The following is a 243,793-nucleotide window of genomic DNA, read 5'->3' as shown; positions in this document are numbered from 1 at the left end:
CTTGGAAAATTTGAGGATCGAAGTCAACCCATAGAAAAGCGCTGTTGTCCCTATCACAAGGAAATCGACGGACCACTTGAGAATAAAACTAAAAGGCCAGGCGATACAGCACACTCACAAGTACCTGCAGCCCAAATAGCCCCATTGGAAATCGTTCATAAGTCACGCAAAATTTGAATATTTTCGGATTGTCACTCTTTTTGTACGGAAACATTGAATATTTTGTATGGGTCGTCACGTTACTGAATATCTCTTTCACCTAAGAATGTGAACGATCATCTAGGTGCACGAATAAGTTTCAATAATTCACATTAAATAATCAAACATTTCGACTTAATCTCATCTTTATTACTTTATTTCTATCATTTTTGCGTTTCCAGTTACAACAGTTACAAATAAGATTACTTGACAGCATTAGCATCAACGTAGTTTAGAAAAGCTTTTCTTTTTCAGTAAATGATAAATTAGGTCCAATTCCGTGAACAATCAAAAATCTTCTCTTCACTTGCTGCATATTATTAAAACTTCTGTTTTTAGTAGGAATGTTTCAGTATATTTAACCTTATATTTACATATCTCATTCTCTTCATCGCTTTTGTCAATCCAAGTTTCTGTGTCTGGTTTATGATTTTCGGCTTCACTTAAAAAGGCATCCACGTTATCACTCGGCTAATTTTCTAGTAATCTTGTCTAGCGTTGCTGCAGTTAGATTATTTATAGCGCTATCATAGTAGTACAACGAAGGCGCACATCCGTTCCAAAGTGTGTTTGTGTTAGGGGAAAAAAGTATCACAACCCTCTCGTTCTCACGAATGTTAGAAGATGGTTTTGATTGTGTAAATTGTAATGGCAGATTTTAATGCCTTAAACCTGTTCCAGTTAGAACAAGAGAGAACACCGTATTCTTTCAGCTAACATAAAAAAGGAACAAAACACACAGATTCACAAGATGCACTCAATGGTTGATGTTAGTTTTTAATGTTACTCGTAAAAGACTGTTTTCGTTAAGATTAATATCATATTTTGCTCGGAAACCAATTATTTACTGTTCAACATTCAACAGTGATCAATGTCGGTCAGAAATAATTGAAATTCGAACAAAATTATGAACGATGTTTGAATTTGACGGAAACAATCCATTTCAATTATCGTATTAAGTACGGTTCAATGTTAAACTCTCACGATACATTTTTTTGGTTACACCGGGTTGTAAAATATTACCTTTAGCTACATAAATTACACGTTTTGTTAAGTTAATAAATCGTTTTTGTTCTGCTAGGATATGATTTGGGTTTCAGAGTTGCCAGTTGTTTTCTGATACATATATGGGGATTCAAAGGATATGTTACGTAAATTGCTTGGGTGTTATCTGGGTAGATACGGCTCGGTAAAAACGATTTTCACTATAGTTCTTCATACAAAAATACTGTTGTCTCAAGGTCCCACATTGGATTTTTGGTAGACCGCTTAAAAAGAATCAATTATCAGTAGAAACGTCGATCAGTTCGCTATCACATGGTCTGCGTAGGCCTTGGAGCTACCGCGGGTGCCTCGGCGGCGGAGAGCTGTCAAAACATTCGATGTCCAAAATGGCGGAAGCGGCCCAAGACAGTTACAATAGATTAGAGGAATTTCGAATATAAATGCAATGTGGGCCACTTCCCCAGCCTGGTCCGCTTGATCGTCGACCGGGTAGCTCGCTTAGTTTGAGGACTGATCACATTTTCGCTTCGTTCGTTTAGTTGGTGCTTCTCCTCATCGATGATAGAACAGATCTAGTAGGCGACTCTTACGATTGCTAGCCGACGAACCGGCAGACGACGACCCGGAAGAACCGGTCTGCTGCGATGACGGACGCTGAGGCGTTTGCGGTTTTGTACTAGTTTCATTGTTAAGCTTATTCTTCATCTGCTCCTCGATCAGCTCGTGCATGTCGATCTGCCACTGTTCAAGCTGCTGCAGCAGTTCCACCTTCTGCTGGATGGCCTCCAGCAGTTGGCTGTTCGCCTGCATCAGCTCCACCCGATTCTTGGCCAGTTCGACCTCAGCCTTGGTCCGCCGCTCGATTGCCGCGTCCCGATCCTTGCGGGCCTGGATCACAGTTTCGTCCTGCGCTAAGCTCGAGTCCGAGGCGTCGTTTCGAGCCTGGTTACGCTCCTCGATTGCACTCTGCAGCTCGATATCCTGCACCGATAGCTGCAAACACAATAAAACTGATAGTTCTTCTTATTTTGTTGGACAAAATGTGCAAACTCACCTTGCTCTCCAGCTGCATGATTAGATCGGTCTTCTTCTTTAGATCTTCCTCCTGGTCTATCACCATTGATCGCGTCTGTTCGAACATAGTCTTGAACTGCATGGCGTCCATGTTCATGATTATATGAACCAGCTCGTCGGCAGCTGAAGATAGCATTCCACGGTGGAACTTCTCTGGTCCTCGGGCGTTGATTCCCATTGGGCCACTCGAATGCGGCGAAGGACCAGCCGATAGCCCTAAGCCGGCGTCCACCGATTGTGGCGCAGAAGATGATGTGTTGTCCAACGAAGAGAAGGACATGTCCGAGTGAAGACCTGCAAGCAAGAGATAAAAGTGGGGGCAGAGTTACAGTTCGATTAATAATCGAAATATTACATCCCCGCCATAACTCACCCGAATCGTCATCGTGGTGCGTATTCCGCAGCGTCTGACACAGCGTCTTCAGCTGCTTGTACACCGACTGGGCCTCTTTGTACAGCAGTATCGTTGCTTCGTCGTTGTTACTACCGCTGCCGTCGACCATCATCGAATCATCCTCGCCGTTCATCTCCTGCAGCAGCGACGAATGGTGCGGATCGCTTGGATGCGATCGTTGACTGTCGAACGACTCGAGCCGTTCGCTCAGGGTCCCATTCTCTCGCTCCAGCCGGTCCAGAGTCTGCACCGTCATTTGGTACTTGGTGTCCTGCTCTTTGGTGCTCCGCTCCAAGATATGTATCCTCTCGGAGGCTTCGTTCAGCGCCATCGAAAGGTTCTCCTTCTCGGAAGCCGTCATGTGCAAACGGTTCTCCAGGTCGTTTTTCTTCTCGAGGATCATCCGCAGTTCGTTCTTCAGACTCTCGAGACTGTTGACGTGGTCCTGTATGCTCAGCGTCCGCCGGTTGCATTGCTCTTTGATTTCCTGCAGCTGAGACGATAGTTGCAGTTCGGTGGCGTTGGCTTTCTTCAGCTCGTTCGATAGGCGGGTATTTTGGGCGGTCAGCTCCTCGATCAGCAGGTTCTTCTCCCGTTCCATCTGGCGCATGAGCTGTTCCTGCAGGTCCAGCTTCTGCTTGAACTGCTTGATGTCGGTCTGTAGCTCCAGGATGATGGCATCGTTCTCGCTCGAGGTGATCTCCAGTTGCCGCTTGAGGATGTACTTTTCCTGTTCTAATTTCTGAAAGCGATAGATAGAGTGGAGATTTTATTGAATATGTATCAAAAGAAAATTAATTTGAGTGCAATTGTTGGTTCAATCGCTACCTGTAAATCGTCAATTCCATTCAGTTGTATGTTTTGTAGGTTGTTTTTCCTAAACTCAGCGGAAAATCAATAAAAAATAGATGATGTTTTTTATACTTTAACTTGGACTTTTTCTCATTCGTATTCAGTAAGGTCTAGTTTACTCAGTTGATGTGAGTGCTTTGTATTGTTTTTGAACAAATTCCATATGGTAGTATAGATAGTTGATAAAAGAAACCATTCATTAATTGGAGCTTCACTGCACAGCTGCGCAAGTCAGCTGGTTCAACCTTTTTACATCTTTGACGCAGTGTTTTGAGACATGTGACGCAAAACTGCAGAATCTACGTCTGTCAAGGTACATACCATGAGAGATAATAAGATATTAACATACTACTGGCTGAACGTAAAAGTAATAGTGGCCAGAAAGATTTGAAAAAAGTTTTTACCTTAATTGATTTGCCTTAATTGACTTGTAGATTGATGTGCGCCACAAACTACGCATTCTATGAAGAGTTCGCAGATCATTTTCCACTTGATCATTCTATGGATAGCATATGCCTCAATTGTGTCCAGGGTAGTTACGCCATATAGATAGTTATCCTAGAAGTTTACACAGTTTATCGATTCATGATTTATCCATGATCCGTCTTCCAAATATTGATTATATGGATATATATGCATATATGAAATACCTTACATTTGAAATCAACAAGATCGTGTAACGAATTCCTGACAATTTTGGAATTTATAGGCGTTCCATATCAAGGTTTTTGCTTTTTCTTTTACACATTAATGAGCAATCAGATTAACTTTTCCTACAGATTTTGTCTCAAAGTTGGGTGAACAGCTGGATGAGCTAAGTGAATATTCTTTCATCCTTCCAATCTCTTAAGTCTTTCCTTGATCCTTTATCGAACCAATTGTAATGATCCAATCGTCAGTGCATCTCAATCTTAATCTGGAAGTTCATTTCATATTTGACCTTATACAACAGCTTTTGTTTGTTTACCAACCAATTAATAGCTCTTGATTCTTGTCTTTTTGCACGATCCTAGTCGATTACTAGACTTATGGGCATCATTATGTTCAATATTGCGCTTGAAGGTGTCATGCGGAGAGCCGGACTTAACAGTCGAGGCACGATTTTCACGAGATCCGGACAATTTGTTTGCTTTGCGGACGACATGGATATTATTGGGAGAAAATTTGAAACGGTGGCAGATTTGTTCACCCGCCTGAAACGCGAAGCAACAAGAGTCGGGCTAATGGTGAATGCGTCGAAAACAAAGTACATGCTGGTTGGCGGAACTGAGCGCGACAGGGCCCGCCTAGGAAGCAGTGTTACGATAGACGGGGATACTTTCGAGGTGGTGGACGAGTTCGTCTATCTCGGATCCTTGTTGACGGCTGACAACAATGTTAGTCGGGAAATACGAAGGCGCATCATCAGCGGAAGTCGTGCCTACTATGGGCTCCAGAAGAAACTGCGGTCAAGAAAGATTCACCCCCGCACCAAATGCACGATGTACAAAACGCTCATAAGACCGGTAGTCCTCTATGGGCATGAGGCGTGGACTATGCTCGAGGAGGACTTGCAAGCTCTTGGGGTTTTCGAACGCCGAGTGCTAAGGACGATCTTCGGCGGCGTGCAGGAGAACGGCGTGAACCACGAGCTCGCTCAACTCTACGGCGAACCCAGTATCGTGAAGGTAGCTAAAGCTGGAAGGATACGCTGGGCAGGGCATGTTGCAAGAATGCCGGACAACAACCCTGTAAAGATGGTGTTCGCCACGAATCCGGTCGGAACAAGAAGGCGTGGGGCGCAGCGAGCTAGGTGGAATGACCAGGTACACCAGGACCTGGAGAGCGTGGGTCACAGTCGAGGATGGAGAGAAGCGGCCATGAACCGAGGGAATTGGCGAAATATTGTTGGCGAGGCTTTATCAAGATAATTGATGTAAAGCCAAATAACACATGTTCGGCAACTTCAAGCTAGATAGTGAGAAGATTATCCCCATAATCTCAACATGTGGCGAAAAGCTATTCAACTAGACTATTATGTGCCTTCAACACGGCCAAGCTCCTCCATTGTTTTTCGTCCTTGTGAAAAAGTCCGAGTCGGTTGATCTCCTGGTGACTTTGTGGATAGAGAGCAAGTAGGTGTGTAGTTGAAGTCCGATATGGCATACATGTTGTTCTGACCGATTATGATTTGATCTTTGCATTGACAAGCGTTTTCCAACATTGACCAGGTGGTAAAGAATCATCATATTTGGTCTATCTGTGCGTAGAACGCAGCACATGTAACCGTTGATCAATGTGGATGGATGGAAGTTCTTTAATATTATAGTATTAGACAATATAATAGTGGAGTTCATCTCTCAAAATTACCAGCAAATACTTTATGAAATAGAATATTATTATTTAAATTCTATATTGTATTTGAATTTTAAACCATTCACTTTAGAGGTTTTTTTGGGATTCTTGTGTCATTTTTAGTGTAGAATCATAAAAATAATCGCCTTTTGGACAAAGTTGGAATGACCATGTTCTACACATAGACCAACATCAACAATTACAAACTGGGTGTTCAAATTCCCCAGACATCTAAAATGCACGTATTACGAAATGACTTTTTGCGTTATACGATGCTTATATATGTAATGTATAGGATGTCGCGAAAAGGCTTTATACGTACACAAATGGAGGCGATATACGTGCGTATTTTATATGATAAAAAATTGCATGCAATGCGAGTGTTAAATTTTACTGCGAACTTATCTGTAATCTTATGCGATTGAATTAATTACAACAAATGTTGATTTGATAGCTGCTACGGATTGATTCGACATTATTTGTACAAGTACACGAGATGAAAAGAAATGTAGAAATGGACTCTGAAGGTAGCGTTTTATGCAAGGAAACTCGCCAATCGGACGATTTGATCCATTGTGTAGTGTAATTTGTATGAATCCAGCTTTTTACGCTAGCTATATTTGACATATTTTGCCCACAGATTTTATAGTTCGGTCTTAGTAGGCAGTGGTATTAGATTGTTTATTCAACTGTCAAAAATTTTCACCCTATTTGTTTTCAGCTGTTTTCTTAAGGTGATTATAAAACGAAGCCAAACTTTGAATTTTCAAGTGCACAAGACTAGAGAATCTGACAACCGTTCGCGTTGAAAATCAATCAAACTGCTTGCTTGCTGGTGATGATCAATGGGATAAATTTTTAACGCAGAGCGCTGTTTGGCTCTCAAGACTTGTGCTGTTAAAAATTCGAGTTGTGGCTTCGTTCTATAATCACCTTAACCAAACTTGAAAGAATATAATATTTTTCAGTGATCAATATATTAATGCATTCTTTTTATACCTTTTTAGGCACTGAAGAACAGCACACTTATACGAAGTAATTTTTGGTATGCCAGATCAATACGGAATAACCCAAATCTTGAAAGATTAAGTTCAATCTTCACTTTGTTCGTGATAGTTGGCTGAACTATTATTTTAATAATACGTATGGAGGAAAATTCCAAATACATTTTTGGAATAATCATCCGTGGATATTATGTAGTAATGGGGTTGGCTCAAATGTAAATTCCATTGATGTTGTCTACAAGAGGAAGCGCAGTTTGACACGTTCATTTCTTTCACTGACGTATACGTAATTAATTAACAGCGTCACCTAACAAGATATCATCTTTGTATGTAAAATATACAATAAGACCATGTGGAGGAAAAATCATATATTTTATTGATCTTCTGTCAGAACAGCAGTGAGCTTACTAACAGAACCAAAGTAGTGGTTTAATAGGACAACCCGTCCACAATGGTCGATCCTAGGACTGTTGATTTAGATAAAATGTTCTCTAAACTCTCAACATCTCAATTGCTTTCGAATTCATGTTTGACAATCCTTGCAAAACAATTTGGGCACCCATTTCGTTGCTCAGTTTAGAAGACTGGTGGTAACTCCTTTTCCTTAACCTGATCAAAAGTTTTTAACTTACGCTGAATGAATGAATAAAATTAAAAATTACATTTACACCAATTTTCCTTCAGCGTTAATCGGAGCCATTGACTCTGCGACTGGATTCTATGTACAACTCTAAAATAGTAAGAGCTTTAGTATAAAATAGAAAGTTATAAAATTTACCGCTTCAATTTCCCCCCAACAAGAATGCGATTTCCTGATGTTGTTTTATTAACACGAAAGATTTTCAATCTTGAATAACTTACTACGATTCAACCATAAAAATTATAGTGTACGCAAGAATTTCAGAAAGGGGTGATTCAAAGTTTATAGCAAGCTAGCGTAAAAAGATAGTTACCACGTAAACTGTTTTGTGACTTCTGGTTGTCTAGGCTGCTTAGCAAAAACTTTAAACGTTGCAATACTTTATATATTTATTTTATTGCTCCAAAATATGTAACGTAAGACTCATGTCTTTTTTATGTTACACAAAGTAAATTATTGTTGAAGAAAACGTTGTATGTAAGAGTTATTGAGAATATCTAATTAATTCCTACTAAAACATTTACAATTAAAATTATCTTAAGTGCTTTTTACATCCTCTCTTAAAAGCTCAGTATGATTTCTCATTTGAAAAGCTTATAGGCAATTGAGGCCTTCTTTAGCCAAGTGGTTGGAGTCCGCGGCTACAAAGCAAAGCCATGCTGAAGATGTCGGGGTTCGATTCCCGGTCGGTCCAGGTTCTTTTCGTAAAGGAAATTTCCTTGACTTCCCTGGGCATAGAGTATAATCGTACCTGCCACACGATATACGAATGCGAAAATGGCAACTTTAGCAAAGAAAGCTATCATTAATAACTATGGAAGTGCTCATAAGAACACTAAGCTGAGATGCAGGCTCTGTCCCGTGAGGACGTTAATGCCAAGACGAAGAATAGGCAATGAATTCCAATGTACTAAACCTCGCACAAAACATGAATTCCCGTACTTAGTTGTGTGATATCGTGGCAAAATATATTTTTTCATACCGAGTGCTTCTCGCAAGTTGTAGTGTACTGTGTAAATAATCTGATTGTTTTGTACTAGGAAGCTTATGTAAAAATATACAAAACCGAAGTTTACTGCAATTTTCTAAGCGACATCTTGAGAGTTAGTGGTGTAAATGAAAAACGCTGGAATATCTATTTGAACTCTGTAAATACATCGAATATACGTATTCAACGCTTCTCCTAATTTATTGAAGGCAAGCAATGAGACAGAATCTATTAAAAAATCACATGCTAGAAAATAAGGAAAAATAGGCTTTTGGACAACTTTGATTTTGTCGTGCTTGACAGGAATTATGCACATTTCGATAACGTTCTTATAACTATCCCATTCTAAATTATATTCAATTCGGATGAATAAACTAGTAGCATGTTCAACGAACTCAATAACTTCATTATTGAGTTCCAAAAATGGTTTCAACGAGTTCAGGAAGGCACAATTTGACATGAAGAGAGCATTAGCTTTCCGAGCGATCAATGTTAGCTTGTTTTTGCAAGACCAATCATCAATCCGTTGCAAATCTTTATCCGCAAATAATGAATCTGGCAATTTTTCACAACACAAGCAGCACAAGAAACCATAAATATTCATTTGAATTTGCAAAAATTTCGCAACCTTACCTCACATTTGATCTCTGATCAAGCGACATGCTTCTTATTTCCAGTGAAAACTAGATGCATGGCTTTTAACATAAAGAGAACCTATATTAGGCTGGGGGATGCAAACTAAAAATCAACAAGCAGCCAAGCTGCTGTCGAACTAAAATTTTCACAAAAGTGATCCTAGTATGCCTAGGAATGTTCGATCATGATTTCGTCACGCTAAACAAAAGTTATACAATTTATGTAACACAAAGACTGCCAACTGGTTAAGAAAAGTTGTGCTTGGTCCAAATTATGCAGAAGTCTTTTACAACTTTTCTCAAATATGTTTCTAATTAACATACGACCTGCAACTTTCTTATTAAGTCTGTTTATTGGGTTTATGTCTGCATTGAATAGATGATGCTTTGTGTGAAGCACTCTGAAAAGAGTGCACTTTGAATTTGATTTCCTGCAAAACAAGCAAATCAACAACGGTTGGCACTCGTGGAAAAGATAGTGTTCAACCTGTGATCTCGCCCTAAAAGCCATTGGTAACCGAGTGTGTAGCTCCTTGTTTCTACGAAAATGAATGGACCAGGATGGAGGCTATCATCACTGGGAGATAGAGGAGTTTCTTCTCTCCTTCGTAGTATTGTTGAATATCGTGTAAATCCGTTCGTTTGCTCGGTAACAACAAGCTACACACTCGGTTGCTAATGGCTTTTAGGGCGAGATCACAAGTTATGCGAGAAATATTCGAATCCGCACCCCCCAGATATTAGGTATGTAACAGTGCTAATCTGAACGTTGTTGTGGTAACCGGCCGAATACATTTTTTTTTAATTATTTTTACACTTTTTCAAACGCGTCTGTACGACACAAAAATCGTCTGAAGAATGATTTTCAGTCGGCTCGTCGCTAAGCAACGGTACTTCTCTCTTACACATACATTCCAATAGAAGTACCGCTATCGTCCTACGCTCAATACGTAAGCATACCATTCAGCATATTTCCAATAAGAATCTCTCTCACTTTTTCTCCGAAAAATACTCAAATGTCGAATTCGTTTTTGAACCTAGGTTGGAACTGGCGCAACCCGTTCTGAATCACAGTTTCAACCCCAACCCGATTCAGGTTCGATCGAACAACACTTTGTTTGACGTTGGTTTGTTTATGTGTTGATCACCGACCCAGTTCCTAAAAACGAAAACGACAAAAGGTACAAAAGATGTCACAAGGCTTCGTCATATTTTTGTCACGCCGATCAGTGCTGCCAGATATGCAAACAAAACAAAGTGTAATAATTCAGATTTATTTCAAATATAAATTCACAAGTATTTATTATTATTTTTATTTTATTTACTTCACTACATCTCCTTTCACCTGTACTCTAAGAAAATACGCTATATACATAATTTCTGTCAAACCTTGTCGGTTTTCTTATGTCAGTTCGTTCTCTCAATACTCGTGTGTTAATCGAAGAATCGGCCTGAGGAATACCCTGAGAATGCAGAGGACCTGTGAGCTCTGACTCGACTTCCATAGGAATATCTTCCAAACTCGGCTCCAAATCATGATTTGGCAAGTTTAGCTCTGTTTCTTCCTCTTCTGATTCTGTAGGAGCAAGTTTTACGTCTTGAAAGTTACGTGCGTATTGTACTCCATTCTTACTAACAATTACAACTTTCGCTCCATCTATTGCTACGACTTTGAATCGCTCATGTGAAAATGACGGATCACATTTCCCTTTCTTGTACTGAGCCAATAGTACAGAATCTCCTACAGAAATATTGGATTCTCTAGCTCGATTGACGGAATCAAAATATTTCTTACTCATTAGCTTTGCTTCAGCGTCACGTTCTCGGATATCAGTTGTGTCTATCTTTTTCGAAATTTCTGGACCCCACAGACTCGGAAATGTACCACGATATTTCCAACCAACTAGGAGCTCGAAAGGCGTAACTCCAAGACGAGCATGAGATACAAGATTGTTGTGGTTATGGGCGTATTTTTGCATTGCAGCTTTCCAATTAATTCCATCGATACGAGATGCAGCCATAGCCTTTATAATACCTTGGTTCTGACGTTCCACTAAACCGTTTGATTGCGGACTGAGTGGAATTGATTTCCGCACTTTTACGCCCTTTTCTTCCCAGAATTTCACAAATGTTGAACTTTGGAATGGTGGGCCATTGTCACTCTGTAAAAAGCAAAACAATTAAACTAAAACCTCAACAAAATGCCATTATGAAACTCTTACTTGCAAAATAATAGGGCATCCCCAAATTTTGAAAATATTGCAAAGGGCCGAATTTGTGTTTTCGGCGCTAATGTTTCTCATTTCCGTAACGGTTATGTACCGTGAATAAGTGTCCGTAACGATCAAAAATTCTCCTGAGCCAAAATTAGGTAGTGATAAAAAATCAATCTGAAGAATCTCCCACGGACCATTCGGAAGAATCCTACTCGAAAGTGGCAAGGGAGGGTTTTTCTTTGACAACATAATGCACGTCTCACATCCCTTAACAAACCGTTCGACTTCAAGTGACATTCGAGGCCACCAGAAAAAGTCACGCATTATTCGTTTCATTGCAACTTCTCCTGCATGTCCACTGTGAGCCGCACGCATTGCTTTTAATCGAAGTGATAACGGTAGTACAATTTTATCACCCTTGAAAACCATGGATCCAAGATAGTGCAGACTCTTCTTTTGTGCTTCATACTTTCGTAATGCGCCGGGCCAAACATTACTCTCCAAAGCATCGCGGACAAGCTCCAGTTCAGCGTCTGTTTCAGAGCAACTTTCTACATCGCTCCAGGTAATTTCCATATTGCCGGCATCCAGTGTGTACAAAAAGTGGTTTTCATCGTCGTCTTCGTCAAAAGGTGTAGCGTCCTGTGTTGTTTTCACCAATCTAGACAGCGCATCAGCTACGTTTTCATACCCAGGAACTCGCTCGATATTGAAATCATAAGACTGCAGTCTCAGTGCCCAGGATTCCGCTCGAGTTGTCGCTCTCCTACCCAAACGATGTGAACCATTGAAAATGTATTCATTGGCTTCAGAATCGGTGCGTATGGTAAAGGTCTTGCTAAGTAGATATGAAGAGAAACGCTCGACGCCCCACACGACCGCCAGTGCTTCTTTTTGGGTGTGGGGGTAGCGCTGTTCTGTAGTCGTTAACGCTTTCGATGCACAAGCAATGATTCTTGGAGTATCGTCTGTGTTAAATTGAACTAGAACTGCTCCAAGTCCCACAGGTGAGGCATCTACAAATAATTCAATTCTGTCTTTTGGGTTATAGTACCCTAGACGCTTGATAGTTTGAAGTGCTTCATTTTTCAACCTTCGGAACTCGTCGTCTTCTGCCTTGGTCCAAAAGAAACTGCTAGCATTTGCTAGGGCACGTAAGTGTTGCGTTTTGTCTGCTCTGTTTTGAATGAACCTATCAACATATGTTATTAGGCCAATGAAGCTTTTTACTTCCGCACACGTCGTTGGTTTCCTAAAGTTTCTTATTGCGATAATTTTTTCCTCTTGAACTTCCCAACCATTCGAGGTGAACAAGAAACCGATAAACTTTACCGATTGACTACCAAAAACGCATTTGGACTTGTTAAGCTTGACATTATTGTTCTCGAGGCAAGCTAGTACAGCGGCCAAATTAGCATCATGTTCCTCCTTTGTTGCACCGAAAACAAGTACATCGTCCAGGTAGTTAATTTGTCCCTTGCAACCAGCCAAAACTTTCCTCTGCATAATTTCTTGGAACAAATCTGGCGCATTACATAAACCAAACGGTAATCTAACGCATCGAAACATTCCAAATTCGGTGAAGAAATTCGTCAGGTGACGAGAATCTTTGTCGAGCTCAATATGAAAGAATGCGTTGGTTAAGTCAATGGTTGAGAACCATTTAGCACCGTCAAGTTCAGCTACAATCGATTCAAGAGTTGGCATTGAAAATGGGGACCGATAAATGTAACGGTTTGGACCTCTCAGGTCGATTACCAGACGAATATCTTCTTTTCCTTTTGGAACTACTACAAGAGACGAACAGAATGCCGTGTCCATGTCATCGGTTACCCTCTCGATTATTTCAGCAGAAATCAGTTGTTGTAAGCGTTCCTCTACTAATGGTTTAACAGCTTGTGGGATGTTCAAATAAACATTTCGACATGGGGGTTTTAAAGTATCATAGAAAATTTTCACGGGAGGGACATTGAACTTAGGGAACGGCTCGCTTGATACAACTGATGCTACTTCGTTGCCATTGTGTATCAATTTTTCAGTATGCACTGTAGAAACTGGCACATTTAGTCCTAGAAGCAACACACTATACCTAGTAGCGGTTGATCTACTCAATAAAGCCTTCGTTTCATTGACAACGTAAAATTTTTCCGTATACACCGGTCTATCGTCTGTTATGAACAGATTAGCTTCGAACGTTGCAGATACAGGTATCTGCTTAGACGTCGCATACGCCTTCAATGATCGATCTGATCCCGATTTTACGTTGAAGACGTCATGGTTGTAACGACCATCGTTCATGAGACGTTTGAAAGAGTCTTCAGTGAACGTGTTTACCTGTGCCCCAGAGTCAATTAAAAACTCGCATGCCATGCCTGCTACCGTTGCTGTTACTATTCCATCCCTTCTGCTCGTACCGATATGATAAACCGTTAACGCCATCAAATCTGATTCGTCTCGTTCTTGAACGATAATCTAACAAAAAATTAATAAAACATTTATCAATTGGAATCAATTGAGGATATAGTTGTAAACCCTTATGCCACGTCATATTTACTGATCGGACAAAATATAATATGTTTACTTCATTTACATGTTTATTAACATGCTTGGACGCCATTTTTTTCCAAAGCTTGTCCTATCGCAAGCGTACATTTTCACATTTGGTTTATTGCAATTAAAGACTTCAAAACTAAATTGCTAGATTTTTCATTTTGCCAAAAATTTAACTTATTCACTTTTTTTTTCAATTACTTACTCTGGAACTTCGTCAGCTGCGCCATTGTGGTAACCGGCCGAATACATTTTTTTTTAAATTATTTTTACACTTTTTCAAACGCGTCTGTACGACACAAAAATCGTCTGAAGAATGATTTTCAGTCGGCTCGTCGCTAAGCAACGGTACTTCTCTCTTACACATACATTCCAATAGAAGTACCGCTATCGTCCTACGCTCAATACGTAAGCATACCATTCAGCATATTTCCAATAAGAATCTCTCTCACTTTTTCTCCGAAAAATACTCAAAGGTACAAAAGATGTCACAAGGCTTCGTCATATTTTTGTCACGCCGATCAGTGCTGCCAGATATGCAAACAAAACAAAGTGTAATAATTCAGATTTATTTCAAATATAAATTCACAAGTATTTATTATTATTTTTATTTTATTTACTTCACTACAGTTGTAACGTAGTTAACTTATCTATGAATACGCGAAAAATATTGTTTATGTAGAGTAGGTGTACCAATAATGGATGCAATACACGCTCGTTCAAATCTACTCAAAAGAGAGTAACGTTGACTCACTTTTGAAGTTTCAAGTTAGTTGTCAAAAGTGAGTAACCTTATTTTATCAACGTGAGTAACTTTTTAGTCAACCATGAAAGAAAACGACCTTACTCACTTTTGAGTAAACACAAACATATTTGACTCACTTTGTAAATGTCAAAGACTTGTGAAAATTTCGCGCGCTCGAACTGACAAATCCTCCGTTGTGGTTAAAATTTTTCCGTCGACGTGATGTCGGACTGTTTTCAAAAACAGTCGAGACAAAAGCCGAGCCGGCAGAGCAATGACAGTTAGTTTGCTTGAAACTTCGCTTCGGAAGTCCAACCGGCGGATTCCAGATTAGTGCTGCGAAGTCAATAATCCTGATATCAAGTGAAGCGAGGTTGGAGTGAAAATGACCAAGTCCTGGTTTTGATCGAACAACCGCAAGAAAAAAATATAAACAGTAAGTTTTTATTGGACTAATTATCAATTCTTTACAGTCTAACCGGGACGGCTACTGGCACGGTCAAACTACATCCTCCATGGTTTCATCAATCCCCCAGAGATTTATAACATCCGGAGATCCATTCCAGAGCAGCAAAATTTTCCAAACAAATATCAATTTTTTTACTTGTTATCATTTATTATTCATATAGTAATGTGAGAGATAATGAATAAATGTTATGTTTTTTGTATATTTCTCCTGATTTTATGAATAACATAATAAATTTATTTCCGAAAATATTATTTCCTGAAGTGAGTGACATCTACTCACTTTCGCAAATTTCAGATTAAACGAAGTGAGTATGTGTTACTCCCATATTGACATTTGACAATGTTACTCTAAAGTGAGTAACGATGGTGTTAATCACTTTTGAGTAGTTCCACTTTGCTCCGAAGTGAGTCGAAATCTACTCACTTTTGAGTAGATCTGAACGAGCGTGTATATCAACAGTATGGACAAAATTCCGAATCAAACTGCGTTTCCAAAACGTATGCATGACTTGTTGTTGTTAATTACTAGTTTAAAGCCTTGCGAAACAGTTGAATTAAACACTTTTAGGACTAAATTGATTCAGGGCTACTAAAAATTGGTTTTAAAAGCAGTGTTTTTGTATCGATTATGGCCATAGTGTTTCAATTTGCACGAAATGGACTCAAATGCCATCCAGAGCGAATGATAATGCAACGCAAACTCCGAGATGAGCCAGCCTCGGGCTGCAAATCTCGTTAATAAAGATAATAATAATAATAATAATAATAATAATAATGCAACGCTAATAAGTAATAAGTTTTCCAATGCACTAAACTGGAGAAATAGTTGGCAATTGTTCCTGATCTTATTATTTTAAGCTTTCTGCTAGTGCACTAAGCAAAAATAAAAAGTGCACTGCTGTTGGATGCTTTCTTCTTGAAGTTTAAGTGCAATCTTAGAAGTTTATTCCAAACTGTTTCACCTTAATCTTGGGGAAAAAAGAGAACTTAAAATCGAGTATCGCTGAAACAATCCTCTCTACCGTGAAATTAGGGCCCAATCACAAATTTCATAATGCTGAAGGGGGTGCGTGGGCGTCCTTGGCGTGTTACAGCTCATACAAAATTTGTTGAACACTCATATAAATAGCGTTACGAGGGGGTGGGTGGGTGTCCAAAATGGAAATTTTTGAATGAACTCTTAGCAGCTGTCGCTTGCGAATGTTTTCGAACGTAAGATTGCCTTACCAAACCGACTCATCGTGGAAGTCACCCGTAAAACAGCTTTACTTTTTTTTATTTCACTGATCAAAAAAATTAAACAAACCACCTCCATAGTTTTGCCATAATAAGGCAATCCATGAGACAGCTGCGATCAGCTGGTTTTTTGTTTACCACGAGGTTTTGACGTTTTGCGATCGGAGTGACCGTTCGATTACAAAGGAAAATGTTAAGCTCTGATAACACTCGCGTGTGTTGTTTATCCAACTGTTTCGGTTCTATGCACACTTTTAGCTGTCAGTCCTATCGCGCAAAGTCCTCATGGATAGCCTTATTGGGCTCTCGTCCACTCTTTGTACCAGATACCTTTGTACCAGTACCGCCATAGTGGAAAAAACACGATTTCCAACTTAAAACGGTAAATTTAATTGCTCAACATCTAAATTTGTTCATTTGTTCTCACTAGGGAACATACATTTATCGGTTGAAGCAGTTTTACCGGATGAAAACATAAATTTCGTAACGGATGTCATTTAGCAAACTGCTAAGTAGGTGATATATGTGTGAGGCAAAATTTTCAAATGTTCATTTTCAAAGATTATTGCACGAATGTTCTTATCAAGCTTTAGAAAGAATCAAAAACAAATATATTTATCATTGTGAATATTAGCTGTTATATTCTAGTGAAACAATTAGAAAAAAATCTTTTTGTTCCCACTATTGTCATAATTGGTACTTCTACCCTATTGTAACTGGCTAACTGATGAGACGTCTGGTTAGTTGACACTCATCGCAGTACAATTCAATATGTCTAAATATTTACTCAGTCTGTCTTGCTCTTCTAGTATCGAGAAAGCACCGGTTTTAACAATTATTGTGGAGAACAATTGACAAATAACACTTTTCAACTCTCCTACCAACGACATCCAATATATCGTTCTGCACGCAAACCTCATCATCGTTTTGACATTTACTGACCACATCACCTCGTCTCGTTCACAAAGCAAGCCATGCCACGCCATCTCCACACCACATTGATCATACCTGTTCGTTTGGTGTCACGGCGCACCGACATCATCATCATCGTTCGGTAATAATCGATTTCAGCCATTTCAGCGTGGGTGTTCGGCCTACGTAACCGTTAAAAGGGGTATCTTCGATAATTCGAATACCACAACTTACTAAATGAAATTAACACAATTTCTGTTAATCGTCTAAGCATAACAAATAAAAAAGTAGGTTGTGTTAGTATGACACTGCATGTCATAGCTGTTTTCATTGGAAATTAGAACATTTGAAGCATTCAGAACTGATGTATAGGTAATTGATAATAATGTTACATATTCATTAACAAATTGAGCTTCACAAATCTCAAATTGGTAATAGTTGAGAAGAACTACGCTCATTTCCCACAAGTTACATTAATACTTAATTTTTATTTGAAATCGTGTGACACATTGATTAACTTAACCTATTGAACCGATACCCCAAAGCTGAAAATCGACTATTGCCTACATGCAAAATTTAAGATCCATTCGATAAAGAGTTAGAGAACCATAGTAAAAATTGATTTTCATGGCTACCTCGAAGGTCCTTTGGATCGCATTTGCACTGGTTTTGTGTTCTGTAACTCGATACCTTCCTAAGTCGATGGTTTCTTCAATATCGAGCTATGGAAAGTTGACTGAATATAAATTTCAAATCTTGCCGTAATAATAAAAAAATGTTTAAAAAAAACCTATCGAAGTTACCCCGTTTCACAGTAGCTCCAAATGGAATCAACAGTTTTCTGCTTTTTGGTGAAATTGGCTGATCCAATAGCAAATGGAGCTACTCAAGCGATTTTCAACTCTTTGTTGTTAGCTCTACCAGGTGCGACTGTGATGACGACTGATGTCATACGATTTGACCATCACCACCGCCGTCGAAGCCGCGAGCGCTGAGTAATCCATTGCAATCCCATTAGCATATAGCCGGCTTTCACGGGCGCACGGTTAACTTTTTTTTTTATTTTTGTACTAGCTTGCGTCTGACCATGGTCATCATCTTGGAGCTAAAATTAGCAATGTCTTAAATTTTAAAAGCGAACCTTCGACAAGTTCATTTCGCCTCTCAATTGAACGGCAAATTAACACAAACAAATAATTTCAATCAATTCGATCGCTTTGCCCTTCGTCAATCAACTAAATCAATTTTGGGGTAGGTTTTTCTTTTCAAGGTACAAAATTGCTTTTTCAACCGCTCTTCCCTCCTATTCGAATGACGACCGAAGGAAAAAAACGACCGTCATCGAAATTCAATCAAAGCCAGCAGAGTGCCAATGAAAATAAATACTTTTGGTAGTCGTTCACACGTACGAGCTCTATGGCCCATTCCAAGTGATATCCAGCTGCTAAAAAGAAGTGATTTGGTCAATTTGCATGTGAAACTTGTGCAATGCGCATTCTTGATTGGTTGCATCCTAGACGGCGATGATTTCGATGAACTCATTGGAACCGGAGACAGGTGTGATTGGTTTTGGGAACAATTGGACTGACACAAATTGGGAATACATCAAAACAAATGGCTTATGTCATTTTTTGCATCATGAGATGCGATTTCAACGATCTCAGTCGATTGAATGTGAATGTGAATGTCGTCAGTGCAGGTTACATTGGCGCAAGGGCAAAAAATCGGATCGAAGAGCCCGTGATGAGACGCCCGCATAAAATGAGTTTTCGAGCCAGCCTACTTGAGTTGAAAATCCAAACTTTTTCGTTTATCGTAATGATCGACTGGATGGAGCATGTGGTGGAGTTGCTATTATCATGCATAGGCGTATAAAACATCAACTTTTTTCGTCCATCGAAACCAAGGTTTTTGAAACTTTGGGTGTTTCTGATGAAACACAGCTTGGTAAATATACTTTCATAGCTGTCTGTTTTTCTCAAGGGTGGAGGGCGGCTGTCAACTGGGAGTAAAATTGAAAAGCCGCCAACCTAAGTCCAGAACCAGTTTTAAGGCTTAACGCGGAAAAGTGAAAAATATAATTCGCAAAATTACAGTTAATCAATGGGCTTGAAAGATAATGTTTGCAAGCAGTTATTTGCTACGTGCTACTGCAGTACGCTGTTGGCAATTTAATCAGCAAATCCGACTTAATTCCCAAAATAGATGTTTTCTGGAAAATTGATTACGCCTTCATCATTGTTTGGTCGGAATTTTGTATGGTTGTTTACTTTTTAGAACCAGCGACACTTTGGGGTAGCAGTAAAGAGCCGCCAGTTCCACCCTTGGTTTTTCTTTTCAATGCACTAGGCAGCAAATTATTTTGCTTCAAACTGACTTGCGGAAAGTGATTGGATCAATTTTTGTTGTCATTGGTGGGCCAATATTATACAATATTTTCACATCTGACATGACTGAGTTAGGGAGGGCATTCAGATCAAATGCGATAAATATAAAAAATGTTTGTATCCACTTACTAATAGAATATCTAAACCTTGATCTAAAATTTGTCTTAAGAACAAGCTTTTGATCTTCAAACAAATTTTTAGGCCAGCCATGTTGTATGCTGTAACAATATGGACAAGATGATGTAATACCAGCAATTTTGAAAATGATTCTGAAGCTCCCTCCCTGGTATAATGCTGATGATTTACATTAAAGAATATCCAATGTTGAACCATTGGACCAAATGTCGAATAAAATCGTTAATCATTACAGACACAAATCGCTGCAACCTTCTATTGCCACGATAAATACGCTGTATATTTAGGTTATGTTAGGTTAAGTTAATTGAAATCGTTTTGTTTCTCTCATAAGCTGATGAAATCATCATATTTAAAAATTCTTAACTGCTACGGCAAATAAAATGTAATATGTTGGTAACGAAATGTTTATAAAAGCTTTATTTAGTTTTACCTTGGATGATAGTATGACAGAACACCTAAATATAAGAAATGAATGCAATATTTGAAATGATACTAATAACATAATTTAAAATAAGTTCAAATCTTATACAGCAGTCTAGAGCTGTATTATGACAATTCATACGATCGCTCAACATAAAAAGCAGCAGCAAAAATTTAAGTCTTTAACGCAATCGTAACTACAATTTCACCATGCAAACAAAAGTACCTGTAGATTATGTCATTTTAAAAGCCCAATCACAAGTCATGCTGCAGCGCCACCGTTGTCGTCGTTTACGTCTTGCAGAGCGTTTCAGATCGTTAACCATACATACGGTACGGTATGTTCCTCCCTCGTCATATGGACCTAATGATCGCTATCAGTCTTGCAGTGAACCTTCATCATCGCAAGATATGTGTGCACTTTGGATGATTGCTCGATCAAACGATAAGCACTGCTGCCACTAACAACGGTAGTCTGGAGGATTTTCTCGCCTAATCCAAGCGCGTGTTCATCGCAGCCTTCCAATTACAAAGCCATTACCACCCCCTCCGGTTACGGAACGCAACCCATTATCGGTAGGAGGAGGTTTCACACCTTGCATAATTTTCTGCACCTCATAGTTTAAATTGTTTAAATGGTTTCAGCATTGGCCAACCGTTCAGCGTGTCGTTTGTTAGTTCTGTTCTAGGCGAGTAACCGTGATCAAGATTACCTGCTCGTTGCGCCAAGTATGTGTAACTAGCATAGGCAACGTCGTTAAAACGTACGGACGAAGTCCGACTGACAATTTACACCCCGAAGAGGGTTCAATTTGGTCTTCGGCAATCATAAGAGTGATCTACATCTGAAAGTCGGCCTTGATCTTCAATGGCAACGGAAGATGATCAATCTCTGGGCAAAGCTCGCGCATGCTAGTCGCGTTCTCCTACTTCCTTCGCCATGAGGGCTCTAATTTCCCCGTCTTTGTTTTCCATCTAGCCATAAAAGTGAAAAACCGCCGATGATGGCGTCCCATCGAGCGATACCGCCACATCAGAGATTAATCTGTTACGATTGTTCTCCGCGCACTGGTTGCTATGGCGACGTGCCTCAGATTTTAGTGGTGATGGCAACGCACAGTGGTCGCATATTATACACATGTTAGCAAATAGTACAAATCTCACTTAAATTATACAAAAATTCTCATTCATTGGCATAACTTCTTTTAAGGTACAATTGTCTATAAATTAGTCGACTCATCAACAGGTTACAATCATAATAATTTTTGAATTCACTGAAAGACAAGTAGCATTAGAGCTATGTATGCTGTTTCGGCTCAAGAAAAGTAAAGTTGTGGGCTTCGTAGCCGTGCGGTTAGTGTCACCAGGCATTTAGCCGCATTGTGCTAGGGAGTGTGGGTTCGATTCCCGCCTCAGGCCGGTAAACTTTTCGTGAGGAATGTTTTCCGACTGTGCCACTGGGCGTTGCATGCTAGTCCGTTGTCTAGTGTGGTGCTTCCTTCAAAGGGCATGAATGCCCACTGGAAGCATTAACGTGTCAGTGTCTTTTTGAAAAGAAATTCCTTGACTGAATGGATCAAGAAATTTCCTACAAAGAGCCTTATTTGAAATGACCTTTCTTCTCAACTGCGATCAAATAAATGTGCTTTTCGCATCGAGATGGGCGATTACTTTACTTGTCAAAAGCAAAACAGCCTTAAGGTGAAACATCTCGGAATCAAAAGATGGTCGGCACAATGGCCGACTTCTCCCCCTACTCACGTATTCAAAGACACAAAACTGGAGAAATAGTTGGCAAACGATCCTGAACTTCTTATTTTAAGCTTTCCGCTAGTGCACATAGCCAAAATAAAAAGTGCAGTGTTGTGGGAAGCTTTATTCGCGAGATTAGTGCTTTTGAAGTTTTAGTGCAATCTTAGAAGTTGATTCCAAACTGTTTCACCTTAAAGCAATATATTTTTTGTAAGATAACTAGAAGCAGATAGAAATAATGTCTTCGTTTTTGACGATATTAATAATTCAAAAAGCAGAAGAGATAAGCGAATTCATCATCCAATCAAGATAGTGTATTGGAAGAAGAGGAAGCTTATATGGAGAGCAATGCATAGCGCTAAACCGTTGATTTTTGCGATATAATTTGTTCGGTGAGGTGTCTTGTTATAATAAAGCGGATTGATGCAACAATTTTTGTGATCAATCCACCTAGCAGTGCGTTAAAACTATTTTTAGCATTGTAGACGGTGTAGACAAACTATTTTTTCATAACATTTAAATAGACACATGATGTTTTCGGCAAAGTTGTAGTGGCAATTTGAAACAACTTTGTCGAAGACATGACTTTTCTTTCTCTTATACTTGTTGAGATGTGTACGACCTCTAAAAATCATATTTTTTTCCAAGATATATAACATATTTTGTGGTTTCTACAGAGTTGTTTATCATAAAAATCAGAGGGGGTTGTGTACAAGACACGACCGCTTGACGTTCTTCTTCTTTCTGGCGTTACGTCCCAACTGAGACAAAGCCTGCTTCTCAGCTTAGTGTTCTTATGAGCACTTCCACAGTTATTAACTGAGAGCTTTCTATGCCAATTGACCTTTTTTGCTTGTGTATATCGTGTAGCAGGTACGAAGATACTCTATGCCCCGGGAAGTCGAGAAAATTTCCAACCCGAAAAGATCCTCGACCGGTGGGATTCGAACCCACGACCCTCAGCTTAGTCTTGCTGAATAGCTGCGCGTTTACCGCTACGGCTATCTGGGCCCCTCCGCTTGACGTTAACTACGCCATATTATTTGTTGTATGTTGATAGTTTCTGATTTCATCATAATGTAGATTTTCTTGACTTCCTAGGCATGATATGCCATCGTAGCCACAAGTATCCGAGATACGAGATAAGAAATTTGAGAAAATTGAGAATAATCGCTCAGAAGAGAATCGCTCTTAACGAGCCTTGCGTTATACGTACATACCAATGAGAATATATACTGATATATATTCTCATTGCGTACATACCACCAAAACCAAAGTTCCTTAATACACAGGTACCGGATTCCCGCAAATGTTTATGTATCACTGAGAAAAAAGCAAAAAATAATAATGAAGTTTGCTTCAAACTGTATAGGAGTATCACTTCTTCAATTAATTTTCAAGGAATTTGGATTTCAAACAAGTAGTTTAACACAGTTAAAGTATAGTTACATTATTCTCTTCGTTATCCACACCTTAAAACTGGATAAAAATAAGTTTGAAATGAATTTCACGTGAGGTGGTTTTGCTTCAAACCAGTTCGAAACGCAAGATTATCATTTTTTGTAAATGTAAATATAAAGAATAGTTTAAGTGAGCAAATTTTGCTGAAATATCAGACTACAGATTAAAAATAAAAATATTTCATTACTAATGCGAGTGTGTTGGTGAGGCATTTTTCTGGAATCCAGTACCTGTGTATCAAATTACTTTGGTTCCAAACAGAACTGAAAAGCGTATTCAAACGCAAAACTAGAATGACTCGTCCGCCTGACCGTGTGCATGGTCCGACGGCAACGCAATGCTGATTTCATTCGGGACTCTGAAAATGAAAGTATTTTACTCCCAGTCGTTGAGCACAATGAAACTGCAATTTATTTTCGAAAAAACCGTAAGTTTAGGACTGAATCAAATTAATCATATTAAAAACAGACAAAACTGTTTTTTTGGATTTCTTATTGACAAACATTAGGTAGGCTAACGATTTCAACAACAAAATTTGAAGCATCTAAGTAGGTGAAAGGTTTGTCAATAAAAAATCTCCTGAGGTACGGACTTATCAATAAAAATTCATTCAATAATATCAATAATAGTTCTTCACAGCAATGATAAATCAGGCTATGCACGGTACCTACGTTAAAGCATCCACAAAAGGAGTATGTAGATTCTATCAACTGATACCCAGTTAATATAGTAGGATTCCACAGAATTGTTGGAAGGACTCTCACACACCTCGGAACATATACCCACAAAAAATTGGATTCACTTATAATACAATCGGTGACAAAAGTTAGTAGCCAAATGCTGTTTTCCATACAAAATTCCAAAGTTTAGGCATTTGTATCTCAGCTTCTGGCAGGCCGAAATGGCTGAAATTTGGATGACGAACTACAAATAACCTGAAATTTTGTGTATACTGTGCTCACTAAATTTCAGTCGTTTTCCGAAAAGTTTCAGAGGGTTGGTCAAAGAGAAAAGTATGTAACCTAGAAATTGGCCAAATAAAACAGCTGTGTGTTTTTTTATTTTCTTCGTTTTGTTGCATTAAAATGAGAAAACTGCATTTTCAGTTTTGGCATTCGCACTCTTTTTACTTGGGCCTTAATTAAAGCAAATTTGCACCCCAAATGACAAAAAACTCATTTTGAGAAAATCGACTTTCATTTTTTTCAGCAATTTTTCATTATATATAAATTGTATGGTAGCCAAAAAAGCAAGCCTATCTTCTGCGAATTATTTTATTTTATTATTTAGAAGTACATCTTAAAAATTTCAGCTTATGAAATTACCTTCTCACAAATATATTTTTGAAAGTTTTCCACTAATTGGAACATAGTTTTTCCGGCTTTTCATTACGAATTTTCTCAACGGTGGAAAATTTTGTGGAAAACTGTTTCCAGTTAATATTTTTTTTATTCCTGAGAAAATTTGCTTTCATTTTCATAAAAAACTTTGTTTCTACGATGCTTCGTTCTTGAGTTATGATTTTTCAAAGTAAGTAGTGTCAGCGGAAAACAAAAAAATTCCAACTGAGTTTTCCGGGAAAATAGGCGACCCTGAATTTTTCTCATTTTTTTATTCATATATTGATGAGACCTGCCTGTGGAAAAAGTTTCATGAAAATCTGAGACCTTTCGGCCCAAACCCGTACGGAAATAAAAAAAAATCCCCATATGTCCATTTCCACTGATGTTCCGGATTTTCAGAAGGATCAATAATTGAGCATTCGATATAATTTGGAGATAACGATGGCATACTAATTTGAAGTTCATTTCTGCAAGTCGTTTGAAAAAATAAACTACCGGTCTCTAGCCCAATTTTCAAAAAATGTTCACTTTTACGGGTTTTCTGACCTTCTAGGGAATCACAAAGTGGCCGTTCAAGACCAGATGACGGCGATGACATTGATACGAGTTTGAAACCACGCATGGAACAAAACGCAGCTCTTTGGACCAATTGTCATATTTCTATTTTTCCATACAAAGGTATCGACCGTGATAATTACATTGAATTTGTTTATCGGCATATCGGTCTATTTTGCTCGAAGTAAGAGGGAGCTTGGAGAAGAAAGCAATGAATACTAGATGGATAGGTACCGTAAGGGAACGGCGGAGGACCAAGCAATGGCCATTCGAAATCATACCGAGGCAACGATGATATATTTATTTGAAGCTCATCACTACAAGCCTTTTGTAAAACAAAATCCCAGCTCTCTAGGTCAACTTTCAGGATATGTCCAATTTTATGAACGTTCCGGATCTTCCGGAAAACCATAAAGTAACCTTGACCACAATCGGTTGCCACAAGAATACATAATTTACATTTGAGGTGTTTAAACTCCGTTTACTATGATTAAACCATAAACGAATTATTTCGTGTTGGATTGAACTGTTTAGAAAAAGAGTCGATCGAATTTGATAGAATTTTTACGAGACCTGACCCAGGAGGACACCAGAATAACTTCAGTTCTCGGGAATAAATTGGTACACTTGTGCCAGCATATGAAACAAGAAGCCTTTGGATTGCATGTAGTGAAAATCGTATCTAAATCAATTGGATTAAACGTTCACAATAACAATTTAGAAAAAAAATCATGATCCGGTCGGATATAGGTCAAAGTTTCAAGTTGTTCCGCGAGATTATATTTGAAAATTTGTCCCAGTATGAGCCAAAAATGGTTTCAAAGCATTTATTCAAAAGCTAACACATATCCAACCATCCTTACTATCTAAAATAATTGAATATTATTTTATTTTGATTATGTTCCATACAATGAAAGTTCGACCGAAAATTACATTTTTCACGTCTGAAGACGAAAAATAGCCGTAACTTTTCCAAATCTAAATCGATTGCTATGATTTTTGGTGCGAAAGTTGAATAGCACCCGATTTTTTAACAATAATTTTGAGTTGTGCTAGAAATCCTCAAAAGAAATTCTGCCCTACTCGATATTTGTCCCCCTTTACTCTATGCTTTATTATTCATTCCATATCAGAAATGTTAAGATTTGCAGCCAAGTGAATTATAAATCACTCATATTAAGTCAGGGAATTTTGTTCAGTGTGGGTGCTAGATAACTGGGCCGCCCAAGTAGCAAAGTTAATTTTATGCTATTCTTGAAGTATCCTCTTACACCAATTCTATAAAACTAGAAATAAAACCAGTAATTCCACAAACCTACACTAACCCAATGATAAACCTCTCATAAGACTAAAGTGGCCCATACTAGAGACGGCGTTGGAGAGCAACCGTCAAGTATCTCTTAAAACTAGTAATCACTTATGACAATCCTCAAAACTTCAATAAACCTTCCACAAGTAGTTCTCAAGACAACTCACAATATGTTTATCATGTTGGTTTGGCTAACGAATTTATAAATACTTCTTCATAAAACTATCAATCAATAATAAAACAAAATGCAAATTAAAACCCGAAAATGTTGAACAATCCAGCATACATAGATTCTCCGATCATGGCTCCCTTGCCAAAGCATCGATAATTACAATCATGGCGGTAGTTTTTATAGAACCATGATAAATTTTGCTGAACTTGGGCAGGCATAACAAATATCACTTATATTATCCGTTGTTAGGCTTAAGGCGATCTTGAGGAAGACAAACTGATCTTCTTGAAGAACGTGATAAGATTCGTTCGTTTTTCTCAAGAGAAGCGCATTTTGACGTTTGTTTATTAACATTTTTCGTTTTTGGAGAAAAGCGTTCATGCTAGATTTTGGTACGGCATGAAATTTATAGCTACCAAACGACTAAAGGTAAGTATTTCCAGCTGTGGATAACTTTTTAATAAGGCCCAGATGTTGAGCAGGGAAAACAATCGGACATTTAACCCATATCCAGAAGTTCACCTTGCAAAGAGATCTCCAGTGGTCCAGTTCCGCTCCTATATCATGGCCAAGGGGAGAAAGACCACTGGAACTGGTTGTTTGCGTTATTAGTAAGTTGTGCACCGTGAATTCAACAACGACTTCCGTGAAGAACAGATCGAAAATCCATGCAAGGCGCTCCCGTAGACGATATGATTATAATACTACAATCAATAATTTATTAGTGCGTTGATTGATGGGGGAGAAATTTATGATGTTCTCGGCCAAGAATTCTTACTCTCGCTCGAGCGCGTTCTTACAGATAAGTACAAGAGTTTCATAAAACTGTTGCCTAGGTCGGTTCAAGATCATTTCTACTGGATGAAAATCACTATAAAACCTAGAAGATTATGCAAATCTACGATAAAACTATCATAAACATAAATATAGCCAGTTAGAATCTAAATTGTTACTTGGACGTAGTATCTAATGAAAGTGGTCCATATTTGAGTGTGATAATCAATAATCATCGTTTGTCAACATTTTCTAAAAGTAGGAGTTTTATGTCAATAATTGATTATGTTCCTTAGATGTGGATATGTTAACAGATATTTTTTTTTTGACAATGAATGTGTCTAAAAATAAGACTTGGGCAAGTTGAACCCATTCAATTTATGGAGGGAGATTTCGTTCAGTGTAACTGGAGCCACTGTGCGACGGCGCGAGGCGTTCCATTCTGATGCGGCATCATGTCGAAATCGCTTTTCATCCGCGCGCGACGCGGTCGATCCCGCCACCAGAGGAGGCCTTTGTTTCATAACGATTTTCCCCAGCCTGCTCTGATCGGTGGTGCGGTATGCTACGAATTTGCCGCACCACCACCGTCATCAGAGCGTGAACCTCCGCCACCGTAGCGAGGAAAATTATATGTGATTTTAGCCTAATGGCTTGACAGATCTAGTTTTGGTTGGACTGCAGATAAATAGACGTAACTGTTTTTAATTTCAAACATAGTTACGCAGACATTAACGCCCAATACTAAAAATGTAGTGCATAAACGTCAAACTCGAACAAAAGCGATATAAACGCCACGTGTGAGTTTTATTATAGTATCAGGATTGAGCTTTATTTTGCTGTACGATTTAAATATTTCAAGTGTCACATCATTTTGTCTGTGGTTGTCCACCGTGGTTCACTATGATGGCGAGTATGATGTGACCTGTTTCCGGACTTCAACCGTGTCATTTTTTTGTTTGCATGTAATTCGCACCGACCGTGGCAGATTTTTAGCGGCGCTTTTGGAAGATGCATTCACCAATAGTTTACCATATAATTTAACAAAACGCGAAAAGCTCGCCGAGAACAACGCTCAGCGCGGCAAGGTGAAAAAGTGATTGTGTAGTTCTTGATGGTGAATAATGTTCGCCTAATTGTTCTATCAGAACGGCGCTGACTGAGAATCGTGAGAATGATCTTCCGTCAGCGTTTAGAACCGACTCGGAGACCTTCCAGTCAGCAGAATGAATTATGTCGATCGGCCGGAGAGTCTTTATTGTGTTTGGTAATGGCTGCCGCCGGGGGCAAAAATGATTGCGCGATCGGCGAACGTTTAAGTCGTCGTGGAATATGCAATCGATGATTAATGGAATTGTTAATGATCGATGTAATTGTTCTAGCTTGCAGGCAAGTTTTGGAACCAATTTGGAAGCCTTTCCCTGAAACGATACCTATTGCTGCATTGAGCTGTACTAACGATGACTTGCTAAATTTGTAGGAATATTATATTTCCAAGTGTTCAACTGTACCGATGTACACAATGAATGTTTAACGGTTATTGATCATAAACACATTTTTACCGTTATTATTGTCAGTACATTTCATGAACAATTTTGTATCTAATTATTGCCATCAATTACCGTTCATGTCAAGAAAATCATTTTCCTATGTATTCCAAGCATTATTGATCTTGGGGAGCATCAAACTCGTACACATTTAATTGTGGATTAAAATCGTTTTTTGTTCTTTTATTTCTTATCCTAATTGGGTAAAATATAATTAAGCTTTTATTAACATTTTGTTAACAACATAATACATTTAATTTGTCGTAGCAATTCCTCAATGTGATTTTTGAAAGTTAAATTTTTATCTAGAACTAGTGGTCCCGGCCTGGGAGGGAGGCACAGATACAACACACGAAATATGACACAACACTTTTCCAAATCGCAAGATAATTCCCGCTCACCAACGACAATCAAGGCAGGCTTGCGAAGAATCGCTAGTTTTCTTTTGTTGTGTACCTTCGATCTTTCTGGACAAACTTGGAAAAAGGGCCATTGTTTTATGTGCATCCAATTTTAATTTTGATTGAAAAAGCATGAAAAGATGTGTGTTTCAATACTTTATATTCGATCAAATTAAAAGGTGCTATCGTGGCATTGCTTTTGGGTGTTCAGGAATTGATTTTCAACCGATTGTTGTCAACTTTGTTGAAATGCAAAAATATGTGTTCGGGATCGCTCGAGAGAAAAACTACTTTTTCGTAGCAGTCGTTTTATGCTCAGCTCAAACTGCAAAAATATATTTATTACTAAACTGCTTATCTTATTTTGCTATGAAACTTACAGGAAATAGTTCACTCTCCCTCATGCAGCTTTCACGAATTCACTTATGCTGTTTCCTGCGCTATGCAACTGTTTCTCTGGGTACTGTAGTGATAAACTTCTCGAGATATTATAATTTGTTCAGTTCTACATCAATACTTCATTTTCCTCTGACGGTTTGTTTTTATTTTGATGTACTTTGTTTTGACATCCTACTGCGGTTGACCGGTCGCGCCTAGTGATTGCCCTGTGATAATCTCACAGGGCAACAGGGCACAGGGGTTCCCTGTTGTTAACGAAAAGCTAGAGCTAGATGCCGTCAACAATATGTTTTGATGAATTACGCGCTTTTCTCATGTTTATCCATTCTTTAAGATCTGGGCTCACAGTGACAGTTCATGACAGCAGAATCTCGGCTCACTATGACGTACATAAATTTTGTATCGGTTTCTCCCTCCCAGGTCCCGGCAAACTTCGTCTTGCCATCAAGTAGGCTGTTGTATAGGCTATGGATCGTCCCATACAAAATGACAGTTTCGTCCTCTCTCGTTTTTCCGGCTTTCCCGGTGAATATCCTGGGATTTTTATACGCACAAACACGTCAGAACTCTTGACAAACAAAACGGAGAAATAATCATTCAAATCCGTTAACCCATTCATAAGCCATTTCGTGACACACAAACACCATTCCATTTTTATTTATATATAAGATGAGTCCTAGATACAGTACTGGACAGAATAAAGTACGCATTTGAAACACAATCTTTTAAATTATTGAAAATCTCTCAATTTGCAAAATAATGCAAAATTTAATTTTGAAAATATTTTGAAAACAATCAGTTTTCCGAAAAATGATGTTCTGCAAATTTGTGTGTCTTATCAAATTGTACATTTTTGCAGAAGGACATATTGCTCTAAATATTTTTATTTAAAAATTATTTTTACTTTAAAATTTTGTCATTTTTATCAAAATTTGAGATTTGCGATAACTTAAAAGTTCTTTAATGAAAAACTATGAATTTCTAGCCTAGCAAATTTGAGGTTACTTTCAAGCTGCGGTGAAAATTTCAGGTCAATCGGACAACTAGAAACCGAGATATAAGACTCTAAACTTGATCATTTTGTATGGAAAAACGGCCAATGCGTACTTTATTCTGTCCAGTACTGTACTTAACTTCATCTGACCAATTTTCTGGAACCCCTCTCAATATGAGAGATTTTGGTTTATGTGGGTATATTATAGGTTAAGTTTCGGAAGCATCAGGAGAAATCATCCATTTTTGCAAGAAAGAAGAAAAAATATTTAAACTTTTTGTAATCTAGTACATACACCACGGATATTTCGTCCTTTGGGGGAGAGGCCTACATATGTGATCCCCAAATAAACATTTTTCACATCTCTGAGGAAATTCAGGTAAGTCAGATGTGATAATATTGGTCACAAAATGCTGTTTCAAGGAACACCAGCTCTAACAGGAAGTCTTTCAGATTTGGAGTTCTGATAATGAATCTGAAGTGTACGATTTGACAGACAACTTTGAATTGTTCCAACAATGTATGTTGGAAAATTAAAGTTTTTTAATTTTACGATCAAGCCTTCATGCCAAACACTGTCGAATGCTTTCTCTATGTGTAGAAAAGCAAGACCAGTAGAATAGCCTTCAGATTTGTTGGAACGAATCAAAATTGCTACTCATAAAAATTGATGAGTGGTCAAATGTCCATGTCGGAATCCGAACTGTTCATTGGCAAAAATAGAATTTTCGTTGATGTTCTTATATTTTCACTGATGGAGGAAAGCAAACTGATTGGACGATAGCTGGCAGCTTCGGTAGGATTTTTGTTAAATTGATACACAATGGAATTTTCCCACTTATTTGGAAAATATGCCAACTGATAACTTTTGTTAAATATATCAACCAAGAATGATAAGCCACTCTCTGGAAGTTTCTTGAAAAGGATGTGAACAATTCCATCATCACCATTTTTATTTTTTTAAATAGTTCTATTTTTTTCCAAATCACACCCAGTAACTTGATTTTCAATTGAAATTGCGCGCGATGTCAAACTGCATAGAAAGTTTTTGAGCTATTTCGTAATTTGTTATTGATAATTTGTTTTCCTCTTTCAATGCTAAAATTCGCTACTAAGTTTTTTTTTGCGCCTATTGGAATCTAGTTTTACTTCGTAGTCGCGAAAGCCGTGATAAAATCTAGGAACTACTGTAAATATTTTTCTTCTTCTGATTTTCTTTTCAGCATTGTGTTCATAATCATCAGGAGAATGTAGTCTCTATTCCAACAAACGCCAACTCTGGCTATGATCAAGAATTTAATTTATCATAAAAACCCAATCCCACAAAAAAGTCTCACGTACGCTCGATAAAACTATCCAATAGCCACGATAGCCATTGTTTGCAGCGTTCATTTGAGTACCAAATTAGGTTTTTACTGGACAGTGAAAAAGTACTTCAATATAGATTAGAGGCACGAATGTTCACTGAACATAGAACAATTCATCATTCAGCTGGATCCGATTGGCCACAAAACACTGATTTGGCTAGCGTTAATTTTAAACAACAGGAACCTCATCAAATTCAACCACGAACCCGTTCACCAATGCCCACAAGCAGAATCGAGTGGTCGAAATTACTGCATTTGGTGGAAAATTTATTTAGCTGCTCCCATGCATCCCATTCGATTGTTGGCGAGTGGAGCAATAAACTCCATCTTTATGGCAATCCTGCGTGGCATGAATCACCAAATAAGTATACCCCGATCGAGATTGGGTGAGATCACTATTGTTCGACTCGAACTCAAAAATTCTACCCCCAATTCAATCTAGTGACCGAAGACATTTTTGAGTGGGATCGAGCGGGTTTCCTTCTTCAGTTTTTGTTTCGTCCCGCAAAAGATCCAGTAGGCGTGGATCGGCTCGAGTTATCTAGTTAGTAGAAATCAATAACAGTATTTCATATTTATTCATCCGCGTGTCGTTCCATAATGCAGGAATGGCGACTGAATAATTGATTCTTGGTCGTCCCGGACGCTCAGTGCCAACAAGTGCCTGTGGGCCAGGAATCAAAATTACGCGATAAAAATTCAAGCACTTTTTTAATGGACAAAAATCAATCTAAGAGTAATGCAAACTTAATATACACGAAAAAGTCGTGTTTAGAGTAATTAAGATGCATTTTGCATTGAATTGAGAATATGTGTAAGTATTTTTAACCGAATTTCGCTTATATGTTATATTACAAAATACATTGTCACTTTTGTCAAACGTCGGTATACAATCAAATAATCTCAATAATGAGCATTTCACTCTATACTTCTTTTCATAATTATATGACCATCCATATTTTTTCGTATACAGAAAAAAATAAATGATTTAGAAAAAATATCTGGATAAAAAGTTCATTACAAGAACAATACAACATATTGTAACGGTTCCATTCAAATGGTAGGTTTTTACAATTTATTTGCTTGGTAGGTATCGTAATAATACAAATATTGATATTTTCTCATATAAAGCATGAAAAAAAAAACAACAAGAATATTGTTTTTTATTGGTGACAACATTTTGAGGATACTTGTTAAAAAATTTCTTTGTGTATTGCTTCGAATGTCAATGTGTGTATTGTTTGTAATACACAAGCAATTCAACAAATTTCATTTTGTTTGGTAATGAAAAGAAAAGAATTTATATTTCGTATGGATTGTCCCCCAACATACCGGATATTTGCGTTAACAATTGCAAAAGAGTTTTAATTCTGTGGAGAAAAATTTTCCTAAAATTGTAGCATTCGCCCTTCGAAAAAATACGGCTAAAACACTTAATTTTACATCTCTACTTTTTTAATTGTTTAATTTTTTTTTCGCTCAATATTTTTAGCTTTCTGAACTTGTTTTGTTTACATTTACTGAATGGTACGTTTTTATCCGGGTATGGTTAAGGGCTACTAGTGTAAATTAAAGGGTCGTCATTCAAAAAAAAAAAAAACAATTTAAAGGATTAAAAAATAAAATTAGAAAAAAAATTGTCACTTATAAACTTGATGTAACATGTTGCAAAACATGCTAGGGAGTCAGATTCTATTCTTGGCACTTTCGATTCACTCCAGTTGGGGATTTTTAAAAAGTTACTTAAGTCCTATTTGGCCACAATATGCATCATATTAGAGGGCTTTTCATGAGAAAGCTTCAGAATTTTTTCAAGTTTAATGCAAAAAATATTGTTTTAATAAAAAAAAATGTGGTTCTCAATCAACAACAAGAGGTTTTAGAGAATGAAGGTCCCTTCGAATGACTTATTATTCTTAATGGACAATTCTATTTAAATTTTTGCATTTAAGTTTTCAAAAATGACTACTTCTAGAGAAGTGATCATGATGATCATTATGATTCAGAATAATTTAAGGACTCATATTTTATCATCAAAACGTCTTTATTTTGACAAAAAAAATCAAAATAGTTGGTTTTAGATAAACTTTATTATTAAAAATGTCTTCATCATGAAACTTTGCACGATTTTTTCTAAAACTAGAACCGTAATATTTCAAATAATTTGCATGCAAAATCTCATTAGCTATTTTCAGAAGTAATTATATTGAGTCATAATTAATAATTTATCTATAGAAAACACTTATCCTACCGTACTGTAAATCGAAGATTATCGGGCACGGCTTCTAATAATCTTATTCTAGATAGAAATCGTCCTATGCCGAAGTGATACATGCAAGTGCCTAAGATGTTGCAGGAGACAGATAGTGGTATTTGTGAGCGGGATCGAGTAGAATAGGGCTTTATAGTGTCGTGCACATTTACGTAGCTAGGATTTTTTTGGAGGAGGCCTAGCAATTTCTTGTTTTACAGAAGTAATGTCGGTCGCAAATCACGATTTTTTGCCTATATTTGTATTAATTTTATTTGTATGTGGATTTTGTCGCATATCGCTGTACTTCAATGGTATTTCTAAATTTCAAATTTCACTACGGCATATATTCATTATTTGTTTAATCCAGTAAAAAAACCCTTGAAGAATTTTTCCAAACAATCAACAAGAAATATCTCTTGTATTTCTTCCACAAACTTTTCAGGTATTCAACCTTGTGCTTTCAAAAGATTTCTCTGAGAATTGCTACGAAAGTTTCTACATGAATTATTTCAGTACTTTTTCAATGTTGTATCCAAGAACTTCTCTACAAATTTTCACTAAGTTCCTCCAGGGATTCCAACTCCGGGATTAGTAGTTATTATTTAAAAACTTTTTCATCCAGTTGCATAGGCTTTCTGATTTTACCAGAATAATTTTTTTGCAGAATCTTTATCAAATTTCTTGAAAAATCTCTTAAAGATACCGCCAGAACCGGAGAATGCTTTAGTAATTCGTTTACACATTTCTCCACGAAGGCCCTCTGCGTAATTATTACATATAAATTCCAACTGTTAGTTTGAAATATCATCCAGTTGATTCTTAATAACTTGTTTAGGATTTTTTCGACTTTTTTTTTCGAAATCCAAGAAATAGTACAAGAAATTTAACGAGTCTCACCAATTTGTCTTCAAGATCACCAAGCAATGATTCTTTCTAAAAATTCTTCACAGAAATCACCAACAGTTTTTCCAACATCGTCAGTTTTTCCTGAAGTTTCTCTTTCGATTCCTTTATTAAATCTTTCAAATATTCTCTCGGAACTTCCTGCAAAATAACATTAAATGATTTTTCAAGGTGTTACTCTAAAGATCCCTCCTAATATTCCACAAGATTTTCATAAGCAGTCAAACGGGATTTTGGAAAATGTTCTTAGTTTCTCAGAGAAGTTCTCTGCGATTTCAAATTTCTTCAAAGATACCTGTGTAACTTTTTTTTTTTGAATTCTAACAATGCTATAAAGTTTCTAGTGGAATACGTTCAACTGCTGTCTCAAAAACATGTCGAGGAAAATACTCAATAATTTACCAAGCAATTTGTTCTACTTCTTTTGAGAATTATATTATTTTTTGTCCTGGGATGTTGTCCGAAAATTCTTTCAAAATTTTCACCATAGGTTCATCCAAATATTTTCCAGTTTTTTTTATACAGCGCAAGCGATTCTTCTGGGGATTTTTTGAATAAAATTATTAAGGGATTTTGTAATTCATTTAGCTTTTCTTTCAGGTTCTAGAAAATTTCCTCCAGAAATACCTCAATAATTTTTTTTATGGATTTCTTAAGCCCTCTGGTTGAAGCCTTCCTCAGGGAGGTCATATGTGTACCGCTATTAACTTTCCCGTGGAAGGCTCCAACTACGAGCCGAAACGTTGTAAGGTTAATATCTGTCCCGCTTTCACTTCGTTTGACCGGAAAAGCCATACAAGAGGGCTTTATAAACAAACCAACCGGTCGCATCAAACAGCTTTAGGGATTTCTTTACAAATTACTTCTAGAGTAACACATAGAAAAAATGTTTTGGAAAAACTTCTTAAGAAATGTGTTAGATAATATATGAAAAAAATCCTATTGAAAAATTTCAACGTAGGAAAAGAACGTAGGTTGTCTTAAAAGTTTGTTGTAAAATTTACTACAAACATTCTTGTTCTTTTTTGTCGTCTTTCGTGACGGACAATGATTGGCATTAAAAACCATGTAAATTTTACTGAAGGTTTTTGTATCTAACATCATAGAAAATATTGGCGTTAGCGTAGTTACGGTATACTTCGTAGATTGGACACTAGCAACATTAATGTTTCGTTTGATTATCTCATCCAGACTGCTTACATGAACAAGGCTGGGGAAGAAACCTTGAACCAATCTTGAATAAAATTACCAAGCGCATGAATATTGCTATTCCTGGCCACGCCCATCTTTACCGTAACTTAGGATAGGGGAAGGAAATGTTGATGTAGCACTTACTTTATGAGAGGCCACCGACTCAGCGACGCCCTCATAAGTGCTACGGAGGAGGAGGAGGTTGGGAGAGGTATTCAGTCAGGATTCGCCTGTTAAGCTGGCGATGGACCTGGGGCGTTTGCTGTTTAAGTGTTTCAATTTAATCTTTTGATAGCCGGCAATCAAAATCTATTTAGCTTTGAAGATTATTAGGTTTCTGCTCAGTATCAAATATAAAGCAGAACCGATCCCTCTAGGGTCATCGGGTAATAATGAAAAAAAAAACAAAAAAAAAAAAAGTTCTGAATATGTAAGCAGACAATAACCCTTCAAGAACTACGCACTGTCAATTGCCTAACAATAAACCGACCGGAACGCGCAAATGTAACAAAAATTTCAATTATTGAAAACTTGCGAAAAAAAAGTGAGAAAACCGACAACCAGTTCCGCGACAAATAACATGATGAAATGCGTTATCGAACAAACTTGACCGGAAAACGAGAAATAAAAATCCAATTCTAGAAGTTTCTAAGCATTCCGGAACGCGAAAATCTAATTCTATAATTCTACGCTTAATAATAATGGAACAAACTCACCGGGTTGATTAATTGAAATCATGTCTGTCCCCTCCTGACTGGTACATATGTTTCGTCCAAGATCCCACGGTAGCCAAATACAGCTGAATCAACACCGGAAACACAAGTCATATCACTCACTTCACTTGCACCTAAATTCATTATATATTTCTTCTTCAAACTAGTTAAATTTAAACAATGATCAAATATATAAATAAGCAAAATCATAAAGTTTTGGATGGCAGAGAAAAATTTTCGCGTCCGATTTATATCAAAGCACACTTCGATTTCCTATCTAACATCATAGAAAATATTTTGCATGAACTGCGAAGTTTGATGATACTATGATGAACATATTGATATATTTTTTCCTACTTGCAGAAATACCACACAAACTTTTTTGAAGAGATTATTTATAATACCACAATAAGGTAAGAACTGTAGAAAATTACAGCGAATAAAAATGGCGGTATGTTTTTAAGAACATTACAAAAGATGTGTTACGGTAAAATTTGCAATGTAAGATTTTACTGTATTTAGATATTGGAGAAAATTTTTGCATCGCTTTGAAAGATTGCTGAGGAATTCCTGATGAAACTTTAGAAATCAGGAACCAATGTATAGCAACTCTGCAAATTCTTCATGCTTCTAGAATTTATCATTTTTTTAAGTATTTCTTGCTGGAATATGAAAATATTTTTGTATGGAGTTCCTCAAGAAAGTTGTTAAAGGTACGAAATATAAGTGATTGTTTATCATTTTTCCTCTAGCGGAAAATGATTATAGAATAATCAAAACCTCTGATGATTAAAAACAAAATTTTAAAAAAGTTCCCCAAGAATCGTTTTTAAAAATTATTCTTGAAATCTAGCAGATTCTCCAGAACTCTCACATAAAGCCCCTAGGTATTCCGTCCTGTGCCAAGGGCTGAACATCTCCCTAATAAAGATAAATAATAATAATAATATTCCGTCCTGAAATTGCACAACAATACAACCCCATAATATGGATTTTGCCAATAATTGATAAACTATTTCTAAAGAAATGTTTCAAGATCCTTGCAAAATTCTTTTGAAATATACACTACCCGTCATAAATACGGACTCACTAAAATAAGTATTGCAACACTCAGCTGAATAATGAATCACCCCCAAAAAGTTTAGCATCACCTCAAAACAGGTTAATTCACATTGCTATATCTCGAGATCCTTACGACTTGCAAAGAAGCGATCTTCAGCAAAGTTGTTCAGGGGATCAAGGACATCCGGAAAGCAAACAGTTTGGTTCGCGCTTTTGCCGCTAGGTAGCGCTAGTGAGCATGTAAAGCTGAGCATTTTAAACTAGTTCTAGCTTGTGATCCACAAGAGATAGAAAGTTTGAGTCTTCGGCAAGTAAAGAACAGAAATTAAGTAAAGGACATTCAAATATCAAATTTTTTGGTTCCTTATTTTGTCACTAGGTTGCACTAGTACGCATATTTAATTAAATATATGAAACAAATTCAATTTTTTGAGTCAGATGAGATAGAAAGTTTGAGTCTTCGGTAAAGTTGTTCGGAAAGTCAAGGGCATCCAGGAAACAGATTACTCTGGAGGGATGACTGTACTTAAACATTATGAATTTTATGAGATAGAATTTCCAGAATGCTGTTCATAAATCCTTTGGCATTTGGAAGTTGAAGTGATTAGGGACGGAATCATATTAAATTAATGTGATGCAGGTCTGATCAAATGTATATTCAAGTGTATCATATCTGATTCATATTATAGTGATTCTGGTATGACTTACTCCATGTGCGAGTGAGTCAGTCAGGACTCATATTCATAATATTCAAATTATCCAAGTCAGAATCTCTTCATGGTTCAAGTTTGATTGACTTCATATCCAAGTGATTGATGTCTGATTCTCTTTATGTTCATGTCTTTAGGGTTCGATTCACTCTATATTCAAGAAATTCAGGTTTGACTTGAATATGGAGTAAAAAAATCATGTCAAATTCACTCCATGTTCAAGTGACTCAGGATTGATTCGTTTTATATTCAATAGATTCAAGTTTAGTTCTCTTCATACCCGCAAGTGTTTCACGTCAGATTCACTTTAATATTAAGTAATTCAGAATTGATCAATTTCATATTCAAGTGATTCAGTTTGCTCCATATCCTAATGATTCTTATCTGGTTCACTCATATTCGACTGTTTTAGGTTTGATTCATTGATGTTCAAATGATTTCAACTGATTCACTTCATTTTCAAATGGTTCAAGTTTGATTCACTTTATGTATAAGTGATTCAGGTCTGATTGATTTCATATTCAAGAGATTTAGGATTTATTGAACCCCTGAGCAACTTTGCCGAAGACCCGAACTTTCTATTTTTTATGGATCACAAGCTAGAACTAGTTTAAAATGCTCAATTTTACATGCTCACTAGCGCCACCTAGAGGCAAAATCGCGAACTAAACTGTTCCCTTTCCAGATGTCCTTGATCCCCTGAACAACTTTGCTGAAGATCGCTTCTTTGCAAGTCGTAAGGATCTCGAGATATAGCAATGTGAAATTACCTGTTTTGAGGTGCTGCTAAACTTTTCAGGGTGATTCAATATTCAGCTGAGTGTTGCAATACTTATTTTAGTGAGTCCGTATTTATGACGGGTAGTGTATTAATAAATCCCTTCTTCAGTTCCAGTTAATTTGCTAGATGTTTCAACACAGTTTCCTTTATCGCTATGCTAATTTCGGGAGCTAAAGTATTCTAAGAATTATTCAACAATTTTTCTTTGAAGATTGGAAGGCAAGATACTTTTCAAAAGCACTCTTCGTAAATAATTCTTGTATAATCCGAAGATTTAAAGCAGAGTTTCCAGAAAAAAAACATAGAATAATTTTTGACGCAATATGTGATGCATTTCTGATATTCTGAAGGACTTTGGATGAACTGCACGGAAAAATTGTAATGAGAAAACTATTTGAAGGAATTTCTAGTGAAATTTTTAGCGTAAGATCTTAGTATCAGTGTTTCTTTGGACAAGATGTGAGGGAAATCTTTTAAAGGTTAAGTATTTTTTTTTCAGTTGACTATGGGTACATATTCCAGAATCCATTTATCGGTAAATAATAGATATTAAAGGAATGTCTGATGTCTTCCCCGAGGAATTCACGTTGAAAGTATCAACAAGTCTTACAATATTTTTTGACTTATTTCAAAGAAATTTGTAGTAAAAATTTTGAGGCCACCCTTTGATATTCCTTGAGGAACTTGATTATACTAAAATTTTTCAATTAATTGAATCGAAGAATGGCTTCAAACATTTTGCTACGAATTTGTAGGAAATTAGTCTAATAGATTTGTAATTTCTCGAGCATTTAAACATAAACAAATTCCTTGGAGAAATATAATTTAGAGTTTGAGCAATATGCGATATTACTTTAATCAATGAAAGCAAAATGAAAGTAAAAGTTTATTGCTGAAATATAAAAAAAACTATCGTTGATTTGGTTGGTCTTTCTCACATCAGGTTAAATTTTTGCCATCCGTCGGAAGAAAACTGAATTAGGTTGAAATTCCTTGAATAGTTTTGTTATGAATTAAGCCATACTTTTTTTACCTCTAATTTTATCGGGCATTATACAATCTGTAGTTAATGTATGGATATATTTTTTTAAATCTTATCACGAAAAACATCATCACCGGACACCTCAAGCAGGGTAGCCTCCATGTGGAATATCATAATGAAATCAATATGCTGTTTTATGATAAAACAATTTCTTGTAGTAATCAATCGAGCGACGATCTTCCGTTTGCTGTGTGATCTTCCGAAGGCAGAACCACCACGCCGATGTTGTGTACAATAAGCGAGGTTTTTCCACTATCCTTGAACAAAATAAAAAACGTAGCTACTGAAAAGTTTTTTGTCGATTATAAGAATTTTGTCAATTGATTCGGAAGATTTTGCTTCACGTTGAAATCGTGTAAATTGTTTTTATTGATGTTTAAAGGAAATTTTATTGATTATTAATTAAATATTGTGGTAATTTAAGGTGATTATAGAACAAAGCCACACCTCAAATTTCAAGAGCACAAGACTTGATAACCAAACAGTGCATCGCGTTGAAAAATTATCCCATTGGTCACCACCTGCAAGCAACCGATTTGATTGATTTTCAACGCGAACTGTTGTCAGATTCTCCAGTCTTGTGCACTTGAAAATTCTAAGTGTGGCTTCGTTTTATAATCACCTTGATTTGAGGTCGCAATGCCCATTTTCAAAAATGTCAAGCATGTCTAGTTTTTGAGATATTGATTGTCAGAAATGCATTATTTATCGATTTCAGTCAACTTGCATACAAGTTTACCAACTTGTATGCTGATTTATAAATCTATCAAACTTTGTGTCATACAAAAGTTAGTCTTCGGTGTAAGTAAATAGCGGTGTTTTGGTGGTTGAGAAAAAACTTTTTCCGCACTAAAAAGCAGGCAATAAAAAAATTTACACAACAAAGTTTTTGGACTTTCGTCACGAAATTTCTATTTCTAGCCCATAGTGAAGTGCCGGGACATCATTAACGCCATGGCGACTGACTGGTCCAATCAACTAACTGGACTCCGGTGGACAAACGTCCATGCCATTAGCCGCGTCGATGATGAGTGGAGAACCGTTGCATGCCTGCCTTAGCAAATCCCTCTGGCGTGACTGGATGTCTGTCTGTCGGTGAACATGCGATTAAGCTGAAAGCACAAGCTCCTACGACCTTCAACGCAGTTCCGGGGAGCGTTTTGATAACCAGGCGAATTGCGGCGCAAAAGAACCGAACTTTACATTTCGTTTACATACCCTTGCCAAGGTTGCACCTGGGGCCGGAGGAAAAAGCGAAAAATTGACCGAAAAACACGGCTTTTCGCAGTGTCTGTCCGTGAACCTGACAGGCCGGGAGTGCGTTTCGGATTGGTTACCACGGGAAGGCATAGAGGCAGGGCTGGTAGCAGGTCTCTTTTTAGTGGTCACTTTTTCAATGCAAGTCTCTGATAGTCTCTATTTACTACAAAATGATCTCTTAACTCATATTATTCTGAGTAGAAGATTCAAGAAAAAAACATTGTTACACGTAATTCTTTCATGAATTTCTCCAGTTGTTATTCTAGAAAACCTTTCCAGAATGGCTACATGGGTTATGAGAAGAATATCCATAGAGGATTACATTGGAAAATATCTGAACAGTCCTCTAAAGTTCCTATTTGAATCGCTACCAGCCCTGCGGAGGAGAAAACTCACGGCCTGCTGCGGCATTGTTCCACAAGACAGACAGTGAATGAATCATGGTATGCCATGCATAAGCATTACGCTGCTGGTTGCTTATTAGAGTGATATAAAATAACAGCTGGTCTGGTGAGCTATTAGATAAGAGAAGCAAGTGTTATAGTGGCACTCGAGTGAGGAGGCAGGGTAGGAGCTTGCACTACTGAGCTAATGAATATGAAACTTTTTTTTCGACGATGAACTCATGTCGGATTCTTGCACGTGGGTGAGTCTCAGACCAGCTGTCTGCGGGTTATTTGTGTTTATTCTGGGTTCAATGTCAAGGAAAAATCGATAGAATGGCCGTGGTAAAGACAGCACGGTTGCTACAGTAAACTATTTATGAGTTTGAAGTTTATTGCTGTGGAAAATGTTTATGCCTGAGTAATCATTCAACGCATTGGAATGATAATGTTTGTTGAGACGTTTCATGTTACGTTTTACTTGAGTCGTTTTACAAATGATCGATTTTTTTTTTCAAATTTCTATAACAGAGCAAAAACGAAGTGCACGAGGTTACACAGATAAAAGTTCTTCTAACGAGAGTAAGATTCTTGAGCTGGGCTACACCATTTTGCATGATGTACAAAGACTGGTCGATGCTGTTCTTCTATGCCGAAGATTGATCTGAGCTATCGTAACCGTAGACACTATCAAAACTAGGCAATATTAAACTTTTTTTCAACGTCAAAACGAACAAGAACAGCAGCGTTGTGACCAGATTGGTATCCATACAAAGACGTTAAAGGCGAACAAGCACAGAATACACGGTTTAAAAGGCTTAACACAAAAGCATATACTAATAGTTTAAGTTGTTCAACACCACGTACTTTATTTATCCTGTGTTTAACGTCAGGTTTGTGACCGTGGAAAGGCAGCCAATTATCTCAGAGATACTTGTGATCACTTGGAGCATTGTTCCTGGAAGCGCAATACGGGCTCATTAAAAAAATATAAAACGCAGATTTTTCCGGTGGTTCCTTACAGGCACGAAATGGAGAATTTGAGGGCACTTAAAGTTCACTTCTGAATTGGAAGCAATTGGTACCTGGTCCAGTGGAGAAGGATTGCCGTAATCGTTGTTCGGAGTTGTTAGCAATAAGCATTATAAAAGCTGTACCAATGTTCAGCATTACAAAACCTCTTTCTTGGTTTGAAATTCTACGTTGTTATTATTTTTATGATAGTTCTTTTTGAAAAGTTAAATTGCCACTTGTAATGGTAATAATCCAAAGGCTCGTTACCACACGTGATTCCACATTTATGCTATGGTTCGTAAGAAAGGGCATGCACACGAGTCTTCCATCAGCGTTATTTGCACCGATAAACGATGGCAAATATAAATAGGTACCAGTCGCTGTAAAATCCCTCCGTTTTCATGGCACTAATCAGCTCCCTCGACAGATGGTGTGCTGCAACGTGGTTTTGTTTGCAGGTCGAACACTGTCAGGCTTAGGTTTAGACCAGTGATCTCCAATGTTTTATTATTGATCGTCTGCCTTAGAATTCTAAGATAAAATATTTAGGTTTTGGCCGTTGATGTTTGAGGATTTGAACTGAAAAAGCCACACAGAAGAACAAAATAACTCAAAATAATAGAATAACAAAATAAAACAAAATATATATAGACAAAATTCATATGTAATTCAAACTCACATAGTCTCAACATTTGTATTGCACATAGATGAAAATTTGATTTTTGAATCATGATTTACAAGTAATGAAATTCATAAATTAATTCGGTCATGGTATCATGACGAAAAATAATGATTTCTGGAGTCATAGACACGATTTTTCAGAGTTACAAATAAACGATTAACTTTGCATCAACTCATTCGTAACAATTACCCATCACATGACAAAGTAATTGTGTGCTAGAGTATGCGGCTCTCCATCAGCAGGTTCTTGGTTCACATCCTGTTCTGGCATTTTTGTTTTAATTTTGTCAGGTTGCCTGACAGAACTATCAAAGGAATAGCGGTTTCATTACACCTGAAAATGGAATTATTTTTGAAGAAAGCGATTTAAAAAAATATATTGGTATCAAGGGGGCGAATGTTCAAACAAGCTTGGGAAACACTGCTTTAGACCAATAAGTTTTCCTCCTCGTTCGGGTTTTCAGCGAAAAGACCAACATATCATTCATGCACGTGGTGAAAACCATGAAAACAGTAATTTTTGCAAGACCATTTTGCTGATTGACAGCCAGTATCCTCTTGGTTTGGAGATGGATCGTTTGATACGGGTGCATTAGCTAGCGGCAAATAGTAAACAATAGAATTGGCGAACAGATTTGTACAATGCAACAGTCGGCAGCATATCTAATGCTAATAATCTACCGTTTCAAACAAAACTGCACTGCGGCCTGCCAGATTTCATAACTTCTTTCAAATGGCCGTTATTAGCGAAATTCTGCTAAGACAGGCCCCAAGGGAAGCCTTTAAGAACGTGAGCTACCGCCGATAGGTTATTTTCTCACTCTCTCGCCTCCTTCTCGGAAAACTGGGCGGAAAACGAATGTTGCTGCGTATGGCCTACTGCCATTGCTACTAAATAGCAACACTTAGACGTCGAAATGTCAGGCTTGACCGATCATCGGGGGAGGCCTTGCTGCCGAAGTTGCGTTACCAGACGCGATCGAGTAGGCTTCTCGAGAAAAAAAAGTCGAGTTTGCGCGTTAAATGCCGTGGAAGAAGGTGTAAATGAGACTGGCAGCAATACTACGGCTTAGTTTTACTCTGGTAATTAAGGGTATGCGATATGGATTGTTTCCATGTCGATACGAAACGAAACGATACGCGGAATATCTTGCGCTGATAATGACGAAACGAAACGAAATTTAAAAATGTTTCGTGTAACTCGATACGAAATCAAATATCTGACGGAATTTTTCGAAACGAAACGAAATTTTTAAGTTTGTTTCGCGGAATACACGTTTATGTTTTCTTTCTTGTCAAAAGCTGGAAATTTGACAAAAGGCTTAAAACACGTCTTTTTAAATCCTCTACCATATGGAAACCTTAGTGTCGCTCAGCGGAATCTTTACATGTTTTGGTAAGACTCTTTTTTGTTTGAAATCTTCTTAATAACTTTCTAAGGATTCATTTCAACATATCTGACATTCACACAAGGGAATAAGTGGGTTTAATTTGAATGTTACAACTAAGAAGTGGATTAAAAAGCAGTTACAAACATTTAAAATAATCTCAAAAATATTGAGTGGACCCCAAAATTATTTTAATTTTTAGAAATGCCTTACAATTTGTTTAATCATGTGGATCTGATGTTATGCCAATCTATACCATAAAACATGAAATAATGATTTTCATTTTTTTTTTTGCTGTACTGTATGCTTCGTGGCTTGAATGAATGTGATTGGGGACACAAGTCGATAAGTGATCATGAAAATACTAAACTGAGAAGCAGACTCTGTCCCACTTGGAACATAACACCAAAAGAAGAAGAAAAATAAGTAGAACAGAGGAATCACTGGAATATTTGCTTTAGTATTTACTGGAGTATTGAATTAAATTTGCTTTTTAAAGAATCCTTCAGCACATACCTAAGAAATCAATCAAAATAAATTTAAAAGAACTGCAAGAGTAATAAATTCCAAGAGACATTGCGGCAGCAACTTAACCAGGATTGCCTTTTGGGGTTAATTTAGAAGTTCCTAATACATTTTCTGGAAAAGCCTTGCATAAACTGTGAATTAATTCTTGGAGGGATCACTCTGGAGGATCAAATCTGGATGAATGCAAACTTTTAAAGTAAACGTTGTAGAAAATACTGAAGGTATTTCTTTTATTTTGTAGAGCAAATATAAGAGAAATGATCCTATTCTGTGAAGGAATTTCTGGACGATTTCTGGAAGAATTAAGAATTGTTGATATCATTTAATTTTCCGATTCTTTGTTTAAAACTGACTACAAAATCACATTTTCACTAAATTTTGAGCCTCGAGAGTATTTGAAAAAATATTTGAAAATTTCGAAAAAAAAAAGTTTTGAACTGGACTACATAGCATAGAGGAACCGCAAATAAGATTGACAAGTTCACTCATGTTCGTTCAGACGGATTTTTCAATGAACTAAATATAATGTTCGGCTTATTTTTTTTCTCGAGATTTAGATGTGCAAAAATCGAAAAAAATGTTGCGCTTTTCCATTGTGAAATACCCTAGGTACCGTAATCCGGGGGCAAATTGATCACTATTTTACAACTTTTTGTAGTGTTATCCTTCGGAATGCAAATGTTGTCAAAAAAATTTCGAGAAAATCAGTACTCCATTGATCTTTATCAGTTTATGTTATCAAATTTTCATGAAATAATATTTAACATATCGTAAAAATAGTTTCAATATCAAAAAATTAAAATGACACATTGGGCAAAATTGATCACCCTATAAGAAAGCAGGCTGAAGAATAAAAAATTTCCCTATCTATTAAATTTGGGTCTCCTGAATCTGAAAACGATGTCAAAATTCTTACATCTCGAGTATTTGATCAATTTATTGCAAAATTAAAATTTGAAAATTTGCCTAATACGCCTAAATGTAGGCAATTTCCATTGAAATAAGCACATTATACAGAATAAACGGTTAAATGACCAAATAATTTACAAACTTAGATTTTTTTTCACGAGCTGTGCAGATTTCGGTTTCCCGATTTTAACCGAGACTCAGATAACAAATTGTCCGGTTGCTTAGCAACGAAGCACGATTTACTGATACTTGGCTCTAATTTGCTGAGATCCCAGGAAATTTGTTTGTCGACTACTCGGCTGTGCGGATCTCGGTTAAAATTAGCCGAGACTCGGCATTGTAAATTAAGTGTGATTTCAAAAATGAGTTCAATAGTTCATACTTAAGCTTACACAACATTTTAAACACTCGAAGTTGACATGTAGGCAAAGCACCAGTGGATTGTTTAGCACTGATATTTTCAATTGCATTGCTTAGGGATGGTACACAAATTATGTCACGCTAAATTTCAATTTTTTTGACCCCCTCCCCCCCCCCCCTTTGTCACACTTTTTGTATGAGTCCTCCGAAAATTTTGTAAGGCTTGTCACGCTTGGCTCGACCCCCCCCCTTGGAGCGTGACGTAATTTGTGCATGACCCCTTACACCGCCAAAAACTGTGTTTCTTTAGATTTGTGCTCTTGAAGATTTGAGGTGTGGCTTTGGATCACACAAATCAACGCGATTTTTTTACGGAGACAGCGACAAACACTCGCTGCGAATTCGTAGAGTGACATGTATGACACAACAACGTAATCGCGGCGATTTTTCGTCGCCGTCGCGGAAAAAAACGCGTTGCTGTTCTTATGCAGAGTTAAATGTGACGTCACAGCGGGAAAGCAAGAGAGAGAACTAATGCGCGCATCAATAATCTGCACTACCTGAGCAAATCCAGAACATCAGGGACTCACGCTCCGCACCTGTTTTTGACATTTCTGTACAAACAATTTTTGCGATATATTAACGGATTTGCTCAAAACGACACGCGATGTTCCCCGGAGGAAACGAACAACCGTGGTTTTGCCCTCTGCTTTCTTATGGAAGATAACATTGCGGTAGTTCATCAAACGCAGTTGTTCCTTTCCTGGGCTATTCGCCGCGAGGACTTTAGGGCAAATAGGCGTTATTGGAAACTTTACAACAGCAGTGTAGTTTATCATATCCTGCGGACCAGTCAATACTACAGTCACTCCACAGTTATGGATAGCACTCAGATATGGATCAAAGTTGGATTAAACGGAGATTATATAAAGAGTTGCAATTACGCAGAACCCATTTTACCTACGCGGACCATAAATCTATACAGCATCGCAATCAACAATAACATGCTTAAACACATTTGTTCCATTTGTAGGAAATAAAATGTCATACATATGCCTAGAAGCGTTGATTCATATCAGTGGGGCATTGAAACTCATAGGTACCACAGTTATTAATCTAAGATAAGACGATGCCTAAAGAAACGTCAAAACGTATGCTTTCACTAGCACACCATTCGTTCGCATCGCAGATAATTTGCTGTTATAGTGTTCTGATCCATGATTTGAGTCGATTTGATCCATAATACGGACCCATTTTTGACTGTCGCTAGAAGTAGAAGCGAGCGCTTTGCCTTTTTTGTTTTGTTTCGCGAAATTCCGTTTTATTCCGTTTGTTTTCAATTTTCCGTGGAAACATTTTAACAATTTGGCGAAACGAAACGAAATAGCAAAATACAAATTTCGCCTGTGCGAGTTCCGTGGAATTCCGCGGAATTTCGTTTCGAAGCGTATTTGACGGAATCATTCGATATTTCGCATACCCTTACTGGTAATTGACTTTGAGAGCCATTTGGAAAATTGTTGACTAATCTTAGCTGAATGCAAGTGTTTCATGGGCTATTAGGAGTATTTATGAAAAAAAAATCTTGAGAACATATGCACTAGACTGAAGCAAATTTTGAAGTTTTGGCTTCCCTATGCTTAAACGATCTTTACTATGGCCAATAGCATCTTTCCAAAGTTCCAAAGTTGACTGTAGTAGGTAATACATGATTTTATGACTTTGTGTTCATGAATCCGTGTGGATATCTTTCAGGCTATCTCCAGGGATTCCCACAGGGGCTTTTTCAACGAAATATTTTATAGAAACAACGTTGAGCTTGTGAATAGCTGGTATCGCTCGCCATTTGATCGCCCAATTTCCAAACTGGTTCTTGGTGAAAATTGAAATGTGTATACTTCTACGCTGATTCTTTCAATAACTACCATAAGAATTTCTCCTGCGATTCTCCGCAATTCTGCCTTAAAATTTTCCAGAGATTTATCAAGGAACTGTAACACTGATTGCTTCGGTAATTGCTTCAGATTTTACAGTAGGCATTCCTCCGGGCAAAACTCCTACGATTCCTCCTGGATCAACAAAAAATATAATAAAAAAAATTGCTGCATATATACGGAATTCCAATCAGGGTTTCCTCCTTTATCTCTTGCAAAATGATTACCTGCGTTAATGAAACTAATGCCTCCTCCAGTCATTTTTAGGAAACTATAGCAATTTATCTAAGAGTGTTTTCCGAAGATTAGCATAGTAGTCTTTCCAAATATGTTCATAAGTTCAGCTTAAATTTCAAGAATTACTTCAAGTTTTACAAAGGAATTTGTCTAGAGATTTCTGTAGACGTACCTTCAAGAGTTTTGTAAGTGATTTTGAAGGATTTGTGTTATCCACCAAACATTTATCCAGTGATTACTGCAGAATTAACAGATTTTCTTTCATCAGAAATTGCTACACGGAAAAAATCTGATTCTCTAATTATGATTTACTAGTCATGGAATTCATGAATTGGTTAGATCATGATATCAGGATCACAAATCATAGTTCCTGGATCTATATTCGGCAATCTGACTCATGATATCATGAGTCCATGTCATGATGTATTTTAATAAGATCAAAATTTACTGGAATCATAATATCATAGTCATATTCTTGATTATGAATTCTGATTTTAACCCGTGTAGGAGATCATCTATAAATATCCGAAAAAGTCGCAGGAGGATTAGCTTGCGAAATATATGAAGCAATTTTCGGACACCATGATAGGAGGTCCTGATATTATAACCTAACCAATTCATTACTAGTAAATCATGGTTTGAGAACCAGATTTTTTTTCAGTATAAATTACAGAAAAAAAATATTGTACTGATCTGTTTGAGGAATTTGTTGAGAGGTTTTTGAAAGAAACTCGAAACTTTTGGAGTAATACCTTAATAATTACCGAAAAACTAAATATTACATATACTTTGCAATTAGATTAAATGAACAAATTGATATTAAGTTTGCGAAAAAGTTACATGTCTTCTCGGTGAGAATCGAACTCACGACTCCCTGTTCTCTAGATAGGGCGCGTTACCTCTACGCCACAAGAGGACTCAAGTCAGATGCTTAAACGATTTCTCTTCATCAAGCCTCTCTTTCGCTTAAACAGTGTCGATATTTAACCGTATTTAAAATGTGACACCGTATTTAACATGTGACACAAATTCACGTTATTTGGCTCGCTTCTTTTATGTACATCTAAAAGACGTAAAATCGCATGTTTTTTCGGAGTGTGTAGTGAGAAGGTTTACCACGGTGCTCCCCTGACCGTTATTATCAGAAAAAAATGTCCATCAAATCTGTGCTCACCAGTCGTTTTCTATAGATAAGCTGCTTATATGGGCAAAATTTAAAAAAAATCGTAGAGCCCGTTTTGAAGTTACGCCCTTTTGATTGTATAAGTCTACAAATTCAATGGAAATCTGAGATATTTTAACGGATTTTTATTGGTCGTGATTATCAGAAGAAATATACCATCAAAATTTGGTTCAAATTTGGTGTTTTTAGTTATTTGTAACTTCTAGGTGAAGTTTTGAATGAGAAGATCAACAAAATATGGAGTTACGCCCTTTTGGAGGTTAAAGACAGAAGTTTTAAATATATTAAATAGGCATTATAATAACGTCAGGCACGTTCAAATGTTTTCAACGACACTTTGCTCTTACATGCCGCAAAAGTCCCTCACAATTAACTGATTTTTCATTGGCTCAAGTGCTATAAGGCATAACGGAGCCGATTTCATCATATAACCAAATTAGTTTTCATACAACAATATTCTGGATAGTTGGGTGAAGCAGTGAATTCACGAATGAGATAATTTAACATGCAATTCATGTTATATATCGAAGCGTAAGTTGACATCAGTTAATACTTGCGGACTTCAGTTTTCGATTATGGGTAGCAATTTAACTCCAATAAACTTCAAATTTGGTGTGTATGTACTTTGATAATACATCAACAACTGTCCAAAAAATTAAAGAAAAATATTTTTTGAAAAATTTCCCAATCTCACTCCATAGACGGGGTGACACTATAATTTAAATCACTTGTTTTTAAGGATATATTGAGCTTCTTGAGAATTTTTAGCATTTCGATCACTTTCTCTTCACTTCGTGTGTTACGCGCCATGGTCTGGTACTAGTTGGGCACTTTGCTAATCTTTTCTCATAACCGCAGACCAGAATCTATTAATGAATAGTTGCGCAAAGAGAACTGGTAGCAACAAGTTCCCCAATCACAAATCATTCATATATTCTGGCCACCTATTTTACTGTGTGCGCTTTCCAGTGACTTCACTCAATTGCACTTTCAATTCGAATTTTTGTTTACAAAGTCGCAAAGAACAAAATTGAAATTTATCTCTGGTTTTGTTATTGTAAAGTAGTCACAATGAAGAGTTTAGTAGAGAATTTCAACAACACATACGACAAACAGAATGAAATTAGAAATTAGATCTTTTTCGGTTTCCTTTGGGAATAAGCCTTGGTTGAATAACTATTATATAGTAATCAAACTGAATAATTTTGTATAGTTTATTAAATTTCAGTTGCATTTCAACTTTGAAACGGATTTTTAAATATACACTGATAAAGGGAGATGACTTACAATACCACTACAATACATATAACAAGAAGGGTGGTCATTCACAAATTAAAAGGCCTTAAGGAGCAATTATTTCGTTACATCATCGTATTACACCACAACTTAAACCGTAGCATTACAAAAATATATTTTTTTATTTCGTCTTGATAGACTTCGCAATAATTTCGAAACTATTCACAGCTGAAAAATATTGATGAAATACGATGCAAACAAAACGAAATGATATCTAAGATGTTTCAGAAGCATGATAAACCCATTTAAAAAAAGACAATTTACACCGTCTTCAGCCAAAGGCTGCACAGACTGAACAATCACGAACATTAGACAACGGACAACACGGAACATCCAGTAGCCCAGTGATGAATTTTTCGTTTGACGAAAAGTTTCCACCGACTGGAACGGGAATCGAACCCACGCTTCGTGGCACTCACAATACGCCCAAACGACTGACGCCGCTAACCGCATGGCCACGAAGCCCACATTAAAAATACGATTATACTAAAAAATTGAATAGCTGTGTAAACAGTATTTAAAACCAGCATTTATCGTCAAGTTTGCATAATTTCTCCTGTTGTTTTTCATTGAATTGTCTTTGAAGTCTTATCTTCATTAAAATATAGTCTTTTCAGTTTCCCCAAAAGTGCACTGAAAACGTGATTATTTTACACCTTCGGAAATAATTTATTTTAGGTGCGACAATCCGCTATTGATAGATTTCAGGCAGTTTGCCAAGTGGTTGACATCATAATCCCGGTAATTTTGAGATCCATCAACTCCCTTGTACTTCCGTGAGATGGTATACTAACGAAAATTTTAATTCAAAACAAAACTGATTGATTATTGTGCGATGTTGCTCCACACGAAAAACTGTTGCAGGTTTGTGAAGCTGTCTAAATTCTATGCATTGTTATTCGATTCACGGAATCCACATGTAGATTGTTTGATGTTTCAGCAGAAGGGGGTTGATTGATTCATACAATTCATTCACTTTTGCATTTATCCAGGAATCTTATGTGTTTTTTGAGATCGAAAAGACCGGCAACATGTAAAATTATAGATTTGTGAAATATCTAAATGTTGTAATGTATGGAACAAATGATCACAAAAGCACAGACGTAATAGCTAGAACAATTATTTAATTGAAACATAGTCACTTGAGCATATACGCCCTTGCTAAAAATGCTAGCTGGCGGTAGTGAGCAAACGTCAAACTCGAACAAAAGCGATATGAGTTCCACGAGTAGCCCATCGGCCAACTAATATATGTTAAAATTGAGCACTATTCGGCTGTGCGATGAAAATAATAGAAGTGTTACGTATGTTTGTCTGTGACTAAAATATTGACAGCGCTCTTTCTGGGGCAGTACAAAGTTAGCCAGAATAGCCGGACGCAGCTTGTTGGGTAATAACAATATTTTATGACTATTGATAACAATACAAAATTGGCTTCGCAATGCCTTGATCGCTCGAGCCGAAGGAAAATCGATAAGTTGTGAAAGACTTTGACGGCATGTAATTGCAATGTGATACTGAAAACATTTGAACATGCTTACTGGTATAAGAATGCCTTATTAATCTATTTAAAATTGGTGATTTCAATAGTTACAGTTATAAAAGGACGTAACTCAAAATTTCGACAATATTCTCATTCAAAACTCCGCCCAGAGGTTACAAATAACTAAAAGCACCCTATTTCGAACTAAATTTCGATGGTTTAGTACTTTTGATAATCACGATCAATAAAAATCCGTTCAAATATCTTAGATTTCCTTTGTATTTGTAGACTTATACAATCAAAAGGGCGTAACAACAAAACGGGCCCTGAGATTTTTTTTTTTAATTTTGCCCAGGCATGCAGCCAGGGCCGGATTTACAAGTGATTTGTCCCGAGTTTTTATCTGTAATACTTTGAGGATACATACAGGATTCTCTCTAGCAATTTTTCTAGAGATTCCTGCACTGATTTTCCCAAAAATTCTTCCTTCGAAATATCTAGAATTTTTAGTGAAATTTCTGATGGAATCTTTAAGGTTATTTCTATGATTATCGTTGACAAAATCCAGATTATATTCTTGAGATATCCGAAACAAAATTCTTGGATGGATCCCTTATTTAATTTCTTTTAAGGAATTCTACGGGAAATAATCACTTATTGATCTGCTGGATAAAACTTCGGAATAATCTGTGAATCTTTGGGAAAATACCTAAATTCTTACGTAATTTCTAGAGAAAATCATGGAAAAATACAAACAGAAAAACAAGCAATAATATTATCGTAATGTCACAAGGAATTACAAACAAAAAAAATGAAGAGAAAAGAATGCGCTTAAACAGTGCCAGCCCTGCAGTGTGATATTAATATTCAAATAACTAAGTTCTATTACTTGATCAGCAGATCTATAAATTGCATTCGAACCTAGTCTTATAGTTCGTTGAGAAAGCTGTCGTTACCGTTGGAAAAGTCACGTTAGAAAATCAACCAAATTGCACTATAGGTACTTGTTTATCCAAATCTTTTTTTGTTTCTCATGAAGTCTACAAAATCCCATTTTGAATGCTCTAATATTTTGTTTTAATAATTTCATTTGACTTTATTTAAATAATTTTCCATTAATCCCATTAATCTGGATTCCTTAAAATAAAATTAAACCTTTCAAATCATATGATGCGATTCAAAAAATGTATGTACTATTGCATTGTTTCTAATTATTCGTAAAAGTTTAACTACAAATATGTTTGTCAAGATTTGTGGGGGCCCCTAAAATGTGGGAGCCCAGGGGCTATGACCCCCTCCCCATAAATGCGGCCCTGCATGCAGCATAGTTATAGAAAACGAGTGGTGAGCACAGCTTTGATGGAGATTTTTTCTCTCTGATAATAACGGTCAGGGGAGCACCGTGTTTATGGTTTGCTCTCTCTTACCACTACATTAAACATTAAAAACGTGATTTATCTGTCAAAACATTTAAGTATAATTGAAATATTCCCTGTATGCGAATATAGAGCTAATAGAGTGCTTATTTATTGCATGTATGCATAAAGCTTAGAAGTAAGGTAAAAAGGTGTAATACGTCCCCTCCCCTTAAAGAAAAACTGCTCTATCGCAGTTGCAAATGCATCACTTCTAAACTTTTTGATGTCAAGGTGTTCTTAATTTAGTTGATCATGCTCTGCAAGCAAAACTTTCTCTTTCCAGGTTGCTTCGAAAAGGTGTACAATAGACCTATTCATATTTTCAAAAATGTCTGGAAACTCCCCAGTCAACCAATACTTAGATTTTTCAATGCAAAATGAACTTCTGGCCAAAATTTCATTCAATTTAGAGTATGTTTAGTTGTGCTTCAAATCAATTATGTGTTTTTAAGCTATTTTAAAGCTTTAAAAAATCATAACTACCGAACAAAACATCAAAATTTATCGAAAATACCTCTACATAGTAGTTTATCCAATTCTACGAACTTTTGCCGAACACGATTTTATGATTGGAGCAAGTTTTAACATAGTTTGGTTGAGGTTTGTATCTCGAGGTTCTTGAAAATCACTATTTTTAGGGAGTTTTCTCTCTGAAAAACATACCTGCATGACAATTTCGTATTTTTAATTTCCAGACATGATGACAATGCATATCTTAAAGTCAATCCCGTTCAAAGTTACCATTTATCTTACGAAAATAAATTGTAAAAAATAAGTAATTATAAAGCGCATTTGTAAATCCACTGTGGGTGAGCCAAGAGCACCACCGTGAGCTTCAAGGAATACAAAAAATAAACACGTTAGCACTGCCTTTTCTCAGTCGATGATGATGATTGTTTTCAAATCCTTCTAAATGATCAGTGAAATGCGATCAAAACAATCATCACTCGGAAAGAAAAAGCAATGCTAACTTGTTCAATTCATTCGTTTTCGGTACATGTGTCATGCATGATTTGATTATCATCAGGTTGCGACGCGGTGCTCGATCTTTGGGCATTTATTGTAATTTATTGCCTTAAGCAACATGTAGTCTTTTGATGGTCAATGAATCCAGAAATGTATTTTGTTTTATTCCCGTTGACTAGGGCCTGAAAAAATAATGCCAATGGGTGTTTTATATACCATGTATATTGAGAAAACTGTAATTTCTGGGTACTGCGGAGTACAAATTTGGATCAAACAATTTTAAAACTCAATTTAATCTCATTAGCGTGTTCGAGAAACTTCAACAGAATAGAATTAGCTTTCAAATAGTGGTAATAGCAAGTGGATTTGATTTTCCACATGCTAGTTATGATTTTTCAAACCTTGAAATAAGCCCAAAAACACATTTTCAACTTGAAGCATACTGAAATCTTTATCAAATGAGCTGAAAATTTGACCAGACATTGTTGTTGGCATGAGAATTCCGAATACTGCTTGACCGGTAGATTTCCAGGCATTTTTTAAAATATAAACAGGTCTAGTGTACAAGATGTTTTTTTGTAAACGGCCACAATGTTAACGTTTCAAAACAACCCGGGCAATATACTCCTCCCCTAGAAAAAAGGTCCACAGCGTTGTAGAAATGTTTCCAAGGAGTATTCCACCACCAGCTAAGCTTAAAAGGATCCATTAGTATTCGTCTTCCGGTAAATGTTTTTGTGACAAGTACAATAGTAAAGAATGGGTTTCATTCACTCTGAGGCTTGCTTATCAGAAGCAAAATTCTAAACCAAAAACCTTATTTTTGATATTTTTTTGAATTTTTATTGCTTGTTCATACTTCTCTACGAATATATATGCGCAACCAATTTTTTTCGCGGATATGTGATATGTGATCATATTTAAGTGTAAGAAAAGCCTCAATAACGTGAAAATGAAGAAGGGCGTGTTACACCGAATTACCCTAATAGGATAATAGGGTTTCTATGCTATGGAAAAGATGTTATTAGGTGTGTCTGCATATGTGGTGCTTTTATAATACCTGTATACATCTATGATGCTATAGGGCTTATTTTTAGTGGATCCTTGGAAGAATCTTAGAGAAATACCTAAAGTTGATATTGTAAGCATCAAGTTTCTATTCCTCTGATAAGTTCGAAGATGTACTATTTATCTATCTATCTTCTTTCATATATAAATAAAGATGTATTATTTTTTATCTATCTTCTTTCATCTTCTATATAAATAAAAATAGAATGTTGTTTGTATGTCACGAAATAGATTGAGAACGGGCCAACCGATTTACGTGATTCTCTCGCAGTTGCGTTCCTCAATCGTTGCAATGTACTTAATGATAAAAATTGAAAACTGGGAACAAAAATCTGATATGTGTAGGTGTAGGGATATTTCATGTTCTACTGCAAAGCCTACTTAGCATGCCGGGACAACTAGTATGTAAATGAAAATGGGATGGTGTTTGTATGTCACGTAACAGTTTGGCAAACGGATTTAAACAATTTCTTCACTGTAGCACTGTTCAAGGGCTACGACGTATTTGAAAAGAATATTTTTTGTGGAAATTCACCGGGAACGTTGAATAAAAGGTAATAAAAATTTTGTATGGAGATGTTTGCATAGCCTACCGAAAATCCTACTGAGCAGTGCATCGATGCCGGGTCAATTAGTCATAGATAATTCTTCAAACAATCCAAGAGAAACTCTATGATGAATGAATAGATAGAAGTGAAGTTTCTGGAATGCTCAGCGAAGTTCAAGAAACCACTACGAGAAGATTCTTGGACCGAGCTTGATTTGGAAAATTTTTACTGTTTTTCTTTTTTTGTGAAATGCGACGGAAATTAACGTCTACTACGAACCGAAGGCACCTTATATCGTAAGTTTTGTGTTACAACCAAGGGCAAATCGGCACGTATCAACTTGTCAACGCCTACTCGATTATGTATTGGGCCCCATGCCAACTTGTTTCGATTATGTTCACTCACGTGTCCATATTCAAGAGACAACTAAATAACACACCAACGATGTATCTCAATTAATACAGAAATGTAGTCAGATAGCCCAGCCGGCAGTTATTACATCGCAGTGCGATAGCTTTTTTCTTTTCTCAACTACATTTAGCTTAGTTTTTCTACTGGCACAATGCGTTAATTGCATACGCCACAACGCACATAATGCACTTAAGAAACAATTAATACAAATCGATCGCACGTTTCATCTTCTTCCTTGGCCGAAGCTCGACCATGGACGATTGTTACACTGAACGAAAACTCCGGTCGTACATTGAATGATTTGTAATTCACATGATTATAAAACTTCACATTCCTCATTTTGAATGATTATGAAAGAATATGCTGTATCCACTGTCTGTTGAACAAAAATCATCCAATTCAGAGATGAATTTTAGATCATAATAGAATGGTATTAGGCAGCTAATCGAACAATGATAACACATATGAATGGAATGCAATTTATGGCGGATTTTAATTTCTCCCATGTCCCAAACCGAAAATCATTCAATTACTGTCTGAAGTATCAGACGAAAAGGGGTTGGTCAAATGTCAAATCAATCTTCTAAATCTTAACGTAAACATGGTGACGGCAGCGTGGTTTTCCAAGCGTTTCTGGGTGAATTTTACAGGTAATTGCACTTGGATTCTTACATTAGTCTTTTTGTATCATTTATTTCACATTTCTTAATGCTATCTACTAACCACAGGTCGCTAATATGCAAGTATTATGATTCCATGGAGCTCAGCGAAATGGTGTTCGTCAGGTTGGCATTTGTTCCTGAAGACTGGTGAATAACATTTAATAACCTCATTAAGGAAATAAATAATAATGTACATTCACCAACAGTGTTCTATAGTTGTTAAGTTTTGATTTGAATTCTTTTAATTATTAACTATAATGGAATGGGGATTGTTTGCATGTGTGTATGATAATCATTCAATTTTAGGCATCTATATGAAGGATAAAAATCATTCCAAGACTGGATGATTTTCATTCGGAGTGATTTGTAAACAGATGATTTTAGCGCAAATGAAAATCATCTTCATTGTGTCTGAAAATAGGTATGGGGCTCGGATGAGTCAAAAATCATTCAATGTGCGACCGGAGTTTTCGTTCAGTGTAGTCGCCTTCTTTTTCTCCTCCACACTTAAACCGCGATCATAACTGCGACGACGCACTATGGGCTATCAGATGGTCAAAATCGGAAAAAGTAACTTATTCTGATAACTTATTCTTAAGTTGATGGAAACTGAAATTAGAACTATACCATTTAATTCCACTTAATTTTGTATCTTCTGACAGATACGCGTATTTCGACATCAACTGTAAGGCCGTCTCCAGTGTCATGTACTAGACTCGACTTCGAAATAAACGTCAAAAGAAACAAACTTTAGTGGAATCAAATGGTATTGGACTAAATTTGGTTTCCATTTACACTGTTTCGTGTAAGGACTACATTGTAAAATATACATTTGATTTTGTAGCCCCTCGGCTGCTCAGTGGGATAATTGTGGGTGGGAAATTATGTCGAGCACGGGGTCGTTTATTCTTATTAGCAACCAAATGTCAATTCCAAACTTCCAATGATCAAAGTGGATCCGAGTGCAAGGTAAAGATCTTACAGCGGACTAGTTAGATCGAGGCCTGGATACCCCTTTCTGGGCACGGAAAACGATCAGAAATCAAAAGGGTGTATAATGTAAGGCTTGCGTTCTTAAAAAAGGCCAACTACCAAAATTTCATCTTATAGTACTATCATTTTATTCGCCCACGCAGGGGCATATCATTTAGTGAGGGTTTTTCGACATTTTGGTGTACTTGCGGTTTTTCGGGTATGACAGGCGATGCGGAGGATGCTGGTTGGCCGGTTCTCTAACCGGTCGATGGGCGGTGACCTGGAGAGCCACTGACACGACGCTGGAATCGAGCTTTGGCACGGATGGGCTGGATCATGTAGACGGATACCCAACAGAATGCAGGGTTTGGTGGGTTTGCGACGGAGTGGCCGGTTGATGCTGACGGATACCCAGCAGATTGCAGGGTTTGGTGGGTTTTCGACGGAATGGTAGATTGATGCTGATGGATACCCGGCGGGGTACTGGGTTTGGTGGGCCTTCGACGGCCGTCCAGATGATTTGGGCTTCGTGGGTACTGGTAGATGGATCAAGGCGACCGTAATTAGGCCACGCGGTTGTAATCGCCAGCTTCCAAAATGGCGTTGGAATATGGCCGTGGTATAGCGACTATTGTCCTCGCTGAAGTTCAAAATGGCGTTCGGCTTCGCGGACGGCGCCCAAATATCGCTTGCACAAATGGCCCTGGGATGTCCTGCGGAGAATCAAAATCTCCGGAAGATGCTTCCGGATGTCCCAAAAGAAACGAAAAGGCCCGGTAACGGACCTACACCGGAATCATTAGTACACCAACAAAAATGTCATTTTTCTCTCACTATTCCCATCCAATTTCGCACAAGTACACCTCATTTACAAAAGATTTGTTACCTTTTCTTTGATTTTTACAGGTTTTCTTCGTTTCACTGGTAGTGGCAGATTTCGATCACTTCCTATTGTTTAGCTAGTTAACAAAATTAGAATTTAACACATTTTTCACAATTTTACTCTAAATAACACTAACCGTACTATTAGCATTTAGGAATTTAGAATTAAGCACTTTTAATCTGTCTGTAACGTCCTTTTCGACTATATGGACTTTAAACTATAAAGAAAACGCAAGAACATTAGACACACTATGGAACTGTTAAACACATTTTACTTAACCCTACTTTTTACTTTTATACGGCGCGCACTTCACTATCTAACTAGTCTTCGACAGAATGAGAGATTCTCATCGTCGTTCGGACCCTTTTATCTTTGATAGGTATTTTTTTTTTGAAAACCCGAAGTTTGACATTTGGTATTTTGATCCCTTCGACCTAAAGGTTGGGTACCCTTTCACACAGCGAAGCGGTTAGGTCAACTCTTTTAACTCGTAGGGTTTTGATCTTCGCTTAAACCGCTGTCAATGAGTGTGAGTGCGAGTTCCTGGAACGAGTACTAATAAACTAATCAAATGGCTCTGCACATTTTGACTGACAACTAAGGATGCAGCCGCCAGCAAGGCTGTCAGCACATTGTTTACAGGGTCGGATTTAGGTTTTAGGTGCTCACTGGCAGGTTGGTTAAATGAGAAGGAAGCTTGTGGAGGAGCCAACAATCCACAAATATGGAACCAGCGGTTACAATTTCAACTGAATTTTTAAAACATTTATTTATTTTTTCTATCTTTATTAACGAAATTTTTAACCCTGGGCTAGTTCATCTCGGGACCAACGGCTTTACTTCCCTTCCGAAGGAAGTCGTCACTATAACTTCTTACGTCATAAGTGACTATCTCGGGGATGGGATTCGATTCCAGGTCCTCGGCGTGAGAGGCGTGTTTTCTAACCACTACATGGGTCCGTCCCCATTTTTACACATTTTTGTCTCAAGTAGATGTAAACTGAGGGTTAAACTTCGATTTAACTGCACATATTTGAACTTTTTTTAATTCGAAAGCTTGTCTCGATAACTTGTTTTGTCACAAATTTCATATTTGAAACATAAGACGCCAAAAATATTTTAGGCCGAAAAATGATGTGAAAACCGCCCATAGTGGGACGGCGTTATCTTAACTGGGGTTCGATTTTTTGCCATCGTTTTCTCCAACCCACGATGCATGCTTGTTACGCCATACAAACGACGACGACAACAACACACAGTAGCGTTCGCGGGCGTTCCGTAATGGATTTAATAGTGGTACAAATTGCCTCCACCCATATGATAAGCATAACTAATAGTAATGCCGCGGTGTGGTTGGATGATAATTTTCCCATGCCTTAGTAGGCTGGGAGTTATAAGTAGGAAGATGGTCCGTGGTTAAGCACAGGTGCGGATGCCAACGGTTCGTAACCATGCGTCGGGTGCGAACAGCTTATTTTTACGGGATAACCCAATTGACGCAGTCTAGCCGTTCTGACTACTGACTGCTGGGAATAGCTACATCCCATATAGGTGTGAAGAACTTCACAAACGAGCCGAGAAATGTGGGTTTGCCCAGAAACGAGATAAGCCGGGTAATCGCCGGGTCGGCAAAAACGACCGTGGAAGAAACAAAAACTGTTTTTGGCCGAGGTTGCTTTGTTCAAGTTAAGGCCATAATAATGGGAATGGAGAGATAGGTATTGATGGAAAACTCAGAAGAATCTGGGTAGGTACAATCTAAGCGGTTGTTAACTAGCGGTTAATGGAAACGAATTTAGGTTATCGGGTTAAGTTAGGAGGCCATTAGAATTTATTTAAAAACGATGTCGATAACACGCCCAGGATCTTTCGCTTCCGCGTCCTTCTTGGCATTACGTCCTCACTGGGACAAAGCCTGCTTCTCAGCTTATTGTTCAATGAGCATTTTCACAGTTATTACCTGAGAGCTTTCTTTGCCAAAGTTCTCATTTTCGCATTCGGCAAGTACGATGATACTATGTATTTGTCCAGGGAAGTCAAGGATATTTCCAGGATCTTTCGATTGTGTGTGACGAAATCAACTGTTATATCACAATAAATCTATCCACGATTTTTTTTTCGAAGTTTCGTTCAAGAATATCTTCGGGTTTGCCTCCAAAAATATAATCACGAACCATTCGATGCATTCCTTAAGAGATTCGTCAGAAACTCGTTTGAGTTCAGTCTTCGAGTACGATGCATTTTTACTCAATGTAACAGGCATAACCAAAAGATTTCTTAATCACACGTCTCTTTCGCTTAGAACTTTTCCAAAAAAAAAAAAATCCGCATTGTTTTGGTGATCATTCATCGTAACTTTAATATGTTCTGAAAGGTGAATCAGTTTTCTACCATAATGCGAAGAGAACAACGATGAAGATTAATAGATCATTGCAAGTAAGCTCTTATAATGAATCAATGTCGATATGTCAAACAGGAATGTATTCCAGATATTCTTCTGGCAATTCTGTCAACGTTTTTTTTTCCAGATCCGCTCTAGAGATTTCTTAGGAATTTCTTTTGCTTTAGAAGTTTCCAAAAAATCATGCCCAAAATTCTCTGATTTTTTTTTCAAAAAAATTTTCTTGAGTCATTCTTGAATGCATTGATACGAAGATTTTTTTAGAACACATTAAAATTTCTTTCAGTTGTTCATCTATGGACTCCATCCAAACTTAAGAATTCTTGATTCTGCTACTCTTCCAGAAAGTGTTCTGGACACGTCAAGCAATTCATTCAAAGATTCTCAAGACCTCCAGGGATTCCAAGAACTTCTACAATGTTTTTCTTAGAGTTTTTTTAGAATTACTCCAGGAAACTCTAAAGAAGATTGCTAATGGATTCGAGTCAAAAATCTTTTTTGGATCTCTCCAGAAATACCTCTGGGGTTGTATGAAAAGGATCCTCAAAACATTTTTCGTCAATGAATTCCAGAAACATTTCCCAAGCAGCACAGTTTGTTGCAACTCAAGAATAAAAGTATCTCTTTAAACTAATCAGTGATGTAAATTGGTGAAAATATGACTTACAATTGCACTGAATAGCAACGCAAAAAGCGCAAGAGGCGGAGTCTGTTTGCAACAGATTTAAGTTACCGTCGTGCGGGGTGACATTAGGCCATAAGGGTGACTTTGGGCCAAGATTTTTACAGCAAGCTAAAATCAAAATAATGAAAACAATGTAGCAAGCTTCAAGAATACGTTAAAAATAGGCACTGGATGATCATGGATTAGTTTTCTGAATACCGCTCTAGTCATGAGATGCTTTGAAAAGGGCGGTCAAAGTCACACCCTAGGCCCAATGTCACCCCGCACGGCGGTATATCGAAATTGCTTATTTGTTGCAAAATACTTAAAGGAAAAAAAAATGAAAACAAAAATATGAAGGAGAATCGAACTTCCGACCTCAAGATCACCAATCTTCTCCTCTACTCACTACTCCACCAGCTCTTCGAACAATGCTTCGCCAATGCACAATAAAAGCGACCATATGGCCCATTAATCGAAGCTTGTTGCTTATAACTTTACTGCGCCCTTCGGAATACAAGTTCATTAGGTACTGGCGAAATTAGGCCACGCCTGAAATAATCTAAACTTTTCGCAAAACCTTCCGCGCAACATATGAGAAACACCTTTTAAACAAACAAACTATTGCTAGACCATGTTTTTGTTGTTAGATAATACGTAAGGTGGAACTCAACCATATTGCAACTGGATTGAAACAAACAAACTTTTAACTGTCATACACGAAGTTTAGTGCAACTTCCTCGCAACTGGGAAGATTCTTGAGTTGTGGGTAAGGGAACGAAAATTGAATGCAAGTTGCGGATGCTTTAATGAAAGTAATTTGAAACATAACATTAAAACCGGCATTTTGGTAGAAGTTTCAAGAGTTTGTTTGAAATGTTGCTGAAAATATCTTGATACCGTTTTGATTCATATTACGGACAGCTTCAAATTCCGGACACTCTCGTTTGTATGGGAAACATTTCACACGAAAGTTCTCATTTTCGAGGCTCGTTTTATTAGGTTTTTTTTCATAAATATCATTGTAAATTTATAATACCCAACTACCTTAGACGTCTCCTAAGTGGTTGAACGATTTCAATTGATGATTTGACTGTTCCTTTAATGATTATCATGAGCTGTCCGTAATTCGAATCAAAGCGTCCGGAATATGAGGCAAAAGTGAGGGAGCGTCCGGAATAAGAATCATGAAAAGGCCACACGTTTTGATTTATTTAAAATTATTCAAGTTGCGGACGCGTATCCTTTACCCACCATCCGAAAGTTAACGGCTTCCGACGCTCGATAACGCTAAAAAATCACACAGAATGATTTATTTTGTATGGTCCAAGCTGGGTTATACTTCACTGAGGCCTTAAGTGTCCGTAATATGAATCAAAACGGTAGATTTGACTTTATTGCTATTTGCAAGGGACATTTGCAGCAAATCTTGTCGTTTCAAAATTGTTAAACGTCAAACAAGGAGTGAAATACAGGTTCATTAGAACGGCAATGAAACTTAATGAGCCTTTATATTGATATGCAACTGAACTAGAACCAGGTAAGTTACAGATGCTTTTATTGATACGCGATTGAAATCATTTTTGAAAAGCATTTCTTTGGAAGATTTTCGCGTGCTACTTGGGTTGTTTCACCAGGATTTTTTTTGGACTTTATACAGAACAGCTTCCAAAAATGTGGTCACAGATCTCATAAGAGCTTTATCTGGGCATTGCTATCTGTTTCACTACATGACAAAAGTTCGAAGGACAAAAGGTCGAAAGATGAACGATCTTAAGGACAAAAGAATGAAGAATGTAAGCAGAAGGGATAAACGGTCGAAAATATTTTTCATAGAAGAAAAAACAAAACAAATTATTTTCGACTTTCTGTCTTTTCGACCTCTTGTCCTTTCAACTTTTTTTCTTTCAAATAAACACGATTTGTTACTTACGACCTTTTCAAATCGAGATCCAGAACTGTATCCGCAGCCAAGACCTATTAAGAATAATGTCTGATCATTTCACAGACATTTAAAAATAGCAAAACCCGTGACCCAACCCAATTCCACCCACAAACGACCACCACGAGCAGCAGCACCTTGACGGCAAACGCTATTTTTGCAAACAGCACGTTTGTCATAAATTTTTATCCAACGCCACACCTTTCTCTACCACGTGAAACTTTTGCCAAACAAACAGCTGGTAGCTATCTGTCGGACGCCAACACAACAGCCGCGACCACCACAATAGCTCACTAATTCGATTACACATTCCTGAAATTATGAAAATCCCTCACTGCCCGTAAACGCTCAACCGCCTCATATGAAAAAAAAAAAGTAGGCATGGAGAAAATTTGAAACTATTCATCAGGAAAAAATAAACTTGAACTTAATTCACGAATAGAGCCCTAAAGTCCTTTCTTGATATTTGTATAAAATGCTTGAGCTTGCGTCACGGTTTAAGTCTAAAAATTTGCATTGATTTAAGTCTAAAAATCTTATTCTTTTGTTTTCTAAGTTATGCCACACCCCTAGATTTGAACTCTGATTTTTGGTGAGTTATGTTTTCCGTGTACTTTCCGAAACGTCAGATAGGAACAATCCCAATGTTTTAATGCCTATTTTTAATCAAGGTTTTATTATGAATTAGCTGTTTTTTAAACGGGAAAAATTGTCAAAGTAGTTGCAAGAACAAGCTTTTTCGTGTTTTTCAATATTAGCAAGATTTTATTATAATAAATTTGTGAGCTTTTATTTAAAAATTTAGTACCTTATTGTATATGGGGGTTGAAAGTTTATATAGACACTAATATGCCTTTATCACAGACAAACATACGTAACACTTAGAACAAATCTCGATCAAAATCATAGTCACGAGGACATGTACGCCCAATGCTAAAATCAGCGTGTTTGGCCGACGTTCCAACAGATGGCGGTAGTGTGTAAACGTCAAACACGAACAAAAACGAAGCAAGCGCTGCGGGTGGTGGATTGGCCACCTAACATATTTTTGAATCAACCGTTAAAAAGGTGGTCGATGGACAATGATGAGAGTGTGACGTCTGTTTGTCTGTGCCTTTATTCTTCAATACGGTACTGCACTTCGTCGTCTCTTTGGCATTACGTCCTCACTGGGATAGAGCCTGATTCTCAGCTTAGTGTTCTTATGATCACTTCCAAAGTTATTAACTGAGAGCTTTCTTCGCCAAAGTAGCAATTTTCGCATTCGTATATCGCATTCAAAAAGAATTCTAAAGGTATCAGATTTGACATCATATCATAACGATATTATCCTCACTGAACAACCTCAAGTCGTCCAAGCTAAAAGTTAGGTCAGTTCTAATTTTCAAACATGGTTTTCTAAAATCTTAGATTTCGTTGATATTTTCACTTCAATTGACCTACGTATCAACTTGAACACTGAGATGTATGCTCTAAATCGTCCGTGCGTTATAAAAATTCATCAAAATTTGTTTTTTCTCGGTAAAAGGCACGGTGTTCATTTTACCACCACTTCCCCTAAGACGAATTCCATGTCAAATCGGTCAGTCACAGAACTCGACCTTCTTTGATTTGCAGACAATCGAATCCAAATTGAAGATTATCAAGCACGATATTATTTTTTTTGACTCATTCTGGATGAAATTCATCATAAATCAAAACAAGAGTCTTGCGGGAGTCTATATAGGACGCTTATGCTTTTATAGTCAGCTTACACCTCACTGCAGCCGCACATGCTTGAAACTGGCCCCGACTGAAGCTAATCGCGGAACTGGGTAGGTATGTCACTATGGCACCCAGCGAGCGAATTCCAGCAAAGCCTACTTTATATGCAGTTGTCTTCAAAAGGCTGGCGGCATCGACAAATTACGTAACGCTCTAGGGGGAGGGAGGAGTAGGCTTAAACGTTACGACTCATACAAAAATTTGAAATTTTTCATACAAAAAGCGTTACGGAGGGAGGGGGGAGGGGGTCAAAAATTTCCAATTTTAGCGTTACGTAATAAATGGACGCTACCTAACCGCGCACAGAAAGAAAGCTTGTCCAATCAACCGACAGGGGCGTTCGCTTTGTTGATCGTCTCACACTTGCCAAAGTAGGCGACTTCCGTTTGTTTTCTTCTGCCGCTTCGTTGGCTCGGATTCGATGCTGAAATGTGATCCGGTCCAGCAATGACAACGAGACGGTTCAGCATCTGTTTCAATGACTTGTGCCAGCATTGTCATATTCAGAGAAGTAGGTACATCAATACCGAACAATCCACAGTCTGCTCGGTCTGCGGTTACGATACGGCGGATATTGCTGAGTACAACACTTCTCACTTCATTAAGCTTTGATTTATGGGGCAATGGGGACCGTTGTTGAGAAGCTCTTCGAATAGATTGGTTGGGGCTGGAATTCGATACTAAACAATAGATATGTGTAGTGAATGGTGGAGTATTTGATCGAGTACTTGATATGCGGAAGCCAATCGAATGGAACAAGTGTTTGAATGCAAGTTGGTATCAAATCTGAAATTGATTCCAGTGGATCATTCAGTCATTTGAAGCGAATCTTGACTCAACAATTGAAATAGAGGATTCAACGTTTAAGTATCCTATGATTCTTCCAGAAAATGTTCAATTATCAGATTTTTTCAGGAAATATTTTATGAATGCATCCTTATTTCCTTTTTCAATTTGTTCCTAAATCTTATACACTAGCTTATCCAACACATTATCAAGATAGTCACCGTAGACGGCACTTGGAAAATTGACGTATTCATAGAGAATATTCTGTCCTTAACCTACAGTTAACTCTCCCTTACTCAATATTCCGTATCTCGATATCAAGTTAGAGAACCGCAGTAAAAGTTGGTTTTCATGGCTAACTCGATGATCCCTTGGATCGCAGTAATAGAAGTATGGGTAGTAGAACGCTAGTGGCGCTGTTATCACAAAAAGGAATTATTTTATTGATACATACAATTGATGTTTTTTTACTATTTGTTTAGTGACATGTTGTAGAAAATGTTCATTTTGGTAAAAAAAAAAATGATTTGACACTTGTAGACCCGGTATTCAAGCTGTCAGAGCGTGGCAAACTAGATGTTCGTCACACAAACAGTCGCGACATTAGCATTCTAAGGCTAATGCTTCTACTATGCAGTTGTACTGGTTTTGTGTTCTGTAACTCGATACCTCCCCAACTCGATGGTCCCTTCAATATCGAGCTAGGGAGAGTTGACTGTATTTTGGAAAGTAGATAAAGTAGATCTGAGGATAATTTACTAAGAACCATTATTGAGAAAAAATCACTGGTCTTCTGAAAGTTATCGAAGAAGGATTTTTGAAGAATTATAAGAGAAAATTCCATTATGTGAATTTGGAATAATGACAGAGGAACTCCTGGGTATATCAATGGACGAATTAGTTCAGTGTTTGCCTTTTCATGCCGAAGCTGCAGAATTGCGCTGGACATATTTTTGTTTTCAAATGACTCCATCACAGTCAGATTCATATATACTTTCTGTTCGTCTTTAATGTTTCATTGCCAATAACATTTCATATAGAGTACTTGGATAGTAGTACTTAACTAGAGATATATAATCAAAAACATGAAAATCCTGAATACAAAACTGTAATATCTTCTGAGGTAATCTCTCCATGCTTTTCTTGATATCTGAAATAACTACATAGTGGGGTGAAAACCTATTAGTGCTCTTCCATGATAGAGGGTTTTCTCGGCCAAATTGTCTGAAATTTTACAATAAGAAGCTATTTCATACGACGCGACGGAAAAAGTTCAGCTTTTGGAAAACTTCCTTGCCGAAGTGAATGAAAAGAATAGGATCGGGTTCCCTAATGTATTAATGGTTCAAGTAATTCTTTACCATATAACAAATGTGGTCCCGGTTTTGCCTGCCCGTTTATGCAATCATTTTTTACTGCTATAGCTTTTGAGTTAAACTTGGTGCAAATATTTTATATTTATCTCAGAAATGATGAAGAAACCTAGATTATAAAGGAAGACGAAATATATTATTTTTTATCATTTCGTCTCAACTGCAACAGAGATTGTTTTCAATTGAATGTTGTATGAGCTCTCTCATAGTTGTTAGCCTGTCTTTGCCAATCAACTATTCGTGTATTTATATACCATGTGGCACGCATGAACAATGGACATACTACATCTTCTTCTTCTTATTGGCATTACGTCTCCACTGGGATAGAGTAGGGTAGTGTTTTAAAATCACTTCTACAGTTATTAACTGAAAGCTTGTAACTTTCACATCATCACTAATTGTAGATCGCGTGAGCATCAGTATAGCTCCCACTGTCTACCGTTCAAAATGAAAGTATAGGTCATCTTACCATGTATCAACCACTACACGACACAACAACACAACAGAACATTATACCCCTTCATCTTGATCCAGTGTCGCATACCAAAATAGACCGCAATACGATCACGCTAAGAGATGAGAGTTATCATCTATATAGCTACCTAAAGCCGAGAGCGCAATATATGGGGAGCGAGGCCTGATCTCCATCATCATGAGAAGACCAGATTACACCAAGATTATATCCATAATATGGTATCGGAAACCCTAGCCAAAACTATTCTCTCATAATCTCTCTCATTGCAAATTACCGCCACCCATGTACCCATGTATGTAGATGGAGATGGATACTACCTAAGGGTACATCTCTACACTGAATTTCAAATAGAGTCAGTCGTTGGTTAATCGCTAAGCAGGCAAGTCTAGCTAGCAAATTAATATCGAAAGCCTGACCGACAAGAAGAGTTTAAGTAGAGTGCATGTGTATGGTGAAGAAACGGTAAAGTGGTTGGTGAAATGAGCTTCTTGATTTGTGAAAATGAATTTCTTCCTTCCGACAGCAAAGTCCACCTAGTTCACGTGGAGATGCACTAGCATCATGATGGACTAGTTGACCAAACATTATTGGAGATCGGTAAGAGATTTGAACGAAGTTTAGAACTAATCCCAAGTTTCACCCAGGAGTAATGGGATAATTACTAAAGTGTGCCCCCAATATGCCTCTCCATTTAGGCTTTCCTCTTTTACCCTAAAATCAATGGCCCTGGTAGCCATCACGTCGTGGTTTAAGTGCGCCGCTGTACCGCTATGGCTGATGGTGAGGTCTGCTGCGGAGTGATCGGCATGAAGCCGATGTCCCCCTTCTGTCCGGACAGATCCTCGCTTTCCTGTCGCCGTGGGATACACTTGGACACTGACGCCACACAACACTAGGTTTAAGAGATCATCTAGTTAGTAAGTCGTCAAATAGAACGTAAGTACAAATAAAACCCATTTACTCATTTCATGCATGTAAAATTTATACTTTTCTCTTGTAACGGAATGACTCGATTAGTCTACTTCATGGTGGTTCCACGTTCGAACCTTTTTAGAGGAAATTGGTAGGTGAGTCGAAGGTCGCTACTTCCTCTTCGTATCATTTTGTCTCCGTCTCATGCAACCTTTCTTTGGGAAGGTAGCAAATGGCGCCCAACGTAAATGTTACTGTACAGTGGATAACCATTTTGACGAAGTTTTTCTATCATGGAGTCATTCGCTTATAATAAAGCAATTTCTGATTTTTCATGTGCAATGGTGGATGGCTTTTGTATATATGCTTTTGTAAATATGTATATAGTAATTTAGTATTAATCTTTCTGGATTTTTTATGGAATTTATAATTTATATATTTTAATTTTACTTGGACATTAGAGCTGGAACTCTTGCATTTTTCTCTGAATTTCCGCAAGAAGTTGTAAATATGTCAAAAAAATATATCTGTTTAAGCAACCTGAGTTGCAACAATATTTGAATTAAGCTGCATATTATCAATAATTTGAACTTTCTCCTTGAATTCCACATGTTTCTCATAAAATCAAATTAATATTACTGAATTTTACTGAATTTCCCAACATTTACATAATTAACACGCTTATTGATTTTAGGATAATTGAATTGAGTAGCCGATCTCCAAATAATCATTTTATCGATCTCAAAGTAATTATTTCGTTAATTGAATAGAAGAAAAGTGAAATAGAAGTGAAAAGGACACTAATGGCGTATAGCATTGAAAGTGAAGATATCGTGGATAATTTAACTGATTTTGACGGTGAAGCTAGTCCGGTAATGAACATTAATAAAATGAGTCAGCGGCAAGTTCGTAGACTCACAATCTCTCCCACATTTCGGGATAGATTAAACGAAGTTTATGAGAATAAAGCGAAGCAAACTGCGGATTCGGTTATGGAAAATCAACGGGACAAACGCGAGCGCGAGAAAAATCCGGATAATGAGAGGCAAACCATTCCTCCCCCGCCGCCGCCGGCAATGCAACGTGAAAAAGTAATGCACGGTGAAGATTTGGATACTATTCGCGAACCAATGATAGCAGGTGAAAAGTACACGGGTACTAAGAAGAAGATTTCGTCGGTAGTTCAGGAACAAAATGGTGCTCCTGATTTAGATTTGAACTTCAATCCTGAAGTGATTTTAGTTGAAGGCCAGAAGGATTCGGTTGAATTTCTTCCACCAGGTTTCAACATTACTTCTCAGTTTTCAAATCCGGCTTTGTCGAACAATCCCCTATTTTTCAACCTTCCGAATAGCAGCTCAAACAGCAGAAAATCGCTTCCGGTTTCACAATGGCCGATTAAGTACGCAGGAAATGACAATGGAATTGGTTTGAATCTTTTCCTTCGAAGAGTTGAATTTTTTGCGCACTCTGAGAAGATGTCGAAAGAAGAATTGTTTGAATCAGCCCACTTTCTCTTAGTAGGACCTGCTCAAGACTGGTTTGTTGCAAAATGGCCGATTTTACGCAACAAAAACTGGGATTATTTCATCCAAGCCTTGAGACACCAGTTTTTGCCAAGTAACATTGACCACTACATAAAAGTGCGTTCATTCTCAATGTTTCAGGCGAAAACAGAATTATTTTCGAACTTTTTGGTTCGCATGGAACAGTTCTTTTTGTGCAGAACCACTCCAATGTCCGAAGAAGACAAATTCGACATAATGTGGCACACAATGAGGCCCATCTACCGAGACCGATTGGCCTTAGTGGACGTGAAAGATTTACACACTCTTGAACAACTATGCACTCGAATTGATAACAACAACGAATCAATCATGAATAAATTCGTTCTCTCATTCGAAAATCAAAAAATTAATGAAATCAATTTCAGTAGCAATCCCAGAGCAAATTTTAATTCCATTGTTAGACCCCAATCAAGCAATAGTAATCAATCCAATCAACAACGAATTCAACAACATAATCAAAGTAATAGTAGAAATAACCAAAGCAGCTCAAATCAAAATTTTATTCCACAAAGCAATAGACCAAGGAACAATTCTAATAACAACAATAATCAAAATATTCAGCAAGAATACCAACCAGATTGTGGATGGAGAGAGTTATCGTTAAATGATATTCTGAGGCACTATAAAGTTCCTGATCGTAGAATTTGCTTTAATTGTCGGAAATTTGGTCATCATTTCACGAAATGTTTCTCAAGGCGCAATGTATTTTGCTGCATATGTGGACTTCCGGAATTTCATTACGAGGAATGTCCATTCTGTGAGGCAAAAAACCAGAGAAGGGGAGATTGAAGGAGGTGATTTCCCCAACCTCAGAAATTCCTCCAGGTTTTCACCGTGATCCAAAAACCGTAAATGTTTTTCAGCAAATTGTTTCCGAATTTCAGAATACAGATTGTACCGATGAGAAACAAGAAAAAGATGATTCAATAAATTATTTTGGTTATTTTCGTCAAGTTGAAACCGTTTTTGTGAATTTAAATAACGATGCTAGATATTTTTTGAAATTTAGTGTTTTAGGATTTCAGTTGCATGGATTATTGGATAGTGGGAGTAGTGTGTCATTAGTTGGAGAACACTTTGGAAATTTAACTAGCTTTCTGCAAATTCAAGATCTGAACAAAGACCTCAAAATTTCAACTGCCAGTGGTGAACCGATGCAAATTAAAGGATTTGTAGACGTCCCATTTACTGTGAATCACTCAACGAGAATATTACCTTGCTTAGTAGTACCTGAGCTTGGAACTCGTTGTATTCTAGGAATGGATTTTTTCAAACTATTCAATATCAAGCTGACTTTTGAAGACATTGAAATCATTGGTAATCTGGTAACCTGTAATATTGAGTTAAGCAATGAAATTCAGCCAACTTCTCACGTTCTCAACGCGGAAGAGACTGAATTACTAGAATCCGTTAAAAGTTCTTTCAAAACATCAGAGCCTGGCACTCTAGAAGCTTGCAATGTCATGGAGCATAGCATTGAGCTCACAGATAACAATGCCATTCACTTGAATCCCCATCCATGGTCTCCAACAATTCAAAAGAAAGTGAATGAAGAAATAAATAGATTATTAGACTTAGACATCATTGAGCCCTCAAACTCAAATTGGGCCTTGCAAGTAGTACCAGTTACCAAAGAAAATGGTGATATGAGACTTTGCTTAGATGCTCGTAAATTAAATGCCAAAACCGTTAGAGACGCATATCCTCTAGCGAGCTCAATGAGAATTTTAAACAATCTAGGCAAAAATCGATATTTTTCAGTTTTGGATTTGAAGGAATCGTTTCTACAGGTCAAGCTTGCGGAAGACTCTAAGAAATACACCAGTTTTAAAATCATTGGCAGGGGACTTTTTCAATACAAAAGATTACCTTTTGGGTTAATCAACAGCAGTGCCACTATGTCTCGTATCCTTGACAGAGTTTTGAAAGAAGGGCTCTATGAGCCATTCATATTTTCGTATCTTGACGATATTATAATTGCAACTAGAACATTCAAGGACCACATAAAATATCTCAAAATTGTCGCTGATTGCTTACGAGAAGCGAACCTTTCCGTAAATTTGGCCAAGTGTAAATTTTGCCTGAAAAGAATAAAATATTTAGGATTTATTCTTTCAGAGAACGGCTACCAGCCGAACCCTGAAAGAGTTACTGCGATCTCCAAGTTTGCTCGACCGCAAACTCCAAAGGAGATTCGCAGATTCTTAGGGATGGCGGGATACTACCGCAACTTCATCCCGAATTTTAGCGGTATATCAGCCCCTATCTCTGACTTATTGAAAGGTAAGCCAAAGAAGATTAGGTGGAATGATAAGGCCGAACAGGCATTTATCAAACTGAAAGAATGTTTGATTTCGGAGCCGGTCTTAGCCAACCCAGACTGGACAAAAGAATTTACCATTCAAACCGACGCTAGTGATGTAGCAATAGCTGGCATACTGACGCAGGTGTTGGATGGTAAAGAACACATTATTGCCTACTTTTCACGAAAGCTGAGCTCTTGTGAAAAGAAGTATGGGCCCACCGACAAAGAAGGCTTAGCTGCTCTCGAAGCAATCGAACATTTCAGATGTTATGTAGAGGGTGCTCACTTCACGCTGATAACTGATTGCTCTGCAGTCACGTTCATCTGCAATTCTAAGTGGCGTCCTAGTTCAAGGTTGTCACGATGGTCCGTCAAATTACAAGAATTCGACATGACCATCAAGCACAGAAAAGGACGGGACAACGTAGTTTGCGATGCCCTAAGTCGTGCTGTTTGTGCCATCTTTGATGACTCGACTTCAAAATGGTACAACGACTTGAAAAATAAAGTGAGCAACGCACCAGAAAAATACCAGAATTTTAAAATAGAAAATGGCGACTTGTACAAGTTTGTCACTTCCAGATCATCTCTTGATATGGGCAGACTGGAATGGAAAGTGGTTGTGCCGCCTGACAAGATGACACAACTAGTGGAAGAAGAACATGCCAAACTAATGCATCTTGGAGTAGATAAAACCCTTGAGCGAATAAAATTAAAATATTATTGGCCTAAGATGAAATCTGATGTCAAAAGGATTTTATCTAAGTGTGGCATTTGTAAGCAGTCGAAGCATTCCACGATTGCTAGTGTTCCTCCAATGGGAGAGCAAAAGAATGCTACGCGTCCATTTCAAATGATTGCTATGGACTATATTAGTGGTTTTGTTCGGAGTAAATCAGGAAACAGTGATTTGTTGGTTTGTCTGGATGTGTTCACTAAATATGTTCGTCTGTTCCCTGTTAAAAAGATTAGTGTTGAAAGTTTGACTCAGTTAATTAAATGTGAATGGTTTTTGAAATTTGGTGTTCCACAAGTATTGATTTCAGACAATGCTGTAACGTTTTTGGCTAATAAGTTTCAAGATTTGTTGTCTAAGTTCAATGTGCATCATTTTAAAAATAGCAGGAGACATTGTCAAAACAATCCTGTTGAGCGGGTTAACAGAGTTATTCTAGCCTGCATCCGGACCTATTGTCAAAATGATCATCGTATCTGGGATTCTCAGATCCCGGAAATAGAGTTTGCGATCAACAACACCAAGCATTCATCTACGGGATTCACACCATTTTTCCTAGTGCATGGCTATGAATCGATTGTTGATGGAAGGGACCATCTTCAGGATAGGTGCACTTCTGATCCTTCATCAGATCAATTCATCGAACGCAGGACTAAAGCTATGGGCACCGTGTATGGAGAAGTAATCAAAAACAATAAAAAACAGTTTGAAAAGTACAAAAAGAATTATGACAGCAGGCACAAAGGTTTACCACCTACTTTTAACATCGGCCAAAAAGTTTACAAGAAGAATTTCAAAATTTCAAGTGTTGTTGATCATTATTCAGCCAAACTTGGCCCTGTATATGTCCCATGTAAAATAATTGCCAGGAGAGGAGCATCATCATATGAGCTAGAAGATGAAGAAGGCAGAAATTTAGGTGTGTTTGCGGCGCAAGATTTGATTCCTGAATAGATTGTGTGAGATATACTTCGAGAAATATGTATTACGAATATAAGTAAATTTGGTCGTGTATTTGAGAAATTGTGTTATAGATCGTATGAATGAAAATCGCGTGTAATTGAATGATTAAGAAACTGATATGTGGATAGTATGTTCGAGGAAATGGTGATCACCGAGAGTTAGCGTAATTTAAGAATAAATAATTTGTATTTGTGCGAAAGTTTGAATCAATGAAGCGTTTGTGAAAGTATAACGAGTGTTAAGCGTAGTATAAAAGTGAAGAATTTGTGTGAAAGTTTGAATCAATGAAGTATTTGCGAAAGTATACCGAGAATTAAGATAAGTTGAGAATATAGAGTTTGTGTAGGTATGAATATTTTAGTCACCCGAGTGTTCGCGTAATATTAGCAGAGTGTTCGGGTTTATGTAGAATTAGATCGAGTATGCAAGTTAAATTGTTATGTCCGAGAATCTTTTATGTGTGAAGTATGAAAATATGGGAAATTTGAAGTGAAATGAATGTTTGTTTATTTGTAATGTGGAATTTGTGTTGATGTTCCTCAAATGAACGCCAGTGCAACCTTCAGTTGACTGAGCAGATTGGAATAGTGATCATAGTTTGTCCTAAATTGGCGCATCAGTTAACTTCGAATGATCATGGATCTGTTCCTGACTGTTGTTGACCTTCGTATTAAAAATAATAGCAAAAATTGAACCAGTAAAAACGAATGCTTCTATCTGGCAAATAAACATCCATATACGCATGAGAGGTCAAAGGTTTGCTCAGACAAGAATGATCTTTATGTGGGAAAACAGATTACACTTGACGACACCCTACACTACTTTACAAGGTCGACAATTGTCGATCGCATGAGTGGATTGCTCATGGTAAGAAAGAAGCCACTGCTATACAGAGATCTGATCTCTATATTGCAGTCTGGTGTGGGGGTATTGTAACTTTCACATCATCACTAATTGTAGATCGCGTGAGCATCAGTATAGCTCCCACTGTCTACCGTTCAAAATGAAAGTATAGGTCATCTTACCATGTATCAACCACTACACGACACAACAACACAACAGAACATTATACCCCTTCATCTTGATCCAGTGTCGCATACCAAAATAGACCGCAATACGATCACGCTAAGAGATGAGAGTTATCATCTATATAGCTACCTAAAGCCGAGAGCGCAATATATGGGGAGCGAGGCCTGATCTCCATCATCATGAGAAGACCAGATTACACCAAGATTATATCCATAATATGGTATCGGAAACCCTAGCCAAAACTATTCTCTCATAATCTCTCTCATTGCAAATTACCGCCACCCATGTACCCATGTATGTAGATGGAGATGGATACTACCTAAGGGTACATCTCTACACTGAATTTCAAATAGAGTCAGTCGTTGGTTAATCGCTAAGCAGGCAAGTCTAGCTAGCAAATTAATATCGAAAGCCTGACCGACAAGAAGAGTTTAAGTAGAGTGCATGTGTATGGTGAAGAAACGGTAAAGTGGTTGGTGAAATGAGCTTCTTGATTTGTGAAAATGAATTTCTTCCTTCCGACAGCAAAGTCCACCTAGTTCACGTGGAGATGCACTAGCATCATGATGGACTAGTTGACCAAACATTATTGGAGATCGGTAAGAGATTTGAACGAAGTTTAGAACTAATCCCAAGTTTCACCCAGGAGTAATGGGATAATTACTAAAGTGTGCCCCCAATATGCCTCTCCATTTAGGCTTTCCTCTTTTACCCTAAAATCAATGGCCCTGGTAGCCATCACGTCGTGGTTTAAGTGCGCCGCTGTACCGCTATGGCTGATGGTGAGGTCTGCTGCGGAGTGATCGGCATGAAGCCGATGTCCCCCTTCTGTCCGGACAGATCCTCGCTTTCCTGTCGCCGTGGGATACACTTGGACACTGACGCCACACAACACTAGGTTTAAGAGATCATCTAGTTAGTAAGTCGTCAAATAGAACGTAAGTACAAATAAAACCCATTTACTCATTTCATGCATGTAAAATTTATACTTTTCTCTTGTAACGGAATGACTCGATTAGTCTACTTCATGGTGGTTCCACGTTCGAACCTTTTTAGAGGAAATTGGTAGGTGAGTCGAAGGTCGCTACTTCCTCTTCGTATCATTTTGTCTCCGTCTCATGCAACCTTTCTTTGGGAAGGTGACAAGCTTTCTTTGCCAAAGTTGCCATTTTCGCATACGTATATCATGTGGCAAGTACGACGATACTCTATGCCCAGGGAAGTCAAGGAAATTTCCATTACGAAAAAATCCTGGACCGACCGGAAATGGAACCCAGACACTATCAGCATGGCTTTGCTTTGTAAAATAACTGACAAAAATTTTGGAAGATTTCATGAAGAAATTATTGGAAGAGTTTCTGGGAAAACTACCGAATAAATCTCTGAAAAATTCGAAGAAGAAGCTTGAAAAACTTTGGCATTAATATCTGGATAAAATCTTTGGAGGCTTCAGGCTTGGAAGAATCTCTGAAGAAATTTCAGGCAAATTTCATCAAATCGTCTGAAGATTCTAGGACAAATTTATAACGGAATCTTTGTAAACATTCAAAAAGTTTAAAACACTCATTGAGCAATCCCTGCAAAAAATACTTGAAATAATCTCTTATGCATACGTCAGGTATCCGGAATGCCTAAGTCCGGCTCTAAAGGCACGTTCCCCACTGTAAAAAAATTCGAGTGTATTTCCTCACATACTTGAAGAAACGAATAAAGTTTCTTGGACAATGGGATATTCCGTTGGTGGAATTTGCAGACAAACTGGACAAATACTTGGAGACATTCACATTCTCTGATAAGTCCTAAGAAAACATGAAAAAATATTATCAAGGAATCCCTGGATTGTTTTATTATGGAAATACTTGAGGATTTTTTTTAAGGAAAGTCGTATAATAAGTTTTAATGGGAAATTATTGCAAGAATATGTACGACACAAACACTACAGGAGTTCTGAGGAAATGGTTAAAAATTTAATAAGGAACTGTTCAAATAAAAATATCTTAAGAGCAATCCAAAAATCAAGTATGGACTATAGGTGAAGCAGCTGAATGCCTAAAATCTCGTTATTAAAGAAAAACAAAAAATTTTGCTTTTGAAATTCTTAGAAGAATCTGTAAAGGAATTCATGGATAAGCTCTTGGGGAGTTTCCTCAAGAAATCCTTTAATATTTTTTGAAAATTTCCTGGAAAGTGTTATTGGATATTTAAAAGAATACCTGGAACTGACTTACTGAAAAAACTCCTGTACGAATATATGAATAGTTTCTCCGAATCCATGGATAATTTGCTGAAAAGGACCCTATTGAGGATCTTAGAAAAAAATATATATACAGACAAGTTAATGCTCCCAGTGGACGGAAGCACCACATTAGATAACGGATTCCAAACATTACATTCATTATTTCTTATATCTAGGTGTTCTGTGTTATTAGACAACACTATCATCCTAATTTGGTAACACAAATCTAAGATTTTATTAACATTTTGTTAACAACATATTACATTTCATTTGCCGTAGCAGTTCAGATTTTTTACAGGTGAGTTGATTTCACCTGCTTATAAGAGAAAAAAAACGTTTTTAATATACTTAACCTAACTTAACCTAAACGTATAACGCATTAATCGTGGCAATAGAAGATTGTAACGATTTTTGCCTGAAATTATTAATTATTTTATTTGACATTTGTTCCAATGTTTCAACATTGGATATTCTATGTAACTCATTGGTGCTATACCAGGGAGGAAGCCTCAAAATCATTTTCAAAATTTTATTTTGAATTCTCTGCAGAGCTTTCTTCCTGGTATTACAACAGCTAGTCCATATTGGTACAGCATACAACATGGCTGGCCTGAAAGTTTGTTTGAATATCAAAAGCTTGTTCTTAAGACAAAGTTTTGATTTTCTATTAATAAGGGGATAGAGACATTTTGCATATTTGTTACATTTGGCTTGAATGCTCTCAATGTGATTTTTGAAAATTAAATTCTTATCTAGCATGAGCCCTAGATATTTAACTTCATCCGACCAATTTTTTGGAACCCCTCTTATCGTGACAACATGTCTGCTTGAAGGTTTCAAATAAAGAGCTTTTGGTTTATGTGGGAATATTATTAGTTGAGTTTTGGAAGCATTAGGACAGTGGTTCTCAACCTTTTTGCAGCTGCGACCCCCTTTGAAGATCTACAAACATCCCGCGGACCCCTTAAATGGATGGTCTTGAAATGAAATTTTATGAAAGCCTTCCAAAGTTTCTTTATGAACTAGCAGCCTTGACAGGCTCACCTAAAAGTAATTAATAAAAAACAGCTTTAAAACGAAGCAATTCGCATGAATTCGTAAGTGGTACATTTTAAACCGATGTATGAAAGTTGCCCCTTTCCATCCGTTACTTTGGGACTAACCCCTGACTCTCACACTCAAGATTGACAATCAAAAGGCAACGTCCTTACAAAAACTGAGGAATATGCAAATGTGTTTAAGTGATCACCTACTTAAGAGAGATTCAGAGAACTCTACAGATTTTTAGACATGTGTACAAACAGATAATGCAATACTTCTGCTAAAATCATCTGGAGTCCACTAATTTTATGAAGAATCTTGCCAAGAGTTTACTTAACATCTTTTTAAGAGTCCGATAATAAACTACTGAGAAGGATAATTTAAAAATTAACAGAAAATCAGATAGTGGAGATTCTTCCGATAAAAGTTTTTTCTAGTTTGTTAAAAATGTTCATAAAAATATTCACGCAGTACGATGACGTTCTGTTCGAAATGCAAAAGATTTCCACTAGATTTTAATGATGTCTTTGGGTATTTCCAAGCTTTCCATCGTAACCTTCGAAATCTTCGCAAGGGAATTTCCCAAAGGAAGGTTAGGTGTCCTCCATGCATGCTGCTTGGAATAATTTCATAAACTTGCAATAAGCTTTTAAGAAGCCTAACTGAAAACCGTTGCCAGGAGTTCGTTAAAATTACGCCAGAAATTCTTCAAAAGTTTTGTCAGACCAAGAATCTTTGCAGAAATTAGAAAATGCAGATCACTACGGCAGATATTAGTCAAAAATTTCACTAAAATTATAATAATAAATTCGTGAAAATTGGTTTGATTATTTAGAAAAAGAGAATAATTTCAAATTTCTTCAATTCCTTCAATAGTTTGCTAAGGAATTTTCCGGGTGTCTCACCAGGATGCTGAAAAAACCTGTAAATTACTAAAGCAATATTATGCTACGAATTTCCTATGGAAACCTTCAGGAACGAGATGAGGTTCGTTGTCACACTTGATAAAAGTATATCATGCATTAAATTGGAATTGTAACCTCTTATTGGCAGAAAAACACTGCAAGTATTGACTTGTCGTTGTGTACATAAAAATTGAACAAGTTTATTTTTCAATATTTGAAGTATAAAAATCTGAACCCCACTACCAATGCTCTATGCAAATCAAACGAAGTAGAGATTCCCTGTATTTATTTTTCAATAATGAAAAATGACACATTTACAATGGCTTCGCGGACCCCCTGAGAAATCGTCACGGCCCCCTAGGGGTCCGCGGACCACCGGTTGAGAAACCCTGCATTAGGAGAAATCTTCCATTTCTGCAAGAAAGAAGAAAAAATATTCAAACTTTTTTGCAATCGACTACAGATGACACGCAGACTTCGTCCTTTGGCGGAGAGGCCTGTGTCATCCGCAAACATGGATTTTTGACATCCCTGAGGTAACTCAGGTAAGTCAGATGTGAAAATATTGTATAATATTGATCCCAAAATGCTGCCTTGGGAAACACCAGCTCTTACAGGAAGTCTTTCAGACCTGGAGTTCTGATAATTAACCTGAAGTGTACGATTTGACAGATAACTTTGAATTATTCTAACAATGTATGTTGGAAAATTGAAGTTTTTTAATTTTACGATCAAACCTTCATGCCAAACACTGTCGAATGCTTTTTCTATGTCTAGAAGAGGAAGACCAATAGAGTAGCCTTCAGATTTGTTGGAACGGATCAAATTTGTTACACGTAAAAGTTGATGAGTGGTCGAATGTCCATGGCGGAATCCGAACTGTTCATTGGCAAAAATTGAATTTTCGTTGATGTGGGCCATCATTCTGTTCAAAAAGTTTACTGACGGAGGATAGCAAACTGATTGGACGATAGCTAGAAGCTTCTGCAAGATTTTTGTCTGGTTTTAAAATTGGAACAACCTTAGCATTTTTCCATTTGTCAGGAAAATATGCTAATTGAAAACATTTGTTAAATATATCAACTAAAAATGATAAGCTACTTTCTGGAAGTTTCTTGATGAGGATGTAGAAAATTCCATCATCGCCAGGAGCTTTCATATTTTTGAATTTTTTAATAATAGTTCTCACTTCTTTCAAATCAGTCTCCCAGGCATTTTCGAAAACGTTCTCTAGATTGAGAATATTTTCGAACTCCTGAGTAACTTGATTTTCAATTGGACTAGTAAGTCCTAAATTAAAATTGTGCGCACTTTCAAACTGCATAGCAAGTTTTTGAGCTTTTTCGTAATTAGTTAGTAATAATTTGTTTTCCTCTTTCAATGCCGGTATTGGCTTCTGAGTTTTTTTTTTTCAAGATTTTAGATAATTTTCATAAGGGCTTAGAGCCAGGGTTCAATTGAGAAATTTTATTTTCAAAATTTTTGTTTCTTAATTGAGAAAAACGTTTTTTTGATTTCTTTCTGCAAATCCTGCCATATAATTTTCATAGCAGGATCGCGAGTGCGTTGAAATTGCCGGTTGTAGGACATTATCCAGAAAGTCAAACCCCAGAACGACATTACCCAGAATGACGTTCCCCAGAAACCCATTCCCCAGAATGGGACATTTCCCAGAAATCCATTCCCCAGAATGGGACATTCCCCAGAAAACCATTCCATAGAATAGGACATTCCCCAGAATGGGTTTTATACGTTTGTAAAGAGTGGAAAAAATTGGTAGTTTATTTTTTTTTGTCGTTAAGAAATGTACCTACTGAATTGATTCGAATTCCCAGAAGCTTCGAATTCCGGACATAGACGTCAATTCACCCAAAATATTATTTTGTCAAATTCATTATTATGGATCTCAAGCGAATAAAATCGGAATTGAGTTATAAAATCTTTTGAACGGCGAGTGTTTGGTTCCTTTTTCTCAGGCAAACCATCTAAGCTTCCGTCCATAAATCACTTGGTCTTCTATGGAAGGGGGGTGGGCATACAAATTTCAAAAAGTTTGTACAGTCAAAAACTCACGAAGGGGGAAAGAGGTGGTTTTGTGGCTAAGTGGTTCATCGGCAGACCCAACCATAATCTTAGGAGGAAAATGCTGTTTAAAAATTTTCTTAATTGTGTCTTAATTAATTTCATAATTGTGCTACTGTCGTTTCCCTGAATATCATTTCCCTGAATGCCACCTCTCCGAATGACCCATTTCCCCGAATAGTGATGCAGTTCAAACAGGTGCAACAATAGTCTTTAAGGACTGGGTGCTGAACTAGAATGAATGATTAGCAATTAAAAGAAGAAAATAATATAGATTTGAACGTCATCCTCGACTAAATATATCTTGCCAAAAATGCCAATGATGGTGAAATTCGAAAGAACCGCCAATCAAGTGAAGAAGGGTGCATATTAGATGACCGGTTCGTTACCACCTCGAAACACAAAAGTTATGATAATTATAAGAGCTAAAAACTTTTCGGAAACAAGGCTATTCGGGGAAACGGGTTGTTCGGGGCACTGTCATTCTGGGAACTGGCGTTCAGGGAAACGACATTTGGGAAACCGACGTTCGAGGAAAAGTAGCTCAACCGTTTAACATAAGCTGTTCCTACATATGCCATACTGTGTTTTATGACCAAACTTGCTCCAAGCTATTGTTTTTTTGTTTTCATAGTTATTCTTCCTTATTTTTAAATTGGCTATTCTTTCTAATTGTACTTTCAAAGGGAGATTGGTGTAGTGTAATATGTCACAAAGTAAATTAATGGAATTTGTTTTTAGGCTTTCATGCCATATTCTCCCTTCTTTTCAACATATGCTGTTCTTCCTAGGTTTATTGTCTAAATAATTAGGGATGGTACACATATTATGTCACGCTAAATTTTAACTTTTTCGACGAGAAAATCGTCAAAAAATATAAAAATCGTCCAAATGGTTCGAATTACATTTCCGGCCATAGGTGGTTAATTTTAAAGAATTTTTGATTTAAAGATTTTCCATTCAATAAATGAAAGACTGCAACAAACCGAAAGTCCTACAGTTAAAAATAAAAAAAAACGATACGAAAATGTTTTAAAAATGGTTTTCCTCGAATTTTCCAGTTAGATGCATTCACTATTTATTATTTACCATTTTCCTGGATTTGAACACCTCAAAGATCTCTTGTTATTTTTTTTCTGGGGAATGTCCCATTCTGGGGAATGGTTTTCTGGGGAATGTCGTTCTGGGGAACGTCATTCTGGGAAATGTCATACAATCGAAATTGCCTTCTCCTCGCGTTTTTAAGACGGATCAAGAGTTTAAGATCATCGTCTATAATCACGGATTCAAATACATTTCTTGAACTGATGCGGATAAATGCTTGGTAATACCGCACGTTCAAGCCCACGATAGCCAAAACACGGAGTTTAACAGAATTTTGGGAAGATTTTTAGTGGAATTTTTAGTGGCACCTCAAGGGTAGGAATCACTAGGAAAATCTCTAGAACTAAAAGGATTTTGTGAAGAAATTATTGAAGAATATATCTGACAATATCTTAGATTATTTAAAAAAGAATATCCAATGGGGGCCCAGATAGCCGTAGCGGTAAACGCGCAGCTATTCAGCATGATCATGCTGAGGGTCGTGGGTTCGAATCCCGCCGGTCGAGGATCTTTTCGTAAAGGAAATTTTCTCGATTCCCAGGGCATAGAGTATCTTCCCTGCCACACGATATACACATGCAAAAATGGTCATTTGGCAAAGAAAGCTCTCAGTTAATAACTGGTGAAGTAATCATATGAACACTAAGCTGAGAAGCCGGCTCTGTCCCAGTTGGAACGTAACGCCAGGAAGAAGAAGAAGAAGATCCAATGGAATTCCTGGAAAGTTTCATGTTTGTAGCAATTCCTAAAGGAATCATCATTGAAGCGTTTTCTGGACATACTCCTGAAGTAGTCTGTAGTAAGTAGTCCTGAAGCAACTCCAGTAAAATTTTACATAGACTTTTCAGTAGAAGCGAAATATGTAGTAATATTCGAAGGTATTCCTGGCTAAATTATGGTTAAATCTGTAGCAATAACTCATGATAAAATTTATAGTAATTCCTGAAGAATCTTTTGAAAGGAAATTTTAAAGACTTTTTTGAACAAAAACGAGAGAGATTACTGGGGTAATACCTACAGGATTTTTTACATGGATTGCTGAAGAAGCACAGAATTATCAGAAGCTCTGTCAGAATCAATACAAGAAAATGGAAAAACACAAAATAGTCTCCTCGAATTCTAGGCGGGAAAATTATAAAACCCTAACGTGGCGTCATAGCATAAAGGTTAAGTTCAAATGGCATTTGACCAAATTGCTCGATTTGGCTTTACGCGGTAGCTTTGTGATCTGTCCGCTTATCGACACTTTATCCAACAATCCTTACATCTAACGACCGTTTCAACCTAACTACTATTTTGGTCAAACGACCATTGCCTAATGAAGTTTTCGACATAGGCTAAGAGGTGAACGGTGTTTTTGCCAAGGGAGATACTGGCGGCTCTTTATTGCTACCCCAACATGTCGCTGGTTCTAAAATGTAAACAACCATGCAAAATAACGACCAAACAATGGTGAAGGCGTAATAAATTTTCTTGAAAACATCTATTTTGGGAATTTAGCAGAATTTTCTGGTTAAATTTCCAACAGCGCACTGCAGTAGCACGTATCAAATAACTGCTTGCAAATAGTTTCTTTCAAGCGTGCTTATTACCTGTAATTTTGTGAATAACGATAATAACATTTTTCCGCGTTAAGCCTCAAAACTGGTTCTGGACTTAGGTTGGCGGCTTTTCAATTTTACTCCCATTTGACAGCCGTCCTCCACCCTTGGTTTTTACTTAACGATTTTTGACAAAACTAACAGCTTTATGTTAGTGACTCTTGTGACTCATTTGGCCAAACGTTCGATATAACGGCATTCTATGTCATGACATCTGGCCTTATTGCAGGTATCTATAATGACCTTTCGGTCACTCATGTAGCCTGACGAATCTTCTTCTTCATGAAATTTTCGACCTAACGATTCTTTCGTCCTAACAAACATTACGGCCTATCTGTTTTCCGCCTAACGACATTCGGCATAATCACCTGTTCTCTTCACTTTTGGCCCTTTTGTACCATAAAGTTTCGTTTTGAAACATTCCCCTCACAAACAGTGTCCAATTAAAGCCGATACAATCCAAAACAATCACATTGACCCACATTTCCGCCTTTTGCGCAAAGCACATCTCGCCCCAAAAACCGAAGGAAGGGACGGAGCCGGTCCGTAACTGGAGCGATGACATTTCACGACACTGGCGCGTCGTCGACACAGGGAGTGAGCAAACATGCCAAAAACCCATCGAAACACATACCTAATTGACGAAAGGTGCAAAAACAAGAAAAAAAAAATCGTGACCGAAACCGGAACGGAAACCGGATCATCATGCATATTTTTCATCAGTTTTCTTCTCTCGTCGGGCGTTCGTTTATGTCCTCATCCAAGCAGCCCTAGTTGGCGAAGGGCCAAAAAACGGCTGCACACTTTCTGCATTCCGCGCCCGATCGTAAAGCGCATGAAATGCGATTGTATGAAAACAATCCGAACCAAAGTGTTGCCGAACAATGCGAACGGAATGGAGCGCATTGGAAACTCATCCGCAAAATGGTTCGGAAAGTCTCGTTTGTTTTCGTGGGAAGGGAAAAAAACGAGTCTCAGTGAGTACCTATGGATTAATTGATTTTGCGTGGTGGGAAAACAAATCAAATTAGGTTATTCAAAGTTATGTTGCGGCGTTGCGGTGACGACGGCTCTTAGGGCGAAGTAGCCTACTTAGATTGTAGCAAACTTGGTCCCGCTCTCAAGGTGGCCGACAACCACAAGTCCAAGTCGACATCAGAATCAACTGGAGAAATCTGACCGGACCAAGTCTCACACTATGGAAAGGGCGGATTGGGTTGGTGCTTTATTGCCATAAATGTGAGCGCAAGAAAAAAAGGTCGCCGGTAAACTGGTTTTCTGTGGTTTAGTTTAGTCGGAGAGCAGAATTGTCGGCTTGAAAAAATCGAAAGGAAGTCGCTCAATTTGTTCGCAATTACCCACATGTGTAGGTATTGAAAGTAAAACACACTCGTTAGCAGAGATGCCATGTGATTTCTTTGGATGTGTAATTGCATGAAAAAATGTCTTAAATTTCAATATTTTTAATCTAAAATAAGTCCTAATACTGGGTCAAATCTGAAAATCACTCTCTTATTTGTCAATTCTGTTGTAGATTGTATCCATTTTGGATTTTTTTGTAAAAATGCTAATACTTTAAAATAGAAGGCCACTCCACTCGGCTGGTTAGCAGTAAACCACGATTCTTAATTAAAAACAAGTATGATAAATGTATTTACTTCTATAGGAGTCAATATTCTTTGGCTCCTGTGTGCCAGAATATCCGGTGAGTTAGAGGACAATCCATACAAAAAACAAATTCTATGCTTTCCACCACCGATTGAAATGCAGTTCGTTGAATCATTTTTGTATTGTACAACAATACACAAATTGCTATTATAGACAATACATTAACAATATATCGTATTGTATTTTGAAAATGTATGAATGAAAAAAAATCTATATTTGTATTGTTACAATACTTAACAACCCATACATTATATTGGAAAAATCTCATATGCCATACAATGAACTGTTTAAAACAATATATTGTACTTTAATTGTATAGTCATTTTACAATATATTGTATTGTATTTCCAATATGGCACTGTTACAATACGTTGTATTGTTTTTGTATTGTATTTTTTATCCGGGAAGGAATCGCTTAAGAAATTTCTTGCGCATTCCTTACAGAAATTTTCTACACTGGCTCCCGTTTGAACTAACATTTCTTTTAAACAGCATACTGCGATCAGAAAAGGCGCTTTCTTGATCGATTGCTTGTAAGAATTTCCCATGCATCAAGATAAGCCAAGAAATTACTTTTCAGCAGCAAATCTAGCTTCAAAAGTGAAAAATTCCAGTGCAAGCAAACAGCTCGTTGACTACCGTCAAAATTTGTGAAATATTGCATAGTTTCAGTGCTGCGTTGCAGCATTTGCCTTCTAAACCTGTCACTACCGATGGATACGAAGTGCTATACATGAAAAACTGTTCAATTCTAAATTCGTGTTCTTCTGCCAACATATGTATTTTGCAGTGATTGAAATGAATGGTCAAAGCGAGTTAATCAAGCTCTGTTTTATGCAGGGCTGTTTAATGTCATGAATATCACGTGACAAATAAATATTGCTAATATCATCCTTCCCGTGGTAAAAGTAATAGGAAATTGTTTTTTCCCGGGAACTTTTTTCAATTGGTGATATTTTCTTAAACTATGTTGTACATTTTTTTTAATTTTGACATTATAAAGCATTGCTTCACTGTGGTAAAGAAACGTAGGAAAGCTTGTGCATGAGTCGATACAGCTTATCAGCGTGACTATTTGTACCCGTAATTACGTTGTTTCAGGAATCCTTTAGATGAATTTTGAAAAATACAATTCTTTCACAAGCATTTAGTTTTGTCCTGGCGAAATCATACCAGCCACACGACAAAAACATACAAAAGTAGCCAATTGATGTATAAAGCTTCCAGTGAATGTTGAAGTACACGCAGCACACTAGCAAAAAGGCTCTGTCTTCTTAGAGATATGAAATCGTTAATAAAAACAAGTTCAGTTTTGTTTAATGCAAGGCAGTGGATTGGTTCTGGAGGAAACATGTTCAATGTTTTATAAAAGACATGACGGTTACAATATAGATCGAATGAAAAGCCTATTTTTGCAAGAAGGGTATGGTATAAATCAAAGCAGCTTGAACACTAGACTGATGCAATTTTTGAAGTTTTTGCTCCCCTATGTTTAAACGATGTCAATTATAATGAAAATGATCCTCCCAAAATTTGAAGTGATTCGGAAGAAATTTGGTTGTGCACACGCTATTTGAAGTTTATATGGAAATTACTATGGAAAAGGAAAATCTTTTGTAATCAATCCTCTAACTGCTCGTCATAATAATATATGGGAAAGTGAACACACTCATCTCATGTGTACACTTCCCAGCTACAACTTTGCCGAAGACCACATTTCGATGGGACGTAAGGATAATTTGTTATTTTTGATAACAAAGTGTAAATCATGCTGAGATGATCATTCAATTAGGGCAAAATCACCGGTTTTGGCCAGCCTAAGAGAAAATGTCAATAAAAATTAAATGGGAAGCCGTATTTACACTACAAATATGTCAAATGCAAACTTTCAATCCATGTTATGTGTGTAAAATATCAAAACTGAGCTAAAACCAATTTTTCGCTTTGAAAATTCCATTGGTCAATATAGGCCAATGGAACCAGTTTCGGCCAGAGATTTAACTTCGGTTCCTAAATTGTCCAATCGCATTGATTTCTCATGAGAGTGGCGAAATTAGGAGTGCCATGGCCTAATTAAGTGTATGGGAGTTAAAATTTTAAGGAAAATCAATTGATTTTCTTATGTTTTGAATCAATTTGAACGAGTAAATGAAGGTAGCTGTATCATATGAATGTGATCTAATGAACACAAAAGGTTTCATGCTGATTGGATATGTAAAACGGTGTATAATCCACTATGGCTACAACTGGCGTATGGCCAAAACCGGTGCTTCTACCCTACTTTCAGAGCAACACTGCTTTTTTTGCTGTAGAACATAGTAGCCTGGATTACTTTGATCTATTCTTTCCGCCAGGAGCACCACTGTTGCCTGACGAACAATTGGTGAAGCATGCTGTATGCAAACCAACTTTATGATGATGAATAACAATTTATCCTGATGTCCAATCAAAAAATTAGACGAATTTGTTCACTTTCCCATAAAATATCATGACGAAGAGATAGAGGGCTGAACACAAAAGATTGGCATTTTTGATAGTAATATCCATATAAACTTTAAATGGCGTGTGCACAGTCAAATTTCTTCCGAATCACTTCAAACTTTGGGAGGATGCTATTTACTATAATTAAAATCGTTTAAGCATAGGGGAGCAAACATTTCAAAATTTGCATCACTCTATTGAACACCAATAAAGGCCAACATCGGAAGAGCAATCTAGCCAATATCCATCATGATTTCCAAAGGAATTGAAATTTCCTGACAAAAGTATACGCAGCTAGTTTTTCCACCGACAAGTCAAAAGAGCAGCCTATTTTAGAAAGTAAATTTCTGATGAAATGCTTGCAACTATGACAACATCATCATTATAACAACATGAATCAAAAGAAAGTACTGTATTCAAATGAAAGAGAAATGATCAAATAAAATAATAAGCAAATAATAATCATAAACAGTATAATTAGAAAGAACAACTAACATGTGGAAGAAGGAAAATAGAGTCCTACAGCCCTGTCCCAATTTAAGTTTAGGCCAAAAACACATGTTTACTCAATTTTTTAATGTTTTTCTTTAGTTAAAGTCCAAAAAGCATTTTTGTTTGTTTTTTTTCTTTTAGATTTTGTTACACCCCTTGGCTTAAACTCAAATTTTGGGTGTATTTTGTTTTCCGTGCCCCTTCCGAAATGTCAGATAGGAACAACCCCAGTGTTAAAACTAAAACCCCTGTGGTGTTTTTGTCGACTAAGCGAACGTCAAACATGATCAAAAGTGTCAAGGTTCATTTATGGACCCAATTTTTAAATTAAAGTGTAGATATGATATAGCCGTTATTTGAGCGGGAAAAAATAGCCAAAGTAGTTGCTGTAACATGCTCTTTCGTATCATTAAATAAAAACAAGATTTCATTAAACATTTTTGGACCCGATTCTCGAGAAGCGTCATTAGTTCCATAGTACCATTGACATTTTGGCAAAACAAATTAGAGTAATTCAGAAAATGAACGGTTTGGGATAGTGGCCTTCGGGGTAATGACCCATTCGGGGCAATGTAGTTCGAAGTGGCGTTTTGGGCGGTTGCGTTCAGGGTAAAGCCTGATTTGCTGCTGAAGAGGAATCGCTAAAGAAATTTCTCGCCGATTGCTTGTGAAAATTTTCTACAACGACTCCCGTTTGAACTTACATTTCTTTTCAACTGCGTACTGCGATCAGAAAGAGACGTTTTCTTGATCGATTCCTTGCAGGAGTTTCCCATGCATCAAGATAGGCCAAGAAATTTCTTTTCAGCAGCAAATCAGGCTTAATGGGGTAGAACCACTCAAGTAAATTTGAAACAAACAGCAGTAAATTTGAACCTCATACCTTGTTCATTCAATGGTAGTGAACTGATAGATCATGACTTTGAAATCTTATAAACGTTCGTGTAATAAGACCAGACTATATTTAGAATTCGCTAAAACGAATGGTATATCCACAATAACTAAAAACGTACCTCCTCACCACTTTGCACACTAGGGTAACCAATATATTTTGGACCCCCTTGGCCATTTTCCTGCAAACTTCTCAGTTCAAATCGAAAGATCAACTCAATTTGCATGCCATTTGGAAAGATAGGACTATTCCGCACTTGCATTAACCGTTTTTACAAAGAAAATGTGTTTATTTTATCTGAAATTAATTTAATTTAATCGGTGCATCCATGCAACCGTTACAACACGTTACACACAGAAATTGGAGTCGTCAGAAACTTTTCAAATGTAAACAAAAACTTTTTTCAAATTTCTGGACAAAAATCGTAGAATTTCTTCGGGTTTCCATTGTCGATCGATTGATTAGACTATGGGCAAGCATATTATACATCCAGTGTCATGGACTTTGTCGCCAAACGATAAAAAAATGCCGGGGGTCCAAAATATATACTTTGAAGGTCCAAAATGTATTGGTGTGTCCAAAATAATGAAAAACAGTGCATCACAATTCAATCATTTTCGACGTTTTTTGGATCCTACATGACCATTTGGGCATTTTTATCTCGTAGAGGAAGTTTTTCTCTATACTTTGACATGTTCTTTGACTTGGTTACGCTGTGCAATTAATTAATTGGGATACAAAACTAAAATCACTTCCTTAGGGGGTTCAAAATACGACCGTTACCATACTGCTAACGTGCTCATCACAAACAAATCTCAGCATTCTAGTTTTCAAGCATGATGTTGGCTTCATTATTATAGATATAGCTAAACACGTTTAAAATTCTAGGAATAAAAACATTCAACAATTGTCAACAGCTTGTATTGTGTCTCCGTTACATTATTGCAATTTTTGGCATGGCATACTTGTTAAGTCATTCCGCTTGGCCGATTAATTCTAATATTAATATTTCCTTATATCGCTAATATCACTAAGAATCATCAAAGGTGTCTTGCCCTAGCCTCCGCAGCCCTTCAACAGAAATTCCTTAATGTTTTTTCCTAGGCTTTCTCTAAGAATTATTACAGTAATACATTGTAGATTTTTCCAGGGATTATTATCTATTTTATCGTAAAATCTTCGTGACATTACGAACATTATTACTGCTTATTTTACTATATACCGTGCACTCCCGCTAATTAGAACGCTACCTCATGCAAACAATCACGATTCATTTTCAATTTGAACTAGTAGTCACCCAAAAACCGTGTTTGGCTGTTTTGCTTTGATTCTGTGTTTTGTTTCACGGTGTACCATTTCACTTCACTTCGTTCCATGAGCGGAGTGACGTTTGGACTAGTTTTAGGGCCCTATTTTATAAGTCGAGTCGATCATAATGACTCGACTGGAGTCACTGTCGACCAAAAAATTCGTTCGACACGGCTCTGTCACTCGAGTTTATCGACAGTTGTCACTCTATGTGACTGGATTTTCTATGGAAATCGACGGGTGACATCTGAAATAAACTTGGTTACTTTGATCGACACTCATTACAGACGAGTCACACGAATCTGCTCGATTTACAAAATATACCCCTTAATTTGAACGATGTGCCAATTCGCGAAGTGCAAGTTAAGAAGTGTGAAAACAACGGGGGTACCCGGTATACATTTTCATGTTTTTTTCCAGGAATCAATTCAAATCAAATATTTCCTTTCAGGCAGATAGAGTCCATTTGGAATTTCCTCTAGGAATTCCTTAATTTTTTCAAAGAAATCCCACCAAGAGTTTCGTTTAAGATACCTTAAGAAATTGAACCTGGAAATGTTCTAAGAATTACCCTACAAATAACCTCAGTAGCTGTTTGAAAAGCAGTGATTTCTACTAGAGATGGGCAAAATGGCTCATTTTAGTTTACGGATCCGATCTGAATCAATCATTTTAGCGAATGGGGTCTTATGAACGACTTAGCGGCTCGCATACTTATTCAGAAACTCACGATATACTCGGCCGATTTCCCCTAGTTGAAACAAAAGGAGAAGACGAAATGTGCTTTTTCTCGCTATCTGATCTGCCTGCATGCAAGTGGGCGGGGCAAATTAGTTGTTTGACTGTGCATGCTGAGAGTGCGGAGCTGCAGCAGGCTCTGTTTGTATGTGTACCATGGCGCGCAAAGAAAGGCACGTGTTAATGGTTATAAAAGAGCCAATAAACGAACGAATGCAACGAATGAGAATAGAGGAAAAGAATCGGTTCGTTCTTTTTCCGGATCACTTCTTGTCTGAAACGTGCTGATCAAATGAACCGACTGTCTCCAAAAAAGTACCACGGATCACTCGTTATATTAAGTGAACCGGATCATTTGAACGGCTCCCATTATTTTTGCCCATCTTTAATTTCTACAGAGAGTACTTTAGAGATAGGGTTTCCTCCAAAATTATTGTTCAGGATTTCCCAATTATTTGCTACTACTGCAAGTGTCTTTTAAAGAACACACGCACTCTTCAAAAAGTATTGGATGATATCATAGAAAAATTGCTAAGACTTTTTTTAATAATATTCAAACAAATCCCAGGACAACATTATACAGGATTTTCGAATGAACAAATTTATGTACGTATGATTAGAAGGAACACTGAATAATTGCTGCAGTATTTACTAGCAAAAGATGTTAAAATATGAGGTCATTGTCTTTTTTTCCAAAATTTTTTGAAGAAACCGTGGAGATAATACTTGAGAAATTACTCAAAAAGTGTTTGGTAGAACTGCAGAAGTAATCATTAGAAAAAATACTGGAGAAATTTCCGAAAGAAACTAATGAGCATAGTTAAATATATTGAATCATGGAGGAGAAACTTTTTGAGCAATTCCTGAAAAAACAGTGGTTCAACTTTTTGAAGAACTGTATGAAAATGGAAAAGAATAACTGGAAAATTTGTCGTAGGAACTCTTGAAGGAATACTTGTAGGGTCTTTTGAGAAAAAAAACTCTTAGCGAGTTTTTTTTTAGAATACTATGTTGCTTTTTTGGAAGAACATTGGATTTTTTTTTTCGAATCTTTGGAAGATCTTCTACTTGGTAAATCTAGTGAAAAATCGATAGTTCTTGTGGAAATTATTAGAAACATTGAAGTATTTCCTAGGGCAATTTTTTGAAAAATTCCATCCCTCGAGAAACCGCCGGAGGAATTTCTGTACAAATTCATGGGAGAATTGGTTAAAAAATCTCTATAAGAATCTCTGGAGAGGTTCCTGGAAGAGGTCTCTGGAGAAACCACTAGAAGAGTTTCAAAAGCTTTACCTGGAGGAATCCAAGAAGAAACTACTAAAGAACCTGTGGAATAGACGCGTAAGAATCTCAAAAGATTTCTCTTCCGCCTCTAGAATTAAGCACTAAAATTCATTGGAAGCAGAAAAATGTACTAGACTTGACTCGATTCGACGGTCTTACTGTTGACGTCTAAATATGCGTATCTGCACATAACATAAGTGAAACTCGAGCTCAAAAAGTGATACCTACTTTACTTCACTTTACTTTGACATCGAAATGTGCCCGACAGACCGTTATTATGAAAGAAAATTGTCCATTAAATCAGGGTTCGATTCCTGAGGTTATTCTGCACCTCTGGACTAATTTAAAAAAAAATCCCGAGGAGAAATATCGAGAAATCTTGATTTGAAGCTCTTTTTACTTAAAAATTCAATATAATTCATATTAAAATTACGTCAAAGCGCTGAAAACACCTACAAAACTGCACAAAAAGTTGATCAAACAGTTCTCAACTCGTATACAATTGTTACCGTTGTTATAATTAGAATTTTTACAACTAACTTAACTTACCGGAGTGGCTTAAGTATGTATTTCCCATAATTTACTGGTTTTAGTTTAACTGATTGTTGTTCTCTATGTTGAACTGATTGAAAAGTCAAACAAATAAATAAACTATTCACAATGTTGATATTTCGAGAAAAAGGATCTTAGTATAAATGTACCATAATAATAGTTCGAAGATAAACCGTGTGGTTACGGTTATAGTAGATTAGAACATGGACCAAACGCTTGCTTCAAATCTGGAATGATTTGGTTACTCTGGTACGCTCACGTCAATATCATAATGAACATACGCGGATGTCTTCCATAGGCCCGTTGACCTTCATCTGATTGATGCAACTTGTTATTCCGGCATTCGCACTAAATGACTAGCCCACTGAAGTTTGTCGTATTTTATTTGCTTAATAGTCTTCGCTACTGTTCTTAAATGAATGTGGTTAGAGAGCCAAGCATCAGCGTTTTGTACAGGGTAATTGTAAATTGACAATGATGTTTCATTTGAGTGAATGGTTGCAGGTATAGAGAATGGAAATCGTAGTGATGTTGATAGTTAAGTATAGTCGACTTTCCACATCTCGATGTCCTACATCTCGATGTCTCTCCCTTTGTCGACATGCATTTTCACTCTCCATATATAGATATTCTCCTTATCTCGATATCTCCATATCTCAATGTGTTTCTGTTGATTTTTGGTTCTCAATTTTCTCTCCGTATGTTGATATGACCAATATCGAAGGTTACTAGACCAAAGTTATGGGATTCAAAACAAATTAGGAGGCAAAGTTTATTTGTGTATTACTTTCTTGGCAACGGAGTGTTTTTAAATGTAGTATTCATCAAAAATTTGTTCTTTGTCTCTATATCTCCCTATCTCGATGGTCCCTTCGATATCGAGATGTAGGGAGGCGACTGTAGTACTTTATGGGGGATTTATTTTTGAAATTGTTAAAGAATTTGTTAATCTTCGAACACTTGTGACATATGACAATCATGTTCTCCGTCTAGTTAAAATGCTGAGGGCAATACTCGATGGAAAACTTGACGTAACATCAAGAATAGTACCAGATGTACAGAAAAGCAAATTTTATTAGGTAAAATAAATACTATAGACTTTAGTGGGCTGGTCACGTAGTGTGAAAACCAAAAACTAAGCTTTAAATAAATAATATTCAGCCTTGAATGTTTTACGTTCATCGAACATAATATCAATATTATATTGAAATTTATTTTTTTGATTTTATTCTATTAAACTAAGCTTACTGGTTTAAGCTGTGTAAAACATATTTAAGCCACTCTGGTAATTAAGGTCAGTTGTAAATATTTGTAATCATAACAATGGTAACAATTATATATCAGTTGAGAATAGTTTGGTCAACTTTTTGGACGTTTTTGTAGTTTTTTTTCAGTGCTATTGCAAAATTTTAATATGGATTATATTGAATTTTTAAGTAAAAAAACTTCAAATCATGATTTTTCGAGATTCCTCCTGGGGATTTTTTTTTTAAATTGGCCCAGAGGTGCAGAATGACCTCAGGATTCGATCCCTGTGCTCAGATTTGATGGACAATTTTTATGCATAATAACGGTCTGGCGGGGCACCGTGCGTTATACCACCAATACAACAATCGACATAGTATTGAAATGAACCAAAGATAACAACCAAAGTGGGAACGAAGGGAATGAAAATAACTATATTTGGTACAACTCTAAAATTAGATTTACGCCACACATATCCAAGATATTTAAGTCAATGTGTAAGGTATTTATGTTGTTTCTACCATATGGTATTTTTTGGTGAATAAATGGAAGGATTTTGGAAGGTAAATGCTTTTTCACAATATGAACAGGAAGTGTTTTGATAGGGAATAATATTTTCGAAAAGATCACATGCTGTGGCTATGAAACATGAATATTGGAGAGTATGAAAGTAAACATTTACATTCTATGAAAAAATAAATGTGATTAATCTTCAGACATTGCTTCCCAACGTTGCCGAACATCCCCCGATCTTGATGACTGCAGTCTTCGCTGCAACTGGTCTACTGCTCGCCTATGGTTTTTGTTTACCATTGACAATGACAGTTCAATGTCTTCTTTCCTAGATATACCACTTGCCAGCAGCCGAAAGTGGGTACAACTTTTCAATTCGCTTTCGCACGGAAAAAATCCGTTGCCGGATTCATGAACAAAAAGTCATGATTTCATAAAATTTTATGTTTCATGATATCATGACTAAAAGTCATGAAATCGTGACTATTATGTAAGAATTCGTATGCTCAGGGCGTTACACAAATCTAACTGTCACTTTCTTCACATAAGTCAACGTGTCTCGTGGCGATCGGTGATCTTTTTTAGTGAAATTATAAAAAAAGTTTTGTCTTGAAAAAGTTTTATTTCTTCGGAACCTTGTCATTATATCGATGACATTCTTGGTGAATTTCTCGTGAGTTCCAACATTGTTTCACGACACAATCAATGTACTTACTTAATCCTCACTTTGCAGAACCGGGCAATGTTTCACTTTGAGCGAAGATTTTGCTTGACAAGCTCGTCGGCGATTTTAACTGTTTGGAAGTGATGTATACCCCACGTCCTATAACAGAGCAGGTCACAAAAGGCCTTCGGCAGCCGGATGATCCAGTTCAACTTTCCACATCCGCAGAGTTGTTAAAGAGTGTTCCATGACGCATGCAATCCACCAGCCCAGGGACCATTTACCAATTCAATTGATGCTCGAAACAACATTTTGCGTACAAACCTAACCACCGAATGTTCGCGTTCCTGCTAAAGATGTCACATTCGTTAGGTTGACATTTGTGGAAGGTTTTCACGGTTTATTACGAAACTATCGGCATAAAAGCAGTAAAAATTTTAATCATTATTTTATTTGTTTACCAATGGCAAATATAAACTGGGATCTAAATTGACGTATAATGTTTCATTTTCATGAACTGAGTTCATGATTCAGGGATCCTGCTTCATGATTTCATGACCGAAACTGCCACTTTTCGTATCAAAAACAGGAATCATAAATGACAGATGACTGAATCTATGAATAATGCTTATGTTTTCATGAATTTTATTCATGGTTCCAGCATACATGCTTCATGATTTGAGAATTTTAATTGCCATTTTTCTTCGCTAAAAATTGAAAACGTAACGTACAGCCGGCGTTACGGTAAAATGCTTCATAATTTCATGACTTTTGGTCATGGTGTATTTTCATAACATGAAAACACACTTTCCTCCCGAAATCATGACTCTTTCTCATGTTTTAGAGTGCCGCATTTTTACCCGTGCGCTTTTGAGTTCCACATATGTTATGTGGTATCTGCCAAAGGATACACAATCTAGTGAAATTAAATTCGGTTTTAGTTACTTATAGGTACTACAGCAAACAGCTCGAGGATTTATCATCATCCCTAAATAGTTGCTATTGTATATTTTGGGAGAATTGCAGTAAAAAAGACTGAAATCAAGATCTGCTGTTGATTCTAGTTGAAACTAATGGAGGCTTCGTTGCTAGATGCCTATTGTTTTGGTAAGCTCCAAGAAGTTTCTTATAGCATCAATAATCCGCTCTAACGAAGTTACGGTGCTGCCATCTGGAAAAAGTTTACTCTATGCGTGAAGCGTCGAAAATTTAACCCGGCAAGGTATAGGAAGTGAAATTTCATATGCTTATATAAAATTAATTACAATAGCTATTTAAATTCTTTTCAGTACATGTTGATAGAATATTGTTGGGCTACATTATAGACACATTATTTTGATTTTTATATTTTTTCCTCAATATTCTGCGGAATCCATAGCTTATCATATATCTAACCCCGTACACTTAACAGAATTTAATTAAATTTAGTTTTGATTTTTTTAGAAGCATTTGAAAATTGACTTCCTATACTTTGCCATGTAAATAAATTGGAGCTTCACGCATAGGGTCAACTGTGGTAATTGCCTCCGTCATCGCGAATTACATTTTTGCATCAACTAGAGATACTGTTTTGTCCCATATTCCGAACACTTGGTTTTTGTATGGCGATATGGTTGAAATGTTTTGCTGAATTATTTCATCAAGCTTCCAGTAAATGGCAGTCATTTAGAATTCAATTTGATTGCCTTTTAATCTATTTTGTACATTGGGAGTTGTAACGATTTTCTGGTTTGAGATCAGTGAAATAAGCTCAGATAAATTTATTTGCAAAATTATTCATTTGATTACCATTTATTCGTGTTGATCGTAATTTGAATTAAGGGGCCGTCCATTAGTTACGTGAGGTTTTATGAGGGGGAAGGGGAGTTTGAGATTTCTTACGCGACATACAATTTAATATATTTTCATACAAAAAATCTTATCATGCGTCCCCCCATGGGTGCACAGAAAAATATATTTAAATTTCAATGTAGTGTAAACTGAAGACTACTGAAAAAAATAAATCAAACTCGTGAGTTGTTACAGCATCATGTAAACTTAAATGAATATACATTCAATTTTCAACTAAAAATGCTTGAATATTACATGATCGTGAAAATTTAAAGTTAATTCGATTTAAAAATAATGGATGTGTCGTTGAAATTAAGATTTATTTTGATGCTCCAAATATGTGCATGAAAATAAACTTAAATTTACAACATATTTTTAGCTGTGTGGTTGAAAAATCTCCAAAATTGCCTTACGTAATAAATGGACCGTCCTTAAGGTGTTCGGAATATGAGACAGAATTAACACATTGTTCGACATTTGAATTGAAATTTTATTACAAACTTTTACGTAAAAACAATACTAAAATAAGTTAAATCAACCAATCCAGGAGTTCACTAATTTGACGTCTGAGCAGTGCCGAATTCACTCGTTACCATGGCCTCATAAATAATACGGCACCGCTCAAACGTCCAACAGTGAACTCATTATCGGGCCACCCTACAACTAACAGTTATTTTTTGCGAAGAAATTAATATTTTTACAAGCGAATGGTTTTTAATCAGCACGTAAATTTCATGGAACTGATTTTGAATTGAAAAGGTTTCTTGAGTAAACTTTTGATTGGGCGGAATCTCTCTGGAGCTTTCCTTGTGGAAATCACCATTATTTACTTTACGGTAGTTCCTCAAAAAAGTATTCGTGGCTTCCGCAGGTAATTCAACCAAAGCAATCTCGCTCTAAATTACTAAAAAGATTTTTTTTCAGATTTTTTTTTTTCAAATTTCATCTTTTTTCAGATCAGATCTTCAAAAGAATTCCTTCAAATAGTTTTCTTGAAGTCTATCTAAACATGTTTTACAGTAATCTATTTACCGTTTTGATTCATATTATGGACACTTTAGGCCTCAGTGAAGTATAACCCAACATAGAGCATACAAAATAAATAATTCTGTATGATTCTTTAGCGTTATCATGCGTCGGAAGCCCTTAACTTTCGAATGGAGGGTAACGAATACGCTTCCGCAACTTGAATAATTTTATATAATTCAAAATGTGTGGCCTTTTCATGATTCTTATTCCGGACGCTTCCTCACTTTTGCCTCATATTGCGGACACTTTGATTCAAATTCCGGACAGCTCATGATAATCATTAAAGGAACAGTCAAATCATCAATTGAAATCGTCAAACCACTCAAAAGACATCTAAGGTAGTTGGGCATTATAAATATTAAAAGATATTTTAGGAAAAAGCTTACTAAAACAAGCCTTGAAATTGAGAACTTTTGAACGGCAAAAATTAAAAAATTTCGTGCGAAATGTTTCCCATACAAAGTAGAGTGTCCGGAATTTGAAGCTGTCCCTAATATGAATCAAAACGGTAGAACCTTTATGGAATTTTTGAAAAAAAAAAACTGAATGAAACCTAATGAGTATTATTGATCTAATTTGTGTAGGAACTCTCAGCTGAATTCCTGAATTATTTGATGAATCTCTACAGTTATCTTCAAGAGCATCATTAGAAGCATTACTGCTCGAGAAATCTTATCAAGAACTCCCGGAAGAACTCTAAAGCAATCTCTAAAACACATCCTAGATGACGAAAAATTCAAATAATTTTGAATTGCTTTCCAAATATATTCCGTTCTACTCAAATGTCTTAAAATCTGGCATCCCTGCTCGTAAGTGAAAGGGTTTACCTGCTAGGTTAGTTTGTTCGTGGAGCGGAAGGAATGCGATCTTGAATCGTCCGGAATCCGCCCAGCTTTTGTTCGTTGAACTATGGGGCTCGCTCTGGAAAACGAGAGCAAAACTTCATTTAGGCCAACGCCAGCAGCCGCGATGACCCGTGCTTCTTATAATGGGATTTGCTAATCGGATACCTTCGCGCGGCTGGCTGACGTGTGCTCGGCGAGGCTAATGAGGGATCAGGGCAAATGAGAAACCCAATCGGGGCCGCGTGCCTCATCGATCAGGTGTTTTCGCGCCGCCGTGTGGCTTACATTCGGTACATGAAGCATATTGTTGCAGTTCAACCTCCAGTTCCAGATTGTGTTACCGTGGCGATAATCCGGTACACCTGCGAAGGTGACTGGCAACTGGAGTAACAAATGCAATTATTCCACATGCTCCCTCCTCGTGGAGTCGTATAAGTCTTTGTTCAGCGTCTGAGTACATTCACTTTTGTGGATTTAGATTTTAGAACGTTGCAAGGGGCCTCGGGTTCAAGCAGGAAATCGAAACGATACATTTCATAAGCTCACCGAAAATGTCATCCAAACGATGATTAATGGGCCTTGAGGCGACATTTGCACTTACAATACCTAAATGGCCCTCATACGATTCGGGGGAGTTCGCAGTCTACCGTGTCGTTGCAATCGCTTTGGTCATCCGACCGATCGCGCTTGAGCAATGAGTCATCAGCGCAGCGAGCTCCGGTTTGCGCAGGATGATATCATGGCTGACTTGGACGGGTTTTCGTTTAGTTTAGTCACGCCCGCCTCTCACGCCGACACGATATTGGGAACGAGACGGAGCGCAAACTGACATCAGCTGTTCGAGAATTGCGATGAAAGCGATGTTGTGAGTCTTTGGACAAGAATCATCAATCTTCGACGATTGCCGAGGTATGACACCATCCAATTCGGTAGTCAGCTTGTTAATTACAAAAAAAGTTGAAAATGATAACTTATTGAACGTGGTTAACTCCGAGCAATCGCCTGCTAGATTATTTCAATAAGCTTGTTCTGCGCTACTTTGGCGTGTGCGGTAATTAGCCCCTTTACTGACACGCTACACCACCACACATTGATGGCGATGTCGAAGCCGAACACACCAGTAGCCCAAACGGGATTACCCTGCTAGATTATAGCGCGTTCCGACGTGAATTATTTAGCTAATGACTCAATGCCACTCGGTCATACGTCATTTCGTGCAATTCTTTCTACCGCTGCTGCTGGTGCTGGTGGGACCAAAACGGCACAACACCCACACGGAATCCAAATTCCCCGTCCGAGTTTGAAACACAGAGAAGCTCCAATTGAATCCCAAAGGGAGGTCACGTACCGAACCATGGAAATATCGATTGAGCCGCTCACAAAGCAAAAATAAAAATATCAGCAGACTTACGACTAACGCAATTCGGGGACTCGAGGGGCGAATGGAGGTGTTCGTACCTGCAACGGATTTAGTATACGCGAAGCTCAGCGCGGGATATGACTTGCACTACAGTCGTAGTTGGCGGGGACGGGCGGTAACCGAAGTAGCCATGAACCGGCCAAGGAGGCATTGCCGTCGTCGCTTGCTTCACCGCTGGATTTGTAGTTTTAATTCTTCGACCCGTTCGATGTGGATGATTTGACTATATGAGTGCACAGTCATGGAAGATCGTTGACTTGTGGGTTCGTGGGTGGTTGAAAGGTTCGATATGACGAACTTTCGGTGGCAATGAATAAGGGTTTCAGATGCGGGACGCACAAGACGTAATGGTTTTCTTTCTGAAACATTCATTTAGAAAGCTCAAACGCTTCTAAGTATAACAGATCTAAATGCAATCAATTTGTTTCACAAAACCATATTTACATTTTTATAATACTACGTTAGCTCAAGGTAACCGACATGCCTTATATAGCAAGAGTATGTATTTTTTGTCTTCATACTAAAGAGGCGTTTTGCTACTGTTCAACGTAGTGATAATTTCCCTGAAGTTTTTATCTTCACCGTTATTGATCTTAGCATCTATCTGATAAGGAATTAATTTAACTAAACACACGTCATTCGGAGTTTGGATAAAAAATATTCTAGCTCCTAGAAAAAACTGTCCAGCTGCAGCTTTGTTCAAGAACAAGTTTTGATTAGAAATAATATGGAAACGCTGTTGCCTCGAAAACGAATCAATTTATTATGTGTGTTGCTTATGCTTTACGAACAAACGGTATTTTTCCCACAATATATGTTTGGTGAATGCTTTCGACTGTGATGACTAATTTCTTTCTAAAGTTTTATCTATCACACGGAAAAAAAATCCGTTGCCGGATTCATGAACATAAAGTCATGATTTCATAAAATTGTATGTTTCATGATATCATGACTAAAAGTCATGAAATCGTGACTATTATGCAAGAATTTGTATGCTCAGGGCGTTACACAAATCTAACTGTCACTTTTTTCACCTTAGTCAACGTGTCTCATGGCGATCGGTGATCTTTGTTTAGTAAAATTATAAAAAAAAGTTTTGTTTTGAAAAAGTTTAAAGTCTTCGGAACCTTGTCATCATATCGATGACATTCTTGGTGAAATTCTCGTGAGTTTCACGAGACAATCAATGTACTTACTTAATCCTGACTTTGCAGAACCGAAGATTTTGCTTGACAAGCTCGTCGGCGATTTAAACTGTTCGGAAGTGATGCATTCTCCACGTCCTACAACAGAGCAGGTCACAAAAGGCCTTCGGCAGCCGGATGTTTCAGTTCCACTTTCCACATCCGCAGAGTTGTTAAGGAGTGTTCCATGACTCATGCAATCACCAGCCTAGGGACCATTTACCAATTCAATTGATGCTCGAAACAACATTTTGCGTACAAACCTAACCACCGAATGTTCGCGTTCCTGCTACAGATGTGGCACTCGTTAGGTTGACATTTGTGGAATGTTTTCACAGTTTATTACGAAACTATCAGCACAAAAGCAGTAACAATTTTAATCTATATTTTATTTGTTTACCAATAGCAAATATAAACTGGGATCTTAATTGACGTTTAATGTTTCGTTTTCATGAACTGAGTTCATGATTCAGGAATCCTGCTTCATGATTTCATGACTCAACTTGCCACTTTTCAGCACCAAAATTGGAATCATAAATGACAGGCATCTGAATACATGAAAAGTTCTTATGTTTTCATGACCTGTGTTCATGATATCAGATCCTGCTTCATGATTTCATGACCGAAATTGCCACTTTTCGTATCAAAAATAGGAATCATAAATGACAGATGACTAAATTCATGAATAGTACTTATGTTTCCATGAATTTTATTCATGGTTCCAGCATACATGCTTCATGATTTGAGAATTTTATTTACCATTTTTCTTCGCTAAAAATTGAAAACGTAACGTACAGCCGGCGTTACGGTAAAATGCTTCATGATTTCATGACTTTTGGTCATGGTGTATTTTCATAACATGAAAACACACTTTCCTCCCGAAATCATGACTCTTTCTCCTGTTTTAGAGTGCCGCATTTTTACCCGTGCAGTCTTAAGGCAGCTAAAACGACTTTTGCTTCTACATCTCCGACGTTTCGGCGTATATTTCGCCTTATTCAAGGGTTTAGAGGCTGCGTTTTGTTGTGTGTATTGGTGTCTTGTCCGACTTGTGATCGTCTAAAATTTCTAATGGCGTCCCACTATGATCTGTGCGTATCATTCTTCGTGGCTCTCACTGTATTACGAAATGTTTCGTTCCTAGTAAAGGCAAAAGCAACTGTGCGCGGGCGATTATCGCGTAGAGCTTTTATCGAAAAGCGTAGGTGCAGGCGAAAGCTAGTTTAAAAATCCCTGTGAAACATTTCGTAATACAGTGAGAGCCACGAAGAATGATACGCACAGATCATAGTGGGACGCCATTAGAAATTTTAGACGGTCACAAGTCGGACAAGACACCAATACACACAACAAAACGCAGCCTCTAAACCCTTGAATAAGGCGAAATATACGCCGAAACGTCGGAGATGTAGAAGCAAAAGTCGTTTTAGCTGCCTTAAGACTGATAGAGCCGATAAAACTTTAGAAGAAAAAAAAAAAAGCCACAATATATGCGTTAAGTAACCAAGGATTCCAAATACGTTCAGTCCAAAAATACGTTCAGAGATTCCTTTAAAACATATTTTTGCAGTTCCGTTGTAAATCAATCAACTTTTCATTGAGAAGTTGATCAACATAAAGGCCTACTTTTCCTACCAAAAAATCAGTGCTGAAAAGTGCTACTTTTCAGCACTCTTTTCGGTGCTGAAAAGTAGCACTTTTCAGTACTGTTTTGGTAGGCGTCAACCGAATAACCTAGTCTCTTCATTCCATTTGTGCCTATTCTGCGCGGCGTGCGAGTCGGTACGAGTCGTTCTCACCTCGGGTGACGTGAGGCAACTAATTTTAATCCAATGGGAGCAAGTCGACAATTGCCACCTCATTCGACTCGTCTCGCCTTAAACGCTGCGCAGAAAAAGCACAATTGCATCTGATTCTATATCCGTTTTGCGATGTGGTTCCGACACAGACTGGCTGGGATCGAATCGTCCAGCATTTGTCGTCAGCTGCTGCTTGTGCTGTCTTACATTTTCTTTCCTCCAATAGGGAATAATGATCCGCATAATACCAATGGGAGCGAGAAAAATTGTGACATTCATGGGTAGTACTGTATCACAGATTGAAAAATACTGAATTGATAGTACGCATGGATGTATGCTCATGTGGGTTCTCTCGAAAGATTCGTTTGTGCTTTTAGAGTTCATCCAACTGAAACGGCATTTTTCGAAATAGCAAAAAATGTTGTATGCAACTCGTTGCAAAACTCGATTTTTTCAGCACTCGTTGTATTTATCCAACTCGGCGAGCCTCGTTGGATAAATGTACAACTCGTGCTGAAAAAACCATCATTTTGCAACTAGTTGCATAAATAACTATTTCCCAACTGTGAGTCGCGACCCCCTGGGGGGTTATGAGTCAAAAGCAGGGGCTTCGCGAAAAAAAATTAAATTTCGTATTTTTCGCCTATGTATTTAAATATTTCTTGGCTGACGGGGTTGGTGGTCCAATGGCTACCGCTTCTGCTTCATAGGCAGAAAGTCATGGGTTCAATCCCAGGCCCATCCTATTCCTCGTACTTTGTAGTAGCATATTTCACTTGCTTCTGTCTTCCACTCTTAATATATCACAGTTGATCTATCACAGTTCATAGCATTTACTAAAACCAAAGACGGATAAAAAAACCGTTTCCTCACGCTTCCATTCTTTTATCATTATAGCACGCCTTTCCTTACACCAAACAGCAAGACTCTCTGCCATAAATTTACCATCCCCACACCTTCCCGCATAAACTGGCGTAGATGCAGGTGTATATCCGGTCTACTGTGGGAGCCAGTTTAATGCATCATCAATTCCTTCCCCTTCCCTTGATTCGTCTGCATTCTGACGTGTCGGGTGCCATTATTGCCTAAAGATAGAAGATCACCAGCACTTATACACTGAGGGAGTCTGTTAGCCCCAAGCAGTTGGTTGGATCCTTGCGATACTGTAGTAGTAACCACGGGCGGCCAATCAAGGTCAAGCTCAAGCTCAACGTAGGGTAAATGATGGCTTCGGCACCCTGAGGGTATTTTCGGCAGCACTAACTTATCGTCCTTTTTTAAACTTATCTACGGAACAAGAGTTAACTTCAATGTACTCAACAGATTCCTTGAACTATAATCTTCCATGTAAATCACATCTTTCACAAAACTATTATATAACATGGGTTTAATCATTAAATTAAATAAATGCTTACTAAATTATCGTCATTCATGAGCTGCCGAATAAAACAACACAAGAACAGCTTACAAAAACTCACCAATTTAAAAGGTCCAATTCTCCGCTCCAATGCCAATTTTTCCACATAAGCTTCGCACCGATCACTTAAGCACTATTGAACTTTAGATTTGTATATAAAGCACTCAAAAATACTTATTTTTTATGCTTAATATCTCAAATTAAAATTAATGCACTTTGCTTTCCTCGGCAATCATTTTTTATTACGGGACCAGGTTGCCAGAAAACCATATTCAATTGCGGTGTATTCATTATTCACGATTAAAATTCACAGGAAAAAACGAACATGACTAATTAATTTATTAGAATTAGGCAACAAAGCATGCATTGGTAACAATTGAGTCTTTTAAAACTTTCTTATTTGAAGATTGTAGTGCATGATCTTCAATATACTGAAAAACAAATAAAATATACGTCTTTTAATAGTTGAACTATTTTGGCAACACTCCTGTTGTTCTACAGGCAATCAGAGGATGATGTATTTGTGTCAAGTCATAAGTGAATTGATTTGCAAAGGGCCTATTCTGATTTTCTCATACACTGAGAATAATTAGAACGCAAATAAATTTTACTGGCAAAGATTGGATTTGATCCGAATGAGCCGATCGAACAATATTCATAAGCCAAAAAATTCGTGAAACATCGCAATCGGAAATTTTTTTAATGTTTCCTTTTATTCTCTTGGTAATAACTTGATGATAGAGCGTTCAAGAGCAGCAACCTTTACAGACCACAATCATATCGAGCCATTCAGAGTGTCAGCTAAAAAATCAATGCACGGTGAAATTGTTTACCTTTCAAATTTAAAGAAATTTGAAAACAAATGTGCAAGTACCGTCGTTGGGGGTGAGATTTGGCCATCTATTTTTGAACAAATTTCGCAATTTGACTTGATGTGTTTGGCTAAATATGAGAATGCATTGCAAATTCTGAACAAATAATTGAAATTCGATTATTTTCCTTTAAATTGGAAACGTAAAATTGGCCCAAATTTACCCCTTCGAAGGGGTAACAAACAAATTACACTCAGGACAATTGAACTATTGATAAACATAGGAAACCCATATGGAAAAAATAAATAAATGGGAGCCAAACAAAGTTACGTTACATCGAGATATAAATTACGTTATTTTGAGTTACGCTATAAAGAGGTTACGTTATATCGAGGTATGACTGTAATTACAATCCCTAGCTGTTGCTAGGACATGGCCAGAATAGTCTCGACTGTAGAAAGATGTATCGATCTTGTCTAGCAGCCCAAGTCAAGCTTGAACATTCTGGGACTGTTTGGATAGCATTCGAGAAGAAGGCACCCCTCATTGAATGGTACAGGTCGGACTCGATTATCCGGAGACTGGATTATCCAGGATTCGATTGTCCGGAATTTTAGATTCGATTATCCGGAATTAGTATTTTGATATTCTTATTTTCAGTTTTTATGCATAAATTTGAGATAATTTATTATTGCAATGTACAATATGAATTGTTTGACAGTTTTGGATGTAGGTAGGAATATGGGGTTTGAAAAAAAAAGGGTTTTTTCTGTATGCTGGTCAAAAAAAATATTTTTATCTCAGGAGCCCTTATGTTCCTAGAAATAATTTCTAGATCCGGAGCCACTACCATAATGTCGAAAATTCAACCCTGAGGCATTTGAAAAACATAAGGCTTGCTTCAAAATAAGTCTTTAGTTTACTTTCTAAACATTCCAAGAAATAAAAATTTTCAATATTTTTGTTTTGATAAAAACGGAATAAATTATAAAAGGAATCGGAACATACCTGTAGTGCATGAGTTTTAAATGATTTTACCAAACCGGAGGCCGCCATATTGGATTTCAAAATGGCGTCGGACATTTTCGTCATTCCCTCATCGTGCCCGTTCCTAAAATACCCATATTGCATGGGTTTACAACAATTCTTACACTCTTGAAGCCGCCACCATGGATTGCTAAATATGGAATTTAGTTAATTTTCTTTACGCATCGTCCAACAATTTTTATTTTATAATATTATCAATTGATAAAGATAGAATTATATTGTTATATGAGAGATGTTGTACTGATAGTATCATCATGAGATTTTTTTGGGATAGGGATACTATCACTCTATCCTCTATCTCTGATAGAAACCATTCTCTCAGTGATACTATCAGGATAGACAAGAAGTGATAGTATCATCTGGCTAAACTGATAAGTATCAGTTGTCTATCAGATAAATGATAGTATCATCGACTATCTGATAATTTTGATGCTTGAACCTGGAATCGAACCAAGAACCTTGCGATCGATAGGCTCGTGCGCACTCCCCTCGTCTATCGACGCCTTGATGTGGGGTGATGCTAAAACGATACATAATGCTTTCGTATTGCAATAATCGTTCCATCTTTTTTAAGGCAAAATGTTTGAATTTCTATAGCCCAGATCACCGCGTGTAGAATTGATGCGCAATAAGAACAAATCAAGAGAATCGTGTTCGACCATTCCCTCCTCCGCAACGGTCTTTGTATGAAAAAAAAAAAGTTTTGTGTTTGATCCACAACGTTTGAGCCTACTCCCCCTCCTCCTAGAGCATTACGTAATTTGTGGACGGCGCCTTCTTCTGCACAAATTTAGTGGCGTTGTGTATTCAATATGACGCTCAGCCATTCTATTTATAACTGCAATGCTGTTCTCAGTGTAGTCTGTATTTTTCTGCATTGGCCCTTTCAACAAGTAGAACATAATGAGTGACGTTTAAATTCAGGCATTGTCAACAAATACGAAAAGTTACCAATACATAACCTAGTTTTTGTACAGTTTTGGATTGCCGAAGAGAACAATTTAGCTGCCGACAATAGTAATTGCATTGCCGATAAAAGAACAAGTGTCTTGTGACTTTGGCGAGGAAAAATAGATGATTTAGAGAACAAAATAGTGTTTTATGCATAAAAATTAATAAATAAAGAGTGCTCAAGTGTAGTTCAGGTGTCTCCTGCTAATTGTTGTGCTTCATTGTTCTGTATAATTGCCTTCTTCAAAGTTCAGCTGCTTAGGCTGCCGACAATACGTAAGTTCCCCTATTTGAATATTTCTTAGCAACTTTTCAACTGTTATACAAAAATTACTAAGTCAATTATTTTGTGAAATTGTACAAATAACTAGGCAGTACTAATCAATTTAAAAGATTCGGTTGGGATTTGTTTACTATAAGTTCCTGCAACAACTTCAATTGTTTGAATTTTTAAGGTTTGGGTTAAATACAGAACCATTTTCTGAAAACTATCAGAAAATGATTGGATTTCGTCGACACATCGAAATATGCAGAAATTTTAAGCAAAAAAAATGAAAACTCCTAAAAGCCAATTTTGTTTTAACAATAAGTTTCAAACATTTTAGATGGTTGATATATTTTCCAAACATATTTAAACTACTCTAAATAACATTCAGACGCGAGTTGTAAACATTTTGAATTGATAAAATAGTAAAAAACTATACCACGAACCTTTTACTAAATTTCAAAATTACAATCAAACAAGCAGGACTGGCATCAACTCGCACAATGCGCTCAAAGAGCAGAATTTAACCAATGCATAAAGACGAGACAGACGCGCGCAAAGTGTAACAACACGAACACAATGAGGGCGCGCAGTAGGGAAGAGAGTGATAGCGATTACGCAAAGAGTGATGCTGACGGAGTGTGTTGGCAAAAGATGCTCAAAGTGTACACAATTTGGCTCTTTTAACGTTATACCATGGGTATTTTCAGAATAAGAACAACGAGAAGATGAAGGAAATCAATGTCCGACGTCGTTTTCGAATCCAAGATGGCGACTGCCGGTTTGTGAAAATCACTTCATCCACCCGACGGCTCCGTTTCAAAAACTCTCCCATATTTTCCAATAGAAGCTCGCCCCATTTAGTACACTACTCAATGAGCCACACAAAAAGTGTGTGTTCACCATTTTTCTTTAACACATTTTGTCGAAGGCTGCATTGCAGTAAGAGTAGAAACACAAAGAGGCGTCAAAGAGGTAAGAACCGGTGAGAAAGTGTAGCTGCCGCACTGCACTCACATTCATTATAAACACAAAGTGTAAGCTCTTTGTTTTTTCCCTGTTTGCACTGAGGAGATGCCAGCCCTTCAAACAAGTAGGATTTGGACTGATTTGAAGGAATAATTGTCAAAAAATCTTAATTTTATGGATATAACAAAAAAAATCGTGGTGTTCCCAACAAAGTCAAACACTTTCGTTAGCTAAAATTTTCTGCTAGTAATCCGTGAAGTGAACACAAAAATCCAAAAATAGGGTAGTAAAGTAAAGAACTTTCATGATACACTTTGACATATGGATTCCCCTCAACCGGATGGTCTCAAACATTGCAATACTAAGTACAACGCACATTGTGGCTAAATATGAGTCCATTATCTTAATAACACTTTGTTCAAGTGAATCTTAATGGGATTTTTTTTTATTACCGTATGGGTTTGGGCCGAAGGGTCTCAGATTTTCATGAAACTTTTTCCACAGGCAGGGCTCATGGATATATGAATAAAAAAAAAATGAGAAAAATTCAGGGTCGCCTTTTTTTCCGGAAAACTTAGGTGGAAATTTTTTGTTTTCCCTTGACACTACTTACTTTGAAAAATCATAACTCAAGAACGAAACATCGTAGAAACTAAGTTTTTATATGAAAATTTAAGCAAATTTTCTCAAAAATCCAAAAAAAAAGAACTGGAAAAAGTTTTTCACAAAATTTTCCACCGTTGGGAAAATTCGTAAAGAAAAGCCGGAAAACTATGCCCGAACTCGTGGAAAATTTTGAAAAAAATATTTTCGAGAAGGTAATTTTATAAGCTTTAATCACTGAAATTTTTGGAATGCACCTTTTTTTCGTTTTTGAGTTATGGCCAATTTTGTAAAAAATGTCCAGATGTGCCATATAAGACTTTTCTTTGAAAAATCATAACTCAAGAACGAAACATTGTAGAAATAATGTGCCAGATGGATTTCGCGGAAAATTATTCGGGCGTGATACAAGATTCCACTCAAAGCCATTACTTTGTACGACCTCAAGTAACAATACATCCATTTGTAATTTATTACAAAGACTTCGATCAAAGTCTTTAATTTTGTTGTAATTGCTGACATAAAAAAGCATAACCACGACATCAGTTTATGCTTTTCAAACAAAACTAATTTCAAGATTAAAAAAAAAAATTCCTGAGCTTGAAAAAATCATTTATCTTTCTGATGGTTGCGGAGAGCAGTACAAAAATAAATCAAATTTCAAAAATGTATGCAAGCATGAAAATGATTTTAAAATTAGAGCAGAATGGCACTTTTTCCCAACCTCACATGGAAAAGGTCCATGTGATGGTATCGGTGGCAATATTAAGCGAATGGCTCGAATGGCCAATCAATTTTTTGACTGGGCTGTGTCGCAAAAGGTGAAAGACCAATTTAAAAAAGATTGGGAATTCATCTATGCAACTGAAAATGACTATTCAGAGGCTGAAAAATTAATTCAGGAGAGATTTTCTAACCTTGTTCCAATTCCTGGAACAAAAAAATATCATTCATTTATTCCAAAAGACGAACGAAGCATTTTTGCGAGTGAATTCTCAGATGCACATGAAAACCATGCTTTGTTCTTAATACTACAAAGAAACGAAAATCTTCTGGTGGTAGCAACCAAAGGCAATCCTCCCGGTTGAAAAAATAGGTAGTTTTAAGATAAAATGTAAGTTATGTACTGAATAATTGAATAAAAAAATTAACGAAAAATATAAAAAGAATCTTATTTGTTCCATAGAAAAGAAAGAATCCCTTGGAATGGCAAAGAAACAGTTTTTTCAGCTTTGCTTAACGGTGTAATGTTTCATGAAAAATATAATCCAATCCGACTTATACTTCATTAAAACCAATCCCATATCGTTTCTTTCAGATCTTTTAGAAAATTTGCAATTGCTTTGATAAAAAAAACCTTGTTTTTCTGATGCTTCGATTGAAATATGGGTTTTCAAAGAAAAGGCTAATATGGTCATTTTTCACAAAATTGACCATAACTCAGGAACAAAAAAAAAAGTACATCCTAAAAGTTACTAGAATTGAAGTTTATAAAGTTTCCTTCTCAAAAATATTTTAATAAAATTTTTCCGCGAGTTCGGGCATAGATTTTCCAGCTTTTCTTTATGAATTTCCCTAACGGTAGAAAATTTTGTGGAAAACTTTTTCCAGTTCATTTTTTTTTTGGATTTCTGAGAAAATTTGCTTAAATTTTCATATAAAAACTTTGTTTCTACAATGTTTCGTTCTTGAGTTATGATTTTTCATAGAAAAATCTTATATGGACATTTTTCACAAAATTGGCCATAACTCAAAAACGAAAAAAAGTGCATTCCAAAAATTTCAGTGATTAAAGCTTATAAAATTACCTTCTCGAAAATATTTTTTTGAAAATTTTCCACGAGTTCGGGAATAGTTTTTCCGGCTTTTCTTTACGAATTTTCCCAACAGTGGAAAATTTTGTGGAAAACTTTTTCCAGTTCATTTTTTTTTTTAGATTTTTGAGAAAATTTGCTTAAATTTTCATATAAAAACTTTGTTTCTACGATGCTTCGTTCTTGAGTTATGATTTTTCAAAGTAAGGGGCTATCCATTAATTACGTAAGGGTTTATGGGGGTAGGGGGGGTTTGAGATTTTTTACGCGCCATACAATTTATTTTGGATTTTCATACAAAAAATCTTATCATGGGGGGAGGGAGGGTTGAAAAAACCCGAAAAATGTCTTACGTAATAAATGGACCGCCCCTAAGTAGTGTCAAGGGAAAACAAAAAATTTCCACCTGAGTTTTCCGGAAAAATAGGCGACCCTGAATTTTTTCAATTTTTTTTTTATTCATATATCCATGAGCCCTGCCTGTGGAAAAAGTTTCATGAAAATCTGAGACCCTTCGGCCCAAACCCGTACGATAATAAAAAAAAAAATCCCCTTAAGTGTCAAGAATGGGGTACTACTTTTCGTTCAAAAATAAACCAAAAATATTCGATTAATGTCTCACTAATTTTAAAAATATTAGTTTGTTAAAAATTAATCCAAAGAATCTTAAGTTTATCTAAAAACTAAAAAATGCTTATCAACTATCATGTTACAGTTTATCTATGGTGGGTCGTGAAAAATAAACCTAACGGTCAGGTGAATCGCGTATTCGAAAAGCTCGAGAACCTATGCTCTAAACGCAGCTATGATGCTTCGTTTATAGATTCTCCAAGAATGCTGTCAGCCCTTCCACTGGAATTCATCCAGAATTTACACCAACAACGAACTTAGTATTGCTTCCAAAATATTTTGGTGTATATTCAGGAATTTTACGAGAATTAATTTGTTTATATTTTTTATGATTTATTCTCTTCTTTGTGCAAAGTTTCATCAGTGAAGATGAAGTGAGAATATGATATTTGAAGAAAGTTTTAACTTTGGCTGCTGGTTGAAGTTTGATCGTAAACTGAAGAGCTGGAGAAATGTAATGAAGTGGAAATAGCTGACCCGAAGAAAATCCCTGATGTCCTATTTTAATCATGGAGTAGTGCTCACAGTGGAACTTTTTCCAAGACAGTTTCACTTTTGCTACTCGCCCAGCCTCAATTTCGATTTTTGGCCATGTATTAGGTTGTATGTACTCCATACATTGATCTGTTTCATAATGTGATGGGAATGTTTTATGTTCATTTCAAAGATCGAGTAATGGCGCTTAAGCCAAGGCTTCATAGGCCAGAGTATTAGGCAGAAATACCTCTGTCCCATCCCAGGAATAGGAAAATTCACTTGGATGGAGTGCGCACTATCATTCCCGACCTAAGTTACTTCCAACGATTCTATCTATCCCCTGAAATGAAACGGTTGGTATGGTTGTCCTCGTTTCTACCTTAAAACAGTTTAGAAATTTTCGTCTATCATACTATTCATGAGTGAATAGTCTGATCGCTGCCAATTTCTAAATTATCTTCAGTAAAAAGTCTGCACAGTGGGCCTGGCCAATTAAATATTTGTGTCATATTACCGATTTGCTGAAAATTTTAATGCTGACAAAAAAAAAATACTGGAAGAAATTCCGGAATCTCCGGAGTGCTTTTCAACGTTGGATGTGCAAGCGCTTAGAATAGAATAGAAAAGGATTCTTATGACTCTTTCATGCGTAATTTACCGATTTCTTTTAGGTGTAACTCCAAGCATTACTTTAAAAGAATCCTTCAGCGATCCACGCCGAAATTGTCTACAATAGTTTCTCTAATAAATTCCTGCTAAGCTTTGTTTGGATCTATTTTGGCATATTCTGTCCAGCCTGCGAGCAGCATCAATGTTTTGACTAAACCAAATTATTAGCGAAGAGTTTGATATAAAATCTAGTTTTCATACATGAATTGATCAGATGTAACGCCATGCTTTCATTTGAGGTGAAAAAAATCTCATGTTGAACTATTCTCGCGAACGCACAAACCAAAAAGGGCCAAAAAAGTAGGGCAAGCCTACTCTAATAATTCTACCAAGAGGTTTTAAAAGAACTTATGAAAAAGTTTCTAGAGTGTTTCTCTTGAAATGGCCTAAATTTCAGAAGTATTTTAGGAACTCGTCCTTTCTCCTCTTTGAGATTTTGAAAGATTCCTCTAATTAGTCCTCAGAGATTTTGACCTGACATTTCAGACAAAAAAAGGGCCCTCGATAGGTTTTTCTGGAGATCTAGAGACTTATAAAAGAAGAAGTACTATTTCACATGCTTGATTGTTTCCTAGAATTTTACTACAAATTACTCTGGGGATACTCTCAGTAATTTGTTCTAGTGGTTTAAGCTGCAGACAGTGTTTGGATTTTAATCCGAATAAGCCGATCAACCCATATGCGGAGAGTGTAACAGTCCGTGGCAGATAGCAATCGGAGAGCCCTATGAATGTTGCTTTTCACTATCTCGTTTGGTGTGTGACGTGCAGTGTTGGTATACTCACACTCGAATCTCCAGCATTGAGTTCTCTCGAGAGAGCAAACTCATTTGAAATCTGCTTCGCAAAACTCACACATGACGTTTTGATGCAAGATCATTACAATAGAAACGTTTATTATATTTCTAGCAGAAAAACAAAGTATGTGTGCTCTGCGTGCAAAAATTGTGAATATACAAGCCAACGAGTCAAACGGATGAGCCAACTCATGCATAATTTTGTGGTTGCTGAGTTGCGTGACTTACATCTCAAGCATGAAAAATCTCAAGCACGAGAAATGACAAATTGAGATTTTCGCATCGCTGGTGACGAGAGAGTGTTCAAGAGCAGCGACTCTCACAGACTACAACGATATCGAACCATTCGGGTGATTTATGTTTTGCATAAAATCGGTAATAACTTTCATATTTTCTGTCAATGCAACCTCAAACAACTTGATTTTAATCTATTGGATTATTGAACACTATTTTGGTAGCAAACATAGCACAGAAAAGGGAAAATATTCGCCTCTGTTTCTGGATGAGGATGAGATTGTATCAGCGAATGTTACAAGTGTTGACACACAGTGATCGGCGCCAAACGGTGGGTGGCCTTTTTTCTTTCGTGGCTCGTTACCTTCCACGAACGATAAATGTCATGCGCGTTGTATGAATGCAGGCGGATAAATGGGATAAAATTATGGCTCGTGTGTCAATGATCGTTAAATTTTTCAAATCATGGCTGCAGAAAAAAATATAAACAAAGTTTTGGAAATTTTTAAAATGTTTTTGAGGAGTTTCTTGTGAAGTCCCTAAAGGAATTCCTGGAGGAATTTTCAGATGATTTTTTCGAAGAATGTTTGGTGGTTATATTACTTTAGCTTGAATCTTTACATTAACTGGAATAAGTTCTAATAGAATCCGTAAAGATATTAGGGGTCGTACACAAATTATGTCACGCTCCAAGGAGGGGAGGCGTAAGGCATAGCGTGATAGCGTGACGAGGGTCAAAAATATCGAGCGTGACATAATTTGTGTACCATTCCTTACTAGTAAATCAAAAAAGGATAACCTGCAATATTTTGCAATATTTTGAGGAATCATTTTAAACCATTCGGAGGAATTTTCCGAAAGAAATTTGATTCGATATTTTCAAAGACGAATTCTTAGAGAATTAATAACAGAAGAGTTTTTGGTCGAATCCTTGGAAAATTCCAAGAAGGAATCATTCCTACACGAATTTTGAACCGTCTTTTCGAAGATATGAAAAAATCTCGAAATCTATAGGAATTTATTGCAAAACACTCGTTAAATTGAAAAGTTGGCTTCAGAGTAGGAGGCGGCTTATTTTTTTGAAAATTCTGAAACCCCAAATGTTGTGCGCTCGTCTGAATTTAAATCACATAAGAAGAGAAACCACAGAGTTCGAGCCAAATATATAAGGATTTAGAGGTGGCGCAAGTGACTTATATGTGAATTTTCAAGTTATAAAATATGACGTTCAGTGAAGTCTTCATTACTATGTTATTTTGTAACCAATTTTAAAGTTTGAATTTATGAAAGTTTGTAGAACGTCAAATAACTCTAAAATCAAAATTAGCCTTGGTTTAAAACAGTTTTCTACATTTTTTTCTTCATTTTACCAAATTAATATTATCTTTGTTTGACCATAACTTCATAAATGCTCAACCGTTTTCAAATCTTTCTTTTGCTTCTGAAGCTTATTTAGTTGTTTTCACATACTGTATGCAAGACATTTAATTTATTTTTTTGGACTTAGTTATTCAATCAAAACTGCCCTGAAACATGATTTTTTAAATACAAAAATCAAATTTCTTAAGATTATCAATTTTTTGCCGGAAGTTACATTTTTAGTATTGAACTGAAGTTTTAAGATAGTTGATAGTTGAATAGTGCCAATATATTTTTGTATTGAAATTGTTTAGAAAATATTGCTTAGACCTTTTTGCATGTTTAACAAAATGAGAAAACCCAGTTCTGCTTTAGTTTTAAGGTATAACTGGGCTGTTTTTGAAACATTTAGTATTTTTCATCGGAAATTCATGTGTTTGAGCAGTATTTGTCAAATAAATAAGTCAAAACATTATTTTAGTTATGTGTGTTGCATTCACAATTTTAAAACAAATAAATTTGCTTCGAAAACATGAAAAAATGCTTAAAATCGAACTCATGAAATTATGGTCAAACAAAGTTTTTTTTAGTTAAACTATTTTTAATTCTAGAAAAATTTGATGTTCTACAAACTTTTCACACATTTAGAGAATGCTCAAAGCTTTGTAATTTGTTAGAAAATAAAAAAGTAAGAACGTCATATTTTATAACTTGAAAATTTGTACCTCTAAATCGTAATATTTTTGACTCAAACTTTGAGGTTTCTCTTTTTATGTGATTCAGAAGAGCACACAACTTTTAGGTTCTGAGAACTTTAGAAAAATAAGTCGTACCCTACTTCAGAGGTTCCCTGGAAGATTATATTAAACTTTGTATTGCTGTTCGCATTTGAGATGCAAATCTCGACTAAACGTCCACCAAATGCGGTAACACAAAACAATCAAAGGACACATAGCAACGATAGAATAAATCACCGCCGCCTCAGCAAGAAAAATCTATCTTTGACATCGCATTTCGTGTGAAAAATCTTACTGCGTTTGGTGTTCCCGCATTTGATATTTGCATTTCAAATGCACACAGCAATAATATCGATTTTTGGTTTCACTACTAATGGGGATTTCAAACCGGAAGCTCAGATCTGAACATGAATTTGAACCAGAAATAAGAGTTTCCTTGTAAAATGTCTTCGACAATTCAACAGCAACATCAATATTTGACGGCAGGTTTGAGTAAAAATGGCGTGAATGAACGGATCAGAGTAAAAATACATCATATAGTTAGCATTGAGACGAAAGCAGGAGCTTGTATTTGAAAGGATTCATAGATTTGTCTGTACCAACTAGGAAAGTGAAGGCAATCGATTAGTATCCAGAGTGGCAAGTATCACCAAAGCCCTAAAAACAGGCTGCGTTGTCGCAGCAGCAATAAAGCGGGCGCAAAAGAGATATCTTGCGTAGGTATGTTTTGCACACTTGACAAATATAAGATGAGCCAGTGAGAGTCCTATTTCGGAAACGTGGAGAATTTTGCGATTACAAACAAAAAACCACAGATTTCGAAGACCGGAAGCCAGAAGTCCTGCAGTAATGCTAATGTTATTGAAATTATGCATTTTAGCTTGGAAATTGGTATACATAAGAATAGGAGTAGTAATAGGAATAGGAATATGAAAAGGCTAGGAGAAGAAATAAAAATATGAATAGGAATAGGAATAGGAGTACGAGTAGGAATAGGAATAATAATAAGAATAGGAAAAGGAATAAGAATTAGGAATATGAATAGGAATAGGAATAAGAATAGGGATAAGAATAAGAATAGGAAAAGGGATAAGGATAAGGATAAGAATAGGAACAGGAATAGGAATAGGGATAGGCATAGGAATAGAAATAGGAATAGGAATAGGAATAGGAATAAAAATAATAATAGGAAAAGGAATAAGAATAGGAATAGGAATACAGTCGCCTCTCCACATCTCGATATCGAAGGGACTATCGAGATATGGAGAGATCGAGACATAGAACAATTTTTTGATGAGTACTAGATTGAAAAACACTTCGTTGTCAAGAAAGTAATACACAAACAGATGTCATTTTGCGTTCCTAATTTGTTATGAATCCCAAAACTTTGGTCTAGTAACCTTCGATATTGGTCATATCGACATACGGAGAGAAAATTGAGAATGAAAAATCAACAGAAACATATCGAGATATGGGGATATCGAGATAAGGAGGATACCGAGATATGGAGAGTGAAAATGTATGCAGACTGAAGGGACTTATGAAATCATCGACATAGGGAGAGATATCGAGATGTAGAACATCGAGATGTGGAGAGTCGACTGTAGAAATAGTAATGAGAATAGAAATAGAAATGTAAATAGGAATATAAATAGTAGTAGGGATAGGAATAATAATAGGAATAGGAATAGAAAAAGTAATGTGAATAGGATTAGGAATTAGAAGAAAGAAGAGAAAATACTTAAGAGAAACCGTTTTTTTATCAGCAATTGGTCATCAATCTTGTGATATTCGTCACACGTAGCTATTGAACCAACCTTGCGCAATATTTTAAAAAAGTAAAATCATAGAAAAAAGAGATCGCTACTCACCTCCAGCTTCACCGAGTAGTCGTCGATTAGCTTCTCCTGCTGCTTCTTCAGCTCTTCGTTCTTCTCGAGGAGGGCCTTGCCGAGTTCGGCCGCCAGCAGCAGATCGGCCTCCTTCTGGTGCAGCTGGGCCCAGACATCCTTATCGGAGATCTGACCGCTGTCGGGTGGCCGCGTCTCCATGTCGATGATGTAGTCCTCGAGCGTCGGCTTGGACCTGCTGTGCTTATCCATTCAGGAGGACGCCGCACGAGGATCGGAACAACAGTGAGAAACCAATTTTGTCAGGGCCGGAGTTCGGCACGTGTGTACACCTCTAGGTTAGGGTTTTTTTTTTGTGGAACTCTAATTTTGAATCTACGGTTTCACTTTCACGGAATGATGGCGATGGGCGAACGAGTAGGAAGGTTAAATGAGATGCTGAGGTACAGTATTAGTCACACGTGGCATCCGATTCGTTTGAGTGGGTTATGATGGTTTGTGGTTTATTAATTCAGGGCATCCGCAGCGAGTGATGTGTACCGAATTTCTTCACGCTCTCATTTTTTGTTTCTCCGAAACGTCTCTCGGCGATGCATCAGCCGTTAGCTGTTCAAACGCAACGGCATGCTTCTATTCATTGAACGAAACCGAAAATACCCGACGACGCCTACTGCGGTTGAATCACTTCAGCACTGTCAACACTTTTGAGTTAAGCTTTTCTTCATCACTGCACACTTCCTGAAACTGCCAAATTTAAGCTCCAATCAAATTTCAACTTGCTGAAAAAAGAAATCACTAAACCCATCGTCTTACTAGCACCATCTCTAAATGTGCGTCCCACGCTTTCTTCCTGCGTTTTTTCTACCGGTCATTAATTCATAAAATTTAGATACCACCGCTGTTGATGAATGAGCCATACATATTATGCATTTTTGTTTTCCTGGCTCTCATCATTAGCGCACTTGATTATTCACTATCCAAACAACAAAAAAAGAACATCAAGATCAAGACTTTTTATCGTCGCTGATGGAGATAAAAGTTTTTCTTATGGGTACTTGCGATATCAATGAAAGTGCAATTTTTCGTTTTCTCATCGCATCCCGCTTGCCGAAGATGCATAACCATCGAGGAGCCGTAAAACGTCTTTTCATGCATTTTCCGCGCATCGCACAACAAACAGTCTATCTACCGAAGCTAAAGGTCTCTATCATTTTCTCCCCGAGACACCGCGTCTGATGGGATCGAATCGAATGGCGGCTCTAGGTTACTGTATTCAGTTTTTTTTTTCTAATGCACAATAAAAGTTTGCTGAATGCATTTTTTCGGCATGCTTTCTGACGGCGCGATCGTATCGGTGGAAAGATCCGAGTAGGCGATGTGTTGCTTGAGAGTGCGGTTGCGTACAAGATTGAGTTACGATCAGCAGGCGGTGCACGGTAGCAGTGTTGCCAGATTGTTAGAGGAACGATTCTTTAGATTTGACAAAGCTATTGTAAGGACAAATACACGCATAAATACGGACTCGCCAAAAGATGTATTGCAACACTCAGTCGAATATTGAATCACCCCCTAAAAAGTTTAGCATTGCACTATGTTTTATTCTGTTGATTTCATGCGCTTTTTGAATAGTGCCCAAAAAGTTGATTTTAGCGGTATAGTTTGTTCGGAGAAGTTTTTTGGTATATTAAAGCGCATCTTTTGATGCAACGAAATTAGTGATCAATCCACCTAGCATGAAAGAGAGAAAAACTATTTTTTCAAAACATTTAGATAGACATATGGTGTCTTCGGCAAAGTCGTAGGATTTGTAATTTGAAACAACTTTGTCGAAGACACGATTTTTATACCTCTTATACTTTTTGAGATATAGGCCGTTGTATGTGAATGGCCCCTAAAAATCATATTTTTTATCATAACTTTTTTCCAGAATGTTTAACATTTTTTGTTGGTTCTACAAAGTTGTTTCACATGAAAAAAACTTTCGAAGTAACAAAATTATTTATAAATTACTCTTTTTTCCAAGGGGTAGTGTAGGTCCCTATAACTGCCTTCGGCGCAAAATGGCACATACAACTCTTACAAACCATGAAAGTACCATATCTTCCCTTTCGGCAGTTGATAAAATCTTTTGTCTATAAGCGTCTTTTACTATCTAACAAACAAGCCTTATTGAAACGAATTCGACCGATAATATTTTCACTTTAACAGATAGAGAGGTGCGATGTTCAGCAAAAACACGCGTTTCAGGATATCTAACAACTTTGTAGAAGGTATGGAACATGTAAAAAATCTCAGTAAGAAGTTATGAACAAAAAAAGGTTTTAAATGAGTTTTTCCATACAATTTTGTGTACATTCTGTTTAAAAGTTCGTAACGTTCTCTGATAAAGATGAACTTCTGGTAACAAACGCAGGATAAATTTCGACTGAAATTCATAAAGTAGCACAGTGAAGAATTTCTTGACAAATTAAAGGCTAACTTCGAAAAAGACTATCAGTGATATTCCTACAAAAAACGCAGATGATAATTCTTGGATAAGTTCCTCGAGGTATCCTTGGAGAAACTTATTGAAAAAATCTTAGAAGAATAATTCAGAGGACTTCCTGAATGTTTCTCACGAGCAACTTCTAGAGGTATGCAGAAAAATTCCTGATAGAATCTCTGAGAAAATTTTTGAAAAATTTGTAGAGTTGTCTCTGGCATTTTCTCCAGAAATGCTTCCAGAAAACTGTAAAAGGTTTTTTAAGTAATACCTTCGAAAGATTCCTCAAATAACTTCCATAGTAATATGCTTAAAAATACATAGTTTAGTAAATGATTTGGAAGTTTATCTAGGATTGCTATCAAATTTAGCTCTAGTCTACAAAAAATCTTTCAAAAAATCCTTCAAGAGTCCTCCAGAAATGACTCCAAACTTCCTCTTGAAGCTCTGCGAAGCATGTTCCCATGGATCATTCCTAACGGAAAGCAAATGCAAACCGAATTTAGTACTACAGTTAATTCTCCATAATTTGATATTGATAGGACCAACGAGTTAGGGGGGAGTATAGAGTTACAGAACATAAAACCAGTGCAATTGCAATCCAAAGGACCAGCGAGTTAAGCCTGATTTGAAAAGGAATCGCTAAAGAAATTTCTTCCCGATTCCTTGCAGAAATTTTTTATAGCGACTCCCATTTGAACTGACATTTCTTTTCAACTGCGTACTGCGATCAGAAAAAAAGCGCACTCTTGATCGATTCCTTGCAGAAATTTTCCATGCATCAAGATAGGCCGAGCAGCAAATCAGGCTTCAAGCGAAGTATGCAATTCAACAGAAAAGTAATCGCCTATCTCGATGTGTGGGAAATTTCTTGCAAGAAATGCTCAAGAAAAGCATTTTTCTTTCATCGCAGTACGCAGTTGAAAAGAAATGTCAATTCAAATGGAGCTCACTGTAGGAAATTTCTTGACTATTTCTTGGGCAGAAATTTTTACTTTTCTTTACCTAGCTTTAGCCATGAAAACCAACTTTTGCTATGGTTCTCTTAATCTACATCCACGGCATAAAAATTAACAAGGCAGGCTCTTTACTGATGTAAATATCAAGTATGATTGTAAACATGTGACGTCACTCCTAGACCACTAGATCATTTTTGCAAATTTGTTCGAGGTGGATAGGAATGATGTCGTCAAGTAGCTGTCAGTTTTCGGAATATATCACCTTCTTAATATAGTACACCGTGCTCTATATCAAGATACGGAATATCAAGAATGGGAGAGTTTACAGTATAGCATCTAATTTCACAATCCCTGGTGGAATTAAATGGTATAGTACTAAAATCGGTTTTCATTCATTTATAGGTATTCCCCTAAACAGCTCTAACATTTATTGTTCCTACTGAAGATTCTTCGAGAAAGACCCACAGAAAAATATTTGGTGAAACCTGGGAAGGGGAAACTGTCACGAAATGTCTGTACGTCAAGCTGAGGCTAGTTTCTGCTGTCACGAACTGTCACTGTGAGCCGGGATCTGAAACATTGAAAAGAAAAAAACATGATTAAAGCGTGTTATTGATCGAAACATATTTATGAATTTCATCAAAGGAGACACAAAACGAATGAGTATCAATTCATGCACATTTAAAAGTAATTCACGAGAGCACTTTTGACTCTTTCCAATAAAAATGAAAATTTAATGCTATGAAAACTATGGCCCTTTTCCCATGTTTGTCCGGAAATAACGAAGGCACACAACAACAACAACAAAACTAGCTATTTTGATTAAAGCTAAGCATGATGTTTTTCTCAAGAAAAGTATAGAAATTCCTTGACTGAGTGGGTCAAGAAATTTCTTACAGAGAGCCCCATTTGAAATGACATTTCATCTCAACTGCGATCAAGGAAATTATGTTTTAGGAAGAAATTTTCCACGCATCTAGATGGGTGATTACTTATCTTGTCAACTGCAAACCGCAAAGTTTTTAAAGAATATAGAAAAAATCCCTGGCACAATTTTTATAAAAAATCTCTAGAGCAGGTTATGGGGAAGAGATGTATCTCTATATGTATCATTCTTGAAAATTCTCCACAGGGATTTTCAAAATTTTCTCCTGAAATTCTGAAAAAATCTTACTTAAATCATCCTAAGAAACGCTAGACAAATACCCCTTAAATAAGTACACTTTTTAAGAGGAATACTTGAAAAAAAAAAATCCCACAGCAATTGATGAACGAATCCTAAGTGGGATCTAAGGATGATTTCTGTATAAATTCGATTAGGATTACAAACCCTGTGAAAACTCAAGAAAGAATGAGTTTTTTTGGTGTCGAGGAAAAAAGTTGCGTGCCATTGTTTGTAGATTTTCTCGAAGGATTTGCTGGAGAAGTAAAAATTATTGGTAAACACATTTTTCGAGAAATATTTTGAAGTTAAGATATTTGTGGACAAATTAATGAGCGGTAAATGTTAGGAGGAATCACTAGAGAAACTCCTGAAGAAATTCTTGGAGTGGTTTTTGATCAAATTTTTTATATAATATATTAGGAATCCCTTAAGAATTTTTGGAATATTTCTAAAAATTCTAGGAAATTTCTATTATGGCTTCTTGAAAAGCTCTCAATGGAATTGCTGAAGATGTCTCTGAATAATTCTGAAGGGAATTTACCAAATGAACGTATGCAGAAATTCTTTCGAGTGACGGAATCTGGATCAATTATGTCCGGTTCACGATGTGCGGGTGAAAAAAAAAGAATCAAAGTGCATCAGCAGTGTTTGATTCAACAAATCTGTCGCATAATCCTGTGGAGCGAGCGACGAAATCAGAATCGTATCTTGTTCGCGTAAAGTTCAAAAAGTATCGGTCATCTACGTTTATGCTCTCGTATTGATTTCAGATTATATCTTCATCGTTTACCTAAATGTATCCCAAGGTATTTAAAAGGGAGGTAATCCAATATGTCAGATTTACCATTCCGCAATTTCGAAATGTCAAGTGACAGCTAGCAAGTTTGTTTTGTTCATTAACTATCACTACATAGAAACAACATCCCATTAAACTTTATTATTCAGCATGGTTCGCTTATCAGGCACATAACTTGACCAGTTCTCGGTTTCATTTCACTAAGTCGCTTCATAATTCACAGATTATCAGGCGCAAAATACGTATTGAATGTTCCTTTAGACATCATCGACGATTCCTCACCACCTTTCAAGCTTATGATAACACTCAACAGTCCATTCAAGTTTGACGGATCGCTGTAGGGGAAGACGGGGTAAGAGCGCCCACCGGGGTAAGCCGGACTACCTTCAGTTTGGCATGATAATGGCGGTTTTCTTAAAAGTTCACCAAGTACTTTCCATAAACACAAGATTTTTGACATTCCGAACCATTTAGGATGATATTTACATAAAATTTGTCATAACAAATATCAAAAACAAAGTTTCTGCTCGTCGATATTGAATTTGATCTAAATATAACATATGCTCACTTAAGCATTTGGGAAGGGATTTTTTTGTAAAAATATAACAAATAATCCGTCCATGCATCAACAGAAATGTGAAATATGCTTCAGTGAAGTGAAATATGAATTGCGAATATTAAGCTTTGAAGTGAGGCCCTAGTCGTGAAAATTGCGCAAGCGGGGTAAAACCGACCACTGTTGACGGGGTAAGACCGCCACTCCTAATTTATACCAAATAAAATGTCTAAAACATTTGTAAATTTGTAACTACGATTTACATTACTATTCAAGTAAAAAGAATTCAATTTTATTATAAATACAAGCCAAATCTGTATATTTTTCCAAAATATGGGTGTCTCAAGGTAAAAATAAGTAAACATTTATTTTTTTTAATTAATTCACCCTAAAAATGTATCAATATCCCAGTAAATCAATGTAGAATTCATAAAACTATATGCTTTTCATAATCTTAGGGAACTGATTTTTTTTTTCGCAAAATTGTGTTCAAAAATCGTGGTGGTCGCTTTTACCCCGTGGGTGGGCGGCTAAGTATAATCATGATAAGACATCACTTTTTCAAGCGTCAAGAAATAAATATTTTTTACAAATACAACGCCTGTGATATTTTTTGATCATGCCTAAGGTTTCAAAAACCGTCATGCTGCGTCGAAAAAGGATTGACTATTTCTTGATTTTGACATATGAATTAATATGCTTAGGCGGGTGGTCTTACCCCGTCTTCCCCTACTCTTTTTCACGGCATTCTAGATTTTGCTCCATTTACTTATGTGCCATACAATTTTGAGCAACTGCAAGGTCTTTATTTCGTCTTGGTCTTAAATGATATGATTTTCGAAAACTTTGTCTTCGAGAAGTTGTTTTACTCCCAAAGCTATCATGAACAACAAACAAAATTATTGCAAGAACTATCTACTTTCAAAAAGACGAGTGGTTGAAAAACAGGGCTATGGACCACTACCCAAGGGGTGGGACAGCTTACTGATCTTGAGCTAGATCATGAATTGCTTTAGAGCAACTCTGAGCAACTCAACTCGGTCGTCGTTATGTGCACATAGCAACCGTAAATGTTGGATAGTTTGTTTCGAAGTGAAAAGTTTTCGAATCGTGTTGTATGCAGCCGATAGCCCTTGTTAGTGGTCTTTTGCTGAATGAAAACGCTTTCTTTCAGCTTTGACTATGTACTATGTGAACAATTAGCAAGGATTCTGTTGCAGTGTCGTGACAACTTTGCCACTGATTAACTGTTAGCATTCTCTTCGCATCGTTGCGTTGATATAAAAGTACTCACAGAAAAAATACAAGCCCTTGAATTAGTTGCTTTAATGGAAAAAAAATATGCGGCTAGTACTCGTACTCGTCGGCCTGGGGAAGCATTTAATCTATCATTTGATATAAGAAAGTAATACGTTTCAAATACTACTCAAAAGCTTTGTAGCTAGTTATTTATATGAATTATTTTTAATTCTATTTCATCTCTGTGGCTGTCCGTTGATTACGTACATAAGATTTTTGATTGGTTTTCAACCTTTCCTCCCACCATGGTAAGATGGTTTGTATAAAAATTGCAATAAAGGTGTATGGCGCGTAAAAAAAATCTCAAACCATCCTCCCCCCATAGCCCCTTACATGTATGTTCTCTGCATTCTACAAAGCATGAAAACATATTAAGTTAGTCAGGAACATCACTTTGTACTAATAAATTGGTAAATTCAAGTGTTGCACATTTTTCTGTAGCGATTATCCAATCCCACTCCTTCCGATATTTGTTGGTAACATAATCTTGCATATGTTACAGCAAATCAAACGATAGGAAAAGTGAATTTGCTGATCCCTAAGCTATCTGTGTTGCAATGATAGATTTTCACGAGGATTTCTTTAAATTTGAGCGAAAAACTGGTTTTTCATTTTTGATGATTACTGATGATTGAATGATGGATTCTTGAGCCTTAAACAACCTTTCTCATATCCAAACCCACACTGTTTTCTTGTAGAAGTGCAGAGGACTTCTCGGCTTCCATAAAGCAAGTTACACGTCAATATTTGCCTCCCATCCTCAAATTGACCTGCATTCGGGCGCTGACGGCGCCGTTGTTGTTTGTTGTAATAATGATAGAACCAGTATTTACACATATGAGACTGTTACTAAGCCTGAGTAACGTCTGTTGGTTCCTTATATAAGTAATGCTGTTCTTGCAATAACGGAGTAGCAACCGCAGGCGGTCAGTCATGCTCATGAAAGTATGCAGGAATTATTTCTGTTGAATTTTTCTGGATTAATTTGAGGACGCACGTTTAGATAAATTATTGTACACTCCTCTACAGTATAGTTAAAAAATACCTCTACATTGTTTCGGGACATTTTTGCCTCCTTTCAACATATTTTCCGATTTTATCATTAGCATTCTCAGCTCTATTTTATAGATTTCGCTAAGGAGCTTAATCTTACCCAGAATACCGCATTTTTTTTTGTTTAGAGAGACTTTACCCGGAAGGGGCATTTGTCTCTATTGAATACTTTATTTGAAAAACGAACATTTTGTAACTGTTACATATTATATGCGCTGGAAAATTCCTATCTTTTTCGTAAAGTTAATGAGTTTGGTTTCAGTCGTTTTTTCATTCTGAAGAATTCTTCGTAGCTCGTTGTTAACTCCTAGTTCTTGACGCGCTGCGTTATACGACTGGCATGATGCCAACACATGATAAACGGGCAGGTTGCGGTCACAGAGAGTGCATTTTTCACGAGGATTTTTCTCAAAGAGGTAGCGCTTCAAAAACCAGGCGTGACCAATACGAAATCTTGTCAAGACTATTTGCTCCTTACAGTTTGATTGGTTAATCCATCTTCCAACGTTTGGTTTTACTATTTTCAAATTATTTCGAGGCGCAACTGGTTTGTGTCTGCCGCAGTTAGCTGCATTGTCCGCTTCTTCATTTCCTGGAATCCTAGAGTATACCGGTATCCAGCAAAACCTCAAGTCTTTATCTTTTATCACTTTTTCGATTTTTTGCTTGTACGAATTTCTTGATTTCCCTGACTCCAACGCTTGAAGTCACTGAATTTTACAGACCTGGTTTTAGCACGATGAGCTGCATGGGCCAATACTGCAACTTTCGCCGTGAACACTGAACATTGTTCAGGAAGACTTTGCTCAATTCTAAGGCCAGGTCCGATAACTCCATATCCCACCTTTCCTTCTTTAAGTGAGGCCTCTGTGTACCAGTGGTCAAAGTTTTCATAATTTTCCGAAACTAGCCGGCGGGAAATATCCTTGGCAAGATAAGGTGTCTGTCCAGCTCTGACTTTTGATTTTACGTTCCAGTCTATAAAAGGTTTTTTCTTGTTCCGCTCTGTTCAACATTGTGTGCAGTTTACTTAATTTTGGTAATGGTTTTCCTGTTAGCATATGGAATAAAGTATCGGCTTTGACCCGGAGATTGCTTGATTCGCTTGCAGATTTTTCAAGAGGCATCCACTTTCCACCATCAGAGATAGTATTGGAGATGTTTTGAGAGCCCCAGAGGCTGCTCTGATAGCTTGATTGTATACGGGAGAAAGTTTTTCGATATTTACATTTCCTAATAGTTTCATTCCTTAAAAAAGTTTCGAAATTACTTAATTTAGTTTCCAATATACAGCAATGTTTTCCGATCCGCACCTTTCAATATAGCTTTGAGTAGGTTTAGTCGACTTCTGCATTCTTCTTTTACGTGCTTCGTATATGCATTGGAGGTGCATTTCCGGTCAAATAGCACTCCTAGTCAGGCTTGGGAACTGTGATCATAATTTGCCACAGTTCATCGATTCTGCCAGTCAACCAAAACACAAAGCAGCAGCAGCATCAATACCATCAGGTGCTGCGCTGCCAACGTTGGCTGTGGCTTGTGTGTGGCTTGACTGTTTTTGTCTCTCCACTACGACCGTTTTCGGGCAGCCATCTCGGGATAAATGACTGAAAAAAATGTTAAATAATTCAATCGCTAATATATCGCTTGTGTTTTCAACTAATTGAAATCTATTAGCTCTAATAGCAAGACCACAATCACTCGGTTGCGATACATATGCAAAAGTTCAATTTCATGCTACCTTTATCGAGCAAAAATGCAAAACCCCGAAAACCGGAAAAATCGTGTCACCACTGTGCTCGGAGAGTCATTTCGCATTCGGGTTTGAAAAAACGTTGCGAAGAAGAAGATTACAGTTTTGAAGAGACGTGACATTTTTTTGTTTTGAACGGTCATGGCTTGCTTTGGATTTTGTCGAGGTGGTAAATGTTTGCTACAGTACATTTCCCATCCCTGCTCCTAGTATTCTTGTTACCTTCGGTTTATCTAGCTCATTATCGTTCAAAAGGGATTTTGGCGTCCTCAAGATGCCATCTACGGTGATGCATTAGTTTGCAGCAGTGCATTGAAGATGATTTATTAGAGGATAAGTCGAATTTGATATCTGGAGCCCATCTACTAGATTAACCGCTTTTTGGAGTCGTTTTCTTAGGTAACTGACACATTTTCCTGCCACTAGTATTATACCGTCTGCGTATAGAAAGACTTGCACATTCTTTGGAGCAACAGAATACAACGAGTTCATAGCCATTAGGAACAGGGAAACTGATCATACAGACCCTTGAGGAACTTTATTTTCCAGGTGTTTAAATTTTGATAGGGCACCTGCAAAACTAACCCTGGCTGATCGGTGCTGAAGAAATTTTTTTCTAAAAAAAAAAAAGACACGGACACCGTCTTTAGCCATTTAACTGTACAGACTGTAACTTAACACTAGACAACGGACAAGCAGGCTCCAATGGTACAGTCGAGAAACATTCCTGACGAAAATTTTCAATGGCTGCAGCGGGAATCGAACCCATATCTCATGACACGATGCGCCTTGACGACACTAACCGCACGGCCACGAATTGTTGAGGAATTTGTTCACGTTTGTTCCAAGATTGTTCTCGATGATAGTTTCTAAGATGTTCCTGTGCCAAACTTTATCGTAAGCCTTCTTTGTGTCAAGGATGACTACGTCGCAGTGTTCTCCTTTCTTCGCCGCTTCTGTGATGCATTCAGCTAGCTCGGCGAAACAGAAAGTAGTGCCTCACGAATGGCAACAATGGCAAAGAAAGCTGTGGAAGTGCTCATAAGAACACTAAGCTGAGAAGCAGGCTCTGTCTCAGTGATGACGTAATGCCAAGAATAAGAAGAAGAAGAAGACATTGTTGGTATAATCCCCGTAGTGATTGCAAGAGAATTTTCTGGAAGAATACCGGGTGGAAATTCTGCAGTAAATCTTGACAGATTTCCCAAAAAGTCTTGAATAGTTCTAGGGAAGGGTTTCTAAAGGGTTTTCCAGTTGAATCATAAAAACCTTTAAAGAGTTTCTGAAGAAATCGCTATAGGAGTTTTTGGGAACCTTCGAAGGAATTGCTGGTGAAATATTTGGAAAAACACTTCGCTAGAGAAATGGTGAAATTTCTAAATAAATTCTTAGAAGTATCCCAAGAAAAATTTCTAAGCGAATAGATGAAAGAATTCCAGGTGGATTTCGTGGAGAAACATAAAGAGGAAGCTGTTAAAGAATTCCTACAGGAATTTCTAATAGAATTACAATCGTGATTCCTGTAAAATACTCCTGGGAGAATCTTAAGATAAATTCTTGATGGAACTAGACGAATTTCCGAAACGAATTTTTGTTGGAATCACTATAGAAAATTCTGGTAGAATCTATAAAGGCATTTCTTAAAAAAAAAATCCTGGAGGAACTCATGCAGTAGTTTCTGGGTAAATCAGTCAAGGACTTCAAAGTTTTTTAATATATCTCTGGAAGGAATTTTAGAAGAAGTTTTGCTGGTGTCCCTAGTTGACCGGTGTAATTTATGTAGAAATTAACCCGTAGGGGCCTTCCATAGCCGAGTGGTTAGAGTCTGCGGCTACAAAGCAAAGCCATGCTGATGGTGCCTGGGTTCGATTCACGGTCGGTCCAGGATCTTTTTTTTAATGGAAATTTCCTTGACTTCCCTGGGCATAGAGTATCATCGTACCTGCCTCACGATATACGAATGCGAAAATGGCAACATTGGCAAAGAAAGCTCTCTGTTAATAACTGTGGAAGTGCTCATAAGATCACTAAGCTGAGTAGCAGGCTCTGTACCAGTGAGGACGTTAATGCCAAGAAGAAAAAGACCCAGTGATTCACCGCAATAACTCCGGCCACATGAACATTCTTGAGATCCTTTTATAACTTTTAGGAACAAAGTGTAGAACTAGCCCTCGTGTGTTAAAATACACTCAAATAAAGATTTAAAAAAAAAAAAAAACTTTTAGGAACAAGATATGTGTACGAGTATACTGACAAAAAATCATTAAAATCCGTTAAGTATTCGCTGTGCGGTGAGAGTTTTAGTAATTTTTCTTTCACTCAGGTCTATTCCCACTACTAAATGTATATTCAATAGATTTTTTGGACAAATACCTCTAGTAATTTCTGGCGAACCTCTGCAGGGTCCTCTAAAATAATTCGTACATGTATTTAAGGAATCCGTGGAACAATTGTTTGAAGAACTTTCGATGGAATATTTGGTGGAATCTATGGAAGACTGATTGGACGAATTTCTGGTAGAATCTCTAAAAGAATTGCTGTTGGATCCTATGGAGAATGTTTAGAGGGATCTTTGGATGGTGGAATCTCTGGAGAAATACCTGAAGGAATCTTAAGGAGAATTTCTGGTGCAATTCCTGGTGGAAATCCAGTAAAGTTTGTAGAATAATTTCAGGCAGAATTCCTTGAAATGATGATATGAAAGAGAGGATGAATTTCAACAAATTTTAATGAACTGTACTGAGAAGCCAAATCGAACGGTCGGTTACGGATGTTCCGTGGGGTCTGTTCGACATTTGTCGACATTAAGTCATTTGAGACATTGCCATAACAGGGCTTGCAGCAGGTCTCTTTTTAGAAACTTGGTATCTATTTTAAGGCAAGTCAATTTTTAACGGAAGGTCTCGAAAGCCCCCTTTTTACCAAAATGGCGTTAAAAGTCACTTTTTTCCTTATTTTGCTTGCAGTGAATCCTGCTGATAAATTTCAAAGGTTCTAGAGAATCCTTCAGTACGCGATTATTTTACAGATTCTTCAAGATTTTTTTTTTCAAATTTCTTCAGATATTTCTTCTGGCATACTTTCAGGGACTCCTCCAGAAATCCCCCAGTAATTCCTCCACTATGTCACTTAGAAATTATTCCATCAGTGTTTCCAGAGATATATAGAGAAATGTCTTCAGAGTTTGCAGCAGCAAAAAATTCAATATCGCAATATTTCTGATGAATGCATGAAAATGTCAATTATAGTTGTAATCCAGAAAAATGTTGGCAATAACTGATAATCCCTTGAGCAAAAAATAATTTCTGTAGATATTTTCCGTAGAAGCATGGAAACGTGGAATGTCTCAAAATTCCGTAGAACTACGGAAATTTCCATAGATCTGGCATCACTGCCCGGTAGTGAAGCAATGAAAATTACAAAGCAACCTGCGCCCACCTTCATCACCCAGTGCAGCAACAACGCCGCTGCTGTGAAGGTTGATCGCGGCAAGGCCTGCTATGTTGCTGGTGCCGGGTACTTCGGTTTTATGCATTAGGACGATTGTTGCCTTACGAACAGGTGAAATTTCGCTGGTACTGTGTTGCTATGCGTGCGTGAGTGACTGAACGCATTATGGTCGGAAAAGTGAATCACATTGTGGGCGAAAGTTCGCGTTGTAAGCCGAGATCGGCTGGAACTAATGTAAAACGGTTGCATACACATCGGTCTAACACGCGTGGTTAGTTGTTGCACTGCCGAGGCGGGAAGTACGGTGGATTTTTTTTTTTACTATTACCAACTAATGCGTACTGTTGTATACATTTGACGCTCTGATTGTTACCCGTTTGATGGTAGATTGTTTTTTTAGCGTTGTCGTCACGTTACTGCCGCTGTTTTTGAATTCCTTTATGGGCTATGATTGCAGCCGAAATTTGATGCTCAAAATTGAAAAACAAAAGCATTATCAAACATGTTTGGATGGAGCGGGGATTTTCAAAACATCCGATTGTGGAGTAATGTTTCATGGAGCAGAACTAGTGGTTCATTATGGGAAGAAATGTAAGCTTGACGGAATCAACAGCTACATATTTGTTGTTGGCATAAACTCATCAAAAGGGTTTGAAGGTTTTATGAAATTATTGATTGAAAAATTCTAACCATGTACTGTTTCATGCATAACAGCATCTAACTAAATGGATTCAGGAAAGACCTTGACCTTGAACAAATGTTTAGTTTTGTCATCATAAGCAGAGTTGCACAATATCGATCATATCAGCTGATGGCTGATGGACTAAAACTATCAATATCAGTTGCGAACTATCAATATCAGTTGCGAACTATCAATATCACTTGGATCTGACAACCAACAGCTGTGATGCGACATCGCACTCTAGATCACAATCACTGCAAAATGAGGGGTAATTACCCACGCTATTAATGTTTTTCAGTGACCAACACACAGTTTTAATCCGTCTGCAGCACTATCAAGAATATCGTACTGATAAATTTTATTTGCTTAATTTAAGGCTAAACTTGAGCCATCAGTGATATCAATAGTTTATCGCCATCAATGTACTGGTGATGGAGTAGAGAGCATGATGTTGATGTGATATGTAATGATCCGAATTGTATCGCATTCAGCCTGTACAAATCAGCAAATTTCAAGTGTTGATAATGACAGCAAGCAGCTCTGATCATAAGTAAAAAAATCGTGCAGTTCGCAATCTTTAAGGAATTCCGACAATACGCGACAGTCTCCTTTCTTTGCGAACAACTGATCACGATAGGCGGCACTCTTTGTTTCCTCACTTGAATCAATGAGCCTGGGTTGAAGGCTGCTTCGAATTGCTGTTCGGAAATTTTGTTTAACGCATCGAACCGATTGCTCATTTCGGTGCAATTATCAACCCTAACCATTTCACCCTTGGAAGAAAGCGCGCATTGCGGAGAAACGTCCATTCTTCCATTTTTGCCACGTTTAGTGACAGTTTTAAAACCCACTTTTTTGGAAGGGAGTCGTGAATTTAGAGATTGACCCTTCCCTTTGTGCGTGGTTGCAACCATGTTCTGTGATTAATGCAAAACAGAAGAGGTTTTGAGGTTCTAAGATGTTTTTTGTAAGACGGCGTTCAAGAAGGATTACCCTGCTAGCTTTCACTAACGGGTCCAACTTAAAATTGAAGGCATGGGTTCAATCAAGGAACGAATAAGGAACAAGGAAGGAACAATAGTAGAAAAATAGTACTGAAAGATGCGTTATTTCAGCACTGAGCAGTACTGTTTTATTGCCTTAGGTAGTTTTGAAAACTTCCGAGAGCAGAAAGAGTTTGTGTACGCACAGCACGAGGATACGATACGCACTGCCATTTGCAATTAAGTTCTTATAATATGTTCCTATATCAGGAACATCCAAACTGAAACTGTCTACATTATCTGGTGCATATACGTACGTCAAGTAGTCGAAAGTGCAACAAGTATTCATTCTCCAATTTGTCACTGCCATCTCAACCGAACGGATGTATCCACAAAACACCATAATCAAAATTGCCATGTTTACCACATTGGTCAGATCGTACTTTCCCTCGTTTTTATCTCCAAAGCGATAAGATAAGCGCACAACGAGAAAAGACTTAGGTAAAATGAATTTTATTGTTATCGTTATCAGCGCGTCAATGCCACCTCTACAGGTGACAGAACATTCAACTGAATGAGTCACATATCGCGTTTATAGCTTCGTTGTTTTGCACTTGCCCCCTTCAGGTGTTTGAAATCGATGGAACGCGTGGCAAAACGTTGCATTAACGAAGCCCTGTGGGCTTCCGGCTTCATAATTGAAAATTACAAACATGATTATTTGGCCATATTTTATGCGTTTGTACAAGCATAAATCTTAGGCAACGACGCGTGGCCGGTGTTCATTACTTAGTATAAAATGTTTTTAATTAATACAGTGGGATTCCGTTTTTGGCATGCTCCGTTTTTGGCATGCTCCGATTTTGGCACCCCCCGATTTTGGCAACAAAATGGATCCGTTTTTGGCAACATTTTTCAATACCATTAAAATTTGTATGTTTTTGTAAATATTATCGTGTCTGTTGCTTTAGTCATTTGAACAGCATGTCACCTCCACACCGATTACATTCCAGAGCACCATTTTCGTCGATATTTCCCCAAATCTACCAACTACTAAGGACTCGCGTACGCGCTTATTTACGTCAGAATGGTCATTGGTCATACATTGACAACGTTTCATGAGGCCAATAGTCTCCACCAGTATCTCAACTAAAGACTCTTTTCTTAGGCATTCATATTGAATGTCCAGCCCACTTGAGTCTGCCAGTAGGTGATACAATAAAAAACACTTTTCTTCAGATTTGGAACAGCTTGTTTGAACAAAGCACCAGCACCGACATAAGAGCATAATCTATGACTCACACAGAGTTACAATCATAAATCTTGTCTCATCTTTTATGGATTTATGGATTATGGATTTACAAACATAGCGCATGTAAAAACACACCGCAATAATATATACAAATATGTACAGCAAAATGTCGTGCATCATAACTTTTAATAAATTTCATTAAATAATATGACAAATGCGAATACAGTCCAAACTACAATTTATTCTCAATAATATCATTGAAGCGTGCGATAAATACGACTGAGAGTGTTTTAACTATTTGTCTGTGGTATTGGTGTGTATATTGATCTCGACGCGTCAACTATTTAAAGCTACGTTTCCTTTTTTCTATAGACTCTGTAAGGCGTTAGATTTGTTTAGAGACGATCCAGAATTCTGTAATCAAGCATACGTGTCTTAACATCATCAAAATGTTCCTTACGAGCTGAGTCTATGAGATTCCTAACTGTACCCTGGAGAATCCTTAAGGGATTCTTGGTTTTTGTGGTACTTTCCAGAAATTTTAATGAATTCATGAGGGTATCTGCAGATTCCAAGTGGACACTGAGGGCTTCTTTAGGGATCCTTAGAGTGTATAAATGGTTATGGAGAACTATGTCCAAAATCTGGTAATTCCTAATAAACACTAGGGCGTCCTGTAAATTTTAAGCGGGATAATGTGAATTTCTAGTGGTATTTTTAATATTTCCGACGAAAGCTTGGGGGCTTTGAAAAGGTTCCCAGAGGAATTTGAGTTGTGCTATTATTATTATTTATCTTTATTAGGAAGATTTTCAGCCCTTGGCTGGTTCATCTCCGTTGAGGTGTGCTAGTGGTAGCCTAATAATAATAAACTTAAAATGTTTTTTCATCGGAGACTTGAGAATTTTCAGCAACATCGCAGCGGAATTCCAAGATATTAACTCCTAGTAAAATCCTTAGCAAGATCCTAAGAACTCTATGCAAGATCCTGCGGATGCTTGGCAAGATGCTTCAGAGCTCAAGCATTTTTCTGTATATTTCTTATGAGAACCTGAAGATTCCTATAAGGTTATTGAGGTTTCATAAAAGGATCCTGTAAATTTCAGTTGATTTCATAAGGTAGGTGTAAAACATATATCAAGCTCAATGAAAAATTATTTCAAGTAAAAATTAAATTCTACAGAATTACAAGTCACATTTATGCATCATCTCATCTTTATGTTTGCCCTTTTGATTGCAGTCAACAGTTCATTATAAAATGTTTTACTTTATCAGAAACATAAATTGAAAAAGCAATTTTAAACTTACCGAATTTTTCAAATTTTACGCAGTAGTCCAAAAGTTAAACTGATTTTGAATGTTCATTCAATTAAAAATTAAGCTAATGCCGTTTTGCAATACCCAGCGCTTTTGATTCGTAAATACGTCTTTATAAGAAAAAAAAAATATTTTTTTCGTGTTCTTTCATAGTTTTAAGAAAATATCTAGTTCTTGAATAAAGGTCACTTATGCGATTATTGGTTTTACAAGGGCCTTTTATACAAAAATTAAAGCTTCTAAATATAATTGAAGATGTTGAGGCGTAAAAACGCCATCAGAAAAACGTTTGCCAGATTTAACATTACGGAGCAATAGATTCATAGCATAGTATAACCCTGGGAGGGAGAAACCAATACAAAATTTCTGTACGTCATAGTGAGCCGAGATTCCGCTGTCACGAACTGTCACTGTGAGCCCAGATCTCAAACATTGGACTAACATGAAAAAGCGCGTAACTGATTAAAACACATTTTCGTATTTCTTCAAAAGTGATAAAAATCGAATGAAAATCAATTCATGCACATAACGCAAGTAATGTCACGTGAGCACCATTTAATCTGATTGAACATAAAGCATTGAAAAACGCATCGTTCTACTTTTTCTAATGAAAATGAATATTTAGTGCATAGATAACTGTGGTCCTATTTTCATGTTTGTCAGGAAAGATCGAAGGTGCACAACAAAAGGAAACTACCGATTTTCTCGAAGCCTGCCTTGATTGTTGTTGGCAAGCTGGAGTTATCTTGCAGTTCAAAATAACGTTGTCTTATATTTCGTGTGTAGTATCGGTGCCTCCCTCCCAGGTATAACCCTTCGGAAAAATACTTCGAAGTGAACCTTTTCGAAGTCTCAAAGCCTTATGATTCCATAAAAATGATGTATTAACATTGTAAAGATGTTTTCAAAACCAATAATTGAAAAATAAAATTTGAAATATGGGTTCCGATTTTGGCACGGTTCCGTTTTTGGCAACTGAAAATTTAAACTTTGTTGCCAAAAACGGAATCCCACTGTATTAACTTTTTTTTCGGCCGGAATCAAGATCAGTTGAAATCAAGAGTGGTTCCCACTCTCGTCCATCCATAATTATCTACGCAGCCTACTGCATCATTTACATCAGCCGACGTAATCTCACCTGGTTACCACCACTTTGTTATCCCCTGGCCGACTGCGATCGCAGCAGAAAAGTGCACCCACCAAAGACTGCCATAACGAAAAATACATTCAGCGAAAGTTTTGCGCCCATCAGGCCGGGCAGGGTAAATATACCAAAAACCGAGGGGCCCATTTAAAATGCGAATAATTACTCGCCGTTGGTTCCGGGCAGGCAACGACGAAGACGACTCCGCCAACATCCATCCAAGGTAAATCCACAGTGGGCAAATATGGGTCCGCAATCGGGCCCAAAAAAAATACTTAATTGGGTTGTTGAGGGGACCAAAGCTTTTTTTTTACTGATTCTGAATCTTTGTAAAAAATTGACTCATGCTTCCGACATTTCAAATTTTGTGTTGGCCTGGATCTTTTTTAAAACACTTTTGTAGTTTATATGGAAATCATTTGCCATTATATGGAAATGAAACTTCTGGGTGAGCTGTCATTATGTGAAGTGATATGTCATTGTGCCTACAGATTAAAATCTTTCTATTGATTTATCCAGCTTTTCACGCTCGCCATAAAAACAATATGCTACAAAATATTTGACGGAAGCTGACTATCACCACTGAACTGAAACTTCAAATTATGTCCACAGCATGCCTTGACGAACAGTAAATTTTTTATTATTTTCTTTCTGTCAATCAAATGAAAATTTTGTTTGTATTTGCAGAAATAGTCATAATGGTTACATTTAATAATGAAGAACTATTTATTTTATTTTAGGCTTAAACAAGTCAGTCGACCATACCTCACAACAACCTGAAGGAGAAATGTTTAAAAGACCCGGCTTAGCATTTTGAATTGCGCAAGACCAAGGCTTACAAATTTGCCAAAAAACAGTCAAATAGATCAAACATATCCTTACTAAATCATACGATGAAGTCTCACAGAATCGTGTAATAAGTTTGTCAGATTTACATAATCCTGGAAACAGTTTACGCAGCATGTCGTCGGGCCGTAATTCTTACAAAGTTCAAAGCATAGTTTTCACATATTGCTGGGTGGGATTATGATAAAATCCTAAAAAACATCGTTAGGCATCATGTCAGGATTATAGTTTGGAAATTTGGATAAGGTTCTGAGGAAACGCCTAGCACGTTTATTACAGCAAACGATTCTCAGTTAACCAGTACAGCTTCCTAATTGTTACTTAATTTTGAAAAAGATCCTTAACAGTATTTTTACAAAGTTCGGAAGTATATTTTAACAAGGTCTTTGGCGAAATCCTTATAATATGAGGTGAGATTCTCACGCAATGTTTTGTAGATTTCTTACAGAATACTGAAGAGGGTAATTTCAAAATCCTGGACATCATCCTCACAGATTTCATGACAAAAGTTTTTTTTTTAGAGCAAGAGTCTGGCGTAATAGTGAGCACAATTTTAACTCTGGGTAATATTATAACAAAATCCTGGGAGATGTTCTCACAAAATATTGTGTGAATATCGCAGTAGCAGAGATCCCCATTTTCCAGGTAAATTTCATTCCATATTCCAGACACCAATTTGAATGATTTTCGTTCGATTTACGGAAGTGTTGTACAGCACTATATTGTTTCAATGATATGGCCAAGCTGCAGGTATTGCGGACTTGCTTGAAATAAAACCTAAAATAAGAAAGGGAATGATTATTACAGCAGTATTTATGAAAATCGAAATTAAATTTTAGTTTGAATGACAGAGAAGCAATGAAAATTATTTCAGTGAAAGATGGGTTACTAAGTATTTATTTTCGATTTTCAGTTCAGTGGCGGTTGTAAGCTCCTGTCAATTTTCTATAGCATGGCGAGCGTAAAAAGCTGGATAGTATCAAAATTTAGATATTACAGTGTCATACATAGAAACATGGTCACTTTTGAGCAAGTTTTTATCACTAAACAACCCGAAAAAGTCTTGAAATTACGCGTTTTTTATGAAAAAAAAATATGAATACATCGATTATAGCAGGTTTTATACTGTCCTGACCTCAAAATAAGGGCCGTGAAATATTGCCCCAATTACCCTAAATTTGTATCTTTTTCATCTGTTTTGAACATAATACAAGGTGCGTCCCACTCGGGTTCAGATTGGGTACCACTTCTAGTACTGTATTTGGTCCCTAGGTACCAGTACACCTTTCCCGGCATTCTAGATTTTGCTCTATTACCTTATGTGCCATAAAATTTAAGACAACTGCAAGGGACATGAAGGTCTTTATTTCGTCTTTGATAATACTCTAAAGAAGAGCATTTTTGTGAATACTCCTTCATAATCATATTATGTAAATGCTTGAAGTTTTGTATTTTTGATATACAGTTGTGTTGAGAATAATAGTAGCTGAAGCCGATTTTCATACTAAATGCTCAACTTAGCAGGCTATAACTTTGTGTTCCTTTGTGAATCGGTATCGATCTTCACTACTATTATTCTGAACACAACAGTAAGTATTGGCTTCCAAAGCTAGTTGAAGATGTATTGTAGGGTTTTAATGCTAGTATACAGACAGATAGGAGTCCAACAAATAGTTCAATGTCTTTATTTCATAGTACGCCCATTGGCGTAGCTAGGATTTTTTCCTGGAGGGGGCCTAGGGGGGGCCTAGCAAATTTGTTGACTAACCGAAGTAATGTCGCTCGCAATAATCACAAATTTCGTAGTTTGCATAAATTTAATATATTTGTCATTTTGTCTGACATCCTGTATATCGTTACTTGTAAATTTCAATTTTCATTACGGAAAATATTCAATCTATGTCTAATCCAGTAAAAAATCCATCAATAATTCTTCCAAAGAACTCACGAGGAATATCTCTTTGTAATTCTTGCAGGAACTTTTCAGATATCGGGGATCTCTTCATGAATTATTTCCAAGCCTTTCCAGTACATTCTCCCAGAACGCGTTTAGGGGAGAGTTCTGTATGACCGGACAGCCTCTAAACCCGGACACTAGCCGTTTTTTTCAGAAATCAAGAGTAATTTAAAAAGTTTAACACCATAATACAATACCTATTGGGAAGTTATTTGGTTGCACAGAATATGACGTTTCTGTTTTCACAGATTATGAAATCAGAGACATGTGTTTTAAAAGCCGGACACTTATATGGAAGTTTTAAGCTTAATTTTGGACCCCTGGAAAACACTGATTTTGTAGATAAAAGGGCATAAAACAATAATCAATTTATATGAAGCAGAAAAAACAAATGTTCTATCTTCAGTCTATGGTATTGGTTTGAATTTTTATCAACTGGTTCACTTGTACGAGTTAACTGAAATTAGTATCCGGACATAGAGGACACCTAAAAATTTTTGCAAATTTTTACAAAAAGTGTGACAGCTTTCAAAAACATATTGTGACGGTTTAATGAGCCACACATATTTTATTCCTCTTGTTCAATTGTAGATCTTTCAATTAGTAACAAAATTCACGCCAAAAGTAATGTACTTTTAGAACTATGAATTTTCAACGAAAAGTGTCCGAGCATTCTGGACTTACCCCTACCAGTTTTCACTAAGTTCCTGCTGAAACTCCTACGGAAAATCATTTCCGGGATTAGAAATTATTATTTAACAGATTTTTTCTTGGAGTTTCTTTAGGCTTTCTAATCTTACCATATTTTTTTTTCGAAGAATCTGTATCAATTTGCTCTTGGAGAATTCCAAATTTTGAACATTTCTCCATGAAGGTAAACTATTACACATTAACATGTTACAGGTACTTATTACACATAAAATTTAACTTTTTGGTTGAAAATATAATTCAGTTGTTCACTAATGATTTGTTGAAGATTTTCTGGATATATTGAGGAAAATAGTACAATAAATACTACCAAAACTGTCTTCAGGATCACCAATACTGGACTCTTTCCACAAACTCATCAGAGAGTGCACTTAAAGGTTTTTCAAACTTTACCTTCGTGATTCTTCCTAAACTTTCTCTTCAGATTCATTCACCAAATCTTTCAGAAAATCTCTCATTAAATCCCTCAGAAATTCTTGAAGGTTTACTCGAAAAATTCGCAGCAAATATTATCCAGGACTTCCTGCAAAAAAAAGTTGGATGATTAATTCAAGATTATAATATTCTACCAGATTTTCATAAGATTCAATTGGGAAAATGTCCTTAGTGATTTGTCAGAGAAGTTTTCCACAAATCTATCTGCTTTATTTTCACAGAAAATTTAAGATTTGTATGAAAATCAACTTGAAATTGATCCCCGAAATCCTTCAAAATTCTCTCTCGCAGACTCCTCTCTATAATATTTTAAAATTTGTTCAATCACGCCTACCTATTTTTTTAATTCACTCTTTCCAAAATTTTTAGCGGAATACGTTCAGCTATTTTTTCATAAACTCTTCCGTAAAAATACTCCAAAAATTCCCGGGAAATTTGTTCAGAGATTTCTTAAGAGAGTTATAGTATTGCTTCCCCTGGGGATGTCGTCGATTATTTCGAAAAATTCACAAGAGATCCACCCAAGAATTTTCCAAACATTTTCTATTTTAAACAGCATTATCGATTCTTCTGGAAATTTTAAAAATATTTCTTTTAATAGATTTACAGAAGGATTTAAAAATTAATTCTTGAACATCTTAAAACATATTCTCCTGAAATTCCATAAGGCATATATATGAAAATATATTTTCATTTTTCAAAAATTACTCCATATTTTACTCCGAATGATTATTCAAGGATTCTTCTATGAAGAATATCTGAAATCCATCCACTTTCCATATTTGGCTTAAAAACTTCTCCAGAAATGCCTCAAAATCCTTACAAATTGCTCTACGAATCTTTTCATTGACTTCTATTTTTTTTTTAATTGAAGTTCGAATTGAACTCATTTTAAGATTTTGTGCTAACGTAAGAACTATAGTACACTCACAAGACGCAACGCGAGACTGGACATAACACTTATTTTTCTTACGAACATAAAAAGGATTCAAACATTTACCTTTTTCGTCGACCGGTTTTGGGGTCGATGTTGCCCATCTACAGGACGATGTCCAACTCAACAAAGGTAAATGTTTAAATCCTTTTTATGTTTGTAAGAATAATAAGTGTTGTGTCCAGTCTCGCGTCGCGTCTTGTGAGTGTTCAAATTGAATTTGGAAAAAATTCTGAATTCTTGTCAGGAATTTCATGAGTTCACCACAGAATTTTTGATACTTTTTGGTGAAATTCCTGACGATGTACCTCACAGAAAAAGCTTTTTTGGTTTCTTGTGTAAGATTAACTACAAAAAATCTGGTTCATTTTTATCGACTTTTGTAATGGGCAATGATGTTAAAACGGATGAAATTTTTACTGAAAGTGTTTGTTTCTAACATGTTAGAAAATGTTTTGCATGAACTCCGAAACTTCATGGTAGTATGGCCAACTGATAAATTTGAAAATTATTTTATCTATTGCCAGAAATTCCAAACAAACTTTTTTGAGGGAATATTTTTAAATTTAGAGGAAATTTGTGCATTACTTTGGAAATTTATTGAGGAATTCCTGATGGACTTTAAGAAATCAGGAACCATACATATAAAAATCCTGATTTTATTTAATACTCCTAGAATTATTTTTTTTCCTTTGGATTCTTTAAAATGTTGCTTTTGGAGAAAGATTTTTAACAAAGTTTCTCGAGAAAACGTCATGCCAAAGAAGGAGAAACAACAAAATGTTAAAGCAGATAGAAACAACAGATGGATAACAAAACAACCATAGATAAATGATGATCTATATTTCTTCTTCTGGAAATGAATAACTGCAGGATAATTGAAACCTCTCTAATGAATTAAAAAATAAATTTCTCTAGGAGCTCCATCAGATTCTTCTTTAGAAATTATTCTTGAAATCAAGAAGAATTCCTTCTTTGACTTCCGGATTCCCCATAATTCTACCAAAAAGCCTTTAAGAATTCCGCCTTGGAATTACACAAGAATTCAATTCCAGAATATGGATTTTTTGCAAAATTACAAAGGTATTCCTAAAGTAATGTTTCAAGGAATATCTTTATATTTTTTTTAAATTATTCCCTGTCTAGTTTTTATTCTACATGTTTCTCCACAGATTTACTTTACCGCTATGCTTATTTTGGGAGCAAAAGTATTCCTGGGAGTTTTCAATAAATTTTCTCTTAAGTTTCGAAGCAGAAAGGCATTTCAAAAATACTTTTTGTAGATAATTCCTATATAATCCGAGGATTTGAAGAAGAATTTACAGAAAAAAAGAGAATTTGTGACGCAATTTACTATATATTTTTAAAATATTTTTGAAGAACTTTTGATGAACTTCGCGATAAAGTTTTTAATAACATTTTTGGGAAAACTATATGAAGAAGTTTGACAGAATCAATGTTTTTTTTTTTTTGGAAAATTGGCTAAGGCAAAGTTTGAACTTTTGAAAGGTTAAGTATAAATATTTTAGTTGAATCCGGGATCACATTTCGGGATCAACTTGAACATGAAAAAAATTCACAATATTATTTGACTAATTTCTAAGAGATTTGTAGCAAAAGGTCTAAAGCCATTCTTTGATATACCTTAACGAATTTGATTAAACCAAAATTCTTGAGACTGTACATTTTTTCTAGGTAAAACGTAGTATAGAAATTAAGCAATTGAATTTAATTCAAGAAATTATTTGAAAAAATCAAAGCGAAAATAAAGAAAGAACATATTAAGCGATTAAAAAACAATGGCCGATTTTTTTTTCAAGCTTTTGGTACAAGCCTTAACTAGGTTGAAATTCCTTGAAGATATGTGTTATGAATAAGGTCTTGTTTTTTGTCAATAATTCCAGCTATCGTATGTCTAAGAAGTTCCTTTAGTTTAGTTTAGTTTACCTTTAATATCTATTAGTTTTGTTGAGTTGTATTAATTTTATACGAGTTGTAATTATGTATGACCCTCCAAGTTGTAATTATTCAGGGCACCTTCAAGAACATAAGAAATCATATTGCAGGTCGAATGCTGCTCTATGCTAAAACATTTGAAATAATATTTTTTGTACTATTCAAAAAATACGAATTAAAGGAACTGCATTTCCTGCATACTGACGGTCTTTAGTATCACAGTTTTTTTTTCAACGAAGTTGTCGAGCGACAGCCGGACGATTAATCTTTCGATGGTCGCGCGTTTCACCGAAGACAGAACCGTCACACTGATGCTGTGTATGACAAGCGAGGTTTTCCCACTATTGTTTAACAGAATATAAGAACGTAACTACTGAATATTTGTCAATTGTATCAGAAGATTCTTCTTCACTCTAGAATTATGTAAATATTTTTTTTTTATTTTAATATATTTTATCATCCAAAATTCTGGAGGGGGCCTGGATAACTCGGGGGGGGGGGGGGGGGGGGTGTGCTGGCCCCCCTATTCCTACACCAATGAGTACGCCTATGAAACATACAAAATCATTCGATTTTTCCAGCGAAATATACATTTGGAAATCTGTTGCCCGAATGCCTATTATGGACCTTCCCGGGGCCCATAATATGAATGTTTACAAATTTGACGTTGCCTTTTATGGACCCTCCATTTGATTCCCATGTAATTCGGCTCGCTGCCATCGTGCCTATTATGGGCCCACCTGTAAATGCTAATTGTGGACCCTCTTGCTTGGTTTCAGGTACAAAACTGTTCAAATATCTGTATTTATGCGTCTCAAACCAAATATTTTGCATTTAAAGTGCTGACTAACAAAACAACCAGAGTTCCCCCGGTGGATTTTATAGATATAAGCTTGCATTGACTGTTAATTTTCTAGTTTTCTGTAGGAGGTCCTTAATACGCAAAGGGTCCATAACCGGCATTGACTCCTAATTTTGTCCTTTGAAAATTTTGGGCTTGTATAAAAATGTGTCAATTGATTTTTTTTTATTTTACTTATAAAGGGCGTTGATCATTCATGTAGAATATGCTCGATAATATTTAAAACACAGTTACTGACATAATTTCTGGCCACTTAAACTATTTATGAAGAGTAATTCTTGCAAGTTATTCAATTTGGAATTTAGTTCATCATTTTTGCATTCTTTACAATAATATTTTTTCAGATTTGAACACATGAATAAAGAATTCGACAACATTCATTGCTATTGTCATTTACGAAACCCATATGAGGCATTCTTCATTGACAAAGTGACTCATCCTACAAATCTATGTTTGTATCCTTTTTTCCAAAGTTTAATCGCGGCATGACTTTATCATAATAAGCATTTATTGGATTTTTTCGGTGACCGTGATACTACTCAAAGTGGAAGGAAGTAAGGAAAGTAACGAAAGAATATAATAGATAGAATCGCAAGCGAGCGATTAGAGAAATGAATAGAAGTTGAAAACTAACAGAAGGCCATGTATGGAAACACAATCAAAATAAAAAATTGTTGCCTAATGTCCTGGTCTTGAACGGCTAGATCAAGGTACCTGTAATGCTAGGTAAAGCAATCTAAGCAGTCAGTGGATGCGGGGTGTGGTACACTGCGGGGGAGGGGGAAATGACAGCTGGCTAGTTTGTGTACGTTGTTCTGTTTTCGATCCCTTAGAAACCAAGGTTGCTAATGGTTGTTTGTTTTTATCAAACAAGCAAACACATTTCGCGCGTCAGTTAATGGTCCTCCTGTTTGCCGAGCAATTAGCCTAACAAATTATGTAAGTTTTTCAAAATAATTATAATTGTGACCAGGAATACTCGATGAAGTTTTTCTCGTAGACCATTATGATCAAGCGCATCCCGAAAAACGCCCGTTCAACTGCTTGATTTGCGACGAAGACTTCCACAGGAAGGCCTTCTGGGAGACCATTCCCATATGAATCCGGGCAATGACAGACGGAGGATATCAGTGAAAAATCCGGTCGAGCATTATCAGATACAAAAAACCCGGGTTTACAAGTGTATCTTTTGCCGGAGAAGCTTTTGGGCGAAAAGGACCACAGTTGCACACTTTATAGTGCACACGGATCGGCTGATTGCTTGCGAGCACTGCAAGATGGCGTTCTTGGAGTGAAGCTTAGGATGTACCTAAGATTAAAGCATATATTAAAAAGCTGTGAAAATTTGGTTAAAATGAAAAGAAGAATTAATAATAAAGTTCAAGGGGCTATCCTCAGACCAAGTGGACTAAAATTTCATTACCCAATTTCAATTGTTGAGTTTTTTATATAGAAAATTCTTAAAATGCATTAGAATTTGAGCTGAAACACAGACAGAGCTCAACTTGTCGACGATAACAGCTCCAAATATGTATTCTAGCTGATTTCGATGTGTTGCAGTGCATTTGCAGTTATTTGGAAGTGCTATAGCACAATAATACCTAAAGACTCCCTCGCTAATACACCCTGAACTGAATTTGGAAGGAACTATTGTTGCTGGAGAGTAGGCGATTGGAATCTACCGTCTAATAATGTTTTAAATTTCATGGCATGCTAGTATGTTTTTTCACAACAAACTAGCCAGCTGTCATTTGTGATTCCAATATGGCGGAATGAACGATTTCACACATTGAATTACCTCCCTTCTAAATACATTAGGCTAGATGTTGTAGTGTTGGACACTACTAACACTAGATAGGCAAACATTTTTCGTCTTAACCTAGAAATTATATTGTTCGGCGTAATTTACAGTTCTATTGCTCTATGGCTTATTTTCGAGGATTCTACCAAGCGGTCATCCATGCTCATGTTCATGCTCATGAAAATTGTATGACTAATGTAGATTATACTGCGTACCCCCTAAAACTGGGTGAAATCTTACACGATATAGAGTGATAAGGGGCAAAGGTTCGCGCCTAACTTGTCTCAGAAGATGGGCTTCATGGCCGTGCGGTTAGTGTCGTCAGGCAATGAGCGCATCATGTCATAGGGTGTGGGTTCAATTCTCGCTGCAGCCATTGAATCTTTTCGTCAGGAATGTTTCTCGGCTTGTCCGTTGTCTAGTGTTAAGTTCAGTGTTGTGAAAAAGTCAATTTCTCACAACTCACGCTTGAGATTTTTCATGCGTGAGTTGTCAATCACGCAATTCAGCAGTCAAAAAATCACGGATGAGTTGGCTCATCTTTTTGACTCATTGTCTCGTATATCCACAGTTTACTCACACACGGCAAAATTTTCTTGTTAGTCTGGTAAATTTATAGTAATCCTTTCTAACTTAAACAACAATATTCGGGTTTCACGAGTTTTGGCCGGGTTTTGCGTCTGAATCATTTTTTACGGTTTGATTTGATTGTGTTGATTTTGCATCAAAATCTCATGCGTGAGATTTGCGAAGCAGATCTCTAATGAGTTTGTTCTCTCGGGAGAGCGTAGGGTAGAAGCACCGGTTTTGGCCATACGCCAGTTGTAGCCATAGTGGGTCTTACACCGTTTTACATAGCCAATCAGCATGAAACCTTTTGTGTTCAGTAGATCATATTCATATGATAGAGCTACATTCATTTACTTGTCCAAATTGATTCAAAACATAAGAAAAACAATCAATTTTCCTTATAATTTTAACTCTCATACACCTAATTTGGCCAGGACACTCCTAATTTGGCCACTCTCATGAGAAATCAATGCGATTGGCCAATTTAGGAACCGATGTTAAATCTCTGGCCGAAACTGGTTCCGTCGGCCTATATTGACCAACAGGATTTTCAAAGCGAAAAAATGGTTTTAGCTCAGTTTTGATATTTTACACACATAATATGGATTGAAAGCTTGCATTTGACATATTTGTAATGTAAAAACGGCTACCCATTTAATTATTATTGACATTTTCTCTTAGGCTGGCCAAAACCGGTGCTTTTACCCTATTGATTGACATTTGAGTGCGAGTCTATCAACACTGGTTAAGTTACAGTCTGTCCATTTATATGGTTGAAGACAGTGTTGGTGTCTTTTCATTTGATTTTTTCGCGCCTCGTCTTATATTCCCCTGATTTGCCCAAGTGATTATATTTGAACTGAAGTTGGAAGGTTTTCGCCAATTAAATTTTGTATGTGTTGTTTAGAGGGCTCTCTGTTAGTTTTCAACTTCTATTTATTTCTCTCATCACTGGCTTGCCATTTCATCCATCATATTATTTCATTACTTTCCTTACTTCACTTTGAATATTACGTTCATCGAAAAAAGTTTATTGGCTTTATAATGATAAATCTATGTTTGGAAAAGAAGGTAATATTACACATACACAGAAAGAAAAATCATGCATATCAAGGGAATATCTGATTTGTCACAAAATTAAATGACACATCGTGTAAAATTACATTAACATCATATAAATTTATTCGAATTGTCACATAATCGGTTAGAGTTTGGAAATTTGCATAATCTTATTGTAATTTTAAACGACGCACGCTATATCTAAACCAGCAGATTATAAAGATCGAATGTACCTCGGATTTTTTCCCGCTAGATATCAGTATTTGGTTTATAATTCCATAATCGGAAGGTTACAAAATTTTCTATCAGTGAAATTTTTTCCATACATTTTGTATGGGCTGAAATGTGTAGGAAAACGTGATTTTAATTGATTTTCATAGTCTGTATATGAAAAAATAGCTAAAAAGTGGAAAAAATAAATCAAAATTTCACCGATGGAATATTTTAAAACCTTTCGATTATGAAAATATAATCCAATTACTGAACTCTAGCGGAAAAAAATCGAGGTACATTCGATTTGCATAATCTGCTGGTTCAGACATAGCGTGCGACGTGACGTGTAAATTTACGTCAAATCTGGCATTCCCTTCACGTGCATGATTTTACGCCGTGTGTTCAAAGTGATTTATTTTTCATTCTGTGTAGACTTCGTTCAGTTTTGCCATTTGATGTTTATAATATTCTAGTTATCTAGTGTAAACCCCTTTGTTGCATAATTGAAGGCGTTTAGAACATAACTACGGGCATTCAATCACTAGCCAATAAATAATTGATCATTAATCAATCATTGATTATAAAAATACTGACTTTGAAGTATGCAAAAAATATGTCATACACTTGAATATGGTTAGTTTCACTCATAATTAAAGAAAAAAGTACAAATCTAACAGCTTAACCCATGATTTATCGACTATTTATCATTTTGTTAATCATGATTATCTTAACGCTCTGGTTTATAAGCTGAACAATGTGTGGTCAATAAGGACCACTTACACATTGAAATTAGTTCGACAAAAAATGTTTATTTGAGCTATCTACGAAGAGGGTCACACCGATCAATTCTACGCCACCTATCAATGGTACCCCGTTTTGTGGAACTGATACATATACCAATATTTATTTTGTACATCATCTTGTACAAAAAGAGGTAGAGTTATTCGGGGCAAAAGTGTGCAGTGGGTCTTTTTCAACACACGAGACAGAAACACTGGCAATACAATGGGGATTTGACAGCTTATAAGCCCAAATGATCATAGCACAAAGGTCGGAAAAAAAAGTTTGTCCAAAACTTATTTTGTCGCCATTATCAAAGAGATATGTTATTTGTTTTTTTATTGTTTTAGAAGGGACTATTCACATATTACGTAATAATTTTTAAAACGTTTTTTTTTCAATACGCTTTTTTGATTAGAAATGCAACCAAAATTGGTTGAAATTTGCATGAAAAGTGAAGAAATATACTTTGTCAAAATGTCAAAATAGCAATTTGTGAACCAGCAAATTTTGTCAAAAATTTAAACGTCTTTTGCAAGATCTAAGGACGTTTCTTATTGTGCTCATTACGACGTCATGATGCGACGAGAGTTGTTTTTCGTGTAAAACCATCAAAATTACTTACGTGTAGTATTGAATAGTACTTCAACATAATATTTTTTCATCCTCATGCTCGGTAAAAGTGTTGAACCATAAGCTTTCAGATAGAGCAATACAGTGGGGAAATATTACATTCATATAATATGTTTGTAAAATACCTTGCTCAACTTTGGTCAAGCGTAAAATGAAGATGCGGCCCGCGAGCTGTACGTTGGGCAGCCCTGGTCTAATGGCTACCGCTTCTGTCCATAGGCAGAAGATCATGGGTTCAATCCTAGGCCCGTGACTTTCCTTGTACTTCTTTCTTCTGATTCTATCTTTCACTCCTGAATGCAGAGATTTATCCGTTCTACTGTGGGCCAGTTTTAAATGCAACATCAATAGGTTTCTAAAGCTCTTGATAAATTCTTGTTTTTATGGAATAATACGATAGATCGTGTTCTTGCTACTACTTAGGCAATTTTTCTCGCTCAAAAAATGGTTATATCGTATTCAAATTTTATTTTAAAAATGGATCCAAATAGGAACCTTGACACTTTTGATCATGTTTGACGTCCACTTAGTCAACAAATACGCCACAGGGGTTTTACTGTTTACATTTCTTTAACACTGTGGTTGATCTGATCTGACATTTTGGAGGGGACACGGGAAACAAAATACACCCAAAATTTGAGTTTAAATCAAGAAATGTGGGAAAATTTCAAGATACCAGAAAAAAATGTTTCTTTCGATTTAAATTGTCGAAAAACATTTCAAAATTGAGTAAACATGTATTTCTGTTATAAACTTAAGCGTTTGGCACTGAGTTTTGGACATGGCTTTAGGACCTCATTCCTCCCCCTTTCCCTCATTGGTCTGCGTTCTGACTTGGCAGGCGCTATTGTCGCCTAAAAAAAGAAGATCATCAGCATTTATACCCTGAGGGTGTCTGTTTGTCTCGAGCAGTCATCTCAAGCTTCTATAAAAACCCGATTTCGGATACAATTTTGTCCACTGTGCAATGTAAGGCAGATTCACACCGCAATGCGCAATACTCCAACACGATCCGCGAAGGTGAGAGTGATGTTTCTCTCGGAAGAAACGGAAATCGTTATAACGAAACGATAGCAACAAAAATAACAATAAATACAGTCAATTCGAACTGGGGGGAAGCAGAAAGCACTGAAGATAAGCGCGCTGATGACGGGAACGCAGGTGAAATCTTTATGTTTTTCTCGTAAATTTATACATAATATCTGCACGAAGGTTGAATCGCAATTTGGCACCGTTGCAGATGAAAGGTGCCAAATTACCGAATGTCTTTCCCTGTAGCAACGTCACAGCTGCTCGAGCAGGTCATCTTGGTGATCGAACTTTCTGTCGTAGGAGGCGTTTCCCGAAACGGAGATGGGAAATGCTTATGAGGGACAGAAATTAGTCGCAACTTGATCGCACGCCAATTGTAGCAGGCTAGGAAGCTTAACCAAACATCCACACGTCGGGTTGCTTCGATGTCCACGCACATACCCACCGACAATTTGCTCGTCACGCTTGACCAAAGTTGAGCAAGGTGTCCGACACGACTCACGACTCATGGCAAGTTCGGTAGCAGCGATCATCGATCGGTATCGATTTCCAGCGCATTCCACTCCAAAACCGAAAACCGCACCGAAATAATTAAATTGACGGACCTTGGGCGCTTGATTGGTGCTATATTTTGTGTTTGTTTTATTCGTTACTTCTTTTTACCGAATTATTTCGCTTCATGCCGTGGTGGAGCTATTTTCGACCACAAAGAGGAATAACCTCCAATTTCTCCGAGAGTTTCAGCAATCGATGGTGGCGGCGGTCGATTCAATTCTATTTTGTTCGTTAAGGCCATGAGTCATGTGAGTGTGAGTTCGAGTGCGATGTGTCATCCAGTGGCGAACGTATTCAACCTGTCGGTGATTGCTTCTGTTATTAGAAGGAGGGGTAATCTAAAGCAAATATTTGTTCGTATAGTCGGCATTTAGAGAGATGGGAGTGGATTAAGTTGTGCAAACGCTCAAGGATTTCAATCATAGGCTGATTGAAGAGTTTATTTCGGCAAAACTGATGAAATCGGGCAAATTACAGTAGCGTATGCTACTTTAACATGTCATCGATCGAACATGGTTTGTAAAATCGTGAAGTTTGAAGTACCGCAATCCAGTTTTAGAACCATTGGTTTGGTGAAGTTTTCGTTATCCAGGAGCTGCTGGCAACCACCTATACCCGAGATTTTATGCTAATTTAGATCTGGTCCGCTTGATGACGATAGTCAAGTATAACTAGTTTAGAATAAGTTGCTTCTCGACAACTATGATCTGCTGTCAAGCCAGGCCAGGCTGCTGTCAAGCCTAAATTTTCATCAAAATGATCAGAGTATGCCTAGCAGTGTGTGATCACTTCGTCACGCTAAAAAATGTTATACTTTATTTGTGATACAAAAACTATCAACCGTTTAAGGTGTTCTACTTGGTCTTATTGATGCGTATATATTTCAGATTTTTTGTGAAACAAGTCTTAAACTAAAATACGGTCAGAAACTATCTGATTCACTTGATTTATTGGAATAATTGCCTGCATCTTACTGTAAAATCTTTGTGTAATGTATTTTAAATGTGCACCTTGAAAATGGTTTCCTGTGAGACAAGCAAACAAACAAAGGTTAGTACTGGTGTAAAAATTGGTGTTCAAATTGAATGATTCGAGATTGCACCCCTCAGCTATACAGTACTACTATAGTAGTATTACTCTTCTTCTTAAACTAGTATTGAACGGTTGTAATGTGGCATAGTTTCTAATAACGAGCCATTCGAAGCAATTATATCTTGTCTCGAGGGTTAGAGCACTGTCATACTAAGGATTCTATACATTATATAGGAACTATTCGAAATTCTTACTGACTTGTCGAAAATCACTGAGCGCAATATTTGGCATTTAGCTCTTTTCTGACCTTCTATGCCTGCTTGTCCGAAGTTATTGGTAAACCTCTGGGGGATGCGAACAGAAAATCAACTAGCAGCCAGGCTGCTGTCAAACTAAAATTTCCATAAGAATGATCAGAGTGCGCCTAGAAATGTACGGTCATGATTTCGATACGCTAAAAATTGTTATACAATTTTTGTAACACAGAGACCGCCAACTGTTAAAGAATTCTTGTGCTCGGTCCAAATTATGCATAAGTCTTGTACAACTGCCTCAAATATGTACCTAACTAACATACGGTCAGAAACATTCTGGAAAAGTCTATTCATTGGGTTCATTTCCTGCATTGAACTGTTGGAGCTTTGTGTGAAGTATTTTAAGTGTGCATTTTGAATGTGGTTCCACCAGGTATTTCTCCAAAAATTCAATCAAGATTTTGTCCAGTGATTTAACTAGGAATTCCAGTAAGGATCCCTATAGAAAATCCTTCCGTAAGTTCAACTGGAATTTCTCACGGGGTTCTAGCAGAAGTTCTTCGAGAGATTTCGCGCGTTCCTTCAGGGATTCCACCTGCAAATCAACTGAGTATTCCATCAGGAGTTCCTCTAGCAATTCATCAGAAGTTTCTCCAGGGATTTTATCAGAAGTTCCTCCAGGGATTCCTTCAGGAGATGCTATAGGTATTCATCCATCATCCATCCATTCCTCTAGCAATTCCATCAGAAGATTCTTCAAGGATTCAATCAGGAGTTCCTATAGGTATTCTATCAGAAGTACCTTTAGGGCTTCCATCAGAGGAATTCCATCAAGAGTTCCTTCAGAGATTCCCCTTTGAATTCCTCTAGAGATTCTACCAGAAGTTTTTCGAAGAATTTCATTAGTATTCCTTCTATGAATACCATAAAGAGTGCCTCTAGGGATTCTATCAGGAGTTCCATCAGGAATTACTCCAGAGATTTCATCAGGAGTTCTTTTAGGGATTTTATCAGGAACTCCTCCAATGATTCCATCTAGAATTTCTTCAAGAATATCTTCAGGAATTCATTCAAGGATTTCATCATGAGTTCCTACAGGGATTCCATAAAGAGTTACTTCAGTGATTCCACCTGGAATTCGTCCAGAGATTCTATCAGGAGTTTCTCCAGAGATTATACCAGGAGTTCCTCGAAGATATCCACTAGGATTTCTTCTAGGGATCCTATCAGGAGTTCCTTCAGAGATTCCATCAGGAACTTCTCTGGGGATTCCATCCGGAGTTCCTCTAGCAATTCCATCAGAAGATTTCCCGGGGATCCCATCAGGAGTTCCTATAGGGATTCTATCAAGAGTTCCTATAGGGATTTTATCAGTCATTTCTTTAGGGATCAGCAGTAAAAATATATCATCGTTTGCTTCCTGATTCTGTTTATGATATCTTGGGAAGTAAATTCTTACCCTCGTTGATAATACTTTATAGATTTTTAAATGATGCTTTGTATTATGTATGATTCTGCTTCTTTCTTTTACCTCTTTTCAGGTTTGAAGAAAATATTTAAAAAAAATCTCATTTAAGGATGGTATCATGTAGTTTTCGAGTCATGGTCCTTTTTCAAGATTTTCTGCTCTGCAATGGATAAATGCCGCCTGAGCCTATAGAATTATATGTCATTAATTATATTTTTTGTAATGTTATTTTGAAAAGATAAAGAGGTTTTGTGCCTTTTTGAGAACGATTTCAAGAAAAATCACTCAAAGGGGTTTTTTCCGTCTTTCAAAATTTTAAGTTAAAAATAAATAAATAAGGAGTAATTCCAGAGATTTAAACACGAGTTCGTCCAGGAATTCCATCAAAAGTACTCCTAAAGATTTTATCATGAATTCCACTAAGGATTCCATACGGAGTTCCTTCAGGATTTCCATCAAGGGTCCCTTTGAGGATTCCATCGGAAGTTCTTCAGGGGATTCTATCGGAAGTTCCTTCAAGGATTTCATCTGGAGTTCCTTCAGGAATTATACCTGGAATTCCTCTAGGGATTCCATCAGAAATCTTATCAGGGATTCCTGCAGAGTTTCCATCAAGAGTTCTTCAAGGGATTTTATCAGGAATTCCTTCAGAGATTCCATCAAGAGTTCTTCAACGGATTTTATCAGGAATTCCTCCAATGATTCGATCTGGAGTTCCTTCAAGAATATCTTTAAGAATTCCTCTAAGGATTCCATCATTAGTTCTTCTGGGGATTTCAACATGAGTTCCTCCAGGGATTCCATATATATATATTCCATTCCATTTTATTAGTGATTCCACCTGAAATTCCTCCAAAGACTCTATTAAGAGCTCCTCCTCAGATTATATCAGCAGTTTCTCGAAGACTTCTACCAGGATTTCTTCTAGGGATATCATAAAGAGTTCCTCTAGCGATTCCATCAGGAGTTTTTTCAGAGATTCTACCTGGAGCTTCTCTAGGAGTTCCATCAGGAGTTCCTCTAGCAATTCCATCAGAAGTTTCTACGGGGATTCCATTAGGAGTTCCTCCAGAGATTCCATCTGGAGTTTCTATAGGGGTTCTGTGAGAAGTACCTTTAGGGCTTCCATCAGAGTTTTTCCGGGGATTTCATGAGAAGTTCCTCCAGGTATTCCATTAGGAGTATCTTAAGAGATTCCACCTGAAATTCCTCCAGAGATTCTCTCAGGAGTTCCTCGAGGAATTCCATCAGGATTTCTTCTTGGGATATCATAAAGTGTTCCTCTAGGAATTTTATCTGGAGTTCCATCAGGAATCTTATCACGAATCCCTCCAGAGATTACATCAGGAGTTCCTATAGGAATACCATCAGAACTTCTAGGTGCAATTCCTGATGGAATTTCTGTAGTAATTCCTTGGTAGGGATTCCTTGAGAAATCTTGTTATTTGTTAACTTGTTAACTAATCTTGGTCATTGTTAACTTTTTTCGTGGCAAGAGTATTAACATTTTTCTAGGAACGACCGAAAATAGTTATGCCGATAAAATCCTTTGCTGATAGAATCCGCTCCATAACATGGTCTTACAATAGAGCTGTGCATTTGCTGCTTAAGTTGCTCTCAAGATGCTCTCAAAGCGACGAAAATGGACTAGCGATTGGAAACTCGGTACGTGGAACTGCAAATCTCTCAACTTCATTGGAAGTACTCGCATACTCTCCGATGTACTGAAGACCCGCGATTTCGACATCGTAGCGCTGCAGGAGGTGTGCTGGACAGGAGCATTGGTGCGAACGTTTAGAGGTAATCATACCATCTACCAGAGCTGCGGCAACACACGCGAGCTGGGAACAGCTTTTATAGTGATGGGTGATATGCAAAGGCGCGTGATCGGGTGGTGGCCGATCAATGAACGAATGTGCAAGTTAAGAATCAAAGGCCGATTCTTTAATTTCAGCATAATCAACGTGCATAGCCCACACTCCGGAAGCACTGATGATGACAAGGACGCATTTTACGCGCAGCTCGAACGCGAGTACGACCGCTGCCCAAGCCACGACGTCAAGATCATCATAGGAGATTTGAATGCTCAGGTTGGCCAGGAGGAGGAGTTCAGACCGACGATTGGAAAGTTCAGCGCCCACCGGCTGACGAACGAGAACGGCCTACGACTGATAGATTTTGCCGCCTCCAAGAACATGGCCATTCGTAGCACCTATTTCCAGCACAGCCTCCCGTATCGGTACACCTGGAGATCACCTCAGCAGACAGAATCGCAAATCGACCACGTTTTGATCGATGGACGGCACTTCTCCGACATAACCGACGTCAGAACCTATCGTGGCGCCAACATTGACTCCGACCACTACCTGGTGATGGTGAAACTGCGCCCAAAACTATCCGTCATCAACAATGTACGGTACCGACGCCCGCCCCGGTACAATCTCGAGCGGCTGAAACAACCGGATGTCGCCAATGCGTACGCGCAGCATCTTGAGGCAGCGTTGCCGGATGAGGGCGAGCTCGATAGGGCCCCTCTTGAGGACTGCTGGAGGACAGTCAAAGCAGCCATTAACGACGCTGCCGAAAGCGTTGTCGGATATGTGGAACGGAGCTCAAGAAACGATTGGTTCGACGAGGAGTGCCAAGAGGTTTTAGAGGAGAAGAATGCAGCGCGGGCTGCAATGCTGCAGCATGGTACGCGGCAAAACGTGGAACGATACAGACTGAAGCGGAAACAGCAAACCCGCCTATTCCGGGACAAAAAGCGCCGCCTGGAAGAGGTGGAATGCCAAGAGATGGAGTTGCTGTACCGTTCTCAAGAAACGCGCAAGTTCTATCAGAAGCTCAACACATCCCGCAAAGGCTTCGTGCCGCGAGCTGAGATGTGCCGGGATAAGGATGGGAGCATCTTGACGGACGGACGCGAGGTGATCGAAAGGTGGAAGCAGCACTACGATGAACACCTGAATGGCGCAGAGAACACAGGCACAGAAGGTCAGGACAGCGAAGGCGATGGCTACGTCAGCACAGCGGATAGCGGAAATCAACCAGCTCCCACGATGGGGGAAGTTAAGGATGCCATTCAACAGCTCAAGAACAACAAAGCCGCTGGCAAGGATGGTATCGGAGCCGAACTCATCAAGATGGGCCCGGACAGGTTGGCCGCTTGTCTGCATCGGCTGATAGTCAGAATCTGGGAAACGGAACAGCTACCGGAGGAGTGGAAGCAAGGCGTTATATGCCCTATCTACAAAAAGGGCGACAAACTGGAGTGTGAAAATTATCGTGCAATCACCATCCTAAACGCCGCCTATAAAGTGCTATCCCAGATTCTCTTCCGTCGTCTATCACCTATAGCAAACGAGTTCGTGGGAAGTTATCAAGCAGGTTTCATCGACGGCCGCTCGACAACGGACCAGATCTTTTCCGTGCGGCAAATCCTCCAGAAATGCCGTGAGTACCAGGTCCCTACGCACCATTTGTTCATCGATTTCAAGGCGGCATACGATAGTATCGACCGCATAGAGCTATGGAAAATCATGGACGAGAACAGCTTTCCCGGGAAGCTCACAAGATTGATCAGAGCAACGATGGACGGTGTGCAAAACTGCGTGAAGATCTCGGGCGAACACTCCAGTTCGTTCGAGTCTCGGCGGGGACTACGACAGGGCGATGGACTTTCGTGCCTGTTATTCAATATTGCGCTTGAAGGTGTCATGCGGAGAGCCGGACTTAACAGTCGAGGCACGATTTTCACGAGATCCGGACAATTTGTTTGCTTCGCGGACGACATGGATATTATTGGGAGAAAATTTGAAACGGTGGCAGATTTGTTCACCCGCCTGAAACGCGAAGCAACAAGAGTCGGGCTAATGGTGAATGCGTCGAAAACAAAGTACATGCTGGTTGGCGGAACTGAGCGCGACAGGACCCGCCTAGGAAGCAGTGTTACGATAGACGGGGATACCTTCGAGGTGGTGGACGAGTTCGTCTACCTCGGATCCTTGTTGACGGCTGACAACAATGTTAGTCGGGAAATACGAAGGCGCATCATCAGCGGAAGTCGTGCCTACTATGGGCTCCAGAAGAAACTGCGGTCAAGAAAGATTCACCCCCGCACCAAATGCACGATGTACAAAACGCTCATAAGACCGGTAGTCCTTTATGGGCATGAGGCGTGGACTATGCTCGAGGAGGACTTGCAAGCTCTTGGGGTTTTCGAACGCCGAGTGCTAAGGACGATCTTCGGCGGCGTGCAGGAGAACGGCGTGTGGCGGCGAAGGATGAACCACGAGCTCGCTCAACTCTACGGCGAACCCAGTATCGTGAAGGTAGCTAAAGCTGGAAGGATACGCTGGGCAGGGCATGTTGCAAGAATGCCGGACAACAACCCTGTAAAGATGGTGTTCGCCACGAATCCGGTCGGAACAAGAAGGCGTGAGGCGCAGCGAGCTAGGTGGATTGATCAGGTACACCAGGACCTGGAGAGCGTGGGTCACAGTCGAGGATGGAGAGAAGCGGCCATGAACCGAGGGAATTGGCGAAATATTGTTGGCGAGGCTTTATCAAGATAATTGATGTAAAGCCAAATAAGTAAGTAAGTATGCTCTCAAAGCTTCAATTGGAATATCCTCTGGTTAAGAATGGGTCCCAAGTCGTCTGAAGGAGTTTTCAACAGTTTTAGAGCTTCTCAGGAGTTTCCCTGGGGGTTCTCTGATTGTTTACTTATTATTTTTAATAGATAACCCAATGTGTTCACATTGGTTTCTCAGATGTTCATTAGGGTTCCCCATTTATATCAATAGAGATCATACTGAAAACCCAAGGTATTCGCTGGGTTTCCCAGGTGTTGGTATGTACTCCCAAAGGGCTCACAGATGTTGCAAAATTATGCTGTGATAATTCCAAAGAGTTCTTAAGCATTTTCAATGGTTCTCAGAGCATCCCGGAGGTTCATAAGTATCTTCAGAGAATTTTCAAGGGTTTTTCTTGGTATTTTGAGCGGCTTCTTAAGATGTTTCAAGTAGTTTCTCCCAAAATTCCTTCTAAGAGGGTTGTTTTGAAAGGGCTTCTAAGAAATTCCCCAAGAGCCTAGAAGTAAAAATGTTTGCTGTAGAACCATGAGGAAACATCATAGTATCACGTTTTATTATATGATTTGTACCGCGCTGTCTCTGTTTTTGGTTAGCTAATGCCGGTATCCGGGGTTCAGAACGTACGAGTTAGTTCAACATGAGCTATTTTAGTCCACGGATTCCTTGGCAATTTCCGCTCGAGAACCTTGACAAAATGCTCCTGACATTCTAGGATATTCTTCAATGAATATTTGCTGGGATATTGGAAAGGTACTTGACGTATCACGATTGTAAGTTTGTTTTTGAAATAATTTTTAAAATTATTGTATGATCTGTCAAAAAATTCGTCAGAAAGTTCTTCAACAATCTGCTAAAGTTTTTTTTAATTTTCATGACTTCACAAGAAGCTTACCAGTCAACCAGAATGTATGTACCTAAACTACTCACACTACCTAAAGACGATTAGACAGCGGAACAATTTTTAGTGCCACGAGAACCATTGTAATATGAGTATTTCAGGAACGGGATCGATGCTGGAAATCGATAGCTGACGCCATTTTGGAATCCAAGATGGCGACATCCAGTTTGTAAAAATCACTTCACACCCATGCAATATAGATATTTTTGGAACGGTACCGATTATTAGATTCTGGAAATAAAAGTCTGAAGCAATTTTGGAATCAAATATTGCGACTTCCGGTTCGTGAAAATCACTTGAGACCCATGAATTATGGTTATTTACGAGACAGAAGTCGGAAATCGATGTTTGACGCCATTTTGAAATCCAAGATGGCGATTTTCGGTTTGTGAAAGTCACTTGAAACATAAGCAGGTGCCTAAAATGGCGTCAGACATAGACTTTCGCCTTCTACTGACCAATCCCGTTCCATATTTCTTGGGTTTCAAGTGATTTTCACAAACCGAAAGTCGCCATCTTGGATTTCAAAATGGCGTCAGACTAATGTTTCCGTCATCCCTATTGATACCCTTGAGAAGAACAACGGATAAACCTGACCTATTCGCAAAACTCCTCAAGAACAAACTAAAAGCTTTTTTTCGCTCTGTTCCTGCTCATTGCATCGCAGTAACCCACTATGTTTATGAGCCTCTGTACGTGCCATAAATTCTTTTGTTCTCATGACTTTTACTGTGCACCGTGTGTTGGTGTTGTCTCGCTCTCTTTTACGAGCAAATTGTAAACAGAGCGCACAGTAAAAGTCAAACGTTTTATAGCATGCACAGGCTCATTGTAGCAACCAGCTGTCCTAGTAGTCCAGAAACAACGAAACTAACATCCAAGTTTGCTATAAATACTGCTCTAATTTGAACTAAAGGTTATTGTTATTCTAACCACCAAAGCGAATACATCCAAAGTTAATACAAACTCAAAACGTCTTATTCAATTCATCTCCGCTATCGAACACGCTCCAAATTACAAACAAAGAGGGAGCCTTTCTATGCTCCAATTCTTTTTACGCTCCCCCAGTTAGGAGCGTAAAACGAGGTTTGGTTGAAATTTGAGGTCGCTCAATGCACTGCCGTTTCACAGCGCGTCTAGTTTTTTGAGATATTGATTGTTGAAAATGCACTATTTATCTATTTAAGTCAAGTTTACCAGCTTGTATGCTGATTTATGTTCTTAATTTGCTATAAAATGCAGTTTCTAGGTTCTAATGAATACGATTTAACGAAGTGTTCAATACTTTCGGTTTTAAAAATGCACTTTTTACGATTTGAAAAAGTATTGTATCTTGTCATTTAAAGAAAACGATATATTTCGTACGGCGAATGCAGGTATGATAAAAAATCGATTCAATCAATGTTTAATCGTGCAACTTCAAACAAACAATGCACTATGGTTTTATTTTACATGTTTGGTGGATTTAATTACTAAAAAGTAACATAAATCTTAATTTAAATTTCATTTAATCTACTATGAAACGAGTATTTTATACAAGTATTACGAACTGCGGTACAGAATTGTAACGTACTGGAAACTTTCTAAGAGCGGTAATGGATTTTGCAACCTTAAATTTAATAGAGACACATAATTTGATCTATGAGACAAATGAAAAGGTTATTTTTGTTCCGCTGTATACAGTATGGCCCATAAAAAATGCAAAAATCTGTATTCCACTTTTGCTTCATCATTTTGATACATAATAAAAGTAAAATCTTAGGGGCCTAGATAGCCGTAGCGGTAAACGCGCAGCTATTCAGCAAGACCATGCTGAGGGTCGTGGGTTCGAATCCCACCGGTCGAGGATCTTTTCGGGCTGGAAATTTTCTCGACTTTCCAGGGCATCAAGTATCTTCGTACCTGCCACACGATATACGCATGCAAAAATGGTCATTGGCATAGTAAGCTCTCAGTTAATAACTGTGGAAGTGCTCATTAGAACACTAAGCTGTGAAGCAGGCTCTGTCCCAGTGGGGACGTAACGCCAGAAAGAAGAAGAAGAAGAAAAGTAAAATCTTGTATTTAGTTTGAAAATGCAATTATTCAACATGTCAAGATTACATTATTCGATGTGTCCACCATTTTGTTCGATTACTTTCTCCAGGAGTGAGCGGAAACGGGAGCATACCTTCTGTATGTAAGAATCAGACATCGAGTTCCATGCCTTCGTGATGCAAGCCTTCAGAGCTTCAACACTGGGATGGGACCTTTCACAGACTTTGGCTTGAACATACGCCCATATGGAATAATCCAGGGGATTCAAATCTGGACTGCTAGGAGGCAAAACATCCTTCGGCCAAAATTCCATATTTTCCTTCAGCCACATTTGAGTCCTTTTGGAAGTATGACATGGCGCTCCATCTTGTTGAAAAACAACGTGTTCGTGTTCTCCGAAGTTGTCTTTCATCCACGGAAGCACATTCTCCTTCAAAATGTTCATGTCGACTTCGATGTTCACTTTTAAACCAGCTTTAATAAAAACTGGAGGCATTTTCAACCCATTCGACGCGACTGCTCCAAACACCATGACTCCGGCTGGATGTTTTGTGGTAAATGCGAATTCCACGTTCTCTGGGATGTCCTCCATCTTCTGTGGCGAAATAAACCTGTTTGTACGTGAGTTGCACACCGGATCGACGGTAAAAAGTTTCTCATCAGAGAACACGACAATCGGACGTTTCTTCTTGAAAACAGACAATAAAATCTTCGAACGCTCCAGCCGTAGTGCTTTAATCCGATCCGTTACCAGGTGACGTTTAACTCTTGCCCTGGACTTTGAATCCAAGTCATCTTTGACCAATCGCTGCATGGTGGTTTTCGAGATATCAGCATCTTTAGCCAATTTTCGGATCGATCTTATTGGATTCTGTTTCAACTTTTCTTTCACTGATCTTATCACCCTAAGAGAACGTGCCGACCGCGGACGCCCACTTCCCGGCTTCCGTGGGCTTGTACCATCATGGAGAGCACGTTTGATGCGGTAAACAGTGGCCGAGTGACAACCCACAGTCTCCGCAATTCGTTTCACCGATTTTCCCGCGAGGAGCAATCTGGTCTTACAAACGTTTGTTTCAAAATATCTCTGTTTTGTTTACATCACTTGACAGGTCGATGCCTAGAGATTACACACACATCCAAATATAGGTAAAAATGCATTAGAATGTATCCAAAAACAGGCTTCAAAAACTTTCGCATTTTTTTATGGGCCATACTGTAGTCACTCTGTTCCTCATGCAATTCAAATAAAAATGACCCATTATAGTGGGTGACGCATAATAGTGTGGCCAATGTATAACGAAATCATCTTTTGCGTTATGTGATGCTTATATGTGCAAAGTTTCACGTATAACATGTCGTTAAACAGCCTTTTACGTATATAAGTTGAGATGATATGCGTGCAAATTCTATACGATGAAAATTGGCATGACTTTGCAAGTAAATGAATACCGTTAAGTCACCAGTCACCGTGCGGCCTCCATTCACCGTGCACATATACAAATTCCTACAGAATATTCATACAATTTTCATAAATTATTCTTTGGTCAGCAAAATAAGATAAAACTGATAAAACGAAGTAGCTCTTGTCACAAATCATTTTGAAAAACCTAGTTTATGTAGACAAAATCATGTGAATTCTGTTTGATAACGAGATATTGCAACAATCTTAGTGAAAAGGCCAAAAAATCACATTTTTTATTTTAACGATAGAGTATGAAATTTTTCAAAATTTCAACAAGTTTTCACTGTGGATATTATTAGTAGGATGTATTTCATCGTATGGGCAATGAGATTTTCTGCAAATTAGAATTTTTATTGTGTTTCAGTCGAAACCCAAATGCACGGTGAATGGATCCTTTTCAATTTATATGGTTCCTTTTACAGTACATTATTGTAAAAGGCATGAAATTATGCGATAATATTAGATTTATTGTTATGGCGTCATTAAAATACTTCATATTTAGAATTTAAGTGAATATGGAATGGTTTGGACAATACAGTCAAGCCTCCTATAACGGTTTTAATTGAAAAATAATAATTTAGCCAATTTTTAAACTTTTTATAGTTTTATTGTAAACTAGTGGTCCCGGCAAACTTCGCCTTGCCATCAAGTAGGCGGTTGAAAAACGCTATGGATCGTCGCATACAAAATGACAGTTCCGTGCACTCTCGTTTTTCTAACTTTCCCGGTAATTATCCTGGGAGTTTTATACACACAAACACGTTGGAACCCTTGACGAACAAAATGGAGGTAGAATCATTCAAATGCGTTGACCCGTTCGTAAGCCATTTCGTGACAAACACCAACCCATTTTTATTTATATATAAGATGAAGATTTGAATACTCTTAAAAATGAATGCGCACACTACTAGCTACATAGTTGCTCCATCAACAACGTTTCTTCAAGATACAAAATCAAATCATGACATGACGAAGACTATACGCACGGTGAATGGTGCACTAGTGTGCACGGTAAATGGTGACATAGAACGGTACGAGGCGACCTTAACATGACATTTTCAAACATAATTTTTGAGTAATTTTTCGTTATGCATCACTAGTTTTAGATTTTTCCCTGAATTATTAAATAATTGCCCGCTACGTAGTGGTATTCTAGTACGCTTCAAATTATTTGGAAAAGTTATATAATTTTTTGAAGTGCAAATTTTTCTTAAATGCACGGTGAATGGTAGCTTGACGGTATGTGACTTCTGATGTTTGGGTTAACCAAAGTTTCTATAAAAAATTGCAAGCAACCCATTTAACATTCAATTAGGCATTAATCAAAGATATTGTAAAGAAATCCAGTGCAACCCTCAGAAGGAGTTCTCCGAAAGTTCATGAAAATTTTCCTCAGGAAATCCTTAATCCCAGAAAAATAATATATGGGCTTTCTAAATATGACTAAATGAAACTTATGATTCAATTTCGTATAACACTGTTCTTCAATACGATAAAATTGGGCAGGTGAAATTATTGGAGCAATTCCGAAAGAAATTACCTTTCAGTTAGGAAGAATTCCTGGTGCTTCTGGATTGCTAGCGAGTTCATGAGTCTATGAGAATTATTCTATTCGTCAAATCTCTGCGAAAATTAACAGTTGAATGAACTGCAAACGATATGCCTTATATTCTTCCATTAGTATTCTCATCAATTCGACAATACTTGACTTACTTCTCAATGGTTCAATTTCAAACTATGCTCATCTCTGTGACTCATTAATCAGCCATCGGCGAGTTTTTGTAGACGCATATGTCTACGTCAGGTTCCCATTGTCAATGCCAACCATTTAACGACCGGATCCATTGAAATGCAATAGAAAGTGGCCTCACTTTGTGCTCGCGGAAGTGTCATGATGGGCAAGATAGGTCTACGTCGTACGCCGGACGTGGCGGAAAATCGCATTCGTTAAATGAACCAAACGAAATTCAGTTTGACCAACATGGTTCCAGGGCATTTAAACTCGCATATATGTTGCGCACCAACGCAACGATACTCCTTGTCTAACGCCGTCTGTCATTATGCGATTTTTGTATGATCGGATTATTTCAGGCTACACCTGCCTGCATTGCGATCGATAACCACTCCGCTGCACTGATCGGAATCAGGCGTGCAACGCGACGCACGTTTGGTTTTCGGGGTTTCTCCCCATTAGATATCGCTGTATCGTAATTATAATTCGAATCATCTTCATCGCATTCGCCGAGAAACATGGATCACATATGTTCACGTTATGCAATTGTATGGATCATACATATGTGCTCGGAAAAGCGAAAAGCGGCCTAGAGTTACTGGTATACGAACAAGTCGGGCAATAAATATCACGGGTGGCGATTTCCTGCAGCGTCCATTTGACTGTGACGCTTTGCTGTGTGCCGCACCGCGCCGGTTATGTGCACTTCCTCGATGTTAGATCATAAATGCGCGCACACTTGCGACGCACGCATCCAACAACCAAACGATCGCTTTACTCAACTCAGCTGGCCATGCAAGAGCTGAGTTGCTTTGATCAACCAACTCTTGTAAGTACCTTAGCGGTTCCATAGGTCAAGCAGTGTTCTTTGTTCGCCGGAGGTCTCTCGCCCTGTCGTCATTCGATGAGTCACTCGACTCGCCTGCTTAGTCTTGAGAATGGCAAGATCGCGCTTCAACCGCAGCAGCACAGAAGCCGAGTGCAGAAACAGGATTTCTTCTGGCTGGCTACGGTTCGAGGAACGCGGATTTCGCTCTTTACGGTCCACCAAATAGCACCTCGTCGGGTGGTATAAGCCTATATGTAAAATAGAAACTTGCTGATTTTTTTTTCTGCGCGCGGTGACACCCCGACAGCCGAGGTCAACGACATACACGAACTCAGAGATTCAGACTCCATCACCGTTGTTGGAGATCGAAATGATCGTTCCGGTTGGGCAAGAGTAATTTCCGCAACAGGGACGACAGATGGATGCGAGGTGTCATCGAGGTCGATGGATGCTTTGCTGCGCGAGCTGAACATTTAGCTGAGTCAGATTTCGTGACTGACAGGTTCGGTGTAGTACTAGAGTAGCCAATGATCATGCAAATTTTCAAGTGATTGGTGTTTGTTTCCTTAATTATGTTTTGATCACCTCTATGAACAAAGCCATATCGTTGAAAAGATTGCCTGCTCATCATCTACTTAAGGAAGGTTTTTCGTCAATATTGTTGAAAATACAGTCAACTCTCCCTTACTTGATATTTCGTATCTCGATATCGAGTTAGAGAACTATAGTAAAAGTTGGTTTTCATGGCTGCCTCGATGGTCCCTTGGATGCAGTTGGTTTTGTGTTCTGTAACTCGATACCTCCCTAACTCGATGGTCCCTTTAATATCGAGAGTTGACTGTAATAACTGAGGGGGTTAGAAGCAAGTGACAAAACCTTGTTTTAGGAAAATTTTGAAATTCAATTTTGACGTTTTTTCAGCAATTTTCAACTCCATACAAATATTATTCAAATCTAACGGCTCAGTCACTTTACGACCTTGCATTGGCTACTGTTTACACGATACGGAAGTGATAGTTACGAAATATTGAAAACTTGAGAACAAAATCTGAAAAATGGTATGTGACGCAGTTACCCCGCTCAGCGGGGCAAGTGGAACACATCCAATACAATTTGTTAATCCAACTCAGAATATTCATCGATGTTATTAAATCAATACTCAGTCTAGGTATGCCATCTTCTTCTTCTTCTCCTTGGCATTACGACCTCACTAGGACAGAGCCTACTTCTCAGTTTAGTGTTCAATGAGCACTTCCACAGTTATTAACTGAGAGCTTTCTTTGCCAAAGTTTTGCTTAGTAGCCGGACACCACTCGACTAAGGAAGGCCCCTCAACGTCACTATTCATCACATTGGGGTCATTAAATTTTATATTCCGAGAACTGTCTGGATTTTTTCTCTCTTACCCAGTACAACTGCCTTCAACTCTTTCTTTATGATTGTCGTCACGACAAAAGAAAGGTCATTGCTTCGATGACCGACTCGGTATGGAAATCCTCATATTTTCCCATCCAACTCTCCGTTTTTTCCTCTTCGAACTTAGTCATGCTCAAAATAATTACTATAGCACACACGATAGCATCTTCTAACGGAACCATCCGTTGGATTCCGCTCGGACGATGATCGCTTTTGGGTCGCTATTCCTTGGCAACCTAATATTAAATTACTGCCTTTTGGGCAGCAGGTACGAGGCTTGGTTTTTGCTCAAACCGAACGGCCATGAATCGTCTTCCTTTTGCCCGGTCGGTGCTTGCATGACTATATTTACCGCACGTGATGGGGGATGCTCCAATCGAGCTTTTTTGCCATTGCCAACGGCAGAGCCTTCTTCCGCAATGGTATTTACGTTGTCGTCGCGAGTGAAACATTGTCCATATAGAGGAGCGTATTTTTTACTCGCCGTTGTCGATTTTACAACTTCAGTGTCATTGAAAGTTGTGTAAAATGTATTTAAGGATCCACGATGCCATGCAAGTGGAGGAGGTGAACAGAATAGTGTATATAATTATTTCAATAACTGCAAGGGAACACAAGCAACGAAGTATTCTATTCTATCTATTTCAACTTATGCATAAATTTCTTAGGAAGAACATCTCATCCTAGAAGTTATTTGATAAGCATATGAAAATTGACTTAAAATTTCAATAATAATCCAATTTTTCCCTTACTGACTTCTGCACGGACTCCACTGGTGTCCTTTGTGCGCTCACCCAGAAACCCGAAGAACTATCATTGTAGCTGTCAAGAAATTTGTTCTTAATAATGTTCATGAAAAAAACATTTCTGTTGTGATCCTAAACTATAAAATTCGTTTTTTTTTATTTCATATTAAAAAAAATAAACTCTGGGGTTCTAACACGACATCTGATCTTCTGTAGAAATTTTTCCAGAGTCCAGAAGCTTTTTAAGAGTTGTCTTTATTAAGTCTCTTAAAGAATAGTAGGCATGATTAACTTCACATGAATGATTTTTTATGAAAAATATAGTCATGTCCATTCAAGCTTTTTTAATAAGCAGACATCCAATAAAGCTTTCTTTGTTCATGTTTACACCAAGTTGTCCGCACAGAGGATAGGGATTCCGCAGCTGACCAGATCTGGTTAGATTACAATTCTATGAATAATATTTTGCAATAAGGCTGATACAAATATTAAATTTCTTTTATGTCCGAGACCACTTGGAAGGTACGAGGGGGGAGAGGGGATAAAAATAAATAAGGAACAAAAAAATAAAAATGAAAAAAAGTTATTTTATCGAATTTTTATTTTTAAGGATAATTGTTAAACCTTTTTCAAACGTCCTCTGGATCATTATTTTACATTAATTTTACTTTAAAAATTGAAAAAACCTAACTGATGTCAAAAAACTTATAAATCTTTTTTTTCTCCCCTTCAAAATTTCAGGATTTTTGAAGGGGGGGTGACATAAAAGAAAATTAACATTTGTATCAGCCTAATGATTTCAAAGAAATACAACTCTATGAATAATCTTTTGCAATAATGATGTCAAAGATAAAAAAAATACTGGGAAACAACTCTTATATCATTTCCTTAAAATCGGTTCCGGACAATGAAAAATTCTTAATATGCACTCTATGTTTTTTACAGAGCCTTCCAAAATATTTGGCGGGTTTCATTCATTTCCAGATCTCAGAGAAATTATTTGTAGATATTTCCAAACAAATATCTGGTAGAGTTGCTAAAAATCTACTTTAATTAGAATGCTCTTTCGAATGAAACCCGTTTTGAATTTACGTTTACGTCAGCAAAATCAAGTGTATCGAATGTTTGATCCACCATAAATAAGACAGAGGCTGATTTTCCAAAAAAAAATATATTAACATTATAGCTTATGAATCTGCAACAATCCTCAAGGGATAAAAACAGTTCCTAAAGGAAGTAATTGTTGACATATTTTTCTACCATCGTTGCTTATCTTTCTATATCATTTCCGAAAGACTTTAAAGGGAAAGGTTCATAGACAAAACTAAGCAATCAAGAGAAGTTTTTTTTTATTTGACTCAAAAACGGTAAGTTTTAACCCGTATCCGACCGGGTTAAGAAAAAAAAAATCAAAAAATTCTCGTGAAGCTATTTTCTATCCGATTTGCAAACTTCTTTCACTATATGAAATCCAAACTCTTCTATTTTTCTATGCTAGGGAAAGTGGTCCAAAATTTTGCCTGTGGCCGGAGTTATTCTGGTGTCCTCCTGGGTCAAGTCGGGTGAAAAAATGATCAACTTTCTTTCCTGAACAGTTTTATAATACTAAACTGTCATTTAACTACTCAAGTTTTGTAGGAACAGTCAATCGTGCAACATGAAAGATATTCAAGTGATTTAAAGAGTCACTTTCATGGAAGTTTCCTTGAAAAACTGAAATATGCCTTCCGGAAGATCCGGAACATCCGTAAAAGTGGTCAAATCGTTAAAAAAGTCTTGGAAAGCCGCGGTTTTTTTTTCAATCTCACTTGTTTTCAACATACATGGACATAAACAATGCTTCGAGTGCATAAGACTCTGTATGGCCATTGGGGGGCTCACCGGAAGATCCGGAACATCCGGTAAAGTGGTCAAATCGTTAAAAATGACTTGGAAAGCCGCGGTTTTTTTCAATCTCACTAGTTTTCAGCATACATGGACATAAACGATGCTTTGAGTGCATAAGACCCTGTATGGCCATTGGGGGGCTCACCGGAAGATCCGGAACATCCGGTAAAGTGGTCAAATCGTTAAAAATGACTTGGAAAGCCGCGGTTTTTTTTCAATCTCACTAGTTTTCAGAATACATGGACATAAACGATGCTTTGAGTGCATAAGACCCTGTATGGCCATTGGGAGGCTCACCGGAAGATCCGCAACATCCGTAAAAGTGGTCAAATCGTTAAAAATGACTTAGAAAGCCGCGATTTTTTTTTCAATCTCACTTGTTTTCAACATACATGGAAACCCCCCAAGTGGCCATAGCTGATCATAAAACGTTCTTTTTATTAGTTTCATCCTTGAATGTAGAAAACTAGTGTAATAAAAAACAACGAGAATTTCCGAGACATCTTCTATAATAAGGCCAGTTTTACGGATGTTCCGGATCGTTCGGAGACCAATCAGTAGCCAACTAGAGTCACATGGTGGCCTTTATACTGAAAACAATAAATTTTCAAAAAATTGTAGTGTTGTAGGGTAAGTCACGTTAATTGTCCACTTTTCCGGATATTTCGGATCTTCCGATGAGCCCCCCAATGGCCATACTGGGTTTTTGCACTCTTATGCACTCAAAGCATTGGTTATGTCCATGTATGTTAAAAACTAGTGAATTTGAAAAAAAAATCCGCGGCTTTCCAAGTCATTTTTAACGATTTTATCACATTTACGGATGTTCCGGATCTTCCGGTGAGCCCCCAATGGCCATACAGGGTCTTATGCACTCAAAGCGTCGTTTATGTCCATGTATGTTGGAAACTAGCGACATTGAAAAAAAAAATCCGCGGCTTTCCAAGTCATTTTTAACGATTTTATCACATTTACGGATGTTCCGGATCTTCCGGTGAGCCCCCAATGGCCATACAGGGTCTTATGCACTCAAAGCATTGTTTATGTCCATGTATGCTGAAAACTAGTGAGATTGAAAAAAAAACCGCGGCTTTCCAAGTCATTTTTAACGATTTGACCACTTTACCGGATGTTCCGGATCTTCCGGTGAGCCCCTCAATGGCCATACAGGGTCTTATGCACTCAAAGCATTGTTTATGTCCATGTATGCTGAAAACTAGTGAGATTGGAAAAAAAACGCGGCTTTCCAAGTCATTTTAACGATTTGACCACTTTACCGGATGTTCCGGATCTTCCGGTAAGCCCCCAATGGCCATACTGGATGTTATGCACTCAAAGCGTCGTTTATGTCCATGTATGTTGAAAACTAGCGACATTGAAAAAAACCGCGGATTTCTAAGTCATTTTTAACGATTTGACCACTTTACCGGATGTTCCGGATCTTCCGGTGAGCCCCCCAATGGCCATACAGGGTCTTATGCACTCAAAGCATTATTTATGTCCATGTATGTTGAAAACTAGTGAGATTGATAAAAACCGCGGCTTTCCAAGTCATTTTTAACGATTTGACCACTTTTACGGATGTTCCGGATCTTCCGGAAGGCATATTTCAGTTTTTCAAGGAAACTTCCATGAAAGTGACTCCTTAAATCACTTGAATATCTTTCATGTTGCACGATTGACTGTTCCTACAAAACTTAAGTAGTTAAATGACAGTTTAGTATTATAAAACTGTTCAGGAAAGGAAGTTGATCATTTTTTCACCCGACTTGACCCAGGAGGACACCGGAATAACTCCGGCCATAGGCAAAATTTTGGACCACTTTCTCCAGCATAGGAAAATAGAAGAGTTTGGATTTCATATAGTGAAAGAAGTTTGCAAATCGGATAGAAAATAGCTTCACGAGAATTTTTTGATTTTTTTTTCTTAATCCGGTCGGATACGGGTTAAGGGATTGATGCGTTCCACAAATTTGCGTAACATCTGAAAGTGAACAACTTTGTCGAACAAAGTAACCACTCGCAACTCTTGGTTACTTTCTTTTGTCTATGAACAACCCTCTGAAACTCTTTGGAAAATTACTGAAATCTAATGAATTCACTACAGACAAAACTTCAGGTTATTTGAAGTCCGTCATCCAAATTTCAGTCAATTCTGACTACTGTAAACTCGAGTGAAATTAATCAGTAGGGTGAAATTGATCACAATGTCACCCGATTTTATTTCTTACTAAAGAGCACAAATAGCTATGCAACATATAGCAAAACAACGTTGTTTGTCTTAACTATTGTCGAATTGTGTGTTGCGAAGTGATGAAAATAATATAAAACTCCATAATCGTGTTCGATGTAATATTGACAGACATCTATTAACTTCTAGTTACAAACAAGGATTTAGACATGGTGTTAACCAGAAAACCTGGAAGGATGCTTGAAATATATCCCTGAAACAGATTTTATCATCGAAATACGTATTAATTTGCTTAATTAGTTCAAACAATTGATTTTTTGGAAAATATCAGGAGACTCCTTCGGAAGTTGCCAACATTTAGGCGTTTTCTGAGAGGTGTTTGTAACTTTCAATTGATCATTATTTCCATAAATATTGCAATGTTAAGCATTTAACAAGCACGTTTGTATTCAGGGAACCCAAATTAAGTAAGTATAGTTGTTTTCAAATAAAGTAATAGTCGATTTGACAAGGGATCAATTTCACCCCGAAATGGAATCCCCTGATTTTTTTATTTTAGAGAATTTTTTAGCACTAAAATTTCTTCTTTATGAAAATTTCAGTACATGAGCCACCGTCGTACTTGTTTTTCTGCAATCAGTTGTTTGGCATTGCCAACACTATGGAAAACAGACCAGAAAAACCGTGAAAAATGATCAATTTCACCAAAAATTACAATAACTGAAGCTGAAATACAGATCAACAAACTTGGATATTTTGTAAGAGGAAAAAGGCATTTTTTTCCTTACTTTTGTCTCTGACTGTAAAATAAATCAAATTTTACTTTGGTTGTTTAGAAACCGCGATTTTATGTTTAAACAAACAGCTCGATTGTGTGTATCTACCATAAGGTTTTTACGCAAAACAACTAACAGACAATATTAATTACATACAAAATAATGTTCATATTTACCGTTTTGATTCATATTACGGACACATAAGGCCACTATGAAGTAAAAGTCATCTAAAAGCATATAAATTAAATCATTCTACAGGATACCTCAGCATTTTCATGCTATCAAAACACTTGCCTTCCAAATGGTAGGTGAAGATTTGCACAACTAGAATAAATTTGAATTAATTTAAATAAATTTAAATGAATAGAAATTTATGTTTTCTTCATAATTTTTTTTCCGGACACTATCTCACTTTTGCTTCCTATTCCGGATGCTTTGATTCGAATTCCGGACAGCTCGTGAAAAGCAAAGTTTGAAGAGTAAAATAGTAAATTAAACACTATCAACCGTTATAAAAACGTCAAAACTAGTTGATTATTGTAAATTTTCATGGATTGCTATGGGAAAAATTTGTTAAATCAAGTCTCCAAATCGGAAGCTTTTGAACGGCAAATTTTGAAACATTTCAATTGAAACTTTGAAATATTTTATTTTGCAACGTCATCTACTGCGAAAAATACGTGACAACTTGACGTAGAAAGCTAAATATTAATTGGGTTGTATTGTGACGAAAAATTCACAGTTTTATGTAGCTTGATTGAAAGAGCACATTTTTCTACGTATAATACGATTTTATTGCAGTTTAATATCTTAATGTTGGCATTACAAATGATTAAAAAAGATTTCAATCCGTCGACTCAATGATATTTCAATTTACATGATAACTTATCCCGAAGTAAAATTTGCCGAGGGATGATTCAAAAGTGGTTTCCGTACTAGTTTCAAACGTGTTTTAAAAATAGTTCCAGGTTGCGAAAAATTGTAAAACTTTGGATTTTAGTTAAATTTTAAACGTAGATTCACAATATGTAAGAAACTGGGCACCCATAAAGCCCTAAAGCCAATTACTGGGTTTAGCATTCACCCTTCACGGAGACGGAATTCAACTCAATTTTGTGTTGTTTCAACGCAATTCCGTAGTTGAGCCCAATAACTCAATTTTGGCTAAATTTCCAAGGTCCCCACAAGGTAGTTTGGCTTTAATCCCACTAGAAAAATATACTCAATTTTGGGTTGATTTAACGCAAAATTGAGTTCTTTTGATGCAAACATAAGAAAAGTTGAATTTACCCAAATTTGGCTTATTGGGCCAAAGTACCCCCATTGGGTAGATGCAGCTCTCTCTATTTTTGACAACATTCGTGTGGGAGAAAGAGAAAACCGAGAGATTTTGGGTTGAAACTATAATCGATATACTTAATTTTGGGTAAAGTAAACTCAAAAATTAGTTAAAAATATTTCTCCGTGTTCTTTTCGTTTACGGTGAACCCAACTTTTGGTCGAATTCATGGCCTGCCTACTTGATTCTGCTGGCGTATAACGAGAATGCAAAACGGTTTTCGAAGGAAATAGTATTCAAACATAGAAATGAAAAGGGGTGTCTATGTTTAACTTTCCTGTATTAAGCAATCTGATTAATGAATTTCAGACATTCAAAATATCGAGTACACCAGCCGTGGGTAGTGTTGTGAAAAACTCAATTTCTCATAACTCACGCTTGATATTTTTCATGCGTGAGTTATCAATCACGCAACTCAACAGTCAAAAAATCATGGATGAGTTGGCTCACCTTTTTGACTCATTGTCTCATATTTCCACAGTTTACTCACACACTGCAATAATTTCTTGTTAGTCTGGTAAAACTATAGTAATCCTTTCTAACGTAAACAACAACATTCGGGTTTCACGAGTTTTTGGCGGGTTTTGCGACTGAATCAATTTTTACGGTTTGAGTTGATTGAGTGATTTTGCATCAAAATCTCAAGCGTGAGATTTGCGAAGCAGATCTCTAATGAGTTTGCTCTCACGGGAGAGCGTATTGATTGAGATTTGAGTGTGAGTCTATCAACACTGGCCGTGGGCACCTGATAATCTTCTATGATAACACAACTTTCTCAAGAAATCAAAATCTTGACAAACAGTCATTTAAGATATTGGATATGCTCAGGTCAATCGATTCAAATTTGTCGAAGACATCATTTTGACATCATGCAAGCAGGTAAACATGGTTCTAAAACCCTGTCCCAATTCTAGTACCAGGGTGTCCATTCAAAATCAGTTTTTCATTTCCCGGATTTTTCCTGGATGTATAAATCTTTAAAAATAACCGAATGTGGTTTGACTACAACTTGTAAGTTCTTCCATACAAAATGGTTCACTTTGATTTGAGATCATACTTGATCTAAGTTACCTGCGAATAAATTTGGATAAAATTTTCCAAGTGTCTTGAATTCAAAACGGTTTGAATTTTGTTTTTTTTTTTGACTTACAGATATAAACTTTAAATTGAAATATCTAATAGACCAACACTAGAGATATTTTAACAAACTTTTATGGATTGTCAGAACTAAACCAGGTCTTCGATTTTTTAACTACATAAATCTATTTTCTTAGTAAAAAACATCACTTATAACTTGGATCCGTTGAATAATGTATTTTCTACAGAGGAAACACCCTACTGGGAAACTTGTAATCAGATGGTACAATGACCGGCGAAAAAAATGATCATTTTGCCGTTTTGCACACAAAATGGCCTTGTTTGGAAACATGGATCTTGACTTCTAGAGCTCCGATTGATCTAAATTTTCTACCATCACTAGAAAACAACTTGAAATTTGTGCAGTAAAAAACTCACACCATTTTGATCACACACTTTGAAGTTATCGCAAATGTCCCATATTGAAAGTAATGTCTAAATTCTGATTTTGATATACATTGATAAGTATGAATTTTACAGATTTTTTTACAGAGGCATTTGCGATAAATTTTAAGTGGGTGATCGATATGTTGTGAATTTTTCCATGCACAAATTTCAAGTTATTTTCCAGTTGCGTTAAAATTCCAGCTCTTAGGAGCCAAGATCCAAGTCATCAAACTTGGTCGTTTTGTATGGAAAACGGTAAAATGATTTTTTTTTCCGCCGGTCACTGTAAGTTAAGACCACAGTCAAGTTCAAAAAAAGGGCAAAGTTTAATAATCCTACCTATTTAAGAATACCTTGGAAATTATGCACTGGACAACGTTTCTGAAGAAATTTTTAAACGGGTGGAACTCGTTCCGAATCAAATGAGATTATTTGATGGGAGCTATATATCACCAAATTTCATTCAAGAGTTCTCCTGAAAATCTGGCTAAAAAGTTCAACATAAATAAAAAAATCTTCTTAGAAAGCCATCAAGAATTTTACCAAGAAGTTTCGTAAAGAACTAACCAAAAATCTGCACAAGAATACTTGAACGACATTGCCATTTTTTATCCTTCAAAGAATTCATGAAGGATCTATCTAGAAATCCGTTGAGAAAGACTGAGAGAATTCACTGCAAATCTGTAGTCTTTCATATATTGCAATTTTAGGGAAAACTTTCCGTTTTACGGTTCAACGAAAAGCTACCGCAGCTGTCACATCACTGAGTGGCACTGGCACGGCATAAAAATTAACAAGGCAGTCTCTTCACTGATGTAAATATCGAGTTTCATTATAAACATGTGACGTCACTCCTATCGTACCATATACCTTCCGGACCACTAGATCATTTTTTTCGCAAATTTGTTCGAGGTGGATAGGAATGACGTCGTCAAGTAGCTGTCAGTTTTCGGAGTATATCACCTTCTTAATTTTAGTACACCGTGGGCACTGGTAAATCATCAGTAAGCTTCACTGATACCTTGGATACCGTCTTGATGATTGTTGCTATTTTTCATAGCGTTTTCTCTTTCAAGCATACTATGATTGAATTTTTGCTTCAATGATGGAATGATTTCGAAGCCTGTGGTAGAACTTTGACAGCTGCGGTAGAACTCTGCGACTGCGACTGCGAAAATTTTCTTAACAACCTTAATAAAATCTCGTCGGAGATTTCTTAACAACTTTGTTACTACTGCAACTACAAATATTCACCAAGAATCAGTATCAGTATCTCCCGAAATCCGCCAAATAAAAATCGTAATGAAACTGTCCAGGATTTCAATAGAAAAACAGGCCTCTCAAAAAATTTTACCTTTTTGCATAGCTTTACTTTAAGTTACTTCCACGAATTTCAAGAAAAAATTAGCCTTAGATCTTTCTTAGAATCTACTAAAAACCTAAGTGATCTTTCAAATTATTTTCGAGCGGCTGGCCTATTACCCCTGAATTACCGTAAGGATTCCTGCAAAGATTTTTTTTTCATCGCTTAATAGAAATCCAAAAATCTTGACAGAAATAATTTAATACCCTTCTCGAAATTATTCAAGAATCTCAATGAGAGTCCATAAAACCTTTTTGGATGCTGCTCAATGCCTTGCCGCCAGAAATCTTCAAAGCATTTCACAAGTTATTGGTAAAAAAAAGTAAGAAAAAATTGACAAATCCAGGAAACCAACGATTGTTTCTGCAGGATTTCGCTAAAACGTTTAACTATCTGTGTAGTAACTCAGCAAAAGTTAATCATGATGCAAAATGCGAGTCGTCAGACAGTCTCGCACCTCTTGGCAATTTCGTCCGTAGTACTCCGAATGGAACAAACTGGTTTGTATTCTCATGTCTGAAATAAATATTTTCCGTGTGTATTCTGTAAATTCCCGGCTATTTCCCGTATTTTTCCCGGTTATTTATGATTCCCGGGTTTTACGCGCTTTTCCCGGGTTTTACGCGCTTTTCCCGGATTTCCCGGATGGATGGACACTAGTGTGGGACAAAATTTAGATTCTCGCTCCAGTCCACTTTTTGGATTGCATTTAGGTCCCATAACAACTGTGCAAAATTTCAGCTCGATCGGTGAAACTATATTTACGCGCCAGCCGTTCAAAGTTGGTATGGGATTTACTATGGGAAAACCTACTTTTGCAAAGAAAAATCGCCAGAGGTCGCCCATTGACCTCTATAAAAATTCTAAACACAGACCTCGATAGATATTTCTACGATGAAGAATATTGCCGAAGACCGCGAAACAATCCGACACTTGTGGTAGTACCAAACGCTTAAGTTAAGACCAAAAACACAGGTATACACAGTTTTTAAGTGCTTTATGTTGGTTTAACTCCAAAAAAACATCTATTTCCTGGTTTTGAGGTTTTTTCACACCCCTTTGTTTCAACTCAAATTTCGGGTTTATTTTATTTACCGTATATCTCTTTCGGAATGACAGACAGTGTTAAAACATGGTAAAAAGTATCAAGGATCATATTTAGATCCATTTTGAAGTTTGAGTATGACATACCCGTTATTAGAGAAAGAAAATGTGTATGAGTGTAAGTCAGAAAACACTATCATGTTATATAAAAAATATGTTTTATCGAAAGCTTTAGAACCCTATTCAGAGACTCGGTTGTCTACCACCGATTGTCTCTGGGCCTTTTATACAAATTTGCTGAAGACACGTTTTTCCTAAGTGAAAAAAAAATATTACATTTGTTAGTTCCATGAATCAATCACTTAGTGCTCTATTTTATAAGTCGAGTCGATAAAAAAGAAACTCGACTGGAGTAACTGTCGAACTGTCGCTCGGTTTTATTGAGATTGTCACTCTATGAGACAACCAGGGCCGAATTTACAAATGTGAGGGCTCGGCGCTATTGTCTTGTAGGAGCCATATTCCCCGAAAAATATTTTGATAGCTCAGAATAGACTGAACACTTTGCAAGGTTTAAATTATCAGAAGTCAAAATATGTTATAACGTACACAAAATGCTATAAGACCCCTTATGAACGTGAATAAATTTCAAAATTGAATTCATGTAACTAATACAGTAATTTCTCGATTATATCACGGATCTAACAAAAATTGGCGTGATATACCGGAGCGTGATAAAATGAAAATGTATTTTTTTGCTATATAATTTTTATCAAATTTTGAGGTATAAGTTGCAGAAATAGAGCAAATGAAATGAAAAGCACGTGGGAGATGGGCCAAAAAGATATATGATAATTGCTTAGGGGCATTCTTCAATGTAAAATGTATGAACTTCATACAATTATTGTGGCGTGATAAAATCGAATATGAAACGGTGCCAAAATCGAGTGTGATATAATGTGTGCTAGAAAAACGAGCCGTGATAAAATCAAGTAACTACTGTTATTCCTTCAATATCTTTAATATATTTGAAGAAATAATGTTTACAAGTTAAATTCAATGATTTTGCGGCATATTCGTCAACAACAAAATTCATTTAATGATTCCCTTCATATTGGTACCTTAATTCCGATTATGCTTATTGTTGAACATACAGATTTATTTAACAGTTTTGGATTGAGAAAATTCGTGTAAGGTTGGTAGCACGTCTTTTTCTGGAAACTTGGTCTCTATTTTAATGCAAGTCCTCAAAAAGTATCTATTTTAATTGGAAGGTCTCTAAGGTAGCTATTTTAATTAAAATGGTCTCAAGAACTCCTTTTTCCTTTGTTTGCAGTGAATCCTGATGCCAAATTCTTCAAGACTTCAGAGAAATATTTAAAGATTTTAACGCGGATATTCATGAAGTTTGTTGTTCTAATATTTTGTTCCAAGTAATTGAATTGAATTTATTTGCATAAATGCGCTCATTGTTACGGGTTCATTAAAAAAATATTGAATATTTAAAATCATATGGATGCTATTCGAAAAAGCATTAACTATTGCATTGATTCTAATTATACTTAAAAGTTCAGCTATAGATATGTTTGTCAACATTTATGGGGGCTAAAATGTGGGGGTCCGGGGGCCATGGCTCCCTTGCCCGTAAATGCTGCCCTGCCTGGAAGAATGGACAAATCACTTGCAGAATTCTTAAGATTTTCGTCGAGTAATCTGAGAAGAAATTTACGTATAACCTGTAAAATAGTCGCGTGAAGGTTCATTGAAGTTTTTTTTTCTGGAGCACCATGATTTTTGCAATCATAAAAAGGAAAAAAAAACTCGCTCTTTAATTGAAAATAGAGACTTTTAAGAGACACTCGCATTAAAACAGTTACTAAGACTCTAAAAGGATATATTCTTCGTTCAAATTTACACCAGAACCAAAAAATTCAATATTTTCCGTGCACTCGGACTATTTTTATAACGTTTTTAAAATTCATAAGAACATCGGTTTTCAATCACCCCTCGGCAAATTATATTATGAGGTGAGCTGTCATGATGTAACTTGAAATATCAAATGCGTATAGCAATCTTCCATGCGAAATATAACATCAGGAAATATTACCAACCGATAGTAATATGGAAAAGTTCACTGGGAATAGTAGTTTACGTAACAAGGTGCAGAATGAAGATTTTTACAGCAGTCATACGTAAAAATCGAGTTCTGCACCGAGTTACATACAACATTTTTTGCAATTTTATGAAAGGTTACTTGAGGAATAATTTTAAAGCAATTTTTCCATGTGCAGATTTATGGTCGTCCGTAGCCATGTTTGAAAAATCCTGATCGTAGTAGGTTGTACTGAGCAATTCTCACAATTTTTCAATCCATCGCTCAGATAGCATCATCATTCAAAATAACGAGAGATTTCGATTCAGATGTTCCGATTGATATTGAGACGGCAGCGGAAGTGGCCCTGGATGGTCTCCTACCAGAGTAAGCTATTCCGAGTACAGTGCAAATAACGGCGGGGCGGAAAAACTTAAATGTGTTGCGTTATGAGTTATTACTAAACGCTTTTCTGATAGGCAATTGACTCATACCTACGACAATGCGGGAAAGTAAGCCATTCCATGACGGGTTGGCGTGATGAAAAACAGCCTATTACGATGAGAAATTGCAAAATAGTAGTTTACGGAACAAGTTGCAGAATGATGATTTTTACAGCACTAGTCGTAAATGTAGCCTACGAGGCTTGCCGAGTTACGTACAACATATTTGGCAATTTCGTAGAAGACCGGAATGCATTCACCATTATTTTACAATTTCTGAAAAATTGTTGTGTAATGATTCATTACGCATCTCAAAACAGTTGCGTAATGAGAAAGCGTTGTGTAATGAATAATTACAGCACTGGTTGCAGTTGCATAACGGCTATTCCCACACTGCATACCTCAGTGCAGGAAAGTAGGCCGTTTCTTGACAGATTGGCGCAATAAAAAAACAGCCTATTACGATGAGAAATTGCAAAATAGTGGTTTACGAAACATGTTGCAGAATGTTGATTTTTACAGCTCGAGTCGTAAGTTTATAGGATAATTACGACGAGTGCTGTAAAAATTAAGTTCTACAACGAGTTACGTACAACATTTTTTTGTAATTTCGTAGGTGACCACTTGAGGGTATCAGAAATTGTATCGGAATGCATTCACCATTATTTTACAATCACTGGAAAATTGTTGTGTTATGATTCATAGCGCAACTCAAACAGTTGCGTAATGAGAAAGCGTTGTGTAATGAATCATTACAGCACTGGTTTCCGTTGAGTAATGACTATTCCCGTACTGCATACTTCAGTGCAGGAAAGTAGGCCGTTTCATGACAGATTGGCAACATGAAAATCATCCTATTACGATGAGAAAGTGCAAAAAAACATTTTCCGATGACTTTTTGCACAGGGAAGGATGATATAAGCAATATTCAATTGTTAAAGTCACGTGATGAGTCTACAGATTGAATTCGTTTTCAATCAATTATACGATAACAAAATTAAGAGATTAGAACCCGTAAAATTAACATCACTCAATAATCCGATTCTCGACTAGAGTATCCTTTGACTGCAGGTGAGATCAACTCACTTGTATAAAATCTGAACTGCTACGTCAAATTATATGTAACATGTTGATAACAAAATGTTAATAAAATCTTAAATTTGTTTTACCAAATTAGGATGATAGTGTTATCTATCACATAACACCTACATTTAAGAAATGAATGTAATGTTTGGAATGATACTAATGAAGAAAAATAAAAGTATCCTTTGACAGATACCCGTAGTTTGACATCAACGTAAGCCCGTCTTCAGTGCTCGACTTGTACACGACACTAAAGACGGCCTCACCGTTGAGATCGAAATACGCGTATCTGTCAAAGGATACAGTGACTCAAACTCATTTTCGTACGGGACACTGGTTTCACATCAAGTAGGTTTAAAACCATTAAATGTTTTACGGAATTAGATATACTTTATCAATTACGAAGGTCGTAGGTGTCTTCTATTGCTCGGCAGTCATAAACTCTAGATGATGTGCTAGATGATTGTTCAATATCTTCATTACGTTGTTCAGATGTAGTAGAGTACATTTGGAAAAATAATGAGCGGACATATTTGAAACTTAAGTAAATTTAAGAAAAATACCACTTTTCCGGTGTTTTTTTTTGCTAAAAAAAATCCAGTAAGTCGAACAATAACGTTTTTTTTCAAGTTCATTTCCTTAACAATGATTACTACGAATACTGAACGAGTTTCAAAAACTTATAATCAGTTTCAGAGTACTAACGAGTGGTTATCGATATTTCATACTTTACATCAATAAAAAATCTAAAACCAAAAATTTTAGTCAGTTTCTTACAGTTTGGCTCTTAAATGGATGTACATTATCCATTGTAATTGTTCCTATCTGAGAATTGCGCAATAATTATTTACATTTTATATTTTACAGGTCGGACTCGATTATCCGGAGACTCGATTATCCGGGGACTCGATTATCCGGGATTCGATTATCCAGAATTTTAGACTCGATTATCCGAAATTTGTTTTTGGGTGTTCTTTTTTTTCAATTTGTATGCATCAATCTGAGACAATTTGGTATTACAATATACAATATGAATGGTTTTGCAGTTTAGAACGTATTTAGGAACAGGGTGTTTGAAAAAGTGGTTTTTTGTGTATGCTGGTCAAAAAAAAAAAAAAAATCTTGTAAAGACCCCTACCGTTCTTAGAAAAAAAATTCTGGCTACGCCACCGCATTATATAAATTAAATAACAAAAATCAGTGCGCATCTTACCTTCGTGCTGTGCGTACACGAATTCTCTCTGCTCTTGGAAGTTTTCTTAAAAACTACCTAAAGCAATAAAACAGTACTTTTCAGTGCTACACAAACAGTACTTTTCAGTGCTAAAATTAAAAACGGTACTTTTCAGTGCTACTTAAACAGTACTTTTCAGTACTATTTTTTCTACTATTGATCCCTTTACGATCCTTGTTTGGACCCGTGCCTTCGAATTTTCGTTGGACCCGTTGGCGAAAGCTAGCGGTGGTAATCCTTCTTGGACACCGTCTAGGGAAAAAACCTCTCGAAGGTCACGTCTTTCTCGTTTATTAATTAAACATGGTATCAACAACTAACAAAAGGAAGGGTGAATCTCTGAATTCACTACTTCCTTCCAAAAAAGTTGGTTTTAAAACTGTCACTACACGTGGCAAGAATGGAAGAAAGGACGCTTCCCCGGAATGCGAAGTTTCTTCCAAGGGTGAAATGAATAATTGTATTGAAATGAGCAATCAGTTCGATGCTCTAGACAAATTTTCCGAACACCAAATCGAAGCAGCCTCTAGCCCAGGCTCTTTGATTCAAGTGAGGAAGCAAAGAGTGCCGCCTATCGTGGTCAGTTGTTCCGAATTTGGGGGATTTAGGCAGGAGATCTTGAACTCCATTAGGGGAATCAAGGTTTCCTTCCAAATCGCAAAGAAAGGAGACTGTCGCGTTTTGCCGGAAACTCTTAAAGATCGCGAACTTCTTCTCAGATATCTTGAAGAGAAGAAGCACAAATTTTTTACTTATGACGACAAAACTGAACGTTTGTTCAAAGTCGTCTTGAAAGGTCTCTCAAATGACTATAAGTCACCTGAAGAGATCAAAAATGGAATAAATGATTTACTTGGATTTTCCCCAGTCCAAGTAATCATTATGAAAAAGAGAACCCAATCTGGCATTATTCGGAAAGGGCTTTCTCAAGAATATTATTTAGTTCACTTTAACAAAAAAGAACTAAATAATATTAAAGCTTTAGAAAAAGCTAAACTTATGTTCGATGTCCGTGTGACGTGGGAACATTTCCAGAAACCTGGAGGAAATTACCAGAACCCCACTCAGTGCCGTCGGTGCCAAAAGTGGGGTCATGGTACAAAAAATTGTCGCATGGATGCTAAATGCATGATTTGCGGAGGTTCTTCTCACGCTAAGGACGACTGTCCTGTGAAAGAAGATACCAGAAAATTTCAATGCGCCAATTGCAAGGGCCCTCACAAAGCTAACTTTTGGGAATGCATTTCACGCAAAAGAGTCGTTGAGGCTCGTGCCAAGCAGATGAAGGATAATATCCGTTACGATAACGGTCGTTTCCGGAATTTGCCTGGTAGAGTATCGAACAATGCTCATTTTTCAGTTAACGATCGCTTGATTAGGAATCATACCCACCAGGAAGATCATAATCATGCTCATTCACAAACAAAATTCAATCCGTCGGGTAGCCGTTCGAATCTTTCAATTTCGAATGTATCTACCCACGGTAAATCCTTTGCCGATATCGTAGCAGGTAATTTGAACTCTTCCCCTGTTCGTTCCATGAGTACCCATTCTACTTGTTTCAAATCAAATGGAAAAAACCCTACCGCCACAGGTAACTCCGCTTCTTCGTCTACCGAAAATTCCAATGGGAAATCATCAGATGATATGTCTGCCTCTGATTTTAATTTTCTAACTGAACAATTGAATCTAATGATTGATGCAATGTTCAAAGCCACCACTATGACTGAAGCAGTCCAAGTAGGTGTGAAATTTACAAATAAAATTGTTATTGGATTACGTTTTTCTAATGGATCCAAATAATAATTTAAATATTTTAAATTGGAATGCTCGTTCTCTGAATGGTAAAGAGGACGAGCTGTTTAATTTTCTTACAGCTAATAACGTGCATATAGCAGTTATTACCGAAACTTATTTAAAACCTGGATCCAAATTTAAAAAAGATCCTAACTTTTTTGTTTATCGTAATGATCGACTTGATGGGGCATGTGGGGGAGTTGCAATCATCATTCATAGGCGTATAAAACATCAACTGTTTTCGTCATTTGAAACTAAAGTTTTTGAAACTTTAGGTGTTTCTGTTGAAACACAGTTTGGTAAATATACTTTCATAGCTGCCTATTTGCCTTTTCAATGCTCTGGACAGCAAGTTAATTGGCTTCAAACTGACTTGCGAAAATTAACTCGCAATAAGTCAAAATTTTTTGTCATTGGTGACTTTAATGCCAAACATCGGTCATGGAATAATTCTCAAAGTAATTCCAACGGCAGAATTTTATTTGATGAGTGCTCTTCAGGATATTTCTCAATTCAATACCCTGATAGCCCTACATGTTTTTCCTCTTCTAGAAATCCATCTACGATTGACTTGGTCTTAACCGACTCTAGTCATCTTTGTAGCCAATTAGTTACTCATGCTGATTTTGATTCTGATCATGTCCCTGTTACATTTCAAATATCGCATGAAGCGATTCTCAATCCTATCAGCTCCACTTTCAATTATTTACGAGCCGACTGGAATATATATGAAACGTATGTTGACTTTAATCTTGATGTTAACATTTCTTTAGAAACTAAAATTGATATTGACAATGCTCTTGAAACTTTAACAAATTCCATTGTTGAAGCCAGAAACATTGCAATTCCAAAATGTGAAGTAAAATTTGAATCCGTGATTATAGACGATGATCTTAAACTCTTGATCCGTCTTAAAAACGTGAGGAGAAGGCAATTTCAACGCACTCGTGATCCTGCTATGAAAATAATATGGCAGGATTTGCAGAAAGAAATCAAGAAACGTTTTGCAGATTTAAGAAACAAAAATTTTGAAAATAAAATTTCTCAATTGGACCCCGGCTCTAAGCCCTTTTGGAAATTATCTAAAATCTTGAAAAAACCTCAGAAGCCTATACCGGCATTGAAAGAGGAAAACAAATTATTACTAACTAATTGCGAAAAAGCTCAAAAACTTGCTATGCAGTTTGAAAGTGCGCACAATTTAAATTTAGGACTTACTAGTCCAATTGAAAATGAAGTTACTCAGGAGTTCGAAAATATTCTCAATCAAGAGAACGTTTTCGAAAATGCCTGGGAGACTGATTTGGAAGAAGTGAGAACTATTATTAAAAAATTCAAAAATATGAAAGCTCCTGGCGATGATGGAATTTTCTACATCCTCATCAAGAAACTTCCAGAAAGTAGCTTATCATTTTTAGTTGATATATTTAACAAATGTTTTCAATTAACATATTTTCCTGACAAATGGAAAAATGCTAAGGTTGTTCCAATTTTAAAACCAGACAAAAATCCTGCAGAAGCTTCTAGCTATCGTCCAATCAGTTTGCTTTCCTCCATCAGTAAACTTTTTGAAAAGGTTATTTTGAACAGAATGATGGCCCACATCAACGAAAATTCAATTTTTGCCAATGAACAGTTCGGATTCCGCCATGGACATTCGACCACTCATCAACTTTTACGTGTAACAAATTTGATCCGTTCCAACAAATCTGAAGGCTACTCTACTGGTCTTGCTCTTCTAGACATAGAAAAAGCATTCGACAGTGTTTGGCATGAAGGTTTGATCGTAAAATTAAAAAACTTTAATTTTCCAACATACATTGTTAGAATAATTCAAAGTTATCTGTCTTGGGCTGTTTGGGCACATCAGGAGTTAATCATCAATGTTAACTTCCTTTTCCCGATCAGCCTAGATAGCCGCGTAGTGTCGGTAGCGGTTGTTTCAATTGGCTAAGAATTAACACTACGGACTGCCTGTTCCGGTGGTAAAAGTCCACCTAACAGGTGACCCCTAATTCATGTGGCTTTAAGCTTACCGTGCCTAAGAATGAATGGTTAGGGGGGTCTAAATAAAACCTAACCGCAAACGGAGCCTGTGGAGTACCAGGGCGCCTTCTACAGTATTATGCCCTTCCTGTGCTACCCGGAGCAATGGTGCAGGTGACCTTGTGTTTCTCCGAGATAATCGGCTGCCCTTCTTCAGTCTCAAGCCTGAGGCTAAATAAGGGTGGGGTTATTAATACGTTGTAGCTTAGTTTAAATTTTCACCTCTATGGTTTCGCATTATGCGTATTACACAGTGTGTTCTGTGCTTTTCGCCTTTGGCGACTTTTAAGAGATACCGATATGGTTTTTTCGCTGCTGGTCTTTTTCGTTCTGAGATTGCGAAAAGCTTAACCCTGCCTAGTTTGGGTAGTGGCTACGGTTAGGATAGCTTTGTTAGACCAATCTTCAGCATAAAACATCAGCAATGATCAATTTTTGTAGACTCATGCAAATGCTACAGCTCAAATGGCGCTAGTTCAAAAACCTTACTTTTGTGAACTTTTATCTAGGTAACCTTGTGGACCCAGTTTTTGCTACTTTCAGAAAAATGAAATGGCAAACTCGCGTGCCATGCCTCGTGCATGCGTGCTCGTAAATAGCGCTATCGTTGCTACACTCATTTCTGAGTTAACAACCAGAGATGTATGTGCTGTCACAATTGATGTTTCTGTTGGTGACCTCAATAGGAAATACGTCTTTCGTTATGAAGTGTATTTACCACATGATGAACCATCCCAATGGATGATTTCAAACGAGTTGTTCACTGCCTATGAAAAGGCCTTCTGTTCCGTGTGGGCAGTGATGCTGATACTCATCACATCATCTGGAGAAGATCAGCTTTCAATATGAGAAGCTCCAGTCTGATAAAGTGCTTAAGTAGTTCAAATCTTGGATTACTTATTTTAGGGAATTGCCCAACCTTCATGGTATCTGCTAGTGAAGAAGTGTTAGACATGATACTCTGCTCGAACAGAATCAGTCACAAGTTGACGAATTGGCATGTATCAGATGATGAATCATTATCTAATCATCGCTACATACACTGGGAATTGGTTGTGACCAAATTCCATGGATTCTCTCCGTCCATTGGAAATCCTAGTATTTCGGATGTTTCCACTTCCGGTGAGTTGGGACACAATTGTCCTTGCTTCGAGTGATCTCATAATTGCTTGTCATTTTGCTTATAGGTAAATTTTCTACACAACTCCCTTCACAGGAGAAGTGGACGTCTGGCTGTTTGTAAAGTATGTCAGATAGTCAGGCTGCTATAAAAGCTCTTGCTTCGGCCAACTCAAGGTCGAAGCTTGTTAGCGCATGTCGAACTCAAATTGAGGAACTGAATTCAGTCAACTCTGTAAACCTTGTATGGGTACCTGGCCATTCTTCCATCGCTGGAAATGAATTGGCTGATGAGCTAACTCGCGATGGAGCATCGCATGACTTCATTGGCCCTGAGCCGGCTATTCCAATTTCGAAGTGCTGGGTGAAGCTTCAGATTAATTCTAAAGCTGCAACTCAGCACAAGCAATATTGGAATAGTTTGGAGTCGTGTCGTCAAACAAAATTGTACATAACTGAGCCATCTCCAAGGGTGGCGAAGTATTTAACAAATCTGTCAAAGCAGAATTGCAGTCTCTTGGTCAGAGCGTTTACAGGCCACTGCCGGCTCAACTATCACATGGCAAATATTCAGCGTGTTGTCTCATTTGTGTGTGATAGTTGTGACTCCGATTATGGAACTTCGTATCACCTGATATGCAACTGTCCAGTTTATGCGCAAATGCGTTTCCAATTATTTGGTATAGATTTATTAAGTGAAACTGAATTCAGAAGCCTGAATCATCAGGACATTCTGTTATTCTTAACCCGCTGTGGTAATGAGCTATAGGCTCTCTTTACGCTCATGCGTTTTGCAGTGCCCTTTTTAGGGCGCTGTTCGAACCCATTGTGGTATGGAGCTACATGCTCTCATTTCGCTTATGCGATTTTCCCTCTTCAAGGGACCCCACTCCTATTTCCTCCCATCTTTCCCTTCCCTTTCCTCTCCCATCGGGTAGATGATGAAATAGGCTCAAATATGGCGATGGCACAAATCTCCCAAATGGCGGGGAACGTGCCTTTGGAGCCTGCCTTCTGATACCTGATACTGGTCTTGCTCTTCTAGACATAGAAAAAGCATTCGACAGTGTTTGGCATGAAGGTTTGATCGTAAAATTAAAAAACTTTAATTTTCCAACATACATTGTTAGAATAATTCAAAGTTATCTGTCAAATCGTACACTTCAGGTTAGTTATCAGAACTCCAGATCTGAAAGTCTTCCTGTAAGAGCTGGTGTTCCCCAAGGCAGCATTTTGGGACCAATATTATACAATATTTTCACATCTGACTTACCTGAGTTACCTCAGGGATGTCAAAAATCTTTGTTTGCGGATGACACAGGCCTCTCCGCCAAAGGACGAAGCCTGCGTGTCATCTGTAGTCGATTGCAAAAAAGTTTGGATATTTTTTCTTCATACTTGCACAAATGGAAGATTTCTCCTAATGCTTCCAAAACTCAACTAATAATATTCCCACATAAACCAAAAGCTCTTTATTTGAAACCTTCAAGTAGACATGTTGTCACGATGAGAGGGGTTCCAATAAATTGGTCAGATGAAGTTAAGTATCTAGGGCTCATGCTTGATAAAAATTTAACTTTCAAAAATCACATTGAGGGCATTCAAGCCAAATGTAATAAATATGTAAAATGTCTCTATCCCCTTATTAATAGAAAATCAAAACTTTGTCTTAAGAACAAGCTTTTGATATTCAAACAAATTTTCAGGCCAGCCATGTTGTATGCTGTACCAATATGGACTAGCTGTTGTAATACCAGGAAGAAAGCTCTGCAGAGAATTCAAAATAAAATTTTGAAAATGATTCTGAGGCTTCCTCCCTGGTATAGTACCAATGAGTTACATAGGATATCCAATGTTGAAACATTGGAACAAATGTCAAATAAAATAATCAATAATTTCAGGCAAAAATCGTTACAATCTTCTATTGCCACGATTAATGCGTTATATGTTTAGGTTAAGTTAGGTTAAGTATATTAAAAACTTTTTTTTTCTCTTATAAGCAGGTGAAATCAACTCACCTGTAAAAAATCTGAACTGCTACGGCAAATGAAATGTAATATGTTGTTAACAAAATGTTAATAAAATCTTAGATTTGTTTTACCAAATTAGGATGATAGTGTTGTCTAATAACATAGAACACCTAGATATAAGAAATAATGAATGTAATGTTTGGAATGATACTAATAAATTAAAAAAAAAAAAAAAAAAAAAAAAAATAACAAAAATAGATAATTTTTTTTTTCTTTTACCAAAGATATCATTTTTTCCTTAGTGATTCGATTATCCGAATGATTCGATTATCCGGAGTGAAAAAAAAATCGATACTCCGGATAATCGAGTCCGACCTGTACTACCAAACATTATCATAAATATCGATAGAATAAATATTATTGCCGTAAACGTAACACATGCGTTATTCGAAATGCTGAAAACAACAGAATACATTCTCAATTCAGAATACAATGTTCTCCACTCAATCGAAATATTTTGTATTTTTATTATAAAATCAATAAACCGCAGTATAGGGTCCTATTTTGAGTATATTTTGCATATGAGTTCAAAAATAATTGAATATTGAGACAACATCAATTATGTGAAGGTGTGTACAGCATAGTGTAGGGTGCATTGTTGTATATCGAAGTTCGAAGTTGAAATTCTTTCTACAGACAAGTTTGAAATTAAACTTTTACTGTAGTTTAGAACGAAAATTTGATTTATATTGTTTGAAAATAACATTTTAGAAGAGTTTTTAAGTTATGACATAACAATTTTCTAAACTCATGAGGGATAAAAACTTCTTATGGTTTATGTGAACCGAATATATTTTAACCAAAACTCTTTCTGTAAAATAAATTTAGATATAATCCAACCACAAAAATTAACACTATTGTTAAAATTGTCGAATTTTATAACAAAAATCATTGAAAAGCTGGTGTTTCTAATAACTTTACCTAAGTTTCATATATGTCCACTTATAAATTGCCCAAATATTATTTACTACGTCTGAACAACGAAATATTGGACTTGAGCAATCAAATAGAGCATTAAAATTCAGTTTTGATTGTTGTATGTTAAGATTGTTATAAGTGTACGAATATGGGATTGGATGAATTTTAGACACAAATTCAGTATAAATGGAACATTTTATGAATGTTAAATAATAGATGACACCTATGGCCATCATTATAGATGAAGCATTTCAAACTCAATATATTGTTTAATAGTTCTTAACTTACTTGATGTGACGTCAGTATCCTGTACGAATATGAAATTGAGCCATTGTACATACTGTAGTGAAGCTGTTTCTAGAAACCATCATAGTAAACATGATTTTTTGTCTTAAGTATGGTTCCATTAGTCGATATAAAGTAAATGTTAGGTTCTTTAGCCCATCAATTGTAACAATTGCGTCCCTGAAGAAGGTCCCAAACGGACCGAAACGTTGGACAAAATAAAAAAGTAGTTTTCAATTTAGTCATGACTGAAAAGCCAACTCAACATCATGGAGGCATGACTGTAGTACAAAATTTGATTTTCATTTTCTTGCAGGCGTTCCAGAAATTTATTAAGGTGAAGATGAATCGAAGCCAAACCTCAAATTTTCAAGAGCACGGATCTGAAGAACCAAACATCTGTTTGACCTGAAAACTTAATCGATTGATCACTACCTGGTGGTGACCAATCGATTAGGTTTTCAGCTCTATCGGTTGTTTGGTTCTCCAGATCCGTGCTCTTGAAAATTTAAACTTTGGCTTCGATTCATCTTCACCTTAAGGGTGCATAATCCGTCATTGATTTGAGAATTTTGTAGAGCAGTTTTTACCGTCAAAATCAAGTAACTTTCCATGAAAATGCGTTCACTGTATTCTATTCTCCACCAGAAACACATTGAACACATTTCCATCGAATAATTTTCAGTTTTGCTTTTGAAGTTTCGATGATAACGATGATTACAATGGCAGATTCTGGAAAATTAACACAAACATACTGTTTTATCAGATTTTCTATTGTTGTATAATAGGGACACGCGGTTGAAGTTACTAAGAAGTATATTGTTAGATATTTATCTTAATAACGAAATAGGTGCATTATCCGAGAAGCATTCCAAAGTTCTTTTTACACGAAGAATATTTGCCATAATTACTAATATTGTATAAAAAATGTATCAAATCAACCATCATTCGATTACTTACATAGAAGATCATTAACCGGCTAACTAATCCCATCGCCAACTGATCAGTCTGATAATGTGCATCTAGATCAACAACCGAAGCCCTTGACCATGCACAGTCTCAATGATAACAGTCCGTCCATCAGCTGTGTCATGTGACTCGCACGTCACTTTGTGACACGTCGATCAGCAAACAGGCCTCGCGAGACAGCACAGTCCTTTAACCCACATCAAGCCGGAATACGTTCCATTCATCCGGTCCCATTTCTACTGGGTTCGTTCCAATGTCAACACCATTTTTTAGTTACGGCCACTAACTGTAGACACCTTATAGATCTGCTGTTTGCATAACTGGCCAATTGTTGTCATTTTCGCGACTGCACGATGGCATCACGTTCGCTGTTGCGCTTCATTAGCTTCGACTGATAATAATTATTGGCACTACTTGCTACTCACTTGACCGGAGTAGCTTCAATAAACATATAATAAAAATAAAAATGAGCATAGCCAGCAAAGTTACATCTTGGTGCAGCAAATAACCGACTCATTAGCACGAATTCATGTTAGCCTGGCATACCTCTGCGCGCTTGATGCTGATCGAACACATCGTAGCAAGCAAGCACTCACATTCCACTTTCCCAGCTGCATCACATATTTGTTTATTGGCTCACACTTTTCAATTTTCCAACTATACATCACCAATCATCATAATCCACCGAAACGCAATCGCAGCAACCGCAGCAAAAAATATATCTTCAAAAAGCAATCCAAGAGTTTCTTCGGCAGGTCTTTTTTGATGATGTTACATGTTACCAAAGGCTTGCAAATTTCCAATCTTTCTCCCCGTGTTACACACGGAAACGACCTGCAATATTTATCGATCAAATTTCCCCTCTTGGATGCAAGCAGAGCGTTCCTCCAATCGATTTTACACCATTTGTTTGTTCTTGTGTTTGTTTTCCTTTTCTTCGATGGTTTGTTTGGGCACTTGACCACGTATGCCTCTGGGTGCTCTCCGGGGCACTCGCGATATGCTTCCCTTATTAATCCACTCAATTGGCTAATCACACTACAGACATTAAAAGTGTTGACTGGCAAGGCGAACAGAGAGAAAATGTTACGTCAAATTTTTCTTCGGCTGTCCACTTATTTCACGCCGATGCACCACGCCGCTATTTTTTTTTTTTGCTCCACCGTGGCCGAAATCACCCGCAGCAGGCGCAGCGAGGTCGTCACTCCGAGTTCGAAACTAGGTGAAATCGATCACGCACGGGGCGACAGCGAACGAGAAAACAAAAAACGAGAGCGACAAAATTCATAACGCGTTTCGATCGATTTTCTCCAAGCGATGAGGGTTGATGAGAGTTTTATGAGCACAACCTGGCGAACCTTGGCTGCTGAGGTTACACTCTCACGTGGACACTAATGAAGGAATTCCTTGGATCCAAGAATACACTGACTCCACGCGCAACCCTAGCAACCAAGGTAAAAACCCGTTAACAGGACAACAAAGAACCCCACAAGCAGTAGGCCAAGCGGGCCCTTTCTGGACAAAACGGATCAACAGCACGCGATACACGCCAAAGACCACTCACAGTAATGAAAACAACGCGCGACTGCAATAGCAGAACTGAATGAAACACGCGAGCGCACCACGCGGCAAGGTACGAAACCTGTTCCCAAGTCTCCGAACACTACGGCAACCAAAACCGCACTGAAAGTGCGCTGCCGAAGACCCCGGCCTCAAGGTGTGCAGTAGCACACCTGGACAACGTTCGTTGGGTCTTCGGGCCGCGGTCGGGGGCCGTCGTTTCCACGACTACCCCGATCGGGTGGAAAATACCAACAAATGAGCCCAGCTGTAGCAATCGGGTCGAAGCAATCCGCGAACAAGCCTCGGATTCGACTCGCGGTTTGGTTCGTGTTTGGCGACTGGCGCTAAATGTGTTGGCCGAATGGAAGCTTATGGAACGTTAATAACAAACTAGCGAACGGGTTTTTGCGGTTTGTTTTTGTCTTTGTGTTTTTGTGTGTTTTTATGGTCGGTTCTGAAGAGTAGGCGAGGAATGAAGAATTTCTCGACGGAGAATGAAGCCACATCGAATGACGGTGGCGGGTAGTGCAGCATTGAAAGCCGATGTTGGATAGATTTATTTAGCAACGATGTCTAAACTAGTGTTTTCTGTAATGGTTAAATCACAGATTAAAATAAAGTAATAAGGTATACCTCGACAAGATATGTGAAATATATGCTTGAAGAGGCAAATATATACTAACATTTTATGAATTGAACAGAAAATTAAAATTTGCTAAAAAGAAGTCACGTGTTTCCGGTGGGGATCCAAACCCAAAACTAACGGATTGTAAGTCAATTGTGATTATCAATTACAGTAGTGAATTGAGTTTAAACAATTAAATGGGGAATTATAAATGATGATGAGTAACACGGAAATTTAGGGTGTCCCAGAAAGTATGGGTACGACTTTGATAATGAAAATCATAGTACTTTTCCAAACATATATTTTTATATTTTTGTATTTTTTATAGGCTTTTTCAACCAGCATCTGTGATAAATTTGTTTGATTTTATAAGCGTTTACATTGAAAACTTTGATTTTAGATTAGCAATTCTTATCTGGTCAGCACAGACCCTACATTTTGTTTTTGTTGTAAAATAACTAGTAATATATGATTTTATCCATATCTTCGCCGTGGTGAGTTCAAATGCTTTGTATCAAGGATGTTTTGCATACATTTTTTGTTAAAAATTGTATTTGCCTTTGTTAGAAAACACTTGAAAAAAAAAAATGGTAAAATTTAAAAAATCTCGTATTTTTCTCTCCACATAAGAAAACATGACGAAGTTATCACTCTTCAGGTATTTTAAATAGTAATAAAAATACAGGGTGTCCGCAAATTATCCGTACAAACTTTGAAGACATGGTTCTATACAATCAAGCATAATAAATTCAATATTCTTGCATGGTTTAAACATTGGCTTATTATATTCTTAAGCTCAGTATGCTGTTCTGCTCAAGAAAAGTAAAAATTTCTGCGGAAAGAAATTTGGGGAAAACTCTCCGAAAAATTTAATTTTGCCTATCTCAGTAACAAGCAATCATTTCGATTTTTTTTAAAGTTTTATTTTGTGTTAACATGTAGACGTATTATAAAAGGTACATGGATATTGATTTTTCATTGTTTTCAATGCGAGATCATCTTTCCTATATTTTGCTAATCAGATAATTTGCGGACACCCTGTAATACATTTCAGATCAACGAAAGGTTAATCCCTAAATTTTACATGCTTAAGTTTAAAATTTCAATTTGAATAAGTGAAAGTCCGATCAATTGTCATATCGTCGCTAATTAATATATTTTTTCAGCTTTTTCTATAATATTTATACATATTGAACAACTTTGAATGTTGTACATGTTGAAAAATATTTGAAGAATTTAACTGCAAATGTCGATGCAAACAACGAAGATTCTTCCAAGAACATACGGGAAACAGTCCATAAAATCTATAAGATCTACCAGCGTAATATCAATATGATTTTTCGGGCTTTAGGACATTTCGTCGAATGAAATTTAGTCGAATGACGTTTGGTCGAATGACATTTGGTCGAAAGTGCATTTGGTCGAATAGACATTTCGTCGAATGAACATTTGGTCGAATTTCTTTCGGTACATTTATTTTGGTCGAATAACGTTCAGTTGAACGGAAATTTGGTTGAAAGCTTATTTTCAAATGTTTATTGAAAGATCATTTGGTTAAATTAATTTGTTTCCTAAGATTTGCAAAACATATTCTTTCGAATAATCATTAAGGTGATTATAAAACGAAGCCAAACTTTGAATATTCATGAGCACAAGACTGGAGAATCTGTCAACAGTTCGCGTTGAAAATCAATCAAATTGCTTGCTTGCTGGTGGTGACCAATGCTGTTTGATTCTCAAGTCTTGTGCTCTTGAAAATTTGAAGTGTGGCTTCGTTCTATAATCACCTTAACTGATGTTGAATAAAAATACTCAACTTTTTATTTGTAATTGAAGTTATGCCAAAATCTAGGATTTTGATGATTATTTCAATGATTTTTTTAGAAGTAGTTTTTTTTTGTACATGGTTGAAATATTTAGCTCTAGTGAATTTATTATTCTTTGAAAATATCATCATTCTTTGTAAACTGCTTAAAAATTGTGTTATTACTCGACGATGTGTACATAATGTTTTAATTATTTATCATTCTTTTGAAATGTCATCGTTCTTCGATATGAACTGCTGATCTTCATCTCATGGTAGCATTCGGAGAGAATGCTCGGGATCTTTCTTTGAATTCCGGGTCTTGCAGCTTACGGACGTGGGTAAGATTTTTTTATGCAGAAATCAAAATTGAAACGTCAGTAAAAATTTGCTTTAGGGCTTATTCATAAATTTCATAACGCTCTAGGGGGTGGGTGGGTGTTCTCATGATGTTACGGCTCATACAAAATGTGTAGACCTTTCATACAAAAAGCGTTACGAGGGGGTGGGTGAGTTTCAAAAATGTCCATTTTCAGCGTTATGAAATATGTGAATGAACGCTTAAGGAAACCCTTAATGGCGAAGTGAATGTTAGGTGTCGGTTATGGCCAATTGGCTTATTAAGACTCCAGCTTAATAACATTCCTCAAGCTTTGCTGACAGTGTTGATACCTCGGGTGAATAACAGAGTTCGAAGTAGAAACTTTAAATTATTAAAACTGAAAGTTGTGCTATTTCTATGTATTCCGTAAAGGAGGTCGAGTAGACTGAGGCGACAAAAGTTAACTTGCTTCCATTTATGATCAGCTTATTTCAAATCATAAAACATGCCTGTTGCAGCGTTAAACGTCAAAAACGAAATATGGTCGAACCGACATTTAGTGGAAAGGATAGTGGTTGGATCTAACTAGTATGGAAACAAAGTTTTACGTTGAGTCTGACTATCATCGAGAGTAGCATTTTGTTGCTTTTCAAGTGATTTAATAATTGAATTAGTATCAGCCGTTTTATCAACAATTTATATGCGAATAGCAAAACTTTCCCAACATATTGATGAGATTCAATATGTTGGGAAAGTTTTGTATGAAATTGATCAAACGTCATTCGACTAAATGTCATTCGACCAAATGTCATAGATTCGATTTTTCGATAGGTGGTACAAGTGATGTAGGCTCATGTTATTAGGATCTATATATTCTTGTGTTCGATAAACTTTTCTTCATTCAATAGTATCCTGGAGAATATATCATAAGGTCTACATTCATGATAAGTAACTTATTGATTCATAGCTTACATTCAATGGAGTTCTTGGAGGATCAATATAATCGGTTCAAATAAACACAATATTCCGTTTACTTCTATGAATAGTAAGGAACACAAATAAAATTAAAACTCAGTATAGTTATACGAACGGCATAATTTAAAACGATCAATAAACTACTGCTTATAGGGTAAATTGCCAATTATTGCACACTTGCCAATATTTGGGGAATATTACACCGATGATAATGAGTTGAAACCCTAACATTAATGCTAAACACTAGTGAATACTGCATTCTAGCTACCAGCAGTTTATTTCTCATTAAAAAGTTCAAAATCATGCACTTAAAGCGAAATTTAACTATCGTCTGCAGCGCTGTTGTTACGTCATTACTCAAATATTTCTCACAAGAAATAGCTTCTACCGAAGTCAAATCCAAATGGGTTAATTTTTTTTCTTTTCAATGAAAATGGAGATTTATGTTATGGTTTCATAAAGCACGATGAACTAACTAGAAAAACATAGCTTTCTTTGTAAATATTAATCTTCCTACGGTCTTCGGGTCAATATGCACCGAAACGCACTTTCAAAGCGCCACAACTTTTGTTTGTCACTTCCTTTTTTTTATGAAATTTGGTGACTTCAAATCTTTTGCGGAAAATCAGAGTTTCTCGGTAGAAAAAAAAATGTAGGACAATTCTGAAGAGCTGGACAAAAAAAGTTACGTTTAAGATGCTCGGGTCATATTGACCCGGATTTGACCTACGAATTTCGCAGCCGTTTTTTCACCAAATACAGTCGACTCTCCACATTTCGATCGATCGAAGGGACCATCGAGATAGGGAGAGATCCAGACATAGAACACAGTTTTAATGAATACTAGATTGAAAATCACTCCGTTACCAGGAAAATCAAAAACAAACAGACGTCATTTTGTCCTCGCAAATTGTTTTGAATCCCTAAAATCTAGTCTAGTTACCTTTGATAATGAGCATATCGACATACGGAGAGAAAATCGAGATAAGGAGGATATCCATATATGGATAGTGAACATGTATGCAGATTGAAGGGACCGAAAAAAAACATCGACATAAGGAGAGATATCGAGATGTAGAACATCGGGATGTGGAGAGTCGACTGTATGAATCTTTTTGTAGTCAAAATTATCGTCATGGCTTATATTTTGTGAATCTAACTAAAAATCTTGGTTTGGTTGGAATTAGAGTGTCCATTCCGGGACAAAAAATCCTGGGATTTGACAAATTTCGGGATTTCCTGTTTCTTGGGATTTTGCTTCTGACATTCCGGGAATCCCGGGATTCCCAAAGTGAACGTGATATTTGATGAAAACCACTAAATTTCAATGAAAAACAATCACCTTTTTCCTTCTATCCAGCCTTTTTTATAAACTAGAAAAGCATCTTGAAAATGAGAATAAACGAGTAATTATTTTTATGAAAGGGCCAATTTACCCAGTAAGAAACATATATTTTTCTTTGTCTAGTTGCAAAGTTTCAATGCTTTTCTCTTCAACATTGACCGGTTTTATACTCCTAGGCTAAGAGAGCAAATTTCAAAGTACACTCAAACTTCAGTCAATAATTTTGGGTAATTAACGTTTTGCATGATCTTCTACAATACCTTCAATGATCTTTAATCGTTTTCTTCAATTTTGTACCAGACTTCCATTCATAAGTGATATACAGAATTTGAAAAATCCCTAGCAAACCCATAATTCATCAAGCTATGTTTTGATTTTTGTTCATCAGAATAAAAAAGTCGTACAATGTAATTTGTTATATTTAACATATCATGTTGGAAAGTTACATTCTTTTTCTTTCATTGAATAAACAATACAATACAATAATCCGATAATCGCGATCCGTGAATTTCTCCTGCAGTGCACAATATTATGAAACAAATAACAATGACATCACGCTGCAATTTCTTGGTTGGTTGATTGATTTTTGGTTGGATTTTCACCGGCTGTAAGTTTATAACAATGACATGGTAATTTTTACAGCCAAAATGCTGCCATAGTAAGATTTAATGCAAAACATATTTTTGCATTGTTTTGTTGATGAATAAAATTGCAAGCCAGGTTATCGCTGAAAATTGCTGTGAGGGAGAAATCCATTATCGTCAGAGTGATTGAGAATTCCGAACCTTGCCCCAGATATTTATAGTCCTGTCTGTAAATTGGAGTGACCATTCTCAGAAATTCAGAAATCTAAAAAAATGGTTAACCCAAGAGTATTTTTCAAATATGCCACACAAAATAACCCATTTAGCATTGTCTACAACAGCTCACCGCACATTACAGATAGCAGAGCCATTAATTACCATGGCGACCAAGGGCGACCATCCGGACTGTCTGCTTAGATGCCACCGGCCTATTGCATTCATTCCAAGGCTCCTCCGATTGCCACAAAATAGGCACCGAAAAATTACCCTAAAGCCGCATGCAAACCACCAGCAGCGCATTCAAATTGTGAGTTTCCTACCCTATATTTGAAGCATTTGAAGAGCATCTGAAGAGTAACCAAGATTAGCCATTGTCAGGGTAATGTTCGAGGTTGGAAAATTGGCCCACACAATGAACGGGCTCCCACCACCGAATGGGTGGAAATAATTATTAGATTGCATCAGGCCATGGCCCGGAGTAACAAACGAATCAGGATCCATACTGTGTGAAACGCTAGTGCAGCCATGTTTGTTATTGCCGATGTTTCAAAATTGCACCTCTTCGACATTGTAGATGTGAAAATTAGCATTTTAATGGCAACATTCAAATCATCTCCAACCTCTATACTACAGCTTTTACAGGTATACCTCGATTTGAATGTCAATTTGATTTTAAAATTGTCTGTAAAACCGAATCGTTCATAAAATTACAGAATTTGTGTCTTACTTTCTAGTTTTATTTTCATAATTTAATGATCATTGAAAAATGTCTTATAAGCGCTGAATAGCGAACTTTCGATATAATATTTACTAAATTTAACAAAACTTCAATAAAAGCAATTTACCATTCTAATACAAAATGTATGCTTATAAACACAATAAAAGAAACAAAAGATATGTATATATACTGATTGAATAACTAGAAGTTGAAATTTTGATGTTTCATCTCCAGCATTTGAGGGTAATACCCCTCATAACATGTTCATTTTACCCCCATACAATGTTCATTTTACTCACATATTCTAAACATTGAGTCTATGGAAAGAAATGTACAATGTTATAACAAGGATGATACAAATATTGTTTTATCGAAATATTTCACCATGTTAAATGATGTTAACATCCTTCTTCAATTTTTAACAATTTTGAAAGAATCTGTCATCTCCCTGAGCAAGAAAACTCGAAAATTGCTTAGGATCTTCATTTTACCACGATTCCGCCACGTCAGAAAGAAGTGGGATACTGACAGACTGTCCGTTACAAGTTTTTAGTAATAGAACACAGGGAATAGAATTTGATAAACATCATAAAATAAAATGATCGCTAAATTGTGGTAAAATTCACTAAGCCGGCGTTTACCTGTAGTAGAGTTACATATTTCTCAGGAGCACATAAATGTACTGACGAGCCTCCAACCAAACCGTCTCTCAGCTCATCGGAATCCTAGTGTGCTGCGGTAGACGAAGGCTCACGAAAATTCTAAAAGCGCGCGCTAGGTAATGTGCTCTCGGGGAGACTCGTCTCATGCGCTGCTCGGCGCTATGGCTCGCCATCGGTATCCAAGTCGTGAAACAACTGCTTAGTAACGAAGAACCTCTACAGCTATCTTCGCCTCGTTATGCAGGTGTCGAGATGGCCTACATGATATGGTCGAAGACTCGCGATCCAAGTGTTACAATTTAAATCCTCGTTGAACTCTTTTATAATCACTTCAATTATTGCGCTGAATTTTAAACAGCACATGTGACGGAGCGCATGAGACCGCAGTGAGACACATCTCAAGCAAAATGAGGCGCACCAAAAAAGGTCTCACAATGTACTGCGCTCCCGTGCGCTGGCAAGCAAAGAGGCTCCTGCACCTAAGGCGACAGCACGTTCACAGTAACTCTAACCTGTAGTCCATAGTAAACCACCAGTTCAAGCCAATGTCCACTTCGTCTCAAGTAAGTTCAAGCGAATGTTCAGCAAGTGGGTGGAAACCGTAAATAAATATAGATCGAAGTGAAACGCGCCGGCGAAAACCACAGACCACCATTAGTATCCGTTTCTCAAGGTGAACCGTAGACATTTGTGCAAAAGCCCGGGACTATATCGAACATTTCGCTCTATATAAACTGGAAAGAACTTGGAACTAATATACGCTCTGAAACAGGTTCTGCCAAGATCGTTTGGAGTGTTTTGGAGTAGGAGGTAAAACGTGTGGCTAAATCCGAAAAACTGTGAATTTTCGCTTGATTTTACACCGGCTTCTGCAGCAATAGAGGAACAAAGCTTTCAATTAACGGACATTCCGTCAGATGGCCAATGCGGACGCGGTTGGCAAACAATGCTTCGTTTAAGTAGCGTTTAGATGTCTGATGATAATTGCTACTACAGGGAAGTTAATGCATGAGGAGCAGGGAAGCTGATTTTAGGCGTTTTATCTCATTAAGAATCGGCGGATAAGACAGACGCACAAGCGGACTTAAACACCATTAATTGCTCAGAACGATGAAGGAATTCCATCACGCACGTCATAAAAGTGGTATATTGAAGTATCACACACAAAGAAGGGACATCCTAATTGAAAATTAGCAAGTTTATCATCACGCACGAAACTAAGAACGCATAGATTAAAATATTAAACAGGTGTTCTTATCCAATGGCATTTGTATGTTACGAGAAGGTGTGGAATAATTAATTTACCCAACCCAACACACAAAACAAGACGTAGTACACAATCTGTATAAGATCCATACGCGTACTGAAAGAGCAAGGTTTAAAATATAGAAAAATCTAATATTTTTATGCATAAACTGAATAAGAACCACACACTTTCGTGCAAAAGTTTGGGTTCACACCCTCAAAAACATACAAAAGTGATTTGCTATATATCTGTGATTGCATGTCTAATTTAAACGCTCTATGGCGCATTTCAAAGACAATGAGTTCTCATTTCATAGGTATTTTGACATACATTTTTTTTAAATTTTGTTTACTTAATTTTTATTTGAAGTTATGATATTTTTCAAAAAACACACTGAAAAAACATGGCCAATTTTCTCAGCATTTAATCGAACAAAATTTTAAATCAATAATAACTGAATCGTAATCTTCTATTTTTTGAAGAGCAATTACAATATTTTGGCCAAAAAACTTAAAAACTATTTGGGGACGGACCTGGTGTAGTGGTTAGAATACACGCCTCTCACGCCGAGGACCTGGAATCGAATCCCATCCCCGAGATAGTTGCTTATGACTCCCCAGACAACCAGAATGTACGTATAATCAAATCACCTTTTGCGTTATGCGATGCTTATATGTGCAAAGTTTCACGTATAAGATGTCGAGAAAAGGCCTTATACGTACAAAAGTGGAGGCGATATATGTACATATTTTATATGATGAAACATAACATGCAGTGCGAGTGCGTAGATTTTCTTGCGAATTAGTCTGTACTCTTATGCGACTTAATTTATGATAACAAAGTTTATTTGACAGCTGCTACGGATTGATCCGATTTACTCTGTAAAACTATACGGGACGAAACGGAATGTACGTATTAGCTCATAAAACAACATTTTATGCGAGGAAACTCATGAATCAAACGATTTGATACACCATGTAGTGCGGAACTGATGCAGTTTGTACAAATAAACGACTTTGTTCGCATACTGCTATGCGACTTCTGGTTGTCTGGGTCCCGTTGGTCCCGAGATGAACTAGCCCATTGCTAAAAATCGCGTTAATTAAGATAGAAAAAAAAATAAAAACTATTTAATACTTATAAAATAGTGTTTTTGAAAAATGTTAACTGATCGGTGTGAGGTCAGAGTGAACCAAGTGAATTTTTTCATATATTGAGAAAAATTGTGTTAAAATCTTACACTTTGCAATTATTAAAATCGAACGATTTTTTATGGACTATTTGTAATTGGTCCACTCTGACTGAACTAAAGAACGGTGATTTCTTCAAATGCGTTCAATCAGAATGGACCAAGTGAAAATCTTGAGTACCGGAAAAAATGAATTAGTCTAATGAGCGGGTTCTAGCATATTCCATACATACACGATATAATTACCAAAACAACTTCTATCGGAGTATGGAATCGATTTTCTTTCTTTCTTTTTTCTGGCGTAACGTCCCAACTGGGACAGATCCTGCTTCTCAGCTTAGTGTTCTTATGAGCACTTCCACAGTTATTAACTGAGAGTTTCCTTTGCCAATTGACCATTTTTGCATTCGTATATCGCATATACGATCGCAATTCATTGCTTTTTGACACTTGGTCCCCTCTGTCTGCATATAAATTGTTGAAATTTCTGATCACCTATCCGAATATGGTAAATTACCAAAAAACTTAATCAGATGCATCGAATTAGGTAATATATATATGAATTTCTATTGATGGTTGAGTAGAAGAATCATTCCATGTCGAAAAAAAAAATGACAAATGACTTGGAATGTCTTGCATTTTCTCGCATTCCCCAGCGCACAGATCGTTTTCGTTGTTATGGTAAAATTCACTTGGTTCACTCTGACTGCATACTTTTCGATATTATGGATCATCCAAAGTAAATTTGTTACATATCTCTCGCAGTTTACAACATTAAGCCCAATTCGCTGCTGACAAGTAATTTCTTTGCCTATCTTGATGCATGGAAAATTACTGCTAGGAATCGATCGAGGAAGCGCTTTTTTCTGACCACAGTACGCAGTTGAAAAGAGATGTCAGTTCATACGGGAGTCGCTGTAGAAAATTTCTGCAAGGAATCGGTGAGAAATTTCTTTAGCGATTCCTGTTCAGCAGCAAATCAGGCTTTAATCAAATCTGATCAAAGTGAAAAGGAGCTAAGATAACACTGTTCGACAAAAATTTTTTTGGCTGGATCACGGACGCGGTTATATGGGTCTTGAAGTGCAAGAAAAGTGTAGAAAGAGGCCGTTTTCAAATGATTTGCAGCACCCCTGGATTAGTTTTTGACAAAGTTTGAAAATTTTGCATTTTTCATCAAAAAAAGCGTAATAAGCAAAATATCAATATATTTTCAAATTCAATTATTCAACCATTGAATTAGTCAAATCAATATTTTTTAGCCCTAGATCGCTTCAGGTAAACGTGCACCATTTCAGAAGAATATTGGCATCATTTTTATATATGAATTTGGAATGATAACGATCATTAAACAAGCATACCAGGATGTGCACCATATAAATACTACTTATTTTTCTATTCCACACATCTGGTTCATTATATAATAATTATTATAGGTTCAAGAAGACGCTTGATTATGATTTAATTTTTTGCTCCATTTTATACAGCAATGAGCAATGCAATCCAGTAACATTTGAGTTCAACAAGGATACGACTACGGAAAATTGATGTGTCTGTGATGTGATGTGATGTGAATATATGGGCTGGTTGGTCTAATAAACTCTCAGCAGAAATACAAAATTTATATAGGTTGGACACTGACATGTAAGTGGTCTTACATGCGCTAGTCGGTTTATCAGGAGACGATGTTTGTAATAAAATGTGATAACATTGTTATTTGCAATTTCTAAATATTTCGATAGGTACTCATTAATAATTGTTTACTTATCGTGACATTCATTTTCCTCGGAATATCCCTAAGAAAATTACAGAATAATATAAAATAGCAACAAATAATTTAGTAATCATCATTATCACATTTTTTGTGAAAGCCGCTCAGGCAGGCATGAGCTCTTTTTGATTCAGTCTGTGCACAATACTAATCATTTGTAAAAATTGATTTAGTGGTAACATGCCTGCTTCTTACTTGTTAGATGAAACAAGTTCTGGTTAAACCATTTCCGATATTTTTTTATTTTTCGGTTCTAAATTTCACATGTTTTTTGTCAATTTTAATCAAACTTTCAGTTTTGAGATTTGGAACGAATTTCACAAATAATTGCGATATATTCAAAATGAGTAAAACACTTGTTTTTCTATGTCTTCTTGTTTAAAGAAAGAAAAATAGAAATTACTTGAAGTTTCGCAAAATTGTTTATCACAAATGTATGGATCAATTGTTTCTTCACTTAATTGAAAAAGCATTTTTACTCGTTTCGAGGATATGGGAATGGGGGCTCATAAATGGACACGTTTGTCCTTATATGGGAGAAGAGTTCAAAATTAACCTTAATGGTCGACTTCTTTATGTTTCCAATATGCTTACAACTAAACCCATTTGAACAAAACATCCCATTGAACAAGAAACTAACGCTCCATTTGAAAGTTTGATTAAAATTGCCGAAAAATATGTAAAATGTAGAACCAACAAAAAAATCGGAAATGGTTTAACCAGAAATTGTTTCATCTTACAAGTAAGAAGTAGGCATGTTACCACTAAATCAGTTTTCACAAATAATTAGTATTGTGCGCAAACTGAATCAAAAAGATCTCATGCCTGCCTGAGTGGCTGTCAAATGTTGTCACAAAAAATGTGGAAATGTTGATTACTGAATTATTGGTTGCTATTTTACGTTAGTCTGTAATTTCTAGGGATATTCTGATAACAAATGGACCTCAGATAGGTAATCTATTCTTAATGAGTACCTTTAAAAATCTTTATAAATCGCAAATAACATTATTATGACATTTTTCACAGACTTCGCCATCGGCTCCTGATAAACCGACTAGCTCATGTAAGACCACTTACATGTCAGTGTCCAACCTAATTTTGTATTACTGCCAAGAGTTTATTAGACCAACCAGCCCATATACACATAAAAGACACATCAATTTTCCGTATTCGTATCCTTGTTGAAATCAAATGTTACTGGATTGCATTGCTCATTGCTTTATAAAATGGAGCAAAAAATTAAATCCTAATCAAGCGTCTTCTTGAACCTATAATAATTATTATAATGAACCAGATGTGTGGAAAAGAAAAATAAGTAGTATTTATATGGTGCACATCCTCATATGCTTGTTTAATGATCGTTAACATTCCAAATTCATATATAAAAATGATGCCAATATTCTTCTGAAATGGTGCACGTTTCCCTGAAGCGATCTAGGGCTAAAAAATATTGATTTGACTAATTCAATGGTTGAAAAATTGAATTTGAAAATATATTGATATTTTGCTTATTACGCTTTTTTTGATGAAAAATGCAAAATTTTCAAACTTTGTCAAAAACTAATCCAGGGGTGCTGCAAATCATTTGAAAACAGCCTCTTTCTACACTTTTCTTGCACTTCAAGACCCATATAACCGCGTCCGTGATCCAGCCAAAAATTTTTTTTTGTCGAACAGTGTAATTTTGCATCTAAAGGCAGGTTTGCTACTGACAAGAAATGGAATCGCCTATCTCGATGCGTGGATAATTTCTTCCCAGAAATGGTCCAGAAAATCACATTTTTGTGATCGCAGTACGCAGTTGAGAAGAAATGTCATTTCAAATGAAGCTCTCTGTAGGAAATCTCTTGACCCATTCAGTCAAGGAATTTCTTTACTTTTTTTGAGCGGAACAGCATATTTAGCTTAATGAGAGAATAATCTTTTTTTCTCCAAGTTTTGCACTTGGTCCACTCTGACTTAACGCCGACCAACTTCAAGTAAAAATTAAGTAATCAAAAGTAAAAAAATGCTTATATCTAAATGCCTAACTGAGATTAACTCATTGTCTTTCGAATGCATTATAGAGAGTTCCAATAAGACGTGTAACCACATAGATATGTATGTATAAAACGATATGTATGTTTCGACATTTTTGTAAGGATTGAAGCAAAACTATTAAAATCATGCAGCCACTTATTGGGTGTAGGTAACTGTGGTTCAATAACAAAAATATGTAAACACAATGTGAAAAATGTAACTCTATTTCATTTACAAGAAAGCAAAACATAATCAATGAATCGATTACCTTAGGTGACAAAACTGTTGATTGATGCAATCAGGTTAGAGATTTAGGCGTTAAAGTCACCTCCAAGTTATCATTTACTGCATCGTAGTTTATAAATCTAAAAACATTCTCGGATTAATAACACGATTTAGTTTGCATTTTAATGGCCTTTACATTATCAAAACTGTGCGGACGTTTTTTTGTTTGAAGAGATCAACAAAGTTTTCAAAACAATATGTTTTTAAACGAAAATCGTCCATAACTTGAATGATGGAGATACCTCTTTGGTGGCTTCAGCAAAAATGTGCAAAATTAAAAGTTTTGAAAATGTTTGATACGCTCTAAGAGATGTTCACCATAAACCGAAATTTATATGATAATGAAAGCAAAAAAAAAGACATTTGCTAAAACAACCGAAAATTATTCAAAACAGTATGTACTTGTATTGATATGAGATCGATCACGATCGAGTTCCTTGAAGAGTTTTCCAAGAGTTTCTTCAGAAATTTCTCTAGAATTTTCTTGTAGGAGCTTCTTCAAAAAATCCTCCAGGAGTTTCTTCAGGATTTTCTCCAGCAGTTCCTCCAGAATTTTTTCCAAGCGTTCCTTCAAGAGTTCCTTCAGGAATTCCTCCAAGAGCTCCTTTACGAGTTAATTTAGGAAGTCATACAGGAATTCCCCTAGGAGTTTCTTCAGGAATTACTTCAAAAGTTCATTCAGGAATCGCCCCAGGAATTCGTTCAGCAAGAATTTCTCCAAGAGTTCCCATCAGGGATTCCTCCTTCATGTGAAATTCCCTTCATGGAGTTTCTTAAGGGATTCCTCCAGGAGTTCCTCCATGTATTCCTCTAAATATATTTCACCAGGAATTCCTCTAGGAGTTCCTACGTTCTTTCAGGGATACAACTAGGAGTTCCTACAGGATTTCCTCTAGGAATTCCTCCAGGAGTTCCTAGAATTCTGGAAGAGAATCAACTCCTGGTAGAATCCCTGAAGAGAGGATTCTCTGAGGGATCCCCAGATAAATTTTTAGATGTATCTCTGCAGGGATTTTCCGGATGAATCTCCTTTTTTCCGTAGGAATTCTGAAAGAATTATGGTAATAATCCTTGAAGGAATTTTTGTCGTTCCTGCACAAAATCCCGGAGGAATCAACCAAGAAAATTTAAAAAAAAATATTGGAGTAGAAATTTTTCGATGGACTTCTAGAGGGATACTCATAGAATTTCCCATAAGTATTTTTGTAGTAATTATTTAGGGAATCTCTGAATTAACTTCCATTAAAGATTCCTGAAAGTTTTTTTTCGTATTTATTTTGACAAAAAAATCAAAATTTTGAATATCGACCAAAAGTTGTTTTAAGAAAATCTTTTTAATATAAATTTCTCCATAATGAAGCTTTGTACCAATTATCTGTTTTCTATCAAGAATCCACGGTGAAAATTAAAAACAAAATGAAATTGGGGTCTTTGTGTAATTGAAAATTTAAGTTTTATTTTTGAATTTGAAATGAAAAAAAAAATTTTTTTTCAGTGTATTTTTATTTTCTAGTGGTCCTACAACTTCTTCATAGAACATTTTCCTTTAAAATCAACATTTTCGGAGTTAGAATTTTTCAAATATATTGCATGCAAATGATCGATTTTTCTATGGAAAACACTCATTCTACCACACCGAAAACGTGTGCAAAATTTATTGTAAATCGGAGATGGTCGAGTTCTGTGACTGACCAATTTAATATGGAATTCGTCAACTATGTCTGCATGATTCATAATTGAATATTACAATACAAGTGGATTCACATAATTGCAGTTGAAAATTCGTGACGTGAAAATCTAAGTTTTTTTGTGGTATGAAGGAATGTATGCATGAAGGAATGTCCCAGACAACCAGAAGTCGCATAGCAGTATACAAACAAAGTCGCTTACTTGTACAAACTGCATCACTCCTCCTTGATCGATGACTTTCCTCGCATAAAACGCTATTTTATGAGTTCATATGTACATTCCATTTTGTCCCGTATACTTGTACAAAGTAAGTCGGATCAATCCGTAGCAGCTGTCAAATAAATTTTGTTATCATAAATAAAGTCGCATAAAAGAACAGACTAATTCGCAGAAAAATCTACACACTCGCATAGCATGTTATGTTTCATCATATAAAATATGCACGCATATCGCCTCCACTTTGGTACGTATAAGCCCTTTTCGCGACATCTTATATGTGAAACTTAACACATATAAGAATCGCATAACACAAAAGGTGATTAGGTTATACGTACATTCTGGTTGTCTGGGGTGTGCATAGCATAGCATAGCATAGCATAGACTTACTGTACATGTCAATGGTTGCTACTCCGTAATTGATTGGACTGGTAAGAACCCAGACAACCAAAAATCGCATGGAAGTTCACGTTACAACTCGTTTATTTATATTAATTACATCAAACTCGCAAAACACAGTGGACAAACTCGTCAGATTGATGAGTTTCCTCGCATAAAACACTTCTTTTCTGAGTTAATTTGTACATTTTGTTTCGTCCCGTACTAAGTTAGTCGAATCAATCCGTAGCAGCTGTCAGATCAACATTTGTTATCATAAGTTAAGTCGCATAAGATCACAGGTTAGTTCGGTAGAAAATTTATACACTCGCATTGTATGCTACTATTCATCACATAATATATGCACGTATATCGCCTCCACTTTTGTACGTAGAAGGCCTTTTCGCGACATCTTATAAGTGAAATTTTGCACATACAAAGCCTCCAGGTGATTTCGTTATACGTACATTTTGGTTGTCTGGGAATTGCACTACGATCCAAATGAATAAGGGATGGAAGTTTCCGCTTACTCTTGAAGTGCAATTTCAGCAGGAGAAAGCGTGTATTATATTATTTCTTCATTTGAGAAGAAGAGAAAAATTAATTCGATTGATTGGACCATTTTAGAACACTCTTTTGCCGACACTCACAGAGACGAATCATAATTTGCTGAATAACCATACAATCAACTCTCCCTAACTCGATATTGAAGGGATCATCGAGTTGGGGAGGTATCGAGTTACAGAACACAAATCCAGTGCAACTGCGATTCAAGGGATCATCGAGTTAGCCATGAAAACCAACTTTTACTATGGTTCTCTAACTCGATATCGAGATACGGAATATCGAGTAAGGGAGAGTTAACTGTATTCACATAACATTCTCACCATTGTAACGATTTGTAGTCATAGATATTTAACATACACGGAATGAAAGCATGGAACGAGCTCACAAATTTATTCTCCATCCTTGACTGTCACAAATCACCTTAAGCTTGGGTTTCGCGATTCACTGGCCAGGAAAACGCACAAAATGCCGATAGCTTGGGCCTACGCAAAACACTGCTCAGCAAAAGAAGCGCAAACCGAGCCACGAACGAGAAGAAAAAAAAATCACCCCGATTGCGCGCCGAAAAACGATGCCGATTGCTTGGGCCTTCGCAACACACTCAAAGTGTTTTTTTTGGTACGAACTTCCTCTGTATTAATACCTTTTGTAGTATGTATTGATACTATTAGTAATGTAATTCGACCAGAACGCACTTGTTAAATAGAAATTTATAGAATAGAGTAAACTGTTTTGTTTCATATTACGGACACTTAAGGCTTCAAAGAAGTGTAACTTGTCAAAAAGCATGTACAATAAATCATTCCTTAGCGTTATCAAAATATGGAAACACCTAACTTTCCAATGGTGGGTGAAGATTTCGCGTCCGCAAATTAAATAATTTTCTAAATATATCGAATAGTATTGCCTTTTTATAATCATCATTCCGGACTTGATTCGAATTCCGAACAGCTCATGAGAATCATAATTAGAAAATTTAATTCACTTGAACTCACCATGCTATTAAAGAGACGTCTATTGCATTTTTTATTTTAAATTTTCACAGATATTTATGATTTTTTTTGCAATTGCTTATCGTAATAGGCTGTTTTTTATCACACCAATCTGTAATGAAATGGCCTACTTTCCTGCTCTGAATTATGCAGTGTCGTAATAGTCATTACGCAACTGAAATCAGTTGACTATTACGCAACTCTCAAAACAGGTACGTAATGAATAATTACCTACCAATTTTTAGAAATTGAAAAATAATGGAAAATGCATTCCGATGCGATTTCTGATCCCCTAAAGTGGTCTTCTACGAAATTGTAAAAAAGTTGTACGCAACTCGTTGCAGAACTGGATTTTTACAGCACTCGTCTTAATTATCCAACTCGGCAAGCCTCGTTGTAAATGTATAGCTCGTGCTGTAAAAATAATCATTCTACAACTTGTTGCGTAAATCACTATTCTTAAACGGATCACCAAAGTGGGAACTTTGTTTCCCATTCATAGTAAAGTGTTACCTTTTGACACTGTTTCATAGCGGTACTGAAAAGTAGTACTTTCTAGTTCTGTTTTGGGAGTTGGCAAATTAATATCTGAGAGCCTCCATCGAATTGCTATAGATTCATCAATGACTTAGTCAACTAGCTTCTGATGCTTCATCCGTTGGGCGATCCAAATTCGACTTAGATAAGCGATTCTTATTTGGAATCGGATCGTCAAGCGTAAGTAGGTATGGCTATAAAGTCAGCTATTGGTATCTTCCTTCGCAGGACAGTCGTCTTTAGTGTGAAAAGAAATGAAAAGTCAGCTATTTTACCCCCACAAATTCCCTGATTGAACAAATATCTTGAATTACATTGCCCCATGAAATTAAGATTCGGGGAAATGTCATTCGGATTTATTGGTCATTCCTGATAATGGGATTCGGGGTGATGCCATTCGGGGTAATGAGGTGAAATCATCGCAACCTACCTGATTGAAAAGTATCAAGTCTATGCTACGCATGTATGTCTACGTGGATTTTCTTGAAGCGTGTTGATGATCTTAGAAACAATTCGATTAAAACAACATTGTTTTGTAAAAGAGTCAACTTCAACTTGATTCAATTACACTTTATAAAACAACTATTCGTTCTGTAATGGAGTATGGTTGTTTTTCTTTTGGTAGTGCTGTTCAATCACATTTTTCTAAATTGGAAAAAAAATCAATTTCGTTGTTTAAGAATTTGTTTGAAATTAATGAATTCAACTCATACTAAATCTGTTGAAGTTTTAGCTGGTATTACTCCTCTCCGAATTCGTTTTGATGAATTAAATTGTAAATTTTTATTTCAATGTTTTTCAAATAATCATCCAATAATAAATATATTGAAATCTTTGTATGAAATTAATCCTTCCAGTAAAATATTGAGCTCATTTATTTATTGTTCTGCTCATAATGTCATGTTAGATACATCTCCTGGTTTTCATGAATACAGCATGAATGTTCACTCTTTTCGACCTCATATTGATTTTACCTTACATGAAGAATTGAAAAATATTCATCCAAATGCTCGTGCTTCTTTTGCTAATTTATTATTTCAGCGTAAATTTATTGGAGTTGAACCCAAACAAATTTATTTTACAGATGGATCTTTGATAAATAATGTAGCAGGTTTTGGAGTACCGTCGTTGGGGGTGACAATGGGTCAAAAAGGGATATGTGCGATTTACTTTTTGAATAACTATCGCAATTTAGCTCCAATAAACTTCAAATTTGGTGTGTATGTACTTTGATGGTACATTAACAACTGTTCAAAAAATTAAAGACAAATATTCATTCAGACCGGCACTACAAGTGAATGAAAAATGACCCAATCTCACCCCATAGAGGGGGTGACATTGGGTCACTGTAATTGATATAACTTGTTTTTGAGAATATGATTTCAAAACCATTCACAACTGAAAAATATTGATAAAAAACGATGCAAACAAGACAAAAAGATATCTAAGATGTTTCACAAGTAAGATCAACCCACTTAAAAGAAAGATTATACTTAAAATTGAAGAGCTATGAGAAAAAACATGTAAACCCAACATTTATCGTCAAGTTTACATATATTTTCTTGGTGTTTTCCTCAAATCGTCTTCAAAGTCTCATCCCCATTGCTATAAAGCCCATTCAGTTTCCCCAAAGGTGTACTGAAACAGTGATTATTTTAAACCTTCGCAAATAGTTAAATTTCGGTGCGACATTCCACGATCAATAATTTTCAAGCAGAAGTTGACGTCATAATCCCAGTATTTCAGCGATTCAACTCATTTGTACTTCCGTGAGATGTTTCTATAATATGAAAACACTGATAAATAATCAAATTTAAAAAAAAAACCTTTTTATAAAGTTTACGATGTTGCTGCGCACGAAACACAGTTGCTGGTTTGAGAAGTTGTCAAAATGCGTTGTATTGTTATTAAATGCACGGAATACTTAAGTAGGCTGGTTTGATGTTTCAGAGATGCTGTATTTAGAAAGAATAAACATATCTCAATGAAAAAAGAGAACACCCGGCACCGTAAAATGTCAAAAAAGTGGACTTGGAATTTCATTTACTATCGTTCTTGCTTGACCCAATCTCACCCCCATTTTCAATGTTTTAGACATCGTACCGAAAAAAATGATTTTTTTGTGGGAAAATCAAACAGATTCCGAAAAATACCTGTGATGTGTAATGAAAAGACTTTCAACATTCTACTAATACAACGATAGAGGCTAGAGTACATGCGTGATACTTTGTACAGGAGAAATTTAATGTTGTAAATTTTATCTAGTTTCAACATGCAAGTTTATTGATGTAGTAAACAAAAACTACTATTTCTAAAAATGTATATTGTTATGACTTATGCGTAATAATATGTTCCCTAACATATAAATTATTAATTTTAGTAATATCAGCGTTATTAGCTGAAATATTTCACAAAACATATTTTTCCGTTTTGACCCAATCTCACCCCCTAGACCCATTGTCACCCCCATCGACGGTATTTAACTTTTATATAGCACATTTTTTCAAATTAGAAACTCCTTGTTCCATTTACATAGCTGAGTTAACAGCTCTTCATTTTGCTTGTTGCTTGCTCAAAAATTGTGCCCCAAACATTTATATGGTGTGCTCTGATACTTTTAGTAGTCTTCATGCTTTGAATACTATCAATTTTAATTTTAAAACAAGTAATATTATTTAATCTATTAAAGAAATATTAAATGAATTGTTTTGCAGAGGATTTATCATAAAATTTGTTTGGGTTCCAGCACATTGTAAAATTTACGGTAATGAACAAGCTGATTCTTTAGCAAAATTAGGTGTTTCTCGTGGTGTAATTTATAATCGTGTAATTTATTCATTCGAATACTTTTCTAAATTGAAACAACATTCTATGGACAATTGGCAAAATACTTGGACTGCAAGTGATAAAGGGCGTTATTGTTATTCTATTTGTCCAAAGGTAAAGTGTTTGCCTTGGTTTGATCAATTATCACTTGGACGTAATTTTATTTGTTTCTATTCTAGACTTATGTCTAATCATTATATATGCAACAGTCATTTATATCCCATAAATATCAAAGACTCAAATCTTTGTGAATGCGGTTAATTGCACTCGTTTCAATTTGCCAAGAGAGGCTATTTTTGAAAAAAATACAAAATTGGGTCACAATATACCAAATTCTATCCGAGATATTCTGGCGTGTAAAAATTTGAATATTTTAAAAATTTTATATGGGTATTTTAATGAGATTTCTTATTTTAGTTGATACGTTTTTTAAATATTTTCAGATAATGGAGCTTCCGTATAATTTGTTTTTCATCGGAGATTTTAGCTGTTTCAGTTCCAGTCACTTGGATACAAAAGGTCCCTCATGATGATTACGACGGCTCCGATATGGATAAATTCCGGATGAGCCTTTAGTTCTTAAGTTTTCTTTTTGTAATGATTTTAGAAAAGATAAAGAGGTTTTGTGCCTTTGTGAGAAAAATTCCAAAGTGAAATCACTCAAAGGGGGTTTTCCCTCTTTCAAAATTGAAGTTAAAAATGAATAAATAAATAAATAAAGAGAGAGAGAGAGAGAGAGAGAGAGAGAGAGAGAGAGAGAGAGAGAGAGAGAGAGAGAGAGAGAGAGAGAGAGAGAGAGAGAGAGAGAGAGAGAGAGAGAGAGAGAGAGAGAGAGAGAGAGAGAGAGAGAGAGAGAGAGAGAGAGAGAGAGAGAGAGAGAGAGAGAGAGAGAGAGAGAGAGAGAGAGAGAGAGAGAGAGAGAGAGAGAGAGAGAGAGAGAGAGAGAGAGAGAGAGAGAGAGAGAGAGAGAGAGAGAGAGAGAGAGAGAGAGAGAGAGAGAGAGAGAGAGAGAGAGAGAGAGAGAGAGAGAGAGAGAGAGAGAGAGAGAGAGAGAGAGAGAGAGAGAGAGAGAGAGAGAGAGAGAGAGAGAGAGAGAGAGAGAGAGAGAGAGAGAGAGAGAGAGAGAGAGAGAGAGAGAGAGAGAGAGAGAGAGAGAGAGAGAGAGAGAGAGAGAGAGAGAGAAGAGAGAGAGAGAGAGAGAGAGAGAGAGAGAGAGAGAGAGAGAGAGAGAGAGAGAGAGAGAGAGAGAGAGAGAGAGAGATAACACACGAGCAAGTGAATGGAATTTTGGTATTATGCTCTACGGCGCGCCTATAATGATTATCTAACTGATCCTCTTTAAATATCTGAGATAAATCGTATCAAAGGAAAAATGTTAAAATTGCAACATGATTTTAGTGCGTTCTTGTCTAGAAATAATGAGATTCATCTAAACCGCGAACCGTTGTCAATTTTCCATTAAGAACAAAAACACCAAAAAAAATATAAAACACGTATAAAACCATTGGTAATTGATGGAAGCAGTGCGCGATAAAAAGTAGTGCTTCTAGGAAATCACCAGGTATGGGTGGATTTACCAAAGAATTTTACATGGACTGTTGGAATATTATTAAAGTTAAAATAACGGCTGTTATGAACTGCTTTCTACGTGGAAATATTGAAAAGAAAATGTGCGATGGCATAATAGTGCTAATCCAGAAAATTCTGGAAATAGCATCAATGGATATCGACCAATAATATTGTTAAACTTCGATTATAAAATAGTATCGCGGATTTTGGAGATTAAATCGTTTAATGCCATTTCTGGTGAGCTACAACCAAAAATGTTCAAATCCAAGAAGGAATATTTTTGAGGCAACTTGTTCGATTCGAGATCGCATCGTTGAACTTCAGCATAAAAATAGGAAAGCATTATTAGTTTCGTTTGATATGGAAAAGGCGTTCGATAGAGTGGAACCATGGTTTTTATTTAAAACTTTGCGAGATATGAATGTTAGTGATAGATTTGTTAGTTTTCTCTAAAAAGTCAGGGATGTTTCTTTCTCAAAAATTCTGATTAACGGTACACTACCCCGAGAGGTGAAAATCGAAAGGTCAGTAAGACAGGGTGATCCTCTGTCGATGCACCTATTTGTTTTATACATAGAGCCTTTATTGCAAAAAAATGTAGCTTCCTGCTCAGATAGTTTAGATTTAATCAACGTGTATGCGGATGATTTATCTTTGGTTGTAAATAACTTAAATGATTTGGAAATTGTAAAGACACACATAATAAATTTTGGTATGATTTCAGGAGCAAGATTGAATGTTAGTATATCAAAAGCTGTAGAAATTGGTTTTGGTAGCACGCCACTGCCAACTGTGCCATGGCTCAAAGTCGAAGAAAGGATTAAGGTGTTAGGTATATATTTTTCAAATTCATTGAAAAAGATGACAGTTGATAATTGGACAAATGCAATTAGTAATGTTACATACTCTATCAATATAAATCAAGCCAGAAAGTTAAACCTTATGCAAAAGGTATTTTTCCTTAACACCTTTGCCTTATCGAAAGTTTAGTACGTTGCATCAACGATCAAAATAAGTAACAAATTTTGTGCAAAATTGAAAAGTCTAATAGGAACTCCGACCGAGGAGGGAGGCCTGTCATTGCACAATCCTGAAAGTAAATGTAATGCTCTTATCGTAAAAAATTTCATCAAGTTCAATTATGATAATTCTTTCATAGTTAATCAGTTTCTAAATCAACACTCAAATGATGCGAATATTCCAGCCAATTAAGATTATATCAAATTGCTTGTAAAAGAGATCCCGAATTTACCTCCAGCGATTAGAAATAATATTTCATCTAAAGCTGTTTCATATTCAAATTACAAAAAGCCAAATCCGGAAATTACTTCTAAATATGCATACAAAAATTGGAGCAACATTTGGCGCAATCTTTTCACTCCGAAGATTATGAGTTCCGAAGCAAGATCAGCGTACTATTTATTAATTAACGAAAAGATTCCCAATATGGAATCATTTCACAGACACGGTAGAGTATCAACAAACCAGTGCCAGTGAGATTCAACGAATGAACTTTAATAATTTTAAATTTCCCGAATTAGAAAGATTCAGTAGAGCAGAAAGAAATAAGGTTTTAGAAATTTTCAGTATTTTCGTTATGTACATAAACAAAACACTTGCAAACAATCGAAGCCTTGTAGAATTAACTGATATACTAACAAACTAGAATAGTTAAGCAATAACACAATGAAGACTGTAAAGTAGTTATAAGAATTGATAAATAAAATTAAAAAAAAAATTATTCGATTTTTTGAATTGATGTAAGGATCACTCAAAATCGAGTGATTCGATTTTTTTTCGTTATGATTCAAAAGTATGAAATTGATTACAATTTTTCAATGAATTGATGAATCTTAAAACAAGTTTTGAAGCATTGAATGTATCTTGTTTCAAACGTTATTTGATCGTAGGAATTGAATAATTGAATACAATAGCATTTGGTTTTATTTTGATAGGTTTTTTTTTGTAAATTTTCATATGAGCTTGAAAATTGAATTGATTTAAGGTGAAGATGAATCGAAGCCAAAATTCAAATTTTCACGAGCCCGAATCTGGAGAACGAATCATCCGTTTGAGCTGAAAACCTAATCGATTGGTCACCACCGGGCTAGTGACCAATCGATTAAGTTTTCAGCTTAAATGGATGTTTGGTTCTCCAGATCCGTGCTCTTGAAAATTGGAAGTTTGGCTTCGATTCATCTTCACCTTAAAAACATCGATTAAAATTATTCGATTAAATCGGTGAATAGATTCGACATATCGAATTTTAATCGATTCAGTTACATCGATGTTCTGGTTAAATTTGCCCAAGGCTAGTAAGCAACTGATTGCAAAACTCGATTTTTTCAGCACTCGTCGTATTTATCCAACTCGGCAAATCTCGTAGAATAAATGTTCGACTCGTGCTGAAAAAATCCGTTATACACATGTTGCACAATTAAGTATTCAACCGATAGTTTTGTTCTAGTTTTATTTCGCGATTATATATGCGCGATCATTTGATGTATCTGGTAAAACTCACAAACACGCATTAATTCGTACCATATTTGTATTGATTATACCCTTAAAAGCAACGTGATGATTAGAAGTAGATAAATTGTAGATTTTAAGCAAAACCTCTCGTGCTGCTTAGCAAAACGCCGTATCATATAACACGAAGTGCTGTGATGTTAATCTACAACGAAAGCACAAAAACCACACTGAAAAACGTCGTCATCTTCTGATGAAGCTCCATTCAAATTGTTGATATCACGTCCCAAATGAGCAAAACGATCAACAAAAACCAGAAGCGTCTTCATTAGTAACGACGACGATAAGTACCTCTGGATGGATGCGATGATCAAAGATTTCTTCGAATCTGAACATGGCACCTCTAGTTGCATCATCCATACACTCCACACGGAGGCACGATATCATCTTCACGTGAGGTCTCACTCGTTTTCGCTTTGCTATAATCTTTAACCCTCGTACCATCGTAGCAATACAGTATGAAGTAGCAACGGTTACCTATGGGTACATGTTCACCACCGAGTCAATCAGCACAGGCACGTTGCGGTGGGTTCGAAAAAGTCAAGCTTTCTGACCCCCTTTTCGGGGCGGGTGGCTTTAACACGGCCCAGCTGGTGACTTGTGACAGACTCTGTGGGCAGAGGAAGATGGTTCAAAATGTTAACTTAAGGTGAAGATGAATCGAAGCCAAACCTCAAATTTTCAAGAGCACGAATCTGGAGAACCGAAAACCCGTTTGAGCTGAAAACTTAATCGATTGGTCACCACCAGCGAGTGACCAATCCATTAAGTTTTTAGCTTAAACGGATGTTTGGTTCTCCAGATCTATGCTCTTGAAAATTTGAGGTTTGGCTTCGATTCATCGTCACCTTAAGCTCAAACGTATTTGGCAAAGAAATAAAGACAAGTTGTACGAATAATAGTAATGTGCAATATTTTCTTTCGCCCAATTAAATAGTTTTTGAAAACAAAAAAGAATAAATTCCACGTAAAGTAGAGTAAAGGGGGGCAAAAGTTCGAGTGGGTCAAGAGTTTCTTTTTAAGATTTTTAGCTCAGTTCATAACTAATGTTATAATTTATTTTGAATGTTATTCAAGTAAGAGGCTTTCACTCCAAGTATTATAGTAATCGATTGAGATTTGAATAAGTTATATTGTTTTTAGACGTAAAAATTGTAATTTTCGGTCGAACTTGCTGAACATCGATCAATATATAAATAAAATAAAATCTGATTCGATTCTTTATGTAAGGGTGTTTGAGGTATTCCTTAGCCGAGTGGTTAGAGTCCGCTGCTACAAAACTAAAGCCATACTGAAGCTGTCTGGGCTCGATTCCTGGTCGGTCCAGGATCTTTTCGTAATGGAAATTTTCTTGACTTCCCTGAGCATAGAGTATCATCATTCCTGCCACACGATATACGAATGCGAAAATGGCAACTCAGGCAAAGAAAGCTCTCAATTAATAATTGTGGAAATGCTCATTGAACACTAGGCTAAGAAGCAGAATCTGTCCCAGTAAGATCGTAATGCCAAGAAGAAGAAGAACTCTTCCAGTTTTCTACTACCAATCGAGTGACTTATTTATGTTTGGCCTTATATTGTAAATTTCATTCAAATGTAAACTGGGCCATTGAATTCCATGAGTGCATGTTGCATTACCTTACCCTAGTGAGTCAGTAGGTACTGTGCGAATTAAACGTTCCATTTAAGAAATAAAATAATCCAACGAACAACGGTGTGACTCAATTTCCTCACACGTTCATCACAGCAAGCCATCATGTGTAGTGCAGCAGTCGCATTACCAAGCCTACTGAACTGTGCTACTGGCGAAGCAGGCTGTGGAACAAAAAGTCGAGAGAGTGAAACAAATTGTAATTCGTATGTGACTTTTGCATTTCTCGCTAACTGTTTCGAAGCCTACTTAGGCCGGTACAATTCCCACCACCATTGACTAGGTACAAGAACGCATGATGCAAACGCTGAACACTGAACTGCACGGTTCATTTCCGCGTACCAAACACGTTTGCTGTTTTCACATTTTAACCTTTTATTTCGGGCGAGATCGCGAAAACAAACAATCATTTTAAGCCCACAGCCAATTGGCCCGGAAATGGCTTTTTGAGCGATTTCGGCTAAGTTTCAGGAAGCTATAAACATATTTGCTGTGATCGTTTCCATTCGATTCGTTTTCGCGCACTATATGATCAAGTAGTTCTGGCTGATGTCCGAAAACGGGGGAATCTCAAAATAAAAACAAACAGTCGATCAACACCGGTAATTTTTCGTTTTTTTTTCGGTCCCAACCCGAAAAAAAGCTTCAGAACAAAAAATTGCTGATTTAGGTACCTTTTTACAGTCAGTATATGTAGCCACCTAAATAGCATCGTAGCCCGAAGAAGGCAGCAAAACTGTTATGACGAGTCAATTAAGGTGCAATCAGTCGAAACATGCCCCTCTCGTTACGGCTACCTTTTCATCGTAGTAGTTGGAAGACTGTGTAGTTTAAAATTTAGACTTAGCACACGCAGTGCCGAAGTTCCTACTGCTAACTGACGCAATGTGCTGTGGATCATGCTGAAGAACAGGTTGTTTGGTGAACGCGGGCAATCAATGGAGCATGAAAATCTGATGAGTAAATTTTGACATCGAACAAGCATGGTTGATGACACCTCTGTCACTATTTTGACAATTTTGATCGCGGTAGTGAATTATTGCAGCGTGAAATGTTATTCTATGGTCGTTCAGATGCAGCACAACATTCCTCTATCGTGTGCAGTATATTCTCATTCATATTAAAGGTAGGGTAAGTGATCCATTAGTTGTGGGTGTTGCTATAGTTGCGGTAGTGCCATTTGCACTGTTTTAATTGAATTCGCTGCGGATCCGACACCGCCAATCGACGTATTGGCTAATTGATACACGAAATATCTGAAAACATCGTTCAAATTGCTTCAAAATTGATGAAACACCACCAAAACTGCTTAAACTTTTCTCCCTTGTACCAATAGTTGCGTTAAGGTGTTCCTATAATAGAGGATCCCATAAGAAACCAACGGATACCGCAACTATAGGAACACGAATTAAAAATTGACCTCAACTAAAGGAACTGTGTACCAATAGTGGAGGTATTATTTTTCACTGACTTGCCGATGGTTACTGCGATGAAATCAATTTTCTCATTAAGTGAATGGTCGTTACCTGGGAGGGAGGCACCGATACTACACACGAAATATGACACAACACTTTTCCAAATTGCAAGATAACTCCCGCTCACCAACGACAACCAAGGCAGGCTTGGGGAGAATCGCTAGTTTTCTTTTGTTGTGTACCTTCGATCTTTCTGGACAAACTTGGAAAAAGGGCCATAGTTTTATGTGCATTCAATTTTAATGATGATTGGAAAACAGTAAAAAGCTGCGTGTTTCTTTACTTTATATTCGATCAAATTAAAAGGTACTATCGTGGCATTGCGTTTGGGTGTTGCAGGAATTGATTTTCAACCGACTGTTGTCAATTTAGTTGAAATGTAAAATAATGCACACCCAAAAGCAATGCCACGATAGCACCTTTTAATTTGATCGAAAATAAAGTACTGAAACATGCATCTTTTCACTCTTTTCAAATCAAAATTAAAATTAAATGCACATAAAACTATGGCCCCTGGGGGGACGGACCTGGTGTAGTGGTTAGAACACTCGCCTCTCACGCCGAGGACCTGGGATCGAATCCCATCCCCGACATAGTCACTTATGACGTAAAAAGTTATAGTGACGACTTCCTTCGGAAGGGAAGTAAAGCCGTTGGTCCCGAGATGAACTAGCCCAGGGCTAAAAATCTCGTTAATAAAGTCAAACCAACCAACCAACTATGGCCCTTTTTCTAAGTTTGTCCAGAAGGACGCAGGTACACATCGAAAGAAAACTAGCGATTTTTCCCAAGCCTGCCTTGATTTTCGTTGGTGAGCGGAAGTTATCTTGCAATTTGGAAAAGTGTTGTTCAATATTTCGTGTGTAGTATCTGTGCCTCCCTCCCAGGTCGTTACTTCCCGTTATACCAATAATATGTACATTCATTGCGCTATTTGAATTTTGAGAGGTTAAATGAAGTTGAACCGTGCTAAGTACCTCCACTATTGGAACATTTACCCTGCAAGCGTGTCTGTCATATATAAGCAATTAGGGCGGAATTTAAGAGGTATAAGGCACTCCAATCTACTTTTATGTTTCTCTATTGAGTTTTAGAGGATTCTGATAAATTGAAAAAATATTTTTTTCTTTATAGTTTTTATAAGATTTTTTCAAAAATTTTTCTAATGAAATAAGTACAGAATAACATTCCAATTAAATTCTTGGTAGAGCTCAATAACTGAAAACTGCATGTAAAATTGTATTGTTAGCACCAGGAAGTTGTGGAATTCAATTTTTTTACTTACTCCTTTATTTATAAAGCTCATGCACCTTCAGGCATTACGGAGTGGAATGTTTGAAACTTATTTTGACAACTTCATGTTTGCTTCTTAATTATAGAGTAAGCTTTGGTGAACTTTCGGTTTGTCCCGAGGATAACTATTGTTATTAATGCACGGGAAAGGATAAGTTAATAGGACATGACGTTAACAATCAGCAGCGTGAACTTTTTGCGTGTTTGCTGCTGGACTAACGTATAGAGGACTGAAAACCCTACAACGATATAAGAAAAAACAAATTTCGAGGGAACACGGGGTTAACGAATGAAACAATATGGCGGCGGAATCAAACGAAAATTGCGATTTGTTTAACTTTCCTACACAAAAAGTTACTCATTACACAGCGTAACAAAAATGACACTTTTGCGTGTCTCAAGGATCAAATTATGTGTCTCTAGTAGATTTGGGATTGCTGTATATGATGCCGTTCTCAGAAATGTTCTAGCACGTCACAATTTTTAGCTACAGGTCGCCCAAGTTGCATAAAATACTATTTTCATTGATGTATACATGAAATTTAAAGTATGATTTATCAAACTTTTTGCGATCTAATACACCAAACTTGCAATATACGACTTGAACTTTCAAATCAGATGTAATTTGGTTGAAATCGCACGATTAAATTTAGATTTAATCGATTTTTCCAATATGCTTGCAGTCTCCATACAAAATTCTTCGTTTCTCTTATATGGCAAAATACAATACCTTTCGAAACCATCAAAAAATAACTTTTGAACATCGAAAATATTATGAACTTTGTTGATAATTATTGTTATACACATAAAGTTTGAGTTCTGGGGTAAATTGAGACAATAAATTGCCATACAAGCTGGCGAACTTGCATGCAAGATGGCTGAAATAGTCAAATTTCGCATTTTCAACAGTCAATATCTCAAAAACTAGACGTGCTATGATATTTCTGAAAATGGCAATGGATTCAGCAACCCTTATTTTAGTAAATAGCGGTATTTTGATGCTTGAGACAAAAACGTGTTCCGCAGTGTTATATATTAAAGGTCAAAAATGACCCATGACCAGTGCTGTAAACATTCGAAACTTTGCGCGACGTTCGTTTCGCTGCCATGGTCAGCAGTCACAGCACGAGCTTTAGAATGAACGTCGACAAACACAAAAAAGGATCAATTGAATGTCGCCTTACACGATGACATTTGCATAAATCAAAAGTTTTGCATTGAATTCAGACATCGGATCATAAACAAAATGAGTAGTTTGATCTTGCTTGTTATGTCTAATGTGACACACATACAGTGGAAGCAGAACAGAAACAAACAAAACCTTAATGTTTCCCTAAGATAAAGATCGGGCAACTGGGTATAGAATTTGATCCAGTTTGTGATCCAGTCGCTGATTGGTTGATTTTGTTGTTTCCGAGTGTGTGGCTGCGTGTGGAAAATTGCCATCGGGTGCGTTTGTTTTGGTTTTGCCTGTGTTGCCGGATTACCTTGTAAGGTTCTTATTATTTGCCTATGTTCTTAAAAGTTCGTGTCAACTAGCCGACTGATGTAAATTAAAGGAAATTGTGAAACGAAATCAGCTTGAAAATATAATAAATGAAGTGCAAAGCTTTGAATTGTATACGAAGGAATAAGTCGCATCCGGATCATCAATTTTATCGATTTCCGAAGGACCCGAATTGATTAGGATTTGACTGTTAAATGAGAAGAACATACAGTTCTTCAAGCTGACAGCCGGATGCAGATTGTGTATTTGATTGAAATTTACAGAATACTGCGAATCAAAGGTAGTGTGTTGCCATGGTATTGTTTGTAGCCGCGTACCTTACATTACAGCTCATGAAAGCCTCTCATAGCATATGTTTTTCGTCGCGGATTCAAATTTTGTCGTTTTTTATTATTAAGTCACACTATTATTCACTTAATTACCACGGACTTTTTTTTTAAATTAGTGCCGTCTTCCATACAAATGGCAACACTGTTTAGCGTAACACGCAAGAGTGAACAATTTACAACTGGGCTCATGCATGAAAAGGAAGAACAACTAAAGAAGTCAGTTGTCCGATCTTATCTTAGATGTTTCCTAGCGAAGCTGTCGTGGTCAGTGGCATTCAATTGACATTTTTCTTTTCGACATTCGTTTGATCGCTCGTGTTGTGCATGTTTAAGGGAAGCGCTGCCGAATATCAGCAAAAATGTGTCGACTACCGTGATTGCTTACAACATTACCCATGACTTCGAAACGCCCTCAAAAATCCATTTTTTTTATTCAACTTTTTGTTCTTTTAGCTTTATATGGAAGATATGAAACCGAATGGAACCCCGGAACTTTTTTGTAAGCATGGCTACACTGGACATAAGGGCACCTGGAACCTGTTTCAGAACGAAGTGATACATATCATATCCGGAAGTTTCTACGCATGTATGGTACGACGGTTCAAGTTTCATGATTTTTCATTTCGATTTACAAGAGCGCCAAAGGTGCCAACAATAAGATTTGGCCGGATTCCAGAACCGGTTTTTGCATGTGTATATCGTGTGGCAGGTAAGAGGATACTTTATGCTCTGGGAAGTCGAGAACATCCCCAACTCGAAAAGATCTTTTACCAATGGGATTCGAACCCATGTCCCTCAGGTTGGTCTTGCTGAATAGCTGCGTGTTAACCGGTACGGCTATCTTGGCCTCACTAACATAACATTATTATATCAGAATATCCGTAACCATTTCCGTTAGGACAAATTAGGATTTTTTTTATAATATTCCGATATGACTTCATTCGACAAGACGTTATCCATGTTTTGCACCAATAAAAAAAACGTTTCATCGCTGGGATTTTATAAGCAACTCCTCCGAGATATTCTACAGTAATCTCTACAGCGATTTCTTCAGGTATTCCACCAGAGATATCACTGAAACACTGGACCAGAGGTTCCACCGAGAATGATTTAAAATCATTATGATTTTTGAGACCAGCTCCAATAGGGCTAAACGAATAACTTTAGCAATTCCTTCAGGAATTCTGCCAGGAGTTCCGACAGGGGCTCCTTTATGGATTTTTCAAGAAAATTCGTTGGTAGTTACCGCATTAATGCCTCCAGTTTAACCTTCATAGATTCCTCAAGTAATTTTTTACTTGAATTCCCCCAGAGATATCTCCAAGGATTTTTTCAAGAATCCTTCCAGATATTCCTCCAGGAATTCTTCAGGCAATTTGTCCTGGTATTCATTCAAAAATTTCTCCAGGGACTCTTTCATGGAAAAACTCCATAGGGATCCTTGCAGAGATGTTTCTAAGTCTTTCTCCAGAGGTAAGAACAATCTTCTCAAAAATTTCATCAGAAATTCCTCCGTGGATTTGTCCAAGAATATATACAAGGATCGCTCCAAGGATACCACCAGGAAATACTCTTGAGATTTCATCAAGTATTTTTCCAGAGATTCTTAACGTCACGATTATTTTAAGGGTATCCTCGAGAATTTTTTATGGAATACATCCTAGAAAATCGCTACGTGAATTACTCCATTGAATTTTTAAGGTAATCTCCTATGCATTCTTTTACAAATTTCCTCAAATTTTTGTTCTGCCCATCTGAAAACTCCTCTGGGGATTCCTTCACGAATCCTCCTCCAGGACTTTTATCAGAAAATACTCTAAGCGTTTTTCCAGCAATTACATTATTTACAAATATTTCTCCAGTGATTTTTACAGAAAGTTCTCCATGGATTCAGCCAAGGATTATCCAGGGATTTCTCCAGAAATATCTTTGCAGGTATTTCTTCAGAGATTCCTCTCACATAATCTTCACGGTGATTTTTCCCGGGATCGTCCAAGAATTGCTCCAGGAATTTCTCCTGGGATTCCTCCTGAACTGTCTCCAGGCAGTTCTTCAAAGATTCTTAATCAACGAACCCGGTAACCTTGCATTGATTTATTCAGCAATGTACCCAGATAATCCTTTAGAGATTCCTAGAGGAATTTCTCCAGAGGCTCCTCCGGGAACATTTCTCCAGGAATTCCTCCAGAGATTTACCCAGTAATGTCTTCAGGAATTTCTTCAAAAATTACTCCTTAAAAATCTCTGCATGGGTTTTCCACATATTTCCTCGGATATTAGTTCAGAGACTCCTGCAAGTCTTTTTTTCCACGAATTTTTCAAAGAATTTTCCAGGAACTAGGCAAGCATTCCTAAGGGGGTTCTCCCAGATTTTCTTTTAAAGATTGATTCATGTACTAATACAGAGATATCTTCGTATTTTTTTCTAGAGGGAATCATCCATCCCTGGAGGCACTCTAAGGATAATTTCTGATTAAGTTCTTAGAGAAATTCATGAAAGAATTTCTAGAGGACAGAAGTTTTCGGAGGCCAATAACGAATCTCTGGAAAAATTTTTTGGGGCATTCCAGGAGGATTACTTGGAAATATCATTGTAGTGATTCATGTAGCGATTTTCTTGGAGAAAAATCTTGAAATGATTTCTTGTAGAATCCCTGGAAGAATTCATAGCAAAACCTCTTGAGAAAATCTCTGGAATAATTCTTGGAGAAATCTCGAGAGGTCTATCTGGGGAAATTTCGGCAAGATTGCTTAGAAAACTTTCTACTGAAATCACTGGAGAAATAACAGGAGTAGCTTATTAAGATCCCTGGAGGAATTCCGTACATGGATAAAGCCAAGATTTTTTGTAGAGATTTTCTTGGTGTATTCCTTGGAGGAGTCTCTGGAAAGATTTGTGTAGGAAGTTTTATGGAAATATCAATATATCTGAAGGAATCCCTGGAGCAATCCATGGAATAATTGCTAGAACAGTACCCGGAGAAATTCATGGACGAATCACAGTAAAGATTAGACTGGAGGAATCACTGGAGAAATTTTTCGCAAAACATCTAGAAAATCTTTGTAGAGATTTTCCTGCAGAAATGCTAGTGACAAAATTTTGAGGAAAACCAAAACCTGATAGAATTCCTGGATGAATTGCTGAAGGTATTTCTGGAGCCCTGTTGGAACCGGTCTAAAAATTAAAACACAATCAAAAGTTCTCCTTGGAAAAATTCTCTAAGGGATCTCTGACGGAACCTCTGGCGAAAATGGAATTTCTGGAGAAGTCACGGTAGGGATTACGATATAGAATAATGACTTGTAGAATGATGCGGATTTGATATATTTTTTTTTCTCTAACGGAAATTGGATTGTATGACATTTGCCAGAAAACCATTTGCCAGAATCAATTTGCCAGAATGATTTTTGCCAGAAAACCATTCCCCAGAATGTACCATTCGCCAGAAAGCCATTCCCCAGAATGGACCATTTGCCAGAAAACCATTCCCCAGAATCATTTTTTGTAATTCGTTCAACCTTGATATCAATTGATCGACATATTTGTGAAGATGCATCGAAGCCAAACCTCAAATTTTCAAGAGCGCAAATCTAGAGACCCAAACAGCCATTCCAGCTGAAAATTTAATCGATTGGTCACCACCAGCGTTCACCTCAAGCCTACCGAAATTTTCGATATTTGTCATTTTTGTATCTTGAATATACTCATATTATTTGCACTTATAGCATGAAACATTGTGTAGTCAACTTTCACATTATTTACATCAAGAGGATTGGACTACTAGCACTGCACAGCTGCAGCGCAAAATTAACTAAAATTTAGCGTCAATTCTACAGTACTTCACTCGCATCGTAAATATTGCTCCAAATAATGTAGTCTATGTTGTTAAAATCCTTCGCATACAATTTTATGCAATTTTCACTACTTACATAGCTGGTATGAGAACAAAAAAGCCGAAACGTTTGACACGAATTAGTTTAGTTGAATAATTTCTGAAATATGAATAGTGTATCTTTGCGGAAAAAATTGCAAAACAACTAAAAAGAACAGTCTTTGAGTGAAAGAAGGGAAAATTATGTTTGAAATATGATCAGTTTAGCGCCAATAATCATTGGAACAATATAACTCAAATGACTACCCAATATTCTTTCGGTCATATATTTGAATACATTATTCAGTCCTTGAAAAGAACGTTAAACTGTTTTACTCTTAATAATAATTTGAACCGCATTATTTATTGTTTTAAAGTAGTTTTACAACATTTGTGACAGGCTGCCGGAAAACTCTTCAATCTTCAGTGTTTACCCTGATTGCTAGTTTTAGCTATCTGGAACCGGAGATATTTTGAAACTCTTAGCAGGACTGCTACGTGGCCATGATTAATGGTGGAAACCAAAAAAACACACATGTATTGGTTTCTCATATTCTGTCGCTTGCTCTACGAAACAAGTCGGTTATGAAGATTAATATTTTCGGAATCACTCGAGTAATCTTCAATGAGAAATTAGATGAAGGACATGGTAAATATTCCATTATTGAATCACTTTCAATTTAGTTTTTTTTTATTTGAGGACATATATTGATTGTCCATTTCCCGATATTTGCATTTTTTTACAACAATCCTTTTTACAGACATTTTTACTGACAGCAGTCCTATATTGATTTTTTTTTAGCTGTAATTATTTAAAATTGAGTTGACATAACCTTATTTACATTACTTCCATTCCTTCTGTTAACTGCAGGCAGAAACACACAGTACAATTATAAAGACTAGCCAATAATATAAAGAAGGGTAAATCTCTTATGAAGTATATATGTCCTTGAATTAGTTAGCCCTAAAGAACAGCCTAATCTTCAAAGAAGGGAAAATCATTAATAGAATGATGATAATACAGTTGCCTATAAGGGGTTGTCCATTAACAACGTGGTCAATTCTTTCGGATTTTTTACCTCCACGGGGTCTTTCGTCCATACAAAAATTTAAAAAGAATTGTTTGTATCGTGGTCATTGGCCAGGCCCCCTTCCATCCTCCCATAAATGATCACATGGTTAATGGACGACCCCTAATAGCTTGAATAAAATTGATGACTATTTTAACATTAAAAAAAACAGTAATTTCTCAGAAACTATGAAAACCTCGGAAATCTATTACACCTTCTTCTTCTTATCTTGCGTTACGTCCCAACTGGGACAGAGCCAAATCTCAGCTTTGTGTTCTTACGAGCACCTCCACAGTTATTAACTGAGAACTTTTATTGCCAATTGATCATTTTTGCATGTGTATAACGTATTGCCGATATGAATATGCTCTATGCCCTGGGAAATCGAGAAAATTTTCAATCCAATAAAATCTTCGCCCGGTGTAATTCGAACTCACGTCCGTCAGCTTGCTGAATAGCTGCATGTTTACCCCTACAGCTATCTATATAATAAGTTTATGATATCATTATTAGTTTAAAACATTTTATCAAACAAAAAGCTTAAAAACTTACGTCACAATTATTTTGCATATAATTATGTATCGTACGCTGAAAATCATAATGATTCGAAAGATTTTGCACACCTAAATATTGCTACACAAAGCAAAGTAATGTAGTAATATTTTTTCTGGGAAATGGTCTTTCTGGGGAATGACTTTCTGGGGAATGGTCCATTCTGGCAAATGGTTTTCTGGCAAATGATCCATTCTGGCAAATTGATTCTGGCAAACGGCTTTCTGGCAAATGGTTTTCTGGCAAATGTCATACAACCATTTATTTATTTTGTCATTTTGTCATCCAGAATGTAGAATACATTTACATATACAGTAATTTTATCCTAATTCTAAATTTTGACTAGAACCTGTCATATAATGTTGGTAAATGTTCATATTATGATTGAATTTATTCACTCTTGGAATTTGGAAAGTATTTCCATTGAATCTAAGCATTGCGAGACAACATCGTTCACAAATGAAACCATTGTGATCTGACGCCGTTCTTTTAACGTTTGTATGTCAATAAGCATGCAGTGTGCTTTGTAGGATAGAAGTGGAATAGATATTCACCCTAATTTTCGAAGAGCATACTAAAGAAATTGTTTCTGTACTGATTCTATTCTTTCTTGGTGCGTGATTAAAAATGGAGACCATATAATGCTGCAATATTCTATAATTGATCTCACATATGCTATATATATATATATATTTATATAATGTTTTAAGTGTGTATGGGTCATGGAAGTTGTAGCAGAACCTTTTTAGGAAACCAAGCATATTATTAGCCTTGTAAATGATTGTTTTATAATGGTCCGCCAAAGTTAGCTTCGAATCTAAAACTACTCCTAAATCCCTGACTCTGTCACATTTTTTAACGTTGTGATTTCCTAGTGCGATAGAAATTGTTGATGCTGTTTTTTTCCTGCTAAATGATATTAGGTTGCACTTTTTCACATTCAGTTCTAACAGACTTTTTCTACACCATGTAAAAATATTTGTATTTCATTAGAGAATTCCTTTAAATCATCTTCGTTTATTATTTCCAGAAAGAGTTTCTTGTTATCGACATAAATTAATAGTTTAAGTTACTTAAGAATAAAGGAAACGTCATTTACGTAGATAATAAAAAGTGGAGGTCCCAACTGAGAACCTTGAAGGACGCCTGAAGTGACTTGAATGGGATTCGATTTTATTCCATTGAATATGATTATTTGTTGTCGGTCAGTCAAGTATGATTGAAGCCACCTTAAAAGTCCTGGTTCGATTTCAATTTTTAGTAAATTTGAAAAGTAGCATAGGAATGTAAATGCGATCAAAAGCCTTGTTAAAGTCAGTATAAAGGGCTTCTACATGATTTGCATTCAATGTATAGTTTACAAACTCTAGCAAATTTGTTGTCATCGAGCGACCTTTAGAGGAGCCATGTTGCATGTGAGTTATGCTATTTTTAATTTGACCAAAAAACTTTTTTTCAAATTGATTCAAAGAGTTTTGGAATACTAAAAATCATTGCTATGGACCAATGCACAAGTTCACTATTTGACGTTTTAGCGGTGCCGTGTTATTTATGTGACCATGGAAACCAGTGATTTCGGCACCGCTCAAACGTCAAATTTGACGTTTGAGCGGTGCCGAATTCATTCGCTGCCATGGTCACGTAAATAACACGGCACCGCTCAAACGTCAAATAGTGAACTCGTGCATCGGTCCATACCGCGATACTTACGTATGTCTGATTTTCGGCCTGATTTGAGGCACTAAGAAAGAGTTTTTCCATGTTTTATCCAGAATCGAGTGACATGTTGAAAAGCCGGAACAGTGGAGTTGTCAGCTCCTTTGCCACATATTTAAAAATTGTTGAAGGAATTCCATCAGGACCAGCACAGTCGCTAAATTCAGTTGATCACAGATATCCAAATCCAAATCCGAAATTGAAATTAACAATAAGTTTTTTCTTGTTAAGGATACAAAATATATGATGTAGATTTAGAGCGATTTAATGGTCAGTAGATGTTTGACTACCCGCATAGAAAAATACAGTTCGTCTAATAGTCATTACAGTATTTCACTTTCAACTGGTACGGTCAAAGTATCAGAAACAGTCGTTTTTATGTTGGACTATAAAATACCTAAAGCTGTGAATTGTACTGAACGGTTTAGGTGATATATACGAAATAGTTACAGTTCATGATACTGTGCAGATATTGTAAAATGATCTTGGTATGAATACATGTATCAAACGGTTTAAACATAGCATCACATTTCGTCCAATTGTTTTTTTCATCTTTTTGTTACACACGCTCAAAAATTAACTCATAGGTGGTGTGTAAATTATGCACATAACGATCATCTTTTCATACATATAAATCAATAAAAATTAAAAACGAGTTTTCCTGCGGAATCATTCAAATATTACACAACGCAAAATTGGGAGAAAGGGGGTCTTACATAGTGCTAAAGTCCATACAAAAATTTAAAATTTTCCGTATAAATGCTGTTATGTGGAGAGGGAGGGGGTCTAAAATTGTCAAATTTTGCGTTACGTAATATTTGAATAATCCCTTACGTTGTATATTGTTTCCGTCGAAATGTTGCCGAAAATAGATTATTTTTCGGTTTGTGGATCTTGCAAAGCTATGTATATGTTTTTTGAGAGTGCATTTTTTTGTTGTTGTATTGCAAAGATCAAACTAGAGTGAAAAAAAACTGAAAGTCGGTGCGGAAAAGTAAGCAGGAATGCATATCGGAGAAGGGTTCCACAGCTCCGCGAAGATTGTCCGTATTTCCGGTGGCTTGGAACCTTTTATCATCGAAGTAATGAGCCTTGTTCCCCCGGCGACTGCTCAAACCAACTGTAACCGATGCTGCTGTTATTCGTCGTCCATCTACGAACGTTGTCCACCCACTAGAATCTACACCTGTTATGCGACGATTGGATTGCTCCATGATTTATCGGTAAGTAATTGTAAATTTGATCAAACATGTGTTCCGGAATTGACAATTTAATGCAAATACTAACTCGGTAACTTGTGTTCTAGGATAGAAACTGGATGATCTTCTCTTCACGTCGCTTTCGTTATACTCGCGATACCAACTAATAGCAGGCATCCGATGAAAATCAAACAATGCTGGTGCTGATGGTGATAAATTCATGGATATTCTAGTCTAAAACATGAAACGGATCCTGATTATGCAGAGCATATGGGCAACGCGAACTTTTTGAAGATCATTAGTGATTCAAAATAGTAATTTGTTATTTGTAATTTTGTAATTTATTGTTTTATTGATTACGTTAGCCTGTTAGTAATACTTAAATAGTTAAGGAAGTTATTAAAATTGTTGAATAATAAGAATGATAATGCTTATTGATTCTTTATTTATTTTATAGAAAAAAAAAACAACAACAATGAAACAAGTAGTGTGTTAGATCTCATTTTAATTCAAACAGAAACAGCTACAAAATAATTTAAAAAGCCATGATTATTTACTTGTTAATGTTGTACATGTTAAAATTGAAGTAAAAATAGACAACGTACTATTTGTTTCGTTTTTTTTTCTCAAATCTGTTTATTATTTCCAAACTTAAAAATACAAAAGAGCAATACGATATACGGTTAAATTACCGTTTACAACTATAAACTAGTCATTATACATACATTATTCGTTTTATTACGGCCTTATGGTTTGCCTGTTTCTGAACTGTTTGCCTTACAGTGGATTTGTTGAAAAATGGATGGAATATCTACCATTCGGCTAACTATCCATGAAAAATTTTGTTCGAGAAAATCTTCATTTTTAAATGGTTACATAACTTAACCGCCTATTACCCACATTGTTATTTGTCAATTTACAATTTCCCAAACTGTCAAAATCGTTTGCCGTAGGGTTGGTTTATTGTTATTTTGCATGTTATTACAAATTATTCATATACGATCGCAAATGGTTGTAAACACTACGGGAAACAGTTCTCGTACGGTTCTTATTTATGCGGGTAAGCCTCGATTGAAATTATCGTTGCTATAAAGTAACCTCTTTGGGTAGACAACAGATTTATTTGTTTGTAATTATAATCTGTTGTAGTTAGTTTATATTACATAAATGATAATTATAGAATATCCATATTCCACAGCCAAGAAGATGTGATTTATTTGTTTTTATTGGATGAATATGTCATATATACAGATACAAACCCATCTTGACTAAATAGATTTTAGGTGGTGAAAGAATGTTTAGCGTATTTGTAATCGTTCACAAGAAAACGTGACGGAATCCAATTTCGAGCTTACATGGGAAACTCTCTCTCTCTTCGTTTTTATGCGAACTATACATGGCAAAAGGGGGGTATGTAGCCTTGAGGTTACGCTTCCGCTTCATAAGCGGAAGGTCATGGGTTCGATTCCCAGCCCCTCCACAAAAATCCGTCCAGCCACCAGAAGACGCCTCACGGAGCACATCCATCATCCGTCAATATCAGATGGTGACTGAGACAAACTGACCCTCTTCGCAGGCAGCTAGCCTCACTAGATCTGTATCGATAAAGCAGCTACAGATCAACTGAGTCCGGCACAGTAGTGGCCATGAGCACGGAGTGCCTAAAAAAAAAAAAAAAAATATATATATATATATATATATATATATATATATATATATATATATATATATATATATATATATATATATATATATATATATATATATATATATATATATATATATATATATATATATATATATATATATATATATATATATATATATATATATATATATATATATATATATATATATATATATATAAGTGAAGAAGGGTGTCACCCAGACTAAGTTTTAAAAAAAGAACTTATTCGATCTACTGCCTAAAACGAACTGAACCTTTATTCAATTATTGATTACGATCAAACCTCACTACCTACTGCAATGCTTATGCTGTTGCTGTGGAAGAACTGCTGATGCCGCGGGTCCAAAGGGCTGTGGCTTCGTTTAGTGGTCTCGTTCGGTGGTCGTCCACGTAAATGCTACCTATGTTGTCAGGTGATGAAATGCTGATGCTAGACTACTGTTTCCGTTCTACTAGCTGGGCTATCGTCGTCGGTGTGGTGGACGTCGTCGTTGTTGTTGTTGTTGCCGGGGATGATGAAAATGATGATACACCAATAAAGCGATTGGTGTATGGATGATTGTTGAGGATCGGTAAGGGTTCGATCTTAACTACTCCCCCTTTTGGAGACGATTCGTCCCGAATTGTACTGGTCTCAGGTTTAATTTCTGGTTTGCTTTTAGACTCCATGGATGCTCCAATATGAAGAGATATCTGTCTGCGTTTTCTCGAAATCAATGAAAGACCTGCAACGATACTTAGAAGAAAACATACGGTCGACATACTTAGAGATGTGTATGTCTGAATTTTGTGTTCCTTAGTTAATGCTTCAATCCGATGTCTATTATGGATGTGAATTTCTTCTATATTATTCTGGATTTCCAGGGTCTGTTCATTGATATGTAAACCATCTAATGGCATAACAAATGTCGGTTCTGATTTGTTTGCTTCGACATTTGAGAACTTGGTGCCATTTATTATGACAGAGCAATTGTGGAACTCTATCAAATACGTTCCAGATAAGTTTCGTTTTGAAAGACCACAATTCGATTCGATTTCTGTGTTATTGATGTTTTTAGCGACAAGGTAATTGTCCATGATCGCTTTGATCTCCGTTGATTGATAGCATTTTACGAAGGTACAGTTTCCTGATAGTCCTCTTAGTAGGTTTGAGTAGCATAGGTCGCCGGTTATGTCCTCTAGGCTGCTTAGATTGCACAGCCTTGTCCTTTCGATTCGCAGGCAATCCTTCTTGATGAAATATGTTCTGTTGTCGCTTTGCAAAGCAGCATTAGCAGGAAGTTTTAAAATTTTATCTACTACTGGAAGAGGCTCTAGGAAAAAATGTGTGTACATAGCTTTTTCTATTTTTGGAATTGACACAACAAATATTAGTTTTGAATGGTTATAAAATGCTGACAATTCTAAATATTCATAAATTTGATCTAAACTGTTCGTCCTAATGTTTTGTTCTTCTAATATATCTGAAACAAATCCTAACTCTTCAATTGAAAGTATTTGCTTGGGAATAATGTTAGTTCTTGCTAACTGAATTGATTCAAAAATGTCTTCTAAATGTGATTTAAGGTTGTCTAAGTTGTAATTGATTTTCAAAATTTCTCTAAATAATTTAAAGTTTTTGTTGGTTTCGTTTTCAAATCTAGCTGATATGTTTTTAGTTATTTCACTCTGTTGTTGATTTAAACGGTTGATAATGGAATTGATTCTATTTTGGAGTTGTAGATTAATTTTAAGCTGTTCGTTGTTTTCGTTAATAAGTCTTTTGTTCTTGATCTGCAGTTCAAAAATATTTTTCGAAATTTGTTCATAGTCGTTATGGTCCATATTTCCTGTAATTCTTTTTATTCCAGTTCCGAGAAAATTAAATAATCCTCTTTTATTTCTTTGCTTTGGCCGAAGATTATTGAATAAACTGTGAACGGTTCCATATTTCGATTCTAAGATTTCAAACATATCAGTAAAATTTGAGAATGTCCGTATTCCTTGGATATTAGCAAGCAATTTTCTAAAAATAGGTTCGTAATTATCCAGTTCTAGGATATGAAACAATCTGTGATTGCCTATTTTTATAAAACTGTTGCCAGTTTCTATGGTTAAAAGACCGGGGTTTTGTTTGAGATTAATGACGTGGATGGATTGTGGTTGGGATAGCTGAGTGAGAAATGTGGTTGTTATCAGGATATTCCAAATAAACGTCATCTAAAAAGAGAAAACAAATGAAAAAACACATTAGAGATTCTGTGGTGTTACTTTCGGATTCGTCGCAGTTTTTCTTTATGCAATTTTCGACTTAGGATATCTTTGTACGTGTGTTTCCGGTTAGATCGTACTCGCACTTGTTGGTAGCGGTCCTTAATTTTCGACTTCACTCCTTGGATGCGGTTGTATGCCAATTCGTTTTGTTTTAGTTTTGGCGGATCCTGTCGCTTCCTGTTGTGGTACAGATTCTGTGAGTTTTGTGTCTTGGTTAGTTGTACTTGAACTTCGTCGTACAACTTGTCACGAAGTTCAACAAGGCGTTCCATTTCCATCGGTCTCTCCTGTCCATTTTTGGCTGCATATAAAATTTCACGTGGTTTCATGTTGGTAGCTGTATGGATGCTGTTATTGTATAAAGAACATGCGATTAAAAATTTTTCTTTGTTTGACACTTCACCGTATTTGTGTTTATTAGCGTTAAAAATTTCGGTTATTGTCGAATGAAATCTTTCGACTATTCCGTTTGTTTGACTGTGGTTCGAAGGAGTAAAATATTGTTGTATATTGAGATCTGAGAGTAGTCCTCGAATTTCGATGGACTTAATTGCTGGTTCGTTATCCGAGACAATCAAGCTTGGAGTGCCGTACAGTGTTATGTATTTTATTATCGCCTTTCGTATATCCGCAATTGATCTTGATTTTATTGGGATTAATGTTCCATACCTTGTGAACTTGTCTACTACAGATAAAAACAAATTTGGTTGAGCGATGTAGACATCTATGTGAATAATTTCAATGGGTTGTTTCGGTATAGGGGTTTCACCAAATTTAATTTTGTAAGGTTTTCTCTCGTATTTTGCTTTATTACAAGTATCACATAGGATGATGTACTTCCTAACTTTCCTTTTCATATTAGGAAAAAAGAATCTCCTTTTTATCTCCTCCAGATTTTCACGAATACCTCTGTGAGCTGTTTCGTGGGTATCCTCGATAATTGAGTTTTGATCTTCTAAGTTTGGTAGATCAATGAGAATTTTTTGTGATATGCAGAGTTTGAAAGTTTTGCATCTACTAAAATAGTTTTTGTATACAATTTGTAAGGATTGTATCACGTTTTCAGGACACATAATGCAGTTTGATCGTCTGGGATCCATGTATTCTTTCAAAATTCGAATTAAATGTGGTACACCAAGTGTTATTTTCGTAATAGTTCTTCGGTACACACGAGGGAAAATTTCTTCGTATGTCTCAGATTCGTTAGGGTCAATTTTTAGAATAATTTGGTTGTGAAAAAAATTTATTGGTTTTTCTGTACATTTGATGAATTCAGAGTCATCTGTATCAGCAGAATGCACTGAACAGTCGTCTGAGTCGGAATCATCTTCGTTCACGTTGATATCATGTGTTATTCTCGATAGAGCATCAGCGACAACGTTTTGCTTACCGGGTCGGTGTTTTATTTCAAAATCATATTCTAGTAACTGTAGACGCCATTTAACTAGTTTTGTATTGGGTGTTTTGAGGTTTAGTGCGTATGTTAAAGGTTGGTGATCCGTGTATAATGTAAATTTTCTACCAAAAAGGTAGGGTCTAAAATATTGAGTTGCCCATACGATCGCTAATAATTCTTTTTCTATTGCTGAATATCTTTCTTCGGTTTTCGTCAATGTTCTAGACGCATATGCTACGGGTCTGTCTTGTCCAATAGCACCTTGGGATAGAACGGCACCTAGAGCAAAATTACTAGCATCTGTGGTTAACACGAATGGTTTTTCGAAATCTGGATATTGAAGGATATCGCTTTGAGTTAAAAGTTTTTTGCATGCAACGAATGTTTTTAAAAAAATATCTGTGTGCTCTACGTGTTCGCCTTTCCTCAGTTGAGCAGTGAGAGGTTTTGTTATTCTGGCGAAATCGCGAACGAATCTACGATAATATCCTAAAATTCCTAGAAAGCCTCTTAGTTCTTTCTGGTTTTTGGGGATAGGCCAATTTTGAATTGCTTCGATTTTGCTTGGATTTGGTTTAACGCCATTATCTGTCACAATATGGCCTAGAAATGCCACTTCTTTCTTAAGGAATTCACTTTTATCTAGCTGTATTTTGAGGTTTACTTTTTCCAATGCCGTAAATATTTTTGTCAAATTTTCAATATGTTCTTGAAGAGAAACAGAAAAAATAATAATGTCATCCATATAAACAAGACAACATTTTCCAATTAGGTCACGGAGTACGTGATCCATGACACGCTGAAAAGTTGCTGGAGCATTTTTCAGTCCAAATGGCATTCTTAAGTATTCGTATAATCCATGTTCTACGGAAAAGGCTGTTTTCTGGATATCATCTGGGTGAACTTCGATCTGGTGAAAGCCAGATGCTAGGTCCAATGTTGTGAAATATTGGCATTTTCCTAGTTTGTCTAATATTTCGGTTATGTTGGGTAGTGGGTATTTGTCATCTATAGTCTTTTCATTAAGTTTTCTATAGTCGACTACTAATCTCCACTTCTGTTGTCCAGATGCATCTAATTTCTTTGGTACGATCCAAATTGGAGAGCACCAAGGAGACGTGCTGGGACGTATGATGCCTTGAGACAGCATCTTAGAAACTTGTTTTTGTACCTCCTCTTTATGACAATAGGGGTACCTGTAGCTTTTTGCATGAACGGGTAGATCGTCTTTGGTTTCTATTCTATGTTTAATGACGTTCGTAAAGCTTAGATTGTCACCTTCCAAATAGAAAACACTTGGAAATTTCGAAATCAAATTGATCAATTTTCGCTTCTCTTCTATGTTAAAATGGTCGATTCGAAGCTGATTTTTCAATCTAGGATCTATTGATGTGTTATCAAATACGTATCCAGGTTCATAATTTTCAACTTTTTGCACTACTTCAAAATTATTCAATTCGGAGAAAATGAGTCGATTAGGGCTGATTTTCACTGGAATTTCACAGCAATTTTTCAAAAGAACTGTAGCTTTGTTGTCTTTTGCTGTGTAGAGTCCTGGTAGAATCATTACTTCGTCTGTTAGAGGAAGTGGATGTTCGACGAAAAAGTCGCCATTCGGTACATTCGTTTTTAGAGGTAATGGAATTTCTTCATATGCATTTAGATTGCAACTAAATGAATCGGGGTATTTTCGAAGCATGTTAACTGATGTAGTAGGAAGTTTGAGAGTATTAGATGAGGTTAAAATTTCTGCTTTTAGATTTCTGAGTGATTCGTATCCAATCAGTCCGTCGAAGTATGGATGGAATTTCAAAGCGTAAAAGGTTAGTGGTTGGTTAAACATTTTGATTTCAACACATTTGTTAATGTTGTGTTTCCCATTGATATTTTTGACTCCTGTAGGTGTACAGTTTTTCAGAAAACATGTGCTAATTTTGTCAGGATCCACGTAGTTCTTGTTGGCACCAGTGTCAACTAAAAACTTTAGTTCGCCAAATTTAGTTTTCATTTTTATATAGGGTAGAAAATTATTACTGTTCATGTTTCTGGTGTTTCGGGCAATTCCATCTGAAAATTTAAGGTATCACCCTCTGGTTCAGTAACGGGTTGTTCTTCGGAACTATTATTGATATTAACTTGCTCATAATTAGTTGCATCATATTGGTAACAGTTAGATGGCTCACTATATTGACCGTAGTAATCGGTTGGTTCTGTCCAATTTACTTCATGAAAATTTGGTCTATTCATATAATTTACTTTTAAACTTCTCAATGACTGGTCGATTTCCATTGGAGTGGGTTTTGGAGGACGATAGGTTCCGGAAGGAGGTTTACTAAATTGGTTAG

General features: G+C 36.9%; 1 protein-coding gene and 1 long non-coding RNA gene across 8 annotated transcripts; both read right to left on the bottom strand.

Annotated features, from left to right (window-relative positions):
* Positions 1-530: 530 nt before the first annotated feature.
* LOC5571415 (bicaudal D-related protein homolog) lies at positions 531-196,518 on the bottom strand. Of its 7 annotated transcripts, none has more exons than XM_001653620.2 (5): positions 196,383-196,517; positions 120,996-121,753; positions 2,651-3,413; positions 2,258-2,571; positions 531-2,196 (listed from the first exon to the last, which is right to left on the bottom strand). In XM_001653620.2, exons 2-5 carry the CDS (start codon positions 121,224-121,226, stop codon positions 1,756-1,758), a joined length of 1,749 nt encoding a protein of 582 aa, XP_001653670.1. In that variant the 5' UTR covers positions 121,227-121,753; positions 196,383-196,517; the 3' UTR covers positions 531-1,755. The 7 variants fall into 7 exon arrangements, with proteins under 7 accessions (XP_001653670.1, XP_021708887.1, XP_021708889.1 ...); XM_021853195.1 differs by having other exon boundaries at positions 1,756-2,196; positions 120,996-121,412; positions 196,309-196,518; XM_021853197.1 differs by having other exon boundaries at positions 1,756-2,196; positions 120,996-121,360; positions 196,309-196,518.
* On the bottom strand, positions 60,515-61,060 carry LOC110679143. The gene is made up of 3 exons (XR_002502249.1): positions 60,798-61,060; positions 60,650-60,730; positions 60,515-60,589 (listed from the first exon to the last, which is right to left on the bottom strand). It is a non-coding gene; the product is annotated as an uncharacterized LOC110679143 (long non-coding RNA).
* Positions 196,519-243,793: the final 47,275 nt, after the last annotated feature.

This window comes from Aedes aegypti, chromosome 3 (assembly GCF_002204515.2).
Source record: "Aedes aegypti strain LVP_AGWG chromosome 3, AaegL5.0 Primary Assembly, whole genome shotgun sequence".
Taxonomy (NCBI): Eukaryota; Metazoa; Arthropoda; class Insecta; order Diptera; family Culicidae; genus Aedes; species Aedes aegypti.
Note: the sequence above shows the minus strand (reverse complement) of the source record. Positions and strands in the feature narration are given on the sequence as shown.

What these genes read in the sequence shown, in the direction of transcription:
- LOC5571415 (XM_021853195.1), bottom strand. Translation starts at nt 121,226, where the DNA reads ATGGATAAGCACAGCAGGTCCAAGCCGACGCTCGAGGACTACATCATC. An exon ending in GCACCACGATGACGATTCGG is followed by an intron (nt 2,572 to 2,650) that starts GTGAGTTATGGC and finishes TCTTGCTTGCAG; the next exon opens with GTCTTCACTCGGACATGTCC. An exon ending in TCATGCAGCTGGAGAGCAAG is followed by an intron (nt 2,197 to 2,257) that starts GTGAGTTTGCAC and finishes TTGTGTTTGCAG; the next exon opens with CTATCGGTGCAGGATATCGA.